Consider the following 243793-nt stretch of genomic DNA (forward strand, 5'->3'; position numbering starts at 1 on the left):
TCGTATGGAGGGGCATGTACTCAGCACATTGCTCTCCCAGACGTTGCCAGTTTTTATGAATGGAACCGTTAATGCCTAGTCAAGTACCTCCTCTATTGGTCTCACAACAGCTAAGTGTACCCCGCTTGCCAACAGCTCTCAGCAGATCAGACAGCCACCCATCCAAGTGATATCCAAGCCTGACCTGACTGGGACAGGTGTTAACACTGCGGCAAGGCCGTTGGGCCGCTATCTTTTGACATGCTTGAAGAATAACAACACTGTCAAAGCTAACGCAAGAGGCCAGGGAATCAGGTCAGGCCACATCCGACAAAACACGGCTACGTCAGGAACTTCCTGTTAATGTGACATGAACTTCCACCACAATGTCGGCTGATTACCGTACATCCGGCTCAGCCAAAAGACAAGCATTGCAATAAAAGAGACTCAACAAAAACAAATAGCCACTGTGGTGTGGTGGCCTGATTGCTTCACGAACGGGTCATAGACTCTGTTGGGGGCACGTGATGGGAAGCAAACACACAACAAGTCCACACAAATACTCCTCATTTGTAGGTTTGTAGACGGATGCATGAATCTGGCAGCGGCAAGCTTCGAGGAGAGGTTCAGGCTGGTCCACAAGTTGACATGAATCTTCAAGCTGTCATCATGAGACTTGCCGTCTAACTGTAAGCCTACTGCTGATTCTGCGTCCGATCTCGTGGACTTGGCTACTTCCATCCAGTGAGGCACCTCCAGGGCTACTTCCAGTCGCTGCCATCCTTCCATCCTGGAGGACTACTGTTTGAGACTGGGGCTGGGCAGTCACTCAGGCACCTTCGCTTGTGTGGGCATATTGTCGTATCTGTCTCCATATGTAAACTCAGGTATTACAATGTCTGAGAGCTGCTTTCCTCTACGGAGATTCTGCGGGCGATGTGACCTGCTCTCAGCTGCAAAGTTACTTACAGTTGTCATACACGCAGCCACACGACCATACGTCAGCATTCTCGCTGAGTCGCTGACGTCACCGTAGGCTGCCCTAGGCCGCAGGCTGCCTGCTTACGTTAGCGGTACCACAACAGCTGTCTTCAGCAGACGCTCTGGGGGTCGTTGCCAGCACTGAGCTTCGTTACGAATGTTGTAATGTGTTCACCAATAAAATGTATATTTCATCAATGATGTTTTCGTCATGAACTTCAGCCTGCAGCCAGATAACCACTCGTTGCTCCACTATTACTTCGCCCAGGGCGGTGAATACCATCTCCTGACGCTACAAACCCAATTCCACCATCCATCGTAGTGGCCACACACCATCGGCTTATACAATGGCATAATTTCTCTTCATCTGTACCGTAATCAATTATGGAAGTTCAGTGGTCATTCTGGTATGAATTTCTTTTCATACAAGGGGCCACAGCGATTATAATCTAGGTTCTGCATTCTGTCTCAGGTGCCAATGTTAAATGAGCACAGGCTTTGCAAATTTTATACTGCTGACAGCCATGATACAGGGATAGTCCGTTGCGGTAAAGAGCACAAAAAAATCGAGACTAAGTTTATTTTTGCAGGAAAAGTGTACTGACTACTTCACGTAATGACAATCGCTATAACATCTACAACTTGGGACGGATCAAGGAACTGCAGGGAAGTTACGTCTGAGTACGGGGATTACGTATTCGAATTCTGACCATACTGAAATAATAAACACTACTCGGAATTTCACTCTTTGAAGGAAGCCGAAATACGGTTCCCATCTCTGGCGACAAGTTGTGTCTAGGCTATCGTAGACCTGTAGTGGTCGGTCTGGTTCTGAGACGAGACTTATATACTTGTTTACTTGCTTATCTTTATCAGCGGACCCAATCTTATATGCTATGTAAGTCAAGTGGATCATTAAATGTGAGCTGTTATCACAGATTACGCGACAAATCAGAGTAGTTAAGACTGCGTAACAAGTTTTGTTGTCAGAATGGAAAGGTGCATCATCTTGCGACAGCACTCATTGCATCACTGAGGCTAGCCGTCGTCTCGTGACATCCACAGTTTGCGCAACACAGTACTGACGAAGCGCTGGTCAGTATTTAGAGCAAGAACAGACAAGTCATTATGCACGTCTCCTACCTGCAACTGAGTTATGGAGGGGGGGGGGGTTGCTTAAAAACACAATAAATCCGAATAATATTATCTAGAGAGACTCTGTTGTACGTTGTACGGTTTATACTTCTAATTCTTCCGAGTGCTGTCAGAAATGTGGGTTAGGAATGAAGTCTGTCAGTAAACTGGGTGCTCACTGGGCTAACTAATTTTGGAAAAACTTATGAAGGCATATGAGAGACGTAATGGAGACTTACGGGCTAGAGAAATCGCTTGTGCTCCTCGTTCTTTAGTGAACGGTTGACATTGTGGTCCTGAAAGTCATCGTCATGTATCAAGACATTTGAGCGATGATGCTGCGACCTTTTCTCAATTACTAGTCCCACAATATATATTGTGTTTCGCTGAGTATGTCTACGTATTGTCGAGTAATGGTTTGTTTCACATGTGACATATATGTACTAGCCGACGGTCTTAGAATAACTGCCACCTGTAGGGAAGAACGTGCTTACTACTACGGAGCGTAGAAAACAGAGGTCGACTGCAACCTAGTCAAAGAGACAATCCGACATTCGAGGGAAGTGATGTGCAGTGATATACTCCTTTACTGCTTGCTCAGTGTACAGACTGAATAACTTCGGGGATAGGCTACAAATCTGTCTCATTCCCTTCTCAACGACTGTTTCCCTTTCACGTTCTTCGACTCTTTTACATGTAGTATGGTTTCTGGACAAGTTGTAAATAGCCGTTTGCTCCCTGCATTTTACCTCTGCTACTTCCAGAAGTTCAAAGAGTGTATTCCAGTCAGCAGTCTCAAATTGTTTGTCTAAATCTACAAAAACTGAAAATGTATCATTCATTTAATCTATCCTCCAAGACAAGATTTAGGATCAGTATTGCCTCACGTGTCCCTATATATAAAACACTCCTCTGGAGCACGCCCGAGGTTACTTCTACGATTTACGTCTCAAAACTTCTCTCTGTCCGCAATGACATCTGTCTTTGGTGTGCGCACACTCCGCTGCAAAGTGAAAATCTCATTCTGGAAACATCCCCCAGGCTGTGGCTAAGCCATGTCTCCGCAGTATCCTTTCTTTCAGGAGTGCTAGTTCTGCAAGGTTCGCAGGAGAGCTTCTGTAAAGTTTGGAAGGTAGGAGACGAGATACTGGCAGAAGTAAAGCTGTCAGTACCGGATGTGAGTCGTGCTTCGGTAACTCAGATGGTAGGGCACTTGCCCGCGAAAGGCAAAGGTCCCGAGTTCGAGTCTCGGTCGGGCACACAGGTTTAATCTGCCAGGAAGTTTCATATCAGCGCACACTCCGCTGCAGAGTGAAAATTTCATTCTGGAATCTGAAATCTGTTTATTGTCGCTATTGCTAAACAGAAAGATCTTCCTCCCTTCCTTTGTATTCCTATTTACTATTCAGTGATGCTGTAACCGCTTCAAGGCCACTGAATCTCTGTTCTACGCCAACTCAGTCGAAAAGTTCGGGTCTGTCTGTCAGCAGCAGGTCTAATATGTTATCTTCACGAGTCGGTTCTCTGATTGACTGCCACAGGCAATTTTCGGATAAAGCACTTACAACAATTTCACGCGATTCTCTGTTCTTACTACCCATCCTAACGATATGTGTGCCCCACAATATAACTGGTAAGTTAAATCCTCCACCAGAAATTACAACATAACCAGGAAATTTACACGACATATTCCGCGAGTTTCTCCTGTGTTGAGACACTAAACTACAAATTGTTAATGAGTACTTAAAGTTTTAAGCATATACACTGAAGCGCCAAAGAAACTGGTATAACCATGCACATTCATATACATAAATATGTAAACAGGCAGAATACGGCGCTGCGGTCGGCAACGCCTATGCAAGACAACAAATGTCTGGCGAAGTTCTTAGGTCGGTTACTGCTGCTACTAGTAGTTTATCAAGATTTAAGGGACACAGCATCTCCCAGGTAGCGTTGAAGTGGGAATTTTCCCGTACGATTATTTCACGAGTGTACAGAATATCAGGAATCAGGTAAAACAGCAAATCTCCGATATCGCTGCGCCCTGTAAAAATATCCCGCAAAAACGGGACCAACGACGACTGAACAGAATTGTCCATCGTAACAGAAGTGCTACCCTTACGCAAATTGCTGCAGATTTCAATGCTGGGCCATCAACAAGTGTCAGCGCGCGAACCATTCAAAAAAACATCGTCGATAAGGACTTTCGGAGCCGAAGGGCAACTCGTGTATTCTTGATGACTGCAAGACACAAAGCTTTACACCTCGCCTGGGCCCGTCAACACCGACATTGGACTGTAGATTGCTGGGAACATGTTGCCTGGTCGGACTAGCCTCGTTTCAAATTGTGTCGAGTGGATGGATTTGTACGGGTGTGGAGACGACCTCAGAGATCCATGGACTCGGCATGTCAACAGGGGACTGCTGAAGCTGGTGGAGGCTCTGTAATGGTGTGGGACATGTGCAGTAGGGATGATATGGGACCCCTGATAAGGTCTGGGTACGACATTACGACACTGACAGGTGACAAGTACGAAGCATCCAGTCTGATCACCTGCATCCATTCATGTCCATTGTGCATTCCGGAGTACTTCGGCAATTCCGATAGGACAATGCGACATTCTACACATAATAATTCCTACAGAGCGGCTCCATGAGCACTCTTCTGAGTTTAAACACTTTCGCTGGCCATCAGACTCCCCAGACATGAACATTATTGAGCATATCTAGGATGGATTGCAACCTGCTGTTCAGAAGAGATCTCGATCCTCTTGTACACTTATGGACAGTCCTGCGGGATTCATGATGTCATTCCCATCCAGCACTCCTTCAGACATTAGTCGAGTCCATGCCATGTCGTGCTACGGTACTTATGCGTGCTCGCGGGGGCTTTGCACAATATTAGGTAGGTGCACCAGTTTCTTCAGTGTAAATGAGATAGTGAACTAATGCGTAGTCCCCACCCGAGGAATGCCGTGACTTATGACTCCTCCAAAAAATTTAAAAGCTTTATGCTAGCTTTAGTTTGATGAAATATACGGGGGCTATCCACAAAGTACATTACGTTTTGGAATTAAAAATAAATAAAGTATTGGAAATTTTTTTTATTATATACAGATGAAAGCTACACTTAAATACTACTTTTCTACATAGTTGCCATTTAAATTAAAGCACTTATCGCAGCGATGGACGAGCTTGGAAATTCCTTCGTCGTAAAATTCGGCCGCCTGCGCCTTCAACCACGTGGTTACCTCTTCTTGAAGCTGTGCGTCGTCATCAAAACGCTGCATAGCCAACCACTTCCTCATTGCTGGGAATAAGTGGAAGTCGCTCGGTGCCAGGTCGGGACTGTGCGGCGGATGAGGAAACAACACCCACTTAAAAGATTCGAGAACTTCACGAGTGTCATTTGCCGTGTGGGCCCGGGCATTGTCGTGAATCTGCAAGATCTTTGAGTCCAACTTTCCCCTGCGCTTGTTTTGTATTGCTGAGGTTGTGCAGAGTTTGGCAATACCTTTGTAGTGCCTCTTTCCAGGAAATCCACAAAAATCACACCTTTTCTGTCCCAAAAGACAGTCATTACGTGGTTGAAGGCGCAGGCGGCCGAATTTTACGACGAAGGAATTTCCAAGCTCGTCCATCGCTACGATAAGTGCCTTAATTTAAATGGCAACTATGTAGAAAAGTAGTATTTAAGTGTGGCTTTCATCTGTATATAATTAAAAAGATTCCAATACTTTATTTATTTTTAATTCCAAAACGTAATGTACTTTGTGGATAGCCCTCGTATATTAAAATATTGGGTAGGAGTCATTCTTGTTTTCCTATAAATTTAATCTTCCTACATGTTGGATCTCTGACTTACATCCGTCTCTAATTTAAAAAAAAATTCCAGACTTTAATCAACAATGTTAAACACTGTCTTAGACGACGAATCGTTGAAACTACATTTTTTTATTTCCTCTCATACGGCTTCGGAAATGTCGGAGGTACTAGCACTTCTGAAACATCCATGCAAGATGCACAGGGAATCTTGCTGATTAATGAATATTTCGAGCTGTCATGTTACTAATGAGGATCACCGACGCAATAATTTCGGTGGCAGAGTTGTCTTCGTAGCTATATTATGGACACAAAAATGCTATTATGTTCCATTTTATTCCTGTCACACATCGAGCTCAGTAGAATAGAGCACTGACGATCTCTGGTGCCAACGGAACTTTAGTCAGAGGTAGCCGATTGCAGTCCTCACCGTGTGAATAGTTTTTGTGTCCAACTAGGGGAGTAGTGGTAGTGTACGGAACTTGTTTCGCACTTCTGTCAGCGGAATGTAAATGCCATACTACAAGTGACTGTATTAATGCGCGTCACGGTTACTGAGCTATTCGCACGAGGCTTCCAAAGAGCTGTATAACCTTGCTAGAAAATTAAGCTGTGGACGAAGTTGTTTCTAGAGCAACATTGCTCCACCTGCAAGAACGACCTGTTTCTGTGCAGATTCGGGACAGAGGGGTCTGATTCCTCTCAGCACTAGAATCGTGTCACATCTTCTGTTGTGCTCCTGAGTTAATTAGAATGTCAATACACAATTATCATATTTATTTCTGCAGCCCCACTTGTTTTTCGCTACCTGCAGGATACTGATAATCGTGTGTCATGATTTATACAGTTCTTGTCTATTACTTATCTAGCGACACTTCACTGTGACCGGCTGAGACCGGGGCACTCCTTCACTTTTGCTCGGAGACACGTCTTCTGCACAGACACCACTGTAAGGCGAAAACTTCATTCTACATAGAAGAACTTATCATTCAAAACGTACTAAGATTCATTTTCTGTTTAAAAATGTATCAAGATTAATGTTTAATGAAAATAGCTCGAGCTAAAAACGTTGTAATAGATCTGGATTATTTTCCTTTGGTTCAAAATGTTATTGATCAATCTCCTGCCTGAAATGATGCATGTACTACAATCTAATATTCAGTAACACTGTATTTTGTATTGAAATACTGCACCCACAGTTAGAAGACGCTAATAAGAGAGTTTCTTAGCAGAGAACTTGAGATTAATTGGGAGATTCGCCATATTCGTACTTTCCCGTTATTGTGATGAAGAAATGCTTCGATATGTCATAGAATCCCACGCGTTAATTTCAAGTCGGCTCTTGTCGTAAAGAAGTCTCTGTAACTAAGATGTAGTATTACACGCGTTTTCCGATATAACTTAAGATAGTCATCAGCAACCATAGCAAACGATTTTCAGGATGCCAAGTATAAAGAGAGTTTATAACGTGAAGTGCTGTCCAACATTATCTAATCTACGCACAGCACAAGCTAAGAAAGCAACTTTTCAAATATCTTACAAGAAGAATTAATTTCAGTTTGAAACCACAGTAATTCGCAAAGACTGACATGTATCATTTAATATGTTTGCTTGGTAATGTTCTCTTAGCAACTGTCGATGCATCAAACTGCAACTTTTGAAAACTATATAAGTTTATTCATCAAAATATTGAATATCTGCTATTACTAAATTTATGCGGATCTCGTTCTGCTTCGTAGAAATTCTGATTTATGTCGATAACTTCCTCCACACCTGCAAATCGCTCTGAGGAGCCTGAGAGAATGTACTTCACGCTGTACCAGTTACTGCAGCTCTCTCGAGTTCCATTCGTGTACGGAGCGCAGGAGGTAAGATTCCCTTTGTGCTCGCTGGCAGCTTGAGGATGTTGGAATATACTTGTTACACGGTTTTACACAAGCAATCACGTAAACTGATGATGATTTGGTAGCCATTTCAAGTACTGCTCGCCTGTTGTATTTGTGGAGTATGTGATTCTTTTCAAGAGTCAGTACGGCGGTGAGACCGGCAATACGTAGCGTTTCTGTAAGTTTCTGTTCTGCAAACCGAAACATCGAGGTTTTCCATAAGGTGTTGATCTCTCTACTCTCCTATTGCTTGTTTAATAAAACACTCTGTTTTAAGATTATCTCACGAGCTGCTGTAAAGTGATTTTGTGCCATTTATGGTGCGTATTAGCAAAAGAAGCAAAATTAAATCCATCAAAAAGAGAAACATAGCCGTTACTCATAACTGATGCTGCTTCTTCAAGTCAGAAAAGGTTAACAGTTAGACAAAAATAACCCAGCAACTTTGTTGCGACTTTGGCAGAATCCCGTAAACCATCATATTTTTAATAGTGAACGACTGGTCTGGAAACTTACAAACGGATTTTCTCCTTGTTCTACATCTACGAAATATGAAAATAATTTTCAGCGAATAGTATACCATCATTCTGTGCCTATCCCCATTCAGTGGTGATCCCCTTCACTTTAAGAGTCCTTTGATGTGTTAAAAATAGATTGTATATATTTATAATCTATTTTAAGCTTGACCACTCTCAAGCGGTTCATAAAGTAATGACAATCACATTTTTATAACATTGTGATCCAGAGACACACAGCTACCACATTTGTTATTTCTAATGGAAAAATGCCGGATTTTTGCTATAGACTAAAACTGACCCAATAAAACTCTTTCGTAACTATGAAGCTGTGAACATAATGGCGACTCACAGAACCTTGCCAACTATTCGTGAAAGTCAATATTACTGGCGAATTAAAAGGTAAGAAGATTCATTCCCTCGCACTGTGCAGGGACAAGAACGGAAAGATGGTACAGTATTTGCTGTACTTTTTCATATGCCAAATATAACTGAACCGCGGACAGTGACAGTCATAGTCGTCTGTTATTAAAAATACTCTGGGTTACAGGATTCCCCTGATCCTGCAATAGAATTCGCGATTTATTTTCGTCTGAGTTGTTAAACTTTTTTCTTAAGAGTAGTGTCATCAGTTACGAGTTTTGAGTAACACATACATTTATGCAACTGCCATGTAAAATTTTGCTTTTTTGCCAAAACACACTATAAACTGCTCAGATTTCCCTTTGAATAGCCATCGCTACAGAAACTTAAAATAGAATGTCTTATTAAACAAGTAATGGATGACCAAAGAGGTCAATATCTTTCAGAAAACGTCATTGAGTCGGATTTGCTGTAACATAAGAGAAGAAATAGCACCTTTATTTTCATACTAGCATATTCTGCTTTTGATACCTATAAATAAATTTTTAAGTCTTACAATAATGCACTGAAAAAAAAAATTAAATAAAATCTGTAGCCTCGGTTACATCAACAAAGATAACGAAGTTCCTTATGGTAAGCATATGGCAAAATACTCTCCTTATTGTGTGTTATCATTTGCAAAAATCTGGTTTCAATATCGCGAGGGGTTTAATAAATATGAGGTATGTTATGAAGATATCTTTCTCGCACGCGTGCGATCGGAAGTGAAAGTGCTACATAAATTCCTTTTTTCTCGAGGTTGAGGATAGATGGCGATCTCCTCCCAAGTGTAGAGAAATATTAAATATCTTAGCTACATTTCATCCGTAGCAAAATACGGTGTAATATGCGCCAATCGCAAAATCATAGCGACTAATATTTTTCAATGCTGCGAGTATCACAATAAATATGACCATTAGGGAGACGATGGGCACTTCACCGTGAAGGTGACATAAATAGTTCTACGTAACTAAAAATCAAATTTTTTTGATGAGTTGTTTCTGTAAAATCTTGTGAGAAAAACTATAGAGATAATGGAGCGCTCATGACGTTCTACCCGTAATGGCTCAGCTGTACCTTGTCTACCAGGCTAACCAGCGTTCTCTGTGTGCTTCCGCAGGCGCGTATAGCTGTGCTGTGCACCGCGCCGAGTAGCAACGAAGACTGCCGACTTTCTTTCTCTTCTTATACTTAGACCTGTGGAATAGGAAATGTACAGAAACGGGTATTCAGATAAAAAAAAGTATCACTGTTTGTGTGCATTGGTTCTTCTCAGATGATCAGGCAGTTCTGAAGATAATATATGCTTTACGCTAAGAAAATTGTTAGAAGAAGTTGATAAGTGGAGATTCAAGGTAAATTTTGAGAACACTGTATACCCGTTCAGTGGTGGAACTGTAACAAACTTGAAAGTAGTGGGCCAGCATGTCAAACTTAACTGGAAAAGATAAAAACAAATTAAGAGTTGTTGAAATGGACAAAGATCCTATGGAATATCTCAGCGAGACCACATAAGAAATACAACGATTAGGGAAATGACTCAGAATCAAGAAAGTTGGCCTGGTACGGATAGACTTACAACGCGAAGTCCGCATGAGAAGCAGAAGGAAATTTTCTACGTCATCCTAGGAGAGTAGCGCCTTTAAACAAATGAGACGGGACATTCTGCAACAATGAGGACCAACCTCTGCAGGTTGGTGTCGCAACCAGATAAGCAAGTCACCAAATTCATCGTATTTTTTTTTCCGTGTCTTAAATACTGTTTCACCTTTACGATGTTTCGCCGTGTTCAGATGTTCGAACCACTTATCGAAATGTTTTCGATGTCACACAGTATTTTATTGCGTCTACTCATCCCAGAAATTAAGAAAGGTAATCAGACCTACTTGAATCTGACGTTGGCACCTGTGTTGGAGTCGTAAGATGAGAGTCTGATGAGATCGCTATCAAGTGCTGAGGAGCACACTCTCTGAGTCTGCAGTTGTTAGCTGTGTAACTACAGATAACGAAAATCACTCACTACATTGTTTTCAGCTCGTCATGAATGACTAGCCACTTTAAATGTCGATAAATGCAAGCTAATGTGATTTATTAGCAGAGAAATGAAACGTTAGATTTGAGAACTTCTTAGCGATAGACTTCTGCATCCAACTATTCAGTCTATATTAGTCGTGATAAAGAGCCGTTACGGTAGAATGAGAACATAAAATCTGTTAGAGAGACGGCAAAACACAAGTTTGTCTAATGAGTATGGTTGTATACTCATTACTCGTTGGACAACCATACTCAAATCACGAGTTCGTCTAATGAGTGAGTTCTTACAGAGAGTGGTAATTCTAAAGGGAATAGAGTATAGAAGTAAGTGTGACCTGCTCTTTAATAACGGTTCAGTTCGAAATGCTTCAGAAATGATGATAAGAAGTATTAAGAAGAAAAAGTAAAATCAACAGTTCAGCCACCAAGCCATGTTCGTCAGTGATGAAACACTAGAAGACACGTCTACACCTGACAAATGGCAACAAAACTATGATAACTGAGTCAATTAGGATTTGAGAGACAAAGAAGGTACAGTTTGAACCCCTTATCTTTTAGCACTAAATCCAATTCTGTCTATACTTAATTGAAATTGATATAGTTTCGTTATCGAAAGTAGCAACGGCTTAAAGAATGTGTTAAATCGTCTGATGTACATGGATGACATTAAGCTACATGTCTCAATAGAAGCACAGATGAATTACGTCCTGTAAGCTGCAAAAATGATTGCTTGAACTATAGCACGTCATTTGGTTAGAAGAATGAACGTAAGGAAGGGAAAGATCCACCATACTGGATTAGAGGAGAATGGTAGATACTATGAACATGACACCTAGAACTAATTAGATCTACAAGAAAGACTGCATATTCAGGTAATCATAAGACAACAAATACAGAGTTCATATATCAACGTAATATTCTCATCTTATTGTGATGGAAGCCTCAGGTGACGTCTTCCAAGTTGTGTTTTTGAACTCGGACTGCTGCAAAACACACTGCATTTCTTTTTTCTGTTTACCCCGACATGTTTCGACACCTATGTGTCACCTATCTCGCTTTATTTATTTAAAAATGTTATACAAGTTTTGTGGTTGTTTTCTATTTTAGGTATAAAAATTATAAATTATGCATTTCGATTTTCGTTTTGTTTGCTCACGTGGAATTATCTTGAGGAAAGGGTTCGGTACAGGTTTGCTTGCATTTACGCCATTTTACGGTTTTACGGCATGTCAGTTGCGAAGGAGTCGGGAGAACTTAGAGAGTTATTCATTTTGAAGTATTTTTTAGAGAGTAGTGGTCGTGTGTGTCCTAGGTTTGCATTTCCCATCTTGTTGTACATCACTGACGTGCTTTGTTGTTTGGTTGTAATTACATACACAGTCTTCCACACCTGTTACACTTCGCCCACATCTGGTATCACACGTTTTCGTACACAGGACAAGACGTGGGAGTTAACTAACGGAGCATTAGTCACCGAGAGACGCAGTTATTGTGTGCGTCTGTGTGTGTGAGTGGGTGTATATGTGTGTGTGTGTGTGAGAGAGAGAGAGAGAGAGAGAGAGAGGGAGAGAGAGAGAGAGAGAGGTGGGGGACGAAAGGGGTTGAGAAACAGGTGATTTTGGAGTATCGATCATGTTTCATACACTATGTTTACTTTGAGAAATTTAGCGTTGCTAACAGTGCTTGCTGCATAGTATTGTGAGTTTTCTTTCCTTGAATTACTGGTTCTTCAGCGTCGTAGTTATCCTCTATTATTAGCTTTTGGTAGAGTGTGTTACTTTCTGTGAGTATCGGCAGTTTCAGTATTATTTGGATGATGATTTTCTTCTATGATATAGTTTGAAAAAGTGAAGCGTGTATTGTCACTTTTTAAGGCTCTGGCGTATAGACAAACTTACATAATTGACAGATTGTATAGCGGAGTCACGAACGATGACCGATGAGTTTAGCCTTGTTCGACGCACCTACGTCATGCATTCTCCGACAGCCAATGTGAGCTGTGTAGTGCTCTAAGCGCTCTGGTCTGAATTTTGTAGCCAACGCGAGCATTCGAAGTGATCGTAGCTAGTTATTTAGCAAATTTTTATTCCATTTGTTGTTAGTTGCCATCGCTGATGGTGACAGTAAGCGACAAATTCTAGATAAGCAAGCGGCAGACATGATTTGCAAGATAAGTGCTGTCTTCAAGCGGAAAGCGCGTGTATGAGAGTACGGCAGTTGTCACTTGGAACCGTCAGAAATGCACTCTCCACCTGTGCCTCGACTTCTGTGAATCACTATAGTTCGTGAATCGAGTATATAATTTTGTTCAGTTTGTCTGTGTAGGTGTTGCTGCAGAGTTTTTTCTGTACTATTTTGGTTGTGCGCTATGCTTTTTATAGTCATTGTTTTTTCAGTATGTTCGCCACCCTGTGGACGTTTTTGTTGTTGTGTGTTATAACATAGCATGCAACATTCCTTATGAAGTGTGCCAGCTTTGCTGTGATTGTCACGTGTTGGTTTCACAGGCTCTTTGAGGTGGTTGATATTTTATTATCGGTTTGTCCGTTGCTCTTTTTATTGTGCTCTTTTTATTGTGTTGTTGTTTACTGTTTGTGTGTTGTACCTATTTTGGCTATTAGCTGTATTGTGTTTAGTTTATATCCGTTGGGGTTCTATTAAGCGACAATAATTAAGTGTCTGTTGACGAGTGCGGCTATATAAGTTTACTTCGAAATCTCGTTCTGCGTATATAAAATATGATACCAGGTGAGGGAGGACTGTAAAAGATTTGATAAAAGTGTAGGTAATTTCAGCTGTGCCGTAAATCTGAATTTCACTGCACGCCGCACGCCGTTCTTCTTCCCTCGCCGAGCGCTGCTGTCACGCTAGTGTTGAGACTATAGGTTGCAGTCTGTGGCGTCTGTGGCGAAGCTAGTTCCGCTCCTAGCTGGCATGGGGCGCGGGAGACGGAGCAAGACTGTTAGCTGCTCCGCTTGCAGCAGGGAAATACTGTTCAATGAACTGTGCCTGAAGCCCGACCAACAGGCATTACATGCATTGATCAAAAATGATAGTGCATTGAGAATGACTAGTTTCTAGCTGAAATCTCGATCGGCAAAAAAAATTTATAAAGGACGACTGATAGCTGAAATCTATTATTTACAAGTCAATATAACAGTGAGTGCAACAGCCTTCTGAATGGAAGGTAACCTGCTAAAGACTATTGTTCAAATATTTTAGAGAGGACAATGCTATAATAGAGTTCCTGACATCCTCACGTTTTTCTGTTCTGTTGATCGAGTGCACACACTTTTCTTGGAAGAGTTCTTTCATAGCGGGTTCGAATTATAGTACCCTGATAATTTTCTGTTGGCATTTGTCAGATCTCTCTGTACTGCATCAAAGTTTTTGCTATGAACAGAAAGGGCTATACCATCAGCATAGAGAAAATTTAATTTATTCGAAGTCAGGGGCTGATTCCTGTGCTACATGTTGAAGAACGTTGGTGGTAGTCCACTTCCTTAAGTAAGCTATTTTTCTGTGCTCTACAGTCAGTACTATGTCTTTGGAAATCAACGAAAAACTATCACCGTTGCACAAGTAAGCTGATAAACTCCGTGAAATGTAGTACCTGGGAATGTTGTAGAATTTATGTAGTAGCCAGTGACTGACAATGTCATATGCTGTTGTCAGATCCGCGAAAGCCACACTAGTAACACGAGGAGTTTCAAACTCTTACTTTACTAAGATTCAAGAGCTACCATGTGCAGCTACGCCCAAGTTGAAACGCTGGAAGCAGAGAACCAATAATACACACAAATCTGTTCAGAAACACTCGTTCTAGCTGTTTGTAAAGGCGGCTGAAAAGGCAAACTTGTCTATAGTGCTTGGCAGTCGTTTCTTCCCTTCCTTGGTTTAAGATGAAGCATACTTACTGTACTCTTCCATCATATCTGTGGTATTTGGCATCTGCTGTTGCAAGTGTTGAGAACCTGTAGGATCCACTATTTTGTTGATAGGTGACAGGTCTTAATTTGTTCTAATGGAATGTCGTCTAAGCCGGCAACTCTAGCGCTTTTCTTTTTCTTGGCAGCCACTTTGAATTCTAGTATCTGAAATAGGCTAGTAAGAGCGTCACATTCCTTCACCCCTATATAGTGTATCTCAGGCTTCGTGTCTGACTTCTCCATTCATGAGTAGATGGTGAGTTACCTGGTCTACTGTGTTACTGTAATGTGCAGTAACCTTAATTGTGTCGTTATTGAGATGTTTGCATAATTTCCAGACTTTGTTGCTATTTCTAGTTAGATCCAGTTCTTCAACAGTTTCTATCCCAACTTCCCTTTGAATGCTGTCACTGACATGAAGAGTTTATGACCAGTCTGCACTGCTATTTGTAAAGACTGGAACGCTGGCTAAAGCTTCCTTTTCAGGACCACAGCTGATCATCAGGTAGGTGAAGGAGTATAGGTATTTAAACAACTTAATTAAGGTATAAACACAGGGGTAGTGGTTGTAGGTCTTGTACTGGAATTGGTATTAAGGTACACATACTGTTGAGTAAATTTCAATAAGTACGATATGTGACAGCCATTTATTGCTCTTTACATAGCTACATCACACTATTGAGGCAAAGTAAGTGCTGAAAGAGAGAATGGCCACTACGTGACGACGTTGCACATGGGGTCTGCGTTGTCGGCGATGCAGTCGACCCAGGGCACCCAGGTGTTGTTCCAGCGCTTGGGGTCGGCCAGGTCGGTCTGCGTGACGTTGGCCCCCGGCTGCGGCATCAGCGGCTGCGACAGCGTCTCCAGCCGCTCCAGCAGAGTGTCCAACAGGCCCTCCGGCATGTCGGCGGGAGCGCCGTCACCCGCCTCACACGGGTCCTGCCTGATGTTGAAGATGCACCAGCCGCTGCTGCTCGTGATGTTGCACAGCCCGTGGGCGGGCCGCTGCGGGCAGGACACGGTCACCTCAGCTCGCAGCCGCAGCACGTCCTCCGCCTCTGGGGACGCCCCGACCACGCTGGAGAGCGCCTGCCCCACTGGACTGGCCAGCACCTCCTCTGGGCCGTAGGCCGCCGTGAACAGCGGGTCCTCAGCGCCGCTCGTCCCGGCGTAGTAGTCGTTGTTCTGCACACCTGCCGCACCTCGTTCTCGCTTCCCGCGCCCGGGTTCCCGGGTTCGATTCCCGGCGGGGTCAGGGATTTTCTCTGCCTCATGATGACTGGGTGTTGTGTGATGTCCTTAGGTTAGTTAGGTTTAAGTAGTTCTAAGTTCTAGGGGACTGATGACCATAGCTGTTAAGTCCCATAGTGCCCAGAGCCATTTGAACCATTTTTGAACCTGCCGCACCACCACACCGCTTACGGTTTCGATTCAAACAACTTACGACATTAAATTTACAGTAAATGGCCCAACATCGTAAAAACTACTATTTCTTCATACTCTCTCATTCCTCCCACACCTGCCAATTTTTTTCTCACCACATCAGAAGGCGCAGTGTGCATTAAATAATTTACATAAATGTAGCTACCCTTCTTTGACCACTTTTTAGGGTTAGCAGCTGGTGTTGCACACATCTCACGGAAACCACTACACGATGTGCGAACACCGTATGAGTAACCACTTTCTATATTGCACACTTTCCTTCTTTAGTACCGTCATCACTGGTTTCCATAGCACACTGTCAATGGCAAAAATGTTAGAAATGGTCCCCTGATCGAATATCCATTATTAAATCTTACTGTGCCCTGTCGATTTTCCTCAGGTTTTTTGGTTTATATGCCTCCTTATCCTTCATGGCCAAAATCTGTTCACAAAATTTTACCATCATATAAATACGTGACCGAATCCTTCCACCTAAGTATCTGATCACGTTTCCCGTTTATCACTGAGTTGCCTTAAGACAGCAAATACAAAACTTTTTTCGATCTACGAAATAGGATTTCACTGAATATTAATACAGAAGAATATTTATAATACACACATCAGACATGTACAGGATGTAATGGGCATAAGTGCAGATACTGCTGACTAAGGATGCTGTACTGAAAAGCATTACATCAGTATGTACATCATTTGCACACTAACAATTATAACTATCACAAGTCGAATTTTTTAGTCGTGGATTGTACCTGCCAGAGAATGTGGCAAGAGTAATCCATTAATACTAATTTTCCCCTGTAAATCAAGTCAGGTGTTGAAGGGTGGACGCTTGGACACAAAACGGTAAGTCTATACCGAGAGCTGTAGTCCACTTAATGATGCTGTTACAACTGTGCAGAGAACATCAGGTGGGTAAGGTGTTTGTGGGAAACCTCTTAGCTGGAGAGAAGAAACAACCTATACACTGATGTGTTTACACATTTAATGTACCACATATAAAGCTGTCTGCAGTTATACTCGTTACACACCCTATACGTGAACTCTATGCTCATCGTAGCCACAAAGTCTGTCACGTATCACTTAATTGTGCACTGTTCGCTGTGCCATTCCACAATTGCAACTGTTGTGTGATGTGGACTGACCCAGTAGTACAGCGTCTGATGTATTTGATAGGTTCCAGAAAACGCCAGTCCGGATATGGCTGCTACTGACCTTTGACCAGCTTCCAGTCGCCGACGCGGACTGCGCCGTTCTCGGCCACCTCGTCGTAGTTGAGGAGTATCTCCGTGCGCTGGCTGGGCTCTCCAGAGACCAGCCGCGGCCACATGTTCACGCCGTCCAGGTCGTCCGGCAGGTCTGACGCATTACCTCCTGGAAAAGGCAGCTCCGTAAGCGACAAGGGTATGTTCCTACATTCAAGCTTCAGTGTGCACATACAGAAGAGCTGCATTGAATCTAGCTGCTATGAAAACGACATTCAATTTGCTTTTAAGAAATTTCTAACTTCAGTACCTAATGGACGACTTGCTAAATAACTGCCATTAAAACGACAATAAAATTGCTTTTAAGGAATTTCTAACTTTAATACCCGATGGACTGTCTGCTAAACTACACCCACACAGTAACCAAAGCCTTTTTGTTTCTTATTAGAAAAGTCACAATAAATGACATTCGTAAAAGGAGTCGATGAACTGGAGTAGAAAGAAGTATTTTACTGTTCAGAGATGATAGTAGCTAGTCACAGGAAAGGTATATGGCGTCAGACCTATTAGACCTTTCAAAATCTATACAAAGGTCGGGCCAGTATTGTGAAGACTAATGTTGTAATAGCTTGATTGTAGACGCACTGGTTTATAATTATACACAATGTTTTGTTACGAGTAAGATGTACGTGAAATGTAAAACATTTATTAGCAATTTAATGTGATGATCACCGTGATATATATGAGAAGTTAATTACAGATATTGTCATATTTGACTACTACCCAATGTGTCATAAAGTAATAATTTCAAAAAGAACACCATGTACAAAGAACTGAAATATATTCCATAGTCTGAATCGAATTTGTAGGTGAGCCAACTACGGGTCGGGCCACTGATGTGGATCTATTATTGTAAAGCAAAATCAGCTGGATGAGTCAAACAGTATGACATGGGGTAGTGGAAAAACTTGTGTAGCTATGTTACCCGCACAGTAGCCATTTTGAAAGCTTCCATGTTGGATGCAACTTTTAATTTTCAAATGGAATAGAGGTCAATGGAGATTTCAAACAGACAGAGAATTATTAATTAAATGAAGGCAAGTTCTTAGACTTTCAAATAGGTTTGGTAATTTTGCTCTGTTTACTAAAATATATAAACGAATGTGAAATGAACGATGCATGGTGAGCTGTCAGTTTGTTTATAACATTTGTTTTCTATCTTTTATAGTGCAAACCATCATCCGTGTTGAATATTATTAGAGTAACATGTCTTTTAAGTCTTATTGTTATTAACTTCTTTTTATTGAATTATACACGTATAAATAACTTTACACTGTTTTAACGTACTCATCTATGGCTTACGCACATGACACACGTGGTTTTTATGTAGGTTTCACACAACTGGTGACGAACTGCGCTTTTCGGTTCAATATATGTGTGTGGATTAGTAATATTTTGTTCTTATTTGTACAAAGCATCAGAGATGTGTTTGTGACATCACACTTCTGTAAATTTTTTATTGTTGTTGCCTTTTTTTGTCCCAACCTATACCTGAAGATGATCTGAAACGCAGATTGAAAGTTGTAGCCGGCAGTAAAAAGTTTTTTTTTTTTCCAGACCGCGTTTGTTTATGTATTATACGTAGACAGTTACAAAAGAAAAACAAAGTTGCCTTTCTTTTGAAGTCAGTTTTATTCATTACGCAGTTTTATCTGATTGTTTTTCCTTGCAGGTGTCGTGAAAACTTATAGCGTTAACACACACCGCACGCGTTGATATCGTTCACGTATCAGGAGAGAGAAGCACCCGTGTTATCTCTGAGCATTTCAAGCAGTGCCACAGTACGTTAGTGAAAATTACAGCGTTATTCCGTGAAACTGTTACTGTCGCAAACAAACCCGAAGCAGGGCGACCGAAAACGGTGACGGATGGAGCAACAACGACTGCCTTTTCGGCATCGTTAACTTATGAAATCCAGAGCGCAGTACTCTCCGCAGCTCACGGGGAAAAGCTGTCAGCCGTAAATGTCACTTTACAAATCGGGTACCTGCTGCTTGTCCTCTCATTCCGATACATGTATTGATTAAAGTTCACGGAGAACGGCTGAAATGGATGACAGCAACCTCATAACGAGACGGACAACGCCCCGAGCTCATCATTTACCCTCGATGTGCCATCACCTGAATTAGCTTCGTACAATACTGAATGCAACAGAATTCGAGAATGGATAACACTGTGGTCAAATGAAAGACGCCATACATCTTCTAGTTCAATTCTCTGTCTGCTTGATATGTCACATCACTCCTCCATTTCAAAATCAAGAGTTGCAGCAAAAATTCCGACTTCCTAAATGGCCGCCATTTTGGTAACATAGTTTCAGATGTCTACATTTAAATGATGACCATGAAATTTGCAGTTAAGTGCCTGGCAGAGGGGTCATCGAATTACGTTCAAGCTGTTTCCCTGTTGTTCCATTCTAGAACAGTGCATGAGAAAAAAGAACACTTAAATCTTTCCGTGCAAGCTCTGATTTCTCTTATTTTATTACGATGATCATTTCTCCCTCAGTAGGTGAGTGCTAACAAAATATTTTGAATTCAGAGGAGAATGTTGGTGATTGAGATTTTATGAGAAGATCCTGCCGCAACGAAAGACACATTTGTATTTCCACCCCATTTCTCGTGCCATATCTGTGACACACTCTCCCCCCACAAAACGAGCTACCCTTCTCTGAGCTTTTTTGATGTTCAAATGGCTCTGAGCACTATGGGACTTAACATCTGAGGTCATCAGTCCCCTAGAACTAACCTAAGGACATCACACACATCCATGCCCGAAGCAGGATTCGAACCTGCGACCGTAATGGTCGCGCGGTTCCAGACTGAAGCGCCTAGAACCGCACGGCCACACTGGCCGGCATTTTCGATGTTCTCCGTTGGTCCTATCTTATTTAGATCCCACTCCACACAGCAATACTTCAGAAGTGAGCGGACAAGCGTGGTGTAAGCAGTCTCTTTAGTAGACCTGTTGCACTTTTTAAGTGTTCTAACAATAAATGGCAGTGTTTGGTGATCGTTCCAATTTAAGTTATCGGCAATTGTAATGATTAAGTATTTATTTGAATTAACATCCTTTACATTTGTATCGTGCGACCAAATTTAGCGGATTTCTCTCATTGCTCAAGTAGATGGCTTTACACCTTTAATTATTTAGACTCAATTTCCACTTTCCACAGCATTCGGATGTCTTTTCAAAATCATATTGCAATGTACTTCAATCGTATTATGACTTAACAAGACGGTAAATGGCAGTATTATCTACAGGCAATCTAAGAGAGCTGCTCAGATTGTCTTGTAAATCGTTTATAAAGCCCAAGAGCAGCAGAGGGGCTATAACATGCGCTTGGGGAATCCCTGATATTACTTTTGTTTTATTCGATGACTTTCCGTCAATTATTACGGACTGTTACCTTTCTGAGAAGAAATAACGAATACAGTCGCAAAACTGAGACTCCATTGTCTTGCAATTTGGTTGCAAGTCACTTGCGAGGATTGGTGTCAAAAGCCTTCTTGAAATCTGAAACTATGGAATTGACATCACCTCTCGATGGCACTCATTAATTCGTGGGACTAAAGAGCTAGCTGTACTTCGCAAGAACGGTATTATCCGAATCCGTGTTGGCTATTTTTCTATAAACTGTATTCTTCGAGGTAATTCATAGTATTCGAACACAGTACACGTCCCAAAATCCTACTGCAAACCGACGTTAGTGATACGGGACTGTTACCGAGCACACTAGCCGTATTCCCCCACCTCACCTTTCCATTTCACACTACTTGTCTTTAAATTTCAGTTTATCCACCCGTTGTGGCCTAATGATGGTGGTTCTACGGCTGTGTACCACACTGTTCGTCTTGTCACAGAGTAGCAGTATCTACGCAGTGAGACCAGTTGATCACCCTGTAACGCGGCCGGCGGTGTGGCCGAGCGATTCTAGGTGCTTCAGTCCGGAACCACGCGGCTGCTACGGTCGCAGGTTCGGATCCTGCCTCGGGCATGGATGTGTGTGATGTCCTTAGGTTAGTTAGGTTTAAGTAGTTCTAAGTTCTAGGGGACTGATGACCATAGATGTTAAGTCCCATAGTGCTCAGAGCCATTAACATCTATGGTCATCAGTCCCCTACACAGTTCTACCGTTCAACACAGTCACCGTTTACTTGTACAGATATGCGCTATCGCTGAACCGAAGCATCAAAACCAGTTTGGAAAAATTTAGGATGTGCTTCTTGACCCACGATTTTAACGTTAATTGAATCTCATCCAAGTAGTACTTCCCCCAATACATCACCTCTTTGTACAGACAGGTGTCGCCTGTGTACAATATACGGGGGTGTCCCATTTATCTTGACCACCCTAAATAACTCTGTCCAGATGCAAATTACGAAACGTTTCAATGAAATGTTCTTTAGCCGTCAGGGGGGCACCAATCTGAATAATTGCCTTCGTTGTAGCTTTGTTTTTTACAAAGATATGAACACCGGTATGACTTTTTTTAAATGGCACCTTGTATTTTTTATTCGGTAATTCATTTCCTCTGCTAAAGACCTATTCAAAAATGTATCACAGTGTACCATTCACAGAAAAACACAACGTTATTAATTACATAACACAACACTGACTTGGAGCTCGTCATCACATAGTCGTCTACTTGCTGGAGATGTCAGAAAAGTAATGAAAACCAAGTAAAAACATAACACAAAATTGACTTTGACTCTCCTGTACCATTGCCCAGGAGTAGAACGTTCAAAGGTCTCAAAGTGGTGACTCTGGACACTGATACACTGGTGCACTCGTTGAATGAAAGAATTATTTACTGCTTTCAGTGTTGCCTGCGGAAGAGAATTACAAGCAAGTAAGATAAGTTCCTGCATGTCCTCTGGAGTTTTTGGAATATAGCCAAAGAAAAAAGTCCAGAGGATTTAAAGCAGATAAATGGGACACCTTGTATAAGAACCGTAGACGTCCCCCGCCAAATTATTCATTTACGTCAGTTGTTGCTACGATCTGTTCTTCGTATATTATGTTTTCACTTTCTTTTGTATGGGTAGTCATGGTTTACTATAGAGGAACTGAATATACGTTTTAAAAGTAACGTAACACAAGACTCCAGACTGTACGAGAGTGTAGGAGAAGTCGACTCACGCCTCTGAACGGGAAGTTGGAGCCCCAGTTGACGTCGCTGCCCACCCCGTTGTCGGCGACGAACACTGTGATGGAGTTGTTGAGCATGTCGCACTCATGGAGGGCTGCCACCACACGCCCCACCGACTCGTCCATCTTCGCCATCACCGCTATCAACACAATAACACTCCCATTTATTATACCGTAGTCTACAGTCCGTGGTACACAAGTATAACAGATAACATTTCATCTACATTAGTTCCATCAGCTGTTAAAACAAGTCTGAAATGCAGCTTCGCACACTTATTGTTCCATCCCAGCATCACCGCACTGGTGGTGAAGGTGTTCATAGGAGGACGGAAAGCAGTAACAGAGTGCGACACGGCTCACCTGCGAGTATGCGGCGGTCAGGGTGCGAGATGTAGGAGAAGCTGTTGATGAGGTCCTGCGGGGCGTTGATGAGCTGCGAGTGGTCCCCGGGGTGGCAGGCGAGGTGCGCCAAGTAGAGGAACAGCGGCCGCTCCGTGTCGTGGTCCCGGATCAGCCGCTCCGCCTCCTCGGTGAACACGTCCGTCGCGTACTTGCCGTTGCACTGCCACGCCGTCGTCAGGTTCTCGCGCAGGTCGTACCCGTGGGCACCCTGCCGGGGAAAACGCAACACTCAGCTACCAATGGGAGAGGAGGTCGTGTTGTTCTCCTAGTCTTATACACTGTATGTCAAGGACAGTTGGTAATCCAGAAAACATCTACTTAAAAGATATCGCCTTCCTTATCACAATATTAAACTTCAAAACCTAGCGCTATTCGGCAGAGAAAAGCCTATTATGGAGCCACTTTCTACAGAACAGCACGAAACAAGAAAACCTAAAGCTCGTCTTTAACATCTAAATGAACACTATGATATTTTGTGCTTAAAACGAAATCATCAACTCGCTCCACACTGCGTAGGCACGTGCTTGACCTGCAGAGCAGTTAGCCGTTCATACGTCGTCGCCGGTTGCAGTCTATTATTACAAGTTTTGTGATAGCCTTATAGAGCCCGTCACATTCCTTAAATACCTGGAGCAATATTTCGATGATAGGTGAAACAAAACGAACGCGTGAAATCAGCATCAGAGCGGCGAATAGAAAACATAAATATGTTGGAAGAATTCTGGGAAAACGCAGTACATATGTAAAAGAAAACATTGTAATACGTCATTGCAACCACTCCTAGAATATTATTCCAACCTTACGAGCCCTTATCCAACGCACCGAAATTATACAAAGGCATATTATGAAAACTGTAAACAGGTTAACAGCTGGAACGTACGTAAATATAAGGATTATGCTGAAGAAATTTGAATGGCAATCCTTGTAAAAAAAATTACTTGTTTATCATAAGTGGACAGGCGCTTTAGCAACACACTGGGCCGTTCTGCTGCCTCTGGCATATATCATGTATAAGAGTAAAACCAAAGGTACTAGAGTGACACCATGGCACATGAAGAGTTACTTTTCCTAAGTCGCATATGCGAATACCATAGGACAGGATGCCGGTACGACATTCCTACGGCCTGCATCGTACTGTAATGCTGCAGTGGACTACAAAAAATTGAGGCGGCGTACAGAACGATCGGAACTCATCGTCAAATGTGGACATAGCCTGGAGCACTTGAGACATTGGATTATGTTTTTGGATGACAGATTATCTGCACTCCTGAGATTTAGATATGCGCCCTTCCTTACGACAGGGATATGAAGAACAGAAGTGTCTACACGATCTTTGTAGGTGTTGCTGCTTGTGGTTCATAGGTTCATATTAACCACGATATATATCTATATTTCAATACTAATATATATATATATATATATATATATATATATATATATATATATATACATGTGTGTGTGTGTGTGTGTATGTGTGTATACATGTATATATAATTGTTTTAGACAAATGTTGACAGCCAGTCTGAAAAATTTCAGAAAACAACAATCGAGCCAATCAATTCGTTGGAATGAAGCCAGTCAGCAAACTACAGTAAGTGCATAATTAAAACTGGAGAACAAGAGCTTCTCAGTAAAAATCACTCTGTGAGTAGCCGCAACAGGATGACAGGAAATCAGTACCCTACGTTAGTTTACGAAATATTTTAAGGAAACCTTATCATCAAATTGGCCATCAATAGTGCTGACGATCATGTACATAAAAGTGCTAAATGCGGTAAAGGCACAGCTAAATCCGCTATAGTATGTGGTCTGTAAGTGAAATGTGTTCTCACCATTTGCTCCTTTTTTTGTCGATCACATGCACAATGCTACCAGTACCGTCTCAGAACAGACACTGGGAAAGGATGAAAGCATCTGTACCGGCTATACACTAGCAGAGCACTGGTAATTATATAAAACAGAGAAACAGATTGGAAAGCAGTTTCTTGTGAGAGACAATGGTAGTTAAAGTAGTTTGTGGAAGAGATGTTTGGCACTGAAAAACCAACATAATTTCAATGTGGAGAGAATTGCACTACCTGTTTTCACTTGTTGTCGCTGACTGAAATGCCGACTATTTAGTGACCAAAAAGTTTGCCGCTGTATAGTTTATTGCTTAATGAGAAGCTGATACTAATAACTGTACTGACGCATAATGATAATTTTTGCCTTTGATACCAACATTTTTGGGGGTGTTTATCTTGCAAGCTGATTTGATTCAATTTTGCTCCATCATGTGTGGTTTATTCGTGAATGTATGTATGTGTCGTACATACATTCATGAATGATTCTCCAGCCCAGTAGGATTGAGAACTTCTGAGCTTATTTCTATCGCTGGAAAGAAGCGAGATGGTTACCCTTTCTGCAAATATGTAGTCGTAGTAGCCGACGCCGGCGTTCCAGTAGCCGAGGTGGAAGTCGAACCCGCGGTAGGTGGGCGTGTAGACCTTGGAGTAGTGGCCCAGGTGCCACTTGCCGATGGCCCTGGTGACGTAGCCCAGGTCCTTGAGGTACTGCGGCAGGATCTTGCCCTCGGGCAGCGCGTGCACCTCGTCTCCCAGGATCACGTGGCCCTGCATGCCTGCAACAACACGGGGGATCCATTAGTCACAGCGCTGACGCCTAGAGAGTAAATGCGTGGGGCTGCACACCTGCTGGGAACCGCAGAGCAATACCTCACTGAGAAAAAGATAGGCTCACTTCGAGGCATCGCAGTGTATGACTGAAATAGAAGCCGCTATGTCACTCTAGTGGATAGTAGATACTGTTTCTGCTGAAGCCGTACGTGTTCACCGTGCTCTTGATTTCACTTGATGGCCGTGATTCAGCTCAAAGTTATTACCTAGTAAGACTATACTCTCGGGAGGAATGAAACTTTCACCAACATTTGCTGACTTGTCTTTTCTCATGTGACATAAAAACCTCGAGGAGTATTTTGTTAATAACTCTGAGAAAGTAATGGGCACCTGTTTTGAGACTACCATGTGAAGCCTGACAGTCGACGAAACAACCTTGGTTTAATGTAATATATTACATATATATATATATATATATATATATATATATATATATATATATATATATATAGAAAAATTTATAAAGCGTCTGAATGTGACGTAAATGTACATGTACAAAGAAACAAGTAATTACACTTCCAGAAAAACTGTATGTATTATTCAAGAGAAAGAAATTCAGAAATTGAGCAAGTCAATATTACGTTGATCCACCCCAGGTTCTTATGGAAGCGAGTTTTTCGGCTTGTAATTGATTGACACAGTTTATGGATGTCCTCTAGAGGGATGTCCTGAAAATTCTATCCAGTTGGTAGGTTAGATCGTCAAAAACCCGAGCTGGTTGAAGGGTCCCTCACATAATGACCCAAACTTCCTAAGTTGAGGAGAGATCTGTCGAATAAGGAGTGATGGTCTCGTTTGTCATTTCTTTTCGCGGTAGGCCCCCTTTACAGCACAGCGGAACGTCGATGATATTCTACGCCCCGTTTTGTTGCCCTTCATGGCAACCCATCCTGGGCTTACGTTGCAGTAAGATAATGCCCTCCCGCACAAGGCGAGAGTTTCTATTGCTTATTGTCCTACTTGTCAAAGCCTGTCTTGGCCAACAAGATTCCCAGATCCCTCCCCAATTGAGAACGTTTGCAGCATTACGGACAGGACCTTCCAACTGGCCTGGGATTCTGACGATCTAACGCGTCAGCTGGACAGAATTTGGCACGACAACGCACGGGAGGACATCCAAAAACTCTATCAATCAATGCCAACCTGAATAACTGCTTGCATACAGACCGGAGGTGGACCAACGTGCTATTGACTTGTTCAATTTGTGAAGCTCTTTCTCTTCACTAAATCATCCAATTTTTCCGAAATTGTAGTCCGTTGCTTGCCTGCACACGTACGTCACATCTACCGATTTCCTTTCTGTTCCGACACTTCTCTCGTGGTGCGTCCTTTTTTTTTCGTCGTAGAGTGTATTTTATTTTATTTGTTAACAGCTATAGTTGATTTCATTAAATGTGAAGATTGTGTGCTATGTTAGGATGTAGAAAGTTCCAGAGATGATTTTTATTGCTTTATTTAGGGTCTTCGTGGACTGATAATCAATTCCGCACACTCAGTGCGAATACTCTTATGTGAATCAGTGCTAGCAGGCAATTTACTGGCTGCAGAATCTACAAATAATGAATTAATGGCAGTTTTAATGGTTCTAGAAAGAAAAAGTTTGGATTTACTAGGTCTACATCTTCGCTTCCGCCATTTTTCTTGAAGTTCTGGGCTTTATTGTGAAAAACTTACAAAAAAATTATGATTCACAGTATTGCCCGTCGCTGGCCACTACATTCTCCCAGCTTTTCGATAGCATACGAATCCCGTGGCGGAAGAACTGGGCGTCTTTTTTTGGGATCCATGAATCGATTCAATTTTCCACTTGCCCATATGATCGAAAGTGCTGGTCAGCCATACTGTACGCCAATGTTCGAAAAAGGTGGTAGTCAGAAAGAGCAACGTATGTATAATACGGCGGGAGAGATAGGACTTCTCATTTCAACGTTTCCATGTATACTTTGACGGGTTTTGCGACATGGGGTCGAGCACTGACCTGCTGCAAAATTAGCTTTACGTGTCCATCGCTGTATTGTGGCCGTTTGTGTTTCAGTTCTGGGCTCGAACGCATCAATTGCTTTCGATAATGATGTATTGTGACCGTCTTCGTCTGTTTCAGTAGCTATGAAAACGTTCTGTCTTCCCCCGCCATGCCGGTCTTAAGGCATTGAAAACATTCTCTGTACGTTCTTCTATTAATAGTTCCCTCACCATTGGTCTTATTCAGCATTTTAAGAGCCACAGACGCAGATTTCTTCATGTTAAAGCAGAAAATTAAAACCACCCTCAAACGGCGAGAAATGAAACGTAAGTTGACGTACTTAATCGAGAATAACTTTATGATGCAATCACAAATCGACTAATAATTTTATGACGTTATGTTTACAGATGCCTAATTTTATTGTATTACACCTACGACCAACCACGTGAACCCCACTTGTCGCTATTGCCGTCTATTGCACAACGGCGGAAGCAAAGTTGTAGACCTAATATTATAAGACTGGCCTTGGAAGCGTTGGCTGATACAGATATAAAACATCTCATTGGGGAAGACGGGTTACTTTTTGAACTTATGAAACAACAAAGCAGTTTCAACTGCGACGTAAGGTAACTTACAAGTTAAGAATCAACGCCGTGGTCGAATGAAAGAAGGAGAACCGAAAACGTCTTCGAAGGTAAAATCAGAGCAAACCGTGCAGAAATTAAGATGGGAGTTGGTAAAAGATTTTCGTGCATGGTATACTTTATGAGCCCTGATGACGAGAAAGCGCTTTTACTGAGTGCATGACCGTCGCTGACGTCAGACTCATCCAGCCGGACGGCGTACTTCCCGGTCATGATGGCCGACCGGGACGGCGTGCAGACTGGCTGCACGTAGTGGCCGTTGAGGATCACTCCGTGGTACGCCAAGGCGTCGATGTTGGGCGTGGGCACCTGGTCCGAGCCGTGGAAGCTCACGTCGTTCCAGCCCTGCAACACGTTTTGCTACGTCACACATTCTCCGGCTTATGATCACAGGTGTCTAATGAGACAAAAGTATTTCCTTTACTAACCACTTGGGCTTATCCATCGAACGTAATATACGGTTAAAATAGCTCTAAGAGCACTAAGGGACTTACCTTCTGAGGTCATCCGTCCCCTAGACTTAGAACTACTTAAACCTAACTGACCTAAGGACATCACACACACCCATGCTCGAGGAAGGATTCGAACCTGTGACCATAGCAGCAGAGCGGTTCCGGACTGAAGCGCCTAGAACCGCTCGGCCAAAACGTAATATAATTAACAAAATAAAGATACGGAGGTGCTGTGGGAAAAAATCAAGTTGTCATAGATTATACCTATTTACGACTATTGGGAGTGACATATTTGGAAAAAGTGAAGAGATCTCTGTTTCCTCCGTCTCCTTCCATAATATTGAACTAAATACCTAAGCTAATGCACAACAAATTTCATAAGATTTTTTTTTGATACCGTTTCCTATCGTTCCTGACCTTCATCTCGACTTCATCTGCTGCGTTAATGAGTAAAAGCCTTTTCAAGTATTGTTTCTCAAATCGCGTGATCTCTTTTGTATCTCGCTTCTTCTGTTGCTAACATTTAATTTGTCAACATGAATTTCCTTAGAGTTCATAGTTACGAAAACTTTTTCCTTAATTGTCATTTTAAAATATGGTAAGAGTTTTCTTTTTTTTTGTGTATTCTGAAATTTTCGCGCAATTCGTTCAGACTCTACTGTGCTCAGTTTCAGAGAGTACAGCGTTATGTTGCCTATCTTCTTTACAAGCGCTGTAACACGTGCTTTGTCTCTTCATTACTCCCTTCAATTCATTTTAACTTACCATCTCTTCTGTAGTTTGCTCGTCTCTAGGTTTGCGGCATATCATTACTAATCCTCATATATCGACTGAAGAATGGATTGAAGACCAGACAAGGGTAACGTCTACATCTCGTAAGACCCGTAATTCTGATGCGGATTGACCACTGGCACAGTGAGTGGAGAGAATTTCATTACATGGACTGTAGAGAAGAGAAGACTCAGTAGTAGATCTTTGTCACTTAAGAACATCATTTTGAGACGTCGTATTCTTTGACGCTAACGGAATATAGACCGCTTCACGAGTTAGGCCTTAGAGACCTTGCTGTGTATAAATCAGAGAGAGGAACACTAAGGTGTTCTACGCCACTGAAGCAAAAAGTGACTACCCATAGTCAATAACCATCTGCTATCTGCTGTAGGATTATCCCTCCTGCAAAAGTATTGCACAGACTCTTCTAGTCTCAGTACAGCTTCACCATCGCTGCTTGGCATTCAAGTGAAGTCCTAAACTTTTAAAGGCATACCGCTTAGACCCACCTGGCGTCCACATTTGCGGAATTTGTAGTGAACTGTAAAATCTGGAGTTATCGCTTGTGCATCTTTGCTGCAATAAAGTGACTTCAGCGTAATCCTTGCGACGCATATGTAAAGTATGTTTGCAGTTTTGTGCACCTCTGACAACCTATTCCATGTAGTACACACAGACATAACTGAGTTAATGGGTCTCCAAAAAAGTCATAATATGATATCACAAAACGTGTCCAATAATTCTACAACAGATTGACGCCAGTGATACAAGCCTATAGTTGGGTGCAACGGACCGACGGCTCATCTTGAAAATTCATGAAACAAAGGTGTGGGTTACTGTGTCCAGTGCACCGCAGGATAGGACGGCACTCACCATGTCGTCGGCGACGATGAAGACGATGTTGGGCAGCTTGGCCCCTGCCTTCTGTATATGCCTCCTGTCCCCTACCCAGATCCTCTAGGACCTGATTCCTTTCTCTCATCTGCCCCTTTTCCTCCTCTACGCCTCCTGCCACCTTGATCCCCCTCATACCCTGGTTGCTCCTCTCCTTCTCAATCCCTGCCCTCTGCCGCACCTTCACCACTGCATTCGCCCTACCCTCCACCTCTACACCCTTCATCTCCTTTCCCAAGGTGGCTTCCATCGATTCCTCCTCCCAGATGATGCCCTCTTTCCCTCCATTTATCCCTTCTATTCCATTCTATCAACTCTGATCCTCACCCCCCCTCTCCCTTCCTCTGTCCTTTCCCTGGGCTCCCTCTCCCCCCCTTCTATCCTGTTTTTTCCCTGCCTACCCTCTCTCTGCCTTCTTCTCTCCCCTGAGTCCTTTTTCATTCCCCACCTCTGCCTTTCCCCACTCCCTCTCGCATCTGCCCTGCCCCCCCCCCCTCCCTTATGAGTCTTCTCCCTCCATCAGTCCTCCCCCAGACTTTGTGTTTCCTCACCTTCCCCCCTTTTCTTCCCCTCATCTGTACAGGTCCCCCCCCCCCCCCCCCCATCTGCCTTTGGCTGTGATGTGTCATCTTTGTGCCAACTTTTTAGTGCAGTTTTTTAAGTAAGTGTTAATTGTCATGTGTGTTTTCTGTAGTGTTACGAACAGAAATCGTACTGTCACTGGGTGTTTTTTTTTTAATTGTCTGTCTGCTAGTTTATCTGTTGCTTCCTGTGTATTTTATTAGCATCGCCAACCCCTTGTTTTGTTTTAATTTTCCGCTATCTTACAATTTAAGTCACGGTTTTTATCGTCTGATTTCACTATTTATTATCTTCTTTCTGTTTTAAAAATTCTATAGGCTGAAGATCAGCGTACTAAGCTGCTGCCAGCCCGCCCTCTTCGGGGGGAATCGAAACTCAATAAATGAAAAAAAGGTTTGTGCTGCCATCGTTAGGTTTTCTCACACATGAATCTATCTCGTTGTACAGGGTGCCCTAGAAATATTGTGAGAAACTTAAAGGGGCTATAGACAGTGTCTCAACAAATCTAAAATAAGAACCCGTGTCCAGAAATATCAACCAACGATACTACAGAGCGTGAGAGTTATACGTGCCGGTAACTGCTACAAGACCACCCCTTCAGCTGCACAAGTGACTTTGTATGCTGATAGACCGTAAGCAGACTGTCCAGCAATGTTGTTTGTTATTCAGTGATCGACACTGACTGTCACGATCGTGACTGGAGAACATGGAGCTAGCTGCTGAGCAGAGAGGCCTTGTCTCCTATGACGGCAATGCTCTGTTGCTTCAGTGGATGACAGTTGCGGACACGGGTTTCCATCATCAGTTTATTTTTCTCCCGGAACCCTCTAAAATCTCCAATGTTTTTCGGTAAACAATAGAAAAATAAAGTGCAAATAGAAACCCGTGTCGGAAACCTGCAACAGAGCATCGCATCCATAGGAGAGAAGGCCTGTCTTCGCAGCAGTTAGCTCTAACTTCTCCAATGACGATCATGGTATTCAGTCGCTCTCACTGAAGAACAACATTGGGAGGCGTTCTGCCTGCAGTGCCTCAGCGTGTGAAGTCCTGTTTCCTGCTGAAAAGGTGGCCTAATGACAGGCGCCAGTGTCTTTAAAGTCTATGGTCTGAAACGTCATTGGATGATGTTTCCGGCCAAAGGTTACTATCCTCGATTTGTTTGTCAAACCACCCTCTGCAACCGTTCTAAGTGTGTCACAACATTTCTGGGACACCCTGTTAAAAGCTTTTGATGATGTTAACTGGTACACGGTCTTTGAAATTCTCTAAGGAGCTATGGTAAAATAAAGGGAGTGAAAAATTATTAACAACTTGTGCAGAAACCAGACGGCAGTTATAAGACCAAAAGGCATGAAAGAGAAGCAGTGGTTGAGAAGGAAGTGAGACAGTTTTAGCCTTTCTCCGATGTTTCTGAATCTGTGCACTGAAAAGTGGTAAAGGAAAACAAAGCAAATTTGGAGAAGGAATTAAAGCTCGGGAAAGAAAACGAAAACTTTGAGGTTTGCCGATGACATTGCTGTTCCATGGGAGACAGCAAAGGCATGGAAGAGCTGTTGAATGGAATGGGAAGTGTCCTAAAAAAAAGTTACAAGAGGACCATCAAGTAAAGTAAAATAAGGGTAATGGAATGTAGTTCGCATTAAATCAGGCGATGTTGAGGAAATTATATTGGGAAATGTGGTACTAAAGATAGTCGATGACTTTCGCTATTTGGGCAATCAAATAATTAATAATGGCAGAAATAGAGAGAAAAGATGCACACTGACAATAGCAAGAAAAGCAGTTTCAAAAAGAAGAAATTTTTAACACAAAATACAGTTTTAACTCGTAGGAAATCTTTTGTGAAGTTCTGGTGTGAATTCTTGTACGGAGCTGAAAAGTGGACGACAAACAGTTCAGACGAGAAGAGAATAGAAACTATCGGAATGTGTAGCTAAGGAGAATGTCGATGAGCAGACGGCTAGAGTGGACAACAGATGAGAAGGTACTGGATCAAACTGAAAAAAGAGCCACTTATGGCAAAAATTGACTAAAAGAAAGGATCTGTAGTGGAGTAAATCCTGATACATCAACAAATCAGTTTGATATTGTACAGTAGTGTGAGGACTAAATCGTAGAAGACCAAGGCTTGAATACGGTAAGCAGGTTCAAATGGACTTAGGTTGCAGCAGTTGGCAGAAATGAGGAGGACTGAAGAGGATAGTCTAGTGACAGGACTAGTCCTTTTAGCGAAGACCACAACAACATCCAAAGATACAATACCCTGCACATGTTGTTTTCTGTGTTCAGTCGTCCTTCCACGAAAGCGAAGCTGAATTCCAACGCTCCGTCTCTTCGCTTAGGTATACTACGTGTACATTGTCGTGGGTACACGAAGCCGCATTGTCAATTCGAAAATCAAGTAATTACATCTTAAGCAGGCCAGTGAATGCGCAGGCGTAGTAAGCTTGTACAGCATTAAAGATGTCGCAAGAATACATTTACGTAGCTTTAATTCCTTCACTTGCTGCTTACGGCGTACTTAATCTGACAATCCTGTATTATCGGTGAAAGAACATGGGTCTTCATTCCATCACTCACTACAAATTATTATTTTTTTAACTGAAAGTTAGTATTCCGAAAGGATTTGATATAATAGGTGACACACTTGATTCATATTCGCCTGCTTCATGTGCTGATTATGACATGAATTAGCTAAATACAACTCTCAGCATAATTTAGTTCCACTTTCCTCTCCCCTGCATTTGCAATGCTGTCTCAAGTGTTTAGTAAGCCACATTCGACAAATCCAATGAAGCTAAAGATTCGAAGGTACTATCTAGAGCACGTGTACATAAAGTCGAAGGTTTACTTTCAGAACAGGTATAGTTTACGTATTCGTATCAACAGTGAATCACTATGAACTACAGTACTGTAAAGTAGTCGAAATACTTACAGTTTAGGGCGTGGACCTTAAGTTGTGTGCAGGCTGCTGTAGGCCTGTAGTGCTCTACCTGTTTTGAGAGGAGACTTGTATACGTCTTGCTTTCATAATTATCTTGAATGTGGAACCAATAGCACGACATTAATCTGGTGCTGTTTCAGATACGGGATTCTCCACAAGCGGAACATAAGCTTTTATCGTAGATAACGTGACAAATCAAAGTATTGTCACTGTGCAATAACAGTGTGTTGTCAGGATGACGCCGTGTGTTATCTGGGGACAGCTTTCACTGGGATCTGGGTGACTTGCGATAGCGATCGGTCACCCTTACGATGAGTCAGCAGTTCAGGGAGGAAAGCAAGTCAAGATATGCGCTGAAGAACAGTAAAGCAACATGCTTATCACTGGCTCTCAATTGTATCAATGTGGCGGGTATACAAAAACCTAACAGAGCAGAGGAAATTCTTTCAGAGAAATGAATCTCTTATTCTCAACGTTGCAGGCCATCCATTTGCGACGAGTAGAGAAGATTTACTCCTTGTGAATATGAGTTGAAACATCACATCGAGGAACGAATTTCGTTTATTTTACATGACAAGCTTTTGGGTGATGAAACGATTTGTTTAGATCTTTTTCAATAATGAGAAACAATATCACAAAGATATGCGCGCAAATAGTAGCTTTAGTTTGCCTTAAACATGTTTTGTCTTAGAAGTCATTCGAAAAACACTTACCAGATTACCAGTCTCTTTGTTAGCTTAATGATGCCGTTTAGAAAGCCCACCGACTGAATCAATGTATAAGGGCAACACTTGTTCTGCATTTTATAAAAAGATACATACCCTGTCAGAGACAGCAAATGAGTTAGAAGAGCAGTTGAAAGGAAGGACAAGGTGTTAAAGGAGAATGTAAGACGAACATTAACTAAAGCAAAACAAGGACAATGAGATGTAGTCGAATTAAATCTGCCGACGGTAAGGAATTCATATTACGCAACGAGAGACTATAAGTAGATTTGAGTTTTGCTATTTCGGCGGTAAAATAACTGATGGTGAACCGCGATAGAGACGATATAAAACAGTGGTAGTCAAGCTGGTCAGTACCGCCCACTAATGACAGTTCCAGCTTTCCTGGTTGGAGGAAGGCACTAGGAGTTTAAATCAAAATTCATTATATTTTCATAAAATTTTGACTTAAGGTATTTGGTCAATTAGTATTATTATACGTCTTTCTTTGATTCTTTTTTATAAGTTTTGTTGAGTACCTTCCCTACTTTATATACTGAAGAGCCAAAGAAACTAGTACATCTGCCTAATATAGTGCATGGGTCCCGTGAACACGCAGAAGTGACGCTACACGACGTGGCATGGACTCGACTATCGTCGGAAGTAGTGCTGGAGGAAATGACAACCATGAATCCTGCAAGGCTATCCATAAATCCGTAAGAGTACGAGGGGGTGGAGATCTCTTCTGAACAGCACGTTGCAAGGCATCCCAGATATGCTCAATAATCTTAATGTCTGCGGAGTTTGGTGACAGCGGAAGTGTTTAAACTCAGAAGAGTGTTTCTGAAATGGCTCTGAGCACAATGGGACTTAACATGTGTGGTCATCAGTCCCCTAGAACTGAGAAATACTTAAACCTAACTTATGGACATCACACACATCCATGCCCGAGGCAGGATTCGAACCTGCGACCGTAGCGGTCACGCGGTTCCAAAGTGAAGCGCCTTGAACCGCACGGCCATATCGGCCGGCTCTGTGTTTCTGAAGTCACTCTGTAGCAATTCTGTACGTTTGGGGTGTCACATAGTCCTACTAGATTTGCCCAAGTCTGTCTGAATGCACAGTGAACATGAATGGATGCAGATGATCAGACAGGATACGTGTCACCTGTCAGAATCGTATCTAGATGTGTCAGGGTTCCCATATCACTCCAACTGCACACGTCCCACACCATTACAGAGCCTCCATCAGCATGAAAAGTCCCCTGCTGAGATGCAGGGTCCATGGATTCTTGAGGTTGTCTTCATACCCGTTCGCGTCCCTCCGCTCGATACAATTTGGAACTAGACTCGTCCTACCATGCCACATGTTTCCAGTCATCAATAGTCCAGTGTCCGTGTTGACGTCCCATGCGAGGTGTAAAGCTTCGTGTCGTGCAGTCATCAAGGATACATAAGTCGGCCTTCGGCTCCGAAAGCCCATATCGGTGATGTTTCGTTGAATGGTTCGCACACAGACACTTGTTGATGACCCTACGTCGAAATCTGCAGCAATTTGAGGAAAGTTTGCACTTTCGTCACGTTGAACGGTTCTCTTCAGTCGTCGTTGGTCCCGTTCTTTAGGGCTCTTTTCTGGCTGCAGCGACGTCAGAGATTTCATGTTTTAGCAAATTCCTGATATTCACGGTACCATATTCGTGATACTCACAGTAAACTCGTGAAATGTTCTTAAGGGAAAATCCCCACTCCATCGCTACCTCTGAGATGCTGTGCCCCATCGCTTGTGCGCCGACTATAATGCCACGTTCAGATTCAGTTAAATCTTGATAACATGCCATTGTAGCAGCAGTTACCCATCTAACAATTGCTCCCGACACTTGTTGTCTTATATAGGCGTTGCCGACCGCAGCATCGTATTCAACCTGTTTACATATCTCTGTCTTTGAGTACTCATGCCTGTAACAGTTTCTTTGGCGCTTCAGTGTAGAACACCATTACTGAGGACGTGGAGGACGGTTACAAAATTTTATTATTAACGAAGATACAAAAGTAGACGGTAGGTGAAAAAGGGTGAATACCCTTGATGTAAACTGCAGAGTGGAACAGACAAGAAAAATGTTCCTCAAGAAGAGAAATTAGTTGATATCGAATATAGGTTTAAGTGTTAGGAAGTCCTTTCTGGAGGCTGTTGGCTGGAAATGTAGCTTTCTATGGAAGGAAAACTTGGACAATTATCAGATCAGACAAGAAGAGAATAGAAGCTTTCGATATGTGGTGGTACAGAAGAATGCTAAAAATAGATGGGTAGATCGCATAATTAATGAGGAGGAAATGAATAGAATTGTGGAGAAAGAAATTTGTCGCATAAATTGACTTGAAGGAGAGTCATTCTGTTACTTCAAGCAATCGAAAACTTAGTATTGGAGGGAAGTGTGGGGCGTAAAAGTTGTAGAGGGGGACCAACAAATGAATGCAGTAAGCAGGTCCGGAAGGATGTAAACTGCAGTAGTATTCGGAAATGAAGAGGCTTGCCCAGGATAGACCAGCGTGCTGAAATGCATAAAATCAGTCTTTGGACTGAAGACCATAACAATAACAACAACAACAACACTATTATGTTAAGCATGCCATCGTTGGTAACATAGGTTCCAGTAATTACTTACCACATATGTTTCACACGTTATGATCCGTGATTTGGTTCTTTCAGATAGGTTACTTCATTCCTTCGGGCTCACGAAATAAACTTACGTACGAGTACGTCTCTCTGCTGCCAAAAGAAATATTGCTCCAGCGAACGACTCACTGTTGGCAGTTCGTTCGTAATTACTGTAAAATTCTCTTAGCTGTTTTGGAAAAAAGGAAGCCACACCTTTGAACGATCTATATATGTATTTCAATGAATAATTGGAAGGTTTTACGAGTAGAGCATCCACTCTATCTGTGCGCCAAGGAAGTACTTCGTTTGCTGACCGCTCTCCAGACACTATATGCAAAATTCGTACAACCAACCAAGGACACAGTCAGCAACACAAATCAGTAATGTCAAGTGAAAATATGGTCACATCCAACTACAAATCAGACATGTCGAGTGGTCTGGGATGCTCATGCGCCGTTTTGAGCGCAGATCATCAACCTGCCGGCTTTAGATTCGGTAGCGTGATGAGTCTCTCGACACTAGGTACCGGCACTGTGCAATTCGGTTCTCTGCTAGACACATCTTCTCGATCCATTGTTTTATGTGATCGTATGGTTACTGTTTTATCGGTTTAATACTTTTATCATGGTCTCCATAATCTCATTTGTTTGGACATGGGCATTCCAGAAGATGTAAGGTAAATATGTAGAAGAAGAAGAATCGTAATGCGTGCGGAAGTAACTATTGGTCTCACTTCTCCAAGAACGACGACTAAATTGATAAGCATGTGACAGCGCACGCTACCTAATCTGTTCCGTAAGACAGAGAATAAAAATGAGAGTTTTCAGGGGTTCACTGGTGATAGAGAGGTAGGGTCAAGTGTTTTGGGTAGTCCTTGGGCTAAAACCATTTATAGACCCCAAAAAAGGGTCGCCTTACCCTAACTGTCCTACATAACGAGTACAGGGGCAAAGTTTGAGTATTACACACTTCGTGCTTTTACTTTAGATGTGGTCTAAGGCGCTCCTTAAGGGGCATCTGGAAGCAAAATTCAGTTCATTGGCGGTTCCTGAGAAAACCCGAAAAACACAGGTTTTTGGTACCAAAACCGAGCAACGGATTCCAAGACTACCATGCACAGAAAATGCCAGAAATATTTACAATACATTTCCAAGATCCCAAGCCCCAAAAACCTTGAAACTTTTCTTGATATCTTTATCCCGTTTCGAGATACAGAGGTTCAAAGCTACCCTACCTGCACACGAAAATACGCACGTAAAATACGGTCTGGGGGAAATATAAATAACAGCAGAAAAATGATCAAATTTTAAGGGTGTATAATCTAGGCATTTATCTAGATGTACCATCTTCCTTTTTTCAAATATCTTTATCCGTTATCGAGAAACACCCCATAAACATGCTTATCAGGTATCAAAACCGAGCCGCGGATTACGAGACGGCTATACACAGCAAATGACTGTAATTTTTACTTTGCATTCCTAAGATCCCGACCTCGAACAATAGTAAAAATTTTCTTAAAATCTTTATTCGTTGTCGAGGTACATAGATTCAGAGTTACCTTAGTTGCTCACGCAAGTTACGCACTTACAAATCCGGTGAGAGGTGAAAAGTTTATAAAGTGACATAACACTGATAAATAAGTTGCAAAGATTGTCCGTTATCATCAGAATGGTTATGGGAACCCTGTGTTGTAGCACTGAAACATATGCAAAATTTTTATGCATATGAAACTCGTTCTCAGTTATAAAATTAGCTTCATGTTGTTTCAATTTCACATAAATAAGCTATCAGATTGTACTGTCCCATAATGTTCTTTTGATACGAGCTATACGCCCTGTCGTGGCAGGGAAAAGGAGAAAACCAGTGGAAAAACGGAGTACAAGAAAGGTAAATATGCTCCTGTATAAAAGACTCTGACTTAAAAGTTGGTTCCAGCTGCCTCATTCTACCTTCCACAGCACTATTAAAACGTTCCCGCAGATTTAGGTTCCAACAAATTTAAGCTTTTTATGCTGAGAGCAGTCGGAAAGAGACAGCAAAATAATAAATACTGGAAGAAATTAGATAGTGGTTGTTGTACAGAAAGACCGAAGGAGGTAATGGCAGAGTGAGAGAAAGAGACGGACGCAGTGGCAATGGAACATAGTTGACAGATCAGTGCCAGTAAAAGAGCAAAAGAGTCAGTGGCATTAGGAGAGGAGTCAAGAGAAAGAGAAAGTGGAAGTGGATGAGAATCAGTCATAATGAGAGGCAGAGTGCATGACAACGACAACGAGAATGAGAGAGTTGGTGAAAGTGAGAGGAGACAGCAGCAGTGGGAAGGACTGAATGAGATCATAACAGTAAGAGAGAGCAAGAGGGAGAAAATGACAGTGAGTGGAGACAGTAGTAGGACAGAACGAAGGAAACTGTGGCTGTAAGACAGGAGGCAGTGACAGAGATACACAAGGAACTAATGACAATGAGTTGGGCTGCGTGACTGAATGAGAATGGGAAAGTGGGAGTGAGTGGGTATGAGCGTCATACAGCGATGGACTGACTGGTGTGAGCGAATTACAGTTAGATGAACATATAAGAGTGAGAAGTGAGTTGTATATTAAAAAAGAGTGCAAATGTTCACATGCCAAAATCTTTGACAAAATTTTTGAAGGTACTGAGGATGGTAAAATGAGGCAGCAGGTGCCCATATTTTCAGTCAGTGTTTTAAGCAGGAACAAATTCGCCTTCTTTGTTCTCCGATAGAAGTAATTTTCCGCTGGCCCAAGTATACACAAAGTCATATTTTACTGCGTATTGCTTTTTGTTTCCTATGAGAACTTACAATCCATTTGTACTATTTTATCTTTTCAGTCTGCCCATATTTCGCTGGATCATCTTCCTGCATTATTAAAACTGTTTATTAGTCACATGAAGACGGCATCAGGCTGTGTTAGTGAAATATCACAGAAATATCACAGCAGGCCGTGCAGCTGTGTTCGAAGCGAGTATTTGCACATAAATTTCTCTTCTTGAAACTTAGAAAAAAGTGATTTCGGTAGTAAAACGGTGCTCGTCGTGCATACACTATTTAGCGTGTGTTCAAGAAGAAGAACGAGTATGATAGAGAACTCGTGTATGTGCGATAAAGAAGGTAAGTGACGTGAGAAAGGACACTAAATGAAGAGAGGTTTAACATTGCAGTGAAAATCATTTCTAAATGTATGAAATAAAATGGATTAGAGAAACACTTGATGGACTTCTGAATGATACTCGGAAACGTATACAGAAAATGAGATGCACAGTGTACATAACCCATCAAACAAGATCCTCTAGCACTCTTAAAAATTCACAGACCATAAGTTCAGCATTGAAATTTAAATTCTGCTGTACATGATTTGAGCATCATTCAGAACCATGTCAAATGTTTCTCTAATCTGTTCTATTTATTGCTTTTAAACAAATCATTTCACAAAAGATTTGACCATTTTTATTTCAAACTTTTTTATTTCAATCTTTCTTTGTTGTTGTTGACAGTCAAATATCATATCAATGTAAAATTTTATGCGGAAAACATCTAGACCTTGAACAGATTAATTTCTTTTACACTTCGAAACACAAAAGCACAGTGCCAAATAAATTTTTCTCATAACTATTTCTGTAACTGTCATGTAATTTCTATCATAAGTATTTTTCATTATTTTATTAATGTTGTCACGTAATGAAACTTCAAAGAAATTCAAACGAACTGATTAAAAAAAAGAATGCTGTAATTACGACGTAGTAAAAACTGTGGCCGAGTCAGGGAAGTTTGCTACCGTGTAGAGCCAAAGCGTGTTTGAAGTAAGGAATATTGTCACTTTGCGCGTAAACGCCAAGTCGCGCAGCAGTAGTCGGAGGAAAAGAGTTGCTAGCGACAAGTGATCAGTTGCAGAGGCGGTGTCTGGGAATGTATGGAATAAACGGCAAGATTTTAACATACGGACAGGCACATTATGTGGTTGTAAACGGGCACAGTAAATAGTTATCAAGAAGAATAAATATACAAGAAGAGCACTGAGGGTCCAAACTTCTTATATGGAACGACGATAAGAAAGAGCCTTTTGCCATACATTGTCGACGAATAACGCCTTACATTGCTTCAGCAGCAACTCATTAAAATAAGATTCAACCAGTTTAACCTTTAGATTGTACAAGGATAGCCTACGTACTTTCTTTCTTAACTTAACAGCAAAGTATTTACTGCAGCAACTGTAAATAAGCGTTAAAGCCGGCCGATGTGTCCGTGTGGTTCTAGGCGCTACAGTCTGGAACCGCGGGACCGCTACGGTCGCAGGTTCGAATCCTGCCTCGGGCATGGATGTGTGTGATGTCCTTAGGGTAGTTAGGTTTAAGTAGTTCTAAGTTCTAGGGGACTGATGACCTCAGATGTTAAGTCCCATAGTGCTCATAGCCATTTGAACCGTTTGAGCGTTAAATCAGCAATTTACCTAACAAGGTCCTATACTACCATTACTGATTCCGAGACTGATACATGTGAAAGACACTTGTTGTATTATACACTGAAGCGCCAAAAAATCTGGTATAGGAATGCATATACAAATAAACAGGCAGTATACGGTGCTGCGGTCGGCAACGCCTGTATAACACGACATGGGTCTGGCTCAGTTGTTAGATCGGTTGCTGCTGCTACAATGGCAGGTTACCAAGATTAAGTGAGCTTGAAAGTGATATCATAGTAGGCTCTCGAGCGATGGGATGCGGTACAACCGACTTAGCGATGAACTGGGGATTTTACCTTACGACGATTTCATGTGTGTACCGTGAATATCAGGAATCTGGTATAACAGCAAATCTCCGACATCGCTGCGGCCAGGAAAAGATCCTGCAAGAATAGGTCCAACAGCGACTGAAGAGAATAGTTCAACGTGACAAAAGTGCAAACCTTCCGCAAATTGCTGCAGATTGCAATGCTGGGCCATCAACAAATGTCACGCTGCGAACGATTCAATGAAACATCATCGATTTGGGCTTTTGGAGCCGAAAGTCCACTCGCGTACCCCTGATGACTGCACAACACATAGCTTTACGCCTCGCCTGGGTCGTCAACAACGACAGTGGACTGTTGATGACCGGAAACTCGTTGCCTGGTCGGACGAGTCTCATTTCAAATTGTATCGAGCGGATGGACGTGTACAGTTACGGAGACAACCTCTTGGATCCATGGACGCTGCATGTCAGCAGGGGACTGCTGAAGTTGGTGGAGGCTCTGTAATGGTGTGGGACATGTGAAGTTGGGATGATATGGGACCCCTCATAGGTCTAGATACGACATTGACAGGTGATAAGTACGTAAGCATCCTGTGTGATCACCTGCATCCATTCATGTCTATTGTGCATTCCGACAGACATGGGCAATTCCAGCAGTACAATGCGACACCCCACACGTCCAATATTGCTACAGAGTGGCTCCAGGAACCTCTTCTAAGTTTGAACACTTCCCGTGGCCACAAAACTCCCTAGACATGAAGATTATTTAGCATATCTTGGATGCCTTGCAACGTGCTGTTCAGAAGATATCTCCACCGCCTCGCACTCTTACGGATTTATGGACAACCATGCAGGATTCACGACGTCAGTTCCCTACAGTACTACTTCAGACATTAGTAGAGTCCATGCCACGTCGTGTCGTTGCATTTCTGCGTGCTTGTGAGGGCCCTATTAGGCAGGTGTACCAGTTTCTTTGGCTCTACAGTGTATCTCCGTATTTGAATACGCTGGCCGATATCAGTTCCGTCAGTTCACGTGATTTGCTTATGAGAATCTCTTCAACCTTTAGCCACAATTTAATAATTACGAAGTATCTTACAAGGGAACCTCCCCATCGCACCCCCCTCAGATTTAGTTATAAGTTGGCACAGTGGGTAGGCCTTGAAAAACTGAACACAGATAAATCGAGAAAGCAGGAAGAAGTTGTGTGGAACTATGAAAAAAATTAGTAAAATATAAAAACTGAGTAGTCCATGTGCAAGATATGCAACATCAAGGAGCATATGAGCTCAGGAGCGTCGAGGTCCCGTGGTTAGCGTGAGTAGCTGCAGAACGAGAGGTCCTTGGTTCAAGTCTTCCCTCGACTCAAAATTTTATTTTCGCAAAGTTATGATTTGTCCGTTCGTTCATAGACGTCTCTGTTCACTGTAATAAGTTTAGTGTCTGTGTTTTGCGACCGCACCGCAAAACCGTGCGATTAGTAGACGAAAGGACGTGCCTCTCCAATGGGAACCGAAAACATTTGATCGCAAGGTCATAGGTCAACCGATTCCTCCACAAGAAAACACATCTGATATATTCTATACGACACTGGTGACGGAATGTGCGTCACATGACAGGAATATGTTGTCGACCCACCTAACTTGTACACTTAGCGAATGGGTAAAAAGATTCTTCTACCTTGCCCGATTTAGGTTTTCTTGTGGATGTGATAATCACTACCAAAAAAGTGATGAAAATATAAGAGTTTGTCACATAAATTGAAAGTAAAAAGTTAAACTTTTCACTCGAGGGAAGACTTGAACCTAGGACCTTTCGTTCCGTAGCTGCTCTCGCTAACGACGGGACCACGGCGCTCCTTGACTACCATTGTCCTTGATATTGCCTATCATAGCATGGACTACTCAGTTTGTATATTTTACTAATTTTTTTCATAGTTCCACACAACTTCTTCCTGTTTTCTCGATTGATCTGTGTTCAGTTTTTCAAGGCCTATACACTGTGCCAACTTATAACTAAATCTGAGGGGGGTGCGATGGGGAGGTTCCCTTGTTAGTAAAGGCAAAGTGATAGTTACGCAGTTTTAGAGCCACTTTAGATGGCGTTCCGTGGTAATCTAAGAAGAGGCGACCCATTAGACTGCATGTTTGCGTACATTTTGGTCTAGATAAAGATCTAGCAAAAGCGGTGTTGTGACTGATAATTCGTTCATAGGAATTGTGTCACAGACAGTTTCATGTAATGTACTGGCGCTATCAAGTCCATTAAACCAGAAGTTGAAATGAGCTGTTTATCACTCATTGTGATAGCAAGTAACTTCTTATTGTTCAATGATGAGACGGCTTCTTCGACAGTCGATACTGCAGAGTCTTTGTGTAGGGTCTGACTCAGCTTGTCAGCTCTCACCTTGGTCAATCCTGACACAAGTTCCCTATAATCAGAAAAATCACTGCCGAAACTACTTATGGAATAAACCCATGATCAATTTTGAGTTCATCTCCCGCTGCAGATAACGAAAACAATTATCATAGAAAGACTTTGCTATAGTGCGAGAAGCTGAGACATTGTATTTTATAACGGCCACAGATTAAATACCTACGCGTAAAGTGGTCATTTGCAGGACTTTCGCCTTCGTGTGCTACTTAGGTAGAATGATGCATTTCACTGATCGACGTAGAAAGGTATCAATGCAAATAATGATTTAGGAACAGTTTGTAGTCAACTTTATCAGCTGTCGTAAATCGCTGTTGTTTGGAACACTTACGTCATGCTTCAGTGGTAAATGACTGTCGTTCGGGATGAGAACCTAAAAGGCTCCTAAATATTTGCCATTTACTGTACTTATCAGTATGTCATGATACATTTCTTGCATATTTCACGCGTGTGGTTGTTGTTGTTGTGCATGAAACTAATTACTTTAGAGTACTATTTTTTTCTTAGTTTTCAAATGTCATTAACTTGTCAGAGTAGTTAAATAAGCCAGGTATACTTACATATTTCACATCATCGATTCACTAGTCTAATAATTTACATTACCTTTTCTATTGCAGGATACAGGGATGATGATGAAGTCCCATACTCCGTAACAGAGCGTAGGGGACGACGCGGGAGACTCGCACCGCCGTACTAGGCAGGGTACTAGTGGAGGTGGTTTGCCATTGCCTTCCTCCGACCGTAATGAGGTTGAATGATAATGATACAGACGACACAACAACACCTAGTCATCTCGAGGGAGGTGAAAATTCCTGACCTCACCGGGAATCGAACCCGGGACCCCGTGGTCGGCAAGCTAGAACGCTACCGCGAGACCACGAGCTGCGGACGGCGCATTTTTACTTGTCTTTCTCTACAAGGAGTATGCCTTAAATGCTTCTCATCCGTATGGCGAACACTGGCTTACGTGTCCTAGCACTGCTTCGGTCAACATTGCTTTTCATAGACGCACGTTAAACTCAGCATTCTCTTCTGATGCACCAAACCTTTTGTTAAAGATCACACTCCTTCGGCCTATTAAACCCCTTTTACATGATCGACGTTCTTGTCTCAACTGACCACTCGAGACAAGTGTGTCTACTGCAGCGTCTCTGGTGTTTCATTCCCGTACTTAGTCTTGACTGCATTGAGTGGTCAGTTTCGTTAACACGTCAGAGCCAAAACGGCCATGTTGTGAGAGTTGACTGCTGTGCTGTTTGGTATCTGGATGGTGAAAATGACGTTATGAGGGACTATCCTTTTTACAGAGAAATCGAAATATAGTAATAAAATTTAGGAACCTGCAATGACACTAGTGTTTATTAATGATAAGAGCAGAATTCAAAGTGAAAGTTTTTGTCAACGGTCGTGAGGTAAATTGTTCACACTTCTGAGAACTGAAACAATAGGAACAGTGTCATTCAAACATTTCAGAATATATACATTTATTTTCTGGAGAAAATATGTACTTGTAAACACGTCCGGCAATTTGTAGAACGCAGTAAATAGCGCCTCTTTTTGCTTTATCCATTATATCTCAGTTTCTTGTTAAGTGCCAAATAAGAGCGATTACTATTTTTCATGTCTAATAATCCTGACTTTTTCACTGTTGAATTAATTTTCATTAAAACAGATTTATCTATTTACATTCTTATTCGTACATAGTCTAAGCTTTCTCCTCTGTAAAACGTAAGTAATTTTTGCTTTCAGTTAATTCCTTTCTCATGTAGGAGAACTACAATAGGGCAAAATACCGGGAACTTGTGTAATTTTTCAATGTGCCAAGAAAACGAAGCTAACAACATAATAAAAATTAAGAAGACACAAAAGTAAAAAATCATTTTCTGTGGCTGGAATGAGGTCGACCAGGAACAGGGTATAATTTCCTACGTTAGCAGACACCGCTAATGTTAAATCCTGCCTGGTAGTCAACATGGGGTGTCTAGGAAACCTGCTTTCTCGGATCGCAAGACAAAATTCAACCAAATTGAAAGACGTATACATTGCCAGCGATGGGCGAGGCATGACAGAATCTCTGACCAGAGAGTAGTTTATCGTTAGCTGTTGCTAGTCTGCGATTGACCGCGCGAGTCGTCAGTTGTAGTAGCGAGTGGGTAGCAGTTCTCAGTAGTCGTTAGTCCGTGCTAGTCGGCGGGAGTCGGCATGCGTCGGCTGTGTGCTCTGGTCGCGACTCTGGTCAGGACTCTGGAGGATGAGTATTGTTGTAGAAGGTAAAGGAGCAGCCTTGCGCATATTTAATAATGTATGTTAATTGTAAATTAATTTATTCAAAGAAATGCCCCAATAATAATTTTTATAATATAAAGCAACTTTTTTAAAGAAAAGCATTCATTTTAATTTAAAGAATTTCAAATGCATGATCATTCCTTCCAATAATCAATATATATATATATATATATATATATATATATATATATATATATATATATATATATATATATATATATATATATACGCCAGCATTGCACGAAGCTGTGTCGAAAAATGAGTATTTTAGAGCGGATGTAATTGCAGTTTTATTGAGGTAAGAATTTTTGCTTTTTATTCAGAATACAGGGCCGAAGGTCAGCGCTGCTGTCCTTATAAAATTTATCAGGTTACAGAAACTTTTTTATTATTTTTGGTGATTAGGAATTTTTCTATTTCGAACCTGACATTTAAATGAGAAAAGAATTTTGTGGGAATATTAAGTGTGAATGCTTTGTTTGCATAGAGACTATAAGTCGGAGCCAAGTTTTGTTCTGAGCTCAGAATAATTAAAAATTCATTTAAATAATATTTTGTGCGGGGAGTTTACATTTGGCTCACATTTCAATTTTCATTTAATCATTTTTGTGGGGAGGTTACACTTGGCACATTTACATTTTCTTGTAATCATTTTTGCGGGGAGGTTACACTTGGCGACATCCGGCCAGGATCGTATTCTTTTTTGTGAATCTTCTGAGAAGTAGTCAGATATCTGCTCTTATTTACTTAATGTAGTTTGCATCTGGCGCAACGCATTTTCTAATTTTGTCACTTTCTTTCACAGATCATCGGCAATTTGTTGCTCTTTGTTGTATTTGTGTTTGTTGCATTTTGCATTGTCTTTGTTTCATTCGTGAATAATTTTGATTTGTGAAAAATGCCGCGAAAAACTGTTAACAGTACATCGCGATGTGTAATGAGTGAAATAGCCGATTCTAATAATTTGACCGATAGTACTTTCGACACTCAGTGTAATGATGACAATCCTCAATTTACAGACAATCAGTGCGTATCGACCACTAATAATGATTTTTATCTTAACGATGAACAAACGAATTCAATTGTGTCCTCTGTTAATTTGACGACAATTGATGACGCGGGACGTTCTGTTACAATGAGCGCTGCCCAGCTTGATACACCCAGTTTGCAAAATTTACGTAATGAACAGACAAATTTTTGTAACGAAAATGAACAATGTACTCAAAGTACGGCAGATTTATTTGATTCCGAGGTAGTGACTAACAGTGCACATCCGATTAGCAAACGTTTTCAAGAATTACAGAATGACCAAATGGTTACAGATAACGTGACACATGCAAATACACCATCACACAGCACAGAGAATAGAGTTGCTAATTTTAGCTTGGATCATACTATGGTATTGTTTCTACAAATTAATGAACATAATAAAAAACAAGATGAAAATTCCAAACAACAGAGTGAAAATTTCAAACAACTTAGTGAAAGTCTTAAACAGTCGAATGATAAGCAAGATAGCAATCACAAACAACTTAATGAAAACTTCAGACAGCTTAGTGAACAGATTACAGCCGTTGCCGCGCAGTGTCATGATACTAAGGAACAATTACGTGTGAAAATTGAGGCTTGTGCTAGGAAAAGTAGTGAAGAAATTAGATCTGTTGCTCAAGAATTACGGGATATGCAAACAGCTGCAACAGAATCACTTAGAGACGAAATTAGTGCAGTCGGTAAACAATGCTCTGAAAAAGCAACACAGTTACGCGACGAGTTTAAATTAATGACAGCAGAACTTTCGCGCACACTGGATGCAAAAGTAGACGCGAAATGCGACCAACAGAATAGTCAAATTGACGAACGTTTTAATCATCACCTACAAAACAGTGATACGCGTTTCCGTAAATTTATACAGGAACAGAATAAGGTAAAACGACAAGTTATGGAAACAATCACCGCACAGAGACAGGAAGATAAACGTAAATTGTTTGCGAAAGCAAAAACATACGTAGACAATAATATTGCTACAGTTTCAGACGAAATTAATACTATCAAACAATTGAACACCGATCCTAAATCAAAAACAGACACACACACAGTAGACTTTTAGACAGTGACAGACAGACTCGAACAATTAGAACTAACACAGGATTCCGATGTCATCAAAGGTGACGTTAAAAAATTGAACGAAACCACACGTAAAATACAAAAAAAATTAATGCTTCTGACACTAAAAACGATGATCAGGTAAAAATACTGACTGAAAAATATGATGAATTGGCGAGTCGTATTGACGTTATTGAAAGTAATAATGATTGCAAATCAGACGATACGTCACCGATTTCGTTTAACCAAACACCTGAATTCCAAAATCTACAGCAGACAATCAGTGAGATAGATTCGTCTAACAATACATTACGTAGAAAATTGTCAACTTTACAGCAAGAAGTAACAGAGATGAAAAATGTTTCAGCGTTTAACACATCACAGCAGACGCCACTTTGCGAACATTTGTCAGACTCACACATCAAGTATAATTTAGGTAATTTACAGAGAGTACGTGACCTAGATTTCGAACAGTCACAGACAAACAGATTCTTATGCAACCGTGAACCTTTTCACACATTCAGAGACGATAACGTCGATTATAAGCAATTTTTATCTGTAAGAATATTTAAGGTATTTGAAAATGACAGAGCACAGGTACACGCATTGAACTGGATACGTCGATTTATTTTTGTACTTTCACTGCCATTACCTGTAATGCAGAAACTAGCTTTGGACTGGATACTACAATTTTCTTTCGAATTTTCACCGGCATTTCCTGTAACGCAAAAGCTAAAATTTATTTGCAGCGCGTAATTAACCTCAGGGGATTCATTACGCTTTAATGAATATGTGCTGTAGGGTGCACAGGGCCCCGAGCCGTAGTAGTGCTATTTCATCTTTAGTTTTCTGCACTGCTGCCTTCTCTTCTACTATCCTTTATATCTATCAAAACAGCTCTTCAACTATCGCTCTACCTAGGATTAAGAAAAGAGTAAAGAAAACCTGATATGACAAATTTTACCGGAAGTGACAGCTATCATTAGACGCTCCAGAAATGACAACCACGAGAACTTTAATACCTGACAAAAATTTAATCATCAGTATGTGTGAAATTATCAGCAACAGCAACCACATTTTGGTAACAACAGACGTTTTTTCCCAACAACAGCAACAAAACCAACCAGTTAGCATACCTAACCAACAATGTAATGTACAAGGTTAACCGAGCTTTAATGTTTCCCCGCGTGCACGTATAGCATCAGCTTCAACAAAATGTAATGCACAGCAACAAGGAAATAACTACGTACAGAAAACACACCATTTCAATTCCTATCATGACAGACGTAAAAGTAATGAACACAATTTTCAGCGTACATTTAATAACAGTCGATCTTATCAGAAGCAAGAACATCAGCAACGACATATTATCATGAATGAACCAGACAGTAGGTATCATCCAGAACGTAATACGTCAGGAAGAAATAACAGAACAGTTCAAATAGTCGAAATGCCGCAGCATCCTCCCGAAAATAGTAACACGTCTGATTTGACTAGATACAGTACAGGTTGCATTTTACAGTAAAGCAAGCAATACTTTTGACACGCAGAATCTTGTTCACGAGAATGTTATTTGAAACATGCTTTGTTGAATGCACCACTTTTATCGCACCCAGATCTTACCAGAAATTTTTCTATTGCCACCGATAGTTCTAACACCGCTTTAGGCGTACATATTTTTCAGGAAACTGAAGAAGATGGTTGTACAGTAATTAAAAACATCGCTTTTACAAGTCGCATTCTGTCAGCTGCTGAACGAAATTATTCTGTTACAGAACTTGAAACATTGTGTGTTGTATGGGCTTTTACCAGATTTAGGCATTTTCTTTATGGAAGACACACTACCGTTTACACAGATCATAGAGCGATACAATTTTTACTTTCCGCTAAATTTACACACGACAGATTAAGTAGATGGAAACTTTATTTGCAGGAATTTAACTTCACAATTGTTCACATTCCCGGCACACAAAATATTGTAGCAGACGCACTATCCCGTTCTCTTAACAACAATCAGCAAGACATCGCAACCAACTTCTGCAAAGCAAATTTCAGCGTCATGTACATTCAACAAGTTGCATTTGAAAATTTCATTTCGTCGTCATTACAAGACATAGCACAAGAGCAGAGTAAAGACAACGTATGGAAAGAAATTAAACACCTTTGTCAAGATAGGAATAATGTTACCATTAGAAACCATTACACTGTACGCAATAACATTCTGTTTCGCCGCTCTCATCCTGACAGCAACAATTGGTTATTATGCATTCCTGACGAACTTGTTAACAAATTAATCTGGTATACTCATTTAAGTTACGCACATTACGGAGCCAGAAAATGTTTTCTTATACTGAGACAGAACTGTTATTTTACCAACATGGAGAAACGTATACGACGAGTTTTAGCGTCATGCAAAATCTGCCAGAAAGCTAAGTCAGATACGACTTCACATATTCTTCCCTTACATTCCATTGTACCTGTTAAATTGAGACATATGGCCGCTGTAGACATTTTTGGTCCGATTCCCAAAACTAATAGAGGTTTTTGCTACATCTTTGTCGCTGTTGAACTCACTTCAAAATTTGTTACCTTCACTCCGTTACGCAAAGCTACTGATAAAACTGTTTCGAAAGCATTTGTAAAGCATTTTCTATTTCATGTAGGACATGTGTTGAAAGTAATTTCCGACAATGGATCACAGTTTCGATCTGCTATATGGACACGTATGTTACGAGCTAGAAACATTTCTCCGATCTATATATCCAGGTACCATGCTTCTTCGAACCCTTGTGAACGATTAATGAAAGAAATTGGTAAACTGTGTAGAATATACTGCCATAAAAAACATATTGATTGGAACACACACATACTCTCATTCCAGGATGTAATTAATTCCATACCAAATGAATCTACTATGCTATCTCCGTCTGTTATACTGAAAAATGTTGAACCACCTAACAAAATTAAAGAATTAATAACCTTTCCTACATCTCGTCGACTACGACACCATGAAATAATTGACATTGCGCTGAACAACAGCAAACGTGCCGCAGAGCGCCGGAGATGACAGCAAAAACAGGATTGTACACGCCGTGACTTTCACATTGGACAGAAGATATTAGTACGTACACACTATTTATCCAACAGAGGAAAGAGTAGATGCAGTAAATTTGAGCTTCTATACGCAGGTCCATATCGAATTCGCAGCATTCCTCACCCCAATGTTGTACACGTCGAAACTTTGAGAACCAGAAAAAGCAAAGGGAACCACCACGTCTCAAACATCAAACCTTTTATTGAATGAACATACTTTATGATTTATCACACTGACCACTTATGCAATTATATTCACATGAACACTTACTGATGATTGTCGTATTTTTTCTTGGCAAGTTCCCAGCAAGGTAAGGTTAGCAGGTCGCTCTTCTTGTCGTTACACATCAGACCTTGCATATTTTTCCAGATGAACTTACGCATTTTATGACCACTTATGCAATTATATTTATGTGACTACTTACTGATGATTATCGAATTTTTTCTTGGCAAGTGTCCGGCATGGTAAGGTTAGCAGGTCGCTCTTCTTGTCGTTACACATCAGACCGTGCATATTTTTCCAGATGAAATTACACATTTTATGACCATTTATGCAATTATATTTATGTCACTACTTACTGATGATTGTCGTATTTTTCTTGGCAAGTGCCCGACAAGGTAAGGGTAGCAGGTCGCTTTTCTTGTCGTTACACATCAGACTGTGCATATTTTCCATTTTTTTATGTATGTATGATTGTTTTCCTGTTTTGTTTGTATGCACTATGAAATATTCAAGATATAACAAACACCAGTTAACTTTGACATTTTGCCTTATGATATCTCAACATCGTGACTATTTTACATTTTTTTTGCTGCTACATTGTAATACACTGTGTACATTTTTGCCTCTGAACACTATGTTTTTGACATATTACGTTTTCTGTCAACCTATGCTGTATGCTCAATTATGTTACTATAAACCAGTTTTTATTTAGTGGATATGTGATTTAAATGCAAGACATTAATCTTTGTTCATCATTTTCAGAAAGCAATAACGTATATATATATATATATATATATATATATATATATATATATATATATATATATATATATAAATTAAACAGACATGGGAATTTCACCTTCGGAATGAACGAAAGAAGATGCAATACCTCGTGAGGAAGATAAATGGATCAGAATTAACAAGTATTAACAAGAATATACTATACACATCGTAGAATAGCAGTCTTAACTAATTTTTTCTTTCAGAATACGAGGCGATTGATGCAGGCTGTCAGATAGAACTACACATCTTAGTTTTAGTGAGGAAATATGCTAGAAATAAGGAATAGTTGTATAATGAATAATGAATGATGATGAATAATGATGAAGAATATGCTACTATGGATAATGAAGTTTTTCTTTACAGGTGATGCTAATAATAGAGTTATGATGAAATGGATAATGAAGTTTTTCTTTACAGGTGATGATAATAATGGAGTTATGATAATATGGATAATGAAATTTTTCTTTGCAGATGAGGATAATGTTGAAGTTTATGTATTTATGCTATGTAGTTATTTAAGTATTTGTTGCAGTTCGTTTTGACAGTATGTCTTATATCGCATAGTATGATGACTGAAGGTTTTGGAAAGGACAGCTAGAGAATACATATATTTTTTATACACATTTGATTACCTGTTAATTCGAGGTTCACTACTTTTCAGCATAATATGCGTTTCTTCTTTCAGTTTAATAATCCATTTTTGTATATTTTGCAGGAGAAATTATTCATGAAATTAATGTGCTATAAGCAGTTGTTCATTAAACCTATGTCATTTATGAATGTGATCACATGTACTCTACTTGTTTCATAACCTTGCTACAGCTGACTCATGACGAATGACGTTACACATCTTCATTTCCAGCAATAACTCAAAGGCAAATATTGTTATTAATTATCGAATCCAACGCAATGCATTGCTAGCACAAAAAAATGCTTTGTAACTGGCCAATGAATGCCACTGATTACTATAATAAGATGAACTATGAGGCCAATGTTTACTATAATTAGATTAAATATGTATAAATCCTAGGCCATTTATTAACTCATTTTGAATGATGACTTCTGATGGTTTGTAACTGGCCAATGAGTGCCATTGATTAGTATGACCAAATGAATTCTGTTAATACTATGCCATTCATTAGCTCCTGTTTTGAATGATGACTTCTAAAATGGTTTGTAACTGGGCAATGAGTGCCAATGTTCTCTGTAAACAAACGATTTATGAACATTATTCTGTAATACTATGCCATAATTAGCTCCTGTTTTGAATGATGACTTATGATGGTTTGTAACTGGGCATTCAGTGCCAATCTTCTCTGTAAACAAACGATTTATGAACAGTATTCTGTAATACTACATACATGGTACAGAAATGTTCAGTCACTGGGCGATGAGTGCCACCAATTTCTCAAATCAGTTGTTAGACTAGTGTAATTCTCAATGAAGACTGGTATGTGACTTAATGTCCTTCACCTTCTGACCTAATTACCAGAAATTACTGCAATATCTATTTGTCCTGTGTATCCTCATGATCATGGAGCACTATATTTGGTTTTTGCACTAATTCTACGTTGGCGTACTTTACAAGAACGTGGTGTTGACACGACATGCTGTCCACCACCTTGAGCGATGGAAATGTTATTATGATCCCACTAATTGGTGTACCTAATGTACTACCAAAATGATAACATGGTATATTACTACGACATTTCAGTGTCTTGGCTACACTGAAAAGAACTTCAGATTGTCTCACTTGGTGTTGTGCTTCTGTAGAAAGATATGGACTTTCAGTGCAGCTGCGTACAACCTAAAGTGCTACAACCATGACGCAATCCTTCCCATTCCTATCCTAATTCTTGTAACATAGTAAAGAAAAGTATATACAGTACATGTGCACTTTTGTCATTTTGTTAACATGATTTGTATTCATTGCATATACATTTTGTGATTTGCTGATAAGTTCTGAACTACAGTGCATGTACACTTTTGTCATTTGTTAACATGATTTCTATTCATTGCATATACATTTTGTGATTTGCTGATATGTTCTGAACTACAGTGCGTGTCCACTTTTGTCATTTTGTTAACGTGATTTGTATTCATTGCCTTTACATTTTGTGATTTCCTGATATGTTCAGTATTACAGTGCGTGTGCACTTTATGTCGTTTGTTAATATGATTTGTACTCATTCTGTATACATTTTGTCATTGCTTGATATGTTCTGTACTCAGTGCATGTGCACTATATTTTATTTCATGTTCTGCACCTATATATCTGTATATATTATGTGATTGTAAACTTACTTAATTAAGAAAAATTTGTTGCTCATGGTAAGTCCAATTGACTCACCATCGCTGCCAAATTTTTGCCCCCCCCCCCCCCCCAGTGGAGGGTTATGAAAGACATATACATTGCCAGCGATGGGCGAGGCATGACAGAATCTCTGACCAGAGAGTAGTTTATCGTTAGCTGTTGCTAGTCTGCGCTTGACCGCGCTAGTCGTCAGTTGTAGTAGCGAGTGGGTAGCAGTCCTCAGTAGTCGTTAGTCCGTGCTAGTCGGCGGGACTCGGCATGCGTCGGCTGTGTGCTCTGGTCGCGACTCTGGTCAGGACTCTGGAGGATGAGTATTGTTGTAGAAGGTAAAGGAGCAGCCTTGCGCATATTTAATAATGTATGTTAATTGTAATTTAATTTATTCAAAGAAATGCCCCAATAATAATTTTTATAATATAAAGCAACTCTTTTAAAGAAAAGCATTCATTTTAATTTAAAGAATTTCAAATGCATGATCATTCCTTCCAATAATCAATATATATATATATATATATATATATATATATATATATATATATACGCCAGCATTGCACGAAGCTGTGTCGAAAAATGAGTATTTTAGAGCGGATGTAATTGCAGTTTTATTGAGGTAAGAATTTTTGCTTTTTATTCAGAATACAGGGCCGAAGGTCAGCGCTGCTGTCCTTATAAAATTTATCAGGTTACAGAAACTTTTTTATTATTTTTGGTGATTAGGAATTTTTCTATTTCGAACCTGACATTTAAATGAGAAAAGAATTTTGTGGGAATATTAAGTGTGAATGCTTTGTTTGCATAGAGACTATAAGTCGGAGCCAAGTTTTGTTCTGAGCTCAGAATAATTAAAAATTCATTTAAATAATATTTTGTGTGGGGAGTTTACATTTGGCTCACATTTCAATTTTCATTTAATCATTTTTGTGGGGAGGTTGCACTTGGCACATTTAGATTTTCTTGTAATCATTTTTGCGGGGAGGTAACAAAATCTTGTTAAAGAATTTTATTACAAAATGAGCGATTACGATACTTAACTTTGTGTTACACCGATGTGTCGCAAGCAAAGGGCGACATACGAAATAATCAAGTTTCTTCTGTATAACAATTCCAAAGTCTGATACATAGAGGGTTCAAACAAAGTAACAGGCTTTGATGCTTCTATGTTAGTCGCTAGCCTTGAGGATGCTGTTTGACTGGGCTGGGACCGGTCCAGTGCGGCGTTATGTCCTCTTCGCATAGAGGCCGTTGATGTTGTGTTGTCGTCCTAGAGAGGGGTCGGTCAGAATGCAGTTGGCTGAAGTCCTATCACAGCTCTCTCGGCTCTATCGTTCCAGACTGGTGAGCCGGTGCTTGACTTTACGCCATAATGGTTATAGTGTGTGCACGCGCAGTGTGCAGCATCATTGCAAATTTACAACTATACAGTTGGCACAATCTATAGATGACTGACGTCATACACAAACTCGCATCGTGGTTGGTTGCTGATTTACACGACATTCACAAAGAGCACACGCACTTTGAATGGTCGATTTTGACCAGAAAGTCGCTCGTGTAAAACGGACTTTACATGAGTTCTGCATGAGTTCTTGTTTTATTCAATTGATAACTAAAAGACCAAGTTTCCCATAGAACTCTGCATGCAGCCATATGTAAAGGCAGTAGCTACAGATAATCCTGTGGATTTGCGACTGTTGTCATCCCTACACCAACTAAATTACCACTAACAGTTTTCACTAACTGGTAGGCTGTGAAATCAGATTTGTACCAGATCGATGGAACACTACAACCGTCATTTCCCTGTTAACTGTTCAAAACAGTTCTCTATATAGTTATTCGAATGTATCTCTTAGTTTCAGAAGACAATTGTACTTGTTGATAGAGTGAGATGAATCTGAATGTTCAGAGAGAAAAATCATTTCAGTTACAGGGGTAAATAGGCACGTAATTAATAATAACCAGGGTTCAAATTAAATTATCACCTTTAAAGATAACATGAACCTCTCTCAACGCTATAGATAAATAATCACCACAACCTAGGATTAATATTCACATTCGTTGGCTTCCCCATTTCTCATCTAAACTGTCACCTTCCAATCTAACCTTGAGCTCAGGCTAAAATACTGATCAGTATATTACTACAAACTAAATTCATCCTATGAGATGAAATAGTTAATAACATTTCATCACAGACAGTTCAAAAGTGCTGTATGCTATGTCTCATGAACGAACACAAGCGAAACAACTAAATTGGATGACCATCCAAGAGATAACAGTTGGTGCAGTAGACTCATGGAATTAACCTGACAAATGATAAATAGGAAACCCTAGCTAGCAGATGAAGTCTTTTACTTACTTTACTTTAATAATTGTCACTTTGGTCTGGGAGGCCATACGCATTCTCTACATTCCTCCATCAGTTACTTTTGTTCTCGGTTTTCATTGTTCATTCACCTTTTCTCAGCCCCATTGACTCCGTATCCCTGTTGAAATCATCCTTCCATCTTGTCTGTGGCCTTCCTTGCCCTCTTCTCCCCTGTATAGATTCTGAGAATGCTACAGTGGGTAGCCTTTCATCTTCCGTCCTAATCAGATGATGTGCCCACATCAGTCATCTTTTCTTCATCTTTCTGACAAATTCAGTTTTGTGAGTATAGATCTCTCAGTTCCTGGTTTTTTAATATCTCCCATTCCTATGACTGGAGCCCTCTTTGGGCCAAGTATTTTCTGTAATATCTTTCACTCAAAAACTAGCAAGTTTTGTTCATTTGTTTTCCTTAATGCGAGTGTTTCAGGGCTGTATTGCGCTATCGGGATTATTACACTTTGGTGTAGGGCCTAGCCTGATTTTAAAAGTTGTGAAAACTGTCCTACTGCACAGCACATACTGTAAGCCAAAGTTTTATTCTATTTGCTACTGCAATCCTTGCCTTAATATCATTTCCATTCTGTTCTGCTTGCTAAAAACGATCCCCAGATATGTATTTGTCTATTCTTTTAAAAGCTACTTCACCAACTGTCAAAAGGGCTCTATTACTGGGTGCCTTGCTCATGATCATGTACTCAGTTTTATCCTCATTAATTTAAAAATCTCTTTTCCTCATAATATTTCTGTAAGAATTTGTCATGAACTGCAAATGCTCTTTGCTGCCACTTATTTAAAATTGTCCACATACACAAGGTGATTTATTATTACATTGTCAGTTCTTTTCCAGCTGGGTTTACTTTTTGGTGTTCTGTCTCTCTTTCCAAAAATTAAATTAATTAAAAAGCATTGGTATAATATTTCTTGTCTGCAACCACTTCTGACTTTCAAATTCCCTGACATTCCTGTACTGATCACTACTCTGCAATCAATTTCCTCAAAACACGTCTGTACTAGATGTATTAATTTCTTCAATAATTTGAGACTCATTAGTGCATGTATATTTGTTCTGGGAACGTTGACATGGGTGCATTCTGGACTCAGGAAGCACTGCTCATAACTGAAAATGGCACTCGTGCAGTGACACAACAATATAATTCAGCAAATATAATGAATACTCCACTAACGAGCTATGTTTGCACTGTGGTATATTTCAGTTTGTCAGCATGGACGACCGATGCAGTATTCTAAGGCTTTCTTGTCAAATTGATGATGATTTATAGGTAGTATTTTAGTGACTGACCTATTCATTTAGAAATCGCATTGTGTTTGCTCACTTCTTGGACCCCAACCACACTTTGAAGTGACATACCCTAATAACAGTTGAGTTTTGCTCCTAGTTCACGATGTGTCCTATGATGTGCTCATGTTTTTCTGCATCTGTGATATTGTTTAGTGGGATGTGCATCTCCTCATTCTTTTCAGGCCTTGAAAGATGAACTGACTAGTATGATGTTTGTCAGTTGATTACAAGCTCTCAAAGCATGATTAACATTATGGACACAGAAAAACATGGAGCAATGTGGTGTGGAAAGCACTCATCTCTCTTGGAGTAGGCCCTAATGTTTAGCACCTGGTAAATTGGATGTTCGCATTGCAAGAGTTTTTCTATGTGCGTTCATGCACTCAGTTAGTTTAGTGGTGGTCATTTTTTTTCTAAAAATTTGTGCAATGAACATCTTGGGTGGTAAGTGGTATGTGAGTTTTCACATATTGCTCTGGATTTGATGTTGTAAGCTATGCTAGTGGTATGGCTGGAGTAAGCGATGGACAGTGGGTGCATGAGGTAAATTTTACAGCAGGAAAAGTTGCAGGAGTAGGGATAGTGGTCTGGGAGACACAAAGCTGTTATTGAGGTTAAGAGGGTGATAGAAGCAATGGTGGGTGGTGTGGGATGGCTATCAAGGCTTACGTTGGGAAAGTCCTAGCCTTAGTGTACTAAAGTATTGAGGTATTTGAGGCCTGGGTAGTACAGGGTGAGAGGATTGCGTCTGAATTTCTTATGAGTGGGAGCCGTATTTGTCAGTGGATGGGAGGAGGAGACTACCCGAGAGATGTGTACGATGTGGGTAAGCGCTGTGGGCAGGAAAGTGTGGGAGATGGTTGTTGAATTAGATGCCTAAGGATTCAGTGCTGGAACAGTTACGTTTGCCATGAATGCCTAGGATGAAGGAAAATGAACATGATTGTGGAAAGAATCACAACTGTTGAAATTGAGGTATTTGCTTTTTGGTTGGTTTTTATATAGATTGAGGTTTGCATGTGAACTTCACTGAGTAGAGGCCAAGGAATTCGAGTTGGGTAAGGAAGTTGAGCAGAAAGTGTAGTAATTGTTCTTTAGTCAAATGTTAGGCCTCGAATCCAAATATGACCAATTGATGAGCTATTTTGTCCAATAATTCAAAAATGGGTACACAGCCAAAACTTCACACTGATGAAAGCAAAATAAATGTATGTATGAAAGGTGTGCTGAAAAGTGATGCTTCTAAATTTTTCATTCTGTTCTCAATATTCGTTAAGGCAGGGCTTCCCAACATGTGGTCCGCGGACCCCTTAGGGGTCCGCCTGCTCTTTCTAGGGGGTCCGCGGCCACCTTTCACCAAATCGTGTAAAATAATAAGTAAAATTATTGAATAAAAATGAGAAAATGAAATTCATCATTCTTTTTCTTGTGAAAAACATGTGTACTTTTACTTCAGGTCGTATTCCCAAGCAGCCTTTGCGGTTCCTAAGTGAGAAAACACACACAGTTTAGTGCCGGAGATCGACTGTTTCGCAACAATAAGGGGGTCGTTTGACCGTCGGCTCACGGCGCTAGATGCGCTGAAACCTTTTACGCATGCGCGGAGCGAGCTTTGTCGGATTTATTATGTGAAAACGCTGCCAAGTACTCCATTGGTTGCAATATCCTGTGGAAGTGGAATAACCAAGAAGCGTAAGTACAACGAAAGCTATTTAGAAATGGGCTTTATGGAGACAAAGAAGGGTAAAGCTCAGTGTGTAATTTGTGCGTGAGTCCTTCCGAACAGTTCAATGGTTTCAGTTAAATTGCACCGTCATTTTGAAGGTACTCACCCAGGTTTCCAGGCTAAAGACATCGATTTTTTCGAAAGGAAGAGTGCTGAACTAGCTGCTCTCAGCGTACATGAAAACTCATACAAAAACAATTAATAGAAATTCATTAAAAGCTTCTTTCTTGGTTAGTTATCCAGTGGTAGAAACAGGCAAAGCTCATACCATTGCAGAAAATCTCGTAAGCCGTGTGTTAATGATATTGTTTCTTGCATGCTAGACGAATTGGGAACATGGCACGTGCATTAAGAAGTTTTCAGTTCCCATGGATTCCGCCCTGAAATTTAAAGTTACTGTGCTCTTGACTGACGAGGGGTCCGCCATGGATTTTTAACTGAAGAAGGGGTCCGCCAGCTGAAAATGTTGGGAAGCCCTGCGTTAAGGTATTACATGTCCTGCTTATTACTCGGTCGACTTTACCATTTCACTCACACAACTTGCAATCCCCTGCCACTAGAGGGCTCTGAATTGTGGCGTATAACGTGGTGATGTGCAGCATAACTATGTCAGTGCATGAGAAACAGCTCAGAAAACTGAAAGCACGAACTGAAATTGCTCGTCCACATATGGAACACTCTCTCCTTCAGTATAACAATGCCAGACCATTCAGAATCCAATGCCTTGGTTTCACTGCCATTGATCATCCTCCATACAGTCCCAATTTGGCCCCATCTGATCTTCACTTCTTTCCAAAATTTAGAGAACACCTTCGGGGACTTCATATTACCTAGGCATATAAGTGTGAGATTGCCAACCATAGACTAATAGTTACTAGAATTGCAAGGAACCATTAATACCACGCAGTATAGCTATTCCACGCCATTTATTCAATTCATTCTGTCACAAGTGGATGTGCACTTAGAAGAGTCAGAAAGGTGCCATTATGTTACGCTAGTGACATGTCATCCTGGTGGATTTCGGAATATATAGGTACCACGTTTTCCACACAGAAAGAAACACAAAGAAGCATGGATGTCACCAGATGGACAAACTAGAAATCAGATAGTTAGGAGCCAACGTGGAGCTGACTGCTATTCAGACCATCATCTAGTGAGAATTAAGCACAGGCAAAGGATTTCACTATTGAGTAAACAAAAAGACCACAAACAGAAGAGTTTTGACATTGAGGAACTAAGAAGAAATACGGAGAGCATATCAGACGAAAAGAGAAGAGGGGATTAAGAACGATACCGACACATCAAATGAACATATAGAAATAATGTGGAAAAAATGTAAGGCTGCAATCCTCGAGGAAGCTGGGGAGGTTCTGGGACTCAAAGGAACTCAAAGGAAGGCAGATTGGTTTGATAAAGAATGTATGAGAAGAATTGAGGAGTGTAACATACCATGAATCGAATTATTTCAGAGAAGAACTAGAGCTAATCTGAATGAATATGATGAGAAGATCCGTGTAGCTAAGAAAGTTTGCAGAATCAAGAAAAGAGCACTAGAAAAGAAAAAACTGGAAGAAATTGCACAGTTAGGTGAAGAGAAATAGGTACGTGAAATGTACCAAAAGATTAAACAAGGAAAGACTGTGTTTCAACCCAGAACAAACATATGTAGAAATAAAGAAGGGGATATGATAACGGAGAGTAATAAAATACTCGGCAAATGGGCAGAATACTTCCACGAGTCACTGAACCCAGAAGTAGAAGAATTAAAACAAGAAGAACTGATGGAAATAGCTTATTATGGGCCAGAAGTCTTAACATCAGAACCCACACTGGAGGAATTGATATAAGCCATTAAGACCTTAAAAAAAAGCAGGGCACCTGGAGAAAATCAGATCCAGACAGAACTTCTCAAATATGGTGGGGAAGCATTGTGGAGCGCGATACATAAAGTAATACTGAACATCTAGCAGGAGGCGAGCATGCCAATGGAGTGGAAAACGGCTATTATGTGCCCCTTACATAAAAAAGGAGATAAATAAAACTGCAAGAATTACCGAGGAATATCCCTGCGAAATACTACATATAAAATGTTCTCCAAGATCCTAACTAGGACGCTTACTCCCTGCGTGAAGAAAGAATTGGATACTGTCAGAGTGGCTTTAGAAAAATAGGTCAACAACTGACCAAATATTCACATTACGCATACTACACTCATGCTCATAAATTAAGGATAATTGCAGAATATGGTGCCACACAACGAGGCACTACACAAAACTGGCGCTAATAGCATAGGCACATAGGGAACACACACGACACAGATCTTAAGTCCACGGTATTGGTGATAAGTTGAGAAAGCCGAGCGGTTAAAGGCGCTACAATCTGGAACCGCACGACCGCTACGGTCGCAGGTTCGAACCCTGCCTCGGGCATGGATGTGTGTGATGTCCTTAGGTTAGTTAGGTTTAAGTAGTTCTAAGTTCTAGGGAACTTATGACCACAGAAGTTGAGTCCCATAGTGCTCAGAGCCATTTGAACCATAAGTTGAGAAAACCGTCCCGAAACACATGTGCTACAAAACGCCACTGTTTCCTGCGCATGTACCCCGACATCAATATGGGATATGATCAACATGGACACGTACCCAGGCCGCACAACGGGTTGGCATGTTCTGGATCAGGTGGTCGAGCAGCTGCTGGGGTATAGCCTCCCATTCTTGCACCAGTGCAAGTCGGAGCTCCGGAATTGCCCTAGGGGTTTGAAGACGTGTAGCGATATGTCTACCGAGTGCATCCCAGACGTGCTCGATGGGGTTTAGGTGTGGAGAACAGGCAGGTCGCTCCATTCGCCTGATATCTTCTGTTTCAAGGTACTCCTCCACGGTGACAGCTCGGTGAGGCCGTGCGTTATCATACATGTGGAAGAAGGTGGGACCCACTGCACCCTTGAAAAGGCGGACGTACTGGTGGAAAATGACATTCCGATACAACTGAACTGTTATGTGTTCAAATAGCTTACGGATTTGCTGCCGGGTGATGTCGTCGACCACTGCCGATATTTCGACAGGAGCACACCCTGCCATTCTCAAGGCACAACTGCAAGGAGGAAGCAATGTGCAAGGGAATTTAATACCTCGGTTCACAGAGGGGAAACGAGGAAGATACCACAAACAGAACAAGTAACCGCAAAGTCAACACGCAACCAAAGATAACCAACATCAGAAATATCGGTAGTGACTATTAATCAACAGGTGAGGTAGCACTAGTTCTGTCCCTCTGTTTTTAGATGAGATAACGTGGGCTCTGTGAACCAAGGTACGAAGTACTCCTTCACGCTGAGCTGTATGGTGACAACTATCAGCTCGCAGATACAACTCAGTGTGAGTAGGCTTCTTATAAACAGAATATCCCAACGTACCATCAGTTTTCCTTCTGACCAACACATCAAGGAAGAGAAGGCATCCATTCTTTTCCACCTCCATAGTGAAATGAATATTCGGGTGGACTGAATTCAGGTGTTCCAAAAATCGGTTTAAATTCTACCATGAGGCCCAACAACAGAAGTATCGTCTACATATCTGAAAAAACACTCAGGTTTCAAGGTCGCTGACTCCAATGCACGTTCCTCAGAGTCCTCCACAAACAAATTGGCCACAATAGGAGACAACGGGCTTCCCATTGCAACTCCATCAGTCTGTTCGTAGTACTGACCACTGAATAAAAAGTAAGTGGACGTCAGCACATGTCGAAACAAATTTGTTATGTCGACACCGAACTTAACTTCAATTAGCTGCAACGAATCAGAGAGAGGAACGTGAGTGAAAAGGGAAACCACATCAAAACTGACTAAAATATCAGAGTCATTCAAACGCAGTCCTTGCAATCGACGTAAGAAATCTGCAGAGTTCTTAATGTGGTGTTCACACCTACCTACTAGTGGGCTCAACAAACTAGAAAGATGTTTAGCTACACGATATGCCGGAGCACCAATATTAGAAACAATAGGCCTCAACGGGACAGCCTCTTTATGGACCTTAGGGAGGCCATATAATTAGGTGGTACAGCACAGTAACAATTAAGACTCTTGACAGTCTCCTGTGACAAAGAACTTTTCTTCAGGAGGTTATTAGTCCTTCTCCCAACACTCTTAGTAGGGTCAGTACCGATTTTGCGATACGCCGAATCAGAAAGTAAACACAGCATCTTTTAAATGTAATCGTGCTTGTTCAACAAAACCGTGGCATTTCCCTTGTCCGCAGGTAAAATAACAATATCAGGATCCATTCTGAGTGAACGTAAAGCAGCCGCCTCAGTTGCTGTAATGTTACACTTCGGTGGATTGTCCCCAGTCAATATACGGCAAGCTTACCTCCTAACATCTTCCGCAGTCTCGGAAGGTAGTTAATAAAATGGCTCTGAGCACTATGGGACTCAACTGCTGTGGTCATAAGTCCCCTAGAACTTAGAACTACTTAAACCTAACTAACCTAAGGACATCACACACATCCATGCCCGAGCCAGGATTCGAACCTGTGACCGTGGCGGTCGTGCGGTTCCAGACTGTAGCGTCTTTAACCGCTCGGCCACTCCGGCCGGCAGTTAATAAACAGCCTGTTCAATAGAACTAATAAAATCAACGACTGGCAAACTCGTAGGCGTCGGTGCGAAATTCAAACCTTTCCCCAGCACAGACAAAGCTGCGTCGTCAAACGTTTTCTGCGTGAGATTGATCACAGAACGTCGGGAATTAGACACTGAGCCAAGGAAACGTTCAAACTTCGCCGAATGACGAGCAGTTATATATTGAAATTCCCAGTCAGACTGCGACCAAGAGGCACCGTCCACCCAATCCCAAGAAAATTCAGAAACATTAGACGCCATGAAAAAAATGCTTCAAATGGCTCTGAGCACTATGGGACTCAACTGCTGAGGTTATTAGTCCCCTAGAATTTAGAACTAGTTAAACCTAACTAACCTAAGGACATCACAAACATCCATGCCCGAGGCAGGATTCGAACCTGCGGCCGTAGCGGTCTTGCGGCTCCAGACTGCAGCGCCTTTAACCGCACGGCCACTTCGGCTGGCTTAGACGCCATGAAGCTGAAATAATTCCTTACAAGGGAATCTCCCCATCGCACCCCCTCAGATTTAATTCTAAGTTGGCACAGTGGATAGACCTTGAAAAACTGAACACAGATCAATCGAGAAAACAGGAAGGAGTTGTGTGAAACTATGAAAAAATAAACAAAATATACAAACTTAGTAGTCCATGCGCAACATAAGCAAAATCAAGGACAAGGTGAGCTCAGGAGCGCCGTGGTCCTGTGGTTAGCGTGAGCAGATACGGTACGAGAGGTCCTTTATTCAAGTCATCCCTCGATTGGAAATTTTAATTTTTTATTTTCAGTTTATGTCATAAACTCTTATGTTTTCATCACTTTTTGGGAGTGATTATCACATCCACAAGAAAACCTAAATCGGGAAAGGTAGAAGAATCTTTTTACCCATTCGCCAAGTGTACAAGTTAGGTGGGTCCACAATATATTCCTGTCATGTGACGCACATGCCGTGACCAGTGTCGTATAGAATATATCAGACGTGTTTTCCTGTGGAGGAATCGGTTGACCTATGACCTTGTGATCAAATGTTTTCGGTCCCCATTGAAGAGGCACGTCCTTTCGTCGACTAATCGCACGGTTTTGCGGTGCGGTCGCAAAACACAGACACTAAACTTATTACAGTGAACAGAGACCTCAATGAACGAACGGACAGATCATAACTTTACGAAAATAAAGAAAGTAAACTTATCACCAGAGGGAAGAGTTGAACCAAGGACCTCTCGTTCCGCAGCTGCTCACGCTAACCACGAGTCCACGGCGCACGTATGCTTACATTATCCTTGATGTTGCCTATCTTGCGCATGGACTACTCTGTTTGTATATATTGCTTATTTTTTCATAGTTCCACTCAACTTCTACCTGTTTACTCGATTGATCTGTGTTCAGTTTTTCAAGGCCTATCCACTGTGCCAACTTATAACTAAATCTGAGGGGGGTGCGATGGGGAGGTTCCCCTGTTAGAAACAAAATCTAATTGACTGCGAGTATAGCGGATCTTTTCACGAACAAGATCTAAACCAGCACGTTGCTTGATGCGATTGGCGGAAGGAGAATTAATATGATGCAGAACCTTAGCAAACGTTGGAACCACACTATGATTTCGACACTTAAAAAACGATAATGCACGTTCCCACCTTACTCTACTTCTGCCAAGTTTATCCAACCTCCGCAAGCAACGATACATTTCCTCCCCATAGAGGTAAAGAATGAGAGACCTTAACTTTTCCCGGCGAATTGAATGTTCAAATAGCTTACGGGTTTGCTGCCGGGTGACGTCGTCGACTACCGCTGATATTTCTACAGGAGCACACCCTGCCGTTCTTAAGGTCTGACCTGTTACAGTTCCTCTGTCAAAGACACGCAGGAGTGTACGTGCACTAATCATAGTCGCATCCCACACCCTCAAACCACGACCTCCATACAGGTCCCTTTCGAAGACATTAAGGGTTTGGTACCTGGTTCCTGGTTCACGCCAGATGAAGACTCGGCGAGTATCAATGTTCAAACTATACCTGGCCTCTTCCGTGAACATAACCTGGGAGCAGTGTTCCAATGACCATGTACTTGACACCAGACTTAACGGGCTCTCCTGTGACCAGGGGTCAGTGGAATGCACCTTGCAGGCGAGAAACCATGTTTGTTCAGTCGTCTGTAGACTGTGTGTCTGGAGACAACTGTTCCAGTGGCTGCGGTAAGGTCCCGAGCAAGGCTACCTGCAGTACTCCGTGGCCGTCTGCGGGCACTGATGGTGAGATATCGGTCTTCATATGGTGTTGTACACTGTGGATGTCCCGTACTGTAGCGCCTGGACATGTTTCCTGTCTTTTGGAATCGTTGCCATAATCTTGAGATCACACTTCGTGGCACACGGAGGACCCGTGCTACGACCTGCCTCCAGTCGCCCTAGTATTCTACCCTTCATAACGTCATCAATATGTGTTCTTTGAGCCATTTTCTACACACAGTCACCATTAGAACGTCTGAAAACGTCTGCACACTTGGTCACTGCACCGTACTCTGACATGCACCAACACACCTCATCGTATGTGGACTGCTGCCAGCGCCACCGTGCGACGACCGCAGCTCAAATGCACCGCATGGTCACACCCCAAGGTGATCTAATCTGCGTTGTTTCACCATGTATCAGCATTAGCCTTAATGTACGAGCATGAGTGTACTTGAAAAATGTTATGAACATCAAATAAACATATATCAGGTTTACATCGCTTTTAAACAAGCCTATGATAGCATCTGACAATACGGAATGTGATGGAAAAGGCAGGAAAATATAAGAAGCTCCTTAAACGTACTATAATGACCTTCAGTGAAACCAACTATAAAGTAAAAATGCTGGGCGAAATCTCCAGAGAAGTCGAAGGGAAGAAGGGACTGAGAAAAGGAGACAATATCTCCTCATTGCTATTCAACAGCTGCCTAGAAAAAGTCATAAGTCAGATAGAGATAAATGGGGGTGGAACCATTTTTAATCGTTCACTGCAGTACCAGGCCTACGCAGATGATGTGGCATTACTCGCACGAAACACTGTTGTGCTGGCTGATACCTACCAACAACTGGAGAGAGGTGCAAGGGAATTTGGCCTGGTAGTCAATGTCGAAAAGACCAAATACATATATGGGAATGACAAACCAGCGAAATCTACCAAACATTAGGATAGCCGGCAAGGAGTTTGAAAGGGTGAGAGATTTCAAGTATCTCGGAACGACTATCACAGAGACAAGCGACATCAGCAGCAAGGTGAAAGCTAGAATAGCAGCAGGCAACGGATGCTACTTTGGCACACTACCTATGCTTAGCAGCTCACTTCTATCACGGAAATCTAAAATCCTCATTTACAAAACGATTGTTAAGACCAGTTGTTATGTATGGTGCCAAGACATGACTGCAAATGAGGAGAAGATCCTTAGCATTTGGGAGAGAAAGGTTCTGGTAAAATATACGGCCAAGACGGTTGGCGCATCCGTACAAATGCAGAATTATAACAACTTTTTGAAGAACCTGATATTGTCACTACTATTAAAATAAAAAGACTGCGATGGCCAGGACACGTGCTCATAATGGAGGAAGACAGAACATGTAAGAAGATTTTTGATGGCAAGGCTGGGGCAAACGACGGAAGGGACGTCCTAGAAAGAGATGGATGGACGAAACTGAAGAAGACATTAAAAACCTGGGTGTCAGAGGATGGAGACGGAAAGTCATGGACCGGATAGAATGGCAGGATATTGTGATGCAGGCCAAGGTCCTTCAAGGGCTGTAGAGAGGAGGAGTAGTAAGAGTAATAATAGGTACCATGCTTTTATGTCAAAGCGGAACGACAGAAATTTGTAACCCAATGAGTACAGATATCTATAGCATTGTACGTAGATCTACCACACCTATGTTTTGATCTACTAAACTGTGCGATACTGTAATAGCTAAGAAGGGGAGGGATGAAAAATTATATATGTAGTTGCTCATTTGCCAGTATGTGAAATTATAGTCCTGAGAGCCATTCATCGTCTGAAAATAGCATATGTACAGGAGCAGTAGTGTTATCTAAAAAAGGAATATTCTACAGCGTGAAGCAAACCAAGCGCTGTATCATGTGTGAGATACAGAGGCGAGCGAGTGCGCCGGGTTCACAGCTAGTAGCGCCACGTCACCCTAACGCGTATTGCACCACAATTTAGTATGAAATTAAAAATCAAAATTTATGTTTAAAACTTTGTTAAATTATAGTTTAGTGTAATAATGTTCCAAATACCAAGTCTTTATGTTCTAAACTTAATAGCTTACGGGAAAATGCCGTTTTAAGAGAAAAATCAGAGGCGCTAAATAAAGACGCTAGGAAGCCAGAATTTGGTCAGAAGGTGCAGTTAGAAGTTATAAATAAGTGATGCTCGTTTCCAAAACCATAAAACAAAAATTAACGCCAGAATCCACATTTTTCGGAAAAATCAGAGGCACTAAATAATGAACTTAGAAACTTGAAAATTTGTTTTATGCTTCAGTACACCCCAAAAATAATAACAGAGAGTCCACGTTAATCTACCTCTTATAGTTTTTGAGTAATTAAATAAAAACTAATTTTGTAACTAAAATGTACCTAAGTGTTGTAGATTAAGTACTTGAAATTTTAATGATAGAGGATTTTGGTTAAACCAGATGATCAAATATATCAAATAATTGAGCTACACCAAGTTTAAGACTTGTAGCATAAATAGCAACTGATACAAGTCTTAGCAAAGATATGGCTCAGAGTTAACAATCTACCGTTAGTTCCACTAAATAAATTCTATTAAGTAAGGTTTTCATTCTAGTGAGCTGAAACTTTCTACGTGCTTTCAAACTGCTTATCTGCATACCAGCAAAAATTAAGGAGTTTCTGAAGTAATTGGTATCTATATAATTAAAGATTATGTGCCCGAGATAGCAGTCGTTTGTAGACTGCCGCCGTATGCAAATAGACAGAGACAACAGATGTTTTCTCGGCAGTCCGCACCGGCACCTTATAAATACAGCCCCTGAAGCAGTAGGTTCACTTCACTCTCAGACAGTGTGAGGTCCACGCCAGTTCTGGTCGCGCTCAGCCTCGGATGACGTCAGAGCCGGGCTGTAACAAGCGCGTATTTGGCAGTGAAAACGGATAGTGAACTAGTGAGGACTGTACACCGTCCTGGATCGTTTAGAATTCGGTAAAATAACTGTTAGTGTGCCGTCCGTGTGAAATTAAATTCCGCGTGGCAAGTGGTGAATTTACTTCCACTTTTATAGCGAGCATTAATTTTTGAACATTTATTGTGAACTTTCAATTGAGTGTTGTTAGGGCGAAAAACAATCTGGTAGGAAGTTACCGTAGAGGTCGCCTCTGAACTGCTAAAGGTGCTGTTAAATTAGAAAGACTTGTTTTCAATTGAACATCACGCAATTTTAAGTGTTGTTTGTGAGAAACTTTAACTAAATTAAATCTTGATTGGAACTTTAAACTTTTACTGAAGTCATGGTCCTGATCCCGCAAAGAAATGGGAAACAGACACTTTTCTTTCAGTGGGCTGGACTGGAATGTGGCCGTGCAGACTGGAAACTAAAGTCAGTATGTTTCCCTTCGCTTTATTGCTGACCATCAAATTAGTTTCCAGGCTCACGTGATTAAAGACGGCATCAAAACTTTAAAACCAGTGAAGTAACTTCCTCGCCGCCCCACAAGTGGACATCCATATGGCAATATACAAAGACAAAAGCAATAGCATGCAAACTAATATGATTCAGATACTTGTTTGCTACAGTCATATAACTCTTATGTGTGAACACTGCACTGCTTGTGACGATGGGCTTTGTCTATTTGCCAATAATTGAGTATGTCCACAGAACACCGTGCACCAATAGTGCACCCTCTGTGCACCTACACCACTGAAAAAACATTATGTCTACTCGAGTGATAAGCAATAGAGGGAGAGCCATGACACCAATATTCAGATGTATCTGCGCACAGAGCAATAATTTTTTCTTAAACAATTACATACACCATGAACATAAAACATAATAGTGTTCCTCGTAATGTATACATTATAGGTATCCATGAGTTCATGTGCTTAAATCATACACTGGAATACAAAGCTTAAGGAGGAAAGTTCGTTCGCACTATGTGTCACTTCCAACTAACATGATGAGAGGTAGACATAAATGAAAGGAACTGCCGCAGCATAGTACAGAAAGTAACTAAAAAAATACGCATTCTGACGAACAAAAATGAAGCTGTTTTCAAAGACAATAATTATACTGAAGTCATTGTGATTTATGATGGTCCACTGGACATCAGAAAAGGTGGGACATGGTCCTCAATAGGGTGGATGATCATCGTAACGTGCTCCCTTACTGGCCACAACGTTGGTAACGAATTCTTGCAGTTGGGCGTTCCATTCATCCACCAGTGCGGTTGACAACTGATGGATAGTCCTTTTTGCATATAGACGTGCAGCGACAGTTCTCCCCAACACATCCTATACGTGCTCGATGAGATTTAGGCCGGGGAAACGCGCAGGTCTCTCGATTCGCGGGATATCGCTTCGTTCCAAGAGTTCGTCTATCTGTGCAGTTCGACGCTGTCGCGCATTGTCATCTATAAAAATTAAGTGTACACATTCACATTAACAATATCAAAGTATTTGGGCATCAAAGTATATAAATCTACCAATCCTTAACCGTTCCAGTAATTAATCTCATTGAAGTGCAGCATTTGTTATATACGTGACGGACCTGATGGTGACGTTCCGTCAAGTGGATTCACACTTGTTATAGACAGTAATTTTTGCAAATATCATTTTTGTTGTCAAAGAACGAGTTTCAGTATTCACCATATTGTTTTCAAAAGTTAGTTTCTTTTTATACATTTAACAAGTTTAAATTGTACCACCGCCTCCTCAAGAAAGTTTATTTTCTGTTTATGTGTCCACTGCATTGCACTGAGCGGAACACAATGACCAAATCTAAAGCATGATCTGCTTAGAAGTGTTGCACGTCCTTGCGTTGCCCTACGCAAGGCCTTCTCTCCTTTAGCTTGTGTGCTGTTGAGATGCATTTTTTGTCACTTCGAGTTTTTGCTGCCACATGTAAGCCATGAATTTTTGTTACGGTCAGTTACATCACAGCCAAGACAGTAAGATCTCCATAGTTCAGCATCATGTCTCAAAATCATTATCAAGTTCAGTGTAGGTGAAGATCAGTTCAGATTACATTTCTTATGCAGAATTATTCTCATAGTTCTGTGTTACAATTGTGTGTGTATGATCATACTTTTCAATACGTGAATTTACAGGGTGCTTTCATATAAACATTTTGGTTATTTATTCTTTTAAAATTCGTTTTGCAATTTTATGTACCATTTTTATTCTGTTATTTTTATGTGTTGGAACTGCATGCGTTGTAGCACTATCTACTGCTCAATATAGAATTTCACAGGACAGTTTCTTTAGGTTACGGTTTTGGTTTCCTAATTAATTTAGTGGAACGGTTTTGGTTTCCCAATTAATTTAACGGGAGCTAGTTGCAACATAGTGACACAGTTATACAATTTCATTTAGTTTTGGCGACTCATTTAATCAGATAGCTTTTATGTAGTGAAACCTCTAACGTTGTTCAGCTTTACAACACAGACACTCGAAGTTAAAAGGTAGGAAACAAGTCCTGTTTATATTTAGATCGCAACAAATACACATTTTTATTCATAAAAGATACATTTTGCGAATCCTTTGTTTAGGATGCGAGATTTTAGGAACTTTTGGGGATGTCGTAGTCAGATGAAGATTGAGTCTCATAGTGAAGCTTGAAAAGCACTTTGTGCAAAAATTGCGCATGTGCTGCTTTTCTGGCTTTTTATATTTTTCTTAGTGTATTATAACTTGTATTCTGATGATTTTTGTTAGTTTGGAGAATTTTTTGGGGTATTTTCATGACGTTTTCGTTCGGTGAAAAGCAACTGTGCAGTCTGAGGTGATTGTAGCGGAAATTTTATGTTTGACATACATAGGATTTTCATTAGTTACTCATTATTTGGGACAGTTTCTGTTGTGAACAGTTCGTGACCGAAAATTCTTTGGTTGTATTTGATTCTTGTTACAATCAGCATTATGACTACCAAAACTGTAGCTTTGTTGTCTTCTGTCGGCATGTCTGTTTAATCTGACTACACCATTATTATAGTATTGTTGCTAAAGATAAAGAAGGAAAATAAAAGAAAATACTCGAAATTGAACTAGTTGAGTATAGTGGGTCATAGGAAGACTATATGGCTGGAATGATACAGTCACAGGGAGAGATGATTACCAATTACAGGATTTGCCAGCTAAAATTAGGAAAGGGGTTCATGACGATTTTAAGCTTACTAGGAATCGTGCCGAGTGCAGACCCTATTATAATGAAAGAGAACTGCATCAACAGAACCAAACATATTTAGAAACAGATAAGAAGGTAGATGAGAGCATTTCGAATGTTGAAACAAATCAATGTCAGAACAAAGAGAAATTTGTAAAGAAAACAAAGTGTCAAGAGCTGTTTTCACTCCAGTAAATGAAAATAATGTGCAGCACAATGTTAAGTTACTATTCGCAAAACAGGTGAACAGGTGGAAGCAATGAAATTGCGATTCTAAACAGAAAAAGGATAATTTAGATATTATTTCCCATAAAGCTGACCAACTCACTACGCAAATGACAAATTTGTCAACTAGCACAGACAGGAATTCAGATGACACTTTACCAGTTCATTTTCCAGATAAATGAAAAAGTAGAGTTTAAAACAATCTGTAGATGGTAAGAAGCAAGCTAACCAACAACAGGAATGGGAAGTAAATAGAATACTCTCTCAGCTCACAGAAATAGAAAGAAAAAGTGACAGAGGTACTGACAATAATGATTTTGGTTATTTTCATGCAGATGTAGATTCAGATATTTTATTAGTCATTCAGCATTTGCACATGCAATAGACTTTGTCAGAAGATTTATTTATTAATATAACAAAATACATATTGACATTATTTACATTGTTGTAATTACCATTTCTAAAAATTCTTCTAAAGAACAAAATATGTTTGCTAGCAAGACACTGTGCAGTTTTACGTGAACTGATTTGCTTGGTGGTCGAGTGACACGTTTATATAATTTGTTATATATTTGGACTGCCATGTAAATATGACTTTTTTTTGCTATCATGTTTTGTGGTAAGAGGAGAGTAATACTCATTCTTGTAATATAATATTGTATTTGATTTGCACTTAACTGTTACACTTAAAATTTGTAGTTCAGTGAGTACATAATTAACACTTTCTAGAATATATAAGTTAATTAAAGTTAAAATCTTATACATGGTGAAAAAAGATCTTGTAATGAGTTCTACTATTTGCTCTTGCCATTACTCTAATTGATTCCTTCTGAATTACAAGAATTTCATTAAGTTTTTTGCTATATAGCCAGAGTATTAATTCGTATTTTAAAACAGACTGCAGAAAGGCAAAATATGCTTTCTTTACATATTCAAAGGTGACACTTCACATCACTCTCATCAGCAAGTATATTACTCCTCATAACGTAGCTGTTACTTGTTCTACAGGGGTACTCCATGTTAGTTTGTTGTCAAGTGAAAGACCTAATTTTTATACATTTTGATTTTTCTATTTTTGCAGTCTTTGATAAACTGAATCACATATTCTAAGTCTTATTTATATGCAATACTAAACCATTTGCACTGAACCAGGATGTTGCACTTTCTTTCACCAAATTCATTTTTTTGAGAAGGTCTTCAAATACATAGTTTACAGACAAAAAAATAGTATCACCACATACATATATGCCGTTACATTTGAATTTTCATGTAAGTCATTTAATTGTGCCAGGAACAGAACAGGTCCTAATTTTGATTCCTGTGGCATTCCATGTTGAGCTTCAAGTGTGTTTGATAACAGACCTCCTGAATTCACCACCTGCTTTCTTTTACTGAGATATGATTTCATTAATTTTAGACTTTTGCCAAAAAGTCTATCGAATTCTAGTTTGTAAGGCAAAACATGGTGGTAAACACAATCAAAGGCCACAGTTGGATCACAGAAGGTTAACTGTGTATGAACATGGCCCTCAAAAGCTGATAAATGCAAATGAATACAAAAACTTACGGTGTGTAGGCTGACATTCTTAGAAACAAAATTTATCTCACAAGCAAATTAATGTATGGTTGAGACGATACAATGAAGTGCATTAAAGTACACCAAAGAATTAGAATTCCAGTTGCAAGCGTTCCCTTACAGTTTGAAAGTATAAAATGTTATGAAATCAAGACCAAAAAAAAAAAAAACAAAAAAAATTTCACTTAATGGGTCACTACTCTTTAGTGAACATGTGCAGTGGTGTACATAGGGTCCCAAGCTGTTTCAGTGCTGTTTCTATCTTTAGTTTTCTGCACTGCTTCCTTCTGTCTTACTATACTCTGTATCTGTCAAAAATAGCTCTTCAATTATTGAATTAGCCAAAGAAAAAATTGGACTACTTATAATCCTGTCTGACTATATTACAAAAAAGTGACATAGGCCTGCTGCCTTATGGTATCTAAATAAGTTGGTTTGGCAATCACCAAGAATAAGATGATTATTTGTGGAAATCTGCAACTTACCAAGGTTGGTATGGTAGTGTGTCAATGTATTAATTGAATTAGTTAAGGGTTGTAAATTTGAACAGAATTTTCTTGCTGTGTAGAAATAATGATTAAAGCAAAGAAAGAATTTGCAGATGTGTGTGTTTGAGACTGAGAACTGATTACTGGATAAAGTCATGATTTTTTAAGAGCAATGCTAAGGAAAAGTTTTAGGTAATTAGTGAAATGAAGGAGGAGTAGGTGAGAATAATAGTTAACAATGAAATACATAAGGTAAGGTGAGAAATGATGATGAAAGAATTGTGAGATAAAAAGAGGAAGAGAGGAAAGGAAGGTAAGATGGGGAAAGTAGAGAATATGATGTGTAAACGTTTTTAGTGACCATGTCATTATGTAATAAAGAGGAATGGGTGGAATTAAGTGAAGTAAAATGTGGAAGTAAAGTGTCATTATTTTTCAGGAAATGAGCAAACAATGTGGAAAGTTATAATTACTGTAATGGCATGCATTATAAAAAATTGAAAACACATTTTCAAAATGAAACACAGGAAAGATACACAGCAATAATAAATTTTAACATCTTTGATTTTTGTATATGTGTACATAGCTACATTCTTGCATCCAACTGTCTACTTTTTTTTTTTTTCTTTTTAGTTATGTAATAGGCATTGCTATCATTTTTACTATTGTATTTTCAACCACATGAATTGTGTTGCAATGTAGAATATATGGTATTTCTTTGATAACACTTTTCTATATACTAAAATGTCTTTTGTATATTTAAGGAATTTACAACTCCAAAGAAAGTTAAACATGTATTTCAAAGAATGCTATGGAGGAATTGCACTTACATGATAGAAGTAAGTAATAAAATGGATGTGAGATGTGCATCAGGGAAGATTAACAAAGAAGGTATAGATGTTATTTACCTTTTTTCTTGCAACATATGCAATACATTAGAATTTTCCCTTTAGAATTTAACTTTTTTGCCATTGCGCAGTTTCACTTATACAGTTGTAGAATGACCTTATGTAGAGATATTTGCTTCTTTTCATCCCATCTTTTCATCCCTTTACAAATGATAATACTTAATGAAAATCAAATTTAGGAATATAATGGACTTAGGTAAACAGTAGTACGTGCCAAAATGAAGTTCTAAATCTGGAGAAAAATCAGATGGGAGCAAAAAGTTTCATTTTGCTCAATGTCCTGGAGAAATCTAATATTTGATGGTTGGTGTTTATTTAGGTCTCTTCCTGTGTTGTGATGTTAATGGTTATGAAGTGATAAGAGGAAATATGTAGAGGTATATGGTATATACGTCGCTTTTCTAGCTGTTTGTGAATTTGGTCATTTTGAAAAAGCAAAATGAATGGTACAGAGGTAAATGAATAACGTGGTATTGTTGGATATTGAGAGAGGACATATGCTACAAAGTAAAGATGTTATCTGAAGAAAAGTATAGTTATTATCTGATAGTGGTCAAGTGCTGATGAAGCTGAAGGCATATGAAGCTAAGCTAATAAGAGCAATGAAGAGAAAAGTGATAAAAAGTAAAAAAAGCTAACAAAGATTTTTATAAATTCAATGCACAAAAAAGAAATGCTGGTTACTTTACTTGTGTCTGTTCCTTACTGCTAGTTTTAGCTAAGTTATATTTCAATCATTTATTCTGATTTAATCCAGACAAAAAGCTGAAAGTGAGGAAACAAAAAATATCATTTATAACATTATTTAATAAATTATGTTCACTTTGGAGTACCAACTTTATTTGTCTTATATTTTCTTTGTTATTATAGGACAATATTTCAAGATTCCTTCTTGTGGGTTTCTGGTCACTAATGACTTTCTGGCAGGGTGTTTCTTGCAGCTAGTTCTTTGAATGGATTGAGTAACCCTTTCCTTAATCCAAACATGGTTGTTCCCTGTCCTGATATGTCTTGGTAGTTATTCCGTTTTTTATGTGTGTGTGTGTGTAGTAAGTTAGTAATGGTTTGTGTTCTGTGCACAACTGAGTAAAATAGTAAAAAGCATCTTAAATGCATGCATAGTAATATTTCCCTTTAACTCTTTTTACCACTAATTATTACCATGTAATATCTTGACAATTACTGATGTGTATATTTTCTGTGTTACTTGTTTTGTAACATTTGAAACATTTTACCTCTACAGGTGATAGAAATACTATGTTCACACATTTCTGCTATCATAATTACGCTACATGCATGTGCAGCTCTACGTTAGTACTTTATAGATGATTTCTGTGTTCAACTTTTGTATTTGCTTTTATGAAAAAATTAGTTACATCTGCTTAGATACGTATGTTATCATACATGCTACTTTTCATGTTCCAATCATTCTCTTCTGCCTTGTTTGGCTTATTCAGTCTTCCATTGTAAAGTATTTTCTGTTATGTTTCATGTTAAGGAAATAACCATTTTCACCAATGCACACAGACACCTACTCTAACCAATTGTCAAAGAATGAGTTTCAATATTCACCGTATTGTTTTGCAAACCCTTACATTGGCCTATACAAGGCCTTCTCGCCTTTAGCTGGGTTGCTGCTGTGCTACATTCTTTTCTTCTCTTTTTTGTGTGGGGGGGGGGGGGGCGTGGGGGGCGTTCCTCACTTTGAGTTTCTGCCGCCACAGAATAAGCCATGAAAATTTGTTACGGTGACTTACATCACAGTCAAGACAATAAAATCATTAACAGTTCAGCTTTGTTTCAAAATTATTATTATTAGGTTCAGTGTAAGTGAATCTTAGTTCAGAATACATTGCTTAGGCAGAAGTATTATTTTCACAGCGCAGTGTTACAGTCTGTGCAGAATACCATACTTAGTAGATGTGCAGACGTCAGGGCACGCATGAGGCAAGTGGTAATGGTGGAGTTCGCAGATACACGTTTAAAGGGAAATGCGAAGTGCTGGGTGGGGAAGTGCTGTTTTAAGCTGGAGCCTACATTTAAATTTCTTTTAAATATTAAGCGGGGCCCCTGCACGCCCACACATGCACGGTGACCATTCTAAAAGATCTGTCACCATCTCTTTGGTCAGTATCTAAAAAGATTTCCATAAAAGATGCAGAGATGTATTTTCGCCTGGCTTTTTAATCATTAGTAATTTTCAGAGAAGTATCATGAGTGGCGAATTTTGAGTAAAATTTCTCGTGTTTCCATGTTAATATTTGCTTATTTTGCCAAAATACAGCGGTGTTCACACAGTCTCATCTCATTAATATGTACAGACGCAATTGCGAGAGAATTCTGAATCAGTAGTTTGTTAAGTTCATTAAGTGAGGAACTGTGGAACAGTAAGCTCATTATCTTATGAAAAAACACATCCTCAGTACAAAATAAACATGTAATATCTTCACTTGCGCTGTTCCAAAACCCGCAGCATTTCCGTTTCACTAGCTGTCCACTTTTTTTCCCTTTGGGGCACACAAAAGGACATTTCTAATTTTTGGGACCCCCTAAACATGATTTTTTCCTACAGTGGATGAAAAAAGTAAATACATAACGAACATATTTACATTTTTTTGTTTTGGAATAACTGTAAGATACAAGTGCTGGAGGGGATGTGCTGTTCTAAACTGGAGCCTACATTTAAATTTCTTTAAATATTAAGCGGGGCCCCTGCACCCCCACACTTGGTGATAAATTTTTATGTTCTAGATATTTTATCTGTGGAAGATTAGGAGACACTAAAAATCTTGTGAACCACCTGGTACACTACTGTATCATGACAAGGAGTCAAGCAACATTGCTATAGCGAATTATTCTGCGTCACTACTCTAACTGTTGCCGGCTGGAGTGGCCGAGTGGTTAAAGGCGCTACAGTCTGGAACCGCACGACCGCTACGGTCGCAGGTTCGAATCCTGCCTCGGGCATGGATGTGTGTGATGTCCTTAGGTTAGTTAGGTTTAACTAGTTCTAAGTTCTAGGGGACTTATGACCACAGCAGTTGAGTCCCATAGTGCTCAGAGCCATTTGAACCATTTGAACTCTAACTGTTGATGAAGTCCAGGATGATTCTAGGCTTGACAGGTGCTCCCAATTTATACAGGGAATTGAAAGAAACAATACTTAATGTCTTGACTACCTCCCCCGATAGCAACATATTAATGATTTGTGTATTTTGGATGCTTCTACACTGCAGCAGTGTCTCTGCTCTGATATCTAAATCAGTTACTCCTAATTACGTTCCCTACCTACTTGTCTATTTTTCTGTATCCTCCCCTAACACCATATTTCGAAGGGTTCTATTGTCCAGTGTTTCATTTCTATATAATTCTGCAGAACCAAACAAATGTTTTCAGAAACTGCTTCCTAATACTTAAACTGACATTTTGTATTGAAAAATATCTCCTTTCCAGAGAAAATAATTCGTTTAATTACACCTTTACTGTTTTTAATGGCATCCTACACTTATATTTCGTTATGAATATTTGTTATTGTCTATGTGACATAGTGTGGACACAACACAATAAGAAATGATTCAATTCACCTACAGCCATTGCCTTTATTTTACTTTTGTTGACGTTCATATTATAATCTCATTTCAAGATAACGTTCATTCCAACCAATTGACCTTCCAAGTTCTATGTGGCCTGTAGCACAATTATAATGTCACAAGCAAGTCTTGAATTTCTATTTCTTCTCTCTGAATTTGGATTCAGTTCCCAAATTGTTCCTTGGTTCTCTTTACTGCGTAGCCTACATACAAACTGAACAGTATGGGTAGAACCTGCAAACCTCTCTCACTTGCTTCTGCACTGCTTCTGTCATTCTGTGTCTTTCTTCTGTTACAGTCCGGTATTTATAATACCTTTCGTTCCCTGTATTTTATCCCTGATCTGAGAACTGTGGAGTTTTGAAAAGTGTATTACAACCGACATCAGAGGGCTACAGCTGAGTTATTTGGGTGACTTCACATCTGTCATTCTATGTCTTTCTTCTGTTACAGTCCGGTATTTATAAAACCTTTCGTTCCCTGTATTGTATCCCTGATCTGAGAACTGTGGAGTTTTGAAAAGTGTATTACAACCGACACCAGAGGGCTACAGTTGAGTTATTTGGGTGACTTGAGAGCTGTGTTGTCAGTTGTGTTTCCTACATGAGCTTCACAAGACATTATTTGTTACAACATATATCTGTTTACAAATTAGGAAACTGTTGTCTTATTCGATACACTACCTCTGGACTGGAAGGTAGTATGCTTCAAAAAAGACTGTAACAAAAATGGGAAATGAAGTTCTAATGAAAAATCAATTCTATAAGGAGATGTATAAATCTTTTTATTTATTCTGTTATTACATGTCAGAATAAAGGAGACAGGAAGAAGTATGTTATACCAAGACAAGTATCATTAGAAGCAATCTAGTGGATGATACAAAAAACTAAAACTCATTATACTCTACGCAGACAAAAGGTAATAAACGATAAGAACAATTAAAACAATGTAGTTAATAGTAGAACGAACAGAGTTGTGGTGATTTACATTTAGACTATGAAAATATTATAAATAAAGGAATAACCCTATAATAGATCAGTACAGATGTGAACTGACGTCTAAAGTTATTTAGACTGTGGACTTGAATCACATTTTGTGCTTGATTATTGATGGGCTGTCGAAATGGCTTGCTTAAACGAACTCAAGGGTTTGTTTGTGCAGTCGTACACCAGTGTGGGTGTCTCAGTCCTATCTGAGCACCGAGAATCCTCCACAGCATCAGTAGCAGCAGCGAACCCATTATGGTAACTACTGTGTAGTGCAGAACTGTCAACCTGAAACAGTTAAATGTAACCACATGTTGTTAAATGTAATAGAACCATACAATACAGCCTACAAGGCCGGTGTTGCCTTCCAACGTGCGATTAACTGATAGAGTACCACAGTCAAAACACGAAAGAGAACAAATTTGTTTCGAAACACAGATCGTATCTGCAAAATAACGCTTTCCCAGCTTGAGTTGCGATTATTTTTCAATATTTACTGGCACGACGCATTTCGACTGCATGCTGCCATCAGTTAGATCGATATTCCACTGCTGTCTGGGGCGTGTCCAGATACGTCTTCGGCTTGGAATTTCATTGGCTCGAGTAGAGTTGTTTCCAGTAATGAGTTCCGCCTCCGACTGAGCGAAGACGAAGGCTCTGGGCAGCGATGGGATACCAACCTGACTATCGCCCGTCTTACGCCCCGGTAAGCAGGAGAAATGGTATGGGAAGCCATTTCATTTCATATCAATACCCCTTCGGTTGTCATCTGCAGCACCCTCACAGCACAACGGTGTGTCAACGATATTCTACGCACCACTTTATAAATCTTCATGCAAGACATCCTGGGCTTAAATTTCAGCAAGATAATCTTCCTACTTGCTAAACCGTACGTTGGCGAGTAAGGTAGCCATATATATCCCTAGTCGGGAAAGTTTGGGGCGTTATGGATAGGGCCCTTCAACCAGTACTGGAGTTTGGATATCTAACGTGCCAACTGGAAGGAATTTGGCACGATAGCCCTCTGGAGAGTATCCAACAACTTTATCATTCAGTGGCAATCATCATAATTGCTTGTGTAAGGGGTACAGATGGACCAATGCGTTATTATGGTTCAAATGGCTCTAAGGACTATGGAACAACATCTGAGGTCATCAGTCCCCTACACTTAGAACGACTTAAACCTAACTTAACTAAGGTCATCACAGAAATCCATGCCCGAGGCAGGATTCGAACCTGCGACCGTAGCAGCACCGCGGTTCAGGACTGAAGCACCTAGAACCGCTCGCCCACAGCGGCCAGCCAATGCGTTATTAATTTGCTGGGTGTGCGAAGCTCTTTCTCCTGAATAAATCATCCAGTTTTTCTGAAATTCTAATTATTTGTTTGCGTGCACATGCATATCATATTTACCGATTTACGACCTATTCATTTAACTCCTTCGTGATTGTCGTGATGGCGTATTTCAACTCCTTAACCTCCATCTTATTTAACGTAAGTGTTTACTCACAGGTGTTTTAAAAGATGGCCACCGAATGACTAGTACGATTTCTATGCTTCTTAAAATGTAAGTTTTTAGCAGCATTTCATTCGTTACTTATTCACATGGTTATAAGTTTCTTTAGTTTATTTATTAATAAAAACAGTAAGGATTTATCTGTAGGCTGAAGTTCCAAAAGGTATAACTTATGTTCGGAAACCTACAGAATTCCTTTCATTACACAGTTACCACATTCTCACGTACTTCAGATATAATTCTCGTAGTGAATATCTAGTATCCTTTTAATGTCATACAAGTGAAGTTTTGAGATTTTATAGTGCATTTTAAGAATAATCTCGTGTTATTTGAAATTCCATTTAACGCGCTTTGGAAGTAATGTAGGTGATTTATTGCGTTACTTGTGACGATTAGGACTAATGCGAACCATGGACCCCGTCGGTGGTGAGTTGGCCTGCGTGCCTCAGCGGTACAGATAGGCATACTGTATGTGCAACCACAATGGAAGGATATTTGTTGAAAGGCCAAACAGACGTGGGGTTCCTCGTGAGGGGCAACAGTCTTATCACGAGATGCAGCGGCAACAGCCTGATTGACAGGCAACAGTATGACTGACATGGTCGTGTAGTATCAACCAAAATGGTCTTGCTGCGCTGGCGCTGCGAACTCTCACCGATTGTCAGCTATCAAGTGTGTGGCCCCTTCCACGTGGATAAAGATACATGGCAGTTAGCTACGTCGAAACGCTGCTCGGAGCGTAGTGGAGGAACACCGAGCTGGCCCACGCAGCACCTTCGGGGTCTCTGCGCAAGCCAGTCAGATCCAGACGCTCAGATGGCTGTGTCATAATGCGAGACAGTATCGCTCATTTTTGGAAACTTCGCCAGGCTATTCAAAGTTCATTCGCTCCCTCTTTCGCAAACCACAGTCGAGTGAAGATCGCTCGGATCGGCCTAGCGGTTATATTGTTCTATGGGGACCTAAGACCACTGACGAGCCATACGCTTAGCATCTGTGTGTGTGTGTGTGTGTGTGTGTGTGTGTGTGTGTGTGTGTGTGTGTGCGTGCGTGTGCGTCGTGCGTGCTTGCGTGACATTTCCTATACTTGCAAATATTCGTGAACAATTAAGGAGTTCCCGATGTGCCACGTGAATGGATACACAGTTGCTGCTGAAGAGACTCTGCTTTCAGTTCACTGTCATTTGTTCATACGATCATCATTCACAGCACCAGCTGAACCTAGGCACGGCACTTCTGGGGCGTCGACTTGTTTCTCGACGTCGACACTCGAGGCATATTACGTGAGTTTTAATCCAATTGCGCTCGTTTTTCCCACTTTTGACACTATACTGTCCGAGTCTCTCTCACTCCAGAAACAGTTACACTTCTCTCCTCAACGCTGGAACAACATGTATATGTCACCTCCACTCAGTCCAGTCTGTAGCTCGTGCTCGCGGCCGCGTTATCGCTTCCCGAGTCCGGGGTCCCGGGTTCGATTTCCAGCGGCGTCAGAGGTTTTCACCTGCCTCGAGATGACTGGGTGTTTGTGTTGACCTCATCATTTCATCATCATTCATGAAAGTGTTGAGATTTGGCTGATCAATGTTTGGGAATTCTTACGGTCACTGATAACAACGCAGTTGAGTGCTCCACTAACCATACATCATCATCATCCACTCTGTCCAGAGCCCGTATAAAAATCGTCTCTTCGGTTAACTCAGTAACTTGGTTCGTTATCGTTTCGAGATGAAGTTCTGAAATTTCAGCTTTATAGCGAAAAAATTGGCATCCCCTCTGAGTCATCTGCAAACACGAATGGTTACAGAGTCCATGTAATTAGCATTTTTATGACACCGATGCTCCTCTCCAACAGGACATCATCCACACATCTGCTTCTGCTGTATTGCAACTAAAATACTAATGGTGTGTGCCAATTAGGTGTTCAGTGGCAAAACTCATTTATTTCAGTGAGATCTTTCAGTCTGTTTCATCTGTTGGTATCAGTTATGAGAAATTTTAGTATTTATTAATATGTAGGTGTTATTTCAGTTTGCGTTTGGAATCACTGTTACTGAACTTTTGCATGTGAATGAAGTGCACATATAAATACTACAAAAAAGTAATTGTGTGTACAATATAGATGTGTAGATGGAGCAAGTTTTGCAGGTCACGTAAATACATTAGGTAAAGTCCCTTTCTTTAGGATTTTAATGAATAAAGTTTTTATTCGAAGAGAGAGCGATATTACTGTATAATAGTAATATAAAACAATAAAGCAAGTATAATAGGGTAGAGATTTGTTGGGTAACACAATGATATTTGTGAGTCGACTGTAGTAGTTGTACTGAATATCATGATAAAAGAAGTACACGTACCAAAAATATTTCTTCTTGGCTGCTTCCAAGTTGTCGAAGCTCTCATTCAAGATGTAAAGGCGCAATCCACGCACACAGTTTTTATGATGCCACTCTAAGTCAACGTCTACTATGTCACAGGGAAAGAGCTTGCGGTCGGCTTCTCCCAGACGGCCCAGCATGGCCACCATGTTGTCGTCTTTGAAAGTCCACTCTCTAGTGGTGAATTTCTCCAGAGCTTGCGTGACTCCATGAACACGCGAGTACACATTCCATAGTCTGCAACACAAACGCGGTGTCAGCGTTGAAACAGAACCTCTTTGTCACGATTAACTTGAACAGTGAAGCTTACAGTTAAAAATAAAAATGAAATTAGGGTTCACATCATTTTTTTTGGTAAATCCTAAATATGGCAATGGCTCTTGTACTCCACAAATACAGGGCGAACATTAATAAAACCAACAAACTGGAGGGACGGATTCCTGACTATAAATGGAGGAAAAAAGGTCCTACGAACATGTGTCCAACATGCATCGTTGCCACAGTAGATGGCACTGATGAAAGAAAGTTCCTTTGACCACATGCTGTCTTTGTGTGTTGGAGCCTGTGTGATTGACACAGCATACTGGAAGCATCGGAATGGCCACTATTCATATCGGGAACAAGCTGAGATAGTATCTGTGTACGGCCAAGCAGATGGAAAAAGTCGAGAGGCAGGACAGCTATATGGCCGCCCGGCAAGCCGCGCCATCTAACACGCTGCTACCCGAGCGGGAAGGCGTGCCGGTCCCTGGCACGAATCCGCCCAGCGGAGTAGTGTGGAGGACCTGTGTGGCGGTCAGCCTATGGATGGTTTTTAAGGCGGTTTTCCATCTACCTCGGCAAATGCGGGCTGGTTCCCCTTATTCCGCCTCAGTTACACTATGTCGGCGATTGCTGTGCAAACACTGTCTCCACGTACTCGCACACCCTAATAACTCTACCACGCAAACGTTTGGGCTACACTCGTCTGGTATGAGACGTTCTCCGGGGCGGGGGAAGGGGGAAGGTCGGGGTCCACTGGGGAGCGAACTGCACAATAACCCTGGGTTCGGTGTGGGGCGGCCGTGAGGTGGGTGGACTGCTGTGGCCTGTTGTGGAGTTGTGAACCACTGGGCTACGGCGGGACGAAGCCTCTCCGTCGTTTCTGGGTCCCCAGTTTAATACACAACACACACGCACACCGGACAGCTATATCAAAACAAGTACCCTCACTGGGACCAACCACATCACACAACATTTCATGCCTTTCTTGGCCTTTTATGTGATCAATGGTCCTTTCAGATTGACGACCGTGCAGGAAGGACTGTGCGAACACCAGATTTGTAGTACCAGGTTCTACAGGATATTGAGACGAACTCTAGTACAAGGTCGAGGCAACATGGTGTAAGCCATGTACCGTTATGTGTATCCTGCATGACAACCGCTACTATCCCTATCACCTGCAGCGAGCACAAGGAACATCAGCAGTGGATTCCCCCCTACAGGAAGGATTTTGTCGATGGTTTTTGCACCAGATCAATTATGGTATTTCTGTCATCAGTCCTCTTTAAGGATGAAGCAACCTTCAGTAGAACTGGCATCGTCAGTCTGCATTATTGTCATCTGTGGGCTACAGAAAATCCTCGGGGCGTGGTTGAGGCGACTCAACAGTATCATTTCAACACCAATGTGTGGGTAGGGTTTCTGGGCGTTCACATACTTGGATCGATTACCAATCCGCAGTGCCTCCATGGACGAGTGTACCTCGACTTCCTGCTTGGAATGCTTCAGAATGTGCCATCGGTAATACAACAAGTTACAAGATTTCTGCATAACGGAGCACTACACCACTTCCGCATAACGCTTCGCTGACACCTCAACAACATCTTCCTCAGATAGGGTGCGAAGGCCCTGTATCATGCCCTGCTAGATTACCGGTCTTAAATCCACTGAATTACCTCTGTGGGCATCTGAAAAGCGTTGTGTAGGCTGAACCAGTTCCTGATGTGCAGAGCCCTTAACAGCGTGTTCACGAAACCTGTGAGGCTATTCAGAGAGAAGCCGGAGCGGGCGAAAGAGTGCGGCAGTCCGTGATACCACTTGCTGAAAGCGTGCATTTCATCCCATGGGGGCCACTTTGAACATCAGTTGTGAAGTGGATGCGATGCAGCTCTCTACTGTGTTCTGGGACGATTTCTTGTCGTTGCACATTTACAGCCCATTTTCAAACACATCTTCACAGGACCTTATTTCTTCCATTTCCAATCTGAAACCCGTCCCTGCAGTTTGTCAGTTTTATTAACATTCCTCTGTATATTAATTTCCATAGATTTGTATTAGCTTTGATTAACGTCCATCTGCGACATTGAGTGGTCATTGCGTCTGACGCCACACTGGAGGATCTGGGTTTAGTCCTCGTTGCTACAAGACATTTACCCTCGGCGAGACGAGCTTAATGGGGTGCTCTACGGCTTGTGAGACAACCGATTTGCTATTTCAGTCAGGCGTAACGACTTCAAGGTTTGGTAAACCGACAACGGATGGAAAAGCAGGCTGCTGAACTCGTACCGCATCTAAATGAAGTCATTTGAAAAAATTCGTTGATTTGGATGAAGCAGACCAAACAACGAGGTAATCAGTACCATCGGATTAGGGATGGATGAAGAAGTAAGTCGGCCGTGCCCTTCCAAAGGAATCATCCCGGTATTGTCCTGGAGCGATTTAGGGAAATGATAGAAAATCTAAATCAGGATGGCCGGACGCGGGTTTGGATCGCCGTTGTCCAGAATGCGAGTCTACCTGGAAAAAGGATGGCTCAGTGTACGGTTGCCGTAGTGCTGGTCTGTGAGACTGGTGTCTGAATTACTTTTACTGTTGTTAGATTTAGGGCATTCAAGAAACCGTAACTGACTTATAAATATCAAAACGAGTCCTTGAAAGTTAACATCATATTGCTTAAGACGTGCAACAAAACTGAAATGTACCAGCTAGCAGTTCAGTTTCCAACTAATTTGCAATTGTGTGAAGTTTCAGTGGAACTGTGTAACGACTTTATGAAAGTTCTGATGATGATTTCTGAAAGCACATTATTGCTCGTGATACAGTAGAATGACATTGTTCTCTTGAGGATCTCTAAGGGTAGTTTCAATTCCATGAGCGGGATTGTTTTCTTCCTTTGTTTATAGGGGAGGAGGAGGAGGAGGAGATTTATCGTCCTGTCGACAGCAAGGTCAATAGAGACGGAGCACAAGCTCCGATTAGGGAAGGATGGAGAAGGAAAGTGGCAGTGTCCTTTCGAAGGTACCATACGGGAATGTGTCTTTAACAATTTAGGAGAACGGGAAACCTAAATCAGGGTGGCTAGACACAGGTTTGAATTATCGCCCTCCCGAATGCGAGTCCAGTATGCTAACCACTGTGCTATAATCTACTCGGTTTGCTTGTAATGGAGTTTTTCTTCCATGAGATGTGAGAGTTGAGCATATCTGCTACATGTAAGTAACTGTTATGAGTAGATGTGCTATGTAGTGTGGTGTCAATGCTATTGAGGCAATGCGAGAGAGAAGATGGCCTCAAACCCGACTGTAGACACAGCCCGAAATATCACAGAGGTTAACAATAAACTGCATCTAGAAATTGAACCTGGTGCATACGATATTGACGATTTAAAACAGACTGGAAAGGGATTGAGCTCCGTGCAAACATAAGTACACTTAAATCTGAAATAAGGACGGCGAATGCATCGATTGACTAAGCAGAAATGTTCAATAGGCCCACTACTGGGTTTCACAGACGGACAGGTTTTGAAGACGGATCCCAATAAATTTTACAAATCTGATCAGACAATGGATATTCTCCGTATTGTTGAGTGTAACATTGCAACGAACTCATATCTCAACGATAGAGTGGTTCATTCAATTTACGGATCCTTTCCATGAGTTGGAACAGGGTATAAGATCGTTGAGACTTCTACCACCGCTATATACCTTCCAGTGACAGTTCAGACATTGGATTATATGGATCTGCGTACTGTGGATAAGAATAACCAACTTGTTGACTTTCGTGGTGAGGAAATCATTCTGCGACTACAACTGCGACAAGATGTGCGTAAGGTATAAAACCAGTGCACACAGCCCACAGCATAGCACATCGTAGCAGAACCGCAAGATGATAACACTCTCGAACAACAAGTATCTTAAATCAGTAGGCTTGAAACCTCGCAATGACGTCGTCGCTTGATATATCTCACCCAGTGGAATATGAAGAGCGAATCATAAGACAAGAATACTTCTCGCATAAGTCTTACGCTTCAACGACATTTAATAAGAACAATTAAATTAGGATTGTCATCGAGCTCCAAGACGTTTTTCATGCAGGAGTTTCATATATTTTCATGGAACCTCTAAGAAAAAGGATGGTAGTCATACAGCGGGATCAAAGCTTAAACGTAATGCTTTGGCATACCTGTTCCAGGAAATAAGTTACGAACTTAATGGGGTAGAGGTTGATAGTACACGTAATGCTGGCATAGTATCACCCCTTAAAACTTCTCTCTCATCATCACCCTCGGATTTGAATGGCTCAGAAAATGCAGATGGTTCATAGACGAGACTGTGGGCAGAACAGTAGAAGAGTACATTTACTACATGCGTACCTCTGAAAATGGTTATGGCGTACTTTGAGGACATGCAGCGAATTATTATGAATACTAAACAGGAGCTTATTCTGGCACGGAGCGCAATGGATAGCAGCTCAAGAGGTGAATCAGATCATCATCAGTAAAATTATATGGAAAATGTCGCACATCACTGTGGCAGACGAGGGGCGTTTAAAGCTTTTAAAAGTTCTGAATACCGGTACAAATCTGCCATTAACTTTCCGCTCGTTGGAGGTTTTTGAGTACCCGGTGCTACCGACAGGGAGCAGACAAACATGGGCTATTAAAACCTTAGTGCAGCTACCAAGATTCATCATACTTGCATTCCAGACAAAAGGAGGGGGAATTTAGCAAATGATTCCGCCGTATTTGACAACTGTAATTAAACTAATGCCAGAGTCTATTTGAATTCCGAATTCTATCCGTTTGATAGTTTACTGATACAGTGGGATCATGATATAGTGGGATCAGAACGCATACAGTCTAGCATTTGGCATGTTTGCAAGGTTCCGTGCTTCTTACTATGAACGTGTTGAAGAGAAAGGATGCCTACTCAGTCCACGGAAATTCAAGGAGCTGGCACCAGTCGTCGTAATAGACTGTTTTAAGCAGAATGAGATAGCTAAATCAGAACCAGTAGATGTACGAATCTTCATCAAATTTCCCAGAACACACTGCAGCGTATGCTCTAGTTTTACATGATCGTGTAATTAACTATTGCTCACTTACTGGTGTTGTGCAGCGTGCTGTGGCACGCCCAGAGCATTTCACAATGACAACTTGCTGTGTGAACATCGTTGCCGACATTCAAGGTTTCTATGATGATCCACATTTAAAGATGTTGCATACACGGAAGATGCTGGTATAATAGAGACATTTTCAGCAAGAATTGCATCAGAGACCTTTCAAGGATGACAACTGTGCTAAAACACGGAGGAATGCAAAGTGGCTAACACGTTTTTCTCATGGACTTCACTGGGACGATCCTGGTATAAGTTATAAAGAAATGATGACGTCACTTCGAATATACAGTCATCCTGAGACCATGATTTACGTCAAATGCGAGGAGGAGATCACGTGGGTGCAGCGAATCTTCAAGTTTGCACCTATTTAAGATCTGGAATTCTACCGGTGCTCTGCTATCCATAAGCTCAAAAAGAAGATGTGTGGAAATAGCTCCTACTTAGGTAGTATGTAGCCTTGCCCAGATCCTTTGTTTGTGGCTTTGTTCAACCACAGGGGGTATAATTTCAGCCATGTTTGCTATGTGTCTTTTGAAGCGGACACGATCACGAGGCGCCTGTTCCCATAAACCTACATGTGCAGCACGACAGGCGAAATCCCATGCAATCGTTACATATATTTTGTTTTCATTCATCTTAAACGTCACCTCTCTCATGCTTTAAACTAATATCTTGTGCATCTTGCACTGGCTTTACGTACATTTATAAGCGTCGGGGTTTGGGAAATAATAACAAAAATGTATGGTAACTAATAACATTTTTTTTATTCTGACATAAAAACTCACAGCAACAATACTGCTTTACATCCACAAAACTTGTTTTTACAATACACGAAGTAATACTGCTTTTAAATGCACAGTTCTTGTTAGTGTTTGAATATTTGTTGTTTACAGTTCATAGTTTTAAAGATAATAGTACTGATTGAAAATTTTTTTGTACTTTACATTGTAGAGGTATAGTTTCTCTTACTCTAATACTGTAAGTATTACTAGCGAAGTTCGATCCAAATGGAAGACTTAATTTATACTTTGAACTGGATGACTCTAAACATTTTCCACCTCAAGCAGCTGAAATAACTTAATAATATAATGAAGCGAATGGCCCTAAAATGTTTATCCCAAACAGCTGCACTAAAATGAAATGGGTGGAACTCACACTTAAAACTAGAATGACTTGGATAGCTGTCGGTAGGTGAAACTTAAAAACTAATCTACACTCCTGGAAATGGAAAAAAGAACACATTGACACCGGTGTGTCAGACCCACCATACTTGCTCCGGACACTGCGAGAGGGCTGTACAAGCAATGCTCACACGCACGGCACAGCGGACACACCAGGAACCGCGGTGTTGGCCGTCGAATGGCGCTAGCTGCGCAGCATTTGTGCACCGCCGCCGTCAGTGTCAGCCAGTTTGCCGTGGCATACGGAGCTCCATCGCAGTCTTTAACACTGGTAGCATGCCGCGACAGCGTGGACGTGAACCGTATGTGCAGTTGACGGACTTTGAGCGAGGGCGTATAGTGGGCATGCGGGAGGCCGGGTGGACGTACCGCCGAATTGCTCAACACGTGGGGCGTGAGGTCTCCACAGTACATCGATGTTGTCGCCAGTGGTCGGCGGAAGGTGCACGTGCCCGTCGACCTGGGACCGGACCGCAGCGACGCACGGATGCACGCCAAGACCGTAGGATCCTACGCAGTGCCGTAGGGGACCGCACCGCCACTTCCCAGCAAATTAGGGACACTGTTGCTCCTGGGGTATCGGCGAGGACCATTCGCAACCGTCTCCATGAAGCTGGGCTACGGTCCCGCACACCGTTAGGCCGTCTTCCGCTCACGCCCCAACATCGTGCAGCCCGCCTCCAGTGGTGTCGCGACAGGCGTGAATGGAGGGACGAATGGAGACGTGTCGTCTTCAGCGATGAGAGTCGCTTCTGCCTTGGTGCCAATGATGGTCGTATGCGTGTTTGGCGCCGTGCAGGTGAGCGCCACAATCAGGACTGCATACGACCGAGGCACACAGGGCCAACACCCGGTATCATGGTGTGGGGAGCGATCTCCTACACTGGCCGTACACCACTGGTGATCGTCGAGGGGACACTGAATAGTGCACGGTACATCCAAACCGTCATCGAACCCATCGTTCTACCATTCCTAGACTGGCAAGGGAACTTGCTGTTCCAACAGGACAATGCACGTCCGCATGTATCCCGTGCCACCCAACGTGCTCTAGAAGGTGTAAGTCAACTACCCTGGCCAGCAAGATCTCCGGATCTGTCCCCCATTGAGCATGTTTGGGACTGGATGAAGCGTCGTCTCACGCGGTCTGCACGTCCAGCACGAACGCTGGTCCAACTGAGGCGCCAGGTGGAAATGCCATGGCAAGCCGTTCCACAGGACTACATCCAGCATCTCTACGATCGTCTCCGTGGGAGAAAAGCAGCCTGCATTGCTGCGAAAGGTGGATATACACTGTACTAGTGCCGACATTGTGCATGCTCTGTTGCTTGTGTCAATGTGACTGTGGTTCTGTCAGTGTGATCATGTGATGTATCTGACCCCAGGAATGTGTCAATAAAGTTTCCCCTTCCTGGGACAATGAATTCACGGTGTTCTTATTTCAATTTCCAGGAGTGTATTTACACATGCACTCATACAGTCGCACACGCATATGAAGTGAAAAAACGATAAATACGGTAAACTAGTTTTTTCCTTCATTTACAATTTTTCAACTATTTTGACGATTTTGGTTCAATTTTTTAAATCTTTTTCATTAATACATTGCACATTTTTAATTTTTTTACTAATTTTTATAATTTTGTCCCAGGACATACTGCTTATACAGTCGTGTCTAGCTTATTTAGAAAAAAAACAATATATTTACACACAGGCATACATATTTACACAGACATCCACATTCAAACCGACTCACAAGCATACACACGGACACACATAAGCACTCACACATGCGGGCACACCGCACATCAAAATACAATATTTAAACTATGATAAAAGAGCCTTACTATTCGGCACAAGCTCTCTCTCAGCCAGTCACTCATTCTCTCTCTCATTCACACCGTCGGAGTCTCCCACCCTCTCTCGCACTTGAAGTAATTAGTGTGACTACGGGATGGTTTCGATCCCGTCATCACAAATGGCTCTTTTACAGTCATGAGGTGACAATCTGACTTTAGATTGCAGCACAGTGTACAGTCATGGTCTCGCGATAGAATACTAGTTTTCTGTACCAAATGCGGAAGTTGCGGCAGGGCGTATCAGACGCCATCGTACAGGCACTGCAAGTAGTCTTCGACCGTGAGGAGACGTGATGCCGCACAATGCACGTCCTTAGACCGCCTCTGGGTGGCTCTGTCTACTGTACGATATGCATATATTTTGGATCTTAGACCCACAAACTCCACATTCGGCAATCCATCCGCCTCATCTTTCAGTAAGCCGATAACCTCCTTGTCCTGAGCAACAATACCGTAAATATTATCGGCTGCGTGACTCGGTGTGTCAAATTCATTACCATGACACCTAATTACTTCATATGGTTCGCAGTTCTTCACGCACTGGATGAAGCTATCTGTATCCGTATAAAGTAACCTTGGCTCCATGAAATGAGTTTTAGCAAACTCATAGTGGAAGCGGTACATGTGGGGTTAGGAGATGTCCAGTATCCACATAGCCAAATAGATTTCTTTCGTAAACTCTACTGAAACCTGCGACATCTGCACAGCAACGAATTTTTCATTGAAAATAGTGCTCCCTTAAAATTTGGTCTGGCGATGCAGGTTCTTACGCACGAGCGCCCATCTCATTTAGTTCTAATCAAAATATCAGGTTCGTTTCTTACATTCAGCACGGTTTTACCGAAAATGGAATTATTCATCAATTTGTAAAAGTCTTTTTCGAAATCACTAGTCTCAATCGTTCTCTTTTCGGTATTTAATTCAATATACTCGTTGAACCAGCGGGACTGATTGAAAGAAATAGCCTCATTAATTCTACCTATCTTCATCCCAAAGCTAGGACACTGATGGAGGTTACGATAGTGAATTACATACCTCTGCTTGTGTCTAACAGTGGTCATCAGTTTAGGGTAGTGCTTCCTCGCGGAACTTGTTTCTCTCGACATAACGGCAAGTCGCTTGACATTACATGCAAACTAACAGGGTCTATAAGGTGTGCCTCCACCACATACCCTACATCAGAATCAGTCGCCAGACCCAATATTTTTCCACCTAATCCCTCTAATTCGTTTTTTGGCACCCATTGAACTCCACCAACCAGCAGTGGCTGCATCGTGGCATGCCCCTATAAGTTATTCACATTCAGATATAGAATATAACTTGCATCGAGGGATGCATTAAGACCCTCACCCATTTGTGGATTATTTTCCTTGGCGTGTCTATGAATGCACTGGCAAAGTCCTCCCCAGATCTCACGCTCAAAGAAAAGAAACGTATCGGCATCAGTCAAAATTTCAATACTGCGCCTCGTTTTCTTGAGCATTGCGTCCCAGAACAACCCAGGTGCCGTGTAATAAAAGGCAGGGTCCAGAGAATATGTGCCCATGCACACACTACGGGACTTTTTAAAAACATCTGCAAGCAACCGCACATCAGTGTCCATGTATAGTCTTCCGTATTCACCAAAATTTGGAATGTTGAATTCCCTCCAGTCATTCACAGCATGATCGTAATCTGCACTAGTTATGGCATCGCCTGTGAGAGTACTGTTAAATGCAGATATGTCGGGTAGCCTGGTTTCATCGAGTTTCACCTTACTATCCATATATTCATCAGGGGAAAATTCTTTCCTAGACACAAGCTGAAACATCTCCTCTTCAGGGTAAGGAGAACGGATGATATGCATATCCTTCTGAGATAGAGTTTCTGGAGTGGCGCCTGTAGCGAACATAGTGTGTCAAGGTAGCAGAGCGTAATTTTTGGCGTCATTCGTTTCGAGAATGAAATATATTTCTCAACACTCTCAGGCAGGACACTGACCTGATTTTTCTCCTAACCAAAACCAACCAATTGCTCAACTAGAAAGTGAGCCATATCCACTTAAATTATGGAAAAAAACGGGTATGTGTCGTGGTAATAGATACTTTAAATTCCATACATTGTCAGCTGCACCGCAGAACTTACCCGTAATATGACGATGATCTCCACGCGGAGTTTCAGCTTTTCTATCTTTGGCAGCCCACAAATATGATAGTTAACTGCGTCATTGTATAAATTTTTTATCCTCCTCCGTTTCGGTCATGCGGATGTTGGTGCTGTAAAGCCTATCAACATCCCATGATAATTTTTCAAGCTCAGTGAGCAACAAAACCGCAGGATTATCTCCAGCATAAGATTCATAGCGGTTAAGAGTTGAATCATATGAACAGGCAATTTGGTACACTGCCGCATGTGGTACTTGTTTTTGCGTGAAGGTGGTGTGTGAGGCTAACGGGTTCCCTTCACAGCGGGTAACAGGAGCCAAGGAGACACTCGAAGTCTGTGTTTACAACAAATGGACATCGTTTCTGGTGGTGAGAATTCTTGAATTTCATGAAGTTGTTTTCTTCTGTAGGCATAACAACACGTGCCGGTTCCTTGGATTCGCAGTCCGTCACATGTCTTTTTAAATGCTTTTCTTCTGAAAAGTTATTTAGACACCTGAAGCAAATGTGTTTCTTATCTTTATGTTTCGACAGTTCGCTACAAAGGAGGCGGAACATATATTTGATCCATATGTAATGCTGATTATCACCTTCACAGAAGAGTAGCATATTTACATGAAGATGATGCTCACCTACATATTTCGAAAAATGGAATGGTCCGAATATAGCATGCCTGTCCTGCTCATCTGGCTTGCTTTTCTGCTTGTTCTTCAGGCCATAAAAGTGAACCGAAATTCTGGGATTTTTGTGCCTCAAATTTTGTTATATCCTGAATCTTTACGGATAACTCGATATGTTCAAAGTTGTATCATTCACGAATGTTGACCTATACCGTATCGAGATGTGCCTTCTAGATTTTGTTTAATTTTTCTTTCACAAGCCAGGATAGACCAAGCAAAACAAGTGATATCTTTTAATTTTGAACGTTAATGCAAGCCTGCTTCTTCTTAATATCCTCAGAGAGTTTGATATAACTGGATCCCCCTTTTAACGGATCATAGACATTAATATGGATTTTGTGGTGTGGTATTTGGCTGAGTGCTTTAGCTGACCCTTAGCTGACTGTGAGTAATAAGAGGCGGCTGCGGTGGCCTCCTGTAGGAGCATTCAGGCTGCATCGAGGGTGCTCTATAATGCTCCTGCATCTTTGAGCCTTCATCATCGCCAGTTTTTGGGGTGGGAGATCGTTGCTCTGACTAAACCACCCATGGACGCCAGATGGTATGCGTTGGTTTGGGGGCAGGATCTACAGCAGCTGCCTCTCGCGCGGCAATGGGTGGCGCTTTCCACGGCCGTGCACGCTGCTCGGGTGTGTGTTCGACACCTGTCCCCACAACCACCACTCTGGATGCAAGTGCCACAGCAACCTGTAACACACAAATAATGGGAAAAAAATTAACCACAATGCTCAAAATTTAAAAAAAAATTATGCTGTAAACAAGCAACAAAAATTTAGTAAATTACCATTCCTGAATAATAATTATAATAATGACAGTCACATTATAATCACCTATTGTATTCCAGGTTCCAGGATTGAGCTGTTCAGTCGATCCTTCTGGTAGTTCTTCCACCCAGTCAAATATCTCCATCTCCTGTTCCAGAAGGGAGAAATGGCACAGCCTTTCAGCAGCCACCATCTCACGTTCCCACTGAAGCATCTCACCCTCGCCGGAATTGTTGTTATTGTGGAGTCATCGATCCACGTCAGGGAAGTCGCCTATTGATTATCAGAAACAACAACAAAAAATTTGGGCCGAATTTTACAGTGAGATATTGATTATACATAACTACGAAAAATTTAAATAAATAAGTAAAAGGTTCATACCAGTTGAAAGTGATGACTCCTGGTCATCATTCTCGAACCGTACCCCTACCAGAATCTCATTTTCCTCTTGAGCAGTAGCAAGATCTACAACAGTGAATAATATATACCCAACACAATTGTATATGATGTAAAAAAAGTCAAATGGCAGTATATTAGAACTGTACTTACTTTCTTGCTGCATTTCAGACTACAGCAGCAGCAGCAGCTCAATGTCCATCAGGTCCTGCTCTAATGCTGGTACAGCGAGATCAAAAGTTTTATAAACTTGTTATGATCTGAATACAAGAGTTGTTTTCTGAACATGTTAATTACCACACAGAATTTGGAGGTGTAGTAACCACAACCAACTGCGGGAACGCCTTGGGCTGCGGATCGGAGCCGCCAGGCGGGAAAGCCGCCGGCGGTGGAGCACGCACCACCGGGTAAACACAGGACGAGTCGGACTACAGACCAACGACAACCGACAACAACCGACCACGACCGACTATGACCGACACAACAAGGAAGAGATAAACAACGGAGGTTTGTAGAAAGCACAACACCAAACACCAACAGTAAATCCACTCGGAACCAGAGCCAGGCAAAAGTCAACAACGAGCAACGACAAGAACGCAGTACCGCCGAGATAGAAACTCAATCCAGAGCGAGTACCAGATTTACTGCACTAGGTTTTTTTTTTCTTTATTGTTATTTTGAAACCTGTGTACAGGCAGGCCAGCAGCAGCATACTACGCCGCTCTTGGGCCTCAGAGAAACACAAAAGATACAAATGAAGACATTTAGAGAAAAAAATACGGTGGACATATAAACGGAGACAAACACTTCTTAAAATACATGGAGCCGTTCACGGTCGTAGAGTCCAAGATAAAATTTGTTCAGACACTTCGACACATACATAGACGACAATTGTCACACGTGAACGTAGGTGCACAAAACGAATAACACTGAACCACTTAAGCACAAAACGACGGCACACACAGAACACGAGGCGTTGATCTCCGGCGCGCGAATGTTCACTAACTGTGTACGAGTCCGGGGACCTGCCAAGAGACGAGGAGGGGGGTGGGAGAGGGGAGAGTAGATGCCATGCGCAGGGGAGACAGGGGGAAGGGAGGAAGGGGGAGGGGAAGCCCGGGGGAAGAGGGGTGGAGGGAGTGGATGGGGGAAAGGGAAAAGGAAGGGAGGGAGGGTGCCTAAAGGAAAGGACACAGGAACTGGGGGGAGGATCAAAGTTGATAGGAGGGGTAGATAGAGGGGAGGACGACATCATCAGGGAGGGGGAGCTGGCGGAAGCCACCTTGGGAGAGGGTAAGGAGGGTGGAGAGATGGAGACCGGGTGGGACGTGGGAATACAGGCGCGGCAGCGGGCGGGGATGGGAGAGGATGGGTGAGACAAGCGGATGAGGAGGATCGAGTTTGCGGGAGGTGTACAGGATCCGTATCCTTTCGAGGAAAAGGAGGAGGTGGGGGAAGGGGATGAGATCGTACAGGATCTGCGTGGGGGAGGGGAGACAGATGCGATAGGCGAGGCAGAGAGCATGGCGTTCAAGGAATTGGAGGGATTTATAAAAGGTAGGGGGGAGGTGGAGATCCAGGCCGGATGGGCGTAACAAAGGATAGGGCGGATGAGGGATTTATAGGTGTGGTGGAGGGGACCAGACCCCACGTACGGCCGGAGAGGAGCTTACTGCACTAGGGAAGAGCGGGTCCCTATATACGAAACCAGAGGGAGCGGCTATTGGCTGCTGTCTCCACGTGGTGTAGCGGTGGCGCCCTCGCTGCGCGAAAGCCGCTGCGCGGAATAGCCACCGCGGACGCGGAGCCCTCTATGGGCTGACCATGTCCATTTGTTCTGGCGCGTGTTCGACTTCCGCAGCATGAGGTACTAGACGAGGTGTACTTACATGATGGTAACACAACATCTTCTGCTTGCTGGAGACTTTCAGCTTCCAGCTGGCACTCTAGTTCCATCAACATTTCGGGCATTAATGCTGTAATAAAAAAAACTTTTATAGCCACTTGTTACGAAAATGTATCACAATCTCGAAAAATTTTAAATACTTTCCTACGAAATTTTATAACTGTCGCAATTTTAACTCTTAATTTTTTTATAAACATTTACATGTCTGTTGACCCAAGTTTGGCCATTTCCCACCACCACTGCCACTAGCATCACTGCTGGCTAAGCGTTTCATGTTGCAGGAATCACATTGCCACAACTATGCGCTGTCAAAGACTGGTGATGATTGTGGTGGGTGTTTGGCATTATATAGCTTCAGACTCCAACCTCTATTTTGTAGAGGACCAATAGGAACTCAGAGTGCCATACCATCAAGTTATAACTTGCCTTATTTTTTCTTCAAGCAGGCTTGGTGTAGCTGTTTGAGGAAAATATCACATCTATTGGGGGAGGAAAGAAAGATCTGAGACAAACATCCTTTGTTTGCTGGCAAGTGGCTAGAATATTGGATGTAGCTGCTAGCTATAGAAAAACAATCTTTGTTCATACTGAAGGAAACATATCGCTTGATGTTTCTTATGTCAGATGCACCCTTCGAAATATATGTTGTTGTTAGTCAGGGTATAGCTGTGGTGTGTGGATACTAGCTTCGCGTTCTTTTTCTTCATGGTGCAGGCAGTTGCTGTGCGAGACAAAAAAAAATTCTGTAAAACAAGTAGTGACCCCTTTCCAAAAACATCCTGTGTTTGCCGGCAAGTGGACAGAAAACTGGATGCAGCTGCTAGCTATATAAAAAGACTCTTTGTTCAGTCAGAGACAGATAGTCTGACACACACAATGCCAGCTGCATCCATAGAAATAAATGTTGCTGTTTTTCTTGGGACAGAACTGTGGGAGAAGACACTAACCTTTGAAAACAACTCTCTTGTTGGTGGTAATAACAAACAAAGCGTGCCTTGAGAACAGCATTGAAGACCGATTTCCAGCTTCTATGTGTTGCCCCCCTGATGGAGGCACACATGTGGTTATCGGTAGACCGCCGGACACGAGGCGTAGTGGTACATGCGTCGCAGATGTGTCATTAGGCCACCTGAGAGTTAAGAGCTAGCGTGGCATGGCACCTCTCATGTCAAAAGGCGCACAGCTGACCAGGGGTGGTGTAGGCATGGCCTGCAGTGTCCCACATTGCGAGGCAGTCATCGTGAATGCAGCCGGGCTGGCAAAGGACTGCTACCTGATGCAGCATGGAGCCAGCCATGCCGGTATTGCACCCAAGCCCTGCAGAGCGCGTCTTAGTGACTTTGCGATAGCAATATACAAATCGATGAGGTGATCGGAGGTTAAACAAGAGTATCCCTGTCCTATGAAATGCAAATTATGTCCTTCTCAGAGCATAATTGTCCGATTTCCCGTCCTCTGGATTATTTTTTCTTTTTTTCATATCTCTACTGCCTATTCTCGTTTTATAAACAATTTCCGTTAATATTATGTTCTCTGAACTGACAGTTGATTTGTACAGCGAAAATTCGGAATTGCCGCAAAAACAAAAATTCGAAATTTACGCCAGTAGGGTAGGTTTGGGAGGGGGAGGGTGGAGAGGGGGAAGGGGGCTGGAGCACACGTGCAGGCTGCGAAAAATACGTGATGTCATCTGAGGGTGGGGATGGGCATGGTCATCTGCAGTAGTGGCTGGGGGGGGGGGGGGCAGGGGGTGATTATTTGATAAATTTAATTAATTTGCATATCAATTTGATATCAAAATTGCACCCATAACCCCACTATCCTACTACTGTCCTATAGCACTGTATCCCTGCAGATTTTAGTATCTATTAATGAGAGCTCAATCAGGTGGCATTAGAAAAACATAGGTAAATCAGTACAGTTTCTTCATCAGTAGTACCACATGTCCAATGCGCTGAACATCTATATTGCCTTTGTAAATTCGATCTCCACTTCACTTTTTTGGAATTTACAGTTGGCTACACTGGGTGTTCCGCTCACCTTGCCATGGCGACTACGTCTAGTAATCTATTTCAACTTCTTCATGAAAGAAACATTAGTGTTACTGTCATACTCCACTTGTCATTGTTGTAAATAAATCAACAAATCATATTATAGTCTCTATGACAGGAAAGCACTGTTAAGTCCTACTACATATTCTCGACAGTGAAAATTAAACCGGCCTGCTAGAGAGATGGCCACTGCAGCGCTCTTTGTCAGTCACTCAGCATTTTCTCTGAATGCAATTCCTACTCCAAGTGATGCTTGTGCTTCTCATTATTTTGTGACACTTGTGAAACTACCTGTGCGTTACAAAGGATTGTAATCCATTAAAGTGAGTAATTATTTTTACGATTATATTTCTTCTGTATTTCTTCCACACACGCTTTTGCTGAACTCGAACAAGATCCACATAAAGTAATCGAAGATGCAATTATCAGGGTTACATGAAGTATTGCTGCGCTGAGGAAACATCAGATCTAAATCAAATAAGAATTTTTCTGTAACTGGTAGTGAAAATGGCAGTTTGCCACATGGCTGTTTTAATATGCTGTAACAGTCCACTTCTAAGATACTTTTATCAGTCTCAACCTTGTGCTTTCTTCTACCATAATAGAAGTGAGGTTACAGAATTGATTACTGTGTTAGATTTTAAGAGAACTATAGGTTGAGTAAATATTACCATGAAGTTGAACTAAGTGGACACGCTGGGAAAATAGCAGTCTCTGTCACTAAAAGACAGAAATTTACAGTTTTAATGTCGCTTGTAGTGTGAAGTTATCGCTATATTGCTCGCATTCACCTCAATAAATGTAGAGAAACTGTGGAAAATCTCAATGAAGATGCCCAGATGACGATTTTATTAATATACCTGTCGAAAATATATTCGATGTAACATCTCGCTCAGTCTCTTGCATTACACATACAAAAAGCAAACTATTTATAATCAACTTCAATAACTACATTAAAACTATACCATTTAGTACTGAAATATTTGTCGTTGCTAAGTTGCTAAAAAAACGAAATGGAGAACTTTATCGCTCCTCTCGTTTAGAACACTTTCAGTGACTTTAAGAGTGGTATAGCTAAGTAGGTAGGGGGCAATGTAGATAGGCTACATGCGCCATAGACTAAGGAGCAACCCTACCTAGGGGCAGCATGCAGCCTTCAAGATGCTGCAATATTAACTGTCAACACTATCCACACCTTGACACATCACCTTGACCAAGTCTCCTAAGTATAACATGGCAGGAAATTCGAACAATAGTATAGGTATAGGGGTTCTGGATTCCTCCCCTTGTGACATCATCCAAGATTTCATGCACTGATTCCGTATTCCGAATGCTCCTATGATATAGGTCTATTGCCTTGTGTATAAAATGGCGGGAAATTGACAAACTGGCAAGATGTTCAAAATAAGAAGAGGTTCTCTCCACGTGTACAATGTCACTGAAGAAGCTGGGCAGTTACCCTGAGTGTAAGATGACAGATGAGTCAAAAGTCCACAATAATCATTATTCTGTTGGTGTGAAATTCATAAATCCAAGGTGGTAATCCACCATAGTGACCTGTGTTTACTTCGTAGATTCTTACTTAAATTGCGTGTGAGTTTCGTATAGGAGGTGTAATTTCGAGTTTTAGTTGCTGTAATCGTAAATTCAGGCAGATTGTAGCGCAGCCGTTAGGCATTTGTACAGGTTAGTTCATACATTCTTTGCGTGTTTCCCTTGCGTTATCTAGGCACGGACTCGTGTTTCAGTAACTGTTGTTCAACATCGATTAGAATGGACAGGTACTGTGATTGCTGTGTTCGGATGAGGGCTGAGTTGGCATCCCTTCGCTCACAGCTGCAGGTGGCGCCGACTTCGGATGCGCAGCTTGAGGCTGTTGCCAATGGGCGCCACTGTGGGAAGCCGGACTTGGGTATCACAGGGATGTCAACCTCGTCCCGTCTGTCCCCAGATCGGTCTGCTGCTGTGGTTGCCCCGGTTGCTGCCCGCAGTGGGGCTGAGCCCTCGCCTGTGATTGATTGGGAGGTCGTTCCAAGGCATGGCAGGCAGCGAAAGACGTCCCCGGAGGCTGATCAGAAAGCCTCGCCGATACGTCTGACAACAGGTTTCAGGTGCTGTCTCTGGCTGAGCCAGATGCAGCTGCCTGCCCTGTTTCAGAGGATGTTTCTCAGCCTTCAAGGTCCGGGCAATCGCAGAGGGTGGGCTTATTGGTAGTTGGGAGCTCCAATATTAGGTGCGTAATGGGGCCCCTTAGGGATATAGCGGCTAAGGAGGGGAAGAAATCCAGTGTGCACTCCGTGTGCATTCCGGGTGGAGTCATTCCTGATGTGGAAAGGGTCCTTCCGGATGCCATGAAGAGCACAGGGTGCAGCCAGCTGCAGGTGGTGGCTCATGTCAGCACTAATGACGTGTGTCGCTTTGGATCTGAGGAAAGTCTCTGTGGATTCCAGCGGCTATCTGATTTGGTGAAGGCTGCCGGTCTTGCTTACGAGATGGAAGCAGAGCTCACCATCTGCAGCATCGTTGACAGAACCGACTGCGGACCTTTGGTGCAGAGCCGGGTGGAGGGTCTGAGTTAGAGGCTCAGACGGTTTTGCGACCGTGTTGGCTGCAGATTCCTTGACTTGCGCCATAGGGTGGTGGGGTTTCGGGTTCCGCTGAATACGTCGGGAGTTCACTACACTCAGCTGGCGGCTACACGGGTATCGGAGGCCGTGTGGCGTGGACTGGGCGGTTTTTTTAGGTTAGAAGGCCTCGGGAAAGTACGGGGTGGGCTGCAATCTCAAAGGGTGCATGGCAAATACAGGACGTGCTTGGATCAAGGAACAGTCGGAATTGTAGTTGTAAATTTTTGTAGTTGTGCTGGGAAAGTCCCTGAGCTTCAAGCGCTAATAGAAAGCACAGAAGCAGAAATCGTTATAGGTACAGAAAGCTGGCTAAAGCCTGAAATAAGTTCTGCAGAAATTTTTACGAAGTCTCAGACGGTGTTCAGGAGAGACACATTAGGCAGAATTGGTGGTGGAGTGATTGTGTCTGTCAATAATGATTTATCTTGTAATGAAGTCGAAGTAGATACTCCGTGCGAACTGGTATGGGTGGAGGTTATACTTAACAGCCGAACTAAGTTAATAATTGGCTCCTTCTACCGGCCCCCAGACTCCGATGATATAGTTGCTGAACAGTTCAGAGAAAATTTGAGTCTCGTAACAAATAAATACCCCATTCATACGATTATATTTGGTGGAGACTTCAACCTTCCCTCGATGTGTTGGCAAAAATACTTGTTCAAAACCGGTGGTAGGCAGAAAACATCTTCCGTGATTGTCCTAAATGCTTTCTCTGAAAATTATTTCGAGCAGTTAGTCCACGAACCCACGCGAATTGTAAATGGTTGCGACAACACACTTGATCTCCTAGCCACAAACAATCCAGAGCTAATAGAGAGCACCATGACTGATACAGGGATTAGTGATCGTAAGGTCGTTGTAGCTAGGCTCAGTACCGTTTCTTCCAAATCCACCAGAAACAAACGCAAAATAATTTTATTTAAAAAAGCGGATAAAGTGTCACTAGAAACCTTCCTAAGAGACAATCTCCATCCCTTCCGAACTGACTATGCAAATGTAGACGAGATGTGGCTCAAATTCAAAGATATAGCAGCAACAGCAACTGAGAGATTCATATCTCATAAATTGGTAAGAGATGGAACTGATCCCCCATGGTACGCAAAACAAGTCCGAACTCTGTTGCAGAGGCAACGGAAAAAGCATGCGAAGTTCAGAACAACGCGAAATCCCGAAGATTGGCTAAAAGTTATAGACGCGCGAAATTTGGCACGGACTTTAATGCAAGATGCCTTTAATAGGTTCCACAACGAAACATTGTCTCGAAATTTGGTAGAAAATCCGAAGAAATTCTGGTCGTATCAAAAGTACACAAACGGCAAGACGCAGTCAATACCTTCGCTGCGCAGTGCCGATGGTACTGTTACCGACGACTGTGCCGCTAAAGCGGAGTTATTGAACGCAGTTTTCCGAAATTCCTTCACCAGAGAAGACGAATGGAATATTCCAGAATTTGAAACACGAACAGCTGCTAACATGAGTTTCTTAGAAATAGATACCTTAGGGGTTGCGAAGCAACTCAAATCGCTTGACACGGGCAAGTCTTCAGGTCCAGATTGTATACCGATTAGGTTCCTTTCAGATTACGCTGATACAATAGCTCCCTACTTAGCAATCATATACAACCGCTCGCTCACCGATAGATCTGTACCTACAGATTGGAAAATTGTGCAGGTCGCACCACTGTTTAAGAAGGGTAGTAGGAGTAATCCATCGAACTACAGACCTATATCATTGACGTCGGTTTGCAGTGGGGTTTTGGAGCATATACTGTATTCAAACATTATGAATCACCTCGAAGGGAGCGATCTATTGATACGTAATCAGCATGGTTTCAGATAACATCGTTCTTGTGCAACGCAGCTAGCTCTTTATTCGCACGAAGTAATGGCCTCTATCGACAGGCGATCTCAAGTTGATTCCGTATTTCTAAATTTCCGGAAAGCTTTTGACACCGTTCCTCACAAGCGACTTCTATTCAAGCTGCGGGCGTATGGGGTATCGTCTCAGTTGTGCGACTGGATTCGTGATTTCCTGTCAGGAAGGTCGCAGTTCGTAGTAATATATGGCAAATCATCGAGTAAAACTGAAGTGATATCAGGTGTTCCCCAGGGAAGCGTCCTGGGACCTCTGCTGTTCCTGATCTATATAAATGACCTCTGTGACAATCTGAGCAGTTCTCTTAGGTTGTTCGCAGATGATGCTGTAATTTACCGTCTAGTAAGGTCATCCGAAGACCAGTACCAGTTGCAAAGCGATTTAGAAAAGATTGCTGTGTGCTGTGGCAGGTGGCAGTTGACGCTAAATAACGAAAAGTGTGAGGTGATCCACATGAGTTCCAAAAGAAATCCGTTGGAATTCGATTACTCGATAAATAGTACAATTCTCAAGGCTGTCAATTCAACTAAGTACCTGGGTGTTAAAATTACGAACAACTTCAGTTTGAAAGACCACATAGATAATATTGTGGGGAAGGCGAGCCAAAGGTTGCGTTTCATTGGCAGGACACTTAGAAGATGCAACAATTCCACTAAAGAGACAGCTTACACTACACTCGTTCGTCCTCTGTTATAATATTGCTGCGCGATGTAGTATCCTTACCAGGTGGGATTGACGGAGGACATCGAAAGGGTGCAAAAAAAGGCAGCTCGTTCTGTATTATCACGTAATAGGGGAGAGAGTGTGGCAGATATTATACGCGAGTTGGGATGGAAGTCATTAAAGCAAAGACGTTTTTCGTCGCGGCGAGATCTATTTACGAAATTTCAGTCACCAACTTTCTCTTCCGAATGCAAAAATATTTTGTTGAGCCCAGCCTACATAGGTAGGAATTATCATCAAAGTAAAATAAGAGAAATCAGAGCTCGAACAGAAAGGTTCAGGTGTTCGTTTTTCCCGCGCGCTGTTCGGGAGTGGAATGGTAGAGAGATAGTATGATTGTGGTTCGATGAACCCTCTGCCAAGCACTTAAATGTGAATTGCAGAGTAATCATGTAGATGTAGATGTAGATGTAGACATACTAGCATAGTTTCGATGATATCATAATTCAAAATGGATTCCCCATGTGGCCCATTTAGGTTTAGTGGCATCAGCATTTAAAATTGGAGTACATGCAATGCTTACATTGATACCTCATCAAATGATTACACTAAATGCCAAAATCAACACACACACACACACACACACACACACACACACACATATTGATTGCTGTTGTAGACAGTGTGTTGACGTTATTTTGCTGTACACGCACATATAACAGTTACACAACTTCACATTTTGGCTTCCAGCAGGGGCCCCCACTTCTTCCCTTAATACCAGAATGGTGGCAGCTACACTAACCTTAACGTAGGATTATTCGCCTTTCAGATACTATCCTGGATCATATGTGGCTGGATCCATATTCAGGAATTATTGCACTTACAGATCAACTCCTAGCACTCATCAGACTGTGCAGAGGTGCATTGATCTCGAATAGTAGCCCCAGATGTACCAAATTCTAGATCCAGCCTGAACAGTATTCCCTGATGTACCACATGCTGGATCCACTATTAGCAATATCCAACACCTAACTCACTCCATCCCAATTTCAGTCCAAAAATTGTCGACAGCTCTTCCTGTGCCAACTGGAATGCTTACCTTTATGTTGCAGCCTTCGTGTAGCAGGTCTTGTCAGATGCTGCCTCTGTCCAGAGCCATACAAAAGTTATATATCCTCATCGCCCCACTCTCCCACTATAAGCTGCACTTCTCCTCCTTGAATCCCATCACTCATATCGCTCTCCTTCCTACGGATTCGTGACTGGGATACACTCAAATGACATCAGCGAATACAGTGAAACATTAGAAATTTACTCAATGTCAAAAACTGGCGCCAGACTGCTCCAACTGTCCTATTTCTACTACTTTTCAAGATCGCCATTCAGAGTCGCAAGTAGATTACTGCAAAAACCAAACTCTTAAGATAAAAAAGATATGTAAAAGACGTCCTTGCGTTGTATTGTGCCGTGTTGCGTTAATGCTGGGATGACTCCCTAGGCCAACTGGCGGCCAGCTGCCTCCCAGGCTCCTGGCACGAAGTGTGTTCCCATCTCTGGCAGTTGGCAGACGCTTTCTTCTGTGTTAGGCGTGTCTGGAACAGCTTGTGTCATGTCATGTAGTCTGAATGCAGGAGATGTCCGCTTTTTGTCTGATATGGGCTGGGTCACGCCCGCAACTGGTACGCCCTATAAGGCAACGCAGTTTTCAATTTCATTCTTAAGGCCACATGATTTTGCACTTGAACATGTTCTAATTTTGGAACTGGACGGTTTCTGTCCTCTAAGGCATGTGGAATGTAACCCTGTTAACATGTGAATACAGTATCTATTTACTTGGCCTGAAACACATTCACCTAGCAAGGTTCTCTTGTATAGAGCTCCACATGCCATGGTCACAAAGATGAGGAAACTCCTGTACAGTAAGTGCTTAGAGGCTGCAATAATCACATACTTTCTGTCACATAACAGTACTATTCTTCTACATCTACATATCTACATCTACATATATATTCCGCTAGCCGCCAAGCGGTGTGTGGCGGAGGGCACATTTCGCGCCAAAGTCATATTTCCCCCTCCTCTGTTCCACACGCGGATCGCGCGAGGGAAAAACGACTGTCTGAACGCCTCAGTACGAGCTCTAATTTCCCTTATCTTTGAATGGTGATCATTGCGGGATTTGAAAGTTGGTGGTAATAACATTTGCTCTACATCCTCGCCGGTCACGGTGGTCTAGCGGTTCTAGGCTCTAAGTCAGGAACGGCGAGACTGCTACGGTCGCAGGATGTGTGTGATGTCCTTAGGTTAGTTAGTTTTAAGTAGTTCTAAGTTCTAGGGGACTAATGACCACAGATGTTAAGTCCCATAGTGCTCAGAGCCATTTGAACCATTCTACATCCTCGGCAAAGATCGGATTTCGAAATTTAGTGAGTAGCCCCTTCCGTTTAGGGCGTCGTCATTCTGTAAGTGTGTCCCACTTCAAACTTTCTATGAGGTTTGTAACGCTCTTGCGATGGCTAAATGTACCAGTCACGAATCTTGCCGCTCTTCTTTAGACGTTCTCAGTGTCTAGAATCGCACCCAACTGGTAAGGGTCCATCCAGACGAACACTACTCTCTAAGACTGGACGAACTAACGTATTGTAAGCAATTTCCGTTGTTGAAGAACTGCATCGCTTCAGGATTCTACTAATAAACCGCAATCTAGAGTTCGCCTTGCCCGTTAAATGTGTAATCTGATCATTCCATTTGAGATCATTTCGAATAGTCACGCCCAAATACTTGACGGATGCTACCGCTTCCAAAGACTGGGCATTTATTTTGGAGTCGTACATTAAGGGGAATTTTCGCCTTGTTATAGGCAGTAGGTTACACTTGTTAATATTGAGAGATAACTGCCAGTCATTATACCACCCATTTATTTTCTGCAAATCCTCATTGATTTGTTCACAACTTTCGTGTGATACTAGATTAGATTAGATTAGATTTACTTTCATTCCAATTGATCCGTAGTGAGGAGGTCCTCCTGGATGTGGAACATGTCAGAAAAACAACAATACATGACAAATATTTACAACTAAAACAAATAAGCTAATGTACCATTTCACAGGTCCCAAGTGGAATGATCGTCATTTTTAATGAACACTAAGAGTCATTTTACAAATACTAATGCACTGAATTTAAAATAAAAAACTTTTTTATTTATTTATAAGGTAATAAACATGTAATACAACTACTGTAATACTTATTTACAATGAACACATTACTGCACTGAAATGGTGCAGAAGTTAGATTATACTTACACACACACACACACACACACACACACACACACACACACAAATTTTCAGTTAACACATTACTGCACTGAAATTGTGCAGAAGTTATGTTGTACTTATATACAAATCAGTTGGTTTTACTAAGAAATTCATCAATGGAGTAGAAGGAGTTGGCCACCAATAAATCCTTTAGGCTTCTCTTAAACTGAATTTCATTGGTTGTTAAGCTTTTTATGGCTGCTGGCAAGTTATTGAAAATGTGTGTTCCTGAATAATGCACACCTTTTTGTACAAGACTAAGTGATTTTAAATTCTTGTGAAGATTATTCTTATTTCTAGTATTGATTCCATGAATTGAGCTGTTGGTTTGAAAAAGTGATATATTTTTAATGACAAATTTCATTAAGGAATAAATATACTGGGAAGCTGTAGTTAGTATCCCTAGTTCCCTAAACAGGCTTCTGCAGGATGTTCTTGAGTTCACACCACATATAATTCTTACTGCACGTTTTTGTGCCCGGAAAACTTTAGCTTGGCTTGATGAATTACCCCAAAAAATAATCCCATATGACATTATGGAATGAAAGTAAGCATAGTATGCCAGCTTTTTCATTTTTATATCCCCTATGTCTGACAAAATTCGCATTGCAAACAGAGATTTGTTAAGACGCTTCAGCAGTTCTGTGGTGTGCTCCTCCCAATTGAATTTATTATCAAGCTGTAATCCCATTATCAAGCTGTAATCCCAGTAGACTACAGCATCATCGGCAAACAGTCTAATGCCACTGTCCATACCATCAACCAGATCTTATATGTAAATCTTAAAAAGCAGCGGATCTATTGCGCTGCCCTGGGGCACACCTGAAGTTACGCTTGTTTCGGTTGAAGTCACCCCATTCAGGACAACATACTGCTCTCTGTCTGTTAGAAAACTTAATATCCAACCGCATATGTCACCGGGCAGACCATAAGCGCGCACTTTTTGGAGCAAGCGACAGTGCGTAACTGACTCGAACGCCTTTCGAAAGTCTAGAAATATGGCATCAACCTGGGAGCCGGTATCTAGAGTCTGTTGTATATCATGCGCAAAGAGGGCCAGCTGTGTCTCGCGTGACCGCTGTTTCCTAGAACCGTGCTAGTTTCTGTAGATGAACTTCTTAGAGTCTAGAAGGGTCATTAAGCCTGAACACAAAATATATTCCCTGATTCTACAACAAAACGATGTCAGTGAAACTGTCCGGTAATTATGTGCATCCGATTTTCTCCCCTCTTTACAGATCGCTATGACCTGGACGTTGTTCCAGTCCAGTGGAACTTTCCGCTGTTCCAATGGTCTCTGATAGATGATGGATAAGAATGGTGCTATATTTGTAGCATAGTCAACATATATCCTTTAAGTAACATCGATTTCTTTCTGTATACAGGGTTTGGTGCGAATGGAATTTTAACCTGGGCCATTTCTGTAGTGTTTTGTACCGTAGGACTCAAGGGAGAGGATTTTGTTGTTGGTACCAGTACACTATTTCTACAACACAAATTCACATGTCATTAATTCGGTTCTTTATTTACATGATCTGGATATTTAACTTTAATATAGTCCATGCGTTGTGGTACAAGCTATTCAGAAATAGTCCTCTTGCAGACAATATTGGTAATAGTCACAATTATGGTTGCTATGCACTGGCATATCCTGTGCTGAACTATGCCGCCTCTCAAATTAACGACAGACGCCAACCTGGAGCAGTGAGTCGATTCAGAGAGCTGGTGTCTGAGTGACTGAGGCCCTCCAGTCAGCGGTGGAGGCCTAAATACTTGCGGTAGAGAAGGCGTTGGAGGTGTGTTGATTGCGAGGGTGCTTTGGCCTCTCCCCTGATAGGCGCACTTGATCCAGTGGCTACTGTCGGTCTTCGCGCTACATCTTTGCCAACCGGTATGCTTGCGACAGCTCACGCCAGCACAGTTTCCAAGGAGAGTTGTGGTTGGAATCTTTTATACCCTATACAACATCGGTTCTGTGTGACACAAACCCCATATAGGTTTCTCGCAGTGTATAACATGAAATGTTTACGAAATCACGTTCGATTATGAAACTTCCTGGCAGATTAAAACTGTGTGCCGGACCGAGACTCGAACTCGGGACCTTTGCCTTTCGCAGGCAAACTCTCAAGACAATTGCCATGCTTCCATAGTGAAATCACAGGAGTGGAGGAAAAACCTACCTATTTTGAACTTCCCACAAATTTTGCGAATTTACTCCAATTTATACCAAAGGCAGTTGAAATTTATCAGAGAAGTGGGGGAAATCTGGCATCAATGCAAGACGTCACCGATTATACCAGAAGGGCGGAGGGAAGTGTGGCAACACTGCAGACTGTCCTGCAATGCAAACAGCTGTAATACTGTTCGGATTTCCAAACATTCGGTACTTAGGAGAATTGGTCATAGGTCTGCTGTGATGGCTGAAGCTGTGGAAGATGTCGGCCATTAAAACTGTGACATATTGAAGACTATAAGTTTGTCCCAACGGTACATTTGTCCCTTAGCTCACGGTGCAGGTTAGCGATCCACATTGCCCCTGCATTCGTACCCACTTGGCTATAATACCACCTGGAATGAACATTTGTCGTAACATGTGTTAACTCAGACATCAATAGCATTACAAATGCAAGTATTTATCAGCTCTGTACGTCATTTAAAACCACTACAGGTGCTCCGGCCATCATACAAATTGTGGTTACAATTGTAATTTTGGTAACATGAGTAGTGTGGTATTTCCAATTCTAATAAAATACTTTTTCTAAGCATTAAAAGTTTTAAATCTTTTCATGCAGATCAGTTAATAAGCAAAACTGATGAAACTTCCTGTACACAAGTACCCTACGTGTGCAATTAAACTCAATAACTCAGTTTTATTGGGCTTCACAAAGAAAAGTTCTGGAAAAGACTAGGATAGTTAGTGAGGAAGATATGGAAGGAAAGCCGGCACTACTGTTAAGATAACTCATAATAAATTGGACTGGAACTGTAGATGGCACGACTTCATCTAAGACAGACACATTCATTTCATTATGTGAATACATTTATTTATGCTGTTGTACAAGCGACAATGGGGCAAAATATGACTCATATCAAGCTGTTCAGCAGAAGACTTTTCAGGATCTAATGCTTATCCTGTGGTATATGTGTGAGAGAGAGAGATAAGTTTCACTTCAAATCCGACTACATTTACGATTGATTCAATGCGAGGAGAGAAGGCAGTTAAAACCTAATTCAAGAGTGCTTTAAGCATGGTGCCAAAGGACAAAATGTGTTGACGTGCCGTATCTTTAGGTATAATACAAGTTATCAGCAGTTTCGAATTGCTGTTAATGTCACTGGCGACAGCCACGACAAGCAAATGGAAAAAGCCAAAACATTATCCTATTTTGATGCTGTTTCACTGTGAGAGTAACATTCAAGTCCTCTTAGTTAAACCATATGTACTGCTTTTCCCTAAGTATCACTTGCAGATGAAATATCCAAATTGTGCAAATCACACAGCAGATTACCATCTCAGCAATAATACAAATTTATCGAGTCTGAGTCACTATCATGCTTTTCAATAGACCAACTTTACAGCCATTGTTGTATGTGCCGAAACCTTGATGTTTATTTTCGAATTTTCACTTTATGTCACGTCTGCGTATATCACTAGTATGCAGTGACCTGACGCAGTACAGCAGAAAGTATTACCAGGACATAAGAATTCAGTTCTCACGCTAGCTGGAGTAACCCTCAGACCATCTGGCGCTGCCAGTATGCAACTGGGGGAGGCGCAGCGGCTAACTGTAAGACAGTCAGATACATCAGCCTCCTGTGTGTAGTGAAACCACAATCATTACGGCGAAAAACAAATGATTTTGTTTAGTAAATATTTACTAATAAAAGTCACTCTTTCCACTACAGGTCATAAGTAGTTACTTACACCAACATTACCACGCAAGACATTAGTCTCTTCATTAAAGAAATGAATAATATTCAAGCTAACGGAGTTGTACGAACAGATACGATGTTTCATGAATGTAAATACGAAATCTCGATTGCTTGCCATACTCGCTAGTCGCCGATAGGGTGCCTCCCGAGCGAGTTCTGTCACAGTTGTGCGGTCCTTCGTAATTTTTTGTCAGGGAAGTCATAGTTCGTAGTAACAGACGGAATGTTGTGGAGTAAAACAGAAGTGATATGGCGTTCCCCAGGGTAGTGTCACAGGCCCTCTGCTGTTCCCTACCTTTATAAACGATTTAGGAGAAATCTTAGTGGCCGTCTTAGGTTGACTTGATGATACTGTCGTTTACCATCTAGTAAAGTCGACAGAAGATCAAACCCAATTGCAAAACCATTTAGATAAGATATAGATATGGTGCGAAAATTGGCAGTTGACCCTAAATAATGAGAAGTATGAGGCCTTCAACGAGAGTGCTAAAAGGTATCCATTAAAGATCGGGTACACGATAAATCATTCAGATCTAAAGCCCGTAAATTCAACTAAATACCTAGGAATTACAATTACGAACAACTTAAATTGGAAAGAACACTTAAAAAAGTTGTGACGGACACAAACCAAAGACTGCGTTTTATTGACAGAACACTTAGAAAGTGTGCCAGATCTACTAAGGAGACTGCCTACACTACGCCTGTCCGTCCTCTTTTAGAGTTCTGCTGCGCGGTGTAGCATCGTTGCCGGCTAGAATTAATGGAGTACATTGAAAAAGTTCAAAGAACAGCAATAATAGAGGAGAGAATGTCACGGATATGCCACGCGATTTGGGTGTAACAATTAAAACAAAGGCGTTTTTCGTTGCGGCAGGGTCTTCTCATGAAATTTCAATCACCATCATTATCCACCGAATGCAAAAATATTTTGTTGACGCCGACCTACATAGGGAGAAACGATCATCACATTAAAATTAGGGAAATCAGAGGTCATACTGAAAGATATAGATGTTCTTTTTCTCCACACGCTTCGGGAGAGCGGAATAATTGAGAATTGTTGTGAAGGTTGTTCCACGAACCCTCTGCCAAGCACTTAAGTATGATTTGCAAAGCACACATGTAGATGTATATGTAAGACCTTGCTCCCGACAAGTACTAGTTTTGAGATAATAAGTGACGTATTGTTTCATCATCATCACTTTACGGTGTTTTCGCCAATAAACACATCACAGTGGCATCCACAGGCGGATTTCAAGTAATGTAATTACGCCAATCTTCACTTAGAAATACAAGGTGTAGAACTGCACTTTCCAGAGATTTCGATGGCGCTGCTACGACTTCCACTAGTGACATCAACAATGAGATCATCATGCAAACCGCGGGACTGCTACGGTCGCAGGTTCGAATCCTGCCTCGGGCATGGATGTGTGTGATGTCCTTAGGATAGTTAGGTTTAAGTAGTTCTAAGTTCTAGGGGACTGATGACCTAAGATGTTAAGTCCCATAGTGCTCAGAGCCATTTGAACCATTTCATCATGCAAAACAGGTAGGAGGAAATCCTATGCGACGTGTCAATAAGATACGAGAGGTCTCCAGAAAGTAAGTTCCAATCAGTCGCGAAATGGAAACGACTATGAAAATCCGATAAAGCTTTGCACAGATGTGTTGGGCAGTGTCTCTAGTATAACCCCAGTTAGCATCACGTCGCTCTTCTCATTTCTGAGCTCACAGTGAGAGCGTAAAGATGTCTAGAAAATAGTGTCTCCCGCCAAGTACGAGTACCTGGTGAGAAATTTCGCCTGAAGCTACGCAGGAAACATTCCATAACTGTCGTGCGGTTTCTTCTTCAAGACAATTCTCAGCAACATTCTGCAGGGGCAATGAAGATGCTCCCGCATCGTTTTCAATTGGAAATGTTTGATTACCCACAATACAGACCGTAATTGTCTCTCTGAGTTTCATCTCTGCTCACATGAACCGTCTGCTATGAAGACAACATTTTGCCACAGACAACGAGCCGTAGGCCAGCGTAGAGAATTGGCGGAAAGCACTGGCGGCTGCCTTCTATAATGAGGGTACAACGCTACGACAGGCGTCTAAGTCAGAACGACGACTACGTGGAGAAGTAGCTGGAAGGTCTAGCTAACTGTAACAAATAAAACCTTTCTAATTTTCACGGTGGTTTCCATTCCGCGATCAGTCAGAACTTACTTTCTGCACAGCCCTCGTAATTCAAGGACGAATTTTCTTAATACCTGCAAATCTCGGATGGAAAAGTGGGCCAGTCATACTGTACACCTCTTATACTAACGCTTACGGGCTTGGAAGCTAGAATGAGACGCTTCAGGAGATTTAGTAAAGTAGTGGGATCTTGCATTTGGTATCTCTTGCGAGGGAAAATCCGATTCCATTTGGTAACTTCCGGCAAAAGGAATTATTTGTTGCACATCTGTGCTAAAAATACGAAATGCAGTTCGACAGAAAGTGCGACGGAAAGGGAAGCAGAAAGCGACCAATAAATTTACAAAGTGACTGAAATTTATGATTTGTAGGTAGCAACATGAAAACTGTGCCTGTCACGGCACATTTTAAATGGAACAATGCACTAAAAAAAACTAAAAACAGGGTAAATTAGAACTTCAGTTATGTTTGTTCCATGATTCTAGTGCAAGTAGTTTACGAGATATCGTATTTTGGAAAGTATCCACAGAGACACTTGTTTGTGCCTGCGCAGTTGCTAGGCACGATGTTGCAATGTTTACTTACAGTCTGCATCTACGTATACATAGATATTCCGCAAGCCACCATACGGTGTGTGACGGATAGCACTACTAGCCGTTTGCTTTCCTATCCCACTCGCAGATAGAGCGATGGAGAAACGACTGGCTATACGCTCCGTATGAGCCCTTATTTCTCATATGTTATCTTCGTGGTTCCTACATGCACTATTTTTGGAGGCAACATAATCGTTCTGCAGTATACTTCAAATGCCGGTACTCTAAATTTTCTTAACAGCGTTCCTCGAAAAGAACGTGGCCTTCTCTGAGGTCCCGAAGTGTGTCGATACCCCTTGCTACCGGGCTCTGAATTTCTTCGCTGTCTTCCTTCAGTCCAACCTGAGCAGCCTCAAGAATACGTTGCACTATCGTCCCATATGCAGCCTCCCTTACACATGAACCAGACTTCCCTTGATTTCTTCCAGTAAACCGAAGTCGATCGTTCGCCTTTCTTACCACAATGTTCATGTGCTCGTTCCATTTCATATCGCTTTGCAACGTCCAGATATTTAAACGACTTGAATGTCTCAAGCATCACATTACTAGTGCTGTATCCGAAAATTACGGGTTTGTTTTTCCTACTCATCCGCATTAACTCACATTTTTCTACAGTTAGAGCCAGCTGTCATTCATCACACCAACTACAAATTTTGTCTAAGTCGTCTTGTGTCCTCCTAGAGTGACTTAACTTCGGCATCTCAGCGTACACCACAGCGTCACCAGCAAACGGCTGCTGATTACTGCCCATCCTTTTCGTCATAATAATAGCGGTCCTATCACAATTCCCTGGGGCGTTCCTGACGATACACTCGTCTGTGATGAAGACTTGTCGTCGGGGACAACATACTGGGTTGTATAAATTAAGAAGTCTTCGAGCCTCTCACGTATCTGTGAATCTATTCCATATGCTTGTACCTTATTCAACATCCTGCAATGGGGCACCGTGTCTAACGCTTTCCGGATATCTAGAAATATGGAATCTGGCTGTTACCCTTCACCCATATTTCGCAGAATATTAAATGAGAAAAGAGCAAGCTGAGTTTCACACGAGTGAGCTTTCTAAAACCATGCTGATTCGTGGACATAAGCTCCTCGTTCTCAAGAAAATTTATTATACTCGTGCTGAGAATGTGTTCAAGGATTCTGCAGCAGACCGATCTTAGTTTCATCTAGACTTGCTTTACGCGACCAGGTAACTTCACTGTCTGCAATTTTCTGGTCCGTTGTTTTGCCATTGTGATACACAGAAGTAATCTGCACTTTTTTTCCAGTCGCTTGGGACTTTGGGCTGAGCGAGAGATTCGCGATAAATGCAAGCTAAGTGAGGGGCCAATACCGTAGAGTATTGTTTGAAAAACCGAACTGGGATTCCATCCAGACGTGGTAACGTACACCTTTGCTTTCAACTCTTTCAGCTGTCTATCTATGACAGGGATGCTCGTTACTATGTCGTCCATATAGGTGTCTGTTCGATGATCAAACGACGGTATGTTTGCACGATTCTCCTGCGTGAACGATTTCTTGAACGTGGGATTTAAAATTTCGACTTTCATTCTGCTATCTTCAACTGCCACGCCAGACTGGTCAATAAGTGACTGAATGGAAGTCTTAGACCCACTTAACGATTTTACATAGGACCAGAATTTTCTCAGGTCCTCTGCCAGATCGTCTGGTATGGTATGATAATGGTAGTACAGGTGTATGCTTCGCGCCTAGATCTTTTCACACGCGCACGAATCTCTACTAATCTTCGCCTGTCCTCATTTGCGTGTTCTCTTTTGAACTGAAAGTGTAACAGCTTGTGGTTTCTCAGCATTTTCTGAATCTCGTTATTAAACCACTGTGGGTCTTTTCCGTACTTAATCCACTTACTAGGCACATAATGATCCTGACAACTATTTACAATCTGCTTAATATTTACACATAATTCCTCTCATTCTACGTTACTGGAACTAAGTGATGTCAGTTCACTGTGTAAGTGAGATGCTAACAACTCCTTATCTGCTCTTTGTAGCAGAAAGCTCTCCTACTAACTAACTAATTTATTAACTTTCGTAAACACAGTTGCTACAATGATGATACGACTGTTAATCTCCGACCTATTTGTAGCTACAAGGTCTAAGATATTTCTATTGCGTGTGCGCTGCCGAACAAGCTGCTCAAGACAGTTTTCAAAAAACGAGTTCAGAAGTACTTTGCATGACTGTCTGTGTATACCCCTACAATGAATCCATAGACACCTCAGTCTATGTTCGGTAGGTTAAAGTCCCTCCGACTAGTAATGCATGACCTGGATATTTACGCGCTACTGGCCATAGATATTCTTTGAATGGTTCTAGATCTGTCACAGCAGAAACGGGTGGACGGTAAAAACATCCAACAATTATCTTGGTTTCACCTAGACTTGCTTCACTGTCAGACCCAAACTCCACCTCAATAGAGACAATATTTTCGTCACTTGCAACGACCACTCCCCGTCTTATGGCCTCTAATATGTATGTCCGATATACGTCCCATGACTCGCTAAATGTCTCAGTGCTTTCCACTTCGGGCTTCAACCAGCTCTCTCGCGATAACTTTTCTGGAGGACAGTAAATTCCGTAATTTTATTACGAATGCTTCAACATTTGCTGATAAAATTTTGGCAGTTGTAATGTCAGACCACGGTCTGACATGCTGTGTATTGACTGGCGGGTGTGGAGAAGAAGGAAGATAACGATATCAAACGAGGCTAGTACAGCGACGTAAGCAGAGGAAGCATCGCAGCGGCAGAGAAGGGGTGAGGTGGGGGCCCATGCGCCGAGGTCCGGAGTTCGACACACGGACGAGACACCAGAGCGGTTTGTTTTTTTCGACGCCTGCGTCGTCTATAGAGTACTAAGTTAAAGTTCATGTCGAATGTGTAGAAGTTTATTAATGATAGCGTAATGTTGTTCAGAAGTGGCAGAGTAAGAAAGTGAAAGTGTAGAACAAAACATGCCTGTAGAAAACGTACTTTCGTCAGAGAGTGGGGATACGCTTTCTCTTGTCAAATCTAAGGAAGGATCTCCAGTTGGAATGAGTGATATAGTGGGAACCGTGGAAATGCCGTTAGCAGCTTTAGAATCAACAGTAACCATGAATGACTCAAACACTCAGGCAGTTGTTAGTGAGGGTATTATCACAGGAGATGAAACTAACAAGAAGAAAAACATAGATTTGAATATGCAGGAAATGTTTCCATCCCTGATGAATAGACTAAATGTCGCTAACAATAAAAGAAGAAACTGCTAGGACTTCTAACTAACAGCTAATAAGCTAATAAAAGTCATTCAGAAAAATAAAAAAAACACTGATAAATTAGAGGAATATATCAGGGAGTCTGACAAAAGATTTAAAGAAGCAGATGAGACACTAGGGAATCTAATACTGGAACAGAGGACAGTTGATAAGCATTTGTCATAAAGAATAACTTCTGGGGTAACCACGGTAGTAAATCGTAGTACATGTATTAATGAATTCCAGCAGAATATTAAAACTTCAGATGAAAATTTCAAGAATAAGACTGAGGAACGTGACGTGTCAGTGTCCAGTTTAAACAACAATATCGATGGAAGTGCATCAACACTATCAAACAGAATAGATTCAGTTTAGAATTTTGTAAAAACTAATACTAAAGAGATATTTGGTAGTGTTGCTGGTATTCAGCAGGAGGTAGGTGATTATTCTGAGAGAGGCGCTGATGTCTTTGCTAATAGGGTAGAGGAAAAGTTAGATTCAAAATTAAGAAAACTTTTTGCTGGCAATAATAATAGTGGAAACATTAAAAAAGGGGAACAATAGTCAAAGGTTTGTACATTCCATAATTTTGGGCAAAAGGAAGATTACATCCCAAAGCATTTGTAAAAGAGTTTCCGAGGGTGTTACCAGAGAAATGGGACGACGCGAGAAAGACTGGATGGTCACCAGTAGACTGGAAGTGCATGCTTTGTCATGGGGAACGAGATAAGGGGAATCGTGTCAGTCATACAAAGGGTTTAGTGAGAAGTTCTTAGCAAATATTGGTCTAACAGTACATAATGCAATGTAAGAAACAGTATTTTTGATGGGAAAAATTTCTTGTGCAGTAGGTATCACAGTTATAAAAATTACTTCTGAAGTTTCTGTGAAAAGAATTTATGTCTAGATAACACATTGCGGTAGTATTCGTCATTCTGCCAGTGAGTGTACAGGAAAAATCAAGAGAAATTTATGAAAAGTGAAGATATTTTACAAGCGTTAGTCTAGTTAGATGCTTCATCAGGAGAAGAGACATCCAATAATGTTTGGGGGGTATGAACTGGCGGTCAAAAGAAAGTGGAAACTGGCAGGCTCACAGTGGAGATCATAGTGAGACAAGAGAGAACGAGAGGCACAATAATGGTTTTAATAGGCATGGGTGGAACCGAGAAGATACGAACGAGTGAAGTAACAGACGATATAGGGAACCTAATGAGAGGAACAGTGATGACAGGTTAGAGAGACGTTATGAAAGAGATGACAACGGAATGGAAAAATAGAAAGCGGTTTCTTTGTGGTATGAACACGAACTCAAGTGACGGACGGACCAGTGACAATGACGTGGTTGATAAAATGAGGTTCTGGTATTATTAAGAAGTTCTCCTTAAGGAAGACGAAGAATACCAATACATGTGGGAATTAATGGGATAAGGACAGTTGTGGGTACTGATACAGACAGTGATTTGTGTTCCGTAGCAGAGCGACTTTATGATCAAAAAAGAGGTACCAATACTACCGCTGTACGGAGTTAAAGTTGTCGATGAGGTAGTTGGCAAGAGTAAAATGATACAGAATCAATTACCTATTATTGGAAGTAAGAGTACAAGGAGTAGTGCTGGAGATTAGTGTCGTGGTGGTTCCATTTTGGGAAAAACTCAGTAATTCTATAAATAATTAGCTGAAGAGTCATACATCCCAGACAGAAAATGCTTATGCGACTTACGTTTATATGTATACGATATATTAATATCAGTATTAGGATTCATTTTAATGGAGCTGGCGATATTTAAATTAAAATGCCACAATGGTAACTAACTTGGTGATAAGGATAGCTAATTTGGTGATTTGGATTCTAAATATGGTGATACATTAACGTAATTTTTAAATACGATGAAATTATTTATATATCTCAAATTTTTCAAATGTGTGTGGAATCTTATGGGACTTAACTACTAAGGTCATCAGTCCCTAAGCTTACACACTACTTAACCTAAATTATCCTAAGGACAAACACACACACCCATGCCCGAGGGAGGACTCGAACCTCCGCCAGGATCAGCCGTACAGTTCTCGACTGCAGCGCCCTAGACCGCTCGCTAATCCCGCGCGGCGTTTATATATCTCTGAACTTTTTTCTACACAATGAAAAGGAGCATAGTGAAGCAAGATAGTTAGCAAAAATTACATATTTATAACAAAAATAACATTTACAAAGACGAGCTCAAATACCGAGTATATTGCTCAGGTCCAAATTTAACATTAATTAAAGAAAAGGGGCTGAATAACGTTAACTGATCAGCTCATATTAAGAGACTACTTATTCCTATCCAAACTGTATAATTGTAAACATGACTTAAACTGCAGATATCATACATGTAAATTAGGTTCCACTGTAAATTCGCTTTGGCAGAGTTCATAGTAGGGAGTGTGGCATAATGAGCGTTGCGCCCATTTCTTTCAATTTTTTTTTCTTTCGTCCCTTGAATATTGCCATAAGTCCAGTAGTCATCATTGGAAATGGTATTTTTTTAAACATTTCTGCCTTTTATTTTGCTCGTTCTAGAAGGTGAATCCAAAACAGTGCTTCCTTTTCCTTTGTTAGTTCGTGGACTACTCTTGGTTCGTATCCACAAATGAGCCTAGCCTTTGGGTCAAGAGTGCTTTCTCTCGTGATCTTTCTTCGCACATTTCCTGCTGGTGTTCATAGGATACTATTGACTGGATATAATGAGATTATTGAGGTTGTTGGAGTCTGTGGCATTTCAATAGCACGTGCCTTCGAACTCCCACTTTATCACCTGCTTGCATCAGGAACTGTTAGGCCTACCTGCGGACCACGGCACTCAATGAGCTCGGATGGAGCCTTTTTCCACAAGACTATAAGGCATTTTTTTATATTTTTCTCTGAGAAAGATTTTACGAAAGGCATATTGAAGATGATAAAGAAGTTTCTTTTATTTGTTTCCTCTATTGGGTTTTTTTGCCATGTAATCGCGCAGTTCAGCTCTCCAAGCACTCTCGATTTCCTCGTAAATGCCAAAGTCCAGAGGCTGGAGCACATACGTGGTGTGAGAAGGGATTTTAAGTAAACGGATACCATTTTGACTAGCGAGCTCAAGCAGTTGTGGGGAAATATGTGTTCCACGCCAATCTATCGGCAACAGCACAGGTGCTGAACTGCTACATTCAAGCAAAATTGAAACCATTCTGAAAACAGCACTTTAGTAGTCCACCCCTTTTCAGACAGACAAAGCTGAATGTAGACACTCCCTCTTGTAATCACTTTCCATCGAGAAAGTAATAAATGTATGCATCCTACTGCCATTAGCACAAACACAGCCTACCAAAGTCATAGTTTCTCCCCTTTCTAAGTATGTGTCTCTGTATACGAACTTCTTTTTAATCTCAATTACAACCTTCTTGGGCTTGATCACAAACATCAAGCCAATTTCGTAGACATCGTAGACAAGCCCAGTTTCTTTATGGCATCCGAAACTATGCCAATGTAATCGTCGATCATAACAGGATTAGTTTTGGATTACTGGTGTGCAGATAAATATTCAAATTCAGTCCATATCGACGTTTATAAGCGAACCACCGTTTCTTCCTTGCAGTTTTCTTTGAAGTATTAAAAAATTTCTCACGATAATGTGCACCTGCCAGTTCATACGCAACCACCTTCACTTGTTTGGCAGTAAGTCTAAATTCCATCTCTTGCATTGTAATTGTGCACTTCAATAATTTCTGTTCTTATTATTACACTGAAGTCACTGGGTGACCTAATTTCTTCAAACCGACAGCCCTGCCAGCATCTTGATTTTCTTTCAGGAACATTTTCAAGGAGCTCCAAGGCATCTCATTTTCTTTTGCAACTTCCAGAAAGCTACTATAATTTTGCTAAACTATTCTTACCTCTTACCTCCCCTAACATTGCACTAGAGCTGTAGATACGATAGATTCTATTTCCTTCCACTGATAGCACACTTTGCCAGCCGGAGTGGCCGTGCGGTTCTAGGCGCTACAGTCTGGAGCCGAGAGACCGCTACGGTCTCAGGTTCGAATCTTGCCTCGGGCATGGATGTGTATGATGTCCTTAGGTTAGTTAGGTTTACTTAGTTCTAAGTTCTAGGCGACTGATGACCTCAGAAGTTAAGTCGCATAGTGCTCAGAGACATTTGAACCATTTGATAGCACACTTTTACGTTTACTGTCTATCATTTCCACTTTACAGTAAAAGAGAAAATATATCAGTCATATCTAAGTTGGTGATTCCATCTAATTTGATATAGGCTGTATGAAATTATTTTTGCTAAAATAAACCTTAGTGCTATGAGTGCTATGCATGTAATAACGTATAAAAGCATTGAAAACTGCAGATAGCAATTTAAACATGAATTATGATTCTTTGAATTTGTGCCTGTGAGCTTACTTCATAAACATGCTTGAGAAACATTGTTGTTTCACGAAAATGCTAAGCCGATTGTTTTTTCCTTTATTGCATTTCGATTCCACAACCCTCCCCCCCCCCTCCATCCGTGAGGGGGGGGGGGGGGGGAGTGGCTGGTTGTAGCGTAATATGCTGCTCTACAGCCTACAGAAAAGTTGAAAAACATAAGGGGAATAGAAACAATCAAGAAAAAAGGCGGTAAAACAGTGACATTATAAAAAACTGTAAAATGGCGGAAAGTTGTTGAATTTAAAATATAAAACCACTGTGATGACGATGTAGATAAACACAATAAGTAGACAAGCACAGTTAAAAAACAAGGCGGCAGTCTAGTTTCTGTTCACACGAGATAAAAAACACAAGTAGCGACAGTATGGTGGTTGTTCGCAACACTGACAGGGGGTGCACAACACTAACACTCACTTAAAACAGCACTATACAGGTTACACGGTTGCAGATGGGGGGCGGGGGAGGACCTGCACCGATGAGGGGAAAATAAGGTACCCCTTATTTTCCAACCACGTTGCATTTCACTTATTTTCCAAATTAACGTTTTATGTCGTGTCGGCAGATATCAGCTGCATTCAGTGAGCTCAAGCACTACTGCAGAACCCATTAGCAGGGCGTAAGAATTCAGTTCTCACGCTAGCTGTAGTAAATCCTGGACCGTCTGACGCTGTCCAATATGCTGTTTGGTGAGGCGCGGTGGTTAACCGTAAGTAGTCAGCTATATGAGCACACCCTGTGTAGGGAAACGACAGCCATTATGGCGCTAAACAAGTGATGTTGTTTAATAAATATTTACTAATATTTTACTACAGGTATTAGGAGAAGCCTTACCGTCCATAAGAACTTTCTTACACCAATATTACCACATTTCTCTAAAAAAAATGAATAATGTTCAAGCTAACGAAGTTGTACGAATTGTAGATACACGATGTCGACTATGCGCCACACTCACTAGTCGTCAATAGTATGCCTTCTGAGAAAGTTCTGTCGTACAAGACCATGTTTCTAAAAGGGCTAATTTTGAGTTATTATGTGATATATTGTTTCATTATCGTCATTTTACGTTGGTTTCGCAAGTAAACATAATAAACGTATCATAATGGCATCTACATACGTATTTCAAGTAATATAGATATCAGCATCGACACTTAGAACTACAGGGTATAAAACTGCACTTTCCAGAAAATTCGATGGTGGTGTTGCATCTTCTGCGAGAGACATCAATCACGAGATGGTCACGGCAAAAGGACTCTATAGCTAGACTGAGACACTTCTGGAGATTTAATAAAGTGACGGAAGCTGGAAGCAAGCTGGAATACGAATAATGATAGCATATATTTGAAACGAAATTTATTATCAATCCATCAAAAGTCTTCATTGCACCAATCCATGCTAAATTTTGCAAATAATGTTTAACGATACATTGTTTATAGTTTTCGATAGGTCCTCCCTTTGAAATTATACACCATTTGCCGACTAGATTTGATTTGTTCTGAAGTCTTCTGCAGTGTAGACAAGCATAATATTTAATATTTATTGTGCGACTGCTGGGCTAATAATGGTTTTCCCAAAGTTCTCAGTGAATTCAAACTAAAAATGAAGCAAAATAAATTACAACATTTCTTTGAGAGTCCAAGTACCGTAAAGTTATCAACAGTCGTATTTTGTTGTTTTATTGTCAGCAAAATCGATTTTCGGTCACTTAGTGACCATCCTCAGTGCTGTAATATACAATTAAAATTGATAGGCACTGGTATCAAGCTATAACCACAAGCTTAGAGTGATCACATAAACTAAGAAGTGTAAGACGGCAATCCTAGTCTTTTCAAAACTGGGATTTTGTTTACAATTTCGAAAAGAAATTACTAAGGCGTATGTGTAAAGTACCCCTTATTTTTCAATCACGTTGCATTTCACTTATTTTCCAAATTTCCTCAGTGACCGAAAATCGATTTTGCTAGCAATAAAACAACAAAATACGGCCAATGCTGATTTTCCTTCCAGTTCTATCCGCTATTTGGTCGTGGTGCACAAAACACAGCATGTAGTCGCCAATCAATAAGTTATCAATAGTGTTCGCATTAGTTTTACTGCATCGTTGTTGTTAAGCACATATAATTAAGATTAGAAAATTTACCACGTTCTAAGACGAGTCATTTACATTACTGTTTTCTCAGAATTGTTTATCATATTGAGTGAGTACCTTTATTAGTCATATTCGCTCTCAGCTATTTAAAGAGTAAATTCAGCACTGTAGGCTTGTGGAACGCGGCATTGGAAGTGCCAGTACATAAAGGACTGGGGTACTTACATTGGTTCCCTCCCCTTGAGACACAGAAAAGTGTCTACAATCATGGCTGGAATTAGGTGCAAGAGGACGGCTACGACGACATATGCCGACTTCTGTTTGAACAAGAAGCCGTAGGAGGGAGAGATATTTTTGATGCTGGGAAAATTTGAGGCATAACGTCCATCTTTTACTATGGTACCCCAGGACTTTGGATGGCGAGCAGTCGATACACAGTTGTAGACGAGCGGCCGAGGTGCTGGCAGTTGTGTCAGATGTTGCCTGGTGTGTCTGTACCTGCAATAGATAACACAACACAAACAAAAGGAGTAAGTGGGCCGTTCGTTATATGTGATTACTAGTAATTTGTGGGTACAATTTAACATAGATCCGCCACATTTCTTCTCTTCACATTTGTAACGGATGTGGCATTAGTGATGCACACTATTATGAACTCAATCACTATAACAACCTAAGCACGTGGGCACACTAAAGGAAAATTACAATAAAATTCCACTATTAGAAGAATTATACAAAAACAAGTTGTAATATTCAGGAACCAAATCACCATCGTGTTAAACGATGAAATTATTGAATGGATAAGTAATGGAATTGAAAATCGGCAAATATGATTGGATGAGAATATACACTCATGCTGATAAATTGAGGCTAATGCTGATACATGGTGAAACAACGCACTGGTTGGCGGTTTGCGGGTTTAAATCACCTTGGCGTATGACCATGCCGTGAATTTGACCTGCGGTCGTCGCACGGTGGCGCTGGCAGCAGTCCACATACGCAGAGGTGTGTTGGCACACGTCAGAGTACGGTGCAGCGAGGAAGTGTGCAGACGTTTTCAGACGTGCTAATCGTGACTGTGTTTTGAAAATGGCTCAAAGAACACATATTGATGATGTTATGAGGGGTAGAATACTAGGGCGACTGGAGGCTGGTCAAACACAGCAGGTGGTAGCACGGGTCCTCCCTGTGCCACAAAGTGTGATCTCAAGATTATGGTAATGATTCCAGCAGATAGGAAACGTGTCCAGACGCTACAGTACGGGACGTCCACAGTGTACACCACCGCAAGAAAACAGATATCTCACCATCAGTGCCCGCAGACGTAGGTAGCTTTGCTCGGGACCTTACCGCAGCCACTGGAACCGTGGTCTCCAGACACAGTCTACAGACAACTGAACAGACATGATTTATTCGCCCGGAGACCTGCAAGGTGCATTCTACTGACCCCTGGTCACAGGAGAGCCCATAAAGCCTGGTGTCAAGAACACAGTACATGGTCATTGGAACAGGGGTCCCAGGTTTGTTCATGGACGAGTCCATATACAGTCTGGACAGTGATCCTCACCGGTGTTTCATCTGGCGTGAACCGGGAACCAGATACCAACCCCTTAATGTACTTGAAAGGGACCTGTGTGGAGGCCATGGTTTGATGGTGTGGGGTAGGATTATGATTGGTGCACGTACATCCCTGCATGTCTTTGACAGAGGAACTGTAACAGATCAGGTGTATCGGGACGTCATTTTGCACCAGTATGTCGCCTTTTGAGGGGTGTAGTGGGTTCCACCTTCCTCCTGATGGATGATAACACACGGCCCCACAGAGCTGCCATCGTATACCTTGAAACAGAAGATATCAGGCGAATGGTGTGGCCTGCCTGTTGTCCAGACCTAAACACTATCGAGTACGTCTGGGATGCTCTCGGTCGACGGATCGCTTCACGTCTTCAAACCCCTAGGACACTTCAGGAGCTCCGACAGGCACTGGTGCAAGAATGGGAGGCTGTACCCCAGCAGCTGCTCGACCACCTGATCCAGAGTATGCCAATCCGTTGTGCGGCCTGTGTAGGTGTGCGTGGTGATCATATCCCATATTGTTGTCGGGGTACATGCGTAGGAAACAGTGGCGTTTCGTAGCACATGTGTTTTGGGACGGTTTTCTCAACTTATCACCAGTACCGTGGTCTTACAGATCTGTGTGTGCTCCCTATGTGCCTATGCCATTAGCGCCAGTTTTGTGTGGTGCCACGTTGTGTGTTGCCACATTCTGCAATTATCCTTAAGTTATGAGCATGGGTGTAGATTGCATCCTGAAAAATATGGTTTACTAAGATTCTTATTGCTTCACACCTATTTGGAAAGGGCTATTTAAGAACGCTACTATCGCAGTTCAGAACGCATTGATAGGATACGATCGTTGAGAGTTCTCACCAAACCCTGCGAACTACTTCACCACAACTCTCGTAACGAGTGTCTTCCTGCGCACCAAGCCGATAATTCGGAAAGAACCATGCGGCTGAGGGGATTGCAAAGATGCTACTACCCCACCAAAACAGAACTGTCACCTGCCTGGTTGGGGGCTCAAAGGTCATCGTACCATAGGCAGCAAGTCACAGACTCACCATGTGTAACAAAGATTCATGAGATATAAAATTAAGCACGGTGGAATAGCAGTCACGTCTCATTCTTAATGATGTAAGCTGTATCCAGTGGGTCCAGATAACTTGGAATGGCAGAGGTATTTGCTGAATCCTCTGTTAAGTCATGACAAAACACACTTTTACAACACAACTATTACAGTAACAAAACAAAGTACACTTCTAACAAGGAACCCCTTGAGTGCAAAGTCGCAAGTTCAGTCTGTAGTTAGGCTCACGTGTAGACATCAACCTTCAATGGTATATATGTATAACGTTTCACAAAATGAATATCATCAATATTCAAGAAATGTTCAAAACAAGCCATTACTTGCACCATGAAGACCTAATGCGAAATGGTGCTACGGTAATTACAAAGGTTCGCATCATGATGATCGATGGCGAACTCCTTGGGAGCTACAAAGCGTACAGGATGTTCAGCTGGATATTCGTTCTTAAGGAACGAAGTATATTGGTGAAACGGGGTGATAGGAACTGATGGAATGTGATGACATGCAACCGTATGCAAAACATTGTGTAGTGGAGCTTATCGTGAAAGTGGCTATTCTTTAAGGCGTAGCTGCAGATAGTGCAACAAAATGTTTTATAACACGGAAAAACAAACGTCGAAAGGCTGTATTTGTTCGGTGGTTCCATGTGGTATGAACTGAAATGTCATACACTGTTCAGGAGGGATAATTTGCTCTAAGGAAGTACGATTTTTATGCGCAGACCAGGAATGAAGCAAAAGCAATTTATTTTGACCAGCTATTGGCCAAAAGCAGTGCTCGTACCATAGTTGTAGTTCTCTTACGCTCATTTTCCCACTCTTTCTTGCTGTGATTTAAATATTCCCCACCGCCATTGAAAGATCATAAACACGATCGTAGCCGGCCGTCGTAGCCGAGCGGTTCTAGGCGCTTCAGTCCGGAACCGCGCTGCTGCTACGATCGCAGGTTCGAATCCTGCCTCGGGCATAGATGTGTGTAATTTCCTTAGGTTAGTTAGGTTTAAGTAGTTCTAAGTTCTCGGGGACTGATGACCTCAGATGTTAAGTCCCATAGAGCCATTTGAACCATTTAGAAACGTTTGTAGGGGAAGACCGTCTCCAACTATTTGCAGCACACTAAATAATTTTACAGCCAATTTACCATCCTGATTAACAGTCGGTGTCATTGTATACGAATGAGTTAAGGCATTGATAGTTTATCTTGCTACAGCACTCTTGGTGCATCTGACTTCCAGGGTTGCTTTCATATGCATTCCATCTTCAAATCTCGACTCGTCGGAGATGAGAACAAATTCCTTACAGAACGATGGGATAAGTTTGTTTAGCTCATCAACAGATTTTTGGGCCGATTCTGCAGGTTTCAGTGCATCGCCAAGTTGATGCTTTGTTTGAAACGCCGTTATCTTACGTCTTCCAGTTCCGTAGCACTCTTTGAAGTTAAGTAATCACCCACTGCTCCCCTAGAAATCACTTTAATATATGATGTGCGTATCGTATTGGCTCATATCATGCACATCCTGTAAATTGTATCGAAAGTCCTTGAAAGGCATCAACACAGATTTTACAACACGTGGATCTTGTCCTCCTCCCTTGAATATCTATACATCTATAATTTTTCTTACGTTCTGCACGTTCATATTGCTGCGGACTTATTCGGAATCTGATCATGACTTTATTTTATTTTATTTTATTTGTGTGTGTGGCGCAGCGGATGATCCTCTATGTATGTAATTATGTTTAGTATCCGCTCTCTGGACAACGACTGCCCTTTACTACACCTATTTCAGTATCACCTTCACTTGTTAAGCACCTCTTGTCATTGTACTTCTCATGCACATTGTCCGTACGGTCGACACCACACATTCCACTGATTCATCTTCCAGAAAAGCTAATACGAGGTGCATTCAAGTTCTAAGGCCTCCGATTTTTTTTCTAATTAACTACTCACCCGAAATCGATGAAACTGGCGTTACTTCTCGACGTAATCGCCCTGCAGACGTACACATTTTTCACAACGCTGACGCCATAATTCCATGGCAGCGGCGAAGGCTTCTTTAGGAGTCTGTTTTGACCACTGGAAGATCGCTGAGGCAACAGCAGCACGACTGGTGTCTTTCATTGTTGGAAAAAGCCAAAAGTCACTAGGAGCCAGGTCAGGTGAGTAGGGAGCATGAGGAACCACTTCAAAGTTGTTATCACGAAGAAACTGTTGCGTAACGTTAACTCGATGTGCAGGTGCGTTGTCTTGGTGAAACAGCACACGCGCAGCCCTTCCCGGACGTTTTTGTTGCAGTGCAGGAAGGTATTTGTTCTTCAAACCATTTTCGTAGGATGCACCTGTTACCGTAGTACCCTTTGGAACGCAATGGGTAAGGATTACGCCCTCGCTGTCCCAGAACATGGACACCATCATTTTTCAGCACTGGCGGTTACCCGATATTTTTTTGGTGGCGGTGAATCTGTGTGCTTCCACTGAGCTGACTGGCGCTTTATTTCTGGATTGAAAAATGGCATCCACGTCTCATCCATTGTCACAACCGACAAAAAGAAAGTCCCATTCATGCTGTCATTGCACGTCAACATTGCTTGGCAACATGCCACACGGGCAGCCAAGTGGTCGTCCGTCAGCATTCGTGGCACCCACCTGGATGACACTTTTCGCATTTTCAGGTCGTCATGCAGGATTGTGTGCACAGAACCTACAGAAATGCCAACTCTGGAGGCGATCTGTTCAAGAGTCATTCGGCGATCCCCCAAAACAATTCTCTCCACTTTCTCGATCATGTCGTCAGACCGGCTTGTGCGAGCTCGAGGTTGTTTCGGTTTGTCGTCACAGGATGTTCTGCCTTCATTAAACTGTCGCACCCATGAACGCACTTTCGACACATCCATAACTCCATCATCACATGTCTCCTTCAACTTTCGATGAATTTCAATTGGTTTCACACCACGAAAATTCAGAAAACGAATGATTGCACGCTGTTCAAGTAAGGAAAACGTCGCCATTGTATTTAAAACAGTTCTCATTCTCGCCGCTGGCGGTAAAACTCCATCTGCCGTACGGTGCTGCCATCTCTGGGACGTATTGACAATGAACGCGGCCTCATTTTAAAACAATGCGCATGTTTCTATCTCTTTCCAGTCCGGAGAAAAAAAATCGGAGGCCTTAGAACTTGAATGCACCTCGTACTTAATCTGTCACTTTTTCTCACTCTGCGAAATTTCTTGGTTTCCTTTGTAACAAAATGTCAGCTTCATGAATCGTCGTTGTACATATAATGCAGTGTTTACTTTATTGCCATTGCTCTGCCTTGTATCAACACCACTAGCACCGTTGTGAGTTACTCGTCGACTAAGCAGTTCAACTACCCTCGGTAGCCTCATGTTATGCTCTCCGTTGGAGACCTCCAGTCCCACCCCTTGTTGCCATTAGCAGCCAATATTGTGTTTGCGTGGTCGGGGCGTCGAATACCATAAACATCATTGGCCTTTTGCGACCTCCTACTCAAGGGGATCCTAGTAAGTATCTCCATCCCTTGGTAACTGATAACCGTCTATCCTGGACAATATCTCGAGGAGCAGGGAGGAGAGCTTGGCGAGGAGTTCGTATGCAGCCAACAGTAGCCACAGCGAAGTGGTGCCTCGTGAGCCGCTGTTGGCAGCGCAGCGGCGGATGTGGCTCACGGCGAAAACGGTAGAACTCGGCGGCTGGCAGGAACGGCAGCGGTCTCGTCAGGCGCGGTCCGCGGTTCTAGATCGCCGGAGTCCGGGACGTGGCTGGCCTTCTCTACAGCTGGTGCTGGAACTCCAAGGGCTGTCTTGGTCCTCTGAAGGTGGCGGAGTTCGCAAGACGAAGTGTTTTGCCTCCCACGCAAGCGATGATATGGTTCATTGATTTTTCGAACTCTTTGGTTTTGTCTATAGAGGCTTCCTACGCAATGAGGAGATAAGGCCATCTTGTTGTGACGCTGCGATGGATCTTTCGGTCCAGTGTCCTTATCTTCATGTTCCTAGATTGTCGTGTCTTAGAATAAAAGGTATGGGTAGTCGATCGGAAACTGTCTTGCAGGTGTGGGACTTCTGCGATGTCGTGGGCGACACAGATGGAAAGTCTCTTGGTAGGTGCGTAGCCAGGTGGACAGCGCAATTTTGCAGGCGTTGGAGCTTCTTCATGTGTTCTTCGGCTGCCTTCTACCCGGACGACTGCAGCATACTCAGCCACAGGGCGGAGCAGCGTCTCGTGACATCGAGACGTGGAGGAAGTGTGGGAGTCGGGTTCAGCAGAGGATAGAGCTTGCGTGAACGATATGTGCGCTTGAATTTCAGTTGTTGACGGAGGATGTCAAATTGATTCGATATTTCTGGATTTCAAGAAGACTTTTGACACCGTAATTCACAAGCGACTTCTAATCAAATTAAGCGTCTATGGAATATCGCCTCAGTTGTGCTACTGGATTCGTGATATCCTGCCAGAAAGGTCACAGTTTGTAGTAACCGATGGAAAGTCATCAAGTAGAGGAAGTGTTATAGGCCCTCAGATGTTCCTCATCTACATAAACAACTTAGGAGACAATCAGAGTAGCACTCTTTGATTTTTATCGATGATGCTGTCATTTACAGTATTATAAAGTCATCAAATGATCAAATCAAATTGAAAAACGAATCAGAAAAGATATCTGTATCATGCGAAAATGGCAATGGACTCGAAATAATGAAAAGTGTGAAGTCATCCACATGAATACAAAAGTAATATGCTAAATTTCGGTTACACGACAAATCGCACAAACCTAAAGGCTGCAGATTCAATTAAAATCTTAGGGATTACGATTACAAATAACTTGAGTTGCAATGATCACATAGACAATGTTGTGGGTAAAGGAAACCAAAGACTGCGATTTATTGGCCGAACACTTAGAAAAGGCCTACAAAAGAGATTGCGTACACTGTGCTTGCACGTCTTCTTCTAGAGTACTGCTGTGCGGTGTGGGATTCGCATCGAATGAGGACGGAGGACGTCGAAAAAGTTCAAAGAAGGGCAGCTCGTTTTGTACTACCGCGTAATAGGGGAGAGACCAGCACTGGTATGGTACCTGAATTGGGTCAGCAGTCATTAAAATAAAGGCGTTTTTTCGTTGGGGCAGGATCTAGTCATGAAATATGAATCATTAATTTTTTCTTACAGTGGCCCCCAATCTACATAGGGAAGAATGACCATCATAATAAAATAAGAGGAGGTAGAGCTCGTACAGAAAAATTTAAGTATTCGTTTTCTCGGGCTCTATTTGAGAGTAGAACTGTGGAGAAATAGCTTGAAGGTGGTTCGACGAACCCTCTATGAGGCTTTTAATTGTGAACTGCAGAGTAATCATACGGATGTAGATGTGCTAACACCTGGTAAGTGGACGATCCAGAGTCACGCCGCCATGGGACAGGGCTGCTGCCGACGTCAGACGTCACATCGTCCGGAATGGCACGACGAGTGACCACCACGAATTGCGTCATCGATCAGTTAAGGCGGAACTTGACAGCCAGCTCGGCGGAAATAACAACAGCTGACGAGAAAAATACGTCGTTGAAAAGATAAAAGACCAGTCAACTCGTCTTTTTAACAAATTATACAAGAATCGTGAACATGACCGAGAACTTGCGAATGTAGGCCAAGCCCTACCACAACGTTGGCACAAATACAAGGCGCCTAGAGCCATTATTGCACCCCCACAGGAGCATCAAAGATGATGTAATGTTCAGTTATTTGGTGTAGTTACTGTCCATCACTCGTACGACTGCATAACCAACACCCTCAAGGACCCACAGAGAGCCCAAGGCCTTTTGCAAGCGACTACACAATGAAGTAAAACCATTTCTCACACCTTGCCACTCCAGAAGAAAAAATCGCCAAAGGCGATCACTCTTTGCACACAACAAAAAAAAAAAAAAAAAAAAAAAAAAAAAAAAAAAAAAAAAAAAAAAAAAAAAATGCCCACTCGTCTAGTGTGTCACTGGCGATCTGCAGTCGGCGGCGGAGGGCGTCGGCGTTCGTGCTTCTGCTGTACAGCGCCGTATCGTCAGTGTAGTGAGCTTCCTGGACGAGGACTAAAAAAATGGTTCAAATGGCTCTGAGCACTATGCGACTTAACTTCTGAGGTCATCAGTCGCCTAGAACTTAGAACTAATTAAACCTAACTGACATAAGGACATCACACACATCCATGCCCGAGGCAGGATTCGAACCTGCGACCGTAGCGGTCACGCGGTTCCAGACTGAAGCGCCTAGAACCGCACGGCCACACCGGCCGGCGGACGCGGACAAACGTGGGCTTCCTGCCGTCTAGGTATGAGTTTATGAGGCGAACGTGGGACGTCAGTACCCACTGTACTAGTATTTTGAACATGAGGCTGGGGTGCCTGACGCTGTCAAATGCTCGTTAGACACCCAGGAAGACTGCACCGAAGTACTCATAGTGAGCTATTGCTTCGAAGGCCTCTTCAGCCAGGCACAGAAGCTGATATTCTGTCGGGTGGCCTCGGCTGTAGCCTTATTCTGTGTAGTCCATACCGTTCGGTTCCGTGCGTTAGCCTCGGTAGTGACCTCATTTTCCATTCGTCAGCCAAGGTTGCTATTCCGTACACTACTGAGGCCTGTTAACGATCGGCCCACCTGCTTAACGATCGGCCCACCTGCTATGCTGAGAGGTGGTGAGGTGTTGGTAAGGCTGTTTGTTTGGTCCAGTGCGGTTTGACTGCTCAATAATTTTTTTTTTTTAGAAATATTGTGTGATTTTCAGTTTTGGATGTGGAGTTCATATACGTTACTACTCATGCATTTCAGCCAAGAATCATGGAGGTGGACATGGTGCAACTGGCGCTGTTAAGGAGAAGGCAAGAGCAACGAACACGAGCAAGGCAGCTCGAGGAAATGTGGCACCGTGCACATCGGCAATATAATCTGTGGGACGAGACGTACCCTTTGAAAAGCCTGACAGCAACATTGTCACAAGGTACTGATTGAGCATGAAGGACGCCCATACTTTGGTTTAGGAACTGCGGCCTTACATGAGAACCCATCAAAGATGTACAGCCATCTTTTGTATGTGAAGGTATCTTTGTTTAGCAAATCATGAAATGAGTAAATCAGTTGGAAAAAGCCTTATCAGTCATCAAATGTTTAACAAAGATAGTTATTCCGAGGAAGGGTAGACATACTGCTCGAAACCAGTCAATAATAAAGTCTTACAGCATCCTGGTAGCAGGTTTTATTTCACATATACCACACATAAGCAACAGACGCACAATGGCAATGCCACAAAGCCATTGTCTCTGGGATGTGAATATAGTAACCTTCTCGTCTACTTCCGCCATTTCCACTGGAAACTTAAATGACCAACACTACTCACTGTAAACATACTTTCCGAAAACAACAATGGGATTAGCACGTCTGGTAGTTGTGTCAGCTGGCCGCGTCGGGTGTCGAACCCTATACACTGTGGACACTGCGCTGCACTGTGCGAGATGCGCAGTCGTCAGGAGAGCATGCCAGCGGCTGTGGTCACTTGTCTTTGATTCGCTGGCGCAGGGAAAGATGGCAACAGGGCACGGGCCCACCTCAGTTCCTCAGGTAGCATACCGACTCGCTGCCGAACGTCTTACGAAAATGTACAGAGGCTCGGCTGCAGTAACTCTACTGCTCGTAGTGCACACGTATCGAACTGATGACAGAGCGACCGAATGATAAAGAATAAGGCTACATACCTCCTATGTATGGAGCGTGGACCTATGTAGGTGCCTGCAGAAGGATACGGCGTGGTACCATGTGAACAAGTGACAGCACCAACGAAAATGGTGCCCACTGATGGCAGCGCTGCACGCTGCAAATCGCACGCGATATAGTGGCGAATCTGTCGCCCCTACACGCTGTGGCAGCTGCTGGCGGCTCGATTGCATACAGTGCCTCGCCTCGTCTATTTAGTAACAACTTCGTAGATGAGGCAGGGGCCATATCTGGCCCTTTAACAAACAAGTGTGGTGGTTGAAGTGTGCAGGGGTAGCTCTGCATACAGTACAGTATTGATAATCCATTCAAAACAGCAACATTGTTGACAACAGTAACCTACTACCACACCTCCACGACCGTGCCCCTACTGTTGCCGATCACTGGATCGTAGAAAAGCCAGCTGCTTCTGGTACCTGACCACCATCACCACAATGTCGGTGGTGCTCTCATCAAATTTTGTTGGGCACCAAAAGTCACAAATAGCCACCTTCTTTGTGGACTTTGCCTTAGGAGTAGACTTTGGACTGTGTTTGGTTGGTTGATTTGGGGGAGGGAACCAAACAGCGAGGTCATTGCTCCCATCGAAGTAGAAAAGGGTGGGGAAGGAAACCAGCTGTGCCTTTTCAAAAGAACCATCCCCGTATTTACCTGAAGCGATTTAGGGGAATCATGGAAAACCTAAATCAGGATGGCCAGACACAGGCTTGAACCATCGTCCTGTGTGCTAACCACTGCACTACCTCGCTCGGTGGACTTTTTCTTCTCGCTTCTGACAGGTACGTCAATATTCGATAGGGGAGCCCAGTAAGAGGGTCAGAGCCCAGTAAGATGGTCATAAACTACATTACAACAAAGTTGTAACGTTCGGACGACGAATCGTCACACCTGAAATTATACTATGTGCAACTAAACTGTTCCCCAAAAAGATCAGTGATTGATCCAAAACTTCGAAGGTCAATTATCCATATGTATTACTAAGCGAATGTCCAGAGTGTGGTACTATATGCAGGTCGCCTATTTACCGGTTTCCAGTGGTAACAAGCATTTGATTTTCACGTAATTACTGGCCCAATTTAAAATTTTTAAATGCTTTTATAATCTGCTCAAGAGACGTTTTAATATGTATCTCCTTCACCACTGACTCTGTTCACAACACACTTTGCAGAAGTATCTACAGATGTCACTGAATACACATGAGAAGTTATAACATTGTTCCAAACGCAGTTCAGGAAATATGACGTCACATACGTTGATATGCGAGAAATATTTATCCAGTGTTCTATACTGAGAGCCCTTATCGACTTCCAACAAAGTTTAAGCAAAATTTCAAATGTTTTTTTTTCAAATTTTCCTCATTTCAACGCTTAACTCCAAATATTTAATATAAATTCGTTTGTAAAGTAACTAGAGGATTGAGGCTGTTTTATACAAAGGGCGTTCACAAAGTTTTGCACAGTCGTATCTAATTTTTTTATTTTATTTTATTTTATTTTTTTTTTTTTTTGCAGGAGGAGAATGAAATTTTTTGTGAACATACTTGGAACATTTGGCTATACGTTGGTAAAAAAAAGTATTTTCTTTTATTTAGAGGTGAGCCATAATGGACCGTGAAATAGATATTAGGTTGCTACAACGGTCGGTGATGGAGTTTCTCTTCAAGACCGGCGATGACTCGGCCACATCGATTCACAGGAAGTTGCTCGCTGTTTATGGGCAGGACACAGTGGATCAGTGAATCGCAGCAGTATCCATCGGTGGTTGCAGAGGTTTAAAGAAAGTGATCTCTCTTTACTGGACAATCCACGAGGCGGTAGACCATCGACGGCAGTGAGTGATGTGAATAAGGAGACCATTGATCAAATCATCCGAAATGACAGATGTGTGACAACACGACAGCCTGCTGAAATGACTCGTTTGTCATTGGGTAGTGTGATATCAGTGGTACAGTCACTAAGGTACAGAAAAATCTGTGTACGTTGGTTGTGTAGATTATTGACAATAGAAATGAAAACGATGAGGAAGAATGTGTGCGAGAGTCTCATGAAGACCTTCACTGAAGAGTGGAAACAGTATTTTGACGGCGTCATTATCCAGGATGAAACATGTTTGTTTTTGTCAAAGCCTGAGAGCAAAACCCAATCCATGGAGTGGCGTTACCTGGGTTCCCCTCGGAAGAAGAAACCAAGACTTTCACGAATAGCAGGCCGAAAGGTGATGGCCTCCTTCTTCTGGGATCACTGTGGTGTCATTTTCATTTACTTTGGAACCTGGCTCCACAATTAACTGGGACCGTTACTGTTTGTCACTGGACAAGCTGCGACGTGCCATCAAGACCCAAAGACTACAGCTTCAGGGGTCGGCTTATCAGACTACACCATGACAATGCCAAACCCCATACAGCCCTTATGACGCAGGAGAAAATCAGGAAAATGGATTGGAAAATTGTTTCTCATCCTCCCTACAGCGCCGACTTTGCTCCCTCTGATTTTTACCTCTTTGGTGATCTGAAGGCGCGGTAAAACATTTGAGAGTGAGGAAGACCTTATTTCCTGTGTCAAGCGATGGTGTAAAATTCAATCCCCAGAATATTTCCAAAGTACTTTTACATCATGGAAAGAACGTTCGACCAGATGCGTCACGACTCGCATTCGGGAGGACGACGGTTCAATCCCGCGTCCGGCCATCCTGATTTAGGTTTTCCGTGACTTCCCTAAATCGCTGCAGGCAAATGCCGGGATGGTTCCTTTCAATGGGCACGGCCGACGTCCTTCCCCGTCCTTCCCTAATCCGATGAGACCGATGACCTTGCTGTCTGGTCTTCTTCCCCAAAACAACCCAACCCAAACCCAGATGCGTCACAGCTGATGGAGGCTACATTGAGTAGGGTCAATGTATAACTAAATGTTCCAAGGGTGGTTACAAAAAATTTCATTCTCCTCCTGCAAAACATAAAAGAATTAGAGAAGACTGTTCAAAACTTTTTGAACGCCCTTTGTACATGCGAGTTCGAGTCTTTAAAGAAGCACGGTTTTACTGCCGTTGTCACTAGTCGGATGCAGCGTCATGTTATTTCCACCAACAGTTCCGTGCCAACGGCTGCCGCTTGGGCTGAAAGTGACTAAATCAGGAGGTTACATGTCTACAAGTGTACTTAATAATCTGGGCAATCACAACCCGATAAATCATGTTAAGAAATAAAACCGTTTCAGCTGTAAAATCCTCTTGTTCGTAGGCACTACCGGTTTCACTGTACCTACAACTGCAGCTTCAGCTGGCCAGTGGGGCCGAGCGGTTCTAGGCGCTTCAGTCTGGAACCGCGCGACTGCTACGGTGGCAGGTTCGAATCCTGCCTCGGGCATGGATGTGTGTGATGTCCTTAGGTTAGGTTTAAGTAGTTCTATGTTCTAGGGGACTGATGACCTCAGATGTTAAGTCCCATAGTGCTCAGAGCCATTTGAACCATTTTTTGCAGCTTCAGGTGAAAAACTGTGTATAAGTGGAAAAACAATCACTTAGAAAAATAAATAACCCGAAACCTTAGATGAAACCGTAATGCAGATTCTACTTACTGGAGTCGGGTCATGATATGTATAATATACTACTGGAAAACCCAGGGATCACAGTCAGCCCCATGCAAAAGATTATCCCCAAAACGGCGTACGTCCTAAAAGTAATAATATGGTCGGAAACGCTCCGTAAAAGGAAGAAGCTTACCGAAAACAGAGGTAGGCACCGACTTGGGTAGGGCACATCAGAATGCCCAAGCACTGTTGAGAAATACGAGTAACTGGGCAGCAAGCAGCGCCGGCATGTGAAACGGAATGTGCGTACAGACACTTCCCACATCGGCGCCTACGTCTGTTTTCGGTAAGTTTCGTACTCTGTAACTGAACATTATCACCCTTTCCATATTTGCAGCATATCATCCTGTTTCTGGGTACGATTTAGTTTACTTATTGTCTTTCCTACACTACACGTTAGTTCACCTCTTTCAGTCTGTCTAATTTTCACGCCATGTGTAGTTTACTAGCTAAAACTTCAGGCCATGGGTTACGCTCGCTAGTTATAGTATCATTTTTATTTTAGATTTTAATGCGCATCCTTACAATGCAGTCCATTTTCCTGGGCATATTTCTGTTAAGGCAGGAAAAGTTTTTAGACGATGGACTGTCACCTAGGTTCCACACGACAGTGGGTGTTCACCTCTACATGCTGACGTTCGGTGCGTACCTCCTAATCTCCTTTTTATCCATTGTGACGTTACGTAAAATTCCTGTTCCTTGTTTTTACGCTCCCCCGTTGTTTTTACGGGAGCGTTATTCATAATATCTTATTACTTTTAGGACATACGCCTTTTTTGTGATAGTCTATTGCATACGACTGACTATGAACGCTATGTTTTCACGTAATATGTTACGTGTATCATGGTTTGACCTCAGTGAGTGCAATGCGTATCACGGTTTCATTTTAGGTTTGGGATTATTTATTTTTCTACGCGATTGTTTTTCCACTTATATACAGATTTGCACTTAAAGATACAGCTGTAAGTGCTGTCAAACTGGTAGTGCCTAAGAAGATCTGAAATCAGTTTGTTTGCATTATTTCACGGTCCTTTTTTGCAGAACACAGCGATAGCGCAGGTTTAAACCCTGACTTATTGCTACCTGCAATACTGTTTTACGTTTGATGATGACCACTTTCAGTATCACAATACTATCACTTCAAATCAGTAAGCTAAAACGTAATGGTCCACATTTTCATGACAGTAATTAGACTGACCATCTCCTATATTAAGCATACTTTTCGAACATATAACGGTTGTAGTGGACATCTCAAGATTGTTTTGTAGTAAAATGAGAACAGGTAATCATTAACTGTGTATCAGTAGCGCCAATGAAAAATAAAATTCTATTGACATTCATAGAAGTTTGAATGATGGATGATAGACAGTCCCACAATATTTATCTAATACCAGATATCCAGGGACCGGGAAGTACGATAGCGCCGTCATGGTGCTCCTCTGGTCATTGCGGATACTGCTGGCTGTGTAGTATGGCGTTTTATACAGCTGGGAAAACACAAAACGTCTACGTTAAACAATCGTGACCTCAAGAATGAGATTTTCACTCTGCAGCGGAGTGTGCGCTGATATTAAACTTCCTGGCAGATTAAAACCATATGCCGGACCGAGACTCGAACTCGGGACCTTTGCTTTTCGCGGGCAAGTTTGGAAGGTAGGAGACGAGGTACTGGCAGAAGTAAAGCTGTGAGGACGGGGCGTGAGTCGTGCTTGGGTAGCTCAGATGGTAGAGCACTTGCCCGCGAAAGGCAAAGGTCCGGAGTTCGAGTCTCGGTCCGGCACATGGTTTTAATCTGCCAGGAAGTTTCAATCGTGACCTCAGTTGAATGTGATCTCTCTACCAGTTTTCGTATCAAAAATGGTTCAAATGGCTCTGAGCACTATGGGACTTAACTTCAGGGGTCATCAGTCCCCTAGAACTAACCTAAGGACATCACACACGTCCATGCCCGAGGCAGGATTCGAACCTGCGACCGTAGCGGTCGCGTGGTTCCAGACTGTAGCGCCTAGAACCGCTTGGCCACCCCGGCCGGCAGTTTTCGTATCCTAGTTCGTACAGAGCACATTACACACAATCCAAGAAAATATTTCAGGAACGTTCTACTGACCCCTAAGCTGCTCCCGTGGTACCATACTACTCCAGCAATGTTAACTGAGTGTCTTTTATCCTTCATTTATCTACAACTAGAATTGTGTGCGTCTTTTCTTGACCAATTGTAAGGTAGGTCTTGCCGAACTGCTGTGAGGGACAAGGCTCTGTCTTCTAGTTACCTAAGGTAGTGAGCTGTTCCTCTGTAGTATGTTGATGGATAATAAAAAAAGAATTGCATTCGACTCGTGAATAGCACATGGAGGTATATGGTTAAACTATTGATATGGTTTTTAGGCAGATACCTAGGAATGGTTCACGCTAACAGAAAAACACTCAGAATAACTAATATTCCAGAAGTATCATTGTAGACAAGGTATCCAGTACAATGACCAACTCGCTGGTGAACATACATGAGATAGCGGGATGCACAAATACAGATAGCCTTAGCGCTGCATACACAAGGTACAGAAGGGCAATGCATTGGCGGAGCTGCCACTTAGGTTATTCACGTAAAAAGGTTTCCGACGTGATTATGTCCGCACGACGGGAATCAACAGACTTTGGACGCGTAATGTTAGCTGGAGCTAGGCGCATGGGATGTTCCAACTCGTTAGGGAATTCAATATTTCGAAGCTCTCAGCGTCAACAGCGTGCCAAAAATACCACATATCAGGCATTGCCTCTCACCACAGACAACCTTCACTTAACGGCCGAGAGCAGCGGCGTTGCGTAGATTTCTTCACGTTAACAGGTAAGCAACTCTGTGTAAAATAACGGCAGAAATGAATGTGGGACGTACGACTAACGTATCCGATATGATATGGCGGCCTAGTTTGGCATTACTGAGCTATGGCACCCGATGGACGATGATGCGAGTGCCTTTGCTAACAGCACGACATCGCCTGCAGTGCCTCTCCTCGGCTCGTGGCCATATCGGTTGGACCCTAGGGGACTGGAAATCCGTGGCCTGGTGAGATGAGTCCCGATTTCAGTTAGCACGATCTGATGGTATGGTTGGAGTTTGGCGTACACCCTACCAACCCAAGGTTGTCCAGAAGCCACTGTACAAGCTGCTGGTACCTTCATAACGGTGTGGGCTGCGTTTACATTGAATAGACTAGATCCTGTGATCCAATTGTACCGGTCGTTGACTGAAAATGGTTATGTTCGGCTACCTAGAGGCCATCTGCAGCCGTCCATGAACTTCATGTTCGCAAAGAACGATGGAATTCTTATGGATGACACCACGTCACTGGAGCGTATTTTATCACGATTGGTTGATGAAAATTATGGACAGTTCGAGCAAAGGGCCACCCTGATCGTCCGACGTGAATCGCAGCGAGCATTTATGGTACACAGTCGTGAGATCAGTTCGTGTACAAAATCCTGTACCAACAACACTTTCGCAGTAAGCGTATAGAGGCAGCATGGCTCAATATTTCTGCAGGGGACATCCAGCGACTTGTAAAGTTCACGCCACGTCGAGTTGCTGCACCAAGTCAGCCAAAAGGAGTTCCGACGTGGTGTTAGGAGGTATCCCATGACTTGTCACTTCAGTGTACCGTCGGGTTATCTATTTTATTTCGAGGTTCCCTAATCTTTAAATGGAAATTAATCTCTCTTTTACATTTTGGAGACGAAGGAAACCATAATAGACAGATTCCTTACCTGTTGAGGCACAATATTCCGAAATACGATTTTTGATGCGGGCATTTTGAGAAATTTTACTGTCTCCTCAAAATGGCGGCAACCGTTCAATTCTGCTAATTCGTACGGATGCTCTCTTTTTTCGAAAGTTCGAACCAAGGCAGTACCTGAAACTTTGTGGACAGACTAGCTGTTAGTCCCGGCATGCAGTCCCCGACCGCAGCTCCTTTCAGCAGTTGGTACTGGGTGTACGTTTTGACGTCAGAAGGTGACTGGAGAATGGACACTGGTGTCATAAAACCCTGAAACACAACCACTCATTTCCCATTCTGCTGGCTTCTCTTCGGACCAGTTGTAGCAGCCAGAGACTCCGATGTGAACATGCTCTGCTCCCGACGTTTGCCTCTGTGAGTCAGTTCACAGTTGGGGTGTTCATTACCTTTAGCCGAAGATAATAGTGTTGCTCACACATAAGCGTCACTGATTTCACTTGGCGTGCGCGGCTACATCGCCCTGTCCATGTCAAACTGGATCTTCAGTCTTGTGGTGTATCCACGACCAATGAACCTTTGTCGCCTCAATCGTTATCCCATGGAATCAGCCGTCTTTTTCAGCTGTCAGGATTCCCAAACCCACTCAACTCTTTCCTGTAAGTCAGTTCATCATATATTGAATACGTAATGACTTGTACACTGTTATGCTTAAGGCTGTTGGGAACCATCAAGAACACTCCAAAATATATCAATGATACAGTACAGAGAGCGTTTGGTTACCTGAACTAAGTAGTAATACTAGAGACCTGCAAATTGCAGGTGCGCTGAGCAGCAGTAGTAGGGGGATGTTTCTCTTCAGAAAATTAACCGCTAACTCCATCTATTGTCTAGACGCTGTTGTATGGCGACTCAGTGGAAGATGGCCACGAAAACGCACGTCTTAGCAGAGGGAGCAAGCTTGATACAGGTTACAGTGCTGCTACGCCAGTTCCCACTCACATAAGGACTGAGACGGGGCCAAGTGACGTAAAACACTGTTGTTGCTGGCCATAATAGAAGTTTAGCTTTCATCTTAACGCTGTTGCTGCCAAACTCGAAGTTTGTTAATGTCCAGAAGCATCCCCTACCTACCAAGTAGGAAAATGGGGAGGTATCTAAATGTGGTTGGCGAGAGGCGCTCATGAGGTGCAGAGCCAATCAGATAGGCTGAAACTTGGTTAAGTGCCAGTGGGTTGGTGGGTCGACTATAGGGAGGGAGAGATAGTGAGGGACAACGATTCTTTAAAAACCCATGTTTTTGTAATCAGATGAGTTCTCAGTCTGATATTTAGGACGCCGACTCTGTGTTGCTCGTACCAGCCTTGGCCAGCTCTGATGTCCGTTTTTCTCACTTGGAGTGCTTGCTCTCAAGTTTGTACTTAACATGCTGAGAGACCTCGTTACTTCTGTTAGTGCCCCCCCCCCCTCCCCCCCCCCCCCCCCCCCCCGTGGATTCAGCCACTGACTTCTGTTGCCCAACCAATTGCCTCCTTTGCTTTTTCTAATCTTTAGAATTAGCCTTTAATGTAGCAATTAGTCCCATTGCTAGTAAGTAGTGTCAATCAGACACCTGAATTCCGTGAGTCTGGTGCTGCAAGCATCCTGTCGAGTCCCAAAATCCGTGTCTCTCGTAGCTGCCCTGTGAGAACCTTTGGTACTGATCTAAGTCGTCAACCTGCCTTCACTGGAAATTTGTCTTTCTGCATTTCCTCCTCACCGCTCGGAATCTGCAGACTGGCTTCAAATACCTGTTGTAGTATCCAGCGGCCGGCAGGAAAGAACTAACAGTTAATTTGAACACACTTTATTATAATTAAACCCTACTTGGCATACACTGCGTTTTGAACGCAAGAGAAACAACAAAAACCCTGCTACTGTTGTGGTGGCGAATCAGATAAGGAAACACGACAATGGAAGAAAATACTGACCAAAATCTACTCTACAAAATACAAAGTACTACTACAATGCTACAGCGAATCAATACAATGCTAGGGCCGGCGTAAGTACTGGCCGGAGCTGTCCCTAGCGGTTGGTAAACACTGCCGGTCTGACAGTCCAGGCGTGCACATAAAGCCAGGTCGGCGGAATGCTACATGAGTCCTATGAGTTCCGATTGGTGAAACATTGTCACTTGTTGTTTGGCTAAGTAGTCCCATGTTTACTTGGACAATTTGTAATTGCTTCTGTCCGCTGGCGATGTTTCTCTCTGCACTCCTGAAAGAGGGTCGGCAATCCATCTTGCGTGTCGGTTGTGTGGGCCCTCTAAAAATTATGACACCCGTCTTCCGCTGGCCGCGGTGGTCAGCGGTTCTAGGCGCGCAGTCCGGAACCGCGCGACTGCTACGGTTGCAGGTTCGAATCCTGCCTCGGGCATGGATTTGTGTGATGTCCTTAGGTTAGGTTTAAGTAGTTCTAAGTTCTAGGGGACTGATGACCACAGATGTTAAGTCCCATAGTGCTCAGAGCCATTTGGACCATTTTTGGACCTGTCTTCCCTCTATCCCGTGTTAGGACACGACAAGTTGTGCAGATGACGTTTCAAGCATTTTCTAATTTTGTTTGTTGGTCCTTGTATTCATTGGTTGATATACCTTTCGTGGCTGCCATGTTTGTAAGTTGTACTCAAAGTGGGCACTGCTCTCGGCTCTATATGAAATCCGATGAAATACATCTCACTGTTAATCGTTAACCCGTTTTATAAGTGTTGAATTCCCTGTCAACCATCCTCACTTCTCTAAGTAATTTCTGCTCATTCTTACCTGCTGCTCTATTCTCAGTTCATGACAATAATATTGAAATACATCTTACCTATCTACATTAAACTTATTCTCATGACTGAAAATCACTTTACAACATTCTAAAGTCCAGGACATACGATTTTCTGCAAACTGCTATCTATCCCGTTTTTGTTTGGGTGTTAGAGCAGGTTTCTGCTGTCTCTCTTGAATGCGAGGCGTTTTTCATGTGGCAAAATTTGTCATAAAGAGTGGCCGTTACTGGCAAGTGTAAATCAGCAACAACTTGAGTAGAATAATTTACCAAACGTAATCGTTTCGATGCCTCAGATAATTTTCTACTTTGCCGATTTTTTCCGTTCTGTCCATATGGTGCTACCAGTCTAATGAAATTATCAGTCACTGTACTTGAAAATTTCTGCTTCTTTCCGATTTGATGATTAGAGTGTCCCATTTCCTTGTACGCAATAATTTTTGCGTTTTTCGTCATATAATAACAGTTTTGCACGTAGTGCTGTCACAATAGTGGTTTAGTTCCACAACACGTTCTGTCTCTAGTGCTGTCACGTATTCACACACTAACACCGTATAGATCCGACTACATTTATACTTACAACCTCTACCACGTGTATCGTTGATGTCTTGTTATTTGCTGGACTACTGACATCAAAAATGGTTCAAATGGCTCTGAGCACTATGGGACTCGACTTTTGAGGTCATCAGTCCGATAGAACTTAGAACTACTTAAACCTAACTAACCTAAGGACATCACACACATCCATGCCCGAGGCAGGATTCGAACCTGCGACCGTAGCGGTCGCGCGGTTCCAGACTGTAGCGCCTAGAACGCTCGGACACTCCGGCCGGCACTACTGACATCAAATGCGATACAATTTCACTGCATATGTCCATCTACTGCATACCATACTGTTGTATATACACTGTGCACTATTATTCCAACTGACAATGGTAATTTTCCTAGAAATATCCATGCCTTTATACTGATTTCCAGTATTGCATAAAACTGTGTGGCTTATGGGGAGCTGCTCAGCCATTGTATCCTACTGTTTTTAACTACCTACACACAGGCATTGAGTTAGCTGGACTGCTGGCAGCACTTTGGAACTCATTCTCATTTGATACGGTTTTTTATACCCTCCATCCACACTGCTCGATAGTCCACCCCGTCTCTACAGGAAATCTACCTCGTCTTGCTTTATCTGCGGTTGTTCCATCATCTTTTCAGTTTGCAGTCACACCAGCAACGGTCGACATGGGTAGCTTTAGATGGGTTCCTGAAGTACTTGCATCTCCAATGTGAAGTCGACATTCTAAGTTACTTAGCGCTCCTGAGTGACCCATTCTACTGTTACTGCGTCACCATTGACATCATGTCGGCCTCCTCTTACACTTGTGGGTCTGTCTCTCTTAACATGTCTTAGTCAGTTCCACGTTACGTAGGCATATCTAGATACTCTTCATTATATAGCGTACAAATTCACTTCTTTGCAGCATGCAAATATCGTCTCCAATAGGGAGAGGCAGTTGCTGCGGCCTGAAAATTCTAGGGCGAATTATTTAGGACCTGCCATCGGGCGTTTGGGCACAGTTGGGAGAGGCGTAGAGGGCAGGGAGTGCTACTCGTGCTACAAATGGCTTCTTAGGCACATGACAGAAAGTAAGCGCTGAATCCCCTACTACATTTTTTTTAAATGTGCACAACACGTGACTGACATCAAGAACTATACTACATAATCATCACATCTAAGGGGTGGTCTTATTAATGTACCTCTGCAGGTGCAACGCAGAATGACGTGAGGCAACCGTACAGTCTGTACAGTTCAAGACAGCTGCTAGAAATAACATCAGCCTGTGGCGATAATCTCTCCAGGATTGCAGCTCTGGTCTGGTCAGGGTTAGGAACCCTGTGTCATTTCTCTGGCGCGTTGTGTATCCGGCACTGTCGATAGCGACTTGTATTTCTGTTTCCGTCTGGTTCGGCCTGCGCAGGCGCTGAGGCGGCTGCTGCCCTCTGGAGCGTTTTTCGCTGGCGGCCGCGCGCGCTCGGCTCGACAGTTGGATTCTCACCGAGCTGGTGGTATTTCGCCTTCCGCCCCGGCACGGAGGTGTGGTCTCGTTGTTGGCGGGCCTCGTTGATTTGGCCGTTGGGCGGTGTGGCGTGTTGTTGATGTGGTGTAGTGGACAACTGATGGATCCCCGCACGCCATCGCTCGAGATTCTCCGCTTCTGAAAAGGGTGCCACGATTTCGCTTGGGTTTCCGCACCCAGGAGTTGTAAGGGCTGCAGGGCAGGCTTTCTGTGTGTTTGCTCTGTCCGGTCTGGGTGGCGGGGTTCGTTTCACCTTACTTCAGCTGTTGTTGATACTTTCTGCGTGACTCCGTTTTGGCCGGAGTCTAGGTGTCGAGTTTTCTGCTGGTGTGTACCCGGTCGTCGCCCCCGTTTTCCCGCCTGGGGGGCAGCCGTATCTGTTGGTGGGAATTATTTGGCAGTGTGTGTTTTGCGTGGACCCGGTGTGCTCACGCGCCCTGATCCTGAGTTGAAATTACTGTGGTCAGGCTGGCTCGGTTGCTGGAGTGTGTGTTATTGGTTTTCTGGCTTGCTGGGGACTGCGCGCGCTTGTTCCGTTTTGTGATATGGCAGCAGTCTGATATTTTTATGTGTGCTTGTTAAGTTGCTAGTAATTGCTTTCAGCCTTGTGCTTATTTATTTTTATTTAAATTGCAGGGCATTGTCATTTGCCTGTTCTTTTACCTTTATTTATTTGTAGTGCCAGTTAAGCCTAAGTCGATGTCCAAGGTGCTAGCAATTGATTTTAGCCTCGTGTGTACTTAATCCTATTTAAACTCTTGGGCATTGCCGTTTGCTTGTTCTTTTATTCTTATTTATTTGTTGTGCCAGTTAGCCCTAAGATGATGTCAGACCTTGGTATCTGTCAACCTTATTTTGGCTACTAGCGCTCAGGTGCAATATTGCCGGGCCTATCCCTGATTTTGTCATTAATTGAGATCCTTTTAAACTGTATTTTTAGTAGTAGGTTTGGCAAGTGCACTTGCGTATGGTATTTATTATGTTCCTCCCTCCCCTCCCCCCCTCTTCCTCCTTTGTGTAAACTGATTTTGATAAGATTGCTAGGTGGCCTGCGTTCTTTTATTACCTATGTAAGTTTACCTGCTGCCGCAGTCGTAACATATTTTGACTGGCAAGCGGCCCATGTTGGCTAGAGTTTGAATGTGGTCGGCGCTGTTGAAAGCAGCAAACTTTCTGTAAGGAAGCAAATGTTGGGGTTTGCCGTACATATATTTATTATTTGAGCTAGTCATGTACGTGTTGTTGTGTTAAGGGTTTTAGGACATTTTTAATTGAGATACCTTTTGGAAATTTTATCACTCTTTTAAAGAAGGTATAGGAAGGAGTAAGTTCGACTGAAAATGTAATTGTAAATTATATTTTTGTGCATCACATTATAAAATTTAACTGTATTAGGTGAATGTATGTAGTTTAATGCACAATGATTATTTGTTAATGTATCAAATTGTGAACAGTTTTGTTTGTGGCAGTGATTCAAACGACACAAATAAGTTTCTCTGTTCACCTGTGGCATATAACATTTTTATTACCTCATATTGTAAGCAGCTTGATTTGTTTGTGCCACTGTAATTTGTAAGCTACAGTGTAATGTATTACAATTAATTAATTGTTTTGGGGAAATAAACCTTGAATTATATGTCCCCTTTTCATTAACCAAATCCCATCCAAATCGTCCGCTCAAACCCCTTGAAGACTACGACAGCGAACTGATACAGTAACATAGTAAGAGCGAATTTCACCTGTTTCTACAAAAATGCATATTCAGTTCTTGCGTACCACGTTTCAGGGCATGTGTGACATCATCAGTAGGTCATTATTTTATTTTATATCTTAACCAATATTTCGAAATTCAGACACGACAGTTTCACTATTTTATGTCACACTTTGCATGTACTGTGCAAATTTATAGTTGCCTTTCACCTCACTCAGTGAAGTTGTAAGAAACAAACTTCATCCTCATCTCCATATCGCTTTTACTATCTACATATTTACCTTTATCTCATTAAATTTTTTGTACCTACCTGATAGGTTATTATTGAGTTACTTGTAGATTTTATCGAGTTAGGGTTACTCGTCCATCAGATAGTAAAACAGAAAACCGGAAGGACAACAATATCCAAAAGATATCCTTTGTGCTATTACTGCGTTTAGTGAACTACCAGTGTTTGTCATTTTACTCCATTTTCAGTGTCGATAACGCGTCACCAAGAAAGAAATAATTAGCACAGATTTTTAATTTTTGGCGTATCTACTGAATGAAAGTCAAAATGCTAACAATAGCAATGAGTGAAAAACATGTAGGTAATACAAATCCAGGTATTTTTTGCCAATGACCATCAGAAAAAGTTAGTTTAAAGCATTTTTATACATCAAAGGATACTGGACACCATTTTAGACGGATGCGCATATTTTTTACCTATTGTGGTTGAACTAAGATGTGGTTACTGGCTTGCTCTGCTCTATGTTAAAGATGTCCACATGAAGTTATCTATTGTGGTCGTACTTCCATATAAATTACATAATACAATAATCTCTTCGTATCACAGAAACATGTTTCACAAGTAACACCTTGAGTGTTAGTTCACAAAAGGCGAATGATGTTTACTGCTTCCGACACCCCACATATTGTCTACCATGCAACCACATATTAACTGCTAATGGCAACAGGGGGCGGGTGAGCACAGCATCAGATCACCGAGCGTAGTTGAACTGCTTAGTCGACGAGTACCTACAACAGTGCTACAGTGCTAACGGTTGTTATACAAAGCAGAGGAATGGCAGCCATAAACAAAGCAAAAACAGCATATATCTACAGCAACAGTTGATATTTCATCAGGAAAGAACCCAGGAATATCGTAGAGAGAGAGAGAGAGAGAGAAAGCAGTAGCAGATGAAATATTGGCGTCTCTGCAAAATAAGTAAGAGGAATGTGTGATGTATACGCTCGACTGTGCGGACAATGTACATGAGTACAATGATGACGATATGTGCTTAACAAGTGAAAGTGGTATTGAAACAGGTGTCGAAACATGTAGTTCATCATCGTTGTCGTACAGGGAGCCGCAAATCCCATCTCCAGAGAAATATAGTAAATGACAATCATTGTCCAAGGAACGGGTACTAAAAATAATTGTGTGCATCACTAGGAGCGTAGTAAAAAGAAAACAATTATGAGTATGTGTGAAGCAATATGACCGTGCAATGCATAAGGAAAATAACTGATATACAAGGAAAGGACTAGAATCACTTGTTACAAAAAATGGTGTTTGCACGTTTCAAGAATGCTCGATACTATTTACGTGATGTTCATAATAGTGACATACTACGTTATGCTCATCAAATTGCGTGCGACGTAGATCACAGTGATTTATAGGAAAGCAGTAGGTGATTGCACAACTTCAAACAGTGCTGTGGAATTGAGAGACGTAATATGGTGAAATTTCAAATAAAGCGCCAATTTGACGATGCACACAATACTGCGGAATCGGCCTAGAAATTCATCCCATCGTCCAGTAAGGAATTTGTTTTCAAATCCGATCAATCGGGATTTGAAGAGGAAATGCATATGAGAGGTACCCTGTAAATCAGAGGTACCAAGAGAGTTGTATCAACATCAACCAACATCAATGCTTAACGCATCCGTATACAATTATGACGACTGTTAATCCGGATGCAAACTGGCTGGAAAGCTTGTTATTGTGTTGCGAGATGGCGGAGTTGCTCTGCCCCCTACGATTGCGCGTCGTGTGCGTGATCTTGCAAGGACAGAGGTGAATATTTAAGTCACAGCAAGCAGGAGTGAGAAAATGGAAGTAAGAGAACTACAACTATGGTATGAGCACTGCGTTTGGTCAATAGCTGGTCAAAATAACATGATTTTGCTTTTCCTGGTCTGCGTGTAAAAGCCATACACCTATAGAGCAAGTTATCCCTCCTGAACAGTGCGTGATATTGCAGTTCATACCACCTGGAACTACTGGTCAAATTCCGTGCCTGTAAAACATATTATCGCACTATCTGCAGCTACGCATTAAAGTATAGCCAATTTAAGGATAAGCTCCACGACAGATTGTTTAACATTCAGTTGCGTGTCATCGCATTCCATCAGCTCTCATCACCCTGTTACACCAATACGATTCTATATGCATTCTTTAAGAGAGAATACCTAGCTGAACGTCCTGCATGGTTTCTAACTACCAAGGAGGTCGCCTTCGATCGTGATGGTGCAAACCTTTGTGATCACCTTAGTGCGCCCTTTTTCATTAGGCTTTCATAGTGCAAGTTAATAGTTTGTTTTGAACATTTCTTGAATATCGACGATGTCCATTTTGTGAAGTTTAATACATACCTCCCACAGAAGGTTGATGTCTGCACCTCCCGGACACTAATTTTCTGTCTTCCTCCTGATGTACATGATGAGTCATTAGCAGCTAACATTTTTTCTGTCGTAACTGTTAAAATAGCACTTTCAAATGAGCCTTACTACGAACTGAACTTGCAACCTTGCACTCAAGTCAGTAGCAGTGCAACGCAATTTAAGGCAATCGATTCTCTTCAGCAATTCATGGCGATCACGGCTTCGACATATGAAGAACTCACCAGGTGTCCCAGGCGCAGGCGATGGTTGCGTTGGCGACCATATCAGCTGGCACACCATCCGCCATTGCGTTTTCGTCCGATTGCATGGTGTGCAGAATTCCCAGTGCACCCCCGGCCACCATCGCGCTGGGTCCGTACATGTTCCCCAACCAGAATGTCACTGGCTCCTTGTTCGTAGCCATCACTGTAGGGACACACCAGTTTTAGCCAGCCTCGCAAATGTGTACCACCAAGTGGGGAGAGCTCAATCGCTGCTTGAAGTAGTGTGGTCGCCGAATGACGGGTTGAATGAGGATGGTTTGGGGGGGGGGGGGGGGGATGGGCTGTAACTCGGATTCATTACTCACACTGATTTTCAGGTTACCAGGATTCTTTTGCTAGGAGCACAAATGTGTTGCCTGCCTATAATATTTCTAATTCAACTCTGTTATTCACTTCTTTAAATTGTGTAGGATTGTATTGTATATAATTTCGGTGTGTCATTTGCATGACGTATCCATCAGTCATTTGCCTTCAGCGTCTACTGCACTATTTTCTTTATTTTTATTTATTCGTGTTCTGTAGACCCGGTATGCATGGATATGGAACGAGTCACAATATAAATTAACACAGTAGCCTACTTGTCTATGCTAACAAATATAAATTGCAATTGGTGTATAAGAAACAAAGTATATTAATAGTTACAGTCTTAAGCATTTTCTGTGGTAAAACAAAGGTATAAAACGATAAAATAATAATTTACAATTTTCCATATTTAAACTATACATTAGCAGGAATTTGATAGTGTCATTTGCCTGAACACGAATTCCCATACTGGTGTAAGATGTATTAAGTTGCAAAGTGGCAATAGCAAATATTACAAGTAAAGTATTACATCTAAGTTGCAATGTAACATTAAAGAATTGATTAAGAGAGTAAAACGCTTTATCCGGGAAGATATTCCTTCAATTTACTTTTAAATTTTGGCATTTCACTGGTAAGATTTTTTATGTCATACGGGAGTGCATTAAACACCTTTATGCTTGAGTAGTATACTCACCTTTTGTATCAGCTTTTTCTGTCAACATGAAAGTCATGTTTTGTCCTTGTGTCATAGTCATGATAAGAAGTATTGGTTTTTTGCATGTGTAGGTTCTTAGCTGAAAAGCACGTAAGGGATAAGATATATTGTGAGGTCATTGTTAATATTTTGTATGTTTTAAAAAGATTTCTGCATGAATGATTCCTGTTAGCTCCACTTATAATTCGAATTGCTCTTTCCTGAGTTAAAAATACTTTATTTGCCATTGGTTGGTTACGCCAGAATATTAAGCCATAGGATAACAATGAATGTAAATAGCCAAAATAAGCAGCCTTAACAGCGTCACTATTAGCATAAGATGCTGAACTGTCTATCTCTTTTTCTCTTTCTATGCTCTTCGATGTCTCTTTTGCTTTTGGTTGTACATGTACTTGGTCTTCAAGATGAACGGCTACTGCCTGATATCAACTATATACAGAGTCAGACATATCGCGGAAATGGAAAATGCTTTTGATGTGCAGTTTTCACAGAATGAATTGGCAGTCAGGGGCTCGTATTGTTACCCAGTATACAGATTGTAATAATACTTACAAAGTGTATTTTTGTGTAAACATACACTTTGAAACGTCCCCTTGGAAAAATTTATGAGTTACTGTGCTGATAAACCTCTTACATTATTTGATTTTCAAACAGCTGATCAGAACTGAACGTACTCAGCCATTTCGCTCTTCACCTATTCTGATCAACACTAAACTGACACACAATATTTTTATCGCAACGCAATCTAACTTTCAATAATCCCTACAAAAGAATGCCCCTGACTAACAATATCCTATACCTTTCATGAATCACTTACCTCACAAAAATCTTCGTTACTCGAACTACTGCAATACAGCGAGCGCCACTACTGCCAGCTAAATACAAGATTCTAACTACTGAAGGGACTAACTAACTAACTAACTACTGACAGGCATAGTTAGCAAATGAAAGATTTTGATAAAGAACGAACAATATATTTACCTTAATAGTGTTCAAAAGTCATTATATATATATATATATATATATATATATCCCGTGTGGGGTTGTTGGTACCCCCATCGGGCGCCTCCCCGGGTGGCGGATAGGGGAAAGCTTCCTAGATATAGGTGGTACTGGGGAAATGGAATACCCAGGGCGGACCAAAAACCAATAAACCCAGTGGTGTCTGTTCAGCATCTGGCGGCCAGTGGTCAGCGTCTGTTCCTCTAGTTGAGGCGGCTGCACAAAATCTTCTCGAACTCAAAAATCGAGTCGTATACCTGTGGTGTCAACAGAGATCACCACAAAAACTAAAATTCAACTTGAACGCATGATGGAAAAGACGACCACAGAGTCACTACCCCAGGCACCAGTCGATAGACTGGATTCACCTGATCATCGGATTCTGGGGGATCAGGGACACAATGCGGAGAAGAATCGGAGCTTCTCAAAAACTCGTCACACTCTCAAAACGAAACGTAAAAATTTTATTGGTACAATTAATGTGAACACCCTCACTAAAACAGGCAAATTAAAGCAACTCACCAACGCAATGGGAAAATTTAACCTGAAAATCACTGCACTGCAAGAGACAAGATTCACAGATGAAGGACACTTTAGCACGGAGAATTACAGGGTCTACAAGGGCAAACCTGCCATAAAAGTAAGAGACAAACTACCACTTTTCGGAACAGGATTCGCCGTACACACCTCCGTACTCAATTCAGTTATTGACTTCACGTCTCCCAATGAAAGAGTCTCCCTGTTATCAGTAAAATCAGCTAATAAAGCATACTCTCTGATCAATGTGCACGCTCCCACAAATCACCACAATAAAATCTACCCCTGAAACAGTGGACAATTTCTGGGAAACACTAGAAGAAACAACAAATAAAGTACCTAAGCACCATGTGAAAATCTTAGTAGGCGATTTTAATGCACAATTAGGGAAGGAAAAAAAATTCAGAGATACCACTGGACCACACACCAAACACAAACGTACCAACAAGAATGGTGAAAAACTAATCGACTTCTGCAGAAACTTTGGACTTAAAATCATGAGTACCCAGTTTCAAAAGCTTGCACATAAATTAACCACATGGAGATCACCCAGTCTTAGACAGGGTGAATACCAAATAGACCATGTCGCAATTTCCAAAGAAAACATAAAAGAAATTCAAAACATCAGAACCCGCAAAGGTGTCTTTGAATCAGATCATCATCTTCTCCAAATAAAAACAAAATTCCAACCCAACAGGATGCTAAAAAGGCCACCAAAAAGTACCAAACCAGATCCGGAATATCTGCAACTGAACAAAGAAAAAATTATCATGCAAATTAATCAGGAAAAATCAACAGACTGGAAGAAACTAACAGAGAAAATTCAGGAAGCCCTCAAATTAGGACAACCCCCTCGCAACAGGAAACATCGCTGGTGGAATGCAACCTGTGATGAGGCAGTTGACAACCGAATAACTTCATGGAAAAAATTTAGCAGTCATAAAACTGAAGAAAACTGGGAGAACTTTCTTAAAACCCAAAAACAGACCTCAAAAATAATTAGAAAAGAAAAACGGGGATATGACAACAACAGACTCTCTGAAATCCAGCAGGATTTCATCAAAAATAATACAAGACATTTTTATAAGACTTTCAGAGAAATCTTACAGGGATACCAAGCGCCTAGCTTGTGCTTCAAGAAACCCGATGGCTCTTTGGAAACCAACACGAAAAATAACTGCAAAATCTTAGCCCAATATTTCAGTTCCCTCCTCAACTGCGAACCACCCCAAGAAAAACTTGTCTTCTCTTCTCCAGTATTCACACACCCAGACTCACATACCCCGGATCTTGAAGAAATTATGGAGATAGTCAAGCAGTTGAAAAATAACAAAGCACCAGGAGAAAATGGGATCATCGCTGAGTTCTGGAAACTAAACGATCCTATACTTATGCATAAATTACACCGTATAATATCAGACATATGGATAACGGAGCAGATACCAGAGGACTGGAAATGCGCTCTAATTCACCCGCTACACAAAAAGGGCGACAAGACAGACATGAACAATTACAGAGGAATTTCCCTGCTCCCAGTCGCTTACAAAATCCTTTCCAAAGCGCTTTTAAACAGGATAGAATCCCAAGCAGATACACTAATTGGTGAATACCAGGCCGGATTCAGAAAAGGACGGTCATGTGCGGAACAGATCTGGTGCTTAAAGACAATATTACAAATGAGGAAATGCAGAAACACAGTAGTTACATTCATCGACTTCAGGAAAGCATATGATTCAGTGGACCGTGGAACCCTGTTTAAAATCATGGAAGGATTTGGGATCGACCGAAAGACACGAAAAACCACAGAACAAACACTTACAGGAACAACGGCCAAAGTGAAATTCATGGGCGAAGTATCAGAACACTTCGAAATCAAATCTGGAGTCCGACATGGGGATGGACTATCCCCAATCCTTTTAAATATTGTTCTAGAAAATATAATCAGGGAATGGGAACCTCACGTAAAGGGTATCCAAATTGATATCAAGAAAGAGAACCGAATTAAGGTCAAGTGCCTTGCTTTCGCTGACGATATTGCAATTATCACCAATAACAGAACAGAAGCGATTCACACAGTGGAAAAACTACATGAAATTTCACAAAAAACCGGACTACAGATATCTTACGAAAAAACCCAATGTATGGAAAGCCAGCCAGAAAATAAATCCCCTTTAATAACAAAATATGGTAAAATTGCACAAGTCTGCCATTTTAAATACCTCGGTGAAACTATACAGTCCTCAGGATTAAACCGAATTGCCAATGAACAAAGAATCACCAAGCTCCAGAAAGCCTACAAGCTAACATGGACGCATTACAACAAGAAGTGCATTTCGACGGATGCAAAATTAAGGCACTATACAACAGTGATTCTTCCAGAAGCAATCTATGCAGCTGAAACAATGGTGATTGATGGTCATTCTAAAATTAAGGAAATAGAAAAGTAGGAAAGAAAAATTCTCAGGAAGATTTACGGTCCAATCAACAAAAATGGCATTTGGATGAAGAGACCACAAAACGAGCTCTCTAGAAAGATCAGCATAGTAACAGATGAAATCAGAAAGCGCCGAGCCAAATTTTATACACACATCTACAGGATGGAAGACTCCAGAACAGCAAAGAAATTATTCAATATTATAACAAGGAGTAAATGTGGCACGGAATGTCTGAAAGAAGTCCAGAGGGATCTACAGCAGATCAACATAAAAAATCTCGAAGATCGCACCGAGTGCCGGCATAAAATCACAAGTGTGAAGTTTGCGGAAAGAACATCGCGTCAGCCTGGTAAAAATGGACAGAGGAACGGAAGAAGGAGCATTCTGAGAGCATGAGGAGGTTTTGGGAAGCAAAGAAGAAAAACATCCGAAGATGAAATTATGAATTCAAGTTCAATCGCTCTCCTAAAGGGGAACAATCGTTATAATAATAATATATATATATATATATATATATATATATATATATATATATATATATATACAGGGTGTTACAAAAAGGACGGCCAAACTTTCAGGAAACATTCCTCACACACAAAGAAAGAAAATATGTTATGTGGACATGTGTCCGGAAACGCTTACTTTCCATATTAGAGCTCATTTTATTACTTCTCTTCAAATCACATTAATCATGGAATGGAAACACACAGCAACAGAACGTACCAGCGTGACTTCAAACACTTTGTTACAGGAAATGTTCAAAATGTCCTCCGTTAGCGAGGATACCTTCATCCACCCTCCGTCGCATGGAATCCCTGAAGCGCTGATGCAGCCCTGGAGAATGGCGTATTGTATCACAGCCGTCCACAATACGAGCACGAAGAGTCTCTACATTTGGTACCGGGGTTGCGTAGACAAGAGCTTTCAAATGCTCCCATAAATGAAAGTCAAGAGGGTTGAGGTCAGGAGAGCGTGCAGGCCATGGAATTGGTCCGCCTCTACCAATCCATCGGTTACCGAATCTGTTGTTGAGAAGCGTACGAACACTTCGACTGAAATGTGCAGGGGCTCCATCGTGCATGAACCACATGTTGTGTCGTACTTGTAAAGGCACATGTTCTAGCAGCACAGGTAGAATATCCCGTATGAAATCATGATAACGTGCTCCATTGAGCGTAGGTGGAAGAACATGGGGCCCAATCAAGACATCACAACAATGCCTGCCCAAACGTTCACAGAAAATCTGTGTTGATGACGTGATTGCACAATTACGTGCGGATTTTCGTCAGCCCATACATGTTGATTGTGAAAATTTACAATTTGATCACGTTGGAATGAAGCCTCATCCGTAAAGAGAACATTTGCACTGAAATGAGGATTGACACATTGTTGGATGAACCATTCGCAGAAGTGTACCCGTGGAGGCCAATCAGTTGCTGATGGTGCCTGCACACGCTGTACATGGTACGGAAACAACTGGTTCTCCCGTAGCACTCTCCATACAGTGACGTGGTCAACGTTACCTTGTACAACAGCAACTTCTCTGACGCTGACATTAGGGTTATCGTCAACTGCACGAAGAATTGCCTCGTCCATTGCAGGTGTCCTCGTCGTTCTAGGTCTTCCCCAGTCGCGAGTCATAGGCTGGAATGTTCCGTGCTCCCTAAGACGCCGATCAATTGCTTCGAACGTCTTCTTGTCGGGACACCTTCGTTCTGGAAATCCGTCTCGATACAAACGTACCGCGGCACGGCTATTGCCCCGTGCTAATCCATACATCAAATGGGCATCTGCCAACTCCACATTTGTAAACATTGCACTGACTGCAAAACCACATTCGTGAGGAACACTAACCTGTTGATGCTACGTACTGATGTGCTTGATGCTAGTACTGTAGAGCAATGAGTCGCATGTCAACACAAGCACCGAAGTCAACATTACCTTCCTTCAATTGGGCCAACTGGCGGTTAATCGAGGAAGTACAGTACATAGTGACGAAACTAAAATGAGCTCTAACATGGAAATTAAGCGTTTCCGGACATATGTCCACATAACATCTTTTCTTTATTTGTGTGTGAGGAATGTTTCCTGAAAGTTTGGCAGTACCTTTTTGTAACAGCCTGTATATATCAGTTCATGACATCCAGTCTTACAAATTTACTCTGTCTGATGGACGCACATCCAGATCATCCGTTCTCAAAACTCTGGCATCTCACTCCCCACATTCACCACTGCTGGCGGCGCACCTCCAACTGCGCAATGCTAAGCGCTGTTAAAAGCCAACTGCCCAACACTACAATAGCAAATTCCAACAATACAAAGCAGCCACAGACTGCATTCAGCACAGTCAGTGATTTTCATATAGAGCGCTACATGGTGTTACCAACATAAAAACCTAAACAGCCTACTTACAAGTTTTTAAATGGAGCAGTGGCTATTGACATTAAAAAACCTAAGTTAGGGTAAATTATAAGGTCAGTTTGTGTTTGTTGCATGATTCTTGTGTGAGTAGTTCACGATGTATGGTATTTCGAAAAGTATCCACACCGACACTTGTTTGTGCCATCCAACCTGTGTAGTTGCTACGTACGATGTTTTTATGTTTACTTGCAGTTTGCATCTACACATAAACAGTCGTAGATACTCCGCAAGCCACCGCACAGTGCATGGCGAAGTACTCCTTGTACCACTAGTCTGTTCCTTTCCTGTTACACTCGAAAATAGAGCGAGGGAAGCACTGTCTATATGCCTCCTTATGAGCCTTTATTTCTCGAATCTTATCTTCGTGGTCCTTACGGGCAGTGTATGTTGGCGGCGGGAGAATCGTTCGGCAGTCATCTAGAAATGGCAGTTCTCTAAATTTTCCCTATAGTGTTTCTCGAAAAATAACGTTACTTCCCTCCAGGGATTCCCATCTGAGTTCCCGTAGCACCTCCGTAACACTTACTCGTTGTTCGAACCTATAGGTAACAAATCTAGCGCCGGCCGGTGTGGCCGTGCGGTTAAAGGCGCTTCAGTCTGGAACCGCGTGACCGCTACGGTCGCAGGTTCGAATCCTGCCTCGGGCATGGATGTGTGTGATGTCCTTAGGTTTAATTAGTTCTCAGTTCTAGGCGACTGATGACCTCAGAAGTTAAGTCGCATAGTGCTCAGAGCCAACAAATCTAGCACCCCGCCTCTGAACTGCTTCGATATCCTCTTTCAACCCGACCTGGTACGGATCCTAAACACTCGAGCAGTACGCAAGAATTGGTGGCACCAGCGTCCTATATACGGTATCCTTTACAGATGAACCATACTTTCCTAAAATTCTCCCAAGAAACCGAAGTCGACTACTCGCCTTCCCCACCACAGTTCTTTCATGCTCGTTCCATTTCATATCACTCTGCAGCGTTACGCCCATATCTTTAATCGACTTCACTGTGACAAGCAGGACGCTAGTAATACTGTAAGCGAACATTACAGATTTGTTATTCCAGCTCATCTGCATTAACTTCCATTTTTCCACATTTAAAGCTAGATGCCTTTCATCACACCAACTACAATTTTTGTCTGAGTCGTCTTGCATCTTCATACAGTGACTCAACCTCGACACCTTACGGTACACCACAAAATCATCAGCAAACAACCGCAGATTCCTGCCCACACTGGTCACCCAATCATTAATGTATACAGAAAACAACAGCGGGCCTACCACACTTCCTTGGTGCACTTCTGACGATTCCCGTGCCTCTTATGTCAAATGCTTTCTAGGGATCTTGAAATATGAAAACTCTATTGTACTTCACCCAGTGTATCATGCGAAAAAAGGGTAAGCTGAGTTTCACACGAGCGATGCTTCGTAAAACAATGCTAATTCGTGAACACAAGCTTCTCAGTCTGACAAAAATTTATTATATTCGAAATGAGAATATGTTCAAGGATTCTGGAGCAAACTGAAATTAGTTATATTGGTCTGTAATTTTGCTGGTCCAGTCTCTTATTCTTCTTATATATTGGAGTCACCTGCGCCTTTTTCCAGTCTGTTGGGTCTTTATGCTGGGCGAGAGATTCATGATAAATGCAAGCTCGGTAAGGGGCCAGTGACAATGTCTTTCATACGGGAGTCTGTCCGATGGTCAAATGACAGTCTGCCTGTACGAATCTCCTATGTGAACGATTTCTTGAATGTGAAATTTAAAACTTCAGCTATCATTTCGCTATCTTCAACTGCTACAGTACACTCGTCAACAAGGGACTGAATGGAAGCCGTAGAGAGTTTTAAGTTGGTTCGTTGATTTGGGGTGGGAACCAAACAGCGAGGTCATCGGTCCCATCGGATTAGGAAAGGATGGGGAAGGAATTCGGCCATTTGAAAGGAACCATCCCGGCATTTGCCTGAAGTGATTTAGGGAAATCCTGGAAAACTCAAACTAGGATGGCCGAACGTGGGTTTGAACCGTCGTCCTACCGAATATGAGTCCATTAGACTCTCTCAGCGGCTTTACATAGGACCAGAATTTTGTTGGGTTCTCTGGCAGATATTTTGCCAAGATGTGACGTGATAGTTGTTGTATGCTTCACGCATAGACCTTTTCACAGACGCATGAATAACTACTAACCTTCAAATGTCATTTGTGCGTTCTCTTTTGAACCGAGAGTGCAACAGCCTCTGCTTCCTCAGCATCTTCCAGATTTGGTTATGAAACCATGGACGATCTTTTCCTTCTTTCATCCACTTACTAGGTATATAACTCTCTGGACCATGATTTAAAATCTGCATAAACTTTTCCCATAATTCCTCTGCGTCCATATTAGTGAAACTAAGTGATGTAAATTCACTGTCTAAGTGAGATGCTAACAACTTCTTATCTGCTCTATCTAGCAGAAACACTCTAGTAGCCTTCTTGACTGATTTGTTAACTTTAGTTACCATAATTGCTATAGTGACATGATGATCGTTAAGACTCGTTCGTGTACTGACACTGCTGGCTGCCGAGCTAGCTACTCAAGAAAGTTTTCAGGAAAAGTGTTGAAAAGTATTTCGAAATGAATGCATAGAAATACCAGTCTCTACTCGGTAGGTTAAAATCGCCTCCAACTAGTATTGCATGATCTGTGTATTTCAGCGATACTGACCGCAGACTTTCTTTGAATGACTCTAGAATTGTCACAGAAGAGTTGGGCAGCCGATACAAACGTCCATCAATTAACTTGGTTTCACCTACACCAGTTATACGAGACCAGATAACTTCACTGTCACACTGGACTTCGACCTCAGTGGAGGCAATATTTTTGTCAACTGCAATGAACGCTCCCCCTCATGTGAGAATCTGTGTTTCTGACATACGTTCCTCGGCTCGCTAAATATCTCAGAGCTTTCTATTTTGTGTTTCAGCTCGGTCCCAAGAACAATCTGAGCACGAGAACTTTCCGGAGGGCAGTAAATTCGGTACTTTATTACGAAAATTTCGACAGTTATTGATAAAATTTTGACAGTCAAAGTGACTTTACTTTGAACACGGTCTACATCTACATGGATACTCTGCTAATCACATTTAAGTGCCTGGCAGAGAATTCACCGAACCACCTGCACAATTCTCTGTTTTTCCAATCTCGTAAGTAAGAACATCCATATCCTTCCCTTCGGGCTCTGATTTTTCCTCATTTTATCATGGCGATCGTTTCTCCCTATGTAGCTCGGCGTCAACAAAATATTTTCGCATTTGGAGAAAGTTGGTGATCGGAACGTCGTGAGAGGATGCCCCCACAACGAAAAACGCCTTTGTGTTGATGATGTCCATCTCAAATCCTATATCATTTCAGTGATACTCTCTCCCCTATTTCTCGATACTACAAAACGTGCTGCACTTCTGTGAAATTTTTCGATGTACTCAGTCAGTCCTGTCTGGGAAGAATCCCACACCGAGCGGCAGTATTTCAAAAGAGGACGGACAAGCTTACAGTAGGCAATCTCTTTAGTAGATCTATTACATTTTCTAAGTGTCCGACCTATAAAACCCTGCCTTTGGTTAGCCTTCCCCACAACATTTTCTATATTTTCCTACCAATATAAGTAGTTCGTAATTGCAGTTCCTAGGTATTTAGTTGAATTTACGGTCTTTATATTTGACTGATTTATCGTGTAACCGAAGTTTCACGGATTCCTTTTAGCACTCATATGGATGACCTAACACTTTTCGTTATTTAGGGTCGATTACCAATATTATCACTGACTCTCTTTCTTGTTTATCGACCGGCGAGTGCTCATCAGAGCACCTCAGACTATGGCTTAGCCTAAAAAACTCTCAAGTGCACCCCATAAGTACTCTGCTACCTTTGTACAGGCACCCCTGACCTCCCAAGGGGAGTTTTACAAGTCCCCACGGTGTACTTGTGTGTTCGTTGAGTGCATTCCGATTGTCTAGTCTTTGTTGTTGTTGTTGTGGTCTTCAGTCATGAGACTGGTTTGATGCAGCTCTACATGCTACTCTATCCTGTGCAAGCTTCTTCATCTCCCAGTACCTACTGCAACCTACATCCTTCTGAATCTGCTTGGTGTATTCATCTCTTGGTCTTCCTCTCCAATTTCTACCCTCCACGCTGCCCTCCAATACTAAATTGGTGACCCCTTGATGCCTCACAACATCTCCTACCAACCGATCCCTTCTTCTATTCAAGTTGTGCCACAGAACTCCTCTTCTCCCCAATCCTATTCAATACCTCCTCATTAGTTACGTGATCTACCCATCTAATCTTCAGCATTCTTCTGTAACACCACATTTCGAAAGCTTCTATTCTCTTCTTGTCCAAACTATTTATCGTCCACGTTTCACTTCCATACATGGCTACACTCTATACAAATACTTTCAGAAACGACTTCCTGACACTTAAATCTATACTCTATGTTAACAAATTTCTCTTATTCGGAAACGCTTTCCTTGCCATTGCCAGTCTACATTTTATATCCTCTCTATTTCGACCACCATCAGGTATTTTGCTCCCCAAACAGCAAAACTGCTTTACTACTTTAAGTGTCTCATTTCCTAATCTAATTCCCTCAGCATCACCCGACTTAATTCGACTACATTCCATTATCCTCGTTTTGCTTTTGTTGATGTTCACTTATATCTTCCTTGCAAGACACTGTCCGTTAAACTGCTTTTCCAGGTCCTTTGCTGTCTCAGACAGAATTACAATGTCATCGGTGAACCTGAAAGTATTTGTTTCTTCTCCATGGATTTTAATACCTCCTCCGAATTTTTCTTTTGTTTCCTCAACTGCCTGCTCAATATACAGATTGAATAACATCTCCCTCCCTTCCCAACCACTGCTTCCCTTTCATGTCCTTCGACTCTTATAACTGCCATCTGGTTTCTGTACAAATTGTACAGTCTTACAATGCAGAAAAAGTTGATGTGTTCATGACGTATGGAGAATGTAGGAAGAATGCAGTTTATTCTTGAACGGTGTATGCGATCAGGTATGCCAATCTACGTCAACCATCTCGGCAATACTGGCAGAAGTAAAGTTGTGAGGATGTGGCGTCAGTCGTGCTTGGGTAGTTCAGTTGGTAGAGCACTTTCCCGCGAAAGGCAAAGGTCGTGAGTTCGGGTCTCGGTCCGACACACGCTTTTAATCTGCCAGGAAGTTCCGTATCAGTGCACACTCCACTGCAGAGTGAAAATCTCATTCTGGATCTCGGCAATTATTTATCAACCTCTTCACCCAGTTACTTGAAAGTGGTAGTGTAACACCTAGACGAGGTAACAGAATGAAACAAGCGACGACAGAACCGGGGGAAATTAATGTTCTTGCTGCTGTTGCAGTTGATCCGCACGTACTCCCCCGCGCAGTCGCACGAGGAAGTGTCCTATGCATTCTCTACCGACACAAGTTCCATCCGTATTACATTTTGCTCCATCAACAGCTGTAAAGAAATGTTTGTGGGAATCGTGTTAACTTCTGTAAATGGGCACTAGGACAAGATATTCCAGATGTGTTATGTCTTGTTTGGCGATGAAGCCACATTTATCACTCATTGCCAGGTAAACCACCGAAACATTCACTATTGCTCTGTTGACAATCCCCCTTGGTTTCGTCAGGTGGAACGTCGGCGTCCATGGAGCGTAAACGTGTGTTGTGGGATAGTGAACCATCAGCTCATAGGCCCATGTTTCACAGTCGGAACACTGAACACGCGCTAATATCGCAGCCCACTAACAGACCATCTTCCATGGATTCTAAAATACGTTCATCTGCAGACTAGGAGGAACCAGTGGTACCAACTTGACGACTGTGCAGCACGTAGTGGGTGAAGTACTACAGAATACCTTCACGAATTATTTCCAGATTGTTGGATTGGACGCAGGGGTCCTGTACCTTGGCCGGACCGTTTCCCGGGTTTGATGCCTATAGACTTTTTCCTGTGGGGAAATCTGAAAGATGCTGTCTGCAAGGACATACCAACTACACCCGATCATATGCAACGACGTATTCCTGCAGCTTGCTCGGACATCTCCGCTGAAATCCTAGCACATTGCAGCAGCCCTTCCGTACCAGTCTGGAAGACGTTGCGGGTGGTCATTTTGAACACACCACGCGATGGTCCATTGTCTCGTTACTAGTCAGATTCCACTAACCAGTGTATGCACTTGTCTTGTTTTTTACTGTACGCCACCACAAATGAAATGAGCGTTTGGCGTCATTGGCCGGGAGGCCCCTTGTGGGGCAGGTACGGCCGCCTTGCTGCAGGTCTTATTACATTCGGCTCCAGATTTGGCGACCTGCGCGCCGAGTGGGGATGAAATGATGAGGAAGACAACTCAACACCCAGTCCCTGAGCGGAGAAAATCTCCGACCCAACCGAGAATCGAACCCGAGCCCGTAGGACGGCAATTCGTCACGCTGACCAATGAGCTATCGGGGCGGACTACGTCATCACAGGTATTGTACAAGCGTCGGTGTGGGAACTTACCAAAATATCATGTCTCGTAAACGACTCGCAGCAGAATCATGCAACAAACATCACTGACATTCTAATTCAAAAAATGGTTCAAATGGCTCTCAGCACTATGGGACTCAACTGCTGTGGTCATCAGTCCCCTTGAACTTAGAACTACTGAAACCTAACTAACCTAAGGACATCACACACACCCATGCCCGAAGCAGGATTCGAACCTGCGACCGTAGCAGCAGCGCGGCTCCGTACTGGAGCGCCTAGAACCACACAGCCACCGCGGCCGGCTTGACATTCTCATTCATCCTACTTTTAATTTGTTAATGTCAACAGGCACTGTTCCATTTAAATAAAGTGTCTGTTTGCAGAAAAATTAAACTTTCTAAGTATTATTACAATTTGTTCATTGGCTAACGATACGAGCCCCTGACTATCAGTTCACTCTGTGAAAACCGCACATTTATAGCTGTTCCCATTTCCACAACATATGCAGTGCATATTGTAGGTGATTCATCCGGTAAATACTGGATGTAGACAGAGTTCCATATGTTTGATCGTTAGAAATACGATTAATAGTGACAGTTATTTGCCCAGTCCACTTTCTACTCCTGTGACAATGACGCTTCATTTCACGATCCTTCCTTTTTTGGTTGGGGGGGGGGGTCAACCGTCTTCTGGTTCGTTTGATGATGCACACCACGAATTCCTCTCCTACGCTTACCTGATCACCTTATATAGCAACTACATAGAACGCCCTCAGTTATATCTAATGTATATTCCAATTTCACAGCCTTATTTGATCGCAAGTCTTCCAGAGTTCGATTAAACTCTCCCTCGAAAATGGAACCCATATATATTCCACATCGAGTCAAAGTTCTACTTTTATCATGTCAGCGGACAGTTTCTTCACCTTTGTAGAGGCATCCAGCGTTATCCTCAAATGTGTGTAAAATCTTATGGGACTTAACTGCTGAGGTCATCAGTCCCTAAGCTTACACACTAGTTAACCTAAATTATCCTAACATACACGCCCATGCCCGAGGGTGAACTCGAACCTCCGCCGGGACGAGCGGCACAGTCCATGACTGCAGCGCACTCAGACCTCTTGGCTAATCCCGCGCTCGTAATCCTCCCATCTATACTCTCTCTCCACTGCCGTTAACGCTGGAATTCCTCTTGCGCTATTAATGTTCAAGATTTTGCATTTAGTTACCTCGAAAGTTGTTTTGACTAGTCTATATCTGAATCAGACCTTCCAGAGATCCGGAGATCATTTTTTTTCGATCTTTCGTATTTTTCTTGCATCCATTTCGTTTTAGATTTGAAATGGGTCTGCTTCTTCCCATAATTGCACTGACACGTTAAGGTGACACTACTCTGTCACATTCAAAGACACATAGACCCTCACACACACACACACACACACACACACACACACACACACACACGCGCACGCACGCACACACACATCCTCACACGCACAAACGCACAACTCACACATCCCCAGACACACTTCCACATACTGTATGCACAATATGTGATCAAAAGTATCCGGACACCTGGCTAGAAAATGACTTACAAGTTCGTGGCGCCCTCCATCGGTAATGCTGGAATTCAGCATGGTGTTGGCCCACCCTCAGTCTTGATGACAGCTTCCACTCTCGCAGGCATACGTTCAATCAGGAGCTGGAAGGGTTTTTGGGGAAAGACAGCCCGTTCTTCACGGAGTGCTGCACTGAGGAGAGGTATCGATGTTGGTCGGTGAGGCCTGGCACGAAGTCCGCGTTCCGAAACATCCCAAAGATGTTTTATAGGATTCAGGCCGGAACTCCGTGCAGCCCAGTCCCTTAGAGTGATGTTATTGTCGCGTAACCACTCCGCCACAGGCCGTGTATTATGAACAGGTGCTCGATCGTGTTGAAAGATGCAATCACCATCCCGAATTGCTCTTCAATCAAGAAGGTGCTTAAAACATCAATGTGGGCCTGCGCTGTGATAGTGCCACGCAAAACAACAAGGAGTTCAAGCCTCCTCCATGAAAAACACTACCATACCATAACACCACCGCCTCCGAGTTTTACTGTTAGCATTTCACTCGCTGGCAGATGACGTTTACTGGGCATTCACCGTACCCACATCCTGCCATCGGATGGCCATATTGTGTACCGTCATTCGTTACGCCTCACAACGTTTTTCCACTGTTCAAACGTCCAATGTTTACGGTCCTTACACCAAGAGAGGCGCCGACTGGCATTTACTGGCGTGATCTGTGGCTTATGAGCAGCCGATCGACCATGAAATCCAAGTTTTCTCAACTCCCTCGTAACTGTCACAGTACTTGCAGTGGATCCTGATGCAGTTTGTAATTCCTCTGTGATGATATGGATAGATGTCTGCCTATTACACATTACGACCCTCTTCAACTGTCGGCGGTCTCGGTCAGTCAACAGACTGGAAAAACCGTTAAACACAGTACTTAATCTGAGGGGTCTGTAATATAACCTAATTCTTACACATGAATGTAGGACTTCTCGCTGTGTATTGCTAATGATATATGCTCGGGCTTACATCTGGGTTGTTGCGTTAAAAATCCGCGAAGTTCTGATGTCATTCTTATCATCGTCTGGCGAAGTCAGTCGTTTTTGCCAGATGGTGATTAGAACGACTCTCATCGAAACGTCGAGGAATTTGACAGCAGCAACCCGAGTGGGAGCCAGAGAAGGTTTCATCAGCTCTCTTCTTTGTACATATAGGCGTTATTCCTTTTCTCTTACTGGTCTACGATAGTTTGCTATTGTCTGTCACTTATCATCATGTATCTATTCGATTCCAGTGATCCCCGAATGAAGTTTGTAAGTAGGCTGTTTAGTTTTTTTTATTGGTAACGCCACCTCTGTATAAAAATCACTGGCTGTGCTGTGTGCAGTCTGTGTCTAACTTTTTAAGATTTTGTTCCACTGTGTCTAACTTTTGAAGCTTTTGCTGTGTTTGTCTCTGATTTTGTTCCATTGTGTCTAACTGTTGCTGTGTTTGTCTCTGATTTTGTTCCATTGTGTCTAACTTTTCAAGCTTTTGTCCCATTTGTTGCATTAATTGTAATAACAATGCACTGGTGTCTGAAACATGTTCCTCAGTGCTTTTCGGCAGTGAATTTGCACCGGCAACATTCACATTTTGACAAGCGGAAAATGTGTCTTGACTCATTTGAGAAAACGGTGAGGACGCAAAACCTGAATCTACAGTATTTGCAAAATTGTGTCCTGTCATTTCGGATTCCTGAGGCAAGCTGTTGTCGACCGATCGATCGATAATGCTTCCCTGTTCACTATTTGTCTCACTGTCTACGCCATTGTTTGCCGCCCGCTCCATTTCCCCATGCACAGTTACCAAATTACTACTTTGAACGTCTGTTAATTCATTACACAGTGGTGCTGGCAAGCTACGCTCGTCGTCATTATTATTTCTCAGTTTACTTTGGAGCCTAGTGTTACGTTTTTCACACGCCATTATTGTCACAATATTTCACACGATAACACAGAAAAACACAATTTGAAGAGCAAAAATAAGAGAACACATTAACATAGCACTGAAAATAATATCTAGTTAATTGCAAGCGCAGCTGCGAAATACTTGGTGCAAATTAACATGCATGCCACAACAACAATGAAAGACTGCAACTGCAAAGGAGATTCTCTCTATAATTACGCGCTAGCAATAAACAAAAGCTACACTAATTACACAAACTACAAGAAAAAAGCAGAAGATTCCAGTGAGGTATCCTCGGCTAAGGGTCGACATATGAAACGTCCCCTTTGAACAATTTATACAAGACTGTGCTTAAACTGACACACAATATTTTTAGCGCAACGCAATCTGACTTTCAAAAATCCCTACGAAAGAATGGCCCTGACTAACATTAACCTATACAAATCACTTACCTCACCAAAAATCTTAGTTACTCGAACTACTGCAATACAGCGAGCGCCACTACTGCCAGCTAAATAAAAGATTCAAACTACGGAAGGCACTAACTACTGATAGGCATAGTTAGCAAATGAAAGATTTTAATAGAGAACAAACACTGTATTTACCTTAATAGTCATAATATATATGGCAGTTCATGACAGTCTTACAAATTTCAAAACTCCGCCATCTCTCTCCCCACATCCACCACTGCTGGCGGCTCACCTCCAACTGCGCAACGCTACGCGCTGTTCACATCCAGCTGCCGCTGCCCAACACTACAATGGCAGACAACAATGCAACCTAGACACAGACTGCACACAGCACAGCCAGTGATTTTTATACAGAGGTGGCGTTACCAATAAAAAAACCTAAACAGCCTACTTACAAGTTGTGCTGAGCACAGCACATATGCAACTACTCCAACTAATCGCTGATTTTCTGTATAGAAATTCGAAATTCTTCTTTTTGATGTTTCTGACTTTTGGTGAAAGGCACTATACATTTGGTTTAATTGTGGTTATGCAATCTGGTGATAAAAAATATGAGATCGTGTCGGCGTAGGATGATGATGCTAATGATGATGCTTGGTTTGTGGGGTTCTCAACTGCGCGGTCATGAGCGCCCATACAGAATCCCAAATTTTACACATCTAGCCACTGTCACGAATGATAATGATGAAATGATGAGGACAACACAAACACCCAGTCCCCAGGCAGAGAAAATCCCTAACCCAGCCGGGAATCGAACCCGAGACGTCGTGATCCACAAGCAACAACGCTAGCCACTAGACTACGAGCTGTGGACTAAGCGTTGGAAGTCTCCTGCCTCTGTAGCCGTCCATAATTGCAAAAGTATTGCCAGTGCAGCATTTTGTGCACGAACTCATCTCTCAATTATGTCCCATAAATGTTCGATGGGATTCATGTCGGGCGATCTGCGTAGGCAGACCATTCACTCTAACTGTGCAGAACTTTCTTCAAACCAGTCGCGACCAGTTGTGGCCTGGGGACATGGCCCACTGACATCCATAAAAATGTCATCGTCGTTTGGTTGCAAATGGTGTCTAAGTAGTCGAACACAACCATTTCCAGTCAATGAACAATTCAGTGGTACCACCGGACTTAATCCACTCCATGTTGACACAGCCCACGTCATTATGGAGCTACCACTAGGTTGTGTACTACCTTGTTAACAACTTGGGTCCATGGCTTCGCCGGGTCAGCGTCACACTCGAACCTTACCATCAGCTCTTGCCAACTGAAATCGGAACTCTTCTAACCAGAACACAGTTTTCCAGTCATCTAGGGTCGAGCCGATGCGGTCACGAGCCCAGGAGAGGCTCTGCAGGTGATTTCGTGTTGTTAACAATAGCACTCGCGTGGGTCGTGTGTTGTCATAGTCCATTAACGCCATATTTCACCGCACGTTCTTAGCGGGTATGTTTGTCGTACATGGCACATTGATTTCCGCGAACATTTCACGCAATGTTGCTTGTCTGTGAGAACTGACAACTCTACGCAAACACCGCCGCTCTCGGTCGTCAAGTGGAGGCCGTCGGCCACTGCGTTGTCCGTGGTGAGACGTAAAGCCTGAAATGTGGAATTCTCTGCACACTCTTGGCGCTATGGGTCACAGGATACTGAACTCCGTAATGATTATCGAAATGGAATGTTCCATGCGCGTACCTCATTCAGCGTTCAAAGTAAGTTAAGTCCTGTCGTGCTGCCATAATCATGTCGGAAACCTTTTTACATGAATCACTTGAGTGCAAATTACAGCAAACAGACGCTTGAACATACTGTACCGCCAGAGAAGTGTCAGTAGTTCTCAGAAGTATGGTGCGCGTAGTTGTGAGTACATTACCTAAGTTGTTGATGATGATCATCATCATCATCATGATGCTTGGTGTGTGGGGTGCTCAACTGTGCGGTCATCAGGGCCCGTACAAAGTCCCTATTCTTACACAGACCACCTTTTTTGCCAAACTCAATGTAACCACTGTCACGAACATGAAATCATGAGGTCGCAAAGTACTGTTGCCAAGGGATTTCAGATCGATTCCGTATTTCTGGATCTCCGGAAGGCTTTTGACACTGTATCATACAAGCGGCTTGTAGTGAAATTGCATGCTTATAGAATATCGTCTCACTTATGTGACTGGATCTGTGATTTCCTGTCAGAGAGGTCACAGTTCACAGTAACTGACGGAAAGTCATCGAGTAAAACAAAAGTGATTTCTGGCGTTCTCCAAGGTAGTGTTGCTGTTCCTTATCTATATAATTTGGGAGACAATCTGAGCAGCCGTCTTCGGTTGTTTGCAGATGACGCTGTCGTTTATCGACTAATAAAGTCATCAGAAGATCAAAACAAACAGCAAAACGATTTAGAAAATATATCTGAATGGTGTGAAAAATGGCAGTTAAATAACGAAAAGTGTGAGGTCATCCACATGAGTGCTAAAAGGAACTCGTTAAACTTCGGTTACACGATAAATCAGTCTAATCTAAAAGCCGCAAATTCAACTAAATACCCGCGCAGTTGAGCGCCCTACACACTAAGCAACTTAAATTGGTAGGAACACATAGAAAATGTAGTGGGGAAGGCTAACCAAAGATTGCGTTTTATTGGCAGGACACTTAGAAAATGTAACAGACCTACTAAGGAGACTGCCTACACTGCGCTTGTCCGTCCTCTTTTAGAGTTCTGCTGCGCGCTGTGGGATCCTTACAAGATAGGACTGACGGAGTACATCGAAAAAGTTCAAAGAAGGGCAGCACGTTTTGTATTATAGCTAAATATAGGAGAGAGTGTCACAGAAATGATACAGGATTTGGGCTGGACATCGTTAAAACAGTGGCGTTTTTCGTTGCGACAGAATCTTCTCACGAATTTCCAATCACCAACTTTCTCCTCCGAACGCGAAAATATTTTGTTGACACCGACCTACATAGGGAGAACGATCACCACGATAAAATAAGAGAAATCAGAGCTCGTACGGAAAGATATAGGTGTTCGTTCTTTCCGCGAGCTATATGGCATTGGAATAATAGAGAATTCTGAAGCTGGTTCGATGAATCCTTTTTCAGGCACTTAAATACGATTTGCAGAGTATCCATGTAGATGTAGACAACACAAACACCCAGGTCCCGGGCAGAGAAAATCCCCAACCCGGATTTTGTCAGAGCTAAGTCAATTTGAAACTGGGCAAATCGTTGGTGCTCCTATTATGTGTGCTTCCGTAACCAAGATAGCCAAAGTGTCTGGTGTTTGAAGAGGAGCCGTATCGAAGATCTATATCGTGCAAAGGGAAATGCGAAAAAAATATCATTCGAAAAGCCACAACTGGGACGAAAGTGTGTGTTGAGTGATCGTGGCGGACAGTCACTGACACGGCTTGTGGCGAAAAATTAGTGTCAGTATAACTGAAGATCTTAATCGCTATTAATACTTCATATCTTTTTCAAAATATACGCCTCGACGCGTTTCGGATACAGCCATCAAAAGAATTTGTCAGATAAACAGAACAAATGAGAAGTAACATTTTTACGAGAAACACAACATTGTATAAAACGAAATGTAGACATACCACATTTAAAATCTCGATACACAGTATCTCGTCAATTCATACGTGTGTTTGTACCATAAAATAGTGCTGTATAGTGTGGCAGCCTACCAGAAATAACAATCTGTGGTCGTTAGATGGTTTCAAGTACGTCTACAAATTAAGCATACAGTCATTTCAAGACAGTTATGCATAAACGTAATGAACTGGACCTGTCACCTTCTACAGATTGAACCTACAGTCATGTCACAAAAAACTACGAACTATCATTTCGTAAAAGGTATTCTGTACAAACCAAATGGACAATTGTGTTCTTAAAAACAATTCAAGGTGCTGTTGTTATCGTTATTGTTGTTGTGGTCTTCAGTCCTGAGACTGGTTTGATGCAGCTCTCCATGCTACCCTATCCTGTGCAAGCATCTTCATCTTCCAGTACTTACTGCAACCTACATCCTTCTGAATCTGCTTAGTGCATTCATCTCGTGGCCTCCCTCTACGATTTTTATTCTCCACGCTGCCCTCCAATACTAAATTGGTGATCCCTTGATGCCTCAGAACATGTTCTACCAACCGATCCGTTCTTCTAGTCAGGTTGAGCCACAAATTTCTCTTCTCCTCAGTTCTGTTCAGTATCTCCTCATTAGTTACGTGATCTACCCATCTAATCTTCAGCATTCTTCTGTAGCACCACATTTCGAAAGCTTCTATTCCCTTCTTGTCCAAACTATTTATCGTCCTTGTTTCACTTCCATAAATGGCTACACTCCATACAAATACTTTCAGAAACGACTTCCTGACACTTAAATCTATACTCTATGTTAACAAATTTCTCTTATTTAGAAACGATTTCCTTGCCAATGCTAGTCAACATTTTATATCCTCTCTGCTTCAACCATCGTAAGTTGTTTTGCTCCCCAAATAGCAAAACACGTTTACTACTTTAAGAGTCTCATTTCCAAATCTAATTCCCTCAGCATCACCCGATTTCATTCGACTACATTCCATTATCCTCGTTTTGCTTTTGTTAATGTTCATCTTATACCCTTCTTTCAAGACACTGTCCATTCCGTTCAACTGCTCTTCCACGTCTTTTGCTGTCTCTGACAGAATTACAATGTCATTGGCAAACCTCAAAGTTTTTATTTCTTCTCCATGGATTTTAATTTTCTTTTGCTTCCTTTACTGCTAGCTATACAGTTTGAATAACATCGGAGATAGGTTACAACCGTGCCTCACTCCATTCCCAACCACTGCTTCCCTTTCATGCCCCTCGATTTTTATAACCGCCATCTGGTTTCTGTGCTAATGCCTAATAGCCTTTCGCTCCCTGTATTTGATCCCTTCTACCTTCAGAATTCGAAAGAGAGTATTCCAGTCAACATTGTCAAAAGCTTTCGCTAAGTCTACAAATGCTAGAAACGTAGGTTTGCTTTTCCTTAATCTATCTTCTAAGATAAGTCGTAGGGTCAGTATTGCCTCACGTGTTCCAACATTTCTACGGAATCCAAACTGATCTTCCCCGAGGTCGGCTTCTACCAGTTTTTCCAGTCGTCTGTAAAGAATTCGTGTTAGTATTTTGCAGCCGTGACTCATTAAACTAATAGTTCGGTAATTTCCACATGTGTCAATACCTGCTTTCTTTGGGATTGGAATTATTATGTTGTTCTTGAAGACTGAGGGTATTTCGCCTGTCTCATACTTCCTGCTCACCAGATGGTAGAGGTTTGTTAGGGCTGATTCTTCCAAGGCTATCAGTAGTTCTAATGGAATGTTGTCTACTCCCGGGGTCTTGTTTCGACTTAGGTCTTTCAGTGCTCTGTCAAACTCTTCACGCAGTATCATATCTCCCATTCCATCTTCATATACGTCCTCTTCCCATTTCCATAATATTGTCCTCAAGTACATCGCCCTTGTATAGACCCTCTATATACTCCTTCCACCTTTCTGCTTTACCTTCTTTGCTTAGAACTGGGGTTCCATGTGAACTCTTGATGCTCATGCAAATGGTTCTGTTTTCGCCGAAGAGCTCTTTAATTTTCCTGTAGGCGGCGTCTATCTTACCCCTGGTGATATATTCCTCTTCATCCTTACATTTGTCCTCTAGCCATCCCTGCTCAGCCATTTTGCACGTCTTATCGATCTCATTTTTGAGACTTTTGTGTTCCTTTTTGCCTGCTTCATTTACTGCACTTTTACATTTTCTCCTTTCATCAATTAAATTCAATATTTCTTCTGTTACCCAAGGATTTCTACTAGCCCTCGTCTTTTTACCTACTTGATCCTCTGCTGTCCTCACTATTTCATCTCTCAAAGCTACCCATTCTTCTTCTACTGTATTTCTTTCCCCCGTTTTTGTCATTCGTTCCCTAATGCTTGCTCTGAAACTATTTACAACCTCTGGTTCTTTCAGTTTATCCGTTTCATCTTCTTAAATTCCCACCTTTTTGCAGTTTCTTCAGTTTTTGTCTACAGTTCATAACCAATAGATTGTGGTCAGAGGCCACATCTGCCCCTGGAAATGTCTTACAATTTAAAACCTGGTTCGTAAATCTCCGTCATACCATTATATAACCTATCTGAAACCTTCCAGTGTCTCCAGGCCTCTCTCATGTACACAACCTTCTTTCATGATTCTTGAACCAAGTGTTAGCTATGATTAAGTTCTACTCTGTGCAAAATTCTACTAGGCGGCTTCCTCTTTCATTCCTTACCCCAATTCCATATTCACCTACTACTTTTCCTTCTCTTCCTTTTCCTACTATCGAATTCTAGCGACCCATGACTATTAAATTTTCGTCTCCCTTCACTATCTTATTATTATCTCACCGTACATTTCATCAATCTCTTCGTCATCTACGGAGCTAGTTGGCATATAAACTTGTACTACTGTGGTGGGCGTGGGCTTCGTGTCTATCTTCGCTACAATAATGCGTTCACTACGCTGTTTGTAGTAGCTTATCCGCAGTCCCATTTTTTATTCATTATTAAACCTACTCCTGCATTATCCCTGTTGGATTTTGTATTTATACCACTGTATTCACCTGACCAGAAGTCTCGTTACTCCTGCCACCGAACTTCACTTATTCCCATTATATCTAGCTGTAACCCATCCATTTCCCTTTTTAAATTTTCTAACCTACCTGCCCGATTAAGGGATCTGACATTCCACGCTCCGATCCTTAGAACGCCAGTTTTCTTTCTCAAGCTATGCCTTTAAAATTATAGAAGGCAGAGCTTAAGCCTAGATGACGAAACCCTCGTACGTACAATTCTAGTAGGGTGTAAAACAGGACATTTTGTACTTAATATTTTATGTAGTATGCTATTGGATATATCAGACATATTGTCGGTAAAACAGCAAAGTACTGAAAGAAGGGTACGGTTATGCTCATGGTCATCACGCTTGCTTCCCCAGTTGGTGTGTCAAGGACAAAATAAATAAACTGCCATTGTAGATTCAAACATATACACTGAGGTGACAAAAGTCCTAACACAGCGAGATATATATATATATATATATATATATATATATATATATATATATATATATATAGCGTTAGTATCGCTTACATGTCCGCCCCGATAGCTAATGACAGATTGCAGTCCTACGGGCCCGGATTCTATTCCCGCTGGGTCGTGAATTTTCTCCGCTCAGGGACTGGGTGTTGTGCTGTCTCCATCATCATTTCATCCCCATCCGGTGCGCAGGTCGCCCAATGTCGTTTCGAATGTAATAAGCCCTGCCGCGCAAGGGGCCTCAAGGCCAATAACGCCAAACGCTCATTTCATTTCCATCGGTACACGAGGCACAAAAGAGCACTGGACTGGCTGAGCTGTGATTTCTACTCAAGCGATTCATGTGAAAAGGTTTGCCACGTGATTATGAACGCACGATGCGGATTAACAAACAGTGAACGCGGAATGGTGCTTGGAGCTATGGGACATTCCATTTCGGAAATCATTAGGGAACTCAATATTCCGAGAACCACAATGTCAAGAGTGTGCCAAAAATGTCACTTTTCAGGCGTTACCTCTCAGCACGGAAAACCCAGTAGCTAACGCTTTCACTTATCGACCGAAGGCGGTGGTGTTGGTCTAGAGTTGTCAGTGCTAACGGAGAAGGAATACGGTGTGATTCGAATGAAAAACAGCCCACAGTTGCACTAAATTATGTCTATTTTAATCCTTGACCATGGTTTCAGATATAATAATACAGAAGTCATACACACTAATAAATGAAAAACGTCTTAGCCCAGCGGCTGCGTCAAAACCAATAAAATAACTTCAACAGACATAAGCCTGTTTCGAACATAAGTAAAATTACATATGGCACCGTATGTACTCCACCGTATGTCCTACTGCAGTATAACAGAGGTATAACAGAACGACATCACCTGCAACGGCTCTCCTGGGCTCGTGACCATATCGTTTACACTCCAGACGACTGAAAAACCGCGACTTGCTGAAGTGAGTCCCGATTTGAGTTACAAAGAGCTGATGGGAGGGTTCCAATGTGGCGCACACTCCTCGAAGTCATGAACCCAGGTTATCTACAATGCTCTATGCATGCTGGTGGTCGCTTCATAATGATATGGGCTGTGTTTACATGCAATAGACTGGGTCGTTTGATCGAACTGAGCCGATCAGTGATTGAAAATGGTTATATGTGGCTACTGGGACACCATTTGCGCCATTCAACGACTTCATCTTCCCAAGCAATGATGCACCATATCACCGGGCAACAATTAGTTGCAACTGGTTTGAAGAACATTCTGAACAGTTCGAGCGAATTATTTGGCCACCCAGATCGCCCGATGTCAGCCCCATCTAATTGTTATGGGATGTAGCCAAGAGATCAAATGGTTCAAATGGCTCTGAGCACTATGGGACTTAACATCTATGGTCAGCAGTCCCCTAGAACTTAGAACTACTTAAACCTAACTAACCTAAGGACATCACACAACACCCAGTCATCACGAGGCAGGGAAAATCCCTGACCCCGCCGGGAACCGAACCCGGGAACCCGGGCGTGGGAAGCGAGAACGCTACCGCACAGTCAAGAGATCAGTTCGTACACAAAATCCTGCACCGGCAGCACCTTCGCTATATAAGCAGCTTAGCTCAATATTTCTACAGGGAACTTCAAACGGCTTGTTGGGTCCATGAGACGTCCATGTGCTGCACTTCGCGTGCAAAAGGAGGTTCAACACGATATTAGGAGGTATCTTGCGACTTTTTTTCCCTTAAGTGTACTTTTTCAACATCATTGAAGATCTAATAATTGTAATTAACTATTGCACAACCTATAAATTATGACTTCCTCTGAATGAAATGTAGAGTAGTAGAGTAGTAAACTGTACGTACTATGTTTTAGTAGCAACGTAATATTTCACCCCACTTTAATATTCTAGGTGTTAATATAGCTATATTGCAACTTCTTCTTGTTTTCGTGAGTTGATTATGGTAATAATGACATTGCCATTAAAATACTTAGCAAGGGTATTAACTCGTTAACATAGAAAGAGCTGTCGGCTTCGGACTCGTCGCCGTCTTTCGGCTGTCGTGTTTAGTTGTGGCCACGCCTGCCACGGCCAGTGGGCAGCGCAGTCGGTGGACGGCAGACGAGCGACATCCTGGGGTCAGCCAGCCGCATTAGCGAGTCTTGGGCAATAGCAAAGTAACCAACGAAGTCTGAAATAATTTTGTTCATTAAGAAGCCCCTGTTGCAGTGAATAAAGTTTATATTTTCCTCTAATTCGAGTGCTTATAAAATAAACTGCCGAGACTAACAGATTTGGTGTTGGCCAAACGGGCAGGAACCTTGTAGTTCGATGTAGAGAGCAGCCATGTGATCAGAGCAACAGTGCTCTCGGTAGTCATCTCAACACCGGTAAACATGAAATAATTTAGAAATTTTACACAAGGCACCCAAAAGCTACACCCTAAACGCATTAGAAGAAATGGAAATATTTGCCCATGGTAATGAGCTCTTTGCAGGTATTTCATAACCAGTACATCACATCAACATTTGTTGCTTCTGCTGCATTAGAAGGAATCTGATTGCCGTACACGTATGCTGAGGGATACTGTTGCACCGTGGCTATAGCTACGAAATATCTTTGCTTAGCGACTGAGGTAATCTCACGTTCCGAGAACAAAATGTTTATAAAAATTCTGAACTTACCAATGGAAGGCCTGATAACTGAGGCGGGTAGTCCAGCAGCGTGAGTGCATATTACATCCTCGGCGACTGCTTTTGTGAAGGTATAAGTGTTGGGCCAGTCACCCAATATCCTGAAACACAGATTCATTCATAAATATGCTGCTAATTCTGCCGCTGAATTTAGACAAATCTTCCGAATGAGATATTTTAGCAGGACTCCATCACAAGTAATGACGCTGGATAAGTAGTACATACTAAATACAAATATTAAAAAAGTTTTGCATCACCCCAGTTCCCAGAACTGATGAAGACAGACATTGACTGTGGATACTGTATCACAGACACAGTCCCTTTGACTGTTCAGAGATGTCAGTAAACACTCCAATAACGTAAACAACCATCCATGAGCAGCGCCTATTGCACGGAGGGGTCAGACAACCGATCAGTTCCAGTCATTCCCCCAGGAAGGAAGTACATGCTTCGTGTTCTATGTAGTTCAACCATGCCTTGACGGTCAATACCGCGGTTCGATCACGTCCGCATTGTTACTTTGTGCCAGGGGCGGCTCTCAACAAGGGAAGTGTTCAGGCATCTCGGAATGAACCAAAGCGATGTTGTTCTGACATTGAAGAGATACAGAGAGACAGGAACCGTGGATGACAAGCCTTGCTCAGGCCACCCAAGGGCTACTACTGCCGTGGATGACCACTACCTACGGATTGTGGCTCGGAAGAACCCTGACAGCAACTCCATCATATTAAATAATGCTTTTCATGCAGCCACAGGACGTCGTGTTACTACTCAAACTGTGCGTCATACGCTGCATGATGCTCCACTCCCGACGTCCGTGGCGAGGTCCATCTTTGCAAGCACGACACCATGCAGTGCGGTACAGATGGGCCCAACATCATGCCGAATGGACCTGTCAGGATTGGCATCACGTTCTCTCACCTCTGAGTGTCGCATATGCCTTCAACCAGACAATCGTCGGAGACGTGTTTAGAGGTAACCCGGTCAGGCTGAACGCCTTAGACACACTGTCCAGCGAGTGCAGCAAGGTTCGATGCTGTTTTGGGGTGGCATTATTTGTGGCCGACGTATGCCGTTGGTGGTCATGGAAGGCGCCGTAACGGCTGTACGATACGTGAATGCCACCTTCTGACCGATAGTGCAACCATATCGGCAGGATATTGGCGGGGCATTCGTCTTCATGGACGACAATTCGTGCCCCCATCGTGAAATCTTGTGTGTGACTTCCTTCAGGATAACGACATCGCTCGACTAGAGTGGCCAGCATGTTATCCAGACATGAACCTTATCTAACATGCCTGGGATAGGTTGAAAAGGGCTGTTTATCGACGTCGTGACCCACTAACCATTCTGACGGATCTACGCCGAATCGCCGTTGAGGAGTGGGACAGTCTGGACCAACAGTGCCTTGCTGAACTTGTGGATAGTATGCCACATACATCAATGAAAGAGGTAATAGAGGTACCGGTATGTCCAGTAATCTGGACCACCGCCTCTGAAGGTGTCGCTGTATGGTGGAACAAAATGCAATGTGTTGTTTTCATGAGCAGTAAAAAGGGCAGAAATGACGGTTATGTTGATCAGTATTCAAGTTTTCTGTATAGGTTCCGGATCTCTCAGACCGAGGTGATGCAGAAGTTTTTTTGATGTGTATAAGTAGCAATATACCTCACTCCTGGAATAAATCCGAACAGACAGTATTTAGAACATGTAATTAGTCCTGTACACATGTGGACCGTGTTGTCACTGTGCTACACGTGTTCAAAACTTAAGGACGAAATTAGCTTTCACATGATGCCCACAAACATGCCTCTATGAAACTTGGAACACACTGTTGCAGTGTAGACTGAGATGGCGAAAGTCATGGGATACCTCCTAATATCGTGTCAGACATCCTACCGTCCAGCAGTGTAAATCTGAATGACTGTCGAGTTCCTGTGGATGAAGTAAGACTCCTTACACAAGTCAGAAACCTGTGCCTTTGTCTTCAACAGACCTATTTCAAAGAGACTTATACTCCTGGGTTTTCAGCTGCCAATGAATGACGACCTCAATCAGGAGTGGGCAAAAGGTTGTGTGAACCTAGTTGTCAACGACGAATCCAACTCGTTGCTGCTCTTCCTCAACACCAAGCACACAGCCATGCCGTTAGAGTAGATTCTCTTTACCTCAATAGATTAAAAATCTCAAAGTCCTGCTCAGACACACATACAGTGGATGCAATAGTCCCTGTGTCTTATAGGATGACAAGAGGCTCATTATATTCCCCCCCCCCCCCCTCAAATGACTACACAGTGCCTTAGCTTTCGGTGATCTTCTTATGCAGTTATCCCATCCATTCATCCTTTGTGGAGACTTTCATACGCGTAATGTACTATGGGACTGTTGAGAATCTCATTTCGTGAGCATTATCTGCCATAGATCCACAGAAGAGACAGATGCTTCAGTAGCTGAATTAGTGTCTTTATTTTTTTTTAAAAAAAAAAATCTCACGGGATAGATAGATAGATCCACGAAATGATGTCCTCGCTGATACTGCTTAGCGGGCAAGTGGTCGATAATATGCACTTCAGTGACCACTTCTCCAACTACATGCATCTAGGAGAGGAAACGGTGCCAGAATGTAGGTTGCTAAAGTGCATATTCAGAAAGATTAACTGCTGTGAAAGCGCGGAAGAATTACCGGACTTGTTGAGCAGTTCAAAATATAGACTTAGAGTAAAATGAAGACAGACAAAAATAATGAGATGTAACAGAAATGAGATTAAAGGTAAATTTAACATCAAATTGAGGATCACGCAGTGCTACCTTCCCACGTGAAAGAATATTATTATTTTCGCTATCGCTGTAATAAAAACTGGCAGCATGGTGCATACAGCAAATGCAAAAGAAAAAAATTTCCTTAAAGGCTCTTTTCTCTATGAGTACAGTTGTGTAGTTTAGGACTGACTATGGGCTAGTAAACACTTCTGACAACCCTTACTAGAGCAGAAATTTCCGGAAGTTAATCACTCACAGAGGCAGTAACTGCGCCAGTTGCTCGTCGCCCATGATGTTGAGCAGCTTCAGTAGCTCTTCAGCATTCAGTGCTGGGGGATAGAACTCCTCATCAATTTCATCCCTTGGGGCATTCGAATATGCCGTTGACATGTAGACAAAAGCCTGCAACCAAGAAATTATGGTAAATATCTCGCATGCCTTTGAGAATGTTATAGGAGAAGTTCCTGGAAATGTGTAGACTAACAAGGGAACCTCCCCATCGCACCTCCCTCAGATTTAGTTATGAGTTGGCACAGTGGATAGGCCTTGAAACACTCAACACAGATCAATCGAGAAAACAGGAAGAAGTTGTGTGGAGCTATGAAAAAATAAGTAAAATATACAAACTGAGTAATCCATGCGCAGCATATGCAACAAGGAGAATGCGAGTTCAGAAGCTCCGTGGTCCCGTGGTTAGCGTGAGCAGCTGCGGAACAAGAAGTCCTTGGTTCAAGTCTTCCCTCGAGTGAAAAGTTTATTTTTTTATTTTCAGACAATTATGAAAGTTCGGGCACTCACACATAATCTTCGCTCTCCAAAATTCCAGGACATGTTCAGATTTGCTTGGAGATATGCAGTATTTGACGATCTACACACGTAAAAATTTGAAAACGTTAAAAACATATGTTTTGACAGAGCACAGGGAAAACTGTGTGACTGTGAAACTGTTGCATTCATTTGTTGCAGTTTATGTGATAAACTCTTATGTTTTCATCACTTTTTTGGGAGTGATTATCACATCCACAAGAAAACCTAAATCGGGCAAGGTAGAAGAATCTTTTTACCCATTCGCCAAGTGTACAAGTTAGGTGGGTCGACAACATATTCCTGTCATGTGACGCACATGCCGTCACCAGCGTCGTATAGAATATATCAGACGTGTTTTCCTGTGGAGGAATCGGTTGACGTATGACATTGCGATCAAATGTTTTCGGTTCCCTTAGGAGAGGCACGTCCTTTCGTCAACTAACCGCACGGTTTTGCGGTGCGGTCGCAAAACACAGACACTAAACTTATTACAGTGAACAGAGACGTCAATGAACGAACGGACAGATCATAACTTTGCGAAAATAAAACATTAAACTTTTGTCTCGAGGAAAGAGTTGAACCAAGGACCTCTCACTCCGCAGCTGCTCACGCTAACCACGGGACCACGGTGCTTCTGAGCTCGCATTATCCTTGATGTTGCATATCTTGCGCATGGATTACACAGTTTGTATATTTTGCTTATTTTTTTCATAGTTCCACACAACTTCTTCCTGTTTTCTCGATTGATCTGTGTTCAGTGTTTCAAGGCCTATCCACTGCTCCAACTTATAACTAAATCTGAGGGGGGTGCGATGGGGAGGTTTCCTTGTAAGAAGTAGATATCTCCTCCATTCTTCTAATGTTATAACTGCTATCACATCTACATCATCATTATAGGAAACGATTTCAACCCTAAGCACAGTGACAATTGTGGCATCCATAGCTGAAAGTTTGTGCATCGATCCCGATTTGGTTTTTGTGCAAACACTGACTAGTCTTGGCCTGCACTTGTCAGTTGTCTTTGGGAAAGCTAGAGTCAAATGTTGATATGACCAGTGATTGTCACCGTTGTAAAATCATGATGAATGATTTGCCTCCTGCTTGTCAACAGCTGCAAATGTTGGCAGCAGTTCAGCAGTAGGATATTGCCCCTCCAAACTGTGCTGCTGATGGAATGTTACGATGGTCTCCAGCTGCGAATGAACTGTGTGGCTGGCCAACTACAAGCGTTTCCCATGTTAACTTGACGATAACTTCAATGTATTTCAGATCTTTTTGTCTACCGCCATACAATACTTCTATTTTGCTTTTTATCTATACCCGTATCCTGACTTTGTTCACTTTTGACACCATTTATCAAGCACCACAACTAGCTTAACTTTGGATATCAGTTTATCAGTTTATTTATTATTTCAAGACACCATAGTTATTTTGACTTTGATACACCATTCCAGACTGCTAATTAATGTAATTATGTCTGGTGCCTCCATCGCAGTTTATCAACCAGGACTTTTTTCGCAATTTAGCCTACGAGTAATGTGTGTCAAAGCCAAAATGGAGAGACATACTCGAACAGTATAGCTATCAATTCTAAAACCTACCAAGTTATCTACTGTTCTAAACAAAGCTTAATAGTTATAAGGTTCACCATTCGATTCCTCCTCAGCAGCAGGCTAAATATCCTTTCCTCATAAGAAGGTTTTGCGTACTACACTTTAGAAACAAGGTAATTGCTTCTAGGACAACAATACGTGATTAATCTGAGCCAGCATTCACCTTGAGGTTGGTCATGCGCTTGACAAGTGCGATGACCTCGCAGGTGGATGCCACGTTAGTGAGGGTGGCGGTCCGGAGGTCCGCATCGAACCGCACAGTGGCAGCCACGTGGAACACGACAGACACCTTGCTGGTGAGCATAGTAGCATCTGCAGGGCTGATCCCCAGTCCCGGCTGAGTGCAGTCTCCCGCTATGGGTACCACCTTACGTAGGTAGTCAGGGCATGCCTGGCGAGCATTGCTGAAGATCTAAGAACAGCGCAAGTAAAACACCTTACTTTGGGGCTTTATTATTCACTGTGTAATGTGTGTGGCAAAAGAATTATTAGTGGGTCTCTAAATCTTCCTTTGAGCGGATTAACTACTGGATGATGTAAGAGTGCCATTCCTCGAATTTCTTTTCAGGTGATGGGTAAATAAGTCAGCCACATATCTTATTTGGAGTACAGCGAAACTGTTCAGATTTTTAATGTTGTAGTAACATTAGTTTCAGTGAATGGTGTAACAAATGTTGAGTTTGTAAGGAATAAGAAGCTGATAATTTGTGTGGGTTGCTATTAAAATAGAGTGATTTAATTATAATTCTAAGAACTTCAGTACTTTAAACATAGCTGCGCTACAGCAACGGTTCCACGTAAATCAGACTAAGAGCAGCCGACCAGTTGCAAAGGATAAAGTAATCTTTACCTAGGTTTCAATAGATATAAATCTATCTTCTTCAGAAGACGGCCTGGGGACAATGAACATCGTAACATATATTAAGATATGAAACATGAGTCAAGAATGAAGTTTAACATATATTAGGAAAATATTGTTTTACAAGATGTGAGAAAGATTCTTGGTACTTACAATATTATAACAACATGAAGTGATATGTCCTTATCGTTTAGGCAAACATCTGCATAGTTACATTAATCATATAAAATATAGCACTGAAAACAGGGTTTGTCGGACAAATAAAATAGCTACATGGAAGTTGCAGAGCGCCTAAGCGACTGAGTAAAATCGGCCAGCGTAGTAACACAGCGGCCAGGGCAGGTGGCGCTCATGTCGCTCTTTGGATGGCAGATACAGATATAAAGAGGATTATGAAATTATGTTTTATTATAAATAAAGTAAACCTTAAGTCTTCTGCAACTGAATTTTTTTCTTGTATACCACACATATTTTGGTGATTCATATTTTGCGTCTTCAGAGATCTGTAATAGATATCAAATTATTTAATTACATATACAGGGTGAGTCACCTGACTCAAGCGTCAACTTTAGGTTACAATATCTCCGGATGTAGTTAAAATTTTACAATGCAACAAACGGCACTGATTACGTATTTGTTTATATGTTCATATGTGCTAACAAAACTAACGTGGTTCCATTTTAAAAAAAAAAAACGTAGGTTTGTGTTAAAAAAACATATTTCCCTGCATTTTTGTATGGTTTGTATTAAACAATTACACTAGCCCCTCTCCTCACATTCGGTCTGTGGAATCGGTTCGTCAGTATTTGATGTGGTTTACGAAATATATCCAGCGGTAACGTTAGGTGACTCACCCTGTATATATTGATAAGGGATTTGCAGGTATTCTTTGGCAGATTGTTTGAGTCTAGTTATTTCTATTTATAATTATATGGTTGTGTTTTGTTATTTTCGTTCATTTGCTGTCGTATTCATGCAACCATTTGTTGTCTTGTTTGTGCGAAACGCACACATTACAGGTTTCTTCTGGTAAATATGTCTTTCCACATAACCTATACTGTAGCACACTGCACATACTTGCACTGCATAGTCACATGACTGATTCAGGTATCATGATAGAGATTAATTGTGGGTCTGTGGTGATGGGGCACTGTGTGGGTGATCTTTTAAATTCTTTTATTTACATTATTTGCTTAGTTTGAATAATGACCTTTGAATAATTTAACAATTCATTCAGTTTGCATAAGGAAGGCCTGCCAATGGAAAGCCCAGTCTCATACATACACGCAAATATCCAAAAGAATTTTTACAGAAATAATACGGACAAACATATTTACACATAATACAAGGGCACAGATATATAGATATTATACACCTCATAGATGAAAAACAAGAACATATAAACAGTTTACACACAGAGATAAATAACATACACCACAACATTCAGTTCGCCATGGAAACAGAAACAGGTGAAGCAATACACTATCTCAACCTAAAATCATAAAATCTATCAAATGATCCAGCAGACATTTTCAGAAAGGATGCAGCTACGCTAACGATAATTAAGCAGGAATCTTACCACTCATATTCTCATAAAATAGCAGCAATATGCCAATGTGCCATATGGTATACAGTCTGTGCAAAATACCTCTAAGCAAAAAAAAAACTATCAAGAAGAATGGCACATGATAATTAAGAAAGCACAAAGCAATGGATAAAGCTGCAACATAACACACGAACTGCTTGATGCAAAAGTTAGAAAATACAGACACAAGACAGCAACATAAAAAACAATCCAAATAAATCAACAAATAACAACAAAGAATACACACTCATGCCAGAAACGACATAATTCAACGAAAAATGGCAGCACAACCGACTGACACCCAAGATTAGTACCGTCTTCAAAAAGCATAAAAATTTATATAAAAGATAAACAGCACAATACAAAGGAAAACAAAAACTGTGACAGAAAAGACAGATACATAAAATAGTTAAGGAATATATGAATTAACATGTAATATCTGGAGCTCTAAATACATTTGGATGACTGAATAATTTTTAACATCAGGTCCTAAGAAATATGTAAAGGCATTTATGTGTTAATGTAACTGTATATATGCAGAACATTTAATAACAGAAAATGAATATCACACTGGTTACAAAAATATTATTATGCCATAATAACAAAAGAAGAGATTGCTCACCATATACAGGACGAATATTTCATACAAAAGGCCATAAACAAAAATGAAAATATTCTCAATGACAAAAAGAGCAACAGTGGATATCAATATCCAAATTAATTCACAGAATTCCATAAGAAAAGTAACCGGAATAAAATAATAAAGAAAATGACACACACTCACACACACACACACACATATATATATATATACTTCAGTTGCAAACGATGGAAGTTTTCTTATCTTTATGGTGAAACATAATTGAAGTTAGCAATTGAGGAAAACGGAAGCAGTTATATATAATAGGGTTACGATTCCTACCTTGTGGTGGTCAGACATGGTTGACCATAACCTCAATGACGAACATTTGTGGTCTTATGTACCCATGCACTCAACATTCTACCTCTGTCACATATGAATTCCCACAAATCTGGATATTGCACGATCCAACCAGCTCGCCAAATGGAAACTTATAATAAGCACCTCCACATTCTTCCCAGTGGTCACCTAACATCTGACACTGTTCACTCCCATTATAAACTCAGCAAGTACCTTTGACAACACTAAACATGACCAAAGCAAAAATACTCTGGTCATTCTATTTGTCAAAGGGCAAATCTAATCATTTACATATCTGTCAATAGTGTGTATATGTAAAATTTACGTTCCCATCTGACCATGTCTACTGCGTGCTTGACATTTTTGTTCAGGTAGTATTTATAAAGCGATACTGACCAAATATCCTAAGGACGAAAACAATTTCGTAGTATGTTGTGACAGTAACTTCGTTACAGGAGGACAAAGCCTGCTGCTGCTGATGATTAAGGATTTGAAACGACTAAACATCTAAGGTTACCATTCCGCCACAGGACAGAATCTCTATATCTCTTCTTTCTGTGTCTGGAGTTAAACCTATGTGTAGGTGTGATAACGTTTTCTAAAGATTTCAGTGGTTTGCACCTGATATGGGATGTGGGTGCCAGCCCAGTATTTACCTAGTGGGATTGAGAGACCATCTAAGAAACCTCATCCACGCTGGCCAGCTCACCAATACTGCTCGTTAACCAGACCAGGTCTGGCTCGCCTCACCATGACCTGGAAGTGGCGTGTCAGTGCAGTTGGCTATCTTCACGAGTGAGGAGAGATTAAAGAAAACTAGGTTAGTCAACATCATAGGCTAGGAAAAAAACAACGATACAGGAAAAGGGACTCTAGAATTAAGCGATTTGAAGGATTGCCACCAATACATTTCTCTAGATTTATAAAAGGTATACATGCTTCAAAAATTCTGGACACACAAACGAGAGCTTTGTGTGAAACAGAATAGTTAGTAATTCAGTGAAGGATTGACTGAGTGCTCCAATTTTGAACTCACAGAAGTAAAAGAACTGTAGTCTATGCAGCCTCCTTCATGACTGTAGGACATAGTGCGGATTTGATGGTGGAGTCCTGTGGAGCGATGGGGCGGAAGTGAGACAGCATTCAATTAACAGTCATTTATTTCTGAGAGTTCTCCAATCCGTCTCTCTTCGTCTCATGGCGATCTGTGACGCTGGAATTCGTGGCAAAGCGTCTGTCGCTCAACTGAAGGGTATGGTTTGGCTTGTTATTTGGAAATCGATGTCTTAATTGGAAGCTGAACCTTCACTTTTATCGCTGAAATCATCTCTGCCACGTACTATGGACCCTGATAATTAGTTACAAGTTTTTTTGTTCTGCAGTTTGATGTATACAGGTTTGTTACGAAAACCCACTGACCCACACAATATTGCAAACATTTTCTCCGCACATTGCCCAACTTCTCCTGATGTTCGAGTGACTTTGTATTCGCTTGTTTGACCTTCAACCAAACTTCTCTTAATCATTTCTTGAACTTTTCTACTGACTCATTAGCACCTAATTTAGTTTTCAAAACATGGAAAGGAGATGGTATCTATCTTATACCACCTTTTATGGTAAAAGACCCTACTGTAGAATTATATGCTGAACGACTTAATGAATTTACGTGTCCCAGTTATCATGCTGACAATCATACAATGACTTAAAATTTTCGAAATTGTGCAATGAACCCTTACAGTACAAGAATGGAAAATACTTATGGGAAGTTTTCAGGTATGAAGCACGCGGCACAACTACTTCAACAGGTCTGACATAAAATTTGTACCTGAAGCTCTATTTCTACATAGGAAACGCCAAATGTTAATATCCAATTATTAACCATCTCGTTTGTGACTGTGCTTACACCCTTTACTGGAATCACTATCACTGCTATAGACCGAGAAAAGTGATCTATTATTGGCAGAATATACTTTATTCAGCTTCTATTCTATTAAATGGTACAAGAATAACCAAACTAATAACGTCAAAAGGTTTTGTCGCTTCTCGAAATCTTTGTATCTGTATACACCAGTGACTAATAACGGCTCTTTGCGCACATGGGACCCAGTCTCTCACATATCAACATTTTGCTTCCTGGTCCTTCACAAAAATATTTCGGCTATATACCTGTCTGTCCCTATGACCCGTCAACAGGTGATCAAATGCTTGTTGCAGTATTTCATTCCTGAACAATACAGCAACAACCACGTGCACACCACACACTTTGTACTTCTGCACAGCAAGCCATTTTGTGTCATGAACTGGGTTTGCAACCTAAAACCCTGTCAGTCTACGTCAGCTGCTGCGCCTTTTGCCTTGTGCCTGCAGAATTCCAAAACCTCCAGCTTAGTGCACCAATGTTAGTGTTTGTCTTCCGTGCTTTATGCTTCAGTTCATAATTAATCTCGCTTAGCTTCATTGCACACTATGTTATTCTACTGCAAGGATCTTTCTGTCCCAATAACCACCTAAATAAAGCACGGTCAGTAACTACCTTAAATGTTTGTCTGTCTAAAAAACGCTTCTCCTGCTTTGTAATTTTGCAGTCACGCGCCCAATGTCCAAACTCACAACATTCAAAGCACTGTGGCTGGTGACATTGCTTCTTCACATGACCCTCTCCACGTATGTAGCATTTGAAGTCAAAGGAGAAGACACCACGGTTATTCCGTTTCGGAGTCGCAATATCTCTCTCCCCCAGCTCTGTAGCAGTTGTAATAGCTTAGGACAAATTACTACGATTTTCCGTCCTCACCTCTTGTGACATACCTGCTGAAATACCCCTCAAAAATACGCGTAAGGCCCCTCTCTCTTCTTCCTGCAAGAGAATTATATCCGCCTCTGCATTGTGCGTCAGTTCGTAAGTCTGCGAGTTCCCCTTACGATTTCTGTCAGAGAATAGCTCTACTAATTGTTCTTTTATGTTAATCTCAAGAGCTTCTCCCTGAAAAATATGGCACTGCTTGGTTACGACAGGGTTGGGTAAGCCCTTCGGCCAGCTGATCACATGTGTGCTTTTTACTAGGTCACAAACGTTTTAGCGTCACCTAATACCCGTAACTTAGCATCGAACAAAGTCCCTAAGAGAGCTGCTTTCCTCACATTATCCAGAGAGGCTGATACATCCTCGGATGTCAACAGATGAAACTATCTGCCATCAGATCAGTGGATGGGACAGGTACAATTACTATGGTCTTGGCAGTTCCCAGTTGTGACACATAATATTTCCAGTTCCCTATGCATCCATTCCCTAGCGTGACTTCGTTCTATTTTATTCTGAAGCAACATGGCTACCTGACTTCTCAAAACTTCAACGGCTTTACTTACAGTTGCTGCAAGCGTTCCTGGCCGTTGTGTAACCTCCATTTTAAATTATAATCCCGAACAACTGGAAAACTAGTATATCGACGCAATATCAATAAGAAAGTAAAACTATATTAATCTTTTCTACGTATCATGGACCGGTGGGACTCACTACACTGCCATGGTTTGTGGCCAAATCTTCTATAAATTTTATACCTTACTGGCACTGTTTAGTAGACGGTAATTCGGTCCTGAAAACTATAATATTGGCACCTAGCCGGCTGCAAGTACTCTTCTCTGCAGTTACCCCAGAAGTTCAATATGTCCACAGGTTCTTGTGGCCTCAAAAATGTCACTTTGAAATTACTATGCAGGTCCTTCTGACCCAACGTGGCCCCAAAATAAAAGAGGAAAGAAAACAAGCCTATAAAGAAACTATCGTTAAATTCAAAATTATGGCCAAAATATAAATGAAAGAGGCAATATCAACCTAAAATTTTGACACTCAAAAATTAACTTAGGAAAATAATTTCAGGACACTTTTGGAAAAGAGAACAGCTAAAACATGGGAACAAATTCAAAAACACATAGTACAGACAGCAGAAGAAACCATTCTCATTGGCAAAAAATGGAAACATGCCTGGTGGAATGATGACTGTGACGAACCAATCCTAACAATACTACGAGCTTGGAACATATGGAATGCAAATAGAAATGATAAAAATAGAAACTTCCTCAAAAAACACGAAAGCAAGCATCAAAAGGCCTTAAAAAGATCAAAGTACAATACATGAAACACCAACTAGCATCAACAGACTCCAACTTCAAACAGAACAATGCTAGGGACTTTTACAGAACTTTCAAAATTAACTTAAAGAAATACACTCCACCTAGCCTATTTTTCACGGACCCAAAAACGCAGAAAACTGCATACAATAGCGTAGGGAACCGTGGAATGCTTCCTGAATACTACGAAGAACTACATAACTGTGATCCACAGAAATAAAAACCTAATTTCGATATTGTAAACCGAACACCACGGGACTCAAAGCCGCCAACCACAGAAGAAACAAAAGGAATCGTAAAATACCTTAAATATAATAAATCACATGGAGAGCATAATATAGATACTGATCTATGGAATTAGTTTTGTGACAATATGATACAATGTCTATCAGAAATACTCAAAGAAATCTGGACAATACACAGCTTACCACCAGAATGGACATCTGCACTAATACATCCACTACATCAAAAAGAAGAAAACAGACCCTAGCAATTATAGTGGAATCTCCCTCTTACCGGTTACCTATAAGATCTTGTCTTAGGCGCTTTGAAAAAGAGCAGAAGAAATACTTGACAAACAGCTAGGAGAGTATCAGGCTGAATTTAGGAAGGGAAGGTCATGTGCAGAACAAATATTAAACTTGAAGAACATATTAGAAATGAGGAAAATCAGGAACTTGAAATATGTAATTACTGTCGTGGATTTTAAAGAAGCCTATGATCCAATTGACAGAAATACACTGCTTGATATCTTAAAAGAATTTGGACTCGATACTAAAACAACTGAAATAATTAAAGCAACTTTGACAAATATAAAATCTAAAGTAAAATTTAGGGGAGAGCTCTCAAAATAGTTTGAAATAAAGTCAGATGTTCGACAGGGAGATGGTTTGTCACCTCTGCTTTTCAATTTTGTGTTAGAGAAAGTTCGAGAATGGAGGGAGGCCATCAATACTAAAGGGATTCAACTAGGAAGAAGTCCAAACAAGATCACTGTCGACTGTTTAGTCTTCGCAGATGACATGGCATTGATTAAAGATTCGGTAGATAATGCCCAAGAACAAATAAGAGAACTGCATATACAAGCAACCAAAGTAGGACTACAAACAACCTTGGAAAAAACAAAGTCCATGACAAACATTTGTGATGCTCCTCAAAATATTGAAGTTGACAACAATACAATACATAAAACAGATTCCTTTAAATACCTAGGAGAGTGGATTACATACAATGCAAAAGAAAAGACAGCTATAGAAACTAAAGTGCACAAAATGGAAAGAGCGTTTCATATTACCAAAAACGTTTATAACAAAAAATCCTTGTTCTGGAACACGAAATTAAGACACTACCAAACAGTGGCCAGACCTGAAGCTCTGTATGCAGCAGAAGCACTTAAACTAACAAGATATGGAGATCTTGAGAAACCAGAGAAGGTCGAAACAAAAATTTTACGGAAAATACTGGGAGCTGTAAGAAACGATAATGCTGAATACAGGTTAAGACCAAACAGAGAGCTATATTTGAAAACTGAAAAACTAACTCGTGTGATGGAGAAGAGAAGACTACAGTTTTTTGGACATATATTCAGAATGGATAACAACAGACTAACCAAGTGAATATTCACATTACTCAAGAGCTACAAATCCAAGCCCGCATGGCTCACAGAGACTGAAAAAGACATGGAAAACGCTGGAATTACAATAGACACAATAGAAAACAGAACACATTTCAGAAAGGCAGTTCAAAAGGCAGAATTTTAGGAGAGAAAGAAAACAACTAGACGAAAACGAACTCAAGAAGAAAGAGAAAAACACTCTAAAAGGATGAAGGAAATTTGGAAACTACGGAAATGTAATACAATGAAAAGTAGCCAAAGTTGATTCATCGTACAATCCAAATGGGTTATTCGAAAGAAGAACAAAGATTGGTTAGTCATCGTGCTGCATAATGACACATGTTGATGGCTCCTGACGTGCTGGTGTGGCTCCTTGATAGCGACAGCCGTCAGCACTCCTAGCGCCCAATTCGTAGAACGTCAGAAATCACAGCTTATTGTCAGATGCCGCCTGCTACATGAGTGCAGATGTGATGGTGGAGTCCTGTGGAGTGCTGGGAGCTAATGAGACGTCATTGAGTGAACATTCATTTACTTCCGAGAGTCTTACAATCACTCTGTCTGCCTCAAAGTGCTGTCTGATGGTGGCGTCGCCGAGCCTGCATTGCACAGAGACATAGAGTACCACGTCAGCGCCTGGCAAGGAATGTGCTGGTGCAGGATTCTTGCATTTTCTTATGTTAGCGCTACGACCCTATCATAGGAGGATAGTGTGGTTGGCGAGTCGCTGCAGCCCAGCACGGCTGTAGACACAGTGTTCTCACTGAGTGAAGCTGTGCTCCGGCTCGGTACCAGATGTATGCGTGTCCCTATTGCTGTTTCCAACTGTGACACAAGGAGCAGCTCAAGAGGCGGTCTGAGCATGTAGCTGGTAGGGCAATACGTGTACTGTCCAGGAGTGGAGGCACATACACCCTGCTCCAAGGTCGAACAGTTCACAGATGGACAGATCGGTTCTTCATTCATCGAAGACCGGCCTGGCCCTAAGCTTCGGGTAGTCGTAGGCGTGACTGGCAGGAATGCAGCAGTTGCGGGCTTGTAGCAGTTAACCGCACGCTGGTGGCAGTTGGTGTCACTTCGTTGTACTCAACAGATCATCCTCCAATAGGTAAAGCTGTCCTTCCATCGGTATCATTGATTCCGATGGAGTGGCTAGAGTGAGTGGAAAGAGCGCGAGGTTTTTAGAGCAGCCAGTAACTGGCGACAGAACGTGCTCCCATTTTCTGATCCTACCAACGCTCTTGACTAACCTAATGTTTAATGTATGGGCTTCAGAGCGTTCCTTTATACAAAATTTGCAGTCCAAAAGGTGTTCTTGTGTTATTCCTAGGTGAAGCTATTACACATAGCCCCATTACAGCACTGAGTCCGTCAAGCACTGTCTTCTATCTGCTGTGTCAGGTGTTCATGACGGCCTCTGTTGCACACTCTGATGCAATGAACTCACGACCTGTATGTACTTCACTTCTTCTGTTGACATAGGTTACACCATCATTGCGTACTCAATGGACGTGCTCTACTTGGCATCATCCCAGTTAATTCCAACGAAATTTTATTTCTGTAGTTACTTACTATTCTGCTGTGCAACAGTACCAGGCGACTGCTAAGAGTTTGTGTTGTATTTATAACTCATATGGTTTTATGAAAACAGGGGCCACATTCAAGCATCTAAGTTGTTCATGCAAAGTCAGGAGCAAACACATTACCATCTGTGGCAAGAATTGTACCCTTCTTCAGACCTATATGTTCTATTGGACGCAACTATCAAAACAAACTGGAGGGACCAGAAAGCTTACCAGCCAAGAGAAGCAGACAAAGTGAGGTCACAGTCGTCTCACAATAGTAATACATGTGAGACAGTTCCTGTACAAATATTACACTTGTCCGATTTATTTGTATTCAGTTCACAGCCGACAAGTCTGGGATTATGACCTCCCTGTACGTGAATGGAACAGCGAGTTCTTGCAGACGGAAATTCACAGTGATGTAGTCACAGCCGATGGGATGCTGTGGATAACATTCACACTCTGGGTGCATAACTACTGGATACGGGAGATGTCAGCAGTAATCATCATAGTGAGGTGTTCTTCTGCCACCACCTGCATTCCATTGTTGTAGCCATACTCCGATGCTGTTGGGGGCCATAGTGTGAACCACTCCATCGCACACTCCACTTACGGCCAGTGGGTGCTAGCTAGGATGCAGTCTACAAACTCAATGATACTGCCCTGGTAACCCACTGCTCTCCACTGATAACATCAGGCATAGCGCTAGCAATACAGGCTGAGTTGTGGCCAATGTGCTTATGGCGCTTCGCACTGAGTGTGCACCTCCACTGCTGCAGTTGGCAAGATGGTGTGGCTAGCATGACTGTCGTCTCGTTCTGACGAGGATAACTCCCTGTTGTCCACACCACTTCTGGCTGCTATGAGTGAAGACACAGTGTATTTTGGAACAGTAAACGCATATTTGTTAATGAAGTTTCATTAGCATATATGACGACTTTTCATTTGCTAACTATGTATTTAGTGCCCTCCGTAGTTAGAATTATTTATTTAGCTGGCAGTATTGGCGCTCGCTGTATTGCAGTAGTTCGAGTAACGAAGATTTTTGTGAGGTGAGTGATTCATGAAAGGTATAGGTTGTTGTTAGTCAGCGCCATTCTTTTACAGGGGTTATTGAAAGTCAGATTACGTTGCGCTAAACATATTGTATGTCAGTTTATTGATGATCATAATAAGTAAAGAGAGAAATGTCTGAGTACGTTCAGTTTTACTCAGCTGTCTCTGTATCAAATAACGTAGGAGTTTACCAGCACAGTAATTTATAATTTTTCTAACAAGGGAACCTCCCCATCGCACCCCCCTCAGATTTAGTTATAAGTTGGCACAGTGGATAGGCCTTGATAACTGAACACAGATCAATCGAGAAAACAGGAAGAAGTTGTGTGAAACTGTGAAAAAATAAGCAAAATATACAAACTGAGTAGTCCATGGGCGACATAGGCAACATCTTGGACACTGTGAGCTCAGGAGCGTCGTGGTCCTGTGGTAGCGTGAGCAGCTGCAGAACGAGAGGTCCTTGGTTCAAGTCTTCCCTCGACTCAAAATTTTACATTCTTTATTTTTGCATAGTTATTATCTGTCCGTTCGTTCATTGATGTCTCTGTTCACTGTAATAAGTTTAGTGTCTGTGTTTTGCGACCGCATCGCAAAACCGTGCGATTAGTAGACGAAAGGACGTGCCTCTCCAATGGGAACCGAAAACATTTGATCGCAAGGTCATAGGGCAACCGATTCCTTCACAGGAAAACACATCTGATATATTCTATACGACATTGGTGACGGCATGTGCGTCACATGACAGGAATATGTTGTCGACCCACCTAACTTGTACACTTGGTGAATGGGTAAAAAGATTCTTCTACCTTGCCCGATTTAGGTTTTCTTGTGGATGTGATAATCATTCCCAAAAAAGTGATGAAAACATAAGAGTTTGTCACATAAACTGAAAATAAAAAATTAAACTTTTCACTCGATGGAAGATTTGAACCAAGGGCCTTTCGTTCCACAGCTACTCACGTTACCACGAGACCACGGCGCTCCTGCGGTCCCAGTGTCCTTGATGTTGCGTACCTTCCCATGAACTACTCAGTTTGTATATTTTGTTTATTTTTTCACAGTTCCACACAACTTCTTCCTGTTTTCTCAATTGATCTGTGTTCAGTTTTTCAAGGCCTATCCACTGTGCCAACTTATAACTAAATCTGAGGGGGGTGCGATGGGGAGGTTCCCTTGTAAGGGGATGTTTCAACCTATCGTATCATCCAGTCACCAGATGGCTACATCTGGCATCAGCAGTGCCTGCATCTGGCGTCAGACATGCTGCTGTCTGGGATCATTGAATCTGACATCAGTGGTCCAACAACCTATGGCTCCAGTAACAGCTGCAGTACGATGTCGTGAGTGTCTCTTTCATTTTTATTGTGGCCTATTTTTCGTTTGTTTACGGCTATGGTGAAAGCGTTGTGACTGTCACATGAAATTGAAAGTTTGGTTTGTTAAGCCATAGGAGCTCATAGTATCTCTCAGTTTGATGGTAATTGTAGAGAGGTTCAATTGTGTTCGGTAGGTTGCCTGTATTGTAATTGGACTGGACAAGAGTTGCCATGTTTACGTGCAGTGTCATCTATTGTGTAGCCATGAGGCACAGCAGTGTTTTGAATCTCGTTGAGCTGTGATTTGGAGCAAGGAGTAATGTATTTCGCACCAGAATTGTATGTATTGTCGTGTAATTTTGCTATTGTGTGTTTGGTTGGAGGTTGCACAAATACCAGAAACACGAGCAGTGACTGCACAGAAAGCGACTGAAAGCACTGCGGAAGCAACTGACTGAGTTGCAGAAATGTAACGACGCACTGGATAACGACGCACTAGACAGCAAGTGGGCAAACAGTCAACCGCAGATTTGCATAGGCAAGTTGAGCCAGTAGAGCCTAAAGCTCTATATCCCGTACGCAATGCATCAGTTGATTCCGTTAGTGATTTAAAGGCTGCCGCACAAGAAGGGAATTGGTTGGATAAAACTTGTTTAGTTATGGGCAGGCTACGTTTGGTTGTCGAAGCCATCTCATGAGCCTTGTGTCATGAAGGACTCAGGAAAACACAGACGTTTGAACAGTTTGAGAAGGGAATTTACAGTATCGAAAAAAAAGAGAAAGGTATTTCAAGGACCAGCTTACGAGACTGTCACAGAAACGTAACGAATCAATGGAGGCATTTTAGAATAAAATACTTATGAATTAATGCAGAATGTTGAGGTGAGTTAAACCTTTTTGCAAGCAGCTGAAAACAGGGCGTTGGATGTGTCTGGAAAAAAATTGCTAGTGGTTATGTCGAATATCAACGTTCTGTTATTAAGGTAGTTACACTACTTGAGGAAAAAGATACTGTGACACGTAGGATGGGATAGGTGGGATATTTCTTTCGTCGTAGTTGAAAATCAGGACGCTCATTCCACATGAAGAAGCTGTGCAGCGAGTCCAGTGTTGCTGATGTGCAGTAGCGGACCACTAGGCGCTTGAGTGTGCCAGTAATAATCAGAACGGATAAGGTCAGATCAACAGTTAGTTAGATGCGAACGGGAACTCCTCAACCTCTGGATGACGTTCCAAGTAAAACAGAATACTGCAAAAGCCACTGCAGTGACGGACTGTTGCCTGGTCAGCATATTTAATCGAATGAACCATAGTTTTTTTGCAGATACGGTGGCTCATGCATCGGTAGCCAATTTGGACCATTTAGCTAGGAGGAGGCTGAGGACCGCATGATGAAGTGGGTCAGAATAATGTGCCATCATAAGGAATCGACAACGCTCAATTTCAGTACTGGAGCGAAGAATTTTCAGGTCTGTGGAGAAGTTGTCAGTTGTCAGTGACAGATACTGTGTGATCCTGGGACTTGAATTTATAAATAAACATCGTGCAAAAATTGACCATTTGCACTACACTATCGAACTCAGAGAAACCTTGTTTTAGCTGTGAATGAGCATAGCTAGTGTCACATTGCTGCAGGTTTAACCAGTGATGAAGGTGATACCGAATAAACTGCATATACATAAACTAAATATCTGTTCACGTGAGTGAAATGTTGCGTATTGTTGAGCCCCTAGAGTGCAATGATGAATTCATCACATTACTGTGCACATAGGAATGTAGTATGCATGAATCAAGTAGATGAGGCTAACATGGTTCCCAGGAGTATAGATAATATAGGCACGGATGAGGAGAGCCTGCCAAAGGGGTTAGTGATTGCCAATTTGTATATCATGGGTGAGGATGATCTCAAAAGGTCGGAAGATGACCTAGGCATGATCAAGTTGTCAGCCGATCTGCACTGCACAAGAAATTGAAACATTTAGTGAGAAAATATGCCCGCTATGGGAGCATTGTTGTTAAGATTTGCAGATCTATTTAGTAAGGAAGAAATACCAAAAGATAGTAATGCCCCAGTGTACAGAAAAGCATACAGAATTCTTAGGCATTTGCCACCATTAATGGGAAAGTTTATTGACCAGCAGTTGGCTGATAGTATCCTTGTGACGGTCCATGCCATGGGGTGTAAGCGTGATACTGTCGCAAAAAGTCATGAGATGGCACGAGAAAATATGGGTTTTGTTGTGATTACCACTACCTGAATGCAATGTCTATTACATATGCACATACAATACCAAATATAACGGGGACTCTAGGAAATTTGGGTTAGTGTAACTATTTCTCGATGATGGATCTAAGAAGTGGCTATCATCAGCTGGGAGTGGTTCAGAAGGACCATCCAAAGATCGCTTTTACAGTACCCTAGGGCCATTATTAATACTTTCGAATTACATTTGGTCTTAAGAAAGCGATGGCTACCTTCCAGAGGCTACTAGATGGAGGGAGAGCATGTGTAGAAACTGGAGGAAGTTTTCAAGAGATTATACCTACTATGATTAATGCTATCGATAAATGTGACTTAGCAGCAACGCAAGTGGACTGCTTAGGTCAGCAGGAGGGTGTCAAAACAGATCCACATTCGAGCTAAACAATCCACGATAGTGTGCCACAACAGACGACAAAACAGTTTCAGACGTTTCTTGGACTCTGTAGCTGTTGTAAGAAATTTGTGAGAGGGCTTGCTGAAATTCCTGGACTATTGAAGAGGCTGCTGAAAAAAGGAGTGACATTTCAGTGATAAACTGACTGTGAAACTGCATTTCAGAATTTAAAACCAGGATTAACAGCGACTCCAGTATTGTTATTTCCAGAATTTAGTAGGGAATTTATTTTATTGCGCGATGTAAGGAATCTAGAGGTTGGATGTTTTCTTTGTGAAGATTTGTATAGTAAGGAACACATCAAGATAACTGAATAGATCAGAAAAGAGCTATTCTACGACAGGGAAAGACATGTTGGCTGTCATTTACGGTGTGACATGCTTATGTTGTTACTTGTATGATGAAAAGTTTAATATTGTATCGGACCACAGTACTGAAGTGGTTACAGGGACTAAAGGAACCACTGAGTAGGTTGACATGGTGTGTTTTGAAGCCTTTTTGATTTTGATTATGAGTTGATACATAAATCTTGATACATAAATCTGGAAAAAAGCATAAGAACACAAATAGTTTAAATAGAAAGGTTGACGCTTTGCAAATGTTGGACGGGAACAATGCCACGTGGCAAAAGGTTTCAGCACCTAACAGTGACAGTCGACTATTTAGGTCACAGATGCAGTTTATGAGACGTGAGGACTTGTACAGAATGATGAAAGGCAGACCATGCATGAAGTGTGTGTAACTTAGAGGGATGAAGTGCTGAAGCAAGTGCTCAAAATGTTAAAATGTGTGTGAATTCCTAATGGACCGAACTGCTGAGGTCATCGGTCCCTAGGCTGACACACTACTTAAACTAACTTATGCTTAGAACGACACACACACACACACACCTACACACCCATACCCGAGGGAGGACTCGAACCTCCGGCGGGAGGGGTGAAGCAAGTGTATGACAATGTCTTAGTGGGTCGCTGTAGGTGGGAAACAACTGACTGGCAGGTGGTTGGAAACTTTTGGTGGAGGATAAGAGAACAGTACATGGAGCAATATGTCAGGAATTACCTGAAGCGTCGAAACCACTTGCAATGCCGAAGATAGGTATTCTGGGCCCATTTAATTGTACACCCACAGGTAAGCGTTACATATTGACTATAGTTTTCATTTTCACACAATGAAGCAGCTTTGCAGATAGTTGCACATTCACAAGCTTCAAACTAGTCCCTGCGACCCTCAATCTAATGGAAGAACAGAGTGCATGGATCGCTTGATTTCAAGGATACTGAGTCCTTTTGTGAGAACCAATCATGACGACTGGGATGTCTATCTTCTAGTTGTCATGTCTCTGTAAAGTTCTAAAATTCAAGTGGGACTGGTCTCTTACCATATAAGGTGGTGTATGGCAGAAAAATGCCTGCTCCCTTTCATGAGAGAAGCCTGTGGATCGACGAAGCAGGCTTTCAGTGAAGCAATTTTCATAAATGTTACGTGATGTTTGACATAGAGTGACAAGAGCGAATATAAAAGCCCCCAAACGTTAAAACGACCCCAGGACAATGTGTGGGTTGGCCGCCACAGTACCAAGCAGGCCAGTGTGTTTTGGTAACGAATCCCTACACATGTGAGGATTAGAAAATTATTGACCTGATACCAAGGACCACATCAGATCACAGAAATGACACCATCTGTCTACGTTAAGCTGCAATTACGGATAAAAACTGCTGTGGTTCCTGTGGGACAAATGAAGCTATTTGAATGACCTGTACCTACTTCGCCGCAATTGCCTATATCGTCATCAGTCGAGGATAATAAATTGGAAAAGCAGAAAAAGCAAGAGAGGTCACACAAATTACCTTACGCACTTACACAACATCATCAAGTAGCATGCTAATCTATTTTCGTTTTTGTGTGTGTGTGTGTGTGTGTGTGTGTGTGTGTAACTGAAGGCGTAGATTGCAAGTGCTGACCCGAGATGAAGGGATTGGCACAGGAGAGGAATTCGTGGCGGGCAGCATCAAACCAGTCAGAAGATTGATTCAGAAAAAATAGGGGTATTTTTTCGATAATTTTATGGGTTTGGAGGCCGGAGTAATGTTAGTTGTTTTCAGTACGTGATTAACCGTATTACTGCACTTTTTTTTAAAAGGGGGAGGACACAAATACCTTTCTTCCAGGTGATGTATCACCAGTAGTGTTCAGTTGTTGTCATACACCTCTTCAGGGCAGGATTATCGTATGCACTGAGGAACTGTGGTAGCGTCAGAGAGAAAGTGTTATGATCTGTGCAACTAGAGTTGTTCAGACTGAAGAAAAGGTAAGCGAAGTAGAGTGTAAAAGGGAAGTACCGTCGCCACAACCTTATTTCCAGAGAGTGAGCATGTGTTGGATCTATTCAGTTTCCCCAAAAATCATAAACTGCAACGAACAGGGAAATCCCAAGGGCATGCCTAGGATGGAATTGCTGAACAGCAGGGTACTAAAATAGTGCTATGACCTGTGTCATAGTGGTCTTGAAATATTGTCTTCTGACTACAGTCACCGGTACAACTATTATTAATTTGACACAGTCAATTTTGTATTGACCAGAGAAGCCGCTGAATGTAATGTCAGCTCAGAATTTAGCCTTCCTAAATGATACATTGAACCCAAAGTTCGTTCATTAGATGAATTAGCAACATCGCAGGAGGGTCAAATGTCAGCAGAGCAGAGACTCAAGCATGTACGACAATAATAGACAGCTTCATGACGTCGTGACTATAAGTGTCACAATTTCCACAACTATAGTGGTTCTAATACAGATTTGTGTAATCTCCATCTGTGTGTCACAGAGGTTCACCACATCAGCTGATACCTGTTAGCTGGACTACTAATAATGAATAAGGAATAATTATTGGAGCATAAGAGTAATATGTTACTTATTATGTGAGGAGGAAACGAGACAGTAAACTTGAATATGTGTCGGCTATATTATGGGGAAAGGTTACACTAGTGGATAAGTAATGACTTAGAAAACGAAAATAATAATAAGATAAGATGTTTAGTGAGTTAAACTCTGAGGAGTGAGGTTGTCAAGAACAGATTAAGAAGGAGAACTCTGGACACGGGCTGAGCTAGAGCAAAGAAAGATAACTGAACTGAACAATGTAAACTTTGCTTTTAATATTTGTTAAGACTGTTCTAGCAAAGCATCGAGTCTGATCCAAGACAGATTTGTTAAAGAAGGAGAGAATGACGCACCACAAAATAATAATCTTGGGAATGGAGTAGAATTTAAGAAGTCTTCCATTGCTAACAAAGAGATGAGTAAACCAGGTCTATACGCAACTGTCAGATGGAATGCCAATGGGGAGGCACTACTGCTTTTATAAGGTAATGTGGCTACAAGACGATGGTAACTGCTACATACCATAAAAGCTGAGTATCCAAATCGCTAGGACAGCAGAATGAAGAAGTAAGCCATACGTCAGACATAACAACGATTATTCAGAGTACTGACACTGCATAATACAGCTGCTGAAAGGCAATGTTCAGACATCTTCCAGCCACAGGTAAATTGGCCATAAAACCTTCCAGTGAAGAAAAGCAGGCCAAGTGAAGTCAACATCACGCTTGCAGTGGCAATGAACGTGGTCCTGTATATCTATCCAGTGGGTTGCTCTACTTCATCTCAGTTTGCAACCAAACAATCTCGGGCACGACCTGTGTTATTCTATCCTCTGTTCGTGGAGAGTGTCTTTGAATTCTGATGGAACAGCCAGTCCTGCTAGGAGGATTTTGACACTGCAAGCCGCAGTGCTGCCGTTCGAGTCAAGACTGGTGGACGCTGTGGGCGACATTCACCATCAGGCCTTCGTAGCTGGTGGGCCAGTCAAGGATTGTCACTGTGTAGAGGTGTGCCACAGCCACCAATCGATTTTCTTTGCCTGTAGATTTACCATAATACTGTGTGGCTTACAACTGTCATGGTCCACAGTGTGACCCAGTCGCATATCGCACACTGTGTACGGGGCCAGTTGACGCTTACCCGGGTGCAGACTATGATGTCGAGGAGAGGAATTAAGTAATCCACTGCCCTGCGCTGCTAACACCAGAGACAGGACAGACAGCGCTGACTGATCTGCCGGCAATGTGCCATGACGTCTCTGGATATTGAGTACCTGTCTGCACTGCTGCAATGTCCGAGATGCCGTGGTGGCACAGTCATTAGCCCTGGTGGTCGCTGCCACTGCTCACTGCCGTGAATTAAGACACAGTGTAATGTGGAACAACAAAAGCTTCATTGTTAATGATAAAAATTAGGGTCTTTGGGCACAGAGCAGGCCACCTCCCACCAAACCACCCATGCGTCAGGGGTGTCAGTCCTGCCTCTTGACGACTCAATAACGTCACCGGACGTACTGTCCCATCACTGTGTGGTTACAAACGTATCCAGTTTCAAGGCTTAGTTTTGACTAATTATGTACATCATTAGTGATTGTAGACACATGCACGAGTTGCATTGTATTTGGATACTGTCGAGTGCCAAATTATTCTGTTATTGTGAGTGTTGACACGAGCAGTTTCTGGTCCAGTATCTCTCGTAGGTTTACCGGTTTCTCCAGATGAGAACGTAGTCGCTCCCGCAGCGGCACGCCCTTCTTGTCCCTGACGAGCACGTAGACCGTGGAGACGCCGGGGCAGGAGCGCAGCAGCTTCTCGAGTATGAGAGTGCCAATGAATCCGGTGGCGCCTGTGAGGAGGATGGAGGCGCCGTCGTAGAAGTCAGCTACCTCACTACATCGCTGCAGTTCCCCTGGCGGCAGCCAGTCCACAGGGAACTCCTCCAGCTCCCTCGCCTCCTCCTCTGGCGTCATTACGCGGGGGTGGATTTCACAGCACGGCATTCTGGCTCTGCACTGCTCTGTACCTGGCAAAACCACTACTGGCCATTAAAATTGCAACACCAAGAAGAAATGCAGATGATAAACGGATATTCATTGGACAAATATATTATACCTTAACTGACATGTGATTACATTTTCACGCAATTTGGGTGCATAGATCCTGAGAAATCAGTACCCAGAACAACCACCTCTGGCCGTAATAACGACCTTGATACGCCTGGTCATTGAGCCAAACAGAGTTTGGATGGTGTGTACAGGTACAGCTGCCCATGCAGCTTCAACACATAAATTTTCTCAGCATGTTATAATCTTAGGTGGAGATTTCAATTTACCAGATATAGACTGGGACACTCAGATGTTTAGGACGGGTGGTAGGGACAGAGCATCGAGTGACATTATACTGGGTGCACTATCCGAAAATTACCTCGAGCAATTAAACAGAGAACCGACTCGTGGAGATAACATCTTGGACCTATTGATAACAAACAGACCCGAACTTTTCGACTCTGTATGTACAGAACCGGGAATCAGTGATCATAAGGCCGTTGCAGCATCCCTGAATATGGAAGTTAATAGGAATATAAAAAAAGGGAGGAAGGTTTATCTGTTTAGCAAGAGTAATAGAAGGCAGATTTCAGACTACCTAACAGATCAAAACGAAAATTTCTGTTCCGACACTGACAATATTGAGTGTTTATGGAAAAAGTTAAAGGCAATCGTAAAATGCGTTTTAGACAGGTACGTGCCGAGTAAAACTGTGAGGGACGGGAAAAACCCACCGTGGTACAACAACAAAGTTAGGAAACTACTGCGAAAGCAAAGAGAGCTCCACTCCAAGTTTAAACGCAGCCAAAACCTCTCAGACAAACAGAAGCTAAACGATGTCAAAGTTAGCGTAAGGAGGGCTATGCGTGAAGCGTTCAGTGAATTCGAAAGTAAAATTCTATGTACCGACTTGACAGAAAATCCTAGGAAGTTCTGGTCTTACGTTAAATCAGTAAGTGGCTCGAAACAGCATATCCAGACACTACGGGATGATGATGGCATTGAAACAGAAGATGACACGCGTAAAGCTGAAATACTAAACACCTTTTTCCAAAGCTGTTTCACAGAGGAAGACCGCACTGCAGTTCCTTCTCTAAATCCTCGCACAAACGAAAAAATGGCTGGCATCGAAATAAGTGTCCAAGGAATAGAAAAGCAACTGGAATGACTCAATAGAGGAAAGTCCACTGGATCTGACGGGATACCAATTCGATTCTACACAGAGTACGCGAAAGAACTTGCCCCACTTCTAACAGCCGTGTACCGCAAGTCTCTAGAGGAACGGAGGGTTCCAAATGATTGGAAAAGAGCACAGATAGTCCCAGTCTTCAAGAAGGGTCGTCGAGCAGATGCGCAAAACTATAGACCTATATCTCTGACGTCGATCTGTTGTAGAATTTTAGAACATGTTTTTTGCTCGAGTATCATGTCGTTTTTGGAAACCCAGAATCTACTATGTAGGAATCAACATGGATTCCGGAAACACCGATCGTGTGAGACCCAACTCGCTTTATTTGTTCATGAGACCCAGAAAATATTAGATACAGGCTCCCAGGTAGATGCTATTTTTCTTGACTTCCGGAAGGCGTTCGATACAGTTCCGCACTGTCGCCTGATAAACAAAGTAAGAGCCTACGGAATATCAGACCAGCTGTGTGGCTGGATTGAAGAGTTTTTAGCAAACAGAACACAGCATGTTGTTATCAATGGAGAGACGTCTACAGACGTTAAAGTAACCTCTGGCGTGCCACAGGGGAGTGTTATGGGACCATTTCTTTTCACAATATACACTCCTGGAAATGGAAAACAGAACACATTGACACCGGTGTGTCAGACCCACCATACTTGCTCCGGACACTGCGAGAGGGCTGTACAAGCAATGATCACACGCACGGCACAGCGGACACACCAGGAACCGCGGTGTTGGCCGTCGAATGGCGCTAGCTGTGCAGCATTTGTGCACCGCCGCCGTCAGTGTCAGCCAGTTTGCCGTGGCATACGGAGCTCCATCGCAGTCTTTAACACTGGTAGCATGCCGCGACAGCGTGGACGTGAACCGTATGTGCAGTTGACGGACTTTGAGCGAGGGCGTATAGTGGGCATGCGGGAGGCCGGGTGGACGTACCGCCGAATTGCTCAACACGTGGGGCGTGAGGTCTCCACAGTATATCGATGTTCTCGCCAGTGGTCGGCGGAAGGTGCACGTGCCCGTCGACCTGGGACCGGACCGCAGCGACGCACGGATGCACGCCAAGACCGTAGGATCCTACGCAGTGCCGTAGGGGACCGCACCGCCACTTCCCAGCAAATTAGGGACACTGTTGCTCCTGGGCTATCGGCGAGGACCATTCGCAACCGTCTCCATGAAGCTGGGCTACGGTCCCGCACACCGTTAGGCTGTCTTCCGCTCACGCCCCAACATCGTGCAGCCCGCCTCCAGTGGTGTCGCGACAGGCGTGAATGGAGGGACGAATGGAGACGTGTCGTCTTCAGTGATGAGAGTCGCTTCTGCCTTGGTGCCAATGATGGTCGTATGCGTGTTTGGCGCCGTGCAGGTGAGCGCCACAATCAGGACTGCATACGACCGAGGCACACAGGGCCAACACCCGGCATCATGGTGTGGGGAGCGATCTCCTACACTGGCCGTACACCACTGGTGATCGTCGAGGGGACACTGAATTGTGCACGGTACATCCAAACCGTCATCGAACCCATCGTTCTACAATTCCTAGACCGGCAAGGGAACTTGCTGTTCCAACAGGACAATGCACGTCCGCATGTATCCCGTGCCACCCAACGTGCTCTAGAAGGTGTAAGTCAACTACCCTGGCCAGCAAGATCTCCGGATCTGTCCCCCATTGAGCATGTTTGGGACTGGATGAAGCGTCGTCTCACGCGGTCTGCACGTCCAGCACGAACGCTGGTCCAACTGAGGCGCCAGGTGGAAATGGCATGGCAAGCCGTTCCACAGGACTACATCCAGCATCTCTACGATCGTCTCCATGGGAGAATAGCAGCCTGCATTGCTGCGAAAGGTGGATATACACTGTACTAATGCCGACATTGTGCATGCTCTGTTGCCTGTGTCTATGTGCCTGTGGTTCTGTCAGTGTGATCATGTGATGTATCTGACCCCAGGAATGTGTCATTAAAGTTTCACCTTACTGGGACAATGAATTCACGGTGTTCTTATTTCAATTTCCAGGAGTGTATATAAATGACCTAGTAGATAGTGTCGGAAGTTCCATGCTGCTTTTCGCGGATGATGCTGTAGTATACAGAGAAGTTGCAGCATTAGAAAATTGTAGCGAAATGCAGGAAGATCTGCAGCGGATAGGCACTTGGTGCAGGGAGTGGCAACTGACCCTTAACATAGACAAATGTAATGTATTGCGAATACATAGAAAGAAGGATCCTTTATTGTATGATTATATGATAGCGGAACAAACACTGGTATCAGTTACTTCTGTAAAATATCTGGGAGTATGCGTGCGGAACGATTTGAAGTGGAATGATCATATAAAATTAATTGTTGGTAAGGCGGGTACCAGGTTGAGATTCATTGGGAGAGTGCTTAGAAAATGTAGTCCATCAACAAAGGAGATGGCTTACAAAACACTCGTTCGACCTATACTTGAGTATTGCTCATCAGTGTGGGATCCGTACCAGATCGGTCTGACGGAGGAGATAGAGAAGATCCAAAGAAGAGCGGCGCGTTTCGTCACAGGGTTATTTGGTAACCGTGATAGTGTTACGGAGATGTTTAATAAGCTCAAGTGGCAGACTCTGCAAGAGAGGCGCTCTGCATCGCGGTGTAGCTTGCTCGCCAGGTTTTGAGAGGGTGCGTTTCTGGATGAGGTATCGAATATATTGCTTCCCCCTACTTATACCTCCCGAGGAGATCACGAATGTAAAATTAGAGAGATTAGAGCGCGCACGGAGGCTTTCAGACAGTCGTTCTTTCCGCGAACCATACGCGACTGGAACAGGAAAGGGAGGTAATGACAGTGGCACGTAAAGTGCCCTCCGGCACACACCGTTGGGTGACTTGCGGAGTATAAATGTAGATGTAGATGTAGATGTAGATGTAGATACCACAGTTCATCAAGAGTAGTGATTGGCGTATTGTGACGAGCCAGTTGCTCGGCCACCATTGTCCAGGCGTTTTCAATTGGTGAGAGATCTGGAGAATGTGCTGGCCAGGGCAGCAGTCGAACATTTTCTGTATCCAGAATGGCCCGTACAGGACCTTCAACATGCGGTCGTGCATTATCTGGCTGAAATGTAGGGTTTCGCAGGGATTGAATGAAGGGTAGAGCTACGGGTCGTAACTCATTTTAAATGTAACGTCCACTGTTCAAAGTGCCGTCAATGCGAACAAGAGGTGACCGAGGCGTGTAACCAGTGGCACCCCATACCATCACGCCATGTGATACGCCAGTATGGCGATGACGAATACACGCTTCTAATGTGCGTTCACCGCGATGTCGCCAAACACGGATGCGACCACCATGATGCTGTAAACAAAACCTGGATTCATCCGAAAAAATGACGTTTTGCCATTCGTGCACCCAGGTTCGTCGTTGAGTACACCAACTCAGGCGCTCCTGTCTGTGATGCAGCGTCAAGGGTAACCGCAGCCATGGTCTCCGAGCTGATAGTCCATGCTGCTGCAAATGTCGTCGAACTGTTCGTGCAGATGGTTGTTTTCTTGCAAACGTCCCCATCTGTTGACTCAGGTATCGAGACGTGGCTGCACGATCCGTTACAGCCATGCGGATAAGATGCCTGTCATCTTGACTGCTAGTGGTACGAGGCTGTTGGAATCCAGCACGGCGTTCCGTATTACCCTCCTGAACCCACTGATTCCATATTCTGCTAACAGTCATTGGATCTCGACCAAAGCGAACAGCAATGTCGCGGTACGAGAAACCGCAATCGCGACAGGCTACAATCCAACCTTTATCAAAGTCGGAAACGTGATGGTACGCATTTCTCCTCCTTACACGACGCATCACAACAACTTTTCACCAGGCAACACCGGTCAACTGCTGTTGGAAACTTTCCTCATGTCAGAACATTGTATGTGTCGCCACCAGCGCCAACCTTGTGTGAATGCTCTGAAAAGCTAATCATTTGCATATCACAGCATCTTCTTCCTGTCGGTTAAATTTCACGTCTGTAGCACGTCATCTTCGTGGTGTAGCAATTTAATGGACAGTAGTGTAGTTATGTGTTGTACTGTGATTTCCTTAATTAAGAAATTACTGTTAAGAACTTTATTGAGCCAACTACTGGTTTTTGGCTTTGTATTTATCCGTTTCGAGTGCTTTTGACTACTGCTGTAGATATGACAGAAATATGGGCTCAACATTAATAAAGCCGATAAACTGCAGGGACGGATTCCTGACTGGAAACGGAGGAAAAAAGGTCCTATAAACATGCGTCTGGAAATGGACAGTGTACGTGTGACAACAACAAATCTTTGCAGAACACAGTAAGGAGCTGCATCGCATCCACGTCACAACAGTGGTTCGAAGTGGCCTCCAAGGGACGCAATGCGTGCGTTTGCACGTCACAACATGGATTTCCACAGTCTTTCGCCTGTTCCGACCTCTCTCCAAATAGCGTCACAGGCGTTGTGAATAAGCTGTTGAACGATCTGCACATCAGAAACTGGTTCAGCATACACAACGATTTTCACCTGCCGCGTGGGTAAAAAACCAGGGGCTTAAGTCTGGTGATCTAACAGGCCATGCCACAGGGCCTCAACTGACTATCCAACGTTCAAAAATGGTTCAAATGGCTCGAAGCATTATGGGACTTAACATAAGTCCCCTAGGCAACTAACCTAAGGATATCTCACACATCCATGCCCGTGGCAGGATTCGAACCTACGACCGTAGCAGCAGCTTGGATCTGGACTGAAGCGCTTAGAACCGCTCTGTCACAGTGGCCGGCCCTATGTAACGTCCGGGGAATATGTTGTTGAGATGTCAGCGAATTCTAATGCGGAATAGTGGTGGCGATCTGTCATTCAGAAACCACATAACCCGTCACATTGCCAAAGACACACTCTCAAGCTGCTCAGCCAGAATAGTCCGCAGGAAGTTCAGGGACGTTCCTCTATCGAGGCGTTGTAGGATAATAACCAGTCCAAGTATGTGATCATCAAGAATGCTTGTCCACACAATTGTACTGAACCGATGCTGATGAGATGCTTCAATCATTCTCCGAGGATTGAATCTTGCAGATGATTATGCAGACTGATGATGCCAGTTCTGGTAAAGATTGCTTCGTCGATAAAGAGAGCTGATGACAGGAATCTGATAATTGCAATGGTATGGTGTAAAATCCATTGACAAAATCGTTCCCATAGAGGAATATCCTCTGCTGATAATCCTTGCACTCGTTGCAAGTGATAGGGGTCGCAGCTGTTGTCATGCTGGACACACATAACGGTACTTTGGCTTAGGCCATGTTGGCGGGCTCCTCGTTTGCAGCTTGTACTAAAGTTCATCTAAGTATCCTGCAGAAACCGGTCCTCCAAACCCGCTGAATGCACAGTCTGCCTCCTCCCTGTACGTTCGTCTGTCTGATAGGACCCATAATCACACAAATACCCAAAATGGGCTTGAAACGTTATGTGATATGCTTGGTGTCTGTGAGGGCACTTGTTTTGGTATAGCCGTACTGCCTCTCGACCCTTTCCATCTGCTTGGCCGTACACACACACCATCTCGGCTTGTTCTCGACATGAATACCGGACCGTTACGCTGCTTATAGTACGCTCCATCAATCACATAGCCTGCAGCATAAAAGGAACATACGGCACTTGGTCAGGGGAATTTTCATTCGTCAGCACCATCTACCGTGGAAATGATGCATTTCTGGACACATTTTGATGGGAGCTTTTTTCCAGTCAGGAATCCGTCCTTGGAGTTTGTCGGTTTTATTAATGTTCGGCCTAAAAGTACTGGTACAGGACATAAGTTAGATTAAGCTGTACCGAAGCAACATTGCAATGATAAAAATACTAGTGAGGTTTATTTAAAAAGTTATGTGTCCAGTGATAACGTGAGAAACACGCACGTGTCAAGATTACAAAGACTAAATCATTACACTCGAAGTATTCTTTGGGTTCAAGAAGATTTGTGCCTTGACGTATTTGTAAATTTCAAATTGCATGTGTTGCATATAAAATAGTGAATGTAACTTCTTAGATTTAATAAACCCTTAAAACAGTTCACTCTTACATATTTCATTACACAACATTAACATAACGCAAGAATTATAGCGAAATATTTTACAGTTCAGGCTATGACATTGGAGAAATGAGAAGGAATTTTAAAATGCGATGCGAGGAATATGCAGAATTCAAAAGGGAAAAAAAGGTTGGAAATTAATCCAACGCAGCTCACATGACAAGGGAGGGTCACACGGTGCACAATATCGGAAACAATCTCATAATCCTTCATAGAAGAAGAACGATATATATGAAGAATTAGAAATGTACACCTATCTCAAAAATTTCCAAGGAAAGACCCTAAATCGACAACATATACTTAATGGCATCAGTATTTTGGACATCTCACATCTCGTTGTTGATGATTTCCTTTAAAGTGACTCAGAAAATTAGTAGATGTAACTAGACATTTGCAAATATGTTTCGTAACGAGTTCATGTAGCGTCCAAGCTACGCTAACGACTTCTGTACTTACCTGTGGTTCAACTTTTCCACGCTAGAGGACGTAATTCTACACTTCGATGTCCCGTCAGATGTAGCTATTTGGCACTTTCATTAAATCTAAAAATCTGTTTTAGCTTCTTATTTGTAAAACAGACAATTTGAAATTTACAAATATCAGGACATATCTCTTCGTAAATCCAAACAATACTTTTAATGTAATAACTTATACACTTTATATAGCCGTGACACGCGATTGTTTCTCACCATATCATTGGATACGTAGTATTTTAAATCAACCTGACTTGCACTTTTATCATTTGCACGTTGATTCTCCACACCATACTGTGAGTTATATGCTAAACCTGTACTTCCGTTATACACATACCTTCTTTATCGACTTCTGTTATGTACAATGTTAATATGTCTTTCATACATATGACATTTGTCAGAACCATTTGAAAATTATCCACTATAGACGACGAAACCGGTAGCGGATTCAGTAAAGTTCTCAACGGCAACTAGAGCGGATTTTTCATTAATAAACCAAGAAATGGTTAAGGGCAGAAAGTGATTCACACCAACTTCCACTGTAGGGTACACAATGTGGTTGTTATGATAGCAGGAAAAAAGTACATTATTCTCTCTGCGAGCCAGAATTTTGCTGACCTCTCTGCAAGAAATACTTCTAGTAACTTTGTAATAAAATATATACATTGGAATCACAGTTTTCACGAAAATATCTCAACTGACTATATTTTCATACATAACAGAGGTAATACACCGTAAAGGATGAATTGTTTCCCTTAAACTAGCAAGTCCAAAAGAAGTTTGCATTTGAATATATAAAGCTGTTTGTAGCTAAACTGACTAGTTTTGTCTTCGTCTGTTAATGTCTGTGGCTCCTTGCTCACAGAGAATTCTTAAACAGATGTGTAATGGGTGTAATGGTCAGCCATAGGTTACGAAGGCGGCCGGATATCGCTACGCACAGTTCGCAAATATACCCCCACATTTTTCCCAAATTATTTGTTTAATATGCTTGATAATAGTCGCGATTGTCTAATAGATTTCTTAGTATGGCTTTTAAACTGTTACCCATGTGATTTTCATCTACATACATACTCTGAAAACCACTGAAGTGCCTAACAGAATCTACTTCCCATTGTAACAGTTATTAGGGCTTCTTCCCTTTACATTCACCACGGCCTATGGAGCGACGGAAGAATCAATTGTTAAATGCTTCTTTGCTGTAATTAATCTGATCTTGGCCTCACGATCGTTATGGGAATGATACGTAGTGACTTGTGGTGTAGTGCTACGATCACCACTTAAAGCTGATTTTTGAAACTTTGTAGGTTTTCTTTTTGACGCTATTCTTCTGTAGTAAAGCATATTAACGATTTTTAATTATACTTCATTCCTGCCACAGTACAGACAACCTTAGTATAACATTTTAGATATCACTTCACTTTATTTCCAAATCCATAATTCTGCCTCAAGAACTGAACGTGTTGCAACTGGCTCACTGTAAATGATGAATGATATAAGCAGTGGGATGTTACGATCCATATTATTGTGTATTAAGTCAAACATACCTCGCGTTCATTTCTGCTTGCAAACATGACAAAAAATAATTATTTTTACTATTTTTCTAGATTGCTTTATTACACTTACTTATTATTCTCATCCAATAATTTCCTTGTTTAATATATCTGCACAATCATGAGCCTACCGAAGACTCCTGTCATCCCACTATTTCTCCGCCTGCTTTTCACAAATGCTCAAATTTAAAATTGTTTTCAAATTTTTATAGTTCTTAAAACTTGCTTAAAACCTTATCACAGAACAATAAAGTCAGCCAAAGTAGATATTCCCTTCACGAATATAGACATGTGTGACTAGGCATAGAGAAGATTCTACTCCGTCAAATACCCCTTGACCTCTACCTGCTGTTACTTTAAGTACTGTTGACAACGCAATAGAAATTGCTTGAAACGTATTCCTTAAGGTATATTTTTACACTTAACTGTAATTAAGTAAATAGTTACTTAGCACAATTTATAGATGTTACATTGATTTATTATCTTCTCTTTCTATTGACAGTCTGCAGATTATTCTTGGCTGCAAGAATTCTGTAACGGTACTGCCAAAAGCTCTTGTGATTGTGTTGTATAAAATCTAAAAACTAAAATAGAATAATTATAATAACTACTCGCAAATTGTTTTCTCTACCGTCCCCTCAATCACTGGTCTCTTCTCTTATTTGTCTTCAACTCTGACAATCCAATGAATAGGATTACAGCGTCTCTGGACCATTACGTAATACAGCCTTCACCTCAAAATCATTTCCAACCCGACTTTGGAACGATTCACCTCGAAATCTCCAAGAAATTTCATTCCTTTGCAACTTCAACCCATGTGTCATTATTCACCTTCTATCACAATGTAAGTATCTCATTAACATACTTGTTTACAGCTCACTCCATTCACCCTCCACCGATACCCCTGCCAAGTACGTCCCATCCCACACCCTTCCCTTCAGAGTCATTTTGGAACAGTCCGCTCTTCACACTTATTTATTGCTATCACTATCAGTTCATTTACATTCTTTGTCAATAACATCTCCAGTTTCTGATGCTGTTAAACAAGGTTTCAAAAGTGCTAAAATAATTAATATAATTCTTATTCTTAAAGTCTGCTATTATTAATATTATTATTATTATTATTCAATATATTTATTTGTGTTGGTAAACAAAATTTTCCTCATAATAATATCTGATATGTAGACATAACTGTGTCACAATTATGCAATGAAACTGTGTTCCTTGGTGTACAATGTTAAGTAACAGTTTTTCATCTCTATCTTCGTCCGATGTAAGACAGGTTCTGAAGACTCTAAACTGCTTGGATGATGTAAAGCAATAAATAAATATCACCAGTAGGCCGCTTAGTTAACGTATTGTTTTAATCATCACAAATTACATAACAGATTATTATTTTTTTAATATGATGTCTATATCTGCACTCTGACGAATGTTATGCATAGGGAATGTCTGAGACAACACGGTGTAGATACTGAAATTTCGTGTGCATATCAAATATGCTGAACTGGAAGTGGTATGTTTCAGAGTAGGATCAACTGAGTCAAAAGATTCCTTGAATTGCAAAACACATTTCTGCATATCGTTTCCCCTGAGGCTGTGCAATAGGACAGCGGATTTGACACTCTAATAGAAATAGCATCACAGGAATATTTCAGCTCTGTGCGCGTCCTCGGCCACGAAGGTGCTTTCATTAAATTTAACAAACCTGAAGTAAATTAAATAAACATGGATAAACTGCACTATTTTGTATATTCCAAAACACTTGATATTATATAGGCTGCATATCGCAAACAGGCAAGAAAAGTGACACAAGTAAAAAACCGGCAATTCTCAGTTTTTGTACTTGAGAATACTTGTGAAGTGCCCCAACCTGCCCGAAAACTGCAAATCTCGAAATTTGTTCACTTCAGGAAAGATGTGTCAGTTTTGTTGTACGCAACTTCATGATTCGCCACGGCGAGAACAGTGTTGTTTCAGCGTTGCTACTGACAGGTGTGGATGGGCCATTCAAAAAGAGCGATATATTCTGAGTTGTGAAACTTTTCATGCATAGGGTAAGGTGAATGTAATTCTTAATATAGTTGATTATGTCTGTGTCAGTACAGTGTATGTATCTTACAATATATATCTGAAGGAACATACGGTAAAAAAATGGAAATTTCTTTCTCGGTGAAAAGTATTCCTACATTATATAAGCCCATTTACGATTCTACGTTTTCGTAAATTGTGTTCCTTAAATTGTACCTAATTGTTGTCCCTTGTTAAATTGTATTAATTTCAATAAATTATAATGCTGAGTTTTGTATTTAGCTACTGAAATTTCAACTTAAGTGTTAATTTTAAGTGATGAAATCTCGAATGTCGTATTTGATATATATATATATATATATATATATATATATATATATATATATATATATATATATATATATATATACTACTGGCCATTACAATTGCTACACCAAGAAGAAATGCAGATGATAAAGGGGTATTCATTCGACAAATATATTATATTAGAACTGACATGTGATTACATTTTCACGCAATTGGGGTGCATAGATCCTGAGAAATCAGTACCCAGAACAACCACCTCTGGCCGTAATAACGGTCTTGATACGCCTGGGCATTGAGTCAAACAGAACTTGGATGGCGTGTACAGTTTCAACACGATACCACAGTTCATCAAGAGTAGTGACTGGCTTATGGTGACGAGCCAGTTGCTCGGCCACCATTCACCAGACGTTTTCAATTGGTGAGAGATCTGGAGAATGTGCTGGCCAGGGTAGCAGTCGAACATTTTCTGTATCCAGAAAGGCCCGTACAGGACCTGGATTCATCATTCGTGCACCCAGGTTCAGCGTTAAGTACTCCATCGCAGGCGCTCCTGTCTGTGATGCAGCGCAAGGGTAACGGCAGCCGTGGTCTCCGAGCTGATAGACAATGCTGCTGCAAACGTCGTCGAACTATTCGTGCAGATGGTTGTTTTCTTGCAAACGTCCCCATCTGTTGACTCAGGGACCGAGACGTGGTTGCACGATCCGTTACAGCCATGCGGATAAGATGCCTGTCATCTCGACTGATAGTGATACGAGGCCGTTGGGAGCCAGCATGGCGTTCCGTATTACCCTCCTGAACCCACCGATTCCATATTCTGTTAACAGTCATTGGATCTCGACCAACGAGAGCAGCAATGTCGCGATACGATAAATCGCAATCGCGATAGGCTACAACCCGACCTTTATCAAAGTCGGAAACGTGATGGTACGCATTTCCCCTCCTTACACGAGGCATCACAACAACGTTTCACCAGGCAACGCCGGTCAACTGCTGTTTGTGTACGAGAAATCGGTGGGATACTTTTCTCATGTCAGCATGTTGTAGGTGTCGCCACCGGCGCCAACCTTGTGTGAATGCTCTGAAAAGCTAATCATTTGCATATCACAGCATCTTCTTCCTGTCGGTTAAATTTCGCGTCTGTAGCACGTCATCATCGTGGTGCAGCAATTTTAATGGCCAGTAGTGTATATGGGGTGGAAAAGTGATAAAAGTATCACATGAGCGGCCGCAACAAAAAAACATTTTAGAAAATGAAGAGAAGTTAAACAACTCAAGGAATTAATTAATAATTACCTAAGAACACTTCACATTGAACTAGATATATTGACTATAATGGAATATAGACTGTAATGGAATTTAGCAGCAAAATTACTTGCTTGAAATTTATTCGACGTTTACAGTATTTAAATCCCGAAGTTTTATTCAATTCGTTAAGTCTATTTTTCTCAAATATTGCATTTTTAAACTGTGTCACTGTTCTTGCTGGAATGCGATATGATATGATGTTTTTTGAAAACAAGTCGTTGAAAGTAACGATAATTATAAATATTATGAAAATGTGATTTTTGCTTTGTTTCTCGAAGTCCGTATTAACAGAAAGCCTGTAGATGGCAACGGTACGAATTTAGACAGTTTCTCCGACATTTATCGATCAGATCCCGTATGGCAAGGCATTTAAAACATTATAAAATCTGTTTCCTTATACTGATCATGAACTTACGGATTCCTTTGTCTGCTGACGCTTATCTCTGGCAAGAGATTTACTGTACTGCAAGAGTCTAGTGATATTCAATAGATGTCTTCTGATTTCATTATTTGCGATTGATACGCATGCTGGAAATAATATACAGAAATAGGACGCACTGCTGATCACGGAACCACAGTAGGATGCGGCTCAGGCATTCCTCAGACACGATTATGGATATACTGCCACCTCGCATAATGAAAAAGCAGTATGTAATCACTAGCACGATCTGGGGACTACAGAGAGGCCGATGGCGCCAAAAATATACGAAACTGATGAAGCGTCGGAAGTTCAAAATGTTCCACCAAAATTGTTCTGGGCTCCACTGTTCCAAAGAGAATGATGGTAAGACGCCACTCATTCAGCGATAAGCACATGTGGACGTGCACACGTATCACAGACTGGCGCATATTTAACCACGTACAGAAAGAAGCTACCGGAGCCGAAGATCAAATACTTAAAAATAAGTATAACATGCAGAAACGTACTAGCTCATGCATACAAACGCCTAATAGGACGTTTCGGCGTTGCCTCCTTCCCCACATCCTTTCGTCTAACGCGTGTGGACAATTTCAGAGTTCTTGCAACAAAAACGATATAGATACGTCGAGTAACGCTAAAATCGCGCTATTTATACTAGACTACATGAACAAAGAAGATCGGAAGAAAGTTTACTTTTGTTCAAAAAGTGCACTTTGTCATCTTTTGATGATGATTTTCGATTTGGCCTCTCTTATCTTATGCATGCACTTTTATCTGTATTACCATACACGTGCACACACAGGGTGAGGTAAATAAAAGTGGCCCAGACGAGTGGATATGATTTGAGGTGAATGTACACACATAATCACACCCAGTGACCAGCGCACTACGTGACCATCACACAACGGTTCATGCCATAGTGCGGGCTGTGTCAGTGTGAGTGAAGCAGTGCAAAGGGGGCGAGGGTACTCAGTGGAGCAGCAGGTATTCGTTGTGGAAAATTAAGTAACAAAAAATTCGTAGTAACCGTGTGGCCAGTTGTTTGCTCTGACGTTTAATGGTATCAAAGTCCCAGCAAAGAGTTCCATGCAGCGCAAAGTTCGAAAATGGTGTCACAGGATCTGTGTTGAAAAAGTCAAAAAAACATTCCGAAATGTGCCCGCACACCAGAAAATGTGGCTGCAGTTCACCAGAAAATGCTTCGTAGTCCTATCAAATCAGTCCGACGTCTGTCGCAAGGGATCAGCTTATCACGTCGACCATGCGAACGAATACTCCACCTGGACCTGCAAATGCGTCCCTACTGAATGTCTGTTGCTCGTGCACTGAAAAGCAGCAGATGCTCCTCAGCGCCTCCAGTTTTATGAATGGCTATTCACTGAGATAACAATGAATTTCTTGGACATGGATCTAGTCTTTATGTCTGATGAAGGCTGGTTTCACCTGACTGGTTATGCCAGCTCACAGAATCACAGAATCTTTCTTGGCAGCGCAGAATCCGCATAATTTCCACGAGACACCATTGCATAGTTTGAATGTTGGGGTTTGGTGTGCAGTGTATCCACGCCGCGATATTGGTCCCATTTTCTTTCATCAGACGCTGACTCCGGTTTGTCACATTGCCAACATTTTGAAACTATTTGTGGTAGCACTAAGGGAAAAGGAAAAGACTTACAGTAGTTCCAACAATAGGGATCAACTGCCCTTACAGCCAGCCTTGCAGCACATTTGCACAGTATTCACGTCTGACAGAGATGTTAGCAGAGGTCAGTCTGATCGCGGCCCTAGCTGGCCACCCTGATCACCTGTGTGGGGAGCCCTCAGGTCTGTGTATCACAGCAGTCCTCATAGTCTTCAAGGACTGCCGCAGAATATTTCGGATGGGACTCCATCAACTCCAACAATCTAGCTTCGATCCGCCTTCTGTAGCTTGCTGGCCACGGCCCAAAAGTGCTAAGAGATGAATGGTGGTCACTTTCGACATCTGCTATACTCAGGCTAGTGTTGCATTTCCCTTCCCCTGCTATGTTTTTGTGTACCGTGGAACTCTGTTCTCCGAGTCGCTTTTATTTGCCCCGCCCTGTGTTAGGTCTGAACACGTCAACACTCTTGAGCAGATACAGGGCAGTTTTAGTCAGCATGTCGGTTGGTTCTGCGGATGATGGGGTGGATGCTACCCTATATTGGACCGAGGATTAATCATTTGACCGAAAAATCGCTAAAAAACGTCTTGAAACGTAATAGCACCCATTATTTAGGACCAAACAGAGGCCACCCTTGCATCTGCAAATCTGCCCTTGATCACTCGAACAGTAATACTGAGCAAAATATTTCATTCAGCACGAGAAGAATGTTCACTTTCAAGTTTACCTGTGTCATACGGGCAACAAGGTGCAGACAGAAGCTGCTATAAGTGAGTTCCGGGGACAAGGCGTACAACGCCCTACCCGCTGATCTAACGCTTCCTTACGACAGTGTCAGTAGCCATCGCATTTAAACAAAAACAGTCGTTCGTAATTTAAAGGGCAATTTTACGAAGGGTCTTCTGATCGTACACGCAATGCCTCTGTGTGAAGCATCAGAGTTCTGAGAGATACTGACGACTATCAAAACTTTATTTCCAGCCTGAAGACCACCTCCAGTTTCCATACCGTAAGGTGTGTAATAGTTCTTCTAAATACGTGAAAGGGTGAACCAATTTTAATAGTCAAAAAAAAATTTTTTTTTACAGTAATCTGCATTTACGAAGCTACGTGACATAGACAGTCCTTTTGATTTCGAACGACCCAGTTTCAGAACAGTTCTTTCAACAACCGACGGTTGGTCGTTCGGTCGGTCGTCTCAGTGGACGACGTGTATCTGGTCTTTCCACCGTCTCTGTGTCCTTAGCGTTCATGTCTACTCGCAATTCGTCTTGTTGCTGTATAATGACTGTTTTAGAACTGTTTGACTTGTTTGTGGAACTGTCTTTTGCGGTTCCGTGTACATCTAGTCAGATTGTGAAAGGGGAGTTTGGACTTAACCCTATCTGCATACTAGGATTTGCTGCAGCCAACTTGTGTAATATATGCTTATCATTTGTCGATGTTAAATTTTATTCTATCGTGGTATTGGTTATCGCATCTCAGGTCGATTTTGCGAGTGTGCTGGTCGGCGTTCAAGCTGTCCCTCGTTTGAGTTAACATCCTCTTAAGTGAGCATAACTCTTGGCTGTCTATCTCACCGCTTACGCAGCTGTTGGAACTTTTCTCATATCGATCCTTGGAGCACTGTCTGTGGATCACTCCTTTCTTTTATTTGGTCTGATTATGTCAATTGTTTAAAAATAGTATTTTGTTTAAATTATTCCTATTTCTTGTGGCTTTCAACAAACAAATAATTTGAATTCCTCTTAATAAGGTCTTCAATTGGCAGCGTAGCTTGTGTTACAGTCAATTTTTATATAAAGATTGTTTAAAAAATTATTTTGATATTTTTGACGTGTAATTGTCTTCCTCATTTGTGATTCAGGCTTTCAGCCATTGCTTGTTCTGAAGTATTGCTTGTGGCCTTCAGCCGAAAAATAATTTTCAATTCTCTCTTAACAAGGCCTTCAGCCGTCAGTGTAGCTTGTGTTGCAGTCATTTTTTTTAAATGATTGGGTTTAAAAAATTATTTCCTTAAATAAAGTGTATGTGTTTACTGTGCAACCAGCGATAACTGAAGTCCCACGTCTCACACTCTATGTGCACTTCACACGGCAATATGTTCCCACTTAAAAAATATCGTTAGTGGACTGGATCGACTGAAAATCCCTGTCCAACAATAGTGTTGGAAACAAGGTTTTCTCTGTTCAACTTGATCTTACGAAACACAGTTCAACATTTTCGTTGGCTTATGTACTCTAGAGAGAAAATACTACAAGCATAGTAAACACGTTCAGCACCTAATTACAATCATTCAGTCTATACGTTCCGTTTACACCAAAAACTTCAGAATAATGACAGTACTGCTAGCGCATTTTACCCGTATTACAGGAAATTATTTCAATGAAACCTGTTGCAAAATCAGAGACAACTGTTATGCAAATATCACGGTCGTGATTCTTAATGAAATCCAAAAAATCAAAAACTTGCTCTACATCGCTTAATGGACACACTACCCGTTATTTAGGAAGGAAATTGGCAATATCGTGTGAAGTCACTCAGCAAAAATACTGCCCTGACATGACCGGTGCCAAGTTTCCGATTAGCTTGCCGTTCAGCCGCGCAGTTCACAAATTCGACTGCTTCTTCTGTTAATTTCTACAGGATAAAGCTTAAGCAGAATACTAGAAATTTCATGATTATGCTTAGAACACGATTTTGTACTCAAGAGCTTATCTGCACACATCAAAAAAACTTTTCCATCACCCCGGTTCCCAGGACCCATGAAGACTGACTGTCGATATTGTATCAGAGACACAGTCAATTTGACTGTTCAGAGATTTCACTAAACCCGCCCGAAGGTATAAACAACCATGCATGAGCAGCGCCCATTAGACGGAGGGGGTTCGACAGCCGATCATTTCCAGTAATTTCACCAGGAAGGAGGAACACGGCTCGTGTTGTCTGTAGTTCAACCATGCCTAGACCGTCAGTACCACGGTTCGATCGTGTCCGCATTGTTACTTTGTGCCAGGAAGAGCTCACAATAAGGGAAGTGTCCAGGCGTATTGGAGTGAACCAAAGCGATGTTGTTCGCACATGGACGAGATACAGAGAGACAGGAACTGTCGATGACATGCCTCACTCATGCCGCCCAAGGTTTACTACTGCAGTGGATGACGGTTACCTAAGGATTGTAGCTCGGAGGAACTCTGATAGCAACGCTACCATGTTGAATAATGCTTTTCATGCAGCCACAGGACGTCTTGTTACAACTCAAACTGTGTGCAATAGGCATAGTGTTGCCGAACAACATTCCGAATGGACCGCTCAGGATTGGCATCACGTTCTCTTCGCCGGTGAGTGTCGCATACGCCTTCAACCAGACAATCGTCGGAGACGTGTTTGGAGGCAACCCGGTTAGGCTGAACGCCTTAAACACACTGTCCAGCGGGGGCAGCAGGGTGGAGGTTGCCTGCTGTTTTGGGGTGGCATTACGTGGGGCCGACGTACGTCGCTGTTGGTCATGGAAGGCGCCGTAACGGCTGTACGATTCGTGAATACCATCCTCCGATCGATAGTGCAATCATGTCGGCAGCATATTGGCGAGACATTCGTCTTCATGGATGACAATTCGCTCCCCCATCGTGAGCTGCTTGTGAATGACTTCCTCCAGGATAACGACATCGCTCGACTAGAGTCGCCAGCATGTTCTCCAGACATGAACCCTATCGAACATGCCTGCGTTAGATTAAAAAGGGCTATTTATGGACAACATGACCCACCAACCACTCTGAGGATCTACGCCGAATCGCCTTTGATGAGTGGGACAATCTCGACCAACAGTGCCTTGATGAACTTGTGGATAGTATGCCACAACGAATGCATCAATGCAAGAAGTCGTGCCACTGGGCATTAGAGGTACTGGTGTATACGGTAGTCTAGACCACCACCTCTGTATGGTGGTACAACATGCAATGAGGGGTTTTCACGAGCTATAAAAAGGGCGGAAATGATGTTTATGTTGATTATTCCAATTTTCTGTACGGGTTCTGGAACTCTCGGTACCGAGGTGATGCAGACTTTGTTTGGTGTGTGTATGTCTTGGTCGTATGAAATCGCAATCCATCTTTCACAATGGGGTCAATAAGAATGCTTCTTAAGCTTTTGCCACTCGGTCGAGATCTTATACCGTGCTTATACTTCAAAATAATTTTTGAATACGCTAGACGATCATTAGTTTCCACATACTTAATACTCAACTACAAAAGATGAAAAGTTCTTTTTTTTAAATTAATGCTTCATCACGCAAATCAGAGTTAGAGTTGAACGTACAACTTCAGGAAACGGAAAGGAGGTTTTCGACAGATTCGTCTGCATCGGTTTCCAGCGCAGAGAGTTAGATGAAGATTTTTATGGGTTTACCTACAACAGTAAGCTGAAAAACTCTAAATGCTGTATGAATGGGAGTACCGTCAAGCAAAGCATAATAATCAAAATCAAAACAAAGAAAAGAAACAGCTGAACACAAACCACTACCTTAGCCAAGCGAAGCAAGCAGAATCATAAGGCAGTGAACACCAACGCCTGATGAAGTCCGGAGGAATAATGTTGACTTTTCTTCACCCAGAAAGTGCAACTGAGTAGAAATAACGATGTAGTGTTAGTAACAATCGAGTGGAAATAGCAATACAGCTTTGTTTCCGCTGAGTGGAAACAACAGTGTGGCACTATTACCACTTGAGTGGAAATATCGAAGTGCTGCTATTGCCACTCGAATGGCAATACGCGGTCGTGTTCTCGCTTCCCGAGCACGGGGTCCCGGGTTCGATTCCCGGCGGGATCATGAATTTTCACCTGCCTCGAGATGACTGGGTGTTTGTGTTGTCCTCAATATTTCATCATCACTCATGCAATTGGGGAGATTGGACTGAGCGAAGGTTGGGAATTTGTACGGGCGCTGATAACCGCGCAGTTGAGCGCCCTACAAACCAAACATCATCAGCGAATGGCAATATCCACAGCGGCGCAATAGCTCCACTGTTTCGCACTTCAGTGGAGCCTCCATTGTAAACTATAGGATTCGTCCAGTGGTATTTGACTTGACTTTGTCGCAGTGAGGAGAGCTCTTGTGAAGGACGAAAACTAGTCTTGCACTAATATACCATGGCGAATAACTTTTTGAAAGTGGGACGACTGTCGTTAATTTTTCGTCAGGCTACATCTTGTATGCTACGAAATTTGTAACAGCTCCCGTTCTTTCTGAAGGACGCGATGCCTTATTGGATTGCAGGTTGTCCGCCTGCTTAGCTCAGGGTTAAGGTGTTTGCGTACCATGCAACTGGCCTGGGTTCGATTCCCGGTTAGTTTGGGAATTTTCTCCGCTCGTGGACGCGGTGTTGTGTTGTCCTGTTGTCGACTGAAATAAGACTTGCACTCGGCGGCCGAACTTCCCAGCCAACGTAGCCACACGATCATTTCGTTTTTGCAGGGTGGTGACGTATTCATAATCGACATTTATACAATGTCCTGACGGTACTGGGAGGAACGTAGACGTGCTAAAAAGTGGAGTACCCAGTAAGCCTAGGATTGAGTCACAATAATATTTATTACATTGTTCACTGTGAGTCAGCTTTCGCTTTTCGAGACACCTTCAGACCACCTAATACACATACTAAAAATCATTCAACAGCCTAGAGCATATAAAATATTTCTTTATTGAAGACAACCGGTTTCGACAGAATTAGCTGTCCTCTTTAGGTCTTAAAATTCTTATTGCTGTGAAACGTACTCATTTTACGCTGAACCACACGGAGGCTTGCGAAGTGTTCATGTAGATGAAGATGTGTAAGAGTAGAATATGGAAGTACTGGGAAATGTAAACTTAAACATTGTGAGAGACATTGAAAGAAGCTGAATATAAGCGGATACAGCAAGAAAGCATGTCGCCAAATCGAATCAGTTTTCATATTTAAAATAATTTAGCAACAGAACTAGTTTCCTCGACTGAAAAGTTGCTTCAAGGTAGTATAAGTGGTTTAAAAGATAATGGAACAACCTGTTAAGTGCGATACTACAATGAAAAGTCACAAAATTATTGCCAAAGAGTTATACATTTATTAATTAAAATTTCGTTCAAACGAATTACATAAACAGAGAGAGAGAGAGAGAACGTTTAAAAAAGCTATCAGTGTTTGTGGCGAAAATGTCTTTTAGCAGCCTGATTATTTAATACAAATTACTTAACTGTCGTAGCCTGGCGTGGTTCCATGTCTGCGAACTGCTTATCGCAATGTGGTGGGGCATCCATAATCCGTACTGTAAACTTAGGTACACTTTTGGCAGTTAACAGATCAAGAAACGCAAAAGTTCTCGCAATTCTCTTATGGCGGGCAACTAATGTGCTTAGCACGAGTAACAAAATTGTGTGCCAAAGTCATCAAACATTAAATTCCACGTTTAAACACTTTCACGTTACATTTTCTCTTGGTGCTCTGTGTATCATATCAAATAGGAAAACAGTTTGCTTAACATGCTTAATACGTCGTCTTATTTCGCAGTCTACATGAGGTATACCACAAACCAAGCTGCGACTTGCAAATAGTAAACAGAGCGCAAAATACATACAAATGTTTGAACTACAGTTCGTTACACCACGAAAAAGCAGTTCACTTGAATGTTACTTTTAGTTTACGTGCTATGTATGAAGTTGTATACATCAATTCAATTGCGAATTCTGAAAGTAACCAAAATACCAAAATATAAAACATTTGTCAGCGTCCAATTCACAGTTGACTTTCATTGCAGGAAACAATTCGTTTGAAGAACGTCTTTTAATTCACAATACGTGGAATTCTACATAACATTCAAACGCTGAATTAATATCAACCAGTGTACCAAGTACAAGTAATGGAACCTGTGCATGAAACACATGCGAAAGCATAAGTCGTTGTTCACAGCAACACAGATAACAGATTCCTTAAACGTCTTTTATACTGTACGTGGCACTCCGAATTATCAGTTCATCAGGAACTTGTAAAATAATAACCAAAGCACAAGTCCCGTGTAGCCTTCCAAACCACATTTTGTTTTATGTAAGTCTGCACACTTTCGTGGCCGTTGTCACTCAAGTTAAAATCTTCTGGGTTATTAGGCCGCGTCATGTTTCTTCTAAAATGTTCAACGTTTCGACCCCTCTGCCAGGATCTTCCTCAGGATCTTTTGGTGTCCACTACTGCTAAAACACTGTCAAAGACGAGTGTCGCGTCCACTTATAAAGGAGGAGTTTTCTGGCGTTCGTGCTGGCGTAGAGATTGTATTGGTTAAAATTCATATGGCTACCATTGGCGGGCCATAGTCATAGGCTAATGCAGAAGAATCGGCGTTGGTAGCTCATCTCCTGTGGATACCATTGGCTGTCATCGTCATTGGACAGAAAGGCTCTATTCCACACATGCTGGAGAAGGGGTATTGGCTGGAATGCCTGGTACCGCCATTGGTTGGTCGTCATCAGTGGCTAGATTCGAACGGACAGAGCAAGAGAGAGGGAATGCTTACCCAAAATATTATTGTCCGCCGAGGTGACTTGCAGCGCGTTGTTTACACCGCGGCCGCGTATTTACTTCCTTGATGGCGCGGAGCCACGATGCCGGAAGCCTATAGCCGTCCTCTCTATTGAGGAATCTATTGCATTCTTAGAAATTTCAACCGCTTCTCAGACCTCTCTTCTATAAATGTTTGTTTCTTTAGCCAGTACACGTGCGTTATTAAAATCGATGTCAGAGCCACAGTTCTCGCGATGTTCCGCTACTGCCGATTTTAAACTTTGTTTTAGCCGCATGTGCCGTTCGTGTTCCTCAATTCCTTCTTTAACAGTTCTTCCCGTTTCGCCTATATACACTTTGCCGCAGCCACATGACACTTGATAGACGTCTGCATTGTGTAGGTAATCAGGTGCATCCGTTTTCCGTCAGAAAAAGTCTTTTATTTTGTTTTGACTAAAGAAAGATGTCTGAATACCATTTTTTTTTTAAATTCTGTTTATGCGCTCAGTGACCCCAGAAACGGACGGTAACCTGACGGAGTGAGAAGGTGGTTCCTCGTCATTTATATTAGCGGTATAAATATTCCGCCTAAAAGCCCTGTCGATTGAATAACTATCATACCCATTTGCTTTCATTGTCCTCTTTAAAAAATTCAACTCCGATTCTAAGTTGTCGTCATCGCTGATACGGAAGGCACGTGAAGACAGAGTGTTGAGTACTGCTTGCTTCTGGGTTGGGTGGTGGTGCGAAGTGGCATCTAAATACCTGTTTGTGTTGGTCGGCTTTCTGTACACTCTGTGACCTAGAGTGTTATCAGATCTTCTGTATACCAGCACATCTAGTAACGGGAGACCGACCTCACTCTCAACCTCAAAGGTGAATTTTATTTTGGGGTGAATTCCATTTAAGAAATTGTGGAACGCATGAAGTTCTTCTTCGCCGTGTGGCCATATAACAAATGTATCGTCCACGTAGCGGAGCTAGCAAGAAGGCTTCAAAGGAGCACTACTTAATGCGTGTTGCTCAAAATGTTCCATAAAAACGTCAGCTGCAATTGGAGAAATGGGTGAACCCATAGCAAGGCCGTCAGCCTGTTCATAGAATTCACCATTTGTATTTAAAATAGCTCGAACGAAGACATAGTTCAATTAAGTTACAAACATCTGGAGCAACATTGTCTCTTATGATCCCCATTGTATCTAGTACTGGGACGTTAGTAAATAACGATGTCTCATCAAAGCTAACAAGAATGTCACCTGCAGATATCCTCAGTGTGCGTATAATTTCTAATAAATGTTTCGAATCTTTTATAAAAGTATTTGTTTTACCAACTAGATGTCACAGTTTGCCAGATAAATGACGTGCATCGCCGAAAACAGTCCAGTTTTCTTTGCTCTCCAGGTCTGTTCATAAGATTTCACACAATAATTTTGCCGAGGGCATGCAGCTTTACTGTATGGTTAAATGATGATGGCGTCCTCTTGGATAACATATTCCGGAGGTAAAATAGTCCCCCATTCGGATCTCCGGGCGGGGACTACTCAGGAGGACGTCATTATCAGGAGAAATTAAAACTGGCGTTCTACGGATCGGAGCGTGGAATGTCAGACCCCTCAATCGAGCAGGTAGGTTAGAAAATTTAAAAAGGGAAATGGATAGGTTAAGGTTAGATATAGTGGGAATTAGTGAAGTTCGGTGGCAGGAGGAACAAGACTTTTGGTCAGGCGAATACAGGGTTATAAATACAAAATAAAATAGGGGTAATGCAGGAGTCGGTTTAATAATCAATAAAAAAATAGGAGGGAGGGTAAACTACTACAAACAGTATAGTGAACGCCTTATTGTGGCCAAGATAGACATGGAGCCCACGCCTACTACAGTAGTACAAGTTCATATGCCAACTAGCTCTGCAGATGAAGAAGAAATTGAAGAAATGTATGATGAAATAAAAGAAATTATTCAGATAGTGAAGGGAGACAAAACTTTAATGGTCATGGATGACTGGAATTCGGTAGTAGGGAAAGGGAGAGAAAGAAACGTAGTAGGTGAATATGGATTGCGGCTAAGAAATGAAAGAGGAAGCCGCCTAGTAGAATTTTGCGCAGAGAACATTTTAATCATAGCTAACACTTGGTTCAAGAATCATAAAAGAAGGTTGTATACATGGGAGAAGCCTGGAGATACTGACAGGTTTCAGATAGATTATATAATAGTAAGACAGAGATTTAGGAACCAGGTTTTAAATTGTAAGACATTTCCAGGGGCAGATGTGGACTCTGACCACAATCTATTGGTTATGAAATGTAGATTAAAAATGAAGAAACTGCAAATTGGAGGGAATTTAAGGAGATGGGACCTGGATAAACTGACTAAACTAGAGGTTGTACAGACTTTCAGAGAGAGCATAAGGGAACAATTGACAGGAATTGGGGAAAGAAATATAGAAGAAGAATGGGTAACTTTGAGAGATGAAGTAGTGAAGGCAGCAGAGGATCAAGTAGGTAAAAAGTCTAGGGCGAGTAGAAATCCATGGGTAACAGAAGAAATATTGAATTTAATTTATGAATGGAGAAAATATAAAAATGCAGTAAATGAAGCAGGCAAAGAGGAGTACAAACGTCTCAAAAATGAGATCGACAGGAAGTGCAAAATGGCTAAGCAGGGATGACTAGAGGACAAATGTAAAAATGTAGAGCCTTATCTCACTTGGGGAAAGATAGATACTGCCTACAGGAAAATTAAAGAGACCTTTGGAGATAAGAGAACCACTTGCATACATATCAAGAGCTCAGATGGAAACCCAGTTCTAAGCAAAGAAGGGAAAGCAGAAAGGTGGAAGGAGTATATAGAGGGTCTATACAAGGGCGACGCACTTGAGGACAATTTATGGAAATGGAAGAGGATGTAGATGAAGATGAAATGGGAGATAAGATACTGCGTGAAGACTTCGGCAGAGCGCTGAAAGACCTCAGCCGAAACAAGGCCCCGGGAGTAGACAACATTCCATTATAACTACTGACGGCCTTGGGAGAGCCAGTCCTGACGAAACTCTACCATCTGGTGAGAAAGATGTATGAGACAGGCGAAATACCCTCAGGCTTCAAGAAGAATATAATAATTCCAATCCCAAAGAAAGCAGGGGATGACATATATGAAAATTACCAAACTATCAGTTCAATAAGTCACGGGTGCAAAATACTAACGCAAATTCTTTACAGACTAATGGAAAAACTGATAGAAGCCGACCTCGGGGAAGATCAGTTTGGATTTCGTAGGAATGTTGGAACACGTGAGGCAATACTGACCCTACGACTTATCTTAGAAGCTAGATTAAGGAAAGGCAAACCTACGTTTCTAGCATTTGTAGACTTAGAGAAAGCTTTTGACAATGTTGCCTGGAATACTCTCTTTCAAATTCTGAAGGTGGCAGGGGTAAAATATAGGGAGCGAAAGGCTATTTACAATTTGTACAGAAACCTGATGGCAGTTATAAGAGTAGAGGGGCATGAAAGGGAAGCAGTGGTTGAGAAGGGAGTGAGACAGGGTTGTAGCCTCTCCCCGATGTTATTCAATCTGTATATTGAGCAAGCAGTGAAGGAAACAAAAGAAAAATTCGGAGTAGGTATTAAAATCCATGGAGAAGAAATAAAAACTTTGAGGTTCACCGATGACATTGTAATTCTGTCAGAGACAGCAAAGGACTTGGAAGAGCAGTTGAACGGAATTGATAGTGTCTTGAAAGGAGGATGTAATATGAACATCAACAAAAGCAAAACGAGAATAATGGAATGTAGTCGAATTCAGTCGGGTGATGCTGAGGGAATTAGATTAGGAAATGAGACACTTAAAGTAGTAAAGGAGTTTTGCTATTTGGGGAGCAAAATAACTGATGATGGTCGAAGTAGAGAGGATATAAAATGTAGACTGGCAATGGCAAGGAAAGCATTTCTGAAGAAGAGAAATTTGTCAACATCGAGTATAGATTTAAGTGTCAGGAAGTCGTTTCTGAAAGTATTTGTATGGAGCGTAGCCATGTATGGAAGTGAAACATGGACGATAACTAGTTTGGACAAGAAGAGAATAGAAGCTTTCGAAATGTAGTGCTACAGAAGAATGCTGAAGATTAGATGGGTGGATCATATAACTAATGAGGAGGTATTGAATAGGAATGGGGAGAAGAGAAGTTTGTGGCACTACTTGACTAGAAGAAGGGATCGGTTGGTAGGACATGTTCTGAGGCATCAAGGGATCACCAATTTAGTATTGAAGGGAAGCGTGGAGGGTAAAAATCGTAGAGGGAGACCAAGAGATGAATACACTAAACAGATTCAGAAGGATGTAGGGTGCAGTAGGTACTGGGAGATGAAGAAGTTTGCACAGGATAGAGTAGCATGGAGAGCTGCATCAAACCAGTCTCAGAACTGAAGACAACAACAACAATTCAAGAAAGTTTTGCTTATGACAAAACATAAACACACTATTGTCCACTTCTCATTCCGTATTTCACAGCAAAAAAGTAGCACATTGTTTTCCACATTCACCATTCATAGGACATGCCTCGCACATTTCTAACAATTACGAGTCTCCACATACGTGCCGAGACTGCTTTATTACCTCCTCACATAGCAAGTTATCGATGTTTTACAGAGCTCGTCTCCCTCGCGAATTATTACACCATTACCATCCTTTATCTCTCCAGTTTCTACCAGCATCAGTTAGTTTTTGATTCTCATGTACTGGCTGCAGTGTTATGATAACGAGCACTACACCCCAGAATCGATGCTCTAAACCAGTCTCTTTTATCTGAGACTTTTTCTCAGACGTCCTACGTGTCTACTACATCGAGCTCCTGTTTTAGCGTTTCGCTTCATAAACAGGACTTGTTTTCGGGAGCAACGAGGTGCAATTCATTATCTGACCATTCTATTTAAGGTTTCCCAGTGGTTTTGCAAAATGACGTTTGGTGAACCCGATATGGTTCTACCATGGCAAGTATCACTCCATTAGTTCTCTAACTGAGCTGGTGCCACATTTCTAATAATTCCACCAACCTTTATTCCTACCCATCGATATGCACATCAGCTTCGACATACTGCTGTAATCCAAATGCTTCCAACATGTCTCATACAGTTTTCCCACAGTCCATATCTGACACCGACATGTACTGCTACATGACTACTCTGCGATTCACAGTCAAGTGTTTGGGAGATGATTCACTGAACCACTTCCAGACTTTTTTCAACTGTTTCACTCTCACTTGGTAGAAAAAACAGCTCACTTGCGACGCCTGAGTTCTCTTATTCTATTACGATGGTCATTTTTCAATTCAAATGGTTCAAATGGCTCTGAGCACTATGGGACTTAACTGCTCAGGTCATCAGTCCCCTAGAACTTAGAACTACTTAAACCTAACTAACCTAAGGACATCACACACATCCATGCCCGAGGCAGGATTCGAACCTGCGACCGTAGCGGTCGCGCGGCTCCAGACTGTAGCGCCTAGAACCGCTCGGCCACTCCGGCCGGCGGTCATTTTTCCCTCTGTGTGTGGACCCAACTAAGTTCAAAAATGTGTGTGAAATCTTATGGGACTTAACTGCTAAGGTCATCAGTCCCTAAGCTTACACACTACTTAACCTAAATTATCCTAAGGGCAAACACACACACCCATGCCGAGACCAGCCGCACAGTCCATGACTGCAGCGTCTAAGACCGCTCGGCCAATCCCGCGCTGCCCCAACTAAGTACTTCCGCATTCGGAGGAAAAATTTTGTGATTGACATTTCGTGAAACGGTCACACCGGAACGAAAAACGTCTGTTTCACTAATCGACAATCCAACAAGCGTATCATTTGCCTGTTACTCTCGCCATTATTTCGCGATAATACGAAACGACCTACCCTTACAAGAACTTTTTCGGTGTCGTCCATCAATCTTATCTGTTAGGGATCTAATACTGGGCAGAAAACTCCAGAAGAGGACGGAGAATCGTAGTGAAAGCAGGCTCTCTAAAAGATTTGTCAAACTATGACTTTCTGAAAGGAGCACCGTTATAATAAAACACAGACACTCTGGAAACATAATTAAAAGGTCTGTGTTCCTCACCTGCTATAATACGTTTACGTTTTACACAATTACACAATACACTGTCATCTCTTTAATAATATACTACAAAAGAGAGTAAAATGAATGTGCCTAGGCACTGCTAGGGCCACTGCTGCGACAAATGTAGAATATTCATGAGTTGTAATCATAGAGCGTAGCTTTTACAGTGGAACGAGAACATTCAGTGGAATCGCAGACTCACTATTTACATTATATACATCCCAAATTTCTTCCAGCAGCTACAGTCGCAGGTTCGAATCCTGCCTCAGGCATGGGTGTGTGTGATGTCCTTAGTTAGGTTTAAGTAGTTCTAAGTCTAGGGGACTGATGACCTCAGATGCTAAGTCTCACAGTGCTTAGAGCCCTTTGAACCATTTGAACCAGCATCGGTATCCGTCAGTTTGTCATCTAACTTACCTCTGTTTATACAGATTAAAATGTAATGTAACCAGACATGAAGCTGTCATTAACTTCATTTTTTGTGCCTTTATTACGGAACATTTCGCTATAGGAAAGTAGATACCACTGTTGTAAACTGAAATTCGTGGGTAAGAAATTCACAGAGGCAGGTACGTTATAGACCACCGATTTTGTAGCTACGTCGGCGCATTATCGGGAGGCAAGTGCCCTGTAACATGAATGTATGCTCACATTAAACGTGAAGTGGTAATCTGCACCAACTTTTGTATCCATTTCCAGTTATACCAGAACTGCAGATTCATCCTATTCCATTCGTGTATGGAGTTCAGGACGAATAGGTGCTAAATGCCTCGGTGCGACTCTACAACACACATTGCTGTCGCTACAGATGCGATGCGTAGGGAATGTAGCACATCCCCTGATTATTCGTTTTAAACTGGTTCTAGACACTTTTCACTTTTGCAGTGTGGAAGAGGAAGTTCAAATGGTTCAAACGGCTCTCAGCACTATGGGACATAACATCTGAGGTCATCAGTCCCCTAGAACTTAGAACTACTTAAACCTAACTAACCTAAGGACATCACACACATTCATGCCCTAGGCAGGATTCGAACCTGCGACCGTGGCAGTCGCGCAGTTCCGGACTGAAGCGCCTAGAACAGCTCGGCCAGCGCGGCCGGCCTAATAGCAAGTAACTGCAGGAATAAAATTATGTTAGAAACCGACTGAGGTGTGGAGTGGGGCGCGTCTTCCGGCTACGTAGCGGTGTCGTAACCAAATGCCTGAAGTGCCCTCAAGTGCAAACAATCTGGGAACTCATTTCATCAGACCATGCGGGAGCAGAACACTCTACTGTAACGAGGATAAATATAGTAACTTTACCTAGAGATGTCGCAAGAACGCGTTTCAGGATGCAAACTTAGCATAAAGGAATGTTCTGAAACCCTGTAGTTAAACAGTAGAGGAGCCGAGGGCGCTGGCAGGCTCAGAAAAGGAGAGCACATTCGGTCAGCAGTGTAAGGGCAGATCACATCATAGTCTGCCATAAAACCTCCACCCTCCACAAGCTCGTTCTCAGAGTAGGGCCATTCCATTTCCATCAAGGATACCGATGGAAAACCTATTAAGATGCGGGATGCTATGGTGACTTTAACAGGTGTCTACAAACTGCCGCCAACTATTGTGAATGCAAGTTTGGCAGTGGAGGGCATTTCGGACTGTCCTTTGTGCTACTGTCGGATCTTCGGCCTTCACACGATCTCGATAACAAATTACAGGCGTATGCAGTACTCTGGGAACGAGCCTAAGTCCAGCTTGACCCATCGAGAGCACTGAGGCTCCAAAAAGTCCAGAGCCACACTGGATTGCCGAGGCCCACCACCCTCCCATGGGCTGTAGCACTGATCAAAGACAACTCTCAGATAGTTCCTCGCCGGGCACTGACGTGCAACCACTTCCTTTAACAAGGTAAAGAGTCAAATGCTTTTCGGAAGTCAAGAGATATTGCATCTTCATGATTGCCTTAATTAATGGGTCTAAGAACGTCATTTGAGAAATTAAATTGTTGACTTTCACATGATGAATGTTTTCGGATTACATGGTGCCCTTAATTACGCCATTGCAATGAACAAGAGAGCTGAGAGAAAAACATATGCGGCGTTATAAATATCCTGACTCTTGGATCGTCACACTTCCCGTAAATTTGTGCAAATCAAAGCTCGAAAGATACCTTCAAGAGGCAACGCCCAATTTCTGTGTCCTGATACAAACAGGACTGCTGCTCTGTCCGACGTTCTTGATACGGAAGTAATATTGTGCTCTAACTACCATTCTTTTCCCTTTGACTGTCTGTGAGCTAAACAGTCCCCCAAAGTGAGCTCCAGTCTCACTGTGTATAAAACAATTAAAACTATACACATTTAAATTCACGCTAAACTGTGATGTTACAATCACATCGCTGATTGAATAACAATAAAGCTTTGTTGAAGAGTCACGAAAGTAATGATGAAAACCACTATGCATTTTTGTAAGAATAATCTTTCCTTCAATGGCGGAAAGTGCGGTGTTTTGAACTCCCTGTCAGATTAAACCTGTCTTACAGAACACAGTTCCCTAGTATATACCAAGTGGTTATAATTAAAGTGCAGCTACTCACAGAGTGTGAAGTGTAATTATCGCATGGCTGCGAAACTTGGTAGATATTCAACTGCGTTAACACGGAACCGATTTATTCCGGATAAAAAATTAGTCCAATTTTGGCCACCAGGTGTAAAACTGGCGCTGTACAGCATCTCGTCGACGGATCCAGTGCTTATACTGAACAAATTGTGTAAGCGACGGTTAATAATATCAAAATTACGCCTTTCACTTTTTTGACGTTTTCTGTCCAATGGGTCAAATGGCACTGAGCACTATGGGACTTAACATCTGAGGTCATCAGTCCCGTAGAACAGACTACTTAAACCTAACTAACCTAAGTACATCACACACATCCATGCCCGAGGCAGGATTCGAACTTGCGACCGTAGCGGTCTGAAGCGCCTAGAACCGCTGGGCCACTCCGGCCGGCTTTTCTGTCCACGTCCCGTTCTTAATCCATTAGATACACCACATTTCTATATGTCTTCCTTGCATAGACAGCGCCAGATTTGCACCTGGTTGCCGAAATTGAGACTAATTTTTTTTTCAGCGTAAATAGGTTCCGTAATGGCACATTAGAATATCTTCCAAGTTTAACCGCAATAGCTGCACTTTAATTACAATCACCTGCCACATGCAAGTAGTCTTCTGTGATAACACTTACCTGGCTAGCTATAACTGCCCTGCGACTGTGAAGGCCACGGTAGTTCAGCGTAAGACTGAACCCGACAGCCGCCGGTGTGGCTTTTGCTTTTGTTTGTCATTTTCCTCCTGAAGCGTCATGGAAATTGCCGGTGGTACTCGCTTCCTGTGTAATTTCCGACATATTCCGACACAATGCATGTATAAGCCACATTACCAATTGTATGTTATGTTAAGATATTCGTTACTTACGTAACTACTGAGGTTGTATTGTCCTCTTTTTACATAACTGAATGCGTGACATCTTTGAGGTCGGGTTGCGCTGTTGAATATCTGGTCACAATCTGAAACGTATCCAAGGCCATCCTCATTCAGAATAGCGACCACATACGGTCCCTGAAAACTATAATCCTCAATTGAATACCGACATCGTAAATGTTATAACTTTATTACTTTAACGAACAGCGAAAAACAAGGGACAAAATGCTCTCGTGCGGGAACAGAGGGAGCTTACAAAAATTAGAACAGTCAAGCGAAGATGTTGTTAACTCGTCTGTCACGGAGACACAAAGTTATTACACATTTTCATTTAGGCTACTTGTCAACTATTTACGTCGCCACAAGACTTTTGTCTTAATTTGTATCTTCATGCTAATGGAATTGGCTTGGAGTCCAAATTTGTCAAATAAGCGCTTTCATTTTAATACACGTAGTTTATAACGTGTAACAAATAAAAAATATTAAAATAAAATAATAATAAAATATAATAATAATAATTTGTAATAATAATAATTGTTAGTTTGGATAAGTAATTGAGGGATTAAAATTTTACGCCGTGAATTTATCGAGCTTCGCACGTCCGAAGATGTACGGAACGTAGCCAGGGCTCATTATGTATTTTTTTTGTAGACAGAGTCTGATATCTGACCTCAGCTTCAATCATGAAGATGGAGTGACTAAAACTACTAAAACAAAGCAAAGCATAAGATTAAATAAACATATATTCATTTCAACACATACATTACGATATAAATTACACTTACGTAAAATTCTAGATAAATAATGGCAGATCATTCACAAATGAGAGCGACTTATTAATTCTGCGCCTCTTTTCTGCTAATAAATATCAATATGGCTAACTGTGGAGCCGCACAAAATATTAAATCCTTCTAGGACAACGAATGACATGAGAGTGTTGATGCCTACTCGCTGTGACAAGAGAGCGGTGTTAATTGCTTTATTTTGCATTCTCTTGTCTTAAAAAATCGATACATATAATCTAAGTTAACTAACTTAAATATTATCTGTGCTCTAGTGCAAATGGTTCCTTAAACTGCCCCCCAAATTGCGAGAGCAAAGGTGTACCACCTGCAGCTGAGCAATTTGTTGACGTATTTTCTTTATTTGTCATGTCATGAATCATAAGTTATTACGTATCTTGTTTCACAGATTCAACATACTTAAAATATCATAAAATGTCATACATCCACAAAAATACATAAATAATAATTACATACAAGATCAATGAAAATGAAAAGAAAAAATAAAAATATTCGCTTCCGAGCAGTATTGAACTTTTTTTTTTTTTTTTTTGTAACCATATATATTTATTTAAATATTTTAACAACGATACATTTAAAAAAAAGACATTTTTCTATTAATCTATTATCCTAGTGATGGTTAATATTATTGTCATTTTTATATGTTTTCGTTTTTATATTTTCCTTTTTCGTTTTTCTCTTATTGTTTGTTCCTTAAACCCTTTTACATGGCCATTTGTCGTCTTTTTTTTTTTTGAGGGGGGTAGACATTGCAGGACAGGCATAACAGTTTATATTTGGCATCGTTGCATTGATTTGAGTTTATGTTTCTGTATGTGATGCACTTGTGATGACATAGGCATATTGTGTATTCTGGTTTGATCTCTTCCTCTAGTTACACTGTTTAGTGGGACAGTGTGAAGGACTCAGGAACTGCAGTATCAGAGACTAGCGAAGTGGCTCAGCGCTATCACTGCTAGCGTGCATACAGTTCTCAATTTTATGTAACAGTTCTACACAGACTGTAACGAATTTCATAGTTCGTATTCACTTGTGCTGTTACTTTGTAAAAATTTTGTTGGGCATATAGTCCGTTGTTCTCTTTCACTTCAAAATGTTATTACACATGTTCATTCAATAAATAAAATTAATTAATGGTTTTGTGCATATTCAGAGATATGTGAACATATTCTCTTTAGAATGTCACTTGGTAGTAAAGGTTTATACTGTGCTAAAGTCTTTGCACTTTAAAATAAATGTCACGTGTCACACGTTTTGTTTACATTGAGACGAAAGTTCTTGAAGAAACAAGTTGGAGATCAAGAATCTCGCAACGAAGCGTGATTTGGAAGACATAGTTAAAATGTGGTTTCGTCGTGGTAGGAATTCATGGTGTCAGTGGTTCCATACTGACCAGTCCGTGTTACATCTACTCAATAACCTCCATATTTCGTCTTCCAAAAAGCGTATGTCGTCTCCTGGATATTGTGTCGTCGTTTCGTCGAAAAGTGTGCCGTGGTTTTGCTACTCACGTCACCTATAGTGTCCCATCATGAGCGCAGTGAACCGTTTTTTTTATATTTGCACACAACTTGTTCATACATTGTTCGTTGCAAAACAAAATGTTCGTTCACAACAGAGAGCACAAAACATAACACATATCACTTCACTTTGAGTACAGTTTTCTGTTACATATTTACATAGATATAAAAATTTTCTGTGAAACATGTATCTATACATTTACACTACATTGTTTTGTAATACATATACATATTTTATATTTTTCAATTGCATTAAACTAGATATTTACAAGTACATATGGGTCAGACATAAAAAAAATTATCTAATAGGTTCAGTGTATTGTGATACATTCAGAAAATCCATTTTCTTTTATAGGTCTCTTCCCCTTTTTAATAAAGTTTTCCTTTTAAGTATATTTTCCTTTACATCAGTACCACACAATAAGTGTTCTTCCTCATAAAATGTTTCCTGCAACATAAACTTTCATAATAGGTTAGAAAACATCCTTGAGATGATCTGTCCTGAAAATTCATAATTACAATAAGACACGACACGTCACATCCACAATCAATTCCAAATTAGCACATGCACAAAGTATCATTTACAAATAAAATAAATTATATAGCCTTGCTCAATTAATCTCATTTGTCATTTCCTGTAGAGTGGTTTTTTTTTTTTTTGTGTTCATGTGGATTGTGGTGTGAGTGTGAATAGCAAATCAAGTGTCTATCATGCCAATTAATGTATCAGGTTCAGAGCAGCAATTGTCTCCGGTCATTTAGTCTGTCAGCTTGTCTGCAAGGTATTAACAAATATAATCAGTAACTGTGCTTTGCATGAAAATTGTTAGTTCTTCCTGTGTCTTATCTTCTTGCTGCTGCTGCTGCTGCTGCTGTTACTGCTGGTGCTGTAAAATGTAGATACTTAAGATTATAGCTTATATCTTCTTCTTCTTCCAGCATGAAGTACCAGATGTGACTTACCTTGTTTTTCTATCAGCATACTCTGCTAAGGGCTAAAAGTTTTCAAATCTTTGTGAGGGTACAAACCTAAAATTCTCTTATTCTTGGGGTTTTGTAACAGACATGCTCCAGGATGTGGTATATCAATGATTGTGTAAGGACCTTCATATAGCGGACGCCACTTAACATTACGTTTTAGAGGTAATGACGATTTGTAGTGGGTCTTAAGTAAAACTTGCATGCCTATTGTAAAGTTTTGCCTTCTTTTCAAATTAGCACCATAGTTCTTATTTCTAATGTCAGCTTGTTCAGTAATTGCCATGAGTACTTCCCTTACCTTTTCCTCGTGTGAAGGTTTGGTGTTAGAAAATTTTGGTAGTGGGTTGCTCCATTCATTAGTTTCCTTTGTGTCAAACATGATTTCTCTGGGAGTGTAGGGTGTGTTGTATATATTTAAATTGTTGTGTATTTCCTCAAAAAGTGCTAGGTAATGTATCCAGTTTGTGTGCTGTGTTGAGGTATAAGTTCTCATGAATCTATTTAATTCTCTAAAAACTCTCTCACAAGGGTTGGCTGATGCATGAAACTTTGAAATAAAGATGCTCTTAATGTTATTGTCCTTTAGAAATTTTCTCCAGGTGAATCCTGCATAATACTTGGCGTTATCTGATAGAATGGCTTTAGGTTTTCCACAGTATGGCATGTAATCATTTGTGAATCTTCTGATGATGGTGTTTGCTGTGGGTGACTTAATGGCAAAAAGTTTGATGTGCTTAGAAAATATGTCATAAAATGCTAGAATGTATTTGCAACCTCCGATGCTAGTTGGATGAGGTCCGCTAACATCTGTACAAAGTATCTCTCTAGGCCCAGTAGGTAAGATAGAGTGCAAATCTGTTTTGGTGGATTGATTTTGTGGCTTGGATTTTTGACATATGAGACATTTGCTGATAACATCATGTATTTTTCTTCTCATGTTTGGAAAATAGCAATATGTATGTAACTTGTTTAGACATTTCTTTGTTCCGTAGTGTCCCCAAACTGTGTGAGTGTGTGCAACGAGATTGTGTACAGAATCTTGTGGTATGCAAACGCACCAGTTAGTAGCATTTGTGTGTCTTT

At 42.0% G+C, this 243793-nt stretch overlaps 2 protein-coding genes across 3 annotated transcripts; both read right to left on the bottom strand.

The window, feature by feature from the left end:
- Window positions 1-17369: 17369 nt before the first annotated feature.
- Window positions 17370-44736, bottom strand: LOC124712334 (arylsulfatase B-like). The gene is made up of 8 exons (XM_047242628.1): window positions 44732-44736; window positions 44215-44398; window positions 30316-30366; window positions 28384-28564; window positions 25334-25557; window positions 22896-23145; window positions 22527-22675; window positions 17370-17493 (listed from the first exon to the last, which is right to left on the bottom strand). The coding sequence occupies exons 1-8, from the start codon at window positions 44734-44736 to the stop codon at window positions 17452-17454; spliced, it is 1086 nt and encodes a 361-aa protein (XP_047098584.1). The 3' UTR covers window positions 17370-17451.
- A 36454-nt stretch (window positions 44737-81190) lies between these two features.
- On the bottom strand, window positions 81191-239299 carry LOC124711729 (fatty acyl-CoA reductase 1-like). 2 transcript variants are annotated; one of them, XM_047241937.1, is made up of 9 exons: window positions 239171-239299; window positions 206978-207294; window positions 186834-187082; window positions 184507-184652; window positions 181482-181591; window positions 153798-153981; window positions 126812-127084; window positions 85223-85480; window positions 81191-81637 (listed from the first exon to the last, which is right to left on the bottom strand). In XM_047241937.1, the coding sequence occupies exons 2-9, from the start codon at window positions 207269-207271 to the stop codon at window positions 81505-81507; spliced, it is 1647 nt and encodes a 548-aa protein (XP_047097893.1). In that variant the 5' UTR covers window positions 207272-207294; window positions 239171-239299; the 3' UTR covers window positions 81191-81504. The 2 variants fall into 2 exon arrangements, with proteins under 2 accessions (XP_047097893.1, XP_047097894.1); XM_047241938.1 differs by having other exon boundaries at window positions 206978-207306; window positions 239171-239245.
- Window positions 239300-243793: the final 4494 nt, after the last annotated feature.

The sequence above is a fragment of the Schistocerca piceifrons genome, chromosome 8 (assembly GCF_021461385.2).
Source record: "Schistocerca piceifrons isolate TAMUIC-IGC-003096 chromosome 8, iqSchPice1.1, whole genome shotgun sequence".
Lineage (NCBI taxonomy): Eukaryota > Metazoa > Arthropoda > Insecta > Orthoptera > Acrididae > Schistocerca > Schistocerca piceifrons.

Excerpts from the sequence above, each read along its gene's own strand:
- LOC124711729 (XM_047241937.1), bottom strand. The coding sequence starts at position 207,271 with ATGCCGTGCTGTGAAATCCACCCCCGCGTAATGACGCCAGAGGAGGAG. Across the intron at positions 184,653-186,833 it reads AGCGCATGACCAACCTCAAG|GCTTTTGTCTACATGTCAAC; the intron begins GTGAATGCTGGC and ends TCTTGGTTGCAG. Across the intron at positions 85,481-126,811 it reads CTCAAGGGGAGGGAACCAAT|ACTATGGAATGTGTACTCGC; the intron begins GTAAGTACCCCA and ends TTTGTGTTGCAG.
- LOC124712334 (XM_047242628.1), bottom strand. Across the intron at positions 25,558-28,383 it reads TGAGTCTGACGTCAGCGACG|GCATGCAGGGCCACGTGATC; the intron begins GTCATGCACTCA and ends GTGTTGTTGCAG. Across the intron at positions 22,676-22,895 it reads TGACCGCCGCATACTCGCAG|CGGTGATGGCGAAGATGGAC; the intron begins GTGAGCCGTGTC and ends TTGTGTTGATAG.